This window comes from Scylla paramamosain, chromosome 18 (genome assembly GCF_035594125.1).
Source record: "Scylla paramamosain isolate STU-SP2022 chromosome 18, ASM3559412v1, whole genome shotgun sequence".
Classification (NCBI taxonomy): domain Eukaryota; kingdom Metazoa; phylum Arthropoda; class Malacostraca; order Decapoda; family Portunidae; genus Scylla; species Scylla paramamosain.
In genome coordinates this window covers 14,904,650-15,112,149 of record NC_087168.1, presented here as the reverse complement: position 1 = coordinate 15,112,149, position 207,500 = coordinate 14,904,650, and the positions used below count along the sequence as shown (strand labels likewise).

Sequence of the window (207,500 nt, the reverse complement as noted above, 5' to 3'; positions counted from 1 at the left end):
CACAGAAAGCATAAATGTTCATATTAATTTAACATTTCTGAAGATTTCTTGACTTTTTCTGCTCATGCAGATTGTGTGTACTAGTGTGTGATAGTAATGAGTGTCTACAGGAATTTGAGAGGCTGAGGGAAGCTCACAGTGAACTTCAGTTACTTTACCGGGAGAAGAGCAGAGAACTGAAACAGCTGTCTGCCACCGTGGCCTCACACTCTAGCACATACCAGGCATTGCAGTCACAGGTCTGTCAGTCAGTAATGTAATACTGGTGGTTATAAGCTGGTTGTAAACTGGATCAGTATATATATACAAAGTGTGAGATAGTCATGTACAAAATATATATCCTTTATTGTACATAGAATCCCAAACATTTCCATCACAGAATATAACCATACCAATTTCAGTGCCAAACATTACCATCACATAATATAATAAAAAAAGGGCATTGATTTGTTATAGGTGACAAAAGTAACCCAGGAATCTGATGAGAAGGAGAGGCAGCTGAATATGACAGTCAAGAGTCTGGAGGAAACAATAAGAAGGAGGAATGACTGTTGTGATAAGCTGGAAGCTCAGATACTGACTCTCACTAACAGAGGCATTACAGAAAATCTGGAGGAACTGAGTCCCTGCCTAACCCAAACAGTGAGCCTTGGCAAACATGATAATGTGCTGGAGTTTCACATTGATCGGGTGGTGTTTGAGTTACCTGAGTTTTCCCACTTGAAGACCTTTGTGTCATGGACTGTTCCCTTCTCTCTGGAGGATCCTCTGCAGCACACCAATGTTGCTCGTGGTACAGAGGCTCACTACAATTACTCTGCACTTTACAAGTTCCAAATTAATAGAAGGAATTTGATGTCTCTTAAAGAAGATACTGTCACAGGTAATAAATCCATATTATAAGACTTTATCTGGTTTGTAGTTTGACTTTAGTACAGATTATGAGAACTGTGTATCTTTCTCCCACCCATCTTCAAGTGGCCACTTCTGCTCCTTGAAAGTAGCCTCAAAAAAGGTTTATTTATATAAGAGATTGAAAAATCTCTAACGTAGGTGTAATGGATGGACAAAAAAGGTCTCCACTATCCAGTAGGTTAAAATATGAATTTGCTGCTCAGCTCATTTATGTATAGTATGCCTTTATGTTTCATCTTTCATTCTTTCTGCAATTTTCTTATGGTAGTGTTTAAAATGCACTGATTGGAAGGGTTAATTATGTTCATCATCTGAAATATAAAGTAGGTAGTGAATTACATATAGAATATATCATCAGCAGAAATATATTTACCAATAAAATGCCCAGAAGGTGATTGACAAGCAAAGCTGTCAGTAATGCAACAATGGAAACACCTTTGGAAATCAAGAACTTGCCTAATATTCAAATCACTCTTGCTTAAAACTTTGTGAGAGCCCAGTCATTGTGCTATATGTCATTGGATAGGAAATTTCATTCTGCATTCAGTGGTATATGTTTGCTCTTGAGACAAAAAAAAAAAAAGTTGATGAAAATTGCAGGGAACTGATGAAATCTAATTTTTAACACCCTTCTTCTTTTTTGCAAGTTACCCGTTGGCTTCACCCAGTAGAAAAGATGAAAGCCATATCATATAAAATTGATAGAGTTGTGCTATCACGTGTGCTAGTTTCCTTACAATCAGCTGCGTAGTTACGGAGATATTAGCGTTTGAATAGCATTATGGTCAAGTCAGGCCAGGTTCCTCAAAATGAAGCAACCTTCATAGAAAACTTTATTTCACTTGTAATTATGATAATTATATTATGACTTCATGACATTACAAAAAAATCTTGGTTTCTTTCAGTGTCTGTGTACATTCTCCTTGACTCGGGTCATCCAGCCAAGGTGGGAGAGTGTCACTTGACATTTCAGGAGGTGTTGGATCATCCAAGAAACACTTTGCATGGTACACAGCCAGTTGTGTTAGCACATGATGATGCAGAAGAAGCACAGCACCTAACTTTCCTGGCAGATATCATCCCTGGACAGGTGAGAAGAGTTTTGGTAAATGTTGTCTCTGATTCCTTAGAATGTAAGGCATTGCAACACATTATAGTGAATTATTTTTTTCATGACAGGTGATAGGAAGCATGAGTTACTGGTTTCGGCTGCAACGACCAAGTGAAGGTGCAATCGCCCAGTACTTGCGTACTTCAGGGATGCTCTTAGCCACCAAGAGAGAGAAGCTACTTCCTAAGGTATGGAGGAATAGAATGAATAAATACATTATTTTTTAAAGTAGACATTGATTTTATTCTTCATGAAGCTCATTGAAACATTTAATGTGCACCGTATATAAAATTATCAGTTGATTCACTGATTGTTACATATTTTCTCAGCAGGAATCTAAGACAAAAAAAACAAGTACAACGTCAGTGAAGTTGAAAAGTGCAGCTGATGAGACAGATGAGAATTCTGCAGCAGTACAAATATCCAAGAAGAAAGATCTTCATGAGGAAATCTTACCTGAATCAGAGCAAGAACACCTTCCAGTCTCATCAGGTGAAAGGAGTTCACCAGCAAAGAGAGTGGAGTGTAGTGAAAAGCTTCATGAGAGCACCATAGAACATATTCCTTCTGACAGTGCCTCTCACTCAGAAAATATCCTTCATGGCCATGAGTACATACCTACAGATCCTGTCACACAGCAATTAACACGCTCACGATCAGCCTCTGTCAGCTCAACTGGGACATATAATGTTGGAAGTCCAAAGAAATCCAAGACTTACAGTAATTCAAATACAGATGCTCCCAAAAATCTAAAAAGCATGAAAACAAAGAGAGTTGATTCAGGAGGTTCTTCAGAGGACAGCTCAACTAGAACATATAACGTAGAAGATCCCAAGACATCTAAAGTTTCTGGTAATTCTAATTCTAGTACTCCTTCAAAAATTCATAGGCAGAAAAGTCCAGAGAGAGCAGATTCTAAGAGTTCCTCAGGCTCACATTCTTCAGGAAGAAGCTCCAAGCCTGAAGTGTCATCATCATCATCTCACAAGAAGTCATCTCCTTCCAGGGTTTCTCACTCTGGAAAGGGAGTGAAGTCTGAAGTACCTGAGGAAAGACCAAACACCTCACAGATGGCTGCACTGCCACTGCAACCATCACCTCAAATGGTTAGTTACTGAGAATATTTCATACTTGTATTGTTGCTTTTTCACATCTGTAGATAAAAAAAATATTTATAATATTTATAATATTTATAGGGTCTATTTCAGTATTCTCCATGTGTTAAAACTTGATGAAAAGAGATGGTGTTACATTTTATAAGTAAAATCTTAATTTATTCTTACTTAAGTTCTTGCATTAGGAATACACATATAGTGTGCTGCTACTAATAAAAAAAATTACAGAGTGACACAGATACCAAAGCACAGCAGCTGCCAGTCAGTCACCAAGACACATCCAGCAGTGATGGCAGCAGACAAGAAGAATCTAAGCACCAGCTCTCCTCCTCAGAATCCAATAATTCCAGTGATTCTGAAGGAGTAGTGGCAGTGGTTTCCAAGATGAGTAAAAGTAAAGTAAGGACAAAAATTTTTTTTCTGTATGAATGGTGATTTCAAAAGTGTGCTATTTCCTTTATTTATTTATTTATTTTTTCAGTTGTTTTCTCGGTGTTTTAAATAATTATAGAATACATTTAGCGTTTGACAGTACACATACAATGGAACCGTGGTTCTCAAACTTAATTAATTCCAGAATGTCATTCAAAATCCAAAATGTTAGGAAACTGAAATTATTTTCCCCATAGGAATCAATGTAAAATAGATTAATCTGTTCACAGACACCAATCCACCCTATCTTAGTGGCTTGTTTACGTTGAGATTTTTCAACGGGATCACATTTACCATATTTCAAAGATTGAATTACCTTCTTACACTCTATTGTCTCTCCTTCAAATATATAAAAATAAGTAAATATTTATAAGAATATAAATTAGTAATAAATGGCAGCTTTTACTATGTTTTTAATATTTGAAATCAAGTAACTTTTTTCTAGAACCAAATTATGGTACCACAACCTATGCAATTATGAATTTTGTTCGAAAAGGGAGGTGTTCAGTAACCAAGGTTCCACTGCATTTATATCCAATGGATTACCATGTGACAGTATTCTCTGGATTGAATGGTAATTTTGCATGCATGACAATTTATACTGCAGTAGAAATTAAGATCTTAAACATTCTGTTATGTTCTTTGAAGTGAGAAAGAACATTTTGTGACAGGATATATTCTCTCTCTCTCTCTCTCTCTCTCTCTCTCTCTCTCTCTCTCTCTCTCTCTCTCTCTCTCTCTCTCTCTCTCTCTCTCTCTCTCTCTCTCTCTCTCTCTCTCTCTCTCTCTCTCTCTCCAAAGAAACAGTCTTGAGACTATCAAGCATCAAGCTAAAGATTTCATGACAACAGAAAAATTTTTCAGGAGTGTGCATTTATAGGAATGTGAACTGGACATATCATGGAACCAAATGAATTCATTACAGGATCTATCAGTTATGTTACTTACAAGAATTAAAATTTAATATTGGCCATGGCTTTGAATGTTCTTGTTTTTTATATTGAAAATTGCTGTGTGAGATTGGGTTATTCATAAAACATTCAGGGCCTCATTTCCCACTACCTAGAGGTAACACTACCATTGTCCATATATTTGTCTAGCATGTGTTGTGTCCCCTTTGTCTCTTAAATTTTCAAGAAAAATATACTTCAACTATATACATACATCCTTTGTTTTTCTATGCAGGATAAACATTCAAGGATATATGTTGAAGTGACAAGCATGACATTATGGCCAGACTGTGGAATTCTTCAGGACCCTATGGTGGAATTAATCTTTGTTGACTACCATGGATTCTTGGGCCTCCCACCTGACCAGCTGGAAACACCAGTCTCATTGCCCAAGAATGCCCCAGACAACACCCTGAATTTCAATTTTGGACAAGGTGAGTTAAAACATGAAAAGAATGGGGAGTATAGCAGTTTGTTCCATATATAACTGATGAAAATTCATTACCTAAGGTCTCTGTTCATAACAGTCGACCAGATACAGAACCAAGTCATGCCATGCACTGGCCAGATCTCTGTTGGCTGTTATTTTGATCTAAATTCAAATCACTCCTGATCCACCAGACCTGCTCAGTGCTCAAGAGGTGGAATTAAGACAGATACAATATGCTGGTCACCTGGCTGTCTTACTTCTGAGATATAATACTCCATTGGCAGTGTTTTGACCTGTTTGTAGAATAGCAGAAGCATGCACCCAAGCCTGTACGCTTAAATATTCATGATCTCAAAACTGATTAGGGAAATGTGTGTGTGTACAGAGTTCATTGTTGACAAGAAGCAGTATCCAGCACGTGTCCAAGCCCTAACTGAGCTTATGGGTGGCCGAGGCATCCTCAAGTTCACCATCACCTCAGAGCCATCGGAAGAGATGCAGGAGACGCATGACTGCCAGGACCTGGGGTGGGATATTAGTATTCCTTGCATAGCTTTGTATGACCAACAGTTTTCAGTCCCTTTGAAGTGTGTTGTGTCCCATCAATATGTATTGCAGTCTCATTTTGTTACTTACCTTAGCATACCTCTTTTCCTTGATTTTTAGGTGGTTTTATACTATCACACTTCTCTTTTTATTCCTGCAGGGTAGACTTAACTGGATATCATGAAAATAGACATTTCTTGTCAGAAATTAATGTCTGTCTATATCAGATGAATTTATTTTAATTTTTTAGAGGATTATTAATGCAACACAACAAATTTTTAGATAATTAAAAGATTTTCTCCAACAGGTATGCTTATGTTGACCTTCAGCATATAGCAAGGGAAAGGCAAGATATGGTGGAGGGAGAACTGGCTGTGGAGAGTGCAGAGGATGGCAGTCAGATAGGAGTGCTGAAGGTGACTGTACGTATTGCACAGGCCTTAGAGAACCTTGGCTTGGCTTGAATGCATAGCCGAGTGATTTTTGTCAACCATAGGACAAAAAAAAATTAAATAAATAAATAAATAAAATAATAATAATAATAATAATAATAATAATAATAATAATAATAATAATAATAATAATAATAATAATGCAATTGTATGGTGTGTAATTCTAGTCTGGGAAGGATACCCAATCCTTTAAGGTGGTATATCAGTCTTTTTAGCCATTTTTGCTAAAAGTTATTCAATCATTTTGAAATTTTTATTTTAAGTGTGCCTTAATGATAAGCTGTCTCAGTGTGATGGTGATAACTGTTAAAGAAAAAAAAAAAGCGAAAAGCAGCAAATTTAGTCATAGCATATGAAGAATGACAATTATGACTCCAAAATTGCGTTAAATTTCATCTGATTAAAAGTAAAATGGATACTTTAGAGTTTTATCTGCTTTTTTTTTTTTTTTTTAGTATATGTGCGATTTTTTTTGTAAAATTGTAAACCTTTTTTTTTCTTTTAAGTGAAAGGGAAAATTTGACCGAAAGATTTGGCAAAATAAAAATTCCGATCAGACTGAGATGTAGAATATTAAATTATCATTATAAATAAAATTAAAGTAATTGGTTAAAATTTACCATAGTTATTAAAACGCAAAGTCGAAAAAATTTGTTTTCCAGAAAACAGGGTGCATAGATGAGTCTCACGATGCCGCGCTCCTTAAGTTTTGAGGCGGGTAAGCGAGTACTTTCTAGAGACGTTTGCTCTCTCTCTCTCTCTCTCTCTCTCTCTCTCTCTCTCTCTCTCTCTCTCTCTCTCTCTCTCCATTAGTGGCCTGCCCTTCTTCTTGAAGCCCTTGTGAAGTATGGAGGTGTATGGCAGGCCGAGACAGCGATTTATATTGCTGGCGACGTAACCACTGCTGTACTCCATCGTCACCACAGCTACTACTAGGTCAAGCTTTCTTTTTTGTAGCTCTGGGGTGCTTCAGGCACTGTAGCCATATGCGGCTGTGGAAGGACTCATTTGGGTTCTGTGAATCCCTGCAGACATCTTTTCATCACTTCGTCAGGTGTAAGCCGAGTATACACTCTCCAGCTGTTCAGGTGGGAGGGAGAAGAATATCTTCATCCCTCGGTGGCTTGATGGTGATTCACCTTGTGCTATTGCAGTCTGGAAATTCGATTGAGTGTTTGAGAAACCTCTTCTGCTTTTTACCACTTGAACGAGGAGCTAAGGCCTAAGCCTGCTGCGGTGTTGGTGGTAATGGCATTGCGTCTATTTCTCGCTGATTTTCATCTTTCCAGCGGCGTGCTCTTGCCATGACAAAGGCCTCCTTCCTCTTCTTACATAAGACATTTGTTCCTGGCATGACGAGGCCAAGCGTAAACGTTCAGAAGTAAGAATAACGAGAAGTGCGACAGAACAAGGCACCACACCCTTTTTTCGCTTGGAAGTCCTTAAGGCCACTGGTGCTATAGTATAGTAGGTGTAGACCGGAGTCTCTGAGGCAGTGAGGGGACGCTGGCAGCTGTTCAGATAGATGCCGTGTTTCGTAAGAAAAAAAAAATTGGAAAAAATTAAAATGTATGTTTCCTATGCCTCAGAGTAGACCTTTCAATGCCGCCGTGAAGCCCATGTCTCTTTAAATGCCCCCTAGAGGATTTAAAAATGGCCGCGAAACGCTAAATCTTATCTCTGATATATTGCCAGAACTGGCTGATTTTTTGGAGCAAATATATATTATTTCACCATTTTTTTTTTACAGAAAATGGATCAGAAAGGCTGATATACATCCCTTTAAAGCAGCTATTTGTACGGCAGGCACCTAGGAAGTGGATAATGTTAATTATTGCACACGTAATATTTGTAATGCTACAGTACAATTTCATTAAGTTTTTAAATAAATCAACGTGAAATTTGTTTTCATTTTTTTTCCACCATGCTTTCTATTTTGATTAAGCTACCCCTCGATAAGTGGAGTCAGTAAGAGGTTCTTTCTCTGTTGTTTCAAGAGAGGGTAGGTATCAAAGAAAAAAAGTTACGAATTTGTACTCAAGAAGAGAGAGATATTACTGCAGGAAAAAAATAAAAGTTGCAAGAAACAAGTTTGCACCAAAGAAAAAGAAGTCGAGAGAGAGCAGCCGTAGTCCCGCCAGTGTACCACATTTGGCGGGACTACGGCTGCCCACCAGAGTCACCTCGCGGGACACGAGAACGGTGTCATCCAGTGGTGACTGGAAGTGCCGCGTTCCCGCTCCAGCCAACACCAGCGCACCTTTAGGGGGTGAGTCTCCAGACTGTGGAACGTCTTCGCGTCCTCCGTCCCTCATATCAGGGGGATGGGTACCCAGGACGTGAAGTTAGCAGCACACCACTGGAGGGGCTCGTTCCTAACCCCCCTGCTAACAATATTAATATAAGTCTATCATAAAGAATGTATATATATGTATATATATTTATATTTGTATTTATGTGTTGTGTCCCACACCTAAAATAGGTTGCACACGGCAGTGCGCCTTCGGGTGATAATGTACCTATGTTTAAATAATAAAGAGAGAGAGAGAGAGAGAGAGAGAGAGAGAGAGAGAGAGAGATTTGTAAATAAGAAAAGAGTAGGTCGCAGGTCTCCAGCGCGGCAAGGTAACACATGCCTGCATGCCTGTATCTGCAATCACAGCGATATCAGTTGTGATATTGGTATGGTCAAAATTTCAGTATTGGCACGTATATCTCTACTTGACTGATCATTGCAATGCATAAGTCTCTATCACAGAAGGTGGCGTTCCTCTGAACAGGTTATAATGGAACATAATTGTATGATGATCTACTAAAAATAGGTAAAGTTGTGTATGCGTGCGTATGAAAAAAAAAGTGCAAAGATACTTTTATTTTTTTTATTTATTTTTTTACCAACTCGTAAAGACATTCTCTCTCTCTCTCTCTCTCTCTCTCTCTCTCTCTCTCTCTCTCTCTCTCTCTCTCTCTCTCTCTCTCTCTCTCTTCCAGGGTCACTTTCATTCGGCCTATGCTACATAGCATCACCTATTTGCCAGCTATGCTACGGCCACACCATTTCTCTTCTGAACACTTACGTATAATTTATTGGGCATACATACATTTCTTGTGTGTGTGTGTGTGTGTGTGGTGTGTGTGTGTGTGTGTGTACTGCAAGATACCACGGCAGTGGCCTTGCAGTGTTCCCTAGTCTAACTGGACTCGACCGTTAGCTCGAGTATCCTGATAGCCTTGGCTTTTAGGGCAAGAACTACCACTTTATATACGCCCTATACAGCCGTCTGGACGTCCGGCTAAGGCGAGGTGCATACGTTTGTTATACTTTATAACATGTGCATTATATTGCATAAAGATTGGTGAATGTTTCGTGCTGCACAACATTGTCTACTTGTATTTTTGTTGAGAGTATTCAGACACACCTTTAGCAGGAAAGTTCTATTTAGTAGAAACTTCCTCTGCTATGGTGCATGGTGACAGGGGACGAGTGATGACGTCATAGCCTCGCCTCCCAGCGGCGGCCTGTGGTTGGTGCTCGAGAATCAGCTGGCAGTCTCGCCATCGCCACCGTGGGGAGTAGGTGTGCGTCCACGATTGCGGGGAATATTCGTGAGAAAGATGGAGCCAGATAATCGTGACAGGTGCCTGTGGAGGCCAGATGGCAGGAGAAAGACGAAGATGCACGAGTTCCTGGAGACAGTCAACAGAAAGTATGGCAAAAACTTGAGTAAGTACAGGAAGAAAAGGCCCGTTCTGTAATGTTTACTCTTTTAGCAGGTAAGGCATGTGGATGGTTAGCGCCGTTGCAAAGCCATTTCTCAAAACACTGAATTGCATCCCTTGGCGCGAAATACAGTCAGTGCTAGTTGGTATCAGTGTGTGTGCGTGCTGCTCGTTTTCTAAATTACATTAAAACTACTATGAGGTGGAACTGTTCAGCTCATATTTGAGTCTCCGTAATGTGTATTGATTCAATAGTGAGAATGAACGTATCCTTTGCCTCGACTTCTATCAGCTGAAACCCCGGAATTGTCTTCGGGAAGAGTTTTAACACAAAGGTTAAGTGATGTGAAAATGTAATGACGTGAATGTTTATTTCTTTCGTGTGTAGCCTTAGCATATAACATTTTGTGCTAACAGCATACACAGGTTATTATTATCAGTATAGCAGCAGCAGTACTACTACTACTACTACTACTACTACTACTACTACTACTACTACTACCACCACCACAACTACTGCTACTGCTACTATTACTACTACTACTACTACTATTACTACCACCACCACCACAACTGCTATTACCACTACTACTAGTATTACAACAACTACTAGTACTACTACTACTACTACTAATACTAGTAGTAGTAGTAGTAGTAGTAGTAGTTGTTGTTGTAGTACGATATGGGTGCCACGTGGCGCCGACAACCTGATAAACTAGCATAGGTCTGGGATTTTTTGTTTTGATTAATTTAATACACCCAAGGGTGGCAGACTTTGTGCATATGCAAATAGCAGACGTGTTTAAGTTCTGGGATTTCTCCCCTTTATCCTGCGGATCACAACTCCACCAGATGCCTAATCACTGATAGGTGAACAGAGGCTACATAACAAAGTAGTCCGCCTTCGAACTGCTCGAACCAGCGCCCGAACCTATGAAGTATCAAACAAAACAGTAACAGGAGGAATGAGGGATAATATTGAAATAACACTAGCGTTTTCATCCAAGGGCTAGGTTACATTAAGTTCAGATGAGTAAATTTCATTAATTTCACTACTAGACCATTCATTGTGTAGATCCAGATATATATATATATATATATATATATATATATATATATATATATATATATATATATATATATATATATATATATATATATATATATATATATCACTTGGAAATAAATAGGCACTGTAGGTTATTTCCATAAAACCCGGAATGCCTAGGGCTAACCATGTAATGTGATATTAAGAGATCATTGAGTATGCAAATATAATTCCTACAACGAATATACACTTCCTGTGTTGATCGGTGGATCAAAAGGGCACACGTCCAGCCCTGCTGCTGGTGTGGTCTGCCTAGAGGATGTACAGGGCACGCGTTTGGTTATTCCTTTCTTATCTATCTTTCCGGAGTCGCGTGCCTTGGCATCGGTCACTTTTGTCATTACTGTTGTAAGAGGCCTAGTCATTAGAAAGGCTTGAATATATGACTTTTATGCGTTGCTCTCAGACTACAGGATTGTCTGTGGTAATGGTCGTTGATCTGTGCAGTTCAAAGAGATGGGGGAGGATGGGGAGGAAGGAGATCGCCAGTGATCCTTGAACGTGGCGGACAATGAGGAAGTGTTGAGAAAAAACAACTTTCCTGTTGATGTATTGAAAATCGAGGGGGTGGGGAAGATTAATAACTGGATGATGTGAACAGGGTTGATGCAAGGAAGCTAGAGGGTCACTTAAACCTCCTTGGGCAGTCTTCTTAAGGATAGGAATTTATCATCATCCCCATCCATAAATCCGTCTAATCTTCTCATAAAGCTCCCTAATGCCTTAACACTAAGAACTTGATTACTAAATGAATGGAACGGACTCGGTGATCAAGTTGTTAGTGCTAAGACATTAGGGAGCCTTAAAGGAAGATTAGACGGATTTATGGGTGGGGATGATAGGTGGAAATGAGTAAATATATTTCATACAAGGACTGCCACGTGTAAGCCTGATTGCTTCTTGCAGCTTCCCTTATTTCTTATGTTCTCATGTTCTTATTAGGAAGTGAAAAATATCGCGAAGCAAGAGACAGCGAAATGTACGTATGTAGCGTCCTGTTCCTGTGTAAACATTTCAGGTGCGTCAGAAGAAACAAGCTGAATCATTGTGAATTGAAGGACGTGCTGCATAATATCAAGTTGCATTGCCCGGGGGGGGTTTGTGGTTGGTTTACACTTTTGACCAACTCCTAATTACACCTTCCTTTCTTTCAACTGCATCCCACTCTTCTCATTTCAACCCCCTCCCTAACACACACACACACACACACACACACACACACACACACACACACACACACAAAAAAAAAAAAAAAAAAAAAAAAAAACACACACCTGAACACCACTACCTGGTAACTCCTACCATCCAACTCGTGCTTGTTTCTTTTCCTTTGCCTCTCTTCACGCCGCTTACGATTTGGCTTCATCCTCGCAACTCTTACCTCTTTTTCCCCTCGCCGTTTATCATTCAACTTCATCATCGTAACACTTACCGCAGGACCTATACAGCAGGAGTGAAAGTATGTATTATTTTCATACTATTATGTTACTGTAAACCAGTGGTTCCCAAACTTTTGCAGGCTGGCGCCCCCTTGGCTCCCCGGTGAATTCCTAGCGCCCCCCCCCCCACACACACACAGACACATATGGAAACAAACACCTCTTTCTTGATATTTGGTATGCTGCAATTTGAAAAGAGAAAGGTTAAACACAAATGTGTATTTCACAAATAAAACCCAATTTAATTGGCGTCCTTCCATGATATCTTTATTATATGATAAAATTCTAAACATTACAAGCTTGAAATTACAAACTTGAGCTTTTGCTTTTGTAGTCATATGCTGTCGGATCTGACTGGGCCAGAGCGGCGTGCGGTAACCGGACCCTGATGCGTCGTCCACTGACTCGTCCTGCTGCACGTGTTGTGTACAAATCGTCAAACAAACGTTCGAACTTCTGACTTCGACTTCGGACTGCCGCCCCCCTACCGCCCCCTTCTTCCTCACCGCCCCCCCAGATCTTTCCACCGCCCCCAGGGGGGCGGTACCGCCCACTTTGGGAACCACTGCTGTAAACTGTGTAATTCATTTGAGAGATTAGACATACTTACTTTATTTCGGTACTTAATTGCACACATTTTCTTCCCATTTGCTTTATCACACACACACACACACACACACACGAAAAAAAAAAAAAAACACGTACAGGTGTTGGAAATGTAATACACTGAATTATTTAAGACAGGGACACTGACAACTGTGTCAACATGGCTCGTCAAGGTGAGATCATCGTTTTCCCAGTCCCAATAAGATGCCTTTGAATATATATCCTTACGGGGGCTTGTCCTGCAGGGACTCACTAAAGTTAATGGAAGAAACAAATGTGTGCCGTACGTTCATACGATCTTCCTTGGGTGCCTTTGCTGCCGCAGAGTACCTACTGTTGCTGCTGCAGCAGCCGCGGTGCTACCACAGTGCACCTGCAATACCATCGAAGTACCACTAGAGTACCATCACAGAGCTATTGACGCTGTGGTGTAACTAGACAGCATACAGGTTATGCTACTCGAGTATAAAATAAATCATACAGCTGATTCGTTAATTTTACAATGCGCAAAAAACAGGTTGACCTTCACGCTGACCAGAAGTCCGCATATATTAGACCTCTCCTTCCCTGTGAGTTGTGTAGTCTTTTTTTTTTCTCTCTCTCTCAATGCAATAGCAGAAGAGTTAAGGCTGGTGATCACTTAAAGCCTACCTAGTAAGTGTTCAGCCGCATGATTACCTCATGGGTGTCCTGTCAGGGTTCAGTCTCTGGTGACGGAGTGTTATTGTTATTAAATAAGAAGAAGTGATAATTATATGGTCCCCTCATATGGACTTCAATGGACGTCTCTTCACGTTGCTGAGAGAGGACAGCTGATAAACGCGCGCGAGCGCGCACACACACACACACACACACACACACACACACCTATATTGTTTCTTATTTATTTACTTATCTATTTCACCTTCCTTTCTCTCAACTGCATCTCACTCCTCATTCCAGTTACCACGCCGCCCCCCACACCCAAACACACACATTCAACTTTATTCTATATTAACCTTTCCCTACATACGTTCTCTTTCTTCCGTAGGGACAATTTGATATCCCAATCTCTTAACAAGTTCAGGCTTGCGACTACATAATTTCTTTCCTAAGACACTGTTAGATAACTTTCATGCATTATGTGGGGACAATTTTTTTGATGAAATGCTGGTGGATGACCTTTATGCATTGCGGACAGCATATGTAAAGGGATAAAGTAAATTATTTATATACCATTTCCCTAAACTTTTGTTGTTTAGATCTCCTGGCACGTCCAATGACACTCAGACTATCAGGAAAGTACTTCGTTATGCAAAGCAGAAAACAAATGAAAGAATTAATAAATCTCTTTTGTGTCATGGGATGTAAAAATATTAATAAAATGCGTTGCTCTCCAGATGACTACCATGAATTGTACCTGTGGTCCATTGACGAGTACAAGGATTTCTGGGAGACGTGGTGGGAGTTCGGTGGCTTCGTACACTCTTCACCGCCCAGCCAGGTGGTGGAGCCGGACCTCAGCATCACGCAAGTGCCGCGCTGGTTCCCTGGGGCCAGACTCAACTTTGCAGAGAATCTCCTTCGCTTCAGGGATGACAAAGTGGCCATATATGCTACAGGTGTGCGAATGTTACCTCTTTTATGGCTCAGCTTGGCGAATTTCAGGTGTGCTATTTATTGTCTGCTGCCCTCCATTCCTTCAGGAAAGTCATTACCAGACATTGATTAAAAATGTTTAGACCATCTTAGTTTGCTTACAAAAATTACTACGTTTATTATAACAATAATAATGATAATATTATTATTAATATTATTATTATTATTATTATTATTATTATTATTATTATTGCTATTATTATTATTATTATTATTATTATTATTATTATTATTATTATTATTGCTATTATTATTATTATTATTATTATTATTATTATTATTATTATTATTATTATTATTATTATTATTATTTGTTATTTTGATTAATTAAAACTAAAAATACTTTCCCGATCTCTAATGATGTAAAAAGCTTTCATGAGAGGAAAAAATTAAACAACATGGGTAATTAACACTAACCTAATGCCCTTTTAGAATAGATGTCTTGCAGAAAGGGCACGAGAAATTAATACCCCAACATGTAGATCAGAAGCCTGTGAACTTCTACAAAACACCTGAAATGAAACCTTGAGTTTGTAAAGGAGAATGAAGAAAATAATGGTCAGCATAGCATGGAAGACAGAGATGGTTTACTGAATATTTTAATCCCCTGGCTTACAGCCTCCATAGCATATTTATTGTCTGGTCCTCTAATGGGATTTCTGTAATGCAATACATATCTGTCTAACAGTTAGAATATGCTGAAGAAAATTCTCTTCTTATGTGATCAATCCACTTTAACGTGACATTTCATATTCATAACACTTTCCCACCCATCTTGGCCCCTCACTTGTGACATAGTCTAATACTTGTATGAACCTGATAATTTTTTTTTTTTTTTTTTTTTTTTTTTTTTTCATCAGTAAGTGGTCCACTAGCTCTTATGCTGCAGTAATGGACTACCTCAATCCATTTCCCAACCTAGCCTCCTCATCACATGCACTTTCGCATCACCTTGGGGAGGTGAAAGTGATATTTCTCCAATGTGACACCCTTGCAGAAGAAAATTATAATGTTAGAGGAAGAGTGACTGTAATAGGATATAGTTTGGTGTACAGGTACTCTTAGTAACAATTTATATAGGATGTAAGGCAGCAAGAAGTAGAAGTCACCATTGCATTTTATTTTCTGTATTACTTCCACTTTTGGATGCTTTCTAATAGCACAAGAAAATTAGTATCTATAAAACACCTATAATGTTTTCCGCAGGAGAAGGGCAGCCAGGTATCAGCACTATTACCTACAATGAACTGTACCGGCTGGTTGGAACCTTTAGCCGGGCACTGCAAGGCCACAGGGTGCAGGCTGGCTGCCGTGTGGTGGGCTACTTGCCTAACTGCCCTGCTGCCATCCAGGCCATGCTTGCCTCGGCAGCCATTGGAGCCACCTGGAGTTCCACCTCACCGGACTTTGGAGTTACTGTAAGAATTTTCAATATGTTGAAATGCTCTACATTATTCAAACCAGATCTTGATTAGCACACTGAGTTTTACCTGGTCATCAGTGTCTCACTACTAGCAAGAAGCAGAAATGTATTGGTTTCAATGTATGATTTTGTCATTCAAGATCTCAATTAATGTAGTACATGATAATAATTTTGTTGTGTGTAATATTCATATATGTATTTAACTATTTATATGTATAATTTTGATTAATTTTTGTTCTCTGTCCAATAATAATGTCAACTTTCCAACACAGTTTTCATGCATGTTAATTGGTTGGTAAAAGATGTGTTTTCTTTTACTTTTAATATATAAGCACACAACACTGTCTGTCCACAGGGTGTTTTCTTTTACTTTTGATATATAAGCATACAACACTGTCTGTCCACAGGGTGTGCTGGAGAGGTTCACACAGATAGAGCCCACCATCCTCTTTTCAGTGGAGGCTGTGGTGTACAATGGCAAAGTGCATGACCACCTGGCAAAGCTGTCCCAGGTGGTATCAGGTCTCAAATCCCTCAAAAAAGTGGTGATAGTACCTTTTGTACATCAGAAAAGTGAGATTGATATATCTGGCATTCCCAATAGGTAAGCTGATCAGTCAGGTTGCTGGATGTGCCATCACACAGAAAACCTGTTTCAGTATGATGTAAAAAGCTATATTGTTTTATTCAGTACAAATTATATTTTATTCCAACCTGATCTATAAATAGATAGATTTTTCAGTGTTGCATATTACATATTCATACTAAATTTCAGAAATAATTATGAAAAATGAGGAAGTAATTAGGAGCAGTATAAATACTTATCTCCAACAGCATTTTCCTGGATGACTTCTTGAGAGAATTTGAAGGTGATATGGAGATAAAATTTGAACAAGTGCCCTTCCACCACCCACTCTTTATTATGTTTTCCTCTGGGACAACAGGGGTGCCCAAGTGTATGGTGCATTCTGTTGGGGTAAGTTATATTGTTTGTCATGTTTAGAAGTACGTAGTTTCACATTGCAAAACTCTTCTTAAAATGTTTCAGCATATCTTGAATAATTATAACAAAGTTATTCAAAGATCTTTTTTGGATTTAAGTTATAGTTCAATATAGAATTTGCATCATGAATGAGAGAAAACATTACAAAAACCTCAATAGTCATGCCTATGTCCTTTGAAAATAGTCTATATCAGAGCCCAAAGGGTTCTTAGATGGTTACTTTGTAAATTTTTGTCATCATATTATGAAGATATTAATCATGATGAAAAGAATATAGGCATTAAATAAGGTGTTAAAAAAATGGACCATCACAAACTAAAGTTATTGTAAGTACACTATATGACTTGTTTGACTGATTCACTTTGCTCCTTTTCTGCAGGGTTCTCTGGTGCAGATTGCTAAGGAACACATGTTGCATTGTGACCTTTCACGGAACGATGTTTTCACCTACTATACAACAGTAAGTGCTGCCTCATGTGGGATCTGTGAGAAGTAAGCTGTCATGAAGGAGATTTACACTGGTTTCTCTCTCACATCTTAGAAGAAATATGCAGTAGATTTTATTGATTTTGCTTGTTCTAGATGACGATCCCTTTCAGAATGAAAGAATAGAATAATAAAAGTAATTTGCTTAATATCAATTTTTTATTGTACAAGAAGCATAGAGCTGTATGCCAGATTCTTGTTGCCTCAAGCACATTTAGAGTATCTAAGATTATTTCACCCTTCATTGGATATGACAATAATGAATGGTAATTTTGCAGCAGCTGCAACCAGTTTATGGTAATTTTAATTATAATCAATCACTAATTTTGGAAGACCACAAATTGTAAAAGGAACCTAAATGAGACAAAGTAAGGAGACTAGAAACTCTTTCCTGTGTATTTTAATCTTCACATTGAAAGACTCAAAGTAACACAACATAAGAACAAACAGCAGGAAACTTGTTGGCCCTTATGAGATTCTTTAGCAAGATGTGATTTCTTTGTGTTCAGTGACATTGAATGCTCATTATTTTATGTATATGTACATACATGTATGTTTATACATTAGACAGGATGGATGATGTGGTATACATTAGACAGGATGGATGATGTGGAACTGGTTGGTGGTCGGGCTGTTTTCCGGATGTTCTCTGCTTCTATATGATGGCTCACCTCTGGTCCCAACACCCACCATTGTCTGGGACCTGGTGGACAAGTTAGGTGAGTAAGTGTCTCTTTATTACTTTATTACTGTAATTCCCCACCTGGCAGATGAATTCTAGACCCTGAAATCACAAACAAATCCATTTTCATATCATGTGCAAGGTTCTGATGAAAATTAGACCTTACTTTTATTTGTAGCATTATTTAGTTTTGTTTGTGTATGAGTTTGTTTGTTTTATGCATAGTTCTTTCTGGTTTTATGTGTGAAAACATATTAATCCATCTGATACAAGTATTTTACAGCTTTGAATTGTACTGAATTCTTTAATATATATATATATATATATATATATATATATATATATATATATATATATATATATATATATATATATATATATATATATATATATATATATATATATATATATATATATATATATATATATATATATATATATTGAGGTTATTATTATTCCACAAATATCTAATAGTGAAGTTCCACTTCATTTGCAGATTTGCTTTTACAATAAAAAGGTTACTTATTTGAAGATTAGCATTTGTAGTATTACTTCCACTAATCTCTGTCAGCCCAGTTCCCAGTGTGCCTATCCCTGCTAAAGGCTAGTTTACATGAAGCAAGTAGGGATTCAGGTCAAATGTGTAAGTAATTTGCTACTAGTTATTTCTCCAGTGTAAAACATCTTGCCAAACAAATTTTTGTCAAGTAAGAGGCATCTTACCAGGCAAGCTCCCAGGGAAGGCAAGTAACTAGCCTCCAGTTCTGTTTTAAGGCAAGTTGCCTCCCAATCATCAGACTTCATTTGTGTATGATTACAAATCATCCATACTTGAAGGAGCAGTAGTGTATGTATGATGAATATTGGTCATGAAAAAAAAGTGTTCTTTATAATCTAGGTCTTTAAAAAAACAAAAGAAATTTACTTTGAATGCCTAGCTACAGCATTACATCACAAATAAAATGGAGAGATTCAGGAACTATTGTTAATAGAATTTTTTGTTTGCGGTTTGTGTTTGCAGTGTCAGGTTTTATGGCAGAAGACTGCAAATATTGTGTAGCTATTTGTAACTGTAATTTAAGCTAAATCTTAAAATTTGCAAAATTGCATTTGTGAATGTTATGGAATAAGTAAGTGGATTTGTGATAGTGGAAGTTCAAATTCATAGCAAAGTCCACCTCTGATATATATATATATATATATATATATATATATATATATATATATATATATATATATATATATATATATATATATATATATATATATATATATATATATATATATATATCCCTTTACTGTGATGTCATTAGAGTATTTAACCAATTACAGAGAGTATACCTGTTTACTGTACTATGTTACCATTACTGCCACTGATTATGAAAGAAAGCTTTACTTACTTAATTGTTTCAACACCTTATTTGCTTTTATATGTAGGTGTGACAGTCCTGGGAACTGGAGCAAAGTGGCTGGGAGTGCTGGAAGAGAAGGGAGTGAAGCCACGTGAGACACACAACCTCTCCGCATTGAGAGCCATCCTTTCCACAGGCTCTCCTTTGCCTCCCAGATCATTCAAATATGTGTACAGAGATATCAAGGAAGACATCATGCTTGGCTCAATTTCCGGTGGGTTGACTTATACATTCATTATAAAAAAAAGGGAGGATTTATGTCTCTACCTTGTACTCATACGATGTTCCCTGCTTGTATCGACACAGTTGTATTAGCCATGAATGCATTTGCTTCTAGGATAACATTTGTTTATTCTTTATAATTTCAGCATCTCTTAATGTAGATATAGGCAGTATGTACAACACCCATTGAAGTCGAGTTCAAATTATCTAATCAACAATCCCTTTTTGTATTTACTTACTTGTAACTTGCTGGATGTGGACTACTGTGTGGTCCTGTGATTTAGTTTATTCCAAATTGATATGTCTCTTTGGAGAAAAACTATTATTCTTTATATTATTAAGTATTCTCTTTTATTTTATTTTATTTCCTTTCTCTTGTATCCAGATTCTCTTCTTTAACAATAGTCTCCATATCTTTTCTGTCTTTTCCAATAATTTGTAAATTATTATCATATCATTGATAACATAGATAGAGATAAAAGATTTCATGCATTATTTGAGTGCTTACCAGTTCACCTTTTCAGGAGGGACTGACATAATTTCCTGCTTCATGGGCAGCAACCCTAGTCTACCAGTGTATGAGGGGGAGATTCAAAGCCGCAACCTGGCAATGGCTGTTGAGGCATGGAATGAGAATGGCCAGCCAGTTTATGACCAAAGTGGGGAGCTGGTGTGCACCAAACCTTTCCCCTCTATGCCAACTCACTTCTGGAATGATGATGGAGGCATCAAGTATACAAAGGCCTATTTTTCATCGTAAGTAAGAGTTGTGAGAGCTAGTTGACATCTCATTCATCAAATCAACACAACCTTCCAGATAACTCTCCCCTCCCCCTGTTGGTTTATCCTTTACTTATAATCAAAACTGGAAACTTCACGTCTCATCTCTTGCTAAAACAACTTCTACGAAGTTAGGCATTCAGAGTCATCTTCGCCAGTTCCACCCCCCACCCCCACCTGCTAACTCTGTACAGGGGCCTTATCTGCTCATGTGTAGAGTATGGTTCACATGTACGGAGGGTTCCACTTATACTTCTCTTTTAGACAGGGTGGAATCAAAAGCTTTTCATCTTATCATCTCCTCTCCTCTAACTGACTGTCTCCAGCCTCTTTCTCATTGCCACAATGTTTAATCTCTTGCTATCTTCTACCACTATTTTCACGCTAACTGCTTTTCTGATCTTGCTAATTGCATGCCTCCCCTCCTCCCATGGCCTTGCTGTACAAGACTTTCTTCTTTCTCTCAATCCTATTCTGTTCACCTCTCTAATGCAAGAGTTAAGCAGTATTCTCAATCATTCATCCTTTTCTCTGGTAAACTCTGGAATTCCTGGCCTGCTTCTGTATTTCTTCCTTCCTATGATGAAGTCTTTCAAGAGGGAGGTTTCAAGACACTTATTATCCATTATTTGATTTTCCTGTTTGAATTCTCTATGGGACCTGGGGCTTTTTTTTACAATTTTTTGTTGCCCTTGGCCAGCAGCCTTCTTGCATAAAAAAAGTACACACACACACACACACACACACACACACACACACACACACACACACACACACACACACACACACACACACACACACACACACACACACACACACACACACACACACACACACAGGATAGGAAAAGGGCAAACATCGTACCCATATTTAAAGGAGGAGACACACAAGACCCACTAAATTATAGACTGGTTTCGCTGATGAGTGTGGTTGCAAAAATGTGAAAGGATAATAAAGAACAAATGGACCAAGTTTCTGGAAAATAAGGACATTCTCACAACTTGTCAATTTGGCTTTAGAAAAGGGAGGTCTTGTGTCACTAATTTATTATGCTATTATTCAAGAGTGACTGATATCATACAGGAGAGAGATGGTTGGGCAGACTGTATTTATCTAGATTTAAGAAAAGCTTTTGATAAAGTGCCACATAATAGATTGCTGTGGAAGCTGGAAAAGATAGGTGGTGTAAATGGAAAAATGCTGAAATGGATGGACGATTTCCTTAAAAACAGAGAGATGCGAACAGTAATTAGGGACCAGACATCAGTGTGGAGCCCAGTAATAAGTGGGGTTCCCCAAGGGTCAGTGTTGGCACCAATAATGTTTGTGGTGTATATAAATGATATGGTGGAGAATGTATCCAGCTATGTGAGTCTTTTTGCTGATGATGCAAAACTTATGAGAAGAGTGAAGGGAACAGAAGATTGTGAAGAATTACAAAGAGATATAGAAAAGGTGTGGGAGTGGAGCAACAGATGGCAAATGGAATTTAACTCTGGTAAGTTTAAAAAGATAGAATTTGGAAAAAGTAACAGAAGGTGTAGCTATAACTATAAGATGGGAAATGAAACAATAAATAAGATAACAAGAGAGAAAGATCTGGGAGTGAATTTATCACCAGAAAAACATATTAACAAGATAACAGGTGAAACTTTCAGCCTACTAAGAAACATAAGAGTTGCCTTTGCTTATCTGGATATAGAAATGATGAGGAAAATAATCACCACAATGATACGTCCAAGATTAGAATACACAGCGGTAATTTGGTCACATGAAAAAAAGCACATAAGAATGTTGGAAAGAATACAGAGAGCAGCAACAAAGATGATAACAGAATTGCAAGATTGGTCATATGAGGAGCGACTAGCTAGAATGCAACTCCTAACCTTGGAAAAGAGACAAGAGAGAGAGGTGTCTTGATTGCATTGTACAGATTGCTGAGTGGGATGGGAAGACTAGATTGGGAACATCTCTTTATAATGAACGAAAGAGAAACAAGAGGACATGGAAGAAAACTAAAAGTAACCACCTGCAGAAGGGACATAAAGAAGTTTAGCTTCCCTCATAGAAGCATAGAGGCATGGAATGGACTGGAAGGGGAAGTGGTGTGTGCTACAAATATTCATGACTTTAAGGAAAAGTTGGATAAAAACAGTTATGGAGACGGGACAGTACAAGCTTAGCTCGGACTGTCCCATACAGGAGAGTATGAGCTCTCCCATATGTCACAACTAGGTAAATACACACACACACACACACACACACACACACACACACACACACACACACACACACACACACACACACACACACACACACACACTGAGATTAAATAAAAACCCTTATTAACTAACAGATCTCTAGAGGAGAGAGGATCAGTCATGCAAATATGTCCAGGTCTCTCTGTACTAGGTCTTGAAATCCAGTGGAACTTGTTTTCTCCTGCATTATACCATCCACAATATATCCATCCCTGTTCTCACCTTTGAATCAGTAGGCTTATCATTTCAGTTGAGAATGAATCTCCCATGGAGGTGCTACAGGCCACAACCCATTTATGCATTGATAACTACTGTCCATTCATGAACAACTACTTTTTGGGGTGTCTAATTATTGTGTTTTATTCTAGCTAGATGTGTATCTCTCTCTCTCTCTCTCTCTCTCTCTCTCTCTCTCTCTCTCTCTCTCTCTCTCTCTCTCTCTCTCTCTCTCTCTCTCTCTCTCTCTCTCTCTCTCTCTCTCTCTCTCTCTCTCTCTCTCTCTCTCTCTCTCTCTCTCTCTCTCTCTCTTGTGCATGACTTTTTCCTGAGAAAAGTGTGATCACTGGTCTGGTATTCTTCAGTTACCCCAACACATGGACTCATGGTGACTACATCATCATCAACTCAAGGACCGGTGGCATCACCATGTTAGGAAGGAGTGATGGCACCCTCAACCCATGTGGTGTTAGGTTTGGCAGTGCTGAAATATATACCATTGGTAAGTACAGTCTAGTTACTTATGTATATTGAGATATTGATCATGTGATGTTTTTTTTTATGTCTTTCATATACTTGGTGTATTATCTCATGCTGTGAGAAGATATCTATACATTTAATAGTTAATTTGAGACACTTAGGTGAGATTGCATAATTCTCCCATATATTATATGGAAGCATATGTACTTGTCTGGCTATGTTGAATATGGACGAAGCAGTGTATACTAAAGTAAATATAAAATTTGTGACACATACAGGGCATCAGTTCTGGGGAAAACTTTGAGGAAGACTGAATTGGAGTTAGTCCTAAGAGACTGGCCAGTAATTTCTGCTGTCTTATAGAATCACTTTATTTTCTATTATGATAATAAGCAGTTGATAGAGATTATACTTAAAAGATTTACCTGTTATCTCTTTTACATTAGTTGAGCAGTTTGAGGAGGTGAATGACAGTGTGTGTGTGGGCCAGCGGAATAAGGCTGGTGAAGAGCGAGTGGTTCTCTTCCTCAAGCTGAACAAAGATGTGGAGCTTACTCATGAACTCACTCGTCGTTTAGCACAGTCCATTCGTGCCCAGCTGTCAGCAAGACATGTTCCCTCAGTTATGCTTCCCATCAGTGATATACCAGTAAGTATGAAACTGTCATACATTGCAAGGCTATTTTGTGAAATTTTCCAAATATTAATATTGTCTTGAATCTTGGAATTTAAATAAAGTACATTAATGTGATGATTTAAACAATCTAACTATTCTCTTTTGTTTGCTAGATTTAAATAAAATAGTTAAGGAGTATGGAATGAAGAAAAGCAATATCTTGGCAGGTTTTATGTATGTATATATGTACCTACTTACTTTCACATATTTGGGAAACCAGCCAAGGATAAAAAATGGATAAAGGAAAACTACTCACAATGCTATTTTCAAAAAGAAACTAAAGAAATCAAATAAATTACAGAACTAGAGTATTTTTCAGTACTATTTCCAAAAATAAGCTTTCCAATATTTATATTTTATATTTTATCTAAACTTAGATATTCTTTGAGTTAGAGAAAACATTATATGCATACTTTGATGTGTTTACAGTACACAGTCAGTGGAAAGAAGGTGGAGGTGGCAGTGAGGCAGGTCATCCAAGGGCAAGTGGTCAAGAATAAGGCTGCCCTTATCAACCCAGAATCCCTTAGTCTTTATGAAAACTTGCCTCAGTTGCAGGGTTGGTAAGTCTTTAGCCAGACAGGGACTGAGAATCATCAGTAACCAATGTTGTTTGTTGAGTAATACATAGTGCACATGTGCAGTCAAAACATTTGGTGTACATAGTGTCAGGTTGGATGAATCATAGTGAATTTTAATGTGCTGTACTATTCCTTTCCTGGATTTCATGATTTTGTATGGTGCTCAAGTTGTATATATATATATATATATATATATATATATATATATATATATATATATATATATATATCTATATATATATATATATATATATATATATATATATACTATATATATATATATATATGAATTCTGAGAAGCTCTTATGATTAAGGTTAAAGTTGATTTAATTTTTATATTGCTGCAATACATATATAATTATAGTTGGTTGTGAGGTAGTATAAAATTTTGCATGATAGCTGTTTTTGAGTGTTTTTTGCCTTGACATTTACAACATGTGTGTGTTTTAGATTGTTATATATTATGCAAATGCTTTATATCAGTAAAGAATGTAAAGTATACAAAATATAGTATTGTAAATATGATAGCAAACACTTCAGATACACAATGGTTGATATGAATGAGAAGAATTTTGCATATTCTGTACTTTTCACTAACATGCCAAAGAAGGAGGTTCTAGCTAAGTAGTAAAAAATATGAACAACATTATGCAACAAACCTGAAGTCATGTTCATTGTGTTCAGTATATGCATTTTTGTTCTCAACTGAGACATAGGTAGTGGGATATTTAGGAAGGCCTGCTTTCTCTCTCTCTCTCTCTCTCTCTCTCTCTCTCTCTCTCTCTCTCTCTCTCTCTCTCTCTCTCTCTCTCTCTCTCTCTCTCTCTCTCTCTCTCTCTCTCTCTCTCTCTCTCTCTCTCTCTCGCTCTCTCTCTCTCTCTCTCTCTCTCTCTCTCTCTCTCTCTCTCTCTCTCTCTCTCTCTCTCTCTCTCTCTCTCTCTCTCTCTCTCTCTTGTCATTTATGAGTACTTGCCCTATTAAATATTTCATTTTGAAATTATTAAATATTATATTTTGGCCTTACCTCTGTCTCTTCCACTTGCCAGAGCTGTCTGTGGTCCTCATGAAGGGAACATAATTGAATCTATAGTTAATATCCCATAGCTAATCCAATAGTATCTGCCTTTACTGTATTTCTTATAAGCTTGCATTTACTTTTCCTTCTTGTACCATTGTTTTCCATATGGTGATCTGAATTGCAAGCAAGTATGTAGATTCTTACTTAGTTTCTTAGCAAGCAGTGGAAATCAATGTTAATGACTTTTTTATTATTTTAGCACTAATGTAATATTCTATAATCTGAAGATTTTTTACTGTTGTTATATATACCTCTTACAGTTGTAAAGAAAAAAATTATATATATATATATATATATATATATATATATATATATATATATATATATATATATATATATATATATATATATATATATATATATATATATATATATATATATATATATATATATATATATATATATATATATATATATATACTAATTAACTGCAGTTATACACTTTATGTGAAGTAGAGATAGGCCCACATAAACTTAAGATACAGCATTTTGCAGAAATAAGGGGAGTAAAATGCAAGGCTTATAAATTTGCTTGTCTGAGAACCCTGTGATAGAGTACACAACAGTATTCACAATCTTAGAAACACAATAAACCACAATTATGTAAAAAAGAAAAAAATCTCATTAATGTACAAATGTAATATTGTGCTGTTATATCTTGTAGGACAAGTGAATCTTGCCTTTACTTACTTGATTGTATCATAACACGCAATAACTGTTGTAATCTCATTCTTTTACTTAGAAATATTGTAAACAACAATTTAATCTGACGCTTTCATCCTTTTTCATTGGTTAAGAAGGTGGAGGAATAAAAGAAGCAAAATAACACTGTTGTGTGTTGATCTATACCCTCAATAGCGTTTCTGCTGGAAAGACTATTATAAGAATGATAATGTATAGGCTGGTTAGAACAGTGGAGAGAAGAATGACAAGGATGAGAAATATTCTTCACAAGAGAAGAAAACTCATGTACATTAATTACAGATGTAGGTTAAGAGGGTATCTGATAGAGATAAAAAGGAATATAACAAAGGGTGATTATAAATAAAATCCTTAAGGCTAGTGATCAGAATAGGATCAGAAATAACAGTTTAAACTTGATAAAGATTAAAAGAAAAACGAAGGATGAAATTGAATGATAGATGACTGCAATGGTCATCAGTACATTGGTCCAACATGGGGAGCGTTTTGCTTTGGTAGCTTATTTGCCCAGTGTGAACTGGAAAACTGTGGAACCGGCCGTTGTCGTGTTGCAGCAACGAACACGACCCCGGGCCTCTCGGTTTAACTGAAGTATAAGAACTTGCAAGCATCATGTAAGCAAATGGTGTAAAAAAAAAAAAAAAAAAAGTGGGTTAAATGAGGATTAGGGAATTTGACTTGTTAAACTGCACTATTTAGCCCTTGAATTTATTAATATGCGGTGTATAATATGCTAATTTTTACACTTCATATTTGTTCCTTAATCCTAACTTTAAGTATAAAAAGCTATGTAATATATATATATATATATATATATATATATATATATATATATATATATATATATATATATATATATATATATATATATATATATATATATATATATATATATATATATATATATATATATATATATATATATATATATATATATATATATATATATATATATATATATATATATGTGTCATGACAGGGCAAGGAAGTGGCAGGTGAAATAGAAATGACACCTCTCCTATATAGTGCTCCTCCTGGAACATCATTAAACAACATAATGTAATGTAGACATCCACATTTGTCTCCAGAAGCCTGCAGAATACGAGGACGGGCGGGAAGTGTGCGAAACTGAAATGTGAGGTGGTTGCTCGCTGACTTGGTTAGGTAGGAAACGTAAAACATTATTTTTGTTCATTCATTGTATAATATATTAAGATTTAACATGGAGAGAGAGAGAGAGAGAGAGAGACTTTAGTACTAAAATTAGCATGGTTGTCTGTATTTACTTCTTTCATTTCGATCTCTGCATTCATAGTCGGTATACCCACCACCATTTCATTTCACAAATCTAAATTTCTGTAGTAAATTATGCCTCTTTTATCCTGACATTGCAATTTTCTACATTTCATGTGTCCTCTCAAATATCCAACGTTACTTTCATTTGTAAGCAACAGTATTTTCATAATTTTCAACATAATCTGCCAATATTTTTGTATTAGTGTGTCTGTATTGCAATTAGGACTCTGCTTTCTTCTTTTTTTTCAGGTACTAACAATTATTATTCATTTAATCTTTTCCATAAATTAAGTTTTCAACTCAGTTAAATTTGTTGGTGTACTGTGTCTTTTTAATTTTTTTTTTTTTTTTTTATTTTGTGAGGGAACCACAGTTTTAACATTTATTGCCTTCATGATTTTTTTTTGTCTTGGAAGTGAAAATTAGTGGAGTGGTGAACAGTTTACCTGTTCTTGTATTATGCTTGTTGTATGATGTGGTGTAGTTGTTCAAGGGTTGCCAGGATACAAAGGAAATATATATGTAAAATGCTGGGCCTGTATTCTACATAGTGCTTATGGCTGACCATAACTAACTGTCATAGCTAGCAGAATTTATGACCATCAGTCTTATTACGCTGCGTTTACACCGAGCGAGTCGCGTCGAGTCGAGTCACGTCAAGTCAAGATGATTCATGACGCATCATGAATCGCCACCCCAGCTATAACATTGATTTGTATGGGTTTCTGAACGAAACCGTTTACACCGGATGCTTCGAGTCACGTCACGTCCTCTCGCGTCGCGTCACGTCGAGTCACATATAGGGCTGGGCCTATTTTTGACGTCAGTTACAGCGAGTCTGCCGTGGTGTCTGCAAGTATGCTGGTAGAAGACCTAATCAACTTAGTTCGAGAGCGCCCTGCTATTTATGATCCCAGTGACCCCAACCACCGGGATCGTGATGTCATTGCTTCCCTATGGAAGGAGGTTGCTGCTGCATTGTCGTGTACAGGTAAGACAACTGTTTCATTAATTTTGATCCATTTATTAGGCTATGAACTATACATTTATTGTATTCAGGTAAGACAACAGTTTTATTAATTTTGATCCATTTATTAGGCTGTGAACTAAATGTATACATACGGTTCATGTTACAGGTAAGACAATAATTTTATTCATATTAGGCTATGAACTATATATTTGACTAATTCACTATGAACTACACATTACGATGGATCGCTCGGTCTTGCCACTCAAGAGCTCCACCTGGGGAAATGAAATATTCCTTCAAGCTGTCGCGAACTGCCATAGCCTCTGCTGTAGCCCTATTGCTTCTTGTTGCAGTCAGGCTCGAGTTTGAAGAATGGGAATGTGTTGCATCATGAACATCATCACTTGGAAAGTAGTTGAAACTGTTTTCATGTTGGATGAAATTATGGAGTACACAAATGCTTTTCACCACTGCTTCAGATACTTCAACACTTGTCTCCATTGACGTCTGAAGTACACCAAATTTTTTAGCTAAAATTCCAAAGGCACGCTCTACTGTTATTCTAGCCCGGCTGATCCGATAGTTATATACTTTTTTAGGGTAGTCCAAGTCTTTTCTAGGATATGGCCTCATAATGTTAGGTTTCAGAGGAAAAGCTTCATCTCCCACAAGAAAGAAGGGTGTTTTGGTTACAGTATTTGGTATTTCACGTGATGGTGGAATGCCTAAACTACCACAGAGAAATGACCTACCCATGTTTGATTCAGTGAAAACTGAACTGTCACTGTTTCGTCCATATTGCCCTACATCAATCAGTGTGAAACAACAATTGGCATCAACAATAGGTAGCAGAACAATGGAATGGTAGCCTTTATAATTGTAAAAAAGTGATCCTGCTTTAGCTGGGCATTTCAGGCGACAGTGTTTGCCATCAATACTCCCAATACAGTTAGGAATATTCCATTGTTCAAAAAACGTTCTGGCTATTTCTTCCCACTGGTGTTCATCAGGTACAGGCAAATACTGTGGTTGTAGTGTTTCCCATATGGCTTTGCTGGTTTCCTTGACAATCTTGTGTACTGTGGCCTTGCCGATACGAAACTGGTAACCAAGGGAAGTCAAAGATTCTCCAGTAACCACATGCCTAAAAAGAAATATAGTAACAAGGTACAATAAATAACCGTTCAGTAGTGACATTCATTACTTACCATATAATATAATCCTGTCGTTTTTAAGGTACTTAGATCTATCTATCTATCTATCTATCTATATATATATATATATATATATATATATATATATATATATATATATATATATATATATATATATATATATATATATATATATATATATATATATATATATATATATTATTTATTAATTAATTTATTTATTTATTTTATTTAACTCTTTTACAGAACCCGAATGTAAGGACAAATGGCGCCACCTAAGAAGCAATTTTATGAGGGAAAGAAGAAAGAATAGTGAAAAACCATCTGGATCAGGTAATACACAGGCAAGGAGGTGGGTGTACTACGATGCCATGCAATTTCTGATCCCTTATGTGACGCCACGACCAATATCTTCAAACGTCCCTAAACCTCTTGATGAAGACACCTGTCATGAAACGGAAGATGCAGATCAAGATTCTTCACTTTCTGCTGTCATCGAAGCATCAGAAAATGCATCTCCTCAAGAGGCTGCCAGTAACGTCAAAACTTGTGAGGATCGCAGCAATGACAAGCCTATTCTTCCCAAATCAAAGAAGCCTTGTATCGCAAAAAAAAAATAGCAAGGCCAGTGCAGATGAGATAGATTTGCTTTTCTTAGACGAAATAAAACAACTGAGAGGAAAAGCGTCGTCACAAAATGATAATGACGGAGATCGCCAGTTTTTGTTAAGCCTGCTGCCTATGATGAAACAACTGTCGCCAATTGACAACATGGACATAAGAATTGAAATATATGAAGCCTTTCGTAGGAAGATGTTCAAGCCCGCACCCTCTGTCCAGTATGGGTACTGGACTGAACATAATCAATCACATACACCAACACCGTCACCAGGTACATCCCATGCAAGTGACAACTACGTAGAAAATAATGAATAGTTTTTTTAACCTCTGAGAAGTAATTTAGATGATCATGTTTCACTCACCATCAGGAATGCATTACTGCCATCAGCTCACTAATTTACTATTGCCGTACGTGTAATGATTTTTGTAATGTTCAATAAAAATACCTCTTACCTTAAAAAAATGGCCATTCTTTTTTCCGTTCCTATTGCACGCCTGTAGTTAGTGTTGATTTTCCTAATGGAAGGTCCAACCAACTCCACCAGCTTCTTGAAGTTTTCATTTGTCATCCTAAAAAAGTTGTAGAATTTTTCTGGATGGTTTACCAGGTCTGGGAATAAATGACTGAAGCTACCGAAATCTGGCCTCCTGGTGTTCAGATGATGCATCCAGATTCGAGTTTTATTTTTACGTCTGCGACGACGAAGCCAGAGCAATGCAGTTACTACAGCAAGAGAATATGCGTCCATTCTCCCTGAAATCAAATGGGTCACTGTGTAGTGACTTGACTCGGGTTGACGCATTCGGTGTAAACGGAGATACGTCGAAATGAATCGCTTCAAATGACTTGATGCGACTCGACTCGACGCGACTCGCTCGGTGTAAACGCAGCGTTTTTAACTTATCACGTGGTGTGACGTGACGCGACGTGACGCGCTTGGTGTAAACGCAGCCCTATGGCTGTCAGAAGTCGTTGGTCATATATCAATCACCATCTGCTGTTAGAACGCACGCTCACAATTTGTCAACTTTAAATTTATGGAATAAAATAGGTTTTTGACATTATTTTCTTGGATTTAAATTACTTTGACTTCATATTACAACTTTTGGAGAACTTAGTGTATCTAATCAAGAGAAACATGATATATAGAAAATTACGGCCAACAGCCTAAAACACAGGCTGCGCAAAACAAGGTCTGTTCATGTTTAGGAAAACTGACCATACCACTCCTGGTAATTATTTATAATAATACTTTATTGTCTCAAAGAAGGACATTATTTACTCTTAGTTACTAATATTTATTCTTATATTTATAATAAAAAAAAAAAAAAACTGGGAATCATGTTATGTACGATCATGTTGTCATGATATTTACAGACTTCTGGCGGTCATAAGTGCCACCAAGATAGGGTGAACCCTGTCGTAGCATTTGATGACTGATAATAGGAGTTTATGAATGATCAGAAGAGTTTATGACGGTTATGTCTCAAATGCGCCATTTTGTTTTGCTATTACCAACGGACTTAGCTACGACAGTTTGTAGAATATGGGCCCTGATGTTTATTTTCAATAACTTGGTGGCGTACAGAAGAGCATAGAGTCACGCATTCTGTCAGCCCTCAAGATAAACAGACCAGACTCTTGGTGCGAGGCACATGGGAGGCATGAGACACTGTGGGGCTGTGTCCGAACAGGACAGGAACAGCAGCAAAGCAGTCAAGTTGTAGATAGCAGCCGAAAGAAGCTTAAGGCACAAGATGAAGGCTGAAGCAGCTGAGAAGTGGGCAGCAGAACATGGACCCAGAGGAGGACACAAGGGCAGTAGAATCGGACACGGAATGCTGGGACGCCAAGCAATTTCCATACCACTGCAGCCACCATGAGTTTTAGTAGTTAGTTGATTGTAGGATTTTGTCTGTTTTCCAAGGAATGCAAAAGAAAATGCAATGTTGAAAGATTGCCATTTATCAATAAAAAAATATTGGTAGCACAGAGGAGTGGAAGCTGCCTCATCTGGTCAGCCCAAGGCAGGCAGCAGACTCAGGCTGCGAGGTGAGCCACCCAGGAGACTCTGTGAGGGGGGACAGTGTATGAAGCTGAAAACATGGCCTCATGGCTAGGTGTGACTGCCGGATAGAGTGACATGCAGGCCACCCCCCCAAAAAAAAAAAAAAAAAAAATTGTGTGTACTGTCTGAACAAACAATAATAATGATAACATGAAATGTGTACCAATTTTTTTTTATAATTACCAACTTTTTTGTTTGCAGATTAGTTTTTTTCACTATGAAAATCCAAAATTTTGTCATGCTGTCATTCTATTGACCGCAAAACTGTGGATGTTTGTTGCAGTCTGTTGGTATTACATACTGTATTAATATGTTATATACAGTAAAATCCCTCTTATCCGGCATTCGAGTATCCGGCAGCTTCAAGTATCCGGCACATTTTTCCCCGAGCCTTAAAATCAATAAAAAATCAATGTGTACTCATAATATCGATTAAAATTCCCGCGCGAGGCATACTTTGTCCCCTCGCCACCAGAGCACACTGCTTCGCGCCACCCGCGGCCCACTGCACGGTGTTTACTCGGTGACTCGGTCCCGCGTGTGCACTGTTTATTGCCTGATGCCTTCATCATGCCTAAAGTTGTAGAAAAGAGGAAGTGTGTTGTGCTTACACTTAAGCAGCTGATCAGATCAGCTGATCTTTGTTATGGTAAGATGCATGAGTGTAGGGTGGTGACTGTGGACATAATTTCACTTCTATTCAAGTATCCGGCAATATTCAAGTATCCGGCATGTCAGCAGTCCCGTTGATGCCGGATAAGAGGGATTTTACTGTAGTTACATGATTAAATCTTGGGTTGTTCATCACCATAGGTGGACATTATTGTGATAAATTATCGCGATAATTTATTGCGATAATGATACCATGTTGTCAGTTATCCTATAATTATTTTTGCCACGTTATTGATTCATTGGTATCACTGATACTTTTGGTTCCAGATTAATGATAATCAGTAATTTTAGTTTTTTGGAACATGGGCATATTGAAGTTTTAAACTTTCAAGATCAAATGTATTTATTTTACTTAAGTAGTACTTTTCATTAGTGAAGAGACAGGATAAACATTGAATTTGAAGTCTTTTCTAAGATTTTTCTAAGTCTTCTAAGATAAAGAAAAATAAAGATTTGGATTTATTATTCTTATTTAAAATATCATTATCATTGCTAGAATTGGGATTTTGGATTTATACTTTTATTGATTATCAGGTACCAGGCAATAAATTTATTGCTAGTTATTGATTATCAGTTATTGCCTATAAGGCTATTGTTTTTTATTTATTGGTTATCACGATATTTTTTTTTTTTTTGTTATTGCACTCAGGTATCTTCATCACTACTTTCATCACTAGGGCAACTCACTTCCACATTTAAATCCACACAAAATTTTGAAAACATTATGAGGTGATGATACACGTGTGGGCCTGTGGTGGTGTGGTGGGACTGTCCTTGCTGCATGGCTGTTTGGCTACTGGCTGGTGTTGTGGTGGATGCATCAACAGCTTCTTTAATAATTCAAATGATGTTTATGCCCTGTTCATGCATGTTCCTTTGTTACCTTTTGTAGTATTTCAAATTGACTTAAATACCCTTTGTTCCTGACATGTTCATTCATCACCCTCTGCAGTATGTACAGTCATACAGAAAATTATTCTTACCAAAGTGACATGAGTCATTTTGACTCACTGAACAATGAAATATGGGAAATATTGTTTGTGAAGGATGCATTGAATTACAGGACTTCAGTACACTTAAGTGTCTCATAATTTCTGCATTTGAGTCCCTCAAGACACAGAGTAACAATAGCACTACATGTTTCTTGTGAGTTCCCCATGCTGAATGGCTATGAAATGCCAGAGATTAGCTGATGTCACCTTGGTATCTGATATCTGTGACCTACGACTCTAAGGTGCAAATCATGATGTGATACACAACACAGACGGCCAGGCTTACTAACTATGTTGAAACTGCTAAAATCTCTCTAAACTTTGTGAAAGTTAGCATTCATAAGAATAAGGATAGTTTTCTATATGACTGTACTTCAAATCAACATCAGTGCTTTGTTTCTGTGGTTAATGTGTTGTCTTTTGTGCTGCTTTTTGTGCTATTATTTTTGGGGGGTATTTTTTTTCTGTATGGTGGCTGCTTGATCTAAGCCAAAGACAAAGTATCAGACCTCCATGTGGTAGGCACTTAACATGCTTTTGTTGGTTTTAGGAATGTTGAATGTTTCCAGGGTGATGACAGCACCTTGTTTCTGGATTATATCCTTAAACTCACAACTAACCACCATTGATAATGGTGTTCAGGAATTTAGGGTACCAATTTGTAAAGTCCACCACCTCATGCAACTCTTCCAGACAGAGTTGCTTCTGCTTTGTCATTAGCAGCTTCAGTGCAGACTTCATAGACACTCCACATGTTCTAATCTTTGCTCAGGAATTACCAAACCAAAGTTTATCCCCACCTTGTCTACCAGTACCAGGATGGTTCAGCATAACACTTGTTCAACACTTGGTCAATGATCTTGTCATTGTCAACTTGTTAAGGCCTGCTGGAATGTGAATCACTCTCCATGATGTGCAGCCATCTTTAAATTTGTTGTACTGCTCATTAATCTGTATGATACCTTGGTATTATTGTTGAAACCCTGCTTCACTTTCTAAATGCTTTCCGCACAGATATCGCCAAGCTTCAATCTATTATTCAATGGAAAATTTAAATTGATGAGCATCAAGTACACTCTCTCAAATTGGCAGACTATTAGTGACTGACAGTTATTGTACAGGAAGAAATTCACACATGTATATAAAGTAGTTTTATATTTCTTCACCAGAGGACGTGTGGTTGTATTTCCACGGAAAATTCAGGTTAATTTTTTTTTTATAAACATCATGTACTTTCTACTAATGAAATATAAAGTGACTAATGCCTGCTTCTGTATTTCCACCTTCCTATGACTTGGATTCCTTCAAGAGGGGTTTCAAGACACTTATCCTTCAATTTTTTTGGACCCTTTTGTGGGACTGGTATCTCAGTGGGCTTTTTTTTTTTTTTTTTTTTTTTTTTTTTTTGCCCTTGGCCAGTGTCCCTCCTACATAAGAATAAATAAATAGATAAATAAATTAAAAATAATAATGAATCCACCATGAAATCTGAGACAGAATTTTACCACCTCATGAGCTTGGCCACAGTGAAGTGAGAGTTGATGAGTTGAGTGTCATGGTGAAGAGAGAGAAACTCATCAGCATTTACACCTTGCTCACATCTACTTCTGATATCAAAACAGTCCAATCTGGTATATGAAGGAATAATAGGATAAGAAAAAGTGGGATATAGACACCTTAAGACACAGTGACTTATATTTGACAATCCATTGATAATCCTACATGAGGAAATACAATGCATACTTGCAAGTCCCTGTATAAAAACATAATTGCAAGGATGCAGTATGGTTTTAAGTAAGGAAGAGAGAATACTGTACTCATTGTTTGGCAACTGTAGGAAAAATATTTATGAAAAAAAAAATTAAGAAACTTTCTGAAGAAGAGATTTGAAAGTATCCTGAAAAATGGTGATATAAACAAGGAAGTTTGGATTAGAGGACTGGCAGGTCAGAGTGAAGATAGTTATGTACAAATGTGATATTCTGTTCATAGTTGAGGATGGATAGTGGTGAGTGATGAGTTCCTTACAAATGTTAAAGTGCATCAAGGATCAGCTGCAAACCCCCGTGTTGTTCACTTTGACTCACAAAGAGGTCTTACAAGCCAAAGTGGAAGGAACACATGAAGAGGTAGGGGAATTGATGGAAAATTGTGCAATTGTGAGAAGTGGTTGGAGGAAATTTAAAGAGCTATTGTTTTATTGACAGGACTCCATATTCTCCACTTCCATTCACTGACTGCTCATTTGTACATTCACACTTGTACAGTACATGCCACTTTAGTTAGTATCCAGCTTTCCAGTCAATGACATGACTAACTGGCTGGCCATTAATGAAGTTCTTGTAGTTCATGAGGAAGGCTTCAGTAACATCCTGAGCACGACTCACTCCAGCAGAATGGGGAGTCAGCATCACCTGAAGGCAATCATATAACCATCAACATGTGGGAGGGTTAACATTACATTGTTACCATGAACCATTTTTGACTCAGGCAGCAATTCCATAATTTTCTACCTGATTCTTATAGCTAGAACAATTTCAAGAAGGAAGTATCAAGACACCTCCACAACTGTATTAGAATCCTCTTTTGCTCACTTTATCAAGAGCATCAATTAAACTTTCCTGGGTTAACCATTATGAGGCAAGTTTCTAGATTCTTGAGTAAAGTAAGATTACAATGTAGAAAACATAATGTACTACTTGCATTTTTTATTAATCATATATATATATATATATATATATATATATATATATATATATATATATATATATATATATATATATATATATATATATATATATATATATATACTTTTTTTTTTTTAGATCTCAGAAAATCACCAAGTGCCTTGGGAAATCACTCAGCATCTGATGTGTATACTGCATCAAGTTTTACACTTAACTGGTGATGTGAGATATTTAATTTTGCTAAAGTTGGAGCACTGGTCCTCTGGGAAAGAGTGTTATTGGTTTCTAGTTGATCTGAAAATTCACCCAAGTACTATACTTATTAGATACTTTATTCATCTATCTCCAACAACAGCATGGGGTATTACAATGTTAACCTACCTTTGGGTGCTTCCAGAGGCCACTTTCTTTAGGCAATGGCTCTACTTCAAAAACATCTAGTATGGCTGCTGACAAGTATCCAGCATCAAGAGCTGTGATTAAATCTCCTTCACTAATGACATCACCTCTTCCAATATTGATGAATACTGCATCCTTTCTGTGAATGCATATTATACATAAGTACATATTATACATAAGCAATGCAAAATATAAATTTTAGGCAAATAATAAGCCTCAGAATATCAACCTTGTGTTAATATGAGAGATCCCTATGAGGTATCTGCATGATAGTTTCAGTCTTAAAAACTTTAAAAATATATACTTGGCATGCTTGAGGGTGTTCCCACCCAGCATTCCCCTGGTGTCTGGTGTAGATGGCATGATGTTTACAATATAGTCACATTGCCCCAGAAACTCATGCAGCTCACCAGTGTGCCTGCAAAATAACATATCTCACCTATTATCATAATATGCATCATCAATAGCAATGCAAGTATAAACCGTTTGAATTATCTTATTTGTCTTTGTAGTGTGAATTATCTTACTTATTTTTCTTTTGTAATTACCAAATAACAAAGACGGAATTATGAACTTGTGCAGTTACTGCACCATAATAGCATGAAATGTGACTGGTACTGAAAAACCAGTAGGAATAATTCTAATGTGTAACTGATGTCAGAAAAGCTCACTTTTGCCTTATTGTGCTACTTTTTGTTTTGTAACACTGCTGTAATATGAAAATAAGCTTCATAAACTAAAACAAAAAATAACATTACAGTAAACAGGCATCTGTATGCAACAATGCTGCTAAATGAATAGTGATCATAGAAAATGTGTACTTTTTGTTTATAAAGAACAGTGTGAGAACTTACTGGAATCATCCAAGATATATGTACACACACTAACATTCAACAAAACTAATTTAACTTTCATCTTCACTCCTAGAACCTTACAGGGAGAGGAGAGAGTACATCCCCACCACACACTTTTTACTTGGTTAACATTTACTGTGGTTGGATATTAATACATAAAATTAATAATTTCTGACTGTATTCCATGCAATGTTATCTGTTCAAATCTAAAATACAAAGATCATACTGTACCAATATTTGTCCACATCGTTTGACATGCGTTCAGGAGATGGTACGGTGCGGGTAAATGCGTGGACTTCAGAGTGGAATGTTTTTAAACTCCTGGCAACTAAAACAAATATGTTAGATGTATATTATTCATGAATGAATGCTTACATTATTGAAAGAGCAATTTAATTTTGAAAGGTATAGACTGAAAACACTCACTGCAGTACATTGTTATGCTACTAATAATGACACTTTATTGTTTGTTGAACATAACCATCTCTGACATATATTTTGTCTTGATGGTTTTATAAACACCTCTAAAATGGTTTTGGTAAAGTACAAAAGAACCCATAACTTAGAGATTGCAGTAGAGAGGTTAAGAAGAGAGTGCAAAGTGGATGTGACAGGAGGGGGAAGGTATGGAAGTGATGTGACAAGAAGGTTTCTGCAAAAATGGAAGGGAAGATATACAAAAATGTAGTGAGGCTATATTGTATGGTATGGAGATAAAAATCCTAGAGGCAGAATTGGTAGCAGCTAAAATGAACACCCTGTGATTTTCTCTAGGAATAATGGGATAGAACAAAATCAGGAATTAATACATCAGAGGCACAATGGATGTACATAAGTTTGATGGCAAAACTAAGAGGTGAAACTGAGGTGGTCTGTGCATGTCAGAAGGATAGGGAAAGAGTGCTGTATAATGGGAGAAGGATGTTGAAGGTGGATCTGCCTGACAGAAGAAAGGGGAAGACTTAAGAGGAAGTTTGAAGATGCAGTGAAAGATGTGCTTCTAATGAGTGTGACTGCAGAAGACAACATGCAGAAGGCTGATCCACTGTGATGATCATTAAGGAGTGATACAAGAACAATAATGAAAGAACCTGTAACTGGACAGACCTACAACTGAGCTCTTTCCCCACAGCTAGCCTATACTTTACAAGATCTACAAATAAAAATGTTGCCTCCCATGTCCTCTACCACAGAGACGAAAAATAAAAATCAAATAAGATAGGAAGATTCCAAAGTCAAACATTTCTGAAAGAAGAAACTATTACCTGGAAATGTCTTAAGGAAGTAGAGAACAGGCACTCTCATATAGCTATCAAGAGAATTTAGATGACAAGTACAAAAAGTACTTAATCTTACCTTCCTTGCCGATGTTGCCCATGCCTAACACACCCACTGTCATTTCCTTCAGGCTACGGTAATATGCAATTTTACCTGTGTGTTGCCATTCACTTTTCAGCTGTGTAAGGAAATATTTTCAGAGTAATTACATGTTTTTAGTAAAAATGGCTTTATACATATATTTTAGGAAACTGTACACATTTTGCATAAAGAGCTAGAGGTTGCTGAATTGGAGTAACAAGATATGACTGGTTGAATGACTTGATTTGAAGATTAGACTGAGGGATTTGGCTCTTCATTTGCTTAGAAGCTACTTAGTGCATTGAAATTTGAATATATAAAATTATACCTGATCCATGTATACTTAAAATAGGAAATGACAGTTATATTCCTAATTGATAGTTTATGGTGTCAGCAATAATAGTACATGTATTGTTTAAAATAAATCATGTTTGTTTTATCTGAATTAATGTATAAAACGTTATCTATATTCTAATCAATGTATACATAATGTGGTTAATAGTAACTACATATATTCCAATTTATTTTGTGGCATCAACAATACTGATTTTGTTGGTAAAATACATAATTTTTATTTGAGTTATCTTGATCAGTAAAAGAAGTAAACAATAGCAATGGAAAATCATGTGTTTGCACAATGTATAAGTAAAAACCTCGTGCTCATCAAATTTGCCCATGCATGATGCACTTCAAAGTAGTCACAAAGATTCTCTGCCAAATACTGACACTTACAACATGTGAAACTAGTGCTATTAATAGGTGAAGGAAACCAAATAAAAAATGATAATGAGATTTTCACCACATTACAAAGATAAGTAAATATAATGTTTGACATATGACGCAGAACCATAAAACTGTCATAACACCTGGTGCAGTGGCATGTGTGCCTTGTTATGAATCTGCAGGCATCACAAACATACACTCTTATGTAAGATTCAAGATAAACAGGTTTTTCTTCATCATGAAGTGACTTACCTGATACTGCTGGCAATCAAGCCAGCCACGTTCATGAATCAGAATCCAGCCCACCGTGTACTCCGCCATCAGCTGACTGAAGGTGTCACTAGCCATGCGGGACACAGGAAAGGGTGGGAGCTGAAAGATTGCTCTAATTTTATTGTACAGTACTGTGTACACATTTCTTTTAAATCCTATTTGCAGTAATAAGTTACATTTATGGTATTCAGTTTTTTTTTTTTTTTTTTTCGTGATGTTACTTTGAAAAATTCTGTATCTCACATTTAAATAAATACAGTAATATAATATTTTATGCAAAATAGCATATAAGAACTAAATTATCAACATTTAATTTAACATTTAATCTCTTACCTTCTCTGGATTCCTTAGAAATACTTCCACTCCTGCCCATGTTCCCTGTGCCCATTTTACTTTAGGTAGTTTATCTGAAATCTGAAAAGTATAATCATGCATGAAATTGTACAGATTCTGAATGTATTACATGTATTGTCACCATCTTGATTTTTTATAACCACATAATCCATCTGGAAACAGATGGAGAGTGAATGTTTATATAGAAAGATTTTGGTAGGGAGGAGGTAAAGAAGGCAATAACTAGGCCCAAATGGAGAAAGCTACAGATGTAGATGAAATAATTGCAAAAATGTTGAAATATGTAGGTTAAATGGCACTAGATTGGATACTTCTATAGTATGTGAACTGGCATAGAAGCAAGGAAAAGTATCAGATGAGTAGAGGAAAGCAGTTATTGTACCTCAGTATATAATGAGTGTAATAGTTATAAGGGAGAACGTCTTCTTAGTATGTCAGAAAGTCTATGGGAATCTTGACAGAGAGAGATGGAAGTGATTAAGGTGAATGATAATGACGAAAATGAAAGATGTATGAAAGAAAACAGTCATGAGGATCAAATTTTTTAAATCAAAATGATAAGAGTACTTAGAAAAGATAAGAAGTTGTATTCCGTCCTTGTTAACCATGGCACATTTGAGGCTGTGCATGATAAGGCATGGAAAGCAAAATACAAAACAATTTTTTACATGGCATTACCAACATTCCTTAATTTTACTGAATAGGTCACTTCACAAGATTCTTCAATCTACTTTTGGCGATGTTCTGTCTTTCAACCCACAACTTGAAATGTGCATAAAGAAACCAGGAGATGTCTCCTCAATCAGTGTTTTCAAGAGCTCACTGTCTAAAGTTTTCACAATATTATGGCTGAAGTTGAAAATAAATCAAACAAGACAGCAGTGAATGTTTGAAATATAATCAAGAAAGAGCTGTACTGGAGAGTACACACTGGATGTGGTATGGGTACTACTTACAGGTTTGAGTTGTATTACATTTGCAGGAATGTAAAAGACAACGGGTGACACACAAATCGCAAATTATATGATTTTTATACCTCAGCCAAGATGTTGTTGTCCACAAGCAGCACCTCAGCATCTTGCAGGGCAAGTATTTCTTCATCATAAATTTTCTTATTATATTTTTCTTCAACAGTACCTGATGAAAGATAATACAGACATCGGTATTTTCCCAAGTGGACACACTGCACTTACTATCCTCCATGTTATATGAGTATGTGTAGACCTTATAATAGTTTCATCAAAGTTGGTTCAATCTTATAAAAGAACTTGCCATGCAATATTATAAATATTTATATTTGGTGACCTAAGATCTTTGTGAGATGGTCAGTGAGGGTCTGTTCTCTCCTTCCATAGCAATCCAGTAGCTTTAACCTGGATAAGGATAAGTTCATGTTCTAGATAACTGCCCCTAACTTTAACAAATAGAAAATTAAATTTTTATGGGTATGTGATTGTTTCTATGGGAGTCTGGAAGAAAATGAGAATGTAAAAGATAAAACCAGACAAGAAATTTATATCTAGATTGGAAAAGATGCATCCAGGATATTTTGTGTGATCTGTTGATGCATCATGGGCATTTTTTAGTGGGAGTTGGCTGGCCATAGTAACAACACCCTCAGCTACTGTACCAAAATTAGTAATTACTTACTTTCCAGCAGTAATGTATTTCAGAAGACCAAAATACAGTATTCTTACCTGTTTATTCTGATATGGTAAGAATGATGGACACATTGAAAATTGTCAGAAATCCTTTATTTAACATTCCTGTAGACCTTCAAAGACTAAGTGCTTTGCAAATTGAACAAATGACCATGCAGCAGTGAAGGGCTTTTAAAAATCAAATATAATGTTGCAGCAGCTATAGGGTTTCACCACCTGGAATCCCTATAAAGTAATTTTCCTATCAGATCCCCATGTTTGTTGGGCAGGAGATGGGATTGAGGCAAAATGAGCCAGTTCTGAGATATTTTACTTGGGCCATAATTATTAACATGCCAAAATACAAGAAAGGTCTTTTGATAATGAAGTCTGTTACTGGTGTAGCAGTTCTAATACTATAAAGATGAAACAGCTGCAGGTCTTCATGAAGCATATGTGATTCATAATTAGGTGGCGGAACAAATTTTTATAATTGCACACTTCTTTTTCTGTTGAATGAAATTCTTTGGTTTGTCTTTTTTTTCAGTCAATCTGCCAGTTCTATAGTAATTCATTAATTTTCTTGATTTCTGGTCCCTCCAAAATTAGGAATCTGAGGGAGGGGGGATTAAAGAAATTATGAGAGCAGATCAAAGTTCACAAGAGAATTAAAGAAAATAATTGTCCTTACAAAATAAAATTCTCATGACCTAATTTTTTGACAAGTATGTTCAAACCTAACCAACAAGAATCAAATTTATAGAATTATGTCAGTGATTTACAATGAAGAACCAATGTGCCTTTTTACATTTTTATTTTATTTTAATTAATGAATGAATGAATGAATGAATTAATTAATTAATTAATTTATTTATTTTTATGTAGGAGGGACGTTGGCCAAAGGAAACAAAAATCCAATAAAAAAAAGTTTAATAATTATCTTTTGCAAAGTTAAAGTCAGATGTTAATCTTTTTTCAGTCTTATTTCGGTAAGCAGCATCATCCTCCACATCCTAAACAATTGGTTCATTGTTTAAATTCATCATTTTGATTACTCATGCCGTTAAATTGGATCGGTAGTTTTAGCGATGACAGTCATCTCGAGTTCTTCAATATTTAAGAGGGTCCGCCCTCCAACCCTCTCACCCCCCCCCCCACACACAAAAAAAAAAAAAAAAAAAATAGATGGCGAAATTCGGAGAACTGTGCCACCAGTGCATGTTATATCTGAGGACCTTGAGCTGTTATTAAAGGGTGACAACTTCTCACTATAGCAAAACAGTGATGTGATACCTTTGTGCTGGACTTCTATTACATTCACGTCGGGAAGCTTCTCTTGAACAAGTTTAGCCAATCGTGGGATTACCGAGAGCACGTATACTGTTCTCCCCGTGGCTGCCATCCTCGTATCTGGTAACCAACTATAATAGCAGCCGGTCTTATCTAATGACCTTGGAGAGTATATCATAGCAGCTGTTAATTCCCTTTTGCTGATTATAGGCTATTTTTTATTTATTTTTTTTTTTAATCCAGTTATGAAACGTGGCTGTTCATTTATGTGAATGTCTCTCTCTCTCTCTCTCTCTCTCTCTCTCTCTGAACTGAGTCCGTACAAGAAAAGGCTGTTTTATTAACCATTTGACTCGTAATTGTTTCTTATTGAAGTCAGTTTAGTGCAAGGTTACGGGATAATTTTGAGGAGATATCCAAGATAGTGGAAGGGTTTGGGTTGTTTAGACCTTCAGTAATCATTTAATGCGTGTGGGTCTGTTTTTGTTTGAATAAGGTGTCACAATAGTCATATTATAGTTCCAAGGATTGAAATAATAGCATCCAACAATAAGTGTTGTCCATTCCCTAACTATTAACTAGTACCTTAGTTATTCGATAGGTGTGAAAAAGAAAGAAGAATAACTTCTGTCCAAGTGTATTGGTGTAATGTGTATTGTTTGTTTTCCCTCCTCTTTTCTCTTTTATTTCTGAAAATACTTATGCCTATTGCACATTTTCTGTCTCTACCAGATTATATACTTATGCGCTGATGTAAAAAAAAATAAATAAATAAATAAAATAAGAATTGTAATATGAAATGGCCTGACTTTTTTTTATGTCTTAGTGGTAAGTAATACATTTAGTATTTTCTCTCACAGATCTATTATTTTTTTTCACAACGTTTTACAATATTTAGGTAAAGAAGCCAAACAGTCCCACAACAGAGACGGGCTAATCCGGTAGTTGCCGCCGCGCCGCGCTGGTACGGAGTTGTTGTTATCATGTCTGAGGATTCAAACTCTGCTATTTTGGATCCTATAGTAAGTATATAAGCCAGTTTACGAAATTCATGAGATGTAGAGATGACAAGCAAAATTTTGGGTCGTTAGTGTAGACCCTTTGTGTAATGATAAGGAGTGTGGTGAGTTGTTGTTCAGTCTGGTTTGGGGTTCCCGCACTTGGTGGGCAAAGGTAAACATGGGTTGTATGTCATCATTTCAAAATATCTGAGGGTACAGCATCACTATTATTATTAATCATGCTGTCACCTCGGGCGCTACACATATTCTAAAGCCTCACGTTTATTTACTAATCTTGTTTCACACGGCATTTAAATACCACATAAACAAGTCATGATGTAAATTATATTTTAGGACTTCAAAACCTTGTTTATTTACTTGGTATACTTGGTAGATTCTGAAGAGTTCTCATACTTGTGGTGATTCACCATTGCTGCCAGCACGAGAGGTCGTCTTCAGGGAGTTGAACTGGTCTGGCATAGTTTGAGGCTGGTATACAGTTTGCTGTGCAAAGCCCCCTTCACACATTCAAGATCCTTGTCACGACAGCGCCAAGAATAGCATTTTTGATGCAGTCATGACATTTGGTCACGATTTTTGGTCCATCACTGCAGCGTCATGACGGGCCTATGACCATCACAACATCATGACAACACTATGTTAACACGATTTCTGGAATTTTGAAATTCAGCGGTCATTTTTGCCGTCACTACAAAATGACAGTGGGCAAGACAGTCACAACGGTGTCATGACAGTGCCATGATAGCATCACAGTTATATCGCGCCCCCTCTTGTTGACTACAGGAGATATAAAAAGGGATGAGATGGCCATCAGACCCTCAGTTGTGTGAGTACCTGCTTGAGTCACATTCTACAGCAATACCACATCTTTGAAGTGGACCTCAGTGGTGTGTTGCTAATGGATGACAATGCGCAGAAGTTGGTGGTACTGTTTGAGCTGAAGTTGCAGACCATCCATACCCAGACACTGCAAGTGAAATACAGAGCTCACCTGCAAAAAAAAGAGGGATGGGTGACGAAAAGGCAATGAAGGAAGAGATCTTTGTGGGTGTGCACCTGTGTTGTCATGTCACCTAAGATGCTATGACTATTAGCTCTGTCATGATGCTGTTGTGACACATTTGCAGGTCTGTCTTGATGCCTGCGCTGTCTACATAGGGTTATTGTGACACATTCTTAGGTAAAGTAGTGTTCTGAATTGTTAAACAACTGTCAGAATTATTAGCTCTGCCATGACTCACTATTAAGTTTGTTGTGACACAACCATGACAGTCATAGTGCTGTTGTGATGCTGTTGTATGTTTTTTCGTCATGATTGTGTCTCGACAGACCTATGACAGTTCTGACGTCACAACAGTATCGTGGCAGCGATGTACTGGGTTGAATAATTGTTGAGCTCCACAATTTTTTGAAGCATGAACAAAAAATTCTTGACAGCCCCATAATGACCAAAGACCATCAAGACTCATCATGACTGACCACAAAACTATGTCACGACAGAACTATGACCACTGTTCTTGGCACTGTCATAATGAGAATCTTGAATGTGTGACGGTGGCTCAACAGTCACAAGGTTAATTTAGTAGCATTCACAGAAACTTGTCTATTTCTGTCTTGAATTTTATGAAGTAGTGAAGTTTCATTGTTTCAGAAGCACTCATATAAAGGACATTGATTAATGGTGCCATTTTTGGCCACCACTACAGCAACATTGCAGAGGTGGCAAGAAAACTCAGTGGCTGGGTACTGAGAACCTTCAAGATTCATGGCCAGAATCCAAGGAACACTACTCAGCTACTGTTGGTTTCCCTCAAATGTAGCTTTCTATTGCGTTATTTTGTCTAACACGGCCTAAAATTGCAGAGGAAAAGTGCCTTCTAACATGACTAAGATCCACCTTAATGTGATTTTTCACACTCAAAATACTTGCCTGCCAGTTACCTCCTCTCAGGTGCTTCCTCATAATTAACAGTGAAGTAAGACTTGCAAATTACTCTTTCAAATTGAATGACTCTTCACTGAAATGGCATCACCACATAGTGTGGTACCAGCCTAAGTGGTCACTCTAATTCTATATGCTACAGTAACTACCTCAACCTCAGTCTGCCACCCCCCTTGTCACAAGTGCACTCACCTCACCTTGGACAAGAAACTGGAGATGATACATAGGATTGTCAATAGCAAGGGCCACAACATTGGAAAGTTGAATGTTTGGAATTTTATTGGCATTGTTGAACCTACCAAATCTAAATTCTTAAATATGTACTGGTACTTTCCTCCCTCTCCTCCACCCTCTGACTACTTCATGCAACATATTAAAATTCTTCGCAATGATGTTTTCCATGCCCTCGCTGGCCTAAACCCTCGGAAGGCTTATGGACCTGATGGAGTGCCTCCTATTGTTCTCTGAAACTGTGCCTCTGTGCTTGCACCTTGCCTAGTCAAACTCTTTCAGCTCTGTCTGGCAACATCTACCTTTCCTTCTTGCTGGAAGTTTGCCTACATTCAACCTGTTCCTAAAAGGGGTGACCGTTCTAATCCCTCAAACTACCGTCCTATTGCTTTAATTTCCTGCCTATCTAAAGTTTTTGAATCTATCCTCAACAGGAAGATTCTTAAACATCTATCACTTCACAACCTATCTGATCGCCAGTATGGGTTCCGTCAAGGCCGCTCTACTGGTGATCTTCTGGCTTTCCTTACTGAGTCTTGGTCATCCTCTTTTAGAGATTTTGGTGAAACTTTTGCTGTTGCCTTGGACTTATCAAAAGCTTTTGATAGAGTCTGGCACAAAGCTTTGATTTCCAAACTACCCTCCTACGGTTTCTATCCTTCTCTCTGTAACTTCATCTCAAGTTTCCCTTCTGACCGTTCTATTGCTGCTGTCGTAGACGGTCACTGTTCTTCTCCTAAATCTGTTAATAGTGGTGTTCCTCAGGGTTCTGTCCTGTCACCCACTCTCTTCTTATTATTCATTAATGATCTTCTAAACCAAACTTCTTGTACTATCCACTCCTACGCTGATGATACCACCCTGCACTTTTCCACGTCTTTTCATAGACGTCCAACCCTACAGGAGGTAAACATATCACACAGGGAAGCCACAGAATGCTTGACTTCTGATCTTTCTAAAATTTCTGATTGGGGCAGAGCAAACTTGGTATTGTTGAATGCCTCAAAAACTCAATTCCTCCATCTATTAACTCGACATAACCTTCCAGACAACTATCCCCTCTTCTTCAGTGACACTCAACTGTCCCCCTCTTCTACACTGAACATCCTTGGTCTGTCCTTTACTTATAATCTGAACTGGAAACTTCACCAGTTTTTCTCACCCCCCCCAGCTGCTAACTTTGTACAAGGGCCTTATCCGTCCATGTATGGAGTATGCTTCACATGTCTGGGGGGGTTCCACTCATACTGCTCTTCTAGACAGGGTGGAATCAAAAGCTTTTCGTCTCATCAACTCCTCTCCTCTAACTGACTGTCTTCAGCCTCTCTCTCACTGCTGCAATGTTGCATATCTAGCTGTCTTCTACTGCTATTTTCATGCTAACTACTCTTCTGATCTTGCTAACTGCATGCCTCCCCTCCTCCCGCGGCCTCGCTGCACAAGACTTTCTTCTTTCTCTCACCCCTATTCTGTCCACCTCTCTAACGCAAGAGTTAACCAGTATTCTCAATCATTCATCCCTTTCTCTGGTAAACTCTGGAACTCCCTGCCTGCTTCTGTATTTCCACCTTCCTATGAGTTGAATTCCTTCAAGAGGGAGGTTTCAAGACACTTATTCATCAATTTTTGACCACTGCTTTGACCCTTTTGTGGGATTGGCATTTCAGTGGCCATTTTTTTTATTGGATTTTTGTTGCCCTTGGCCAGTGTCCTTCCTACATAATAAAAAAAAAAAATCTAGGATGTTATTATTGATTTCTTTACCACCAGTTATGTATTTGATAGCTTCATGTGTTATATTGTTCCTTGAATACTGACTGTAATTTCTTCCACAGTCTAATGTGACGGAAGGATGTCGGCTCCCAGTTCTCATGTCCAATGGCGAGGATTGGCGTAAGTCAGGACACTCAAGTAGGGCGACTATATTTATTTTTTTTGTTTGTTCATTTACTAATCTTATAAAACTTTTACTTAGATCTCTAGTTTAACATGAGCTCTTGCAAAATTTAAAATTTTATAAATATCACAAAGATCTAAGCTCTTTTCTTTAATATAAAAAATTTTGCTATGTACCATAGTTGCTGGTGTTTAAGACCTTGCTTTTCAGAAAAACTACCCAAAAAATTTAAGAATGCATCTAATGTGCTCATAGTAAGATAATTTTGTAAAAGAACTCATAAAATGTGTATATTTCTTGTGCACAGGCAAATATGGTACTAATTTATTTTTATTTATACTTTATCTTCCTTTATATGTGTCATCTTGTCAATGAAGTAATATATGTGTATGTGTGTGTGTTTGTGTGTACAGGTTGACTATCACTAATCTGGCATCATTGGGACCTGTAGGCTGCCAGATTACAGGAAGGTTAGGTTAGAATACACTTAATATACCCAGTAAATCAGCACTAGTTGGTTGATAAGTTGAGCTGCACATATCGGTGCAGCTCAGCTTATTAACCAACTAGTTGCACTTTTTCTGTTGATACTGTTAGCCAAAAAAAATTAGCAATTTTTCTTTGTTTCTTTGTCATAAGCTGTCAAAGAGCCAATGCTGTATAATTCATGCAAACTTCTCAGAATGCTATCAAGTTTTTTTCAAAAGTTCAACCTTATCTTTTGTGGATAATGTACAGTGTTTGCATTTTACACAGTGAGAAGCATTTCCTTTATTCACTGAAGCCATGGGTAAGGCTAAAATTGAGCAGGTTTAATATTAAGTGGAGAAAAACAAATTGGAATGGCTTCCCTGTGTTTGGAAATGATGTCAGCTGATTATGCACCAAGTATAGTAGCACCAACAAACAGTAGTGGCGGCAGGTTGGTGCAGCAACTTGGGAAATTTGAAATTATGCTAGCTGAAATTAGTGCCAGATTAGTGATGGAATCAGATTAATGATTGCTGGTTGGTTGGCCTGTGTTTGTGTGTGTGTGTGTGTGTGTGTGTGTGTATACAGGGTGTAATGTGAGTTTCTGCAAATACTGAAAGAGGTGAAAGAACATGTAATTCTAAGTAGAAAATGTTCTATACACATATGCATTTTAAAATGCTTTGTTTACCTGTCAGAGGAGTTGAAAATGTATGGGTGTGCTATGCATGTAGCTATGAGGTGATGGACAGATGGTTACATTATTGCAGCCTCGGAGGTGCCACTTGCTCAAATTATGAATGCTTTTATCTTATTTTTTTTTGCTGGCTGTGGAATATTACAGTACCTTGTAACAAGACAAATGGTATTAAAAAGCATGTAATTTACCAATAAGCATTACATGACAACATTATTGTGATGATTAAAAGTACTCCTGTAAAATGCTATGTGGCATCATCAAAGTGAGGGAGGAGGGGGGAGCGAGTCCGAGCGTCCTTGAAAACAGCTGAGTGATGATACCACGTAGCATTTTGTGGGAGTACTTTTAATCACTGCAATAATGTTGTCGTGTAATGCTTATCAGTAAATTACATGCTTTTTAATATAATTTGTCTTGTTATAAGATACTGTTATATTCTACAGCCTGCAAAAAATAAGATTAAACCATTTGTAATATGAGCAAGTGGCACCTCCGAGGCTGCAACAGTGCAACTGTCTGTCCATCACCTCATAGCTGCACACGTAGTACACCCATGAGTCCCACACATTTTTCAACTCCTCTGATGGGTAAACAAAGCCTTAAAATGCATATGTGTATAGAACATTTTCTACTTAGAATTACATGTTCTTTCACCTTTCAGTATTTGCAGAAACTCGCATTACACCCTGAGTATATATATATATATATATATATATATATATATATATATATATATATATATATATATATATATATATATATATATATATATATATATATATATATATATATATATATATATATATACATACACACACACACACACACACACACACACACACACACACACACACACACATTAAAAGGAATGCTTGAAACTTAAATATATTAAGAAAGAAATTGAAAAAATTTCATATCCAAAATTCTTTTATTGCAAATGTAAATATAAAACAAGTAAATTAGGAAATTACTTTTGCATGACAGACTCACACAAGATTCTGTTGCAGAGATGATGTGCCCATTACTGAAATATGCAAAGTGCATATATTAAAGATGAAAATAATTCATATCTGACCATGTAAAGTGTTAATTTTCAGTAATTTGTAACAGGTAGCCAGCCTGTAGTGGGATATTGTTACTCCACCTGGTTACTCAAAATATGATCAATCTTGTATGGTAGGCAGGTGTTTGCCCCTGGCTTCCTTATCATGACATGTAGTCCTACACACAGAGTACTTCTTGTTTGTGAATTAAGTAATGTACCCAAGAGCAAGTTACAGACACATGCTAAAGTTGTTGGATTACAAAAGCTATATATCAGAGAAAGTGAACAGTAAATTAATCCATTTGGACATTCATTGGGAAATAAATTGCTTCAGCTCAATGAGTGTTGGAATGCTGTGTAATGATTGTGAGTACATCAAGATGAAGGGTGTAGACTTCAATACTGTAGCATCTCTAAATGATTTTAGCTTCCCTTATTTTTAAAAATTGAACAGCTTGGTTTATGTGATTCAATTATCTTTGTATTGTCTATTATGTTAGTGGTACATTGACATACATAAAGACTCAGTGAATAGGACTGCATTTCTCTGTGAGGCCATAAACAAACACCTGCCCACTACACAAATTTACAAGATATGCCACACAGTAAGCAGCTACTGAGTTTAAGAGATGTCACCTCATCATTTTATAACAATTTAAGTATCTATGATATCAGAATATCTTACATGGGATAGAATTAATTTCATTGTTGAATTATTCTTTACATTGGTGCACCAAGTTTTGCAGCATCACAGTTCGTGAATGTATTTTACAATGGTCCTTGAATATTAATGAAAGGATATGACAAAACTGTTCCAAGTTCCCTTGGGAAGATTTGAAGTACATTTAATTCCAATAGTATGAGTACAGCTTTCTCATTAATTTATACAAAGAAACTATGCAGTTTGGTTACTGTAGCCAAGCCATTCACTTTTAATCCTTAAAGCTAACCATTTAACTTCATCTTACAATACTTGAGGATTCTTCTGGGTATTTGAGAGGAAGAAAATCACATTTTGTGATGTGTCAGATGAATATCTACCTTGATTTTCTTTACAAACCAGGAACAAATTACCTTTTTCTATATGATCATTGCTGTAGTTTTTGCCAATCAAGCTTCAGAACCAGTTAAGCCTGAAACTTGGTGCACCACTACTTAACTCAGTGTCATAGACTCTGATGCAATAATTTTGCCACCTGAGGGCATGTGAACGTTGTAACACTTAAAATTAAAAGGTGATGCTTTTTTTCCATTAATTGGCATACATATTTCCATTTTGTTATAATTTGTGCTGGAAATGGAGTAATTTTTATCCAAATTCTTACTTATTCATAAGATATTGGAATATTTGCACCTATATATAATCTGGTATGTGTCGCTGTTAGTTCCCTTCTCTAAAAAGGAGACCAGTGAGAGGTGGTTACTTCAGCATAGTGTTACTCTGTGAACAAACTCCTAGGTTAGAAGGAAACTGCAGATATTCACTGTGTCCTCCTTGTCAGCTCCCTTTTACCAAATGCTGAGTAGCAATGCTTTGGGTGTCTTGTTAACCTTTATTCATTGTCATTTTGTCATTATTAACTTTAAAATCCTTTCTCTGAAATACATTGCAAGAGTTTAGTGATCAGGTTGCTGGTGGATGAAGAATTCAGACTCCTGGAAATTGACTTGTATTTAGGATAATTTTCATTATGTTTTTACCTATAGGATTTTCAACTTTATAATCTTGTATTGTTTGAACTATTTGACTTTAGCTTGTTAGGCTTTGCAAGGAAAGGAGTTCAGGAAAATAAGATCAGGAGTAGATTTTTTTTTTTTTTTTTTTTTTTTTTTTACATTCCCTTGTGAAGATTTTGTAAGCATGTATCAGATATATAGTTATAGATAAACTTTCACCATCATCATGTGCATTGTTTGAACATAAAGCACAGGTATAAAATCAACTAGTGCATATTTAATGTCTGACCAGTGCAGAAAGGAAAGTCACTGCATATAGGAGAACACTTGGACAAGATTGACTGCAGTTCCAAGTTTGTTTGGAGGCTGTTTTCAATAATGCTGCTTAGCACTCTCCAACATTATATTTTTGTGTTTCACCACTTATTGAATGCAAAGTGTCTTATAACAGTTTCTTTTTACAGCACTGGCAGAAGTCATCAGTATAAAGGATTTAGAAAACAAGAGGCTCTTTTATGTTCATTACATTGACTGTAAGTTTTCCTAACAATAAGTATAGTTGTGGATGGATGTAAGTGGCATGTGTGTGTGTGTGTGCATGTTTGCTTGACTCTCCTTTCTCAACTTGTCACTTCATTGCTGATGAAATACGTGACTGATCTTTCATCTGCTCCTTTATTTCTCCTTGGCTCTTCTCCAGTTCAGGAGTCATTCAAATTGTCTGCACTTCAGCATTTAGGTAAAATTTTCCTGCTCCCTTATTTCTCCTTAGCTCTTCTTCAGTTCAGGAGACATTCAAATTGTCTGCACTTCAGCCTTTAGGTAAAATTTTCCTGGTCAGAATTCTGGCTTCATTGCCTAGATGTACGTATGATATTGATACTACTACTACTACTACTACTACTACTACTACTACTACCACCACTACTACTACTAATAATAATAATAATAATGATAATAATAATAATAATAATAGTTTATTTAGAATAAGCTGCTGAAAATATACAAGGAGAGGGGACATGATAATAAAATATCAACTTTGTGTGTGTGTGTGTGTGTGTGTGTGTGTGTGTGTGTGTGTGTGTGTGTGTGTGTGTGTATGTAGTAATAAGAAGAATAATGGTAATGATAGTGAGTTTAAATCTTATGTGTTAGTATACACTAAAGAAATGGTACACCAGAGTTGGGGTGTGGACATTAGTGGTTTTCTGGCAGTGTCAATAGTTCAGGGTTATTCCTTGAGGGAGGGGTGACATTTTTTTTAGGAGAGTTGCAGCTTTAGTTATTCTCACTTGTGCTGAAATTAATGTTGTTTGGAGCATGGAGGATAACATGGGAGGTTGGTGTGGTCAAGGATATGGGAGATTCTGACAAATAGTGGTAAAGTAGGTGCTCACAGCATGGGTTATATGGAAGTATGAGATCCTTAATATGATGGAAACAGAAGAGTGGTCTTCTGGAGACCTATGAGGTTGTTTTATATGTTTGAACCAGAGTGATGGATTGCACTCTTCCATGTTATTTTAGTTGAATGATAGGATTTCTTAGCTTATTTTATCTCTGTGATGGCAGTGATCTCCAACCAAGAAGTGTGGGCTTGAGCAAAAATTGTGTGGTTCTCAGCATCTTCAGCTTTTCTATGTAGGTGTGTGTGATCCACTGCCATAAGTTATTGTGAGTGGAATCCTTACTTGGCCTGTAATTTCTTATAACTATGATGATAGTGGGATGAGCCAGCCACAGGATGGCGAGATGGTTGATGTATCCTAAAATGATGGATATCAGGGGGTAGGTAACAGTCCTTTAGTTCAATGAGGAAAAGATCATGGGTCCTCTGGCTGTAGATGGAGTGTGACTAATAGTGAGGTACTCACTACTGAGGCTGCTTATGTTTTTGGTAGATCCACAGTGTGTGTGTGTGTGTGTGTGTGTGTGTGTGTGTGTGTGTGTGTGTGTGTGTGTGTGTGTGTGTGTGTGTGTGTGTGTGTGTGTGTGTGTGTGTGTATCACTTGCTTGTGCATATTTTTTGGTGGACCTGTGGAATTAACCTTTATTTCTTACATTAATTTGTTTAATAAATTATTCAGATAATAAAAGGCTAGATGAATGGGTTGAAGAAGATCGACTGGACTTGCGAAAGATCCAGTATCCCCGCCGAGATCTGGCTTCCTCCACCACCGGTCTTAACACCCCTAAGAAAACTTTGACTGGAGCCACTAATTCCAGACCCTCCTCACCAGGTCTCACTACACCAGTGAGTGAGATATTGTCATTTAGCATGTTTATTCGTGTTTAGATATGTGTATAAATGTGATTTTCTTTTTGCATTTGCATTTGGCATTGTTTTTTAAAATGCTAATATATATATACCATTCACTTTTTGTGTTCAACATTTAATATTCTCTTAAATTATAATTGCATGATAGTGTGAAATTTGGTGTTTTTTTTTATGTTGTTGTTTGTATTCTTTTAAAAATACTAAAGAGGTCAATTTTCTGTTGTGGCTCAGGACCCAATCACTGGCCCTTCTGTGTTAGCTGCCCTGCAGCAAAAACAACAGAAGATCAAAAAAAGGAAGTTGGATCCTAATGAGGTAAGATAAACATTAATTTACCAGAACAGTTCCTTTTCAGCATTAGTTTGCACTCATCAACTGCTTATGAAAGATTTACAGTTTGCTTGTTTTGGAATTATCAGTTCTTTAGATAAACCCTCTCATGCACCAGTAAGTTTCTTAAGTTTTCTTTCCAATACCTCTTTTGTTACAAGGTATTTGTGGCCTCTCCGTGTGACATGCAAAACTTTGATTTTAGAAGCAGCTTTCTCTCCCTTGAAACTCACAAGTATGCACACATTATATTTCACAAGTAAAGTATTTTTATGATGATCACATAAAAAAAGTAATAAATTTCACTGATTTTTTTCCCCTCAAAAATAAATACAAAACAAGAAAAAAATTATCAAAACCTTATAGCTCAGAACTTTTCCAAGAAGCCTTCTACGTGCTGCACATCACTTAAACTCTTTTTATGAGCTTCACACTTGTACTATTGTTGTTGTGATATGTCAGTTAGACTTCATGGAAATAAAGAAAAACTGAAATCAGCATTCACCTTGGATTACATGCAGACGGCCTGAGTCACAGGCTGAAACTGACAAATTATCTAATAGTTGGCCTATTCTAGTAAGCATCAGCATTGCCAGTTCATTACTTTTGTGAAACTGATGCTCATCTTTGACTCATCAAAAATTTATGCTCCTACATCAGAAATAATTTTTTCGATGCACTTGTGCTTCAATGCAGTTTTTGCATGAAGAAATTTTGATGCACATGTATATCCAGTGTGTGAGAAGGTTAATGTGTACCCTCTGCAATCAAATCAGACAGGTCACTTTGGGTGCAATGTGTTTTGAGATCTGTGGTAGAAATGTGGCTGTAATTCTCCTATGCACTGTGGAAACCTGCTGTTAATATTTTACAGCTCCTGAAATCTGGCAATATCATCGTTTTTATGGATGACTTGTTATATCCCATGAATAGAGTCCACTGGCTTATAACAAGTCACTAGATTTTAGGACTCCCTCATTTTGTGAAGGTAACTTGTGTCATCTTAAATTTTTCATTATAGGCTATGTTTTAGATTGAGTTAATGTAAGGGCTGCTTGCTGGGATACAATTAATTGCTGTCATACAACCATTCCCTAACATATTGCTTGCATTATAAGAAAACTTATAGAAATAAATCTGTCTTACTGTCATCAATCAGATCATAGAATCATATAAACCTATACAGCTCTCTCTCTCTCTCTCTCTCTCTCTCTCTCTCTCTCTCTCTCTCTCTCTCTCTCTCTCTCTCTCTCTCTCTCTCTCTCTCTCTCTCTCTCTCTCTCTCTCTCTCTCTCTCTCTCTCTCTCTCTCACACACACACACACACACACACACACACACACACACACACACACACACACACACACACACACACACACACACACACACACACACACACACACACACAAGAGAAGGTATGGAAGAAGATGAAAAAGTAGTGGAATGAAGGAAATAGAGAAGAATATAAAAAAAAGCTGGAAATTAATAACTTAGGATAAGAAGAGAAGAAGAAAGAAACTGAAAAGAACATACTGAATAAATCTAAAGAGGAACCCTAAGTTTCTCTATAGATACATTAATGGTGAAATGAAACATAGAGATACTACTATTAAGTTAAAAAGAGGTGGAAAGATATATGAAGATGACAAGGAGATGAATGAAATTATGAACGAGAGTTTTAAATCTGTACTTAAAAAGGAAGCAGATTTTGTAGTGACAGCTAGAGTGTCAAATAAAGGGTTACATGAAATAAAGGTGGAAAAGTATGAAATCTACAAGCTGTTGAGTGACCTAGATGTTAGAATAGCAATGGGACCAGATGGTGTGTTGGGGTGGGTATTGAAGGAATGTAGAGACCAGCTGGTGGAGCCAATCTGGAATGTGTTAAATAGTTTGTTGAAAGAAGGAAGAATGCCTAAAGAATGGAAAAGAGCCAATATAATGCCTATCTATAAAGGAGATGATAAAATGGAGCCACTAAACTACAGGCCAGGATCATTAACTAGTGTCATAGGTAAACTCTGCAAAATTGTAATAAAAAACAGATAAGCAATTTGGATTTAAAGAAAAAAAGATCATGTGTTACAAATCTGCAGAGCTTTTATACTAGAGTGATATATGTGGTGCAAGCAAGAGATGGATGGGTGGATGCTGTATATCTGGATGTAAAAAAAGCATTTGACAGGGTTCCACACATGAGTCTACTGTAGAAACTGGAAAATGTAGGGGGATTAAAAGGCAAAATATTAAGTTGGATGCAAGACTATTTGAAGGACAAACAAATGAGGACAATAATCAGAGATAATACTTCAAGCTAGAGCAAGGTAACAAGTGGAGTATCACAAGGATCTGTATAAGCACCTATTATGTTTCAGATTTACGTAAATGATATGCAGAAAAGATTAAGTAGCTACATTAATATGTTTGCTGATGATGCTGCAAAGTTGCTAAGAGTTATAAGGAGCCCAGAGGATTGTAAGGAGCTACAGAAAGATTTGGATAAAATTTATGCTTGGAGCCTAAAGTGAAAACTTGACTTTAATTCTAAGAAATGGCATGTGATGGAAATAGGAAAAGTACAAGGAGACCTGCATGGAACTGTAAAATAGGTGAAGATACAATAATGAAAAGTAACAAAGAAAAAGATTTTGGGGGGTGATTATTTATGACACTGTCACCAGAGAAACATGTAAGTGGAATTTTGGGTTCCACATACAGGATTTTAAGTAACATTAGAGTGGCTTTTTCCTACATGGACAAGGATATGATGAAAAAAATAATTACAACTATAATATGCCATAAGTTGGAGTATGCTGCAGTAGTATGGTCTCCACATAGGAAGAAAAATATAAGGAAATTGGAAAGAATATAGAGGAGAGCAATGAGGATGGTGCCAGAATTGAAGGAAAAGACTTACAGAGAGTGACTGGAAGAAATGAGATTAATAGCATTGGAAGGGAGAAGAGAAAGGGGAGACTTGATAACAATCTAGACACCTGCCAAAACAATAATTACTCCCAGTGAGGTCTAAAGCACTGTTCAGGGGGTGCTGTGAACTTATCATTAAACCCAGCTGTGACCTCACTGAATGTTTCCCTTTGTGTCTCACAACACAAAGGGGCAGTCACAGCCTGCCCTCTAAAGACAACTCTCTTCCTCCACACAAAACTACAAGCACCTAATAACACACACACCCTTCACTCAAAAATTTTAAAATCATGGCGACTCCTACACCAGCCTCGGAGTCCCCATCTGGGGAGGGGACCATAAATGTCCCCAGGTCGGACTGCCTTTCTGTCGACGACCCTAAGTGTCTTGACACCCCCCCTCAACTTTTTCTTCATTAACTTCTGCAACATTCGCAGTCTAAGATCTAATTTTCAATCTGTAGAACACCACCTCTCCTCTTCTAAACCTCATCTTCTTTTCCTCACTGAAACTCAGGTGTCTGAGGCAACTGACAGTAGCCCCTTTTCTGTTCCCTTCTATTTTCTCTATCCTCATTTTCGACCCAAAGCTGGATGCTGCGTTTATGTGCGCAATGATTTAACCTGCTCTCGTGCCCACGCTCTTGAATCTTCCGAGTTTTCCACCATCTGGCTACGACTACAGAGTCATTCTCATACTAAATTTATCTGTGCTGTATACCTCTCTCCTAACTCCTCTGACTATAAGAAATTCTTTGACTACTTAACTTCCAAAGTGGAGCACATTCTGACCCTCTTCCTTTTTGCAGAGATCTCCATTCTTGGAGACTTCAATGTTCACCACCAGCTTTGGCTTTCCTCTCCCTTCACTGACCATCCTGGTGAACTAGCCTACAACTTTGCTATCCTCCATGACCTAGAGCAATTGGTGCAACACCCTACTCGTATTCCTGACCGTCTTGGAGATACGCCCAACATTCTTGACCTTTTCCTGGCCTCTAATCCTTCTGCTTATGCTGTCACCCTTTCTTCTCCGTTGGGCTCCTCCGATCACAATCTCATATCTTTATCTTGTCCTATCACTCCAATCCCTCCTCAGGATCCCCCTAAGCGAAGGTGCCTCTGGCGTTTTGCCTCTGCTAGTTGGGGGGACCTGAGGAGGTATTATGCTGATTTTCCTTGGAATGACTACTGCTTCCGTGTCAGAGACCCATCTTTGTGTGCTGAGCGCATAACAGAGGTGATAGTGTCTGGCATGGAGGCGTACATTCCTCACTATTTTTCTCGTCCTAAACCTTCTAAACCTTGGTTTAACACAGCTTGTTCTCGTGCTATACATGATAGAGAGGTGGCCCACAAAAGGTACTTAAGCCTTCCATCACCAGAATCTCATGCACTTTATATTTCTGCCCGGAACCATGCCAAGTCTGTTCTCCAACTAGCCAAAAACTCCTTCATTAACAGAAAATGTCAAAACCTTTCAAGAACTAACTCCCCTCGTGATTTCTGGCATCTAGCCAAAAATATCTCCAATAACTTTGCTTCTTCTTCTTTCCCTCCTCTACTTCAACCAGATGGCACCAATGCTATCACATCTATTTCTAAAGCTGAACTCTTTGCTCAAACCTTTGCTAAAAACTCTACCTTGGATGATTCTGGGCTTGTTCCTCCCTCTCCTTTACCCTCTGACTATTTCATGCTATTAAAATTCTTCACAATGATGTTTTCCATGCCCTCGCTGGCCTAAACCCTCGGAAGGCTTATGGACCTGATGGGGTCCCTCCTATTGTTCTCCGAAACTGTGCCTCCGTGCTTGCACCTTGCCTAGTCAAACTCTTTCAGCTCTGTCTGTCAACATCTACCTTTCCTTCTTGCTGGAAGTTTGCCTACATTCAACTTGTTCCTAAAAAGGGTGACCGCTCTAATCCCTCAAACTACCGTCCTATTGCTTTAATTTCCTGCTTATCTAAAGTTTTTGAATCTATCCTCAACAGGAAGATTCTTAAACATCTATCACTTCACAACCTTCTATCTGATCGCCAGTATGGGTTCTGTCAAGGCCGCTCTACTGGTGATCTTCTGGCTTTCCTTACTGAGTCTTGGTCATCCTCTTTTAGAAATTTTGGTGAAACTTTTGCTGTTGCCTTGGACATATCAAAAGCCTTTGATAGAGTCTGGCACAAAGCTTTGATTTCCAAACTACCCTCCTACAGTTTCTATCCTTCTCTCTGTAACTTCATCTCAAGTTTCCTTTCTGACCGTTCTATTGCTGCTGTGGTAGATGGTCACTGTTCTCCTAAATCTATTAACAGTGGTGTTCCTCAGGGTTCTGTCCTGTCACCCACTCTTCTTATTATTCATTAATGATCTTCTAAACCAAACTTCTTGTCCTATCCACTCCTACGCTGATGATACCACCCTGCACTTTTCCACGTCTTTTCATAGACGTCCAACCCTTCAGGAGGTAAACATATCACGCAGGGATGCCACAGAACGCCTGACTTCTGATCTTTCTAAAATTTCTGATTGGGGCAGAGCAAACTTGGTATTGTTCAATGCCTCAAAAACTCAATTCCTCCATCTATCAACTCGACACAACCTTCCAGACAACTATCCCTCTTTTTCAATGACACTCAACTGTCCCCCTCTTCTACACTGAACATCCTCAGTCTGTCCTTTACTTATAATCTGAACTGGAAACTTCACATCTCATCTCTAGCTAAAACAGCTTCTATGAAGTTAGGTGTTCTGAGACGTCTCCACCAGTTTTTCTCACCCCCCCAGCTGCTAACTCTGTACAAGGGCCTTATCCGTCCATGTATGGAGTATGCTTCACATGTCTGGGGGGGGTTCCACTCATACTGCTCTTCTAGACATGGTGGAATCAAAAGCTTTTCGTCTCATTAACTCCTCTCCTCTAACTGACTGTCTTCAGCCTCTCTCTCACTGCCGCAATGTTGCATATCTAGCTGTCTTCTACTGCTATTTTCATGCTAACTGCTCTTCTGATCTTGCTAACTGCATGCCTCCCTTCCTTCTGTGGTCTCGCTGCACAAGACTTTCTTCTTTCTCTCACCCCTATTCTGTCCACCTCTCTAACGCAAGAGTTAACCAGTATTCTCAATCATTCATCCCTTTCTCTAGTAAACTCTGGAACTCCCTGCCTGCTTCTGTATTTCCACCTTCTTATGACTTGAATTCCTTCAAGAGGGAGGTTTCAAGACACTTATCCACCAATTTTTGACCACTGCTTTGACCCTTTTATGGGACTGGCATTTCAGTGGGCATTTTTTTTTTACTAGATTTTTGTTGCCCTTGGCCAGTATCCTTCCTACATAAAAAAAAAAAAAATGTACAAATTAATAAACCATATGGAAAAGGTAGACAGACAAGTTTTAAAGATGCACATAAATGAGGGAACAAGATGTACAAGAGGACATACAAAAAAGATTAAGATAAGCAAATGTCTCAGTGACATCTAGAAATATAGTTTCCCATACCAAAGCATTGATCTCTGGAATAGTTTAAGTGAGGAGGTAGTTACTGCTGTTAATGTGAGCAAATTTAAAGAAAAATTGGATAATTGCTTGGACCCTGTACAAGACAAGTAGGTAAATACACACACACACACACACACACACACACACACACTTGGCCTTGTACTTTCCTTGTTATTATCAGCCTTTTTCACATAGTACTTGGCATTTCCATGTCATCACTCACTCATTTCTCTTCAGAGAGAGAGAGAGAGAGAGAGAATATTTTACAATAATATGGCTGCATTTGCCCCACAAAAACAGAAGAAATACCTTTCAAATAACTTGGTTTTTGTAAGATATATTATTATGTTCTCATATAGTTTTAGAGTGAGAAATCAATTTAAGAAGAAAAAAAAACATTGAAAATTGGCCAGCACAGCCATGCATGTTAAGTGTCATGTTTGTATGTTAAAGCAAATGCGGATCAGTTTGCTTAATTTCTCAGACAAACAGGTCTGATTTTTCCTTACCTACTGCTTGATTATACTCAGAGTATTCTTGAATTTTAAAAGATCTGTCTTGTGCTTGTGGTATTGCTGTGTGAGGATTAGAAGTGGAATGATTTTTTGTACACATTTGTATTTCCATTCCCAATTTTTTTTTAAATATACAAATATTTTCCCTAAACTAGCAAAAGTAAATTGGTATAATTTGAAAATAACAAATTTTAATGGTTGTAGTTTATAGAAGAAAATGTGTGTAGCTGTGCTTTAGTACCATAGAGTAGGGTAAGGGAAAACCAACCCTTTCCCTCCAACTCCAAACAGACCCCATGTTCATTGTCATATTCAGTTTTCTGCAGCCAAATTCTTTCAGTATATTTAAATTTAATTGAAATGTGATGTACAACTGCCAAATATTTGTACAGTTCAATACAGTATTAAGAAGTTATATATTACCAACACTTGAATGATGGAATATGGACTGGATGGTAATATTCACAATTCACATTTGGTAATTTTAAAATAAAAATTCATGTTTGCAAATGTGGTAGATAGAGATTCTTCCCATGTCTGGTGAGGATGTTTTGTGTGCAGCTTGCCACCACACTCATCACATCTGTTGGGAAAGTAGCCTGTTTAATATACTGTTGCCTCAATGCTACATTCAGCGAATGCTGATCTTCCATTGCAGCAGCACACGCTTCTCAGGGAGTGCATTTTACTTAAGGCCTCTCAACAAGCATAAAAAGTGGGCTGGGATAAATTGACTCATTGGGATCTCAAGTGCATTTCTCCTTCTTGCTTACGCCCATAGCAACATTGAGCAGTATTAAGCAAGTTACCAGTGTCAGTGTTCATTGTGTCTGGTGGTGCGTGATTGGCTCTATTCTCAGGATGAAATGCATTATCTTCTGTTCATGCTGTGGTCTTTGTAGTGATGAGTGCAAGGGAGACAAGTCACGGTGATATCATTCAATCATAGATCTTTACATGTTGGGGTTAAATGGTGTTGATATAGCAAAAGATGTGAATTTAAAAATACGAAACTTGCAGAACCTCTTACAAAAAATTTGTTAAGGGAGGCAGTGAGAAATTGTCTCTTCACAACCATGGTGGTGGCATCCCTTTATCATTACCCCATGGCTTCTAGCTTCTCTACAAAGGCAGTTGGACTTTACTCCAACTCTTACAGCAAGATAGCTGAAGGGAAGCAGAGGGGATGCCACCATCATGCCTCTGAAAAGACAATTCCTCACAGCCTTGCTTGATGAATTTTCATATGAGGTTCTGGAAGTTTCACACATTTTAATTCACGTCTTTTGTTATATCAACACCATTCAAGACCAACAAGTGAAGATCTATGAGTGAACAGTATCTCCATGGCCTGTCTGTCTCACATTCATCACTACAAGTACCATAAAATGAACAAAACAAAGTGTGTTTCACTAAGAAAAAAGCTGATTATGCATCACCAAAGGCAATGAATGCTGACACTGGTAATTAATGCTGATCATTGTTGCTATGTGCATGAGTGAGGAGGAAAGAGAAGTCTGTGCAGCCATGATGCAAGATCAGCATTTGCTTACTATCCAGCCATAAACAGTAGGTCAGTACAGGTATTAGTCTTTTTAGAGAGGTGAGGCTCACTTACCATTATAAAAGTATTGCTTTAAATCAGGAGAGAATGCCCTGAAGTTGCAAGACATTTGCTGTTTCTAACTGCTTATATATTATTTATGTCTTACTGATTTAACCGGTAGTATGTCATTGTATGAGTAACTTATTATATTGCCATTTTTATAAGTTTCATAAGCATGGTGATGATTAAGATGAGTTAGTGAGATAGATAATTGGAACCATCCAATTTGATTGCAGATGGGGTGCATAGGATTTTCAGTATAGTTCTTTCACAGGCTTGTATTTTTGTTGTATATTTAATTGTTACATTTTAGTCTACTTTAAACTTGGTTGGATTTATGCCTTTAGATTTTAAGGCTGTCTCTAAGTGACAGTCTCATGGATTGTGCTCCTCTGGGAATAGGATTGGAACAGTCTTGTCAGTTGCCATTGGCTTCCTATTGGGAAGGGCATGATGGCTTTGGGCTGAGGTAGCTTCACTCACTGTGGAGGGAAGGGGGAGAATTTGGGTTACAGGTGTGACACTTATCAATATAAGTGGTATGAGTGTAATGGAGGAAGGAAGGAAGTAGTAAAGACTTGATAGATGTTTGAAATGTTTGGTATTGGAGACCTTGAACAAGAATGGAGTGTTTGGATAAAGAGAAATAGAGGTTCTTCTAACTTTGGGAATGCTTCCATAGGAAACTAAACATCAGAGAGAAATTAATGTATATTCTTGTTGAATCTTAGCACAGCTTGCCACTTTCTTGGTTTATTCCTTACTCTCAGTATGCCTTACCACACTGACTTGTGTATTTTATTTATGTAACATGCATTATCTTATATATTTGTTTGAACTTGCATCTTTGTATTCATGTGGATCCTGCTTTTTACAAGGGTTGCATTTTCTTAGAAGTTTACAGAAAGTCAGTATATAAAATAAAAAGCAAGGCTTTTTTCACTAGAACTGGATTTTAGATCCCATCGGAACTTACCCATTCTTTGTGTGGTGGGGGGAGAATTTTCTGGCATCATCCCACAGTGGTGGTAGTAGTTGTCTAATAACATACGGTGAGTTTTCTAGTACTAAGACATTGTGTACCTTTGTCTGTCGATACGAATGTCTTTTCCTTGGAAGACCTGGGTGAATGTTATCAGGAAAAGTCTCCATTTTTTTTTTTTTTTTTTTTTTTTTTCTTCTTCTTCATAAACTTTATTGGTGATACTCTTATGCTTCCATTCTTACCTTCTCTCAAACAGTTCCCATTACATCAACATTTATTGATTTGGAATTTTGGTCATTAGGCTGTTTTCAGATTTTCATAAAAAAATAGTGATAATTATCGTAATGTGTATTATTATGATGGATGCATACCAAACTGCACAGTAATATATAGTTTATTGGTTCTTTTGTCTTATAGTTCAAGATCTTTATTCTTTATCCTTAGTGCACCTTCTGGCAATGTGTGTTCCTATTTGCAATGCCTAGCTTAACACACCTCATAAATTGGTGATTGGTTTCTACTGTACACAAAGCAATTAAAAAAAATTACATATGTCAGACAGTCTAGGACTACACTACATTTTTATAGTGCACCAAGTTAGTCAGCACACCACATAGGATGGAATAACTACCCCTACTTGTCTTTGACATGGCATGTGGTCATTATAACATTATAAAAACATACCATAACCTTATTTTTTGCTTTCATTTACTCAAGCTTGCATTTCATACACTCTTGCCACACTGAAATAAATTTACTTGGTATAAATGCATTACACAAATTCTATGGAAGAAACTACAAGAAGATCAGTGACCTTCTGACAGCTCAGCATGCTAGTAAGAGGCACACTTATACAAGTGCATTACAGCTCAGTGATCAAAATATTATTTAAAGTGGCATCACAAAGTCCTGAGACTAGGCTTATATATAAGAAAGTATGCACTTGATTTAAGTTTGTCCACCATGGCCTTCAAAATAGTCCCTTTGAGTCTTTGGTTTATGGTGATCTCAGCTTGCATTGTTTCATAGTTACATACATTTCTCTATGTAGATTTTTTATTTTTATTATTTTCATTAATTTATTTTTAAAATTTCAGTGCTACATAACATTGCCCTCCAGTACACTCATCTCTTATTTTTTACACTACACCACACATACATAATACATCTAGCACAATCTTTTTCCAAAATAAATAGAGAAAGCAAACAAAAAGATCTATTGTGTATTACATTTTGATGAAAAATACAAAATACAAAACTACTTGATGAGTACGGCAGAGGAATGCGTTGTCACATGGCAATAGAGCAAGGAAGGAAGCATTGGTGAGTCTTGGTTGTGCGCTGTGTTGGATTAGTACTTGCTCTTTTTTATGTTCCCCCCTTCCCCCCCTCCTTCATTACAGCTCCTGAGCATGAGGCATACTCTTCTGATGGTATTGTATCGAGGAACTGGATAGCAATCTGTATGGGAGTTAAATTAGACATTGTGAAATGGGCACATAAGGGAGGAAGGGCTACGAACATTGGTCAGCTGCTTGGCCTGAGCCGGTCATCTGTGACTACAATTATCAAGGCTAGAGATTGCATCCTTGAACATATGAAAGGCTGCTCCTTGGAAGTCAGCTGTGATAACCAAGCAATGTTGTGGTCTGATTATTAATATGGAGCACTTATCAGTACTTCAGTTAGTAGACCAGCATCTGTGGCATATCCCAGTGAGCCTTATGTTAATTAAGGAAAAGGCTAAAATATTGTTTGAGACCCTGAAAAGTGAAAAGGGAGACAGGAATGAAAGGAAAAATTTTTTGGCCTGTAAGGGTTAGTTTATTTAATTTAAGGTTTGTGCTAATTTGCATAACATTAAGGTGCAAGATTGCCATATGACTGTGATGTTGCAGCACTTCTCTCTCTCTCCTCTCTCTCTCCCTCTCTCTCTCTCTCTCTCTCTCTCTCTCTCTCTCTCTCTCTCTCTCTCTCTCTCTCTCTCTCTCTCTCTCTCTCTCCTCTCTCTCTCTCTCTCCCTCTCTCTCTCTCTCTCTCCTCCTCTCTCTCTCTCTCTCTCTCTCTCTCTCTCTCTCTCTCTCTCTCTCTCTCTCTCTCTCTCTCTCTCTCTCTCCAATCAATCACTTGTAAGGTTCAAGGTGAAGCTTCTATTGGTGATGTGAAAGCAGCAAGTGAGGGGAGGAAGGGGGGGGCATTGGCACGGATGACTCAGAACACCTAAATCATAAAAGCTGTTTTAGCTAGAGATGAAATGTGAAGTTTCCAGTTTAGATTATACTCGTAAGTAAAGGACTGACTGAGGATGTTCAGTGTAGAAGAGGAGGACAGTTGAGTGTCATTGAAGAAGATGGGATAGTTGTCTGGAAGATTGAGTTGATAGATGGAGGAATTGAGTTTTTGAGGCACTGAACAATACTAAGTTTGCTTTGCCCCAGTCAGAAATTTTAGAGAGATCAGAAATCAGGCGTTCTGTGGCTTCCCTGTGTGAAATGTTCACTTCCTGAAGGATTGGATGTCTATGAAAAGACATGGAAAAGTGCAGGGTGGTGTCATCAGCATAGGAGTGAATAAGACAGGAAGTTTGGTTTGGAAGATCATTAGTAAATAATAGGAAGAGTGGATAACAGGACAGAACCCTGAGGAACACCAGTGTGAATAGATTTAGAAGAACAGTGACCATCTACCACAGCAGCAATAGAATGGTCAGACTGAGATGAAGTTACAGAGAGGGCAGAAGCCATAGGAGGGTAGTTTGGAAATCAAAGCTTTGTGCTTCTTTGTTTCACTTTGAAAGAGTGAATTCACACTTTTTAAAGGTTATTGTAGCTTGAAGGTATCATGAAAAGGGTGTAATTGAAACAATTAGAAAATAACTTATGAGGTGTTTGCCAGAAAAAAAAACACCATTTGTCAATCATCCATGACTCCCCTTTCATCAACCACTTCTGCATCATGTTTGTCACACTCACCTTTCCATCTTTCGTAGAACTTTTGAGACATTGCAGATTACTAAATCCTTAATAGATTTTATTTATGACCTTGTTTTAATCAGTGTATGTGTATCTAACATGAATCCCACTTGGCAGGAAGATGATGGTCGCAGAGCATCTATTGGCTCCCTGGGAGGATCCATTGGGAGCTCTATTGGAAGCTTGGGGGAAATTGAGATTGCCCCACTCACTCCCCTCACTCCACTCACTCCACTCACTCCACAGCAGAATGTTCCTCGACAGACAGGTTCTCTAGCCACTCACTCTGATGACCATGCCATCACCCGCATCAAGAACATGAAGATGATAGAACCTCGGAAAATACAGAATAAAGCCTTGGTACTTTTCTCCTTATCCACAGGTATGTTTTTGAAAGAAGTGTCCTAATGTAAAGGGCAGAATGATTAACCCATACAGTGTCGTGCTTTCTCAGAGATAGGAATCTTTTTTTTTCCCCTCATAAAATGAAAAAAAAAAATAACATTGCTTGATATATGTTATTCCCATACCATGAATGGAAGTGTGGCTACCATATGATTTTAATTCTTGGATTTTTTCCTTCTCAGAACCCATGATATCAGACTAGGGGTGCGGAATTTTATATTTATATATTTTTTAAAGATATATTCTCCCCTTTATATACATTTTCCACAACCTTACAGTATGATAAATAAGTACTTCTTTACAATACAAATATCCATAAATAAATAAGAATTGTATGTTCAAACAAAATGATTGGATGCACATCTGGCAACACCCAACATCTCAAGGTCATGGCTACTAATCCCACAGTTCTCAAAGAATAGAACATACTATGAATTTTACGAATTTCAGTTTTCCTTTCCAATTACTACTCTAAAGTCTTGTTTCTTATTTCTTGTGCCTTACTGATTATAGATTTGAGGAGTAATTTCCTAGAAGGAAGTAACAACTTTTTATGTGATGATGTTTGGGGAAACATCAGCCCACTCTGTGTATCTGACTCCACAACAGTGTCAGCATGCCAAAACATTTATAATCAAAATCTATGCCCCTCTCCAGTACTGTAGCTTTCAGTTTCATTTTATTGATTTGATATTATACTCATGCTTGTTGACATAGGCATAGAAAAAAAAAGATAAATAATAATAATAATAATAATAATAATAATAGTAGTAGTAATCCACAAATATTTCTCAGTTCCTACAGAAGTATTTGGTCCACAATAACTCTGACCCCAAAGGATAGATATGTATATGAAAACATTGACTCCTGATTTGTCAAAATATTCTTTGTTACTGTTAGTTACAAATCTTTATACAGAAGGGTACATAACAATGCATGGTCATTGAAATGTACAACTACATTAACGCACTGAAATTTTAACGTAACGTAATTTGTGCGAGCACTGAAATTTTAATGAAAATTCATTCTGAATAACAAACTAAAACTCCCAAGAATAGCTCACCAGCTGTGTAAGCCACTGCTCACCTATCTGCCACCTGCCCCTTCCTTTTTTCCTTTCCTCTCCCTCCTTTTGTCTTGTCTCAAACCTCCCTCCCAGTCACCTCCCCTCCCCTTTATCTGTCAGAAATGAGGGACAAGAGAGTGATTTTCTCTCTCTCTCTCTCTCTCTCTCTCTCTCTCTCTCTCTCTCTCTCTCTCTCTCTCTCTCTCTCTCTCTCTCTCTCTCTCTCTCTCTCTCTCTCTCTCTCTCCCCCCTTATCCCCCTTATTAATTTTGTCATTATTGTTTCATCCTTTCTCACTCTCATATATGTAACTCTGTTTTCACTCTCAGTCAGTGTCATCCTATTTAGCAATCCTTAGGATTGTTCTTACTTTCACAGAGAGAGAGAGAGAGAGAGAGAGAGAGAGAGAGAGAGAGAGAGAGAGAGAGAGAGCTCCAATTTAAGCAGGATTTTACTGCATGTGTATGAGTGACCTATTCTCGTCAGAGCAGCGTGAAACTTGGGGTGAAAAGGTGTAAGATGGTAAGAATTTAGGATTAGGCATGAAACTCGGAAGTGTACTGTATATATTTGTTGCGTTATCTGAGATGTATTAGTGTAGATGTGCTTGTTTCGATGTGCTTTTTTGAAAATTGTGGAATTTTTTTTGTTATTTTCTGGTTCCCTGCAACCAATTAATTTTTTTCATAGGTTCTTCAGTCATCATTTGCCATAACGAATGGTACATTAGAATTAATCATATTTGTTGTGTACCGTACTGTATACACAAACAAAATTGAAGGCTGTAAAATCACTCAAAAACAAAATTGTCTGTTTACGTACTAACCACTTCCCTAAAAGATAGGTATGTATATGTACTAAACAATATACAGGTTAAAGAGGAAAGCCATGCTTGGAGTGGATGAACTGTGTGAAGAGCGGAATGACTGTGTAGCAAGCAAGAACCTGTGTGATAGAGGTGAACAGAGAGTGAGTGGTGAGTGAACGAAAATGATGTGGTCTTGTTGACCTCATGGAGGGAATGTGAATGCAACTCTAGTGGACCCCATCAGTTAATGGACCCAGTTAGGATGCGGGTCACTCCATAGGAAGTACCCTGCTTCTACTGTGGTCTAATGATTGGAGTAAGTAGAGGATAGGGAATGGTCTCATTATGAAGGGGGGTAGGAATAAACCAATGTGTGCTGTCGGCCCTTGCAAGGTATCTGATCAGCTGTGCTGTGTCTAAGCTCCTGGGATATAGTTGTGGAAAGTGGAAAGGGATAGTCCACAAGACTATCCCTTTCCACTTGGAACTGATGGGGCTCAGAGTGTAAATGATGTGTGTATGAATGTGTTGTGAGTTTGTGACTGGGCTGCCCCATATGGCATTGCCAGCCTGGTGCATAAATAGATAAATTGAAAACAAAAATACAAGGAGCTTTAATGCAGTTGCCAGAGTAAGCTCATTTTTATATGTGGGCATATTATGAGAGTTGTGCTGTTCAGCAGTTTAATGCCAGATTTCCAAGGGAGAAAGCAGATGTAGATATCATGAGACCACTGTATAAGTAACATTACTTCAGTGGACTAGGCTTTTTATGACTATTCTTTCTTTAACAGGAAATAACGAGTTTGGACTGCATATACATCTGTGAATTCTGTCTGAAATATCGCAAGAGTAGAAAATGTCTTGAGAGACACCTGGTAAGTATAACTTGGATGTATATTTGCAGATGAATTGTGATTTATGAGTGAGATTTGTTTCTTAAAATTTATAAATTGGAACTAACTGTAAATTTATTTTTTCCTGTCCATGCTTTTCCATTAATTATAAATGCAAATTTTATTTATAAATTTAGACGAGATAAAATGAATTTATTTAACTGAAATTCATAAATTGAATGCTCATTAGTCATCATATCATGGTCTAATACCTAATTTAATTAATATATTGTAGTTTTCAGTTATTTTCAAACAGAAGGATGAATTTTAATAGTTTTTAGTCACAACTTCTTGCCCATGTGTACAGTGTTTCACATCCCTCAAGTTTGTTGAATGTTTTGTATCAGAAAGTGATGGTGGATGAGTTAAGTAGTGCACAGCCAAGTAGAGTTATAGTGTACAGTTGTTAGTAGTCTTCATTTACTGCTCTTAGTTAACCCCAACTTCCTCCCATTTACTCTGATATACTAATGCTGTACTGTAATTTTTAGGTGAATGAATAGCTATAAAGATATATTACTTAGCAGATTTGTTGTCTTTCAGCACAAATGTCCCTTCAAACATCCACCTGGAAATGAGATCTATCGTAAAGGATCAGTTTCCTTTTTTGAACTGGACGGTCGCAAGAACAAGCTCTATGCCCAGAATCTTTGTTTGCTAGCTAAGTTGTTCCTTGATCACAAGACACTATATTATGATACTGATCCCTTTCTGTTCTATGTCATGACTGAGTGTGACATGAGGGGCTACCATATTGTCGGCTATTTCTCTAAGGTAAGACGTGCTTCATCCTTGAGAATTGTTGTTGCATATTTCTACTCCGCTTTTTGCTCTAAAATGTGTTTGAAAGACAAAAGAGAGATAAACGACTCAATTCTCTGTGTAACTTTTGTATACGTGAAAGTCTTCACATTGACCCAGAGGTGTCCAGATGTCCTATGATTCAATATAAAGTTACTCGCTCACAATTTCTATGCTCCTATCATCAACTTGATTGTCTGTACCATCTCAGCTTCAGTACAGTTTTTTCCTTTGGATAAAGTACAGTACTCTTGAATGCATTTGAGAAAATTTGATGAGCATGTAAAAATGACATGTCGGAATTTTGGCATTCTTTTTCACAGGTCATAAATCAGTAGACTGTATGCCTGAAAAAAAAAAGAACAAATAAATAAATAAATAATAATAATAATAATAATAATAATAATAATGATAATAATAATAATAATAATAATAATAATAATAATAATAATAATAATAATAATAATAATAATAATGCCTCCTGCAGGGAACAAAAAAAGAAGTTGGTGCCAGTATGTGGTGAATCACATAAGTTTCAGCTATGTATGGCCAATGAAGTAGACTTGCAATCAGCAACAGCACATGTAAACACAGTCATAGTAGCTAAGGATTGACATACAACAGCCATACACCTGTAGTCCTGCACAACAATCTTTTGGCACTATGTGAATGTTAAAGGTTAATTTTTATTAATGAAAATTGTATGGTGACGGATTTCCTCTTGGTATAATTTTCTGGGAGCCTATTTTACACATATTCCATAGACTTTATATATATATATATATATATATATATATATATATATATATATATATACTATATACTATATATATATATATATATATATATATATATATATATATTATTAATTTATTTATTTTTCCACTTCACAGGTATTTCCATGTTATATTGTCTACCTATATATTTTAAAATCATCTTTCAGTGCTATGAAATTTATTCATGGGAGATGGATTTCTAAGCAGAATAAATAACTGAGTGCAACTCAGAAGGGCTTTCTTAGTTGAAAATATTTGGCAACTATTTATGAAATACACGTCACTCGAGGCTGAGGATTATGTAGATTCTAGGATTTAAAGAGGAAGTTGATAAGTGGCACTAACTGAATAGCTGAATAGTTAATATATCTTTAGGTAATGGGTGAGAGATATATCCATTCCTTTCTTTATCATTAAAACTTGATTTTTACAGGAGAAGGAATCTTCAGAAGACTACAATGTTGCCTGCATTTTGACGCTTCCTCCTTATCAACGGAAAGGTTATGGCCAAGCTGCTTATTGAATTTAGTAAGTATTAAATTAATTTTGTGTGGATGTATTCTGGGTTGATCATGCAAATTCATATTTTACTAATTAATTGCTTCAGATAAATTTATTGAATTTTTAAAGTACCTTTCAAGAAAAGCCTTATGAACCACTATCTATTCATAATAACTAAAATCATACAGGTTATGAACTGTCAAAGTTTGAAGGGAAGACAGGCTCCCCTGAGAAGCCCTTGAGTGACTTGGGGCTGCTTTCTTATCGCTCTTACTGGAAACAGACTATACTGGAAATTCTGATAGCACTGAAGCCTCAGGAAGGTCAAGAGAAGCCTCAACTAACCATCAAGTAAGTATGTCCATTTAAAGTCATATTTATTGCCTTAACTAATATATATATATATATAGTATATATATATATAGTATATATATATATATATATATAATATATATATATATATATATATATATATATATATATATATATATATATATATATATATATATATATATATATGTGTGTGTGTGTGTGTGTGAGTGTGTGTGTGTGTGTGTGTGTGTGTGTGTGTGTGTGTGTGTGTGTGTGTGTGTGTATTGGAAGGTGGAGAGCATTATTATTTACCCACAGTATTTTTCTCTCTCTCTCTCTCTCTCTCTCTCTCTCTCTCTCTCTCTCTCTCTCTCTCTCTCTCTCTCTCTCTCTCTCTCTCTCTCTCTCTCTCTCTCTCTCTCTCTCTCTCTCTCTCTCTCTCTCTCTCTCTCTCTCTCTCTCTCTCTCTCATTGTTTGCCTTGGTATTAGTAAGTCAGCCCCATAAAAAAAGTTCTGCTGGAGGACAACAGCAGCTAATTTTCAGTATGTTACTTGTCATTGCATAGGTAAATATCATACATTTTGTTCATATAAAGTACTATTTTATATGGATCCAAGGAGCAGCGGATGAGTAGTCAGCAAATAGAAATGGTGAACACTTAGTCATATTCTGATGTCCTGTCAGTGGTACAAATTTCTTCATGTTCTGTATTGGATTAAACTCATCCATGTGTTGCTTGAATGGCATAAATTTAATTGTGACTTAGATGCAGAGGAAAACCAATGGGTGGCATAGACTAAGAATGTCATGAGTTTAAAGGAATACAGTGCACCCCCAGTTCATCATGGAGTTATGTTCCAAAGTACTAAAATCTGTGATATATTGACTGTGGCTCAGAAAGAAGAGAGAGAAAAAAAAGCTAGTTAAACCACTCATCTCCTTGTGGTAGTAATGGTGATTAACTGCCAACTCAGCAAATTAGGAACATGCACCGTGTGCACAACACACCGACCACCACAAACCCAACGATAACCAGAATGTTTGTACAACACTTACATAACATGCCAAACCACCACCAGAAGGATAACAATCCATACACAACATCGACTGGTGACAAAACTTGCTTCTGCACGATTATCCAACCTGACCACCACCTAACAGTAACAGAAATGTACAGCACTCACATGAACATGCCAAACCACCACCAATCCAAGTACACCAACCCACAAACAATGTGAGAGTGGCAGTGAAAACAGCCAACTAACCTACACCAGCTGATGCCCACTCTGACTGTTGATGGTGATAGGCTGGTGTGAACTGCGCTGTTGCTTTTGCCTGGCTGCTACCTTATCAGCAGGCAGTGTTGCTAAGTATAAAAGTGTGCCTAAACCCTCGTCTGGGTATTTCCTTAACCCATGCCATGATTTAGCTTGTATTTTATCAAATATAATTGCCAATTTCTTCATGATAAAGTGGGACTTCCTGCATTGTAAGAATAATTGGGTTCCAATGAAAAAAATGTGAAAAAGTGAACCTGTGATAACTGAACTGCGATAAACTGGAGGTTCACTGTAATTGACCAAATGAGATACTGAGATGGGATCTTATGATTGTAATTGTTTTTCATGAATCACAAAGAAGTTGATACACTATTGACTTTAAAGAATCTAAAATACTTATTTTACTGTACATTAATTTTCCTTTCTCTACACAGTGAAATATGTGAGCAAACTAGTATAAAAAAAGAAGATGTGATATCTACACTCACAAATTTGGAGCTGATCAACTACTACCGTGGTCAGTACATTCTCACCCTCAATAAGGAGCTAGTGGAGAGTCATAGGAAGGTCATGGAGAAGAGAAAAGTGAGGATAGACTCAAAGTATCTACACTGGACTCCTAAGGACTGGGCCAAGAGAGGAAAATGGTAGTGGGCGAGTTGTGTAAATGCACGCTCAATGTGATAAACCCATGGGGACCGTTTGTCTTTTGGCAGGTAATTTGCATGTGATATATAATTTTAAGATTGTAGAAATTTCCATAGCAATAAAACTAATCATGAAGTCTTATGAATATACTAATTTGCCCTCTAGTCAGTGTTAGGTGGATCATGTGATAGGCATAAGGGCACATGTAACTTGTCATGAATTGTTCATTCCATCATCCTCCTCATAACAGCTTTTCTCACTCTGAACAGGAGGTAGGGACTATCTATATATTCTTATCTGATGCCTGTTTCTAAGCACTCTCCAGAGGGGATAACTGGGATAGAAGATGCCATTTATTTGTGTTACTCATATCCTGTCCTGAGGTACAGTTGATATCTTTCCAAGTAGAATTATATTGTGAAGGTGCAGTGGAGACATCATCATCATTCTACATCCTCTGCGTTTATGGGTGAGTACTTAGTCACTATAATCTTTTATCATTCTAATTTATTTATAATACATACATATATGTATTTATGTACATACATATATAGTGTGGTTTTGTAAACCTGATACCAAAAAAGTGATGGTTAGTGTCTTCCTGAAGTAGGGGTTGGTGCCCTCTACCTTACCATATGCTATCTTTGTATGCTTTCTCTATCTTCTACCAAAGGATGTGCTGGGCTATGAACCAGCTAACACATCTGATTTTTTTTATTTTTATTTTTTTCCAACTGTTGAAGATTCACTGGTTTAGGCATTGTTTTGCTCTTTAATGGCTTTTATTGTATTTATTTATTTGTTTATTTTATTTTTTGTTCTTTTATTTATTTTTGTTGATTTATTGATTCACTTTATTTATCTATTTATTTTATTTTTTGGATGAGTGACATCTGGCACTCACCTTTGCAGCATTGTCTTGGATGTTTGTATTGTCTCGTCTTGGAGATATTTATGTGTCCTCTTGAGATTTCCACTTGACAATCCTTAGGTTACCTGAGGCCTCTTGTAGGCAGTGGGGAAATCTATGACATCCAGCTGATAATAAGACTAGATGTGGATACCCGTAGTCATTCACAAATGGTGGAAAAATTGCTAACTGTGATTCTACAACTTTGGTGTCACATTTCAGTAGACCATGAAGCACTATAGTAAGACCAGATCAATTTGGCAGCTAAGTTGGGATCAGGGTGTGGGTACAGTGCTGCCTCTTTTCTTAAAACTGTGCTAAGTAACTTCTGTGATACATCTAAAAAAGCACTGGAAATAAGATGGAGAAATAAATACTTACTCTTATTAACTCGCACCATAGCACCAGTTTTAAGGTGGGCAAGTATGTTGTGTTTAATAATATTTATAGGGTAATTTGAACAAATATAAGTAGATATGTATTATTTACTTAACAAAAAATAAATAATAATGAAAATAAAACATCAAATTCATTGGGAACAACAAGTCACAAGTGACCTCACCCTGACAGGAATCACCCACCTCGTTTCACCTGGGAAGCGACTTACCTGGTTTTGTTTTGGGAAAAGAGGCCACTCTAAGTATGGTCTTGCTGGGTTGGTCTTACTATAGTTGTTGCCAATTTAACCTCATCATAATTAGGGATCGCTGTGGTCACAATCATCCCAGAATGTTTCATAGCCTTCCTCTTCTGAGGTGGTTGGCTGCTGCCAGGCACAATCTCTTCATAGCCATCCCCTTTGGGGAATTCTTAACCTGAAGATTCTGAGTCTGCAGGAGGGTTTTTTCCAAGGGTTTTTAGTGATATTTCATGTCTAAATTTAAACAAGTCTGAAAGGCTGAGCCCCTATTATGCCAACAGGGAAGTTTTAGCATGTTTTTTCCCCTCTCCACATTGATTTATATTATAACCCACAATATAGCCCACAGATGTGTGGTTATTCATTGTACTGCATAAAAGGATGTACATATTGAATAGAAAACTTAACTGAATTCAAATTTATTTAATCAGATCTGCAGCTATTTACAGTTTCAAGTGGATACACATATTATCTAAAAACAGTTCAGTTTTTTTATTTAACAGTAAATCTTTAAACTTTACATGATACTGAATAACAAACACTGTCTAGCTACTTTTAATTTAAAACACTTACAAATACCTGCCTTGGTTGAAAAATTTACCTTTTAGCCATGATCACCATAGCTTAGAATACCTCTGCCTCGGATAACAGCCTGTAAAATAATTAAGATTCTTTGAACCTCTTCTGTACATGAAAACATATATCATGTAATTAAGGCATACTTCCATGTAATATAAACTAATATGTCTCAAAGTAGTAAATTACATATTGTACAACCTGTTTGGAAGGCAAGTTCAACAATTTCATGCTCAGAATAGGAAATGTGTTATTACTTCCAAAATATTATTTCAATCCCATCTAGAACACAGGCATTGAACTAACAAAAAACAGCTACTTTTTATGATTCCTAGATTTCTTGTCCCTAGTCCCTATTCATATTAACAAACTGGAGAATATATTAAAATGCCAAGATTTATGAAAGATATTACTGCTCACAATCTTGCCAGGTACAGTAGGATCCCAAATACTGTTAGCTACAAAAGAAAATATCCAACCAAATATTATTCACTAGAGCAAGGTGATATTATTTTATGAACTGCAGGCCAGGAGGAATTAAATTCAATGAAAACAAGACACACAAACAAAATTATGAGGTATAAACTATACCACAGCATCATTTACATGCTGGATCCCAGAAATCAGCACTCAAAAGACTTAGAATTTTACGTGCATCATGATATTAGACAACAAATTGGATCAGTGAATGGGGCTATGTTGGTTTTTCATGTGGATCAGCACTGAAGCCAAGCTGTTTAACCCTTTGATTGCTATTTAGTACATCTTTCCTTAATTACTATTCACTGAGATATCTTTACTTGTTCTACAGCCACCTCCAATCTTTAAATTGAGTAGAAATCCCAAGATCTATTCTTTTTAATCCCCTTCTTTCTTGTAGATGTTTATAAAGATTTCATGCATTACTTCTGGTGCTGTTAAATGTTTCATATTTCATTGAAAAGATTAAATAAGGCTCAGTTTTGTCTTGCATACTGTCAATTACAACACTCAATATTATAGTGGAGATAATTATACCTAAATATTCAATGTCCCCCCCCCCCTATGCTATAAGGAATGGCCTGCTTACTCATGCTGCAGTATAAGGATACTGTCACTGTATTCCTTGCACATTATAAAAGGGATAGAATGAAGGGACTGGGAGTATTCCTTTATGTTTTCACAATGAGTTAAACATCCTGTTTTGCACAATCTTCTTTTAACAGTATCTGTTGATAGATTATTAGATGCTAATATTTATTAACTTACATAATTCCAAAATTTGACCATCAACCAAACTAGCTTTTCCCACTGGGTTATTTGAGATAGCTTAAGCTCATGTATACAATGAATTCTGATCATTCAAAACCCTACTGTACTTGACTTGTTGGATGGCCCTTTGGAAAACATTATACTAATGTATTCTTTTCATCACTTATCCAAACTTTATATATATATATATATATATATATATATATATATATATATATATATATATATATATATATATATATATATATATGCCCTCAGCTGGTCTCCTTGCTACATATACTGCAGATGTATTTTCTAGTGCCATTTAGACACTAATTTTCCACTTTAAATGTTTTTTAAATGTTTTATTCTGCTCTTTAATCAACAGTCTTGGCTTTGATAAGTATTTTTATTTTTTTAACATTTGCATTTGCAACCTTAGTGTTTATGAGTTTTCAGCTACACAAAATACATTCACATTATACTAGTGAATTTCCATCATAAGTCATAACTGTGCAAAAGACAGTTTCATTGCTGAACTTCCACTAAGATTTCATATACATACATTTGACTAGTTTTACTATATTTCTGGCATGTATCTTTTCATTTTCAAGGGTCAAAGAACAAAGCACTGATTTCAGATTAACTGATTTTTCACAATGCACCTTATATTACTGATCTGACTGTATTGGCAAAGACAGGCTGCTTAGGTGAATTTAGCAACATTTCATATTACATCATCTTGCATATTTGATTAATATTCATATTTCTCAAATATATTTTTATTGATGTAATTTCCTTGTTTTATTAGAATTACTTTAAACTAAAAAAAGATATGCTGCCTCAACTGCAGTTCAAGTAATCTTTGTCACAATGCACACTTATAAACTGACTTCAAACAAATTAATGACTGAATATTAATATAACCTACATGAATGCCAGAATAAGTTTTCCTTCTCTTAAACATTATTTTACTCTGCAATGTACATACTTTCTTTATCGTAGCCGGCAAGTACATAACATTAGCACCATATATTATATTACACTGTAGACAACAAGGTTAAGCAACTGCTGATAGATAGACCATCTAGGATGTTACCAGATAACTGACACTGTCTAGTGGTGTGCAGGAACCTTTTAAAAGGTCTGCTAATGATAATAAATAATGTCCTTGTAGTTATGAGGCACTGTTCTAGTAGGAAAAAAGTGTTTCAGGTTTCATTTTGTATTTTTTTCAGTTAAACAGTAGTGCCATGTTGTCAAGTTAATATTTTCAAGTATTGAAAAATAAAAGCCAATCAGAAGTGATACTCAAAATTCTTGAGTGGCAAATTTCTCTCTCTCTCTCTCTCTCTCTCTCTCTCTCTCTCTCTCTCTCTCTCTCTCTCTCTCTCTCTCTCTCTCTCTCTCTCTGTATGCATGGTAAAGGAAGATAAAGGAACAGATTTTTTAAATCATATGATTAGAATAAGGCACTTAGCAGTGTCACCTTAATTTGATGCAACCTCTTTCCATCATTAGAATATTGTTCAATAGATATTCAACTGTATGATTATAACTCCCACTTTACAAGTTATTATTTCTTTCAACTTTATGCCTTCTCATAATCCAGATGCATTTTTAGTTTGGCTATGTTTAATCCAGAATTATACCTCACTTGCCCACTTAATGGGCAAGTGGGTATGAGTCTTTGAATGCAATTTCATTCATATTACTGTTCATCTTCAGTTTGGTTCCTTTATGATGCCATGTAATCCAGTAGTGCTGGCCACATGGTGAAACAGTTGACAATTAAACTGATTCCCTTTCTGATTTCAGCATTGACAATGTGATGGGTACCCCTAATCAATGAAAAATAATACTATTCAAAGGACAGATGAACTCTTTTATAGTCAATGACCATCCATTTCCAGTTACTGTTCAAATAACACAAGATACACAAAACACTGAGGATGGGTTTGGGCAACCTTGTCCTCCCACATGTTCACCATGTGTTGTATCCCTGTAAAGCCAGATGAAAATCATGCAGGCTGAGCAACACCATTGCCTCATGCTGCAGCAAGCATCACCTCTTCATTCCCTTATCCAGCTAAGACAGAATGCCTTTCTTAATCCATAGAGGTCACCTGACACTTCTCTACTCTCTATGTTGACAACATTGCCAAATACCATGGAATTAAGTTTGGTTATGTACATACATCATCCCTCTAACTCCAGCCACAGCAAATGTTGCATGGGTGAAGTTTATCATGTTCATGTTGTTAACCTTACTTATTTTAAATATTTACCCACATTCAATATAATATCAGATTTATGATGATATTTATTTGTTATATACATATGAGTCAAATAATTTTACACAATAAAATAGATTAAAATTTATTACAGATGTGATATAAATATAACTTGAAATATAACTTAAAAAGATACATGCTCAATATTTTATGAACTGAACACTATATGAGATGGTAATAATTAGTTAACAAATGCACATTAAAATGTTAAATAAATAAATAAATAATAATAATAATAATAATAATAATAATAAAAATAATAATAATAATAATAATAATCTTGTCAAATAACAGCTGATGACGTGGTATTGACACGATCTTCTTTTCAAAACAATGGTGAAATGATGATAATGAATGACTGAATTTTACAGTAGTAATAATTCTTTAAAATAAGTACCTAAGACTGTAAAATGCTTATACAAATCACTATTCACCTCCAATAAGATGAATGATGGCATTGCTTCCTTTGAATCAGTTCTGAAGTTGTAATGCCTTTTCACATCTGAACAGGTGTCTGCATATTGTCAGTTGATTTTTAAGTGCAACCTCCCCCCCCCCCCCTCTCTCTCTCTCTCTCTCTCTCTCTCTCTCTCTCTCTCTCTCTCTCTCTCTCTCTCTCTCTCTCTCTCTCTCTCTCTCTCTCTCTCTCAGCTGATACATTTTTTGTGTTCCCTTGTATAAGTGTGTGTGAGTTAATGCACTCAGCTCACAGCCAAGAGGACTCATTTCACACAGAGTATCTAGCTCACCACTGGGGGATGTTTTTGCCCTGCAACTGTATCATATAAGCTTATATGTATTCAAGACTCAATCTGGAACAAGTTCTTTCAAGACTAGTCCATAGTGACTAGATTGTAAAGTGCTGAAATCTGTGATATTGGAGTAAGAGAGGAGTAAATTATGATGAAAGTAGTGAGAAATGAGGAAGCGGAGAGAACTGGTGTTGGAAGTGAATTAGCTGATTAAATGGAAGAACTATTACTACTGTTTGGATGTCAAGAGAGTAGGAGAGGCATCTAACTGGTGAGATGTTAGATGCAAGAGGAAGGAAGACTGGTTGTATGATGGAGCAGTGAAATCATGGATGGAGATGTAACTATAGGGGTATTATGTTGTTCCATGTCTGGCCTGATCAGCTGATCAGGTCATGTGTTGGAAAAAGTACATTTACAATGGAGTTTGTGATGCTGAGAAACCAAGGTATGCTCTGCAACTAAGCCTCAGTCTTCACTGAGGATCTATCCTGTTTGCCTTAGAAGTGGAGATGATAGAATGTGCACATAGGCAAAAAGATGCCTTGTCTCAACTAACCTTCACAGGAGGATTTGGCCTGCTATAGACAAATTTTCAATGCTAAAGCCATGGGATTATGAAGTGCAAGCAGCACTTCTGAAAACATGTCTTAAACCAGTTTGCATGATTGTGGCATGTATGATTTATGGTCATTGTAGGCTAAGCTAATCTATAGTTACATCAACAGCCCTGGGTGAAATGTGCCCCACTCACTTTGATAACATGAGCTGTTTCATGTTCAGAAAAGACATATCAAACATTGCACTGCAACTTTGAATAATATAGTACTTTTTAGTTACTTACATTTCCTACAATGACTTGTGTAACACTTACTTATTAATGATTCTCATAAATGGAGTAAAAACCACCAGAAACACACAACTATGTATAATGAGAAGGTACATGACTTCAATCATGTATTTGTGATATGTTTGTCTTTATATATTTCTTATGATAATTGGCAATTCTTATATATCACTGATATTCACAGCTAAAAGTACATGCAACAAGTGAAACAAGATATATTTAACTTAGTATAAAAATTGGCTCCCCCCCTTCTCTCTCTCTCAAAACACACACACACACATTTCTATTCATTTCCTTGACATAGTAAATATATTCATACCTCTAAATATGAATGTATTCACTACTTATATGAATATATATAGTAGGAGAGGAGCAGGAAAGAAGAATGTGATTGTTATACTGGTCATGCAGGTTTCATTTTAATGATAAACATGTTAAATATTTATGGTTGGAATCAGTAACATAGAGGGATTACAAGTCATCACAGAGCATATAAATGAATGACTGAAGAAAGTAACAATAAACAAATTTTGTTTAAGAGCCACAGTGTAATACTTTGAATGTAAGAGTATAACACAGATACATGATTAAAAGTCAAGTATATTCTGATCATAAATGCATTAAAACCTCCATAAGACCCTAAGCCTGCAGGAAAAGTTTCCAAGGTTTTATGGTGAAGTTTCTCTCGTAAATCTAAATTTCCATATTATCAAACGAGAGAAAATTTAAATTTCCATATTATCAAAGGCTAAGGGCCTGTTATCCCAACTTATGTAGGTTATATCGCATGTGTTTCCAATGGTATTTACTTCAGTTATGAGAACCAGCAATACATTAGTGCTACAAATCATTGTAGGAGACGGAATCTGGTGACTGAAACTAATCCTAATTTAATACGGTTGGCACATCTGTGCGTGGTTATAGTGAGTTCAGCAAAGAAAAGCAGCATGGAAAAATCACTACTATGTGGCAACACCAGTGTTATTGCCTGTTGCTTTCATTGACTAAAACAGTCAGTTTTAATTATGCTTGCCTGGAGAAAAGTATGCCTTCTTATAAAGTACACCCCCCCTAACCCTGCAGCTTTGAGTTAGCCATACATATTTCCCTGTGTAGATTTATCATGATGTCCAAGACATGAACAAGTGAGGCTAATATAGTGGGAGTGATCAGTGTTTCAAATTGAGGCCTAATGATGAGGAAATATATCAGCAAAGGTGGCCCAAGTCAAGTTACTTTATGACTTCTGGTCTTCAAGTTTAAGGCTTCTGGAGAGGGTGAGGTACCCTACTGCAAATAATGACATCAAGGAGAAGCATAGGATAACTCCTTTTGCTGTTTTGGTGTAATGGTGAGATTTTCCTCATATGGCATCTTCCATGAGCCAAAAAGTCATATCACTTATCTTGTGATGCCATACCACCCATCCCTGTTTATGGCAAGGTATCTTACCCTCTCCTGAAGCCTTAAACTTGTGAGACCAAACAGGCCTTAATTTGTAACACTCAATTACCCTCACTATATTGGCCTCACTTGTACATATCTTGGACATCATGATCAATCTGAACATACACATGCCTAACTCAATGCTGCAGGGGAGGTAAAGGCAGAGCTACTTATAAGAAGGGACACATTTCTCCTGGCAAACATAATTAAAACTGATTGTTTTTGTCAATGAAAGCAACAGGCAAGAACACTAGTGTTGCCATGTTGTAGAAATTTTCTCACACTACTTTTCTGTGGTGGATAGTGTCAAAATAATAGGTATGTTAGTAAGCAACACGCAACTCACTACAAGCATGTTGAGATGCACATCATACCACACTCATTGTAATCTCCCTCTTTTACAGACTGAAAAATGGGCAGGCAGAAAACTATTACAGTGTGATCTATGATACATCTCCCACATTTCTGATAAATTGTATATCCAGCGAATGACATTGTCAGAAGCTCAGAGGGAATGAGTACCTCACCATCTCAATGTTTCAACTTCAGAAATAGTTGTTTGTTCTGTACTTGGAGCTCTGCTCTTGCTGTGTTGATACCTGACAGACATACATGCACCGATGGCATAGCTCAAGTAATTGTTGCATAAGATCTATGAATGAAATCAAGAAATAAACTGATAACAAGGCAGCAAGTGCATTGATGAAGAAATGGTGTACTGAGCAATGTTGGGGTGTCTGTTACCACATCAGTGAACCAACCAAAAAGTTTATGGCAATACTTGCAAAACAAAAGCAAGTTGTACTTACAACTTACTTCTGATGCAGTGAACCAACCAAAAGCACCTATCATCTAACTTATAACAGCAGCTTTCTTTTGATGCGAAGTATTGTCAGGAAAATTTCTGCCTGGTTCACTGATGTTGTGGGAAGGGATAACTTATCACACCATTTCACCAAGACACTCACTGCCTTCTTGTTAACAATTGTTATCAGCTTATTTTCTATTTATTTAATCAATTTTACGCTACAACTGTTCAATCTATCATCAGGGATGCATATCTAACAGGAATCACACAACAACAGTAGAGTTCCAAGTTTGGAACAACACAACTTCTTTTTATAACTTGAAACACTGGGCAGCTGACCCTGCTTCTGACAGTGTCAAGCATTGAATGCATTTACACTAACTGCCAAAAGTGTGTGAGGTGATAACCTGAGTCACACTGAAATAATTTTTTTCTAGCCTCTTTTTTTCCAGCCTGTGAAAGAGCAGTTACAATTTGTGCAATATAATGTTCGCGTCATTTGGAATTGTTAAGTTGTTTTGTGTTGACACTAAGAGATATTTCTTGGATAATGAACATTTGCTGATTTAATATTTTGATAATGTATAGTCTCTTATACAAAATAAATATTAGTACGTTGTTTTGGCCATCATAAGAGCCTTACAATGTCAATACACCAACAAAACAAATTTGTATTTGTATGTCCGACAGACCATTAATTTGATTTTCAGCAAATTCATTACTGCCCATGAAACAGCAAACAAAGACCTCAAACGTAGTTAAGTAGTCCGGGATACATATTCATACCTTTCTCAATAATGATCGTGCATGACCAGTTCTCCAGCATTATGGGTCTTTATAAAGTTTCTTTTATCATGATCTTCTCAAGCCATCCTCAAAACCAACTGATTAAGACCAAATTATCCTTTACTTGTCATAATTTTTATAATGTAAGGTGCTACATGAATATTTTCATAGTTTTCCTGATATAAAAGTTGCTCTTTCATTTTATATGAAACCATGACTAAAATATAAAAATCTTACTATCTCCCAGCCTCAGCTATACTGGAATGATTTTGAATATTAAACACACACAACCATACAAAACTACACCCACAATATCTGAACATACAACCTTACCTTTCTCTATGATACTGGCACTATCATGTGTTGTGAGCCCCATGGGTTCTAGATGTCTGTCTCACAGTGACAGCAGTTTGCAGCTGGCATATTTGTGGTATAGGCTGTTCTGATTTATCCTTACTGGCATTCATCCTTAGTGAAGTCAAAGATATGACACCAAGACTGTAGGTGCCAGGGCTTGTGATCAACACACGAACAGGGACTTTACTGCTACCCCATGGCAAGAGGGAAATCTTGCGGACTGTTCCTCCAACATACAATAGTTGAGTGCTTGCTTGAGGAGAGTACATCTGGCTGCTTGAACCTGAACTGCTGGAAAAAGTAATCCATAATACACAATCATTCTATACAGAACAAAATAAAATTCAGATAAGGTTTTGAAGACTGTTCAAAACACCAAGAAACTTAAGTACACTTTTACATTGGCAAAAGAATGTAGTAATCCCACTACCTATCATTTTGTGATGCAGTCTGCCTGGGTGGTCAACAAGAGAGCCTGTCTTGATACAAGCAAAATTTTATTGTCTGTATTCCCCTCATTTTGTAATATGACAGCCACTGCGTGCAGTGGCTGTGGTTCCCTCATATGTTTCCCTACAATTTATCAGACTGCATTACAAAAGTATAAATGATGTAGGCTTTAGTCAAAATTAAGACCACTGACCTCCCAGGGAAAGCTTCTGGAGCAAGATTGAGGAAAGTGTTTAGATGACAGGCACTGCAGTTGTGCAGATACAACTCAAACTCCAGACAACACAGCCTGAAAAACAAAGAAATAAATAAATAAAATTATATATATATATATATATATATATATATATATATATATATATATATATATATATATATATATATATATATATATATATATATATATATATATATATATAAACAGCATCACAAATTTCTGAATAAATAGCAGTGATTATCTTAGCCCAAAAATGAAAAGTTCCAGGTTCAAATCCATTGGTCATGTGGAAATACTCTGGGTCTGTTCCCATGAACACAGTAACTTCTATTTTATCTAGCAAAGAATAAGTATATAGTATATGCAGAGAAGTTATGCTAGCTGAAGCTAACAATCCTGTCCTACTGTGTGTGTATGTTATTCAACTAGTCACTAGTAGGTCTAGCAACACAGACAGTTGTTTTCATCCAGAAAGAGTTCAGAGTACATAGGACTTTAAATAGGACAGAGACCACTTATTTATCACACAGTGAGATAGCAAGGTCATGATCCCTCAGCTGGCCTACATCCCATTGCTACTTGGTGCAAGGTGATTAAGGTTACACATTTACCAAGCTCTACTATCAGCCTTCCAGGACTTGAATCTTAGCACCCTGGGTTGTGAGCTGAGTGTGCTAAATACTGTGTGTGTGTTAATGCACACACACACACATTGTCACTGGGTAAACCTTAGTTAATTCAGGATGACTCTAGAACCTAGGATGCCAAAGTATTTTCTCTGCCAAAATCTTTGAATCCTCATAAGTGTGTGTGTGCACATGTGTGGTATATAGGCTTTACTTACTTTCATAATTCTGGTCAATTTTTGTATCTCCTTTCTAATTTCATCTAAGAATTTGATTTTTAACCTTGACATTAAGGCATTACACACTGTCACCTTCACCATCATAACCAATGCTAAATTATAGGCTCCAGCACTAGAAAATTTCATTTAATTAAATGTCTTTCCCAGTGATACTTTTCCAAATTTTCTTGCATCTCATGGAAAATGTGGATGTGGTGACATGATGGTGAACTGATCTTATTCATACCTGTTAGTTATGAAGTCATGGTCCATAGAACATGGAAAATGAGCAGAAACTTTCACCATATGCTTCTGTTTGGATGCAGGAGGGAGGATTGTGGGTATGAGCTGAACAGGGGTTTCTGGAATTATTCGAACTGGTGGCTTCTCTTCCTCTCCAGCCTGGCTTATTGAGGATACAGGGAAACTGATGCTATCTCCTAAAGACTTCAGATGAACACTGTGTTGGCCCCATGTTTCATGCCCTCCTCTTTCTCCCTGAAAAAGTTCAATTGTTTTTAATCTCACAAATCAATCAATATCCAGAATGATATTATCCCATAAGGGAAGACTTTCATATGATTCAATGAGGTGACAGCCAACTCCCTCATAAGAATACAGCTATGAAATGTATTTGGATTGGGACCACAGATAACCAAAATTAATCACTTAATATCTATATGGCTAACAAATCTGCACAGCAGGGTAGCTGAGGCAAGCCACACAGGTATCCACACACACACACACACACACACACACACACACACACACACACACACACACACACACACACACACCAATATTCTGCAAGACTACATTAAAATCCAGCTCAGATTGATAAATTCTGCAGTAATATAAGCAGGAATCAGTACTGAACAGCAGGTTGGACTGCAAACACCAATTATGTTCCTGAACCAAAGCAAGTAATTTTCACATGATTTCTTACAAACAACCAAGGAATTTTGTCAATCACAGTCAGACATGACTGCAACCTTCATCAATACAGTTCTTTTCATCCCCACAACTGAACTTCACTGCAACTAAGTCAAGTTCAGTGCCAGCAGTCACCAGTCACACGAAGAAACCAAGCTGACTTAAGAAATTAATCAACACTGCACCAGTGAATCCCCATCATCAGCTGGAGAAAAGAAAAAGTAAACAAGGTGATGAGGTTTCCTGTAAACCTATAAAAAAAAATAAATAAATAAAATATACAAATAACTGTACCCAAATATTGTTAACCAATGTCCCCATTTCTCATCCCCTTTACTGGCACACTGCAAAACAATTTCTCTCTCTCTCTCTCTCTCTCTCTCTCTCTCTCTCTCTCTCTCTCTCTTCATTCTTTTGACTTAAAGGAGGTAACGAATATTGTTAAAGGTGCTATCTGGGCTATCCCATGTGGGACTGCTGGTCTGGTATACAGATGGATGGAATATTACATCACTTTTTAAACTAAATAGAAGTTACATTATTTCTTCCAACCATCCAGATGGATTTTTTTTTTCTTTAGCCTATAACTATTCTAAATTCATGAAATAGTTGTACAACAACATACCTTCCAAATGGCTGTTACCACCATGTCTAGGGTATTAGCGGCATTAATGTGGTTTGCATCCATTTGGTCTTGGGTTGGTGGAGGTGGTATGTGATCTGCTGTTGGATTTGGAGGCGGAGGATCAGCCAACAGATCAAGGAGGGTAATGCGTTCTCGCAGTGAAAAACGCCACCATGAGTTCAGAGGACCCTAAAAGGGCAGAGTTAATATAAGATGAAAATACAAATCTTGTTTAGTTTCTTGAGATCTCACTGTACAAAAAATCATCTTTCAAAAAAAGTACTGATAATGTTTAGAAATTAAGGAAAGATTATGAGGTTGGAACATGGACAAAGGAGGTAACAAGAAACACAACCCTCCAGAGAAAGACATTAACAAGTACACATGAACAACAGTACTGATGAACGAGAACTGATGGACTATGTGGTCATAATTCAAGAGAAAGCTAACATGTGTAAATATACAAGAGAAAAAGGAAGATGAGCTATTAACTGCAAAAGTGAGTGAGGCAGATGCTCCTAAGTAAAGAAAAGTGAAAAGGAAATAGAGATAATTAATTAACTTAATGAAAGAGCAGTGTAGATGTGAGAAGAGTGAAGTAAGGCAGCTGGCTGTGCAGTGACAGGATAGGTAAGTGAAAACCACTTAAGGAGGATGTCTTCCATACAGTGGGCCCTAATTAGATCTGAAAGCCAACTAATACACACCCACATATGTAAAGAAAAGCTGCTAAAAATTGGTGCCTTCTCCTAAACCCTCCATTTCAAAATACAAAATAGCCTTATCAGGGAAATTTATTGTGGCATTAAGAGTAAACTATAAATTGGATAAACATTACATGCATTCAATTTCTCTCATGCCTCTCATGCCTCTTTAAAACGGTGAATGACTGTTACCATAGGCAAGTCAAATTAAAATACATTTGTTTCTTTTACTATTACTATTTCAGTCTCCCAGACATTTACTTAAGCTTTACCCTTTTAAAATATTTACACTACCAAAACACTTGAATTTTCTCACCTCTGTCACCTATATTATCAATAACATATAATTAAACTGCTGGAAGTTTTGAAGGCATAACAGCTAACCAAACTTAGCTAAATTATTTAAAGTAAAATACCTATATTTGGTGTGTGATTCAGTGAACTATTATCACTTTTGAAACAAAATACAACCAATCTGATGGAGTCAGTAAATAAGAAAATTAAGAAATTAAATTTTTTACATGGTTACTTCAACTCTTGCAGTCAAAAAAGTAGTTTAACTAGTTTAACTTGATATAACTTAAAAGAATTTAGTATTATAATGGTTTCCTTTATACTAAAAGAAATTTCAAGAACATAAATTCTACACTATTACTAAAAAAAAATAATAAATAAATAAATAATGAAGAAAAAAAATCATAAAAAAATCACATTCTTCAACTAATAATTCCAAAATTACTATTCTGAAGTATTACTTTACCATTCAAAATAAATGTAAACAGACTGAAATGATCACTCAATTACTCTTGACACTAATATTACTAAAGTGAAAATGATAATCATGGGGACATATAATATTCAACTTCACTATACCATACCATACCAAATTTACTATAAGAACATACCATAAAACTCACTTGAGAGTTGTTAAATTGGAGCTGTGAAAGAACCAGATTACTTGGGTCTGGATTCAGGTACTGTACACATTTGACACACAGGTGGCATGATTCTCCAGCTTTCAGGGTCTGGCCTACGAATGAAATTAACATATGTAAATTTCTACTGTAATGAAATAACATAGAAAGCATTATTTGATGCCCAATAATCTTACACAAAAAGAAACTGAAGTTGTTGAGAATAAATCTGCTTTGTGTTTAATAGTGGCAATAGTGCAATAGTGCACTGCAAGTGTTAGTAGGTGTGGGGAATTCCAAAACAATTTACCATATCCTGAATCACAACACAGGGCAGTGCACCTTTGTAAATGTCAGATAAAATTCCAGGATTTACCTTGACAGTGCCTTACTGTTAAAATGCATACATACATACTAACCCTGTAAAGTGGAATGAGGAACCACTGCCCAGTGTTTGCTGTTACCGCTGAGTCCTACTACTGTGTAGGAACTGCAACTGCTATCAACCTGAAATATAATTACAAATTATTTAAACAAAAATAAAGTTAAAGGCACTCAGAGAGCACATTCCTTTACCAAAGCCAGACAATTACATGAAATGTGGCAAACATTCTCTACAGATTTTCATGAAATGTGGCAAACATTCTCTGTAGAGTTAAGTTAAAGGGGAAACTGACACAAGACGGGACTTCAAAAGAAAATAATAGAATAAATAAATTAATAATAATAATAATAAACACAATAATGATAACAACAACAACAACAACAACAACAACAATAATAATAATAATAATAATAATAACAATAATAAAATCATGGGCTATGCACAAGGTTTCTTAATGATAGAAGTAGGAAAAAGTTTCAGCAACAACAAAAACAGTACATAAAATTCTTCATGCCTATCAAAATGTATTTCAGCATTCAAGTTAATGGCCAATGCAGGACAAAGGCAAAACAAATATTAAATGTTGTCAACAGCAGTGTCTTTCAGTGAGCCAGAAAAGACATCTGACCCCATGCACCACACCCTCAAGGAACTTTTTGTAAATCAAGAAGTGTTGCCATGGGATGCAATGTCAAGGAATAGTGTAAGTGAGACTTCACTCCCACATTATTGATATGTGTCAGATGAACCAGTCTTTCACACAGAGGAGAGGCAACTGTTGTCACACTGGGAAGAGAATAAGAAAAATTTCGAGGGAGAAGAGGAGGATGAAGCATGGCAAAGAGAAGTGAGAAACGTAGACAGGGAAAACTGCTGACAAATATGATAATGTTAAGAAAGTGTTATGTATGTGGGGTCAGAGCAAGATAGGTCTCCAGCATGTCAAAGAAATGTCTATCTAAATAGTGCAATTGAATCTACTTAATCAACATCCCTGCAAAAGATGATAGCCATGAGAAAGCATCTCACCCTGACTCACACACACACACACACACACACACACACACACACACACACACACACACACACACACACACACATTGCTTATATCTAAACCTAAATCCATCTTAGCCACAAGTCACTACAGGAAAGAGGACACACATTGTTTATATCTAAACCTAAATCAATCTTAGCCAGTGAGTCACTACAGGAAAGAGGAATGAATCTCATCACTCATAGTGTGAGAGAATCAGCTGCACAGCAATTCCCCTTATTGTCTTGATGGTAAGCCAAGGACACTTATTTTTCTAGACTTGGCAGTACTCTTTCCCTTTCTTTTCTTTTAAGCAATGATACAATAGATGCTTCCAGACAGTCTTTAGGTATATCTGGTTTCTATCATATATATAATTTAACCAGACAGTCTTTAGGTATATCTGGTTTCTATCATATATAAAAATTAACCGTCTCATAACTCAAACACTTCACAACATAACTGTTTCTTGTCTTGGGTAATTCAGATGTAATATCATCCAACCATAAAGATTTTTTTCACATTGCAACTTCTTGCTAATGCAAGTAAAAGTCAATAAAAATACATGAAAGCACTTTACCTCAGAGTTATTGAAAACTTCTACATGAAGATTAGATGTGTAGCTGCATGATCCAGGAATATCTTCAGAGTTCTTAAGAGAATCCTGCAAGTTTTGACTTACTGCTGATGACACCTTCAAACTCAGGCTTCTTTCTAAGTATATGCTACTATGATGACGTAACAGCCGGTACCTGAAAAAAAGGTTTAATATAAATAATATATATCTACATATCACTATGCTTCTATAATGAACAACTTCTGCAGGAAATATGATGAAAATCTCAGCACCTAAGAGTGATGTATTTGTAATTCAAAGTGACTGCTGCTTACTTTTTCTTTCCTACAACACCAGCAGTGTCATAATAGAAGAGAAGCTCCGCTTCAAATGCTCCAGGAGACATGGGTGCATGAAGCCAAAGTTTTGCTTGTATACTTTCACCAGAATTGAGAGTGCCATTTTCTAAAGGCAATGAGGTTAATCGATTAGTTATTTTGCTATCAGCTGCTTCATTTTCCCTAAGAACACACACATGCTTATTTGGCAATGATATATCTTTAATTTCCATATACACATGATTTGGATATGACACGGCCAGCTTTAGTTTGTTAATTGGACATGGCCCAATGTTTGTGATCACTGCATCTGTACTACACAATTCACCACAACTCATTATTTGTGGTATGTCATGAAAAGATACGCTTAGTCTTGACATAGGTGGCAGAACAGTTATATCAAGCCTTTTATCATTGGCATACACTGCACTACACTTTTCTGTATTTGTGTTGTTGAGTCTTGGACCCTTAACTTCAATCTTCTGTTGGCCCTCAATCACAACAGGAGCTGAACATGACCCAGATGTAGCTGAAGCATCAGGAGGTAAGGAGAGTTTATAAATAACTCCCCTAACTAATATTCTTCCTGGAGAGCTTGGAATTAACTCTAACCTAACAGGCTCCTGAGCACCAGCAGCTAATACGAATCCAGCGTGAGTGGAATGTTTGACAGGTGCATCATTTGGTTCATCACCTTCTGATGGTTCAAATGTGAAAACTAACCTTACATCACTGATCACAAGATTCAGTGAAAGAGGATTAATCATGATAATCTCAACAAGAACTGGTTCATTTACAGGAACAACAGGACTATCAGTGTTTGGAGTATCATTAGTGAGGAGTTGCAAGTTTGGCTTAAATGTCATGGAATTCAAACTATGGAATGCTTCAATCACTTCTCTTTCTAATGCAAACCACCGAGCATTATTGGCTGGTAGGGCATCTAGTGACAAGTGTGATGCTGGGATCCAATCTTGGCTTGTTGGAGAATCTTGAGGTGCTCCAAGCAATACCCTTGTTGCTTGAGACTCAATCAATGGTAGAGGAAGACAAGGAGCACCATTAGAGGAATTCCATTCTTGTTCAGTGTACTGGTGAAAAATGTTGATGAACTCCCTTATGTAAGTTATCTGTTGAGAAGGGGACTGTTGGCTGGATGCATTCTTCTTGAGCTTCTGATCCACTAAGTTTGTGTATGCATCAAGGCCCTCTGTCAGCTGTTTGAGATGGTGTGCTTGTTTACCCAGAGTAAAATGGATGTGATCTTCTGCAAGGACCCATCCATGAGCTGCATACACCTGGTGCAAAATAAGATAAAATAAATAAAGCATAGAATTAAATCACACAATAACTTTAGGACATGACTTTTAATGAAAAGTCATTATTGTTTTAAGTATGATGAAAGCTCTATGGATAGCAACTTATCACTATCATAGTCATTCTGAAACACAGTGATATTACAAGACAACTTACTGCTAAAAACTTATCTATATCTATAAATATTTATCAGGCTTAGATCTCCATCACCCTAATGTGAGAATAGACAGGGAAAGGGATTCCCAGTCTCCTCACTGTGTTACTTTTAGTTGTTTTACAATATAAAGGGAATACTGTAGCACTATTTTTCTAACCAAAGTGTGAAGTGTGCAACCACACTGTCTCCTTACCACACAAGGTCTGGAAATGCTAATACAGTAAAACTCAAAGCACATAATGACATTAAACAAACTGGTGAAATAATACAGAATATCAACAGTGCACATACATATAAGAATATACTTTAGACTTTGTTTACCTGAAAGGCCTGCTTGTAAGCCCTTAAAGAGTGAGAGCGTTGGCCAGCTTTGCTGAATCGGTGTCCTGCAAGAGTCATGTGGAATGCATATTTCCTTGGCAGTGGTCTCTGGGAGTTGATGAAACAGTGAGCAGCCTGTTCCAACATGAGTGCTGATAAGAGGTCACTCTCTTCTGAGGTCAGTTTGATGAACATCATAGCAGCCTCTCCAAACTCTCCACAATGTTTCAGTACTTCTGTGCTAAGTAGTGTGGATCGGATGGCAAAGTTATATACCTGAAAATTAAATGTATTCAGTATCCCTCTTTATATGATCTTGCCTAAGCACCCTCATTTCAAATTCTACAATATGCTTTATATTTCTTACTTCTTTCTTATGACATACTTCCTTTAATTCATGCATTTTGCATGAATTTATGTAATCTGAAGCTGGTCCCTGGAACTTCCTTCACATGGTGGCCATAAAATATATTTCTGCTCCTTTTCATACACTTCTGTTTGCACACTCCATCTTCTCACTCTTGAACTTTCCATCTCAATTATTCTAACACTTGCATTTGCTACAGTACAGGCCTTGCTGCTACATATGCTGCATGTACTATTCTATACCCAATCTGATTCTTACATTCTCTCTCAATCTGATTAAACTATTTTAAAAAGCTGTATATGAACATATCCACTGTGCCATCATTGAGTTCTTTTCCACTCCCAGAAATATGAAACCTTACATATCTACTTCCACAATGTTGCTCACATCATGGCCAACTCTAAGATGATTTATTTAACTGTTTACATCCTACTCCTCTGGTTCCCATTCCATAACCTGCTCTGCCAAGACTCAAGAAGAAAAAAATACATACAGAGTTTAGGTCTTCCCAATCCAACTATAAAGTAGTATCAGAATGATGAGCAACATTTTTTCCTTCTTTTAAACTATTATGAAGAAGAATGATCTCTTCTCATCTCTCAATTATGAAAAATAATTAAAATAATAATATCCTTACTTTGCAGACATTGAGGTAGGTTTGCAAGCTGTTTTCCAGATATCTTTTGGGATAATCTGAGCTATTCTGCATGAAAGCAGCAAGAGCAGCCATTTCTTGAGCACCAGCAAAATATAGCCATGCTTGATCACTCTTAAAATCATTCTTTGCAGTGTGATAATAACTGTAGGCAACTTCATATAGTCCAAACATGAAGCACAAGTCTCCAAGTCGTCTTGTTTGTAATTCAGTGGCTTCAGAACTATAAATCACAGAGTTGGTGGCACTGCCTGGACTCTTGTTGCCCACCAGCCAGCGCCTCGTAGCACTCAGGAGAGACTTAGAACGGGACCTGTTAGTTACTACCTCATTCAGATATCGGATCTGTTTTTCTACATGTGGAATTAGAGACCTCACACAAAATTCATGGATAAAGATACGTATGCGATCCACATCAGAGGAGGTGAGACAGCCACCATGGTGCTGAGCAGTGCCTACTAGCATGTTAGGTCTGTTGACCATTACAGGCACATCAGATGATATTTCTACTCCAGGCATCATATCATATGTTCCATTTTTCTCATCCACAGGAGGTAATGTTGGAGACAGGGGATGTATTGGTTCAGTATTATCAGTGGTGTCGCCCTCAGACACTCGGGAGGGAAGGCCACTCACATCCTCCCGGGGAGTGCCTGTGCCACTACTGGTTTCAGAACTGCTGGCTCCACTTCTGTAACAAATAAACATTACAATTAAGTAATTTGTCATCAATCATTATTATCCATCACTGAAAAACTTCATTCATGTTTGTCTGAGTTAGCTTTGTTTGCCTTCTGACTGCTTGAGAGGTAGCATGATCTTTAGCAAGTTTCTCTATAAGTCTAGATCTCTAGGTTCTACTGCATTTCAAGTTTTCCTAGATCAGTAACTTTTCATGTACTCAATCTCTTGCTACTCTCTCAGCATGCAGAAACCTCTTCAAATCCCTCCTCTCATCACTAAACTAATCAGCATCTATGATTCTTCTAACTCCCAAATGTGTTGTTCAGTGATGCACTACACATTCATCTAATTGTCTTATCTCTGCCTTCAGCCTGCAAACACTGTCTTCTTTCAATACCCAGAGTTTACTAGCATACAGAATTGTATTCCTTACATAGACCATACATAGGTGCCCTCAGTATACAGTTTAAAGCTACAATGTCCTGAATTTCCTTCACCACTATGACAGCAGTTGCACCATTGGTACAAATCACACCTCCCAAGAAAGAAAGTTTCCCTATACATTCAAAGGATTTAACATCTAAGTCAATCTGTCATCATCTATCCCTCCCATGTCTTCTTCCTACTTGTTGCTTCCATACAATAACTTTAAGGAAGACAGTATAAAATTTTCTAATCTCTAAAAATATAATTAAACATAAAATCCAGAATCAGGGCACAGGTTAAGTAGTGAAGACTTCCAGGCACACATCTCTATAAATAAGACAACTTACAGGTCACAGGCTGCCCGCTGCAGAAGGAACTGACTCCAGGGATCTGGCAAGTGAACATCTGATTGGTCTGTTTCCCGGGAGTTTATCTGGAGCAGATGGCAGTTATTGCTCCCAAAAGTGGTTCCCATGTGTTCAAATATTTGTTCAGATCTGTGGCATGACACCAAAGCAAAGTATTATAGTCTGTTCACAGGCAGCTAAACCATGCAAGCTACAAATGCCTGTCTGAGTTTGTAAGCCATGTACTGATTGGCTTCTACCATAATATATTCACAACTCATAGAATGTTTTATCATACTTCATGAATATGTAAAGCCAATGATACTCATAACATTCAAGAATATCATGAGAAGGTGTCAATATATACATATCAAGGTATGCATAGCTGATGTTACTGTCAGGTACAAAAGTTAGCCAGTACTACATCCACACACCCACCATAGCAATATACACTGCCTCCTTCAAGTTCACTTTTGCTTCAAGTATATAACAATACTTACCAACTATGGACTCTTATTACTTTTGATAAATACTTATGACATGTACAATGTCTGACAAAGTTGAACAAGACTGACAAGTGAACGGGTACAATGTTCGGCATGACTACACTAAAGAAATTTTTTAAGAAATGGATAAAAATTATGACAAACAGAATAAATCAAGTGTTGTTCTGGCATTATCATCTCATTACGCATAAATTTGTTCCACTTGCCTGCTAAGATCCCCAGCTGAGACGTCATGAAGTAAAACAAAAAATTTCAAGATATTGGGAGAAAACCACTTTGGAAATCGTGCAGGAGTCTGATGTAACTGCTGGTGCAAGTATTGTGACAGCCGGTTCAACTGGTCCATAGGATTGTCACTAGTGGAGGCTACAACCTGAAAGAAATAAAAAAAATTCATATACATTTAGTACCCTCAAAATTACTCATTAACTCAACAAATATCACATTCTAATGCCTTGCCCAGTTTTAGAAAGGACCTAATTAGAGCAAATGGACTAAAAATAAGTTGCATCTAAATATAATGTAAGAAGCTGACATCAAATGGCATAAACTTACACAAATCATTCTTTCAAAATGATGGTGACGATAATAAAAGTGGGAAATAGAGATAACCAGCAAAGACACCAAGGAATACCCCAGTTTTTGGTATCATTTGTGTTTATGAGCATTCTGAAAGAACAGTAACCAAGTACATATGTGAAAGAAGTGCATTTACAAGCTAAGTGCTTCAACATGGAAGAGGGAGGATGTTTACAGATGGAGCATGGCATTTGAGAGAGAGAGAGAGAGAGAGAGAGAGAGAGAGAGAGAGAGAGAGAGAGAGAGAGAGAGAGAGAGAGAGAGAGAGAGAGAGAGAGAGGAGAGAGAGAGAGAGAGAGAGAGAGAGAGAGAGAGAGAGAGAGAGAGAGAGAGAGAGAGAGAGAGAGAGAGAGAGAGAGAGAGAGAGAGAGAGAGAGAGAGAGAGAGAGAGAGAGAGAGAGAGAGAGAGAGAGAGAGAGAGTGGAGCATGGCATTTGAGAGAGAGAGAAAGAGTGGAGCATGGCATTTGAGAGAGAGAGAGAGAGAGAGAGAGAGAGAGAGAGAGAGAGAGAGAGAGAGAGAGAGAGAGAGAGAGAGAGAGAGAGAGAGAGAGAGAGAGAGAGAGAGAGAGAGAGAGAGAGAGAGAGAGAGAGAGAGCCAGCCAGCCTGTAACATCTTATTTATACGACTCAAGAGATAATCAATTATATTCCCAAAAATGTGCTCAAGATATGAAAGTCTTCATTAGTCATTTTCTCAACTGTTTTTCTCTTAACCTACTTTAGTTTAGAGAATACCTATAAGATTGAATGGGACAAATACAGTAAGCCCTCTCTAACTAGAACCCACGTAATTACAATTGCTAGTGATTTAATTTGTTTCAGGCCAGTTCATGTTTTTCAATAACTTTTCATAATCCATGTATAAGCTCAAATTTTCTAGACCTTAATATACTGTTCTCCATTCATATGAGAAAATTGATTCCATCTCTCCTGTCTGATGCAGTGCAGTTGATAAGCCAGCAGGACACAGGCAAAAGTGGTATGTTACTTTCTCACCATCACTCCACCTCCTTCAGAAAATATCTATATTTCTTCACTTAGATCACAAGATAGGAAGAATTGGTTTGCATCACTAGATTAAGCAATCACATTAAAACCATAAACCATTTTCAAACTTGACATGGTAAAAACTAAGAAATTATATCATGTATAATTAAATGAACAAAACTTCATGGTTTATGCACTTGTACAGATTACCAATATTGACACTCATACAAAAACAAGGGTAAAATAAAACATGTGCACATAGTACATAAATAACTCCTGGATATAATATTGCATTCAGATTTTACTTGAAAAGTAATATAGAAAAAGAAGGAATTTTTATGAAGGTGATGTCCTGATTGCTGGAACACAACAGCACACCCAATGCACCTCTCTCCCTTCCTCACTCCTGTCCCAAGGTGTTAAGACACACGATAACTGGTTGATTTATGGAGTTTGCTGTATTCTATAATCTGGAATTACCACAAAGGCAGCAGCCCTCAGGCCTCTGAGACCTTACAATGCATCTTGAATCCATCAGCCATTTACATTTCATTCCTTTACCTTTACTTGGCACAACATATACTTGTATTTCTTTACTTTGTAATCAATATATGCAATCCTGTCTTCATCTTTCCTGAAACTTCTGACAGTGTTATCCATACTAGCAAAGGTACCTAGAACAAAATATGCATAAATCAACTTACCACAATACACGCTATGTAATGTTTGGTGAATTCATGATCAGAGGGATACTGGACATGGAGGAAGGTGTCTCGCCATGTCTCAAACCATGGTGTAGTTTGCTGCAGCTCCAGCTCCAGTGCTTCACGAGTGCCTGATGCTCCGATTGTCCTGTGCACAAAAGGGAACAGAAAACTCAAATGTCACTGTGTAGAATGCCTTTCTACAGCTCTTATTAAAGTCCTAATTTTATCTTACTAATATTCTCTGGTTCTTAAAGATGTATCAAGATCAGTTTTTTGTATATTCATGTATGTGATTTCATGATAACGCAAGAGAGAAATGTTAGGTATTAGTTATTCTAAAAAAAAAAAAAATGTTTAACACTACACCTTCCAGTTTATGTCTCAGCTGTCTAGCTGATCTACATAAAGTAGAAACATCCAACCAGGTTTGTATTTATAGCTTATTAAATAAAAAAACTGGGATCCACAAATATAAAGTTTAAGTACACATTACATATATGTAATGTACAGGACAGTACAGAGTGAGAAGGCTACAGACCTTGTAACAGGGCGGTCCCAAGGTGTTGAGCTCACTACTTCACTTAACAGCTTCTTGCCTAATGTTGGCTGGGGTGGCCGCCTGTTCATGTCCTCAAACACCACACGCAGGTTTCTGATTGGCACTGTATTCCCAGCAGGATCAGCAATGCGAACTGAGAAATAAGAGCATGTGTGATTTGATGCTAGTCAATTACATACATGTTTATTTCACTTTGGCAGAGGTAGATTACTTTACTTGGTCTAAGCCACACACAATTTGGTGGTTAGGTTTTGAAAAGGTTTTGTTAGGTTACATATGATTACATTAGGTTTGGTATGATATACTTAAGTTAAGCTAAATTTGCTGTGTTTTCTTTAGTATTCTACGATAGAAAAACATGACATTGTGCCTCGTTGGCAGAATTCATTAAGTAACTTTTTGACAAGTTTCCACATAAGAAAGAACATCATATTTTGTCCAGAAAAAGAGATCCAGGTTTCAGAGGAAGACTGTCAACTCCTACAGAATAATTACCAATTTAGGTTCAGCTCAGGTATGGATAGATTAGATATATGTAGAAAGTAAAAATTAATATATAAAATAAAGCATGTGACAGGTACCTGATTAATGTGCTAAATTTTAGGAGTTTGTGATTTGGAAGTATGTGAGGACCTTTTCACAAAGAGATGTAACATAAGAACCAATTTATGTTTGGGTCAGGTAAGGCAGCATCTACCTCCACCTCCCACACCGGCATGACCATTGGCCATGACATTGGCCATGTAGGCACTCTCAGGTTAGTCTAGTCCACCCTGCCTGGGGAAGTGGAAATGGTATGTGGCTCTGCTATATCTCGGTACAGTATTTTATATTCAATATACTCCAGTCCTTTACTGCATGTATCCTTCTACCCTGGACTGCAGGGACTACACCCACTACAGTGCTCCAGTATATCCAACAAGAACAGTGTGGACAGGGCCTTGCCACAGCCAAGTATAACCTTTAAGTTACATGTGTTATTCTCATCACTAGCTCTTGTCATTAGAGAGCATCATAGCATCTACACTATAAAAAATTAGACTAGATAAGCAGAAATATTAATTTTGCAAATTGTACTAGTTATTGAAAACTGAAATGCTTAACCCAAATACATTGTGGAAATTAAATCTGTGAAGAAATTAGAAACTGTGCTCTTAAAGTTTTGGAAAGAGCTAAATTTGCATGATCACAATGCAAAGGTCTGGCACAACTGTGACGGCCCAGATGGATCCACAAGGGCAGCATATCAACAAGCAAAAAAGCCACAGGAAATAGTGTGCTTTTCAAAAGGTAAAATATGAGTGAGAGCACATGGACTATATGTTATGTTATTTGTCCAGGATTTCAAGTACTGGCATGTTTGTAATACCCTCAATGGAAGGATTCATTTCTTCATATCCTCATTTGAAAGATACAGCTGCAGATGTATTGCTACTTTTTGTAAAAACTACATAAGCAGAGGCAGATGTTAGTTACACTGCAATACCAGATTTGAAAAGTTAATTTATAGATGCAGATATCCAAAGCATCTTTAGTCCATTAAGGATGTAAAGGTTTAGTTAAGAGTCCTGATAGGGCATCAAGGGTGTTCTGGTTCAGATACAGGCCACGTAGCGTGCCCCAGTGCCTCTTGGCACCTAACATGGAGTCAGTCTAGTCCACCCTGCCTTGGGGAGCAGACATGGGTGGCAGCTTTGTCTTTATTTCTGTACAGTATTTTACATTTAATATACTCCAGTCCTTCACCATGTATATCCTTCAACTCTGGACTGCATGCACTACTACAACTGCTACAGTGGGGTCAAAGTCCTTTAATAAGAGGTTAATTAGGTTTATAGTCTTACTTGGACTATTATGTTATGTTAGGTTGGGCTATGTTTAGTCTCTACTGCCTTGAAGCATCATGAAAACCTTGAAAAGGTGATCTGAAGGCAAGGTAAAGTAGCTATGATGAGTTTTTCAGTGTGAATCTAACCTATGTCAGAATACACAGAAACACAAGTCCAACAAGTTTTCCAGTTTGGCCAAGATGATCATTACAGCCCATCAAGTTGGCCCTGACTGTCCTGCCACTATAGGTTAAGCTAGATTAGGATTGATAATCCAGCTGGAGACCAAGATCAGAGCTTCCAATCGGGAGATTGGGTTACATTAATAATCTTGCTGCGGCACCAAAATGCCCCTGTAAGGTGTTATGAGGTTTGGTAATACCTACCAAGATGGTCAAAGGGCAGAGAATCCCTTTATGAAGTTTGAAGGTTAGAAAGGGTTAGTAATATTGCGAAGAGTTTAGGAGAATGGTGCCCCATCCTGTTTAGGACTTAGCAGGTTGGCTGGCACCAAATAAAATTCCATCCAGAGCACTGCAGGTTATGGTGAGACACACACTGCCTGGATTTAACCAAAGAGAACAGGTGCAGGATATCATTATCTAAGTAGATAAATTTCCATACCTGGACAAGCAACCACTACGAAACTGAGAACATGAAAAGATAAATAAATAAAGCTTGTCAACTTACACTACCAATACAATAATGCAAAGGACAGTACCAAGAAAATAGGGGCTCTTATAATTGCTTCCAAAAGTTAGGTTTCATGAAGTTTAAGTGCAGTAAGCGGTAGGATGAATGAAATTTAACGAAGAGGAAGAAGAGGGAGGGGAGGTACAAATAAGACTCAATTTTCCGAAAGCTACATCCTCAAAATCCCAATACGAATACATTTTGTATTACTGAGACAATACTCAGATAAAATGCTATTCTATTATTCCAAACTCGAGGTCCTGGATGATTAGCAGTGATGCAAGCCAATGGGACACTCAGGCACACGTACTTTCACTATTGAGGCGACAAAAAGGTTGAATCAACTCCACAAATCTGAGGTTATTCTTGAGGCAGAGGTTGTCAGCATCCTCACTGCATAATATCGCCACTTGGGGTGAGAAGGCGTTCTGAATATACTCATGGGGACTCAGTTTGCATTGGGCCATTGTCACGGATTATTCCAAAGGTAATCAGCAACAAGAAAAACACTACAATTTCAACACCCAATGCATTTTTCCGGGCAGCAGGTCAGGTCCATCTCCCCACCTCTTGTAAACAGAACTATCAGCAGAGACCCCACCCCCTCCCCTCCACTGCTCCACTCCCCAGTCATTCCCCTGCCCTCTATGGAACAAAAGAGCAGAGGATACTGAGGGGATTTAATTATCTAGGAAGGAATTGAAGCCTTGTGTGCGTCATAGTTAGTTCTAATGTGTTCTATTTCTATTTCAGGGACAAGTCACTCCCTCTTCAGTTTTAATAAACTGATCTGTAAGATTAAAATGTAACTTCAGAAAAAAAAAAAACACTGATTGTCCAAGGAGTGATCAAATACTTGAAGCTTTTTTTTAGTGCCTCGTTCAGTAAAATAGTTTAGTTTCTCAAATGAAATAAGAGTACTTTCAGTGAAGCCATAAGAATGCTAAGAGACTAAATAAGGAGAGAAAAACTATCTCTGAAGGAATGTAGGCCTTTACTGTGTATCATATTAGTATTTATGAAGAAAGAATAAGCTGCAGAAAGGCCTATAACTACTTTTCAATCTCCTTACAACGTATAAGACTTCTATGATCAAATACATTTTGTATATAATATTATATTGTTGCATTGAAAATTATTATTTAGAAAAAATGGATTGGAGACTTTTCTTTGTCCATACAGTCTGCCACTCTAGGTGTGAGAGAGAGAGAGAGAGAGAGAGAGAGAGAGAGAGAGAGAATGTTTTTATGGTAACGTAGTTCATTCTTCCTTTCTCAAATTCCTGAAAAAAAAACTGTGCTTATGGTTGTGCATTTACAATATGCTGCCTTTTGTATTTCTAGAAATAACGAAATTTGAGCAAGGTGTTCTTATGCAATATGGAAAGGAAACTTTGGTATAGGATAGTAGTTATATAGTTATAGGCCAATATGGTTACATGGATCTTAAAAATATTACTGTAGGCATTGAATCTGTGGTTATTAGGCAATACAAATAAAAAAAGAAAAATGTAAGTACTGTACAGTGTAATAACACTATTAAGGTTAATTAATGCAATATCTCTATCTATCTATATCTAGATTTAGCAGCTATCTTAATCTAAATTACTTATATATGCACATCTTCCTGTTCTATAGCCTGTGTTTAATTACTGCGTACATTAAAATGAATAGCATAAATGAGGCAGTTAACAAAGGTACTTTTAGTCGCTCTTTAGGATCAAATACTTCTGTGCGGCACCATCTATACTTGTTTGTTTTCCTTCCCCGCAGATTTGTTGTTGTCATGTGATAAGGGCGAACTATATCCAGCTGTGTCTGACCTCCACAGTGTCATGAGTTGGCGGGAGAGTAGTATTACCAGGAGATTACTACGGCCAAAAATTCCCCATTAAGCCTGAGAGGAGGTGCTTGAGAATGGCTGGCAGGGACCACGGCGAAGTGCTAACCTGCTTCGAGGAGATATTTGGGTCAGTGGTGGAGCACGAGGTTATCAAGCTAATCCTTCAGTCATGTGATTGGGATGTAACTACAGCCTCGGACACTCTGCTGGGTATGATTGACAAACAAAATTTGGCTCCCCACGTACTTTCCACCCTCAACGCAGACTCCATAGTGAGGGAACTGGCCAGGAAGCACCCCACACCCGAGGCAGAACAGGAAGGAGGCATCCCACCATCTGACCATCCAGTGAACATGACGCCAGAGGATGAAGCTGACCAAATCCTTCTGGCAGATAATTCTTCAGACACAATAAATATTCAGAGTACAACATCAGATAGTACAAGTGACACCTTAGTAATTACAGTACCTTCATCAGCCAGTGCCTTCCATGATGGCAGTCCCTCAACATTACAACAAACCTTAATGGAAGAGAGGCAAGATGCAAACAGTCCACTGAGTGCTTTCACCCTGATTGGCGGAGATAGTGAAACCTCCTCCCCATCCTTTTCTCCACTCAGGCCCAATAAGAGTGTTAATCCAGGAATTAATCTGGATTTGAATGCCTCTGAGTGGGTCCTTGCACCTGAATTTGTACCTAATGCATTTAATTGGAAAGCTTTGGATGTGGACATTAAACACAGTGTGTGGCGGCAAGGAATGAGCAGCAAGTTAATTGATGCCATGCCTGCCTCTGTGTCCCAAAGCCAGCAGAGCAAGGGCAAACCTGGAAAAAAAGAAGAAATCATCAACAAAATATTACAAGGTACAAAGCTACTGGTGCTCATGAGGGGTCTGCCAGGCTCAGGCAAAACAACACTGGCGAAAGAAATGAAAGGTCCTACTGGTGTTGTCCTCTCCACAGATGACTTTTTCTGTGACAAGCATGGAAGATATATTTATGATCCATCTAAGATAGGTGAGGCACATCAGTGGAATAAACACAGAGCAATACAAAGACTAAAGCAGGGCAAGACTCCTATCATTATTGACAACACAAATTTGCAAGCGTGGGAAATGAAGCCGTATGTGCAGTTGGCCTTACAGTATGGTTATGAAGTAACCATTCTGGATGTGGGCACTCCATGGAAACTCAACTCAAAAGAGCTTGCAAGGAAAAATATACATGGAGTACCAGCAAAGAAAATTGAAGAGATGAAAGACAGATATGAGCAAAATGTAAAACTTGAAGATTTAATAGCAGATCTTCAGGGTTTAGAGGTAACCCAACAGAGCCCAAGTAGAAATGCTCCAGCAAAAATCAAGGAGGATAATGTCACAGAAAAAAGTTCAAAAGGCATAGACATTGCCTCCAAATGTAGTCCTTTCAAAACAAAAAAGAAACCTGTGATAGATCCAAGTGCTGAGGAAAGTTTGACTGTTGAAAGTAGTGAATTTGATTCCTCCATGAAGGAAGAAGAGGTTTTTGATTCTGATGAAGATGTAGTTATTGAAGGATATGATGATAAAATTACTCCAATATCAATTCACACCAGTAAAAATGAAATGCAAGTCTCTCACTTTGATCAAAATATCAGTGTGTCAGGAGCCAAAATTGAGGAAGCCCCACCTGATAATCAGAAAAACATTATTGACACTGCTGTGTCAGAAGAAATAGGAAATGAAGTAAATGCTTTTACTGAAAACCTGGACTCTCCCATTGATCTCACTCTTGCATTACAAACCAGTGACCAGAAAGAAGAGAAAAGAGAGGACCATGCACACTGTTCGGAGCATAAATCAGATATCACTCATGCTAATGTGTTAGAAAGTGGAAGTGATGCCTATGATGAAATAAAAATACAGACTCTACTAGATGAAGCATGTAAAAGTATTGACTTTTCAAAGAGTGAAGAAGAATGGGACAATTTAACATCTCAGATTGCAGGTGAAGATTTTAGTGATGAAAAATTTAATGATTTAGTGACAAGCTTTGGATCTGCACTAAAAAAACAGATAAAGAACAAGGGTCCCATAGGTGTTGCTAAGACTGAAGATAATGTCACATGTGACACAATCAATGAAGACTCTGCCATGTATGATTTCTGTAGTACCATGGAAGACAAAACAGGCCAGCCTTTGTCAGCTCTCATCACAAAATTAACAAAGAATGAGGATTCACCTGATATTACTTCCATTCATCTTATTGGAGAAACTAATAATGAATCACAAACTAACAGCCTGTCCAGAAATTCTGTAGATGTGAAGGAAGAAAAACATGTCAATAATCCTATTTCTGTCAAAGATGGAAACAGTGGGCTAGGTAATGATAAACAGAAGCATGATAGTTTTGCAAAATTAACTCCAAATAAAAGTAAGGAGAACAGTGACAAAAATGAACTAGATTTAGGCAGTGAAGAAAGTACTGCAACTAACTGCTTTATCCCAGATGAATCTGACAAGCCTGCTTCTGTAGATACGACACATTGGCAGCCAAATAGTGAGAGTTTAACCTCTTGGGAGTGTATTGATGTGAATTCAGGATTGAATTCTGCAAACTGGGATTCTAAGTCAGATAATATGGAATCTGACAAGAATGGTTCCATACCAAAATCATGTAGGTCTCAGAGAAAAAGGATGGGTGGAGACCCTTCAAAGTGGCTGAAGGAAACTGATACATTGAGTGAGAATATTAATGACGAAGTGGCTTCCTGGGTAGCTGTTGATGGTGGTGCCCCTGAATGGGACAGACATGACTCACCTCAGAAAGGCACATCAAAATCCTCACCTTCAAGGAATGTGGTGACGTCCACCAAGCATCACATGGATGAGGACCCACAGTCTCATACTGGTGCTATTTCTAAGTTAAGGAAACACAGACGGAAAAACAATTCATCGTCACCAAACAGTGGTGGTTGTAGGAAAGCTGATGTCGTATCAATTAATGACTGTAATACTGTTGTAGATTATGAAGGAACTAAAACATTCTTCAAAAGTGCAGAAACTCAAACTCTGTCCATTGACTTTGAAGCTTTGGAATTAGATCATAATTTATACGAATTAAAAGTAATATTTGGACAATCACATTATGTTCCTGTGACCACAGTCAGTTCCAGCTTCAGTGAAAAGGGACCTCTAACTAAAGGAGGGTTAAGACTTGACAAAGGGACAATGACAGATAATCTATATGAAAGTTCAGTTGCAAATTCTTTCCAAACCCTTGTTGCCTTTTTCCCAAATATTCCTAAGGAAGACCTTAGAGATGTATTTGAAAAATGTAAACATGACTCAGATTGGGCCATGAATGTTCTTCTTGATAGTGGCTATGAAATGTCTGATCCAAGTGATATTACAGCAAAAGATCTTACAGATGCAGATGTTGAAACAGATTCTGTCAGTGAAACAACAAACACAGATGATGGAAAGAATTATCATTCTTCTTCAGATACATATGACATACCGTGTGATAGTTTCTCAGATGAAAAGACACGAAAGATAAAGCAAAGCCAATTACCAGAAGATTTAGCAAAAAAAATTGAGATTGAGAAATCATTTGGATTCTCAGAGTCAGTAGATGAACGTGTTTTGAGATTGACTGGTAAGCAATATAGTGACCTAAATATGACAAAAATAAAGAAAAGTAAAACTAGAAAGCAGCATGGAAAAAGAAACCATTCTCCCGCTGACATTGAAGTTAAGGAGACTGTTGAGGAAGGGGGAGAGGGAGCACAATATATAACACTAGTAATGGACCCACTGTTTGCCTCTCAGCTGAACATGCTGTTTGGACCTGTTGGGGATTGTGAAATCAGTGGTGATTTGACTCATGAGGATCGTAGTGTCGTTCTTCCTCTTAAAATTTGTGAAATGATACATAAATACTGGGCACGCACTGTAGATGGAAAGTTCAAGCACGAAGCAGAAATTTTGGATAGCTTGGTACGTCAAGATGAAATTCTTGCACGTAAATTGCAAGAGGAAGAGAATGCTGCCTTTAACCTGGATGAGAAGAGAGATAATGATGTGAATGATAGCTTGCCAGAAGATCAGCCAGTTTGCTTTCAAGAAATTATGAATCTTGAGCAAGCATTACAAGAAAGTCTTTCTGACAGGACACACGAAGACACATCTATTTCATCTCAACTTAACCTCAAGCGTTTGTATAAAGAATATCCTCATGTAGATCCTGTTGCTCTTAAAGAAGAATACACCAGAAGTGGCTGCAAGTATTCTATTACTGTTGAACGACTCAACCAGCGATATGGCAAGGAGCAAGGGACACCCAAAACTGTTATTGCACCAGAAGCACTGAGCAGATATGAGCAAGAAATGATTGAGAGAGCTCAGCAGAGTAGCTTGGAGGAACAAGAGCAGGTGATGTCTTCCAAGCAACACATTGAAATAGTTCCAGATGATCCACAGGTAAAATATGAACCTATTTGCCTCTGAGTAGTAATAAGTTTTAGCTGTACGGAGAAAATGTTTAATAGTATTTGGATTGATACTTATACAAAATAAAACAAATCATGTTTCTGTTACTAAAAAAATTTTAAATATTATCTTCTATTATTTTCCAGATATATCGAGATGAAGCTCAGTCCCATTATCATCAGCGTCAAGAAGCTTTCCAAAAAGCACAGGAAGCCTTTCGACGAGGAATGAAAACAGCAGCTGCCTATTATGCTCATATTGGAAACTTACACTCAGAAAAACTGCGTGAGGCCAATCAGCGAGCATCTGAGAAAATATTAGAAGCTCAAAATGCACACAGAAAGGATGCCAATTGTCTAGACCTTCACCTTTTACATGTTCCCGAGGCAATAAGTGCAACTCAGGCATTTCTCCATGAAAGGCAAAGAGTCTTGATTGCTCGAGGGATAAGACAAATGGAAGTGTCTCTCATAACAGGTCGTGGTGCTCACAGTGCAGGAGGACAAGCTGTACTGAAACCTTCTATCAAGGAACATCTGCAAAAACATGGCTATTCATTCTATGAAGCCAATAGTGGAATGCTAAGAGTTGTTTTACGCTCAAAACCATCATAAAATAAGGAACATTTTTACATATTCATCTTATGATAAAAACAATTCACACCTAAGAACACTGATACAAAACTTTTTACCACTTTGTAATCATTACTTATGCTGAATTTTTTTTTATCTGATTCCATGGAATCACAATATTTCATCATATTTTTTATGTGATTGTCAGTATTTACTGAGCCAGGAGTAAATTTCAGTATTATATATATATATATATATATATATATATATATATATATATATATATATATATATATATATATATATATATATATATATATATATATATATATATATATATATATATGAAAACCTGATATGCAATATTTGTACAACTACATTTGTGTTGTGAATTTTAATATTTTGTAACAGAAACATTTCTTTCTTGTATATTTGATAATGAAATTGTATTGATTATTGTTAAAATTATGAAATTTTATTAATCATTATCGTAAATATACAAAGCATCTGCAGTTTTCTTATTGTCATGATAATTTCATCATATTTAAATCTTTCACATTAATAAACAGAAATTTCATATGTAATCATAAAATGACATACAGTATGTTCATGTGTGATATACATGTTATCTTGCTTGTTACTTCATTGTATTGTGTGTGTGATAATGTATTTTTTGTATGGAAAACTTGCTCAACAATGTTCCTTTTTTAAGAGTATTAATGTTAAAGTACTGTAACAGCAGTACAAATGAGTACAAACTATTTTTTTAACGAAATTAAGAAGTTTGTACAAAGGAATATTTATCTTGTTGCTGTCATAAATAAAACACAGTGGTGTATTGTTAGTTATTGTGTGTGTGTGTGTGTGTGTGTGTGTGTGTGTGTGTGTGTGTGTGTGTGTGTGTGTGTGTGTGTGTGTGTGTGTGTACTAGTTTTTCTTTTTTAACAGTCTGAGCTACATTGATGTGAATTTGTCTTTGTCTATATATTTTGTATTTTCTTTCTTCAGTTGATGTTCATTTCTTGCCAAAATCAGTTCTAGATATGTTTCTCTCTCTCTCTCTCTCTCTCTCTCTCTCTCTCTCTCTCTCTCTCTCTCTCTCTCTCTCTCTCTCTCTCTCTCTCTCTCTCTCTCTCTCTCTCTCTCTCTCTCTCTCTCTCCTATTATTATAGACAGGTATATTTTTATTGATCTTTCTTCATGGTCTTCCACTTTGCTACTATTTTTGTTGCCATTCTTTGTATCTTGATCTTTCCTTCACAATCCTCAGCTAGAGGACTCAAACATGTGCCCTCTCAGTTCTAAGCTGAGAACACTAAATGATACACCACTGGGATGCTAAATAACTCAACATCTTATTTATATGTTTGTTTAGTCATGAGTAATCATATATTATTCTAAAATCTCCATGCACTCCAAACTTGTGTATATGTCTATGTGGGTTTTCTTCCACTTTGACACATTTTTAGTCTCATGATATTTGCATATATTACTCCATTCATGTACTATATCTTATATCTTATTTAAATAATTCTGCTGATCATTGCAAACTTTGTGTGTGTGTGTGTGATTGGAATGAAAGTGATCCCTAAATATTGGTGTTGCCAGTATATAAGTTTAGGTAAAATACAGAAGTATTTTACTAGTATCTTACTAGGAGCTTGTTATTGCCATGCACAAAGGAATTTTTAAGTCTATATTGATACCAGTATCTGTGATGGTCTCCCTTTGGAATTGTATAATTTTGATATTATATTAAATTGTATGACTATGTTCTTATTTTGTCTATGTTTATGATAATTATACATACGCAACAGTAAATTTTAATAAGTCCAAATATGAAAAGGTATATTTCAGTACTGAAAATTATTTTTTTATCAGTATTTGTGATAACATACAGTATCAAATCTAATAAGACCTCAGTATTATAACTGAATGTGGTGTTTGATTATTTGCCAGTGAAATAAAAGATGCAAATAATATGTTAGTATATTGTAAAGATAAAAAATTTAAAAATGAAATTTTTTATTGTTAACATAATTAAAATTGGCAAACTTAAGTAATGGAATACATAGATTCAGCAAATTCCCATACTAATAAAGAGAATGAGGGCATATATGACAGCAAACTAGTGTACTTTACTATACTTTGTGAAAAGTGTTAGAAACTATTGAAAATTCCAAGGTTCCGTCCATTTCAGTTTCCATGTCAAAACTCCTTAAAGCCTGCCATACACACGCTCTTGTAACTGACAGTTCGACTAACAAAACTATACTGAACGAGTTTTTTTCAAGCCAATTTGAGCATGAAGGGGGTATTTTGCATGAATGGCAGGCCAGAAATATGGTCTGATGAACTGAAGTACCTTGAAAAACTGGCCCTTCAGTTCTCACTAATGGAAGGCCAGTTTGCATGTGTATGGGGTGGTCTGCAGTCCAAGTGTCCGTTTACACCAAGTGTCATGTTATATACAAGCAGAGGTGTGCTTGCAATAGCGATGTTTAGGGATGACAAAATTTCTGAAGTGAATTCATAGACATTTACAGGGAATACCTATACCTATGGAAAGTTAAGAGTAATGAATATTTTGACCGATACAAAAAATCAACAACATATTAAAATTTCCCTCTGCAGCAGCCATTTCTTGCACCATCTTCCCCCCTCTATAAGTGTCAGCACCCCAGGTATGATGAGAAGCACAGTCATCAGGTGTTGGGGAGGAAATATGGTTGCCAAGATGCTGATTGGGCACTGACTAAGGATAAAATGGAGGACAACTTAATAATGTGTAGGCACACATGGCAGTTTTCAAGCCCATCAGTTCAATTGGGCTGTCAGTTGAAGCTGGGAGTGTATAATAGCCTTAAGAGGTTTTATTAACATTCAAAGTACAGTTTTGATCCATCTATGCTTTTATATATATATATATATATATATATATATATATATATATATATATATATATATATATATATATATATATATATATATATATATATATATATATATATATATATATATATATATTTAAAACTGAATAACCATCTCCCTCAGTTAAAATTATTAGTCAAGACTTGATATCTCATATTTTGCTTCATTGTCTTTTTAGTGATGCATATCACATTCTTACTGTTCTTTTTCCCATCTCATTCCCTGGTCACTAATGTCAGTGATTTTCTAAGTAAATACACTTGTGTAATTTTCCTTTACCATTTTTTGTCTCTTCCTTACTGTCATGTGGCCTTTAATGCATAGGTGCTATAGTCTAGAGTTTCATATAGTATTCAGCTAATTAGTATATCCCCATATTTTCAAATGAAAAAAAATAAAAAAACAAAATAATAATTAATTTGTCAATCTGACAGCTGATGCATTTGAGTCACAACTTTCACATCCAATATGCGCTAGACTACTCACACCAATTTTATTATATTTTTATTTAATTAATTATTATTATTTTCTTTTCTATTTACATTTTATTATTTAATTTTCATTAATTAATTAATTTTATTTTTTAAATTTTTTGTAATGTATAATTTCTGCATGCCAGACACCTAAGGTAATACTGCCCATAAAATATCATATGGTAATTTGTTGTATGATTAGATGTATTGTATGTGCTTTTGTAAAACTGTCTAGTTGACATGATATGAGTTGACACCATAATAGCCCATATTTTAAATACAGTGCCTGGGAAAAAAAAAAAAAAAAAAAAGGAAAAAGAAATGTAATTGAAAGTTCTCTATTTTTTAGTACTTTTACTGTAAAGTAACTTTCAGCTTCTTTTTATGTAAAGGTATTTTACACCTAATAATGTAATATATGAAATACCAGAAACTTTGACATAACCAAGCTGTCATTCTCTGATATTTGTGAGGAAAATATATCCTACTCAAGGTATAAGTGACCACATATTACATAATGGAATATTATTTATTGCAGCTCTGTAATGCAGTGACTAGTGTGCTTAGTTGCAAACCTGCAAGCTTGTGCAGTCAGCACAGCTTGCACTGCTTGCTTGTGCAGTCAGCACAGCTTGCCCAACTGTTCGCCCTTCCTTTAGATTAGTCAATAAATAAGTACTTGGGGAAACCTGGGGAATGTAAACTGTGGAAACCTGAATGTCAAGGTGGCCCTGTGAAGCCCCTTACAGGGATGTTATCTACAAGCTTTATGGCCAATGAAGTGGAGATGGTCACAAAGGCCAGCAGCAGTTTTAGTTTATGCACCCAGCTTTATCATTTAATACTTATGACTAGTTGTAAACCTGTATATATTTTAAACTGGGATCAATATTGACTAACAAACCTTTAATGAAAAAGGAAAATTAGTTTTACTTAATAACAAGATGTCCATAGGCAACAAGCAAATTTCATCTAATTTTGTTACTTTAGTACAGGAATACTGCTACACCTGGGAATCAATGCCTGGTGATACAAATGCTAAAGAAAAGTCAAATCAAAGCACTTGCATATAGGAAAACAAAATGAACAGTAAAATGTTAGTTGCTTTCAATATTATGGACCTACATTTATAAGTATAAAAGACAAAAAGACAGTCATATAAATGAATTATTATAAGTACTTAAGTGATTATGTGTTTGAATTATTTAAAGTTAGAGTCAGAAGTATTATGCTTGATCCAAACAACTTATGTATTTGGTTGAAATATTAAATACAATTTAGCTTCAGAATTTCTCCTGCCATATATCCCTTGATTTAGTAAATAAATGTGAACTCCTGTACTCTATTTGAATTATAATAACCTGTGCAAAGATGAATGTATGTTTAAGAGATAAATGCCAGAGTAAAAGATAATAATGCAAAGCAGGTATGTTGTAAGAAATTCAGAGAACCATGAATGGGAGGAATGTAAGTATGTAAGCTAGGAAAGGTGTATGATACATTACTATTCTTCTCACACTAGCATATGCATCACAAGTAAGGACAAAAGATCCAGAAATACTAGTTGGCAATACATAAGAGGAATATGTGGGCTGTCAGGACAGATGCACAAAGCAACATTGATGAGTTTGATCACCTCTGATGAGTGACACAGAAGAGGACATGAACAAATTGTGGAATAAATGATGAAGCAAAAAAAAAATGTATATGGTATTTTGGACAAGTGATGATAACTATGGCAATGAATTTGTGAAAAGTACACATAAGTGAAAATGGATAGGAAAATGTGAAAGGCATAACACTAGTGAAATGGATCAAGTAGGTGAGTAAAGGAGAGTGAAAGATGAAATGCAATGTTTTGACATTGCAATGAAGGCATTGAAGATATAGAAAGAAGTTTTATATGCAATAACTACTGGAACATGAATTCTACTTGTAATGGAAATACAGAACTGACAAAAATAATGAAAAGTGCATCAAGTAGGTACTCCTATAAATCTGTTTAAAGAGAAACTCAATATGACATTATGCCCATTTTGAAACATTAGTTCTGCTTGCATTTCCTCATCATACAAGTGATAATATTCATTATTATATGTGAAAAGGGTTCTAGGGTGATTCGTCCCCAGGTGAAATGTCCCGGTTGATTCATCCCCGGGGTATTCATCCCTGGAGAATTTGAATCCTAGGGTTATTTGTCCCCTAGGCTGTATTTTCATTGCGTTAGTTACGAAACTCCATTACTATGACAAGATCCGACCATCAATGTGTGTGTGTGAGATGTTGTGTGAGTGTGTTGTTCGAATCATGGTTTGATACATCATGTTGTTAGCTTGACTACCATTCATTGGTTCGATTTTTTATTTTTACTTTTCAGTATGTGGGCCACCACAGTCAGAGCAACATGCCGCATACAATCCTATCAAGCTGTGGCAGGGAAAAGCTTGTTGATGATCTTAACTTCATCTATGCTGCACAGAAGAAAAATGCCGATGGAACCAAGCAATACTGGTGATGTGAGGTTTCTGCATGCAAGGCTCGTGTTCACACAACAGTAGGGGACGAAACCTTCACTATCGTGAAAAGTGTGAACGAGCACAGTCATTCCACGACTGCTGCGGCTGTGAAGGCGAAGCTGAAAGCTGTTGCTACTTCCACTCAATAATTTTTTCGTGCTTTGGTGGCTAATGTTTTCTTAAAATTGGATGAACATTCACTGGCTCATGTGCCGTCCACATCTACTATGAGCCGCTACATGTGGCAGTGGCAACAGGACGCTCAACAAGTTCCTCCAATTCCCCAGACTCGCACTGGCTATGTTATTCCTGAAGAGTACAACAAGTTAGAGTTGGGAGAGATGTTTTTTGCAGCATAATTCTGATATTGAGGATGAGAATCGCATTCTTGTCTTTGCCTCTGCTCAGGGGTTGAGGGATCTTGTCCGCTATAAGAGTTGGGGTTTTGATGGAACCTTCAAATATTGTCCCAAAATCTTTGTGCAGCTCTTTACCATTCATGGTCAAGATGGAACATCTAGTGTTCCTCAAGTCTTTGCACTGCTTCCTAGCAAGACTGAAGAAACATACGCTCAGGTTTTCTCCATTCTTAAGGATTTGCAACCTGAACCTCAAGATGTGATGATGGATTTTGAAATGGCTTCTTATAACGCCTTTATTGCCTCTTTCAGTTATGCTTCTGTAACTTTTTGTCTTTTCCACTTAAGCCAAAACATTTACAGAAAAGTAGTTGACTGCAATGAGAGGCAAAGGTACCATCGTGAGGATGAGTATGCTTTGAAAATATGTTGTTTCCCTGCTTTAGCATTCTTGCCAATACAGGATGCAGTGGCTGGTTTTGAAGAGCTTGTTGATGATGATGATTTGCCTCAAGAACTTATTGATTACTTTGCTGTAAATTACATTGGTTCAGAGAGAGGTCGTGGTCAGAACTGCAGGAGAATGGTTCCCAGATTGCTGGGAACCAGATTGCTGATTGGAATGTGAGTGACAGAGCCCTTCAAGATAAACCTTGCACAAACAGCTTGGAAGGCTTCCACAATGCCCTTCAAAGTTCTGTAACGCAAACCCAGCCTAACATTTGGTGTCTTATCAAAGGACTGAAAAAGGAAGAAGTTCTTGCATATGGGAAAAGGATTAAATTTGAACAGTCTGGATCAGTATGTAAGCCAACAACTGCTACTAGGAACATCAAAAGTCTCATTGAAAAATATAATCCGAATGAAAAGATGCACTTCCTTCGTGCCATGGCTCATAATTTAAAGTTATTTTAGATATTCTAGTAGTCCTCTTCTGAGTAGTAATGGAGTTTCACAACTAAGGCGACGAAAATACAGCCAAGAGTGACGAATTATCCTAGGGTTCGAATCCTCCAGGGATGAATACCCCGGGGATGAATCAACCGGGACATTTCACCCGGGGACGAATCACCCTCGCACCATCAAAAGTCTCATTGAAAAATATGATCTGAGTGAAAAGGTGCACTTCCTTTGTGCCATGGCTCATAATTTAAAGTTATTTTGGATATTCTAGTAGTCCTCTTCTGAGTAGTAATGGAGTTTCGCAACTAAGGCAACGAAAATACAGCCAAGGGAATGAATCACCCTAGGGGACGAATTACCCTAGGGTTCGAATCCTCCAGGGATGAATACCCCAGGGATGAATCAACCAGGACATTTCACCCGGGAACGAATCACCCTCGCACCGTGAAAAGAGTATGCTTCTCATAGTTTTTGTACCACAGGTACTTGCCGTAGGTTTTAAAAATTTTCTCTAAAAACGAATGCAACAGTTGAAGTTGCTCTGCCATCTTGATTGTCTTTGTTTGTGAAGAGCACACAGTAGTCATGGAAAATCTCTCACTGTATAACACTACTGTTTTATACCCTCTCTGTCAGGTTTTCCAGCACTACTCTGAATCCTTTTATTCACGATACCTACTCAACCTTTGTATATCTTTCTTATCATCTCATTTTGTTATCTTATGTTCGATCTATCAGATGTGTTTGATTAATTCAAATACTTCATGCTCCATTTATTCGCCTTTAATATAAGACATAAAACTTTTATATATACATTCATTACTCTCAATATCTATCCTATTCATATCACAAACACCTAATATAATTAATCTGTACAGCTTTTGACTTTCATTTCATATTTATATCTCAATGGCATTCATCAATGTTGGCACAATTATGCAATCATACAGTCCCTTCCTTTGTCTTGGTAGTCAGTGTTCTACCTTACATCATATACTCCTTACACTCTCCCTTCTTGAATTTTGAGTGTAACTATGCTTGTATAATCTAGTCTATTTGATTGCCTCTGTAGAACTGTTGAGAGATTGCTGGAGTTTCAACGAGCATTTCTTGCTTATAGTGCTGTCCTTCATAGGTGAAGTAAAGCTCTACATGCAAGTGATCCTGTGAAAAGAGGTTTATAAACATTAATTGACTAAGTGATCCTGTGAAAAGAGGTTTATAAACATTAATTGACTATGAAATTATTACAAATTATATAAGAAAAATTGTGGGACAAGTTTAATACCCACTATTCACATTATGTACTCTGCGAACAACGATTACTGGATCCCCATAAAGAAAGTTGCTCACATCAGACTGTCAACTTCTGGTTCTACTAGAATATTCTCAAGTATCTAAGGCATAACAATTTTTGAGGAATATGAAAATGTATACCAAGTAATGGGAATGAAGGGAGGTAGAGGAAAGGTGATACTGCAGCATTGCCAGATCATCATATTTTTAGGAAATTGATAATATTGTATTTTACACTTACATTTATGGCTGCTTTAGCATCATGCTTAAATAAAATAATATTTTGAAGAAATCTACAAGGAAAGTTGCTTCATAAAGCTCTCATTCAGGATGCAAGTAAGTTTTCTCTCTCTTTCTCTCTCTGGAATACTTGAATGCACTTGTATGGGAGTACCAATAGTTTACAGAAAAACAGACACAAAGGAATTTCACATGAAGATTATCCATGATATTAATACTTTACTGTCAAACCCATTTTGCACAGCATCATAAAAAATACACACATAGATGTTATCAATATGAGACAATAAATACAAAATATCAAGTGGCATGATAAAAAAAAAATATATATATATCTGTTATGAGGTGAACCAACACTAATTGTTTGCAAAGTACAATAACAAAAAATATAATAATAATGGTTTAGATTTTATTTTATTACTGAATCTTATATTATAGGAACCTTAAGGCAAACATACTAAGATGAAGCTATGTTAGACATTTAGGAAGGAGCATTAATAGATAATGATGGGGCAGTGTAGATGACTTGCTACAAAGTCATCGGGTGCTGGACAACTAACATAGATAATCCAGGCTAGCAAATACAAATTAAATCTGCCACTTTACAGTCTGTTTACTCTCACCTTCAAATCTTGAAGATGATGAACCAAGAACTGTATAGACAAACTACCATTCAGCTTCTTAGAGACCTGCAATAACTGAAAGAAAAACATGATATTAGTCAAGAATTGAAAATCATTTAGTGTTCAAAGAAAAATCATTATATGCATAGGTTTCATCAGAAAAGTAAATATATATTGTGAAATAAACCATGTGCCAATGCAATTTGCATGTATTGAAGGATTTTTGTGAATGCTAGAAATTGAACTGAACCATACTTAGAAGGGAAAAAGGGAACTGATTGCTAATTTTTTATCAATTATTTTGTAATCTAGAAACCTACAATATCCAATTTCCTAGTGCTACCATGGTGCACCACAAATGGAAAATATTAAAGACTTCAAGTGAGTTTCAAGATTGTCATCTAGTGTTTTTCATTAGAGAACCTGATTTCATTGCAATGTTTAGTACTGCACTATCTTCCTTAGTAAACTATGATTACTATTATTTATTAATTTACTTATTTATTTTTTGGTAGTAACAGAATCTCATTTTTACAATATTGGTTTCATTTTACCTCTTGAATAATACTGATACATGTGCTACTGTGGCCTTTGGAGCAGGACAGGATAAGGCAGGAGAGGCATTGCTAAGTGATAGAAACCTCCATCTTCCTCTTTGTACTTTTCATACCTTCTTTCATGCACAGCAAGTGGCAGAAAAACAAGTAGGCTGTGTGGTTTACCATACAATGTCATTCTAGACTGTAAGTACTGTAAGTCTCATCACCAAACCATTTCCATCACACACCTCACCCATCTTCCTCTCATCACCAGTTTCTCTGTTGGCTAGTTCATTGATAATGTTGAATGTGAGCTAGGTATAGAATAATTAAGCAATGAAAAATTAACAATAGCTGTACTTCTTCCCTTCCATCTATCTCTTTTCTCTGCCAATAAGCATATATCAGTTCAGTAATTTTAACTTTGCATCAAGTAACACTGTCTGTAATACATGCAAGGGATGGACCATGAGCAGGGACAGGTTGTGATTACAGTGACATGTAGCCAATGTCACTGTATACATTTTGTAACAAAAAAGTGTATCAAAGTAAATACCATCACAACTAAACTTAAATAGCCATCTATGTTCACAACACAAATGTCTTACACCACCTCCACCTACCCCAAGTCAAAACTACTAAGGAGAACTAATCATACAAAAGGCTATTCATTAGAGGAAGACCAGCTACCTCACTTAGAAAAATAAATAAACCAAGTAAACCAAGAGTAACTTAAAGGACCCTTCCCCAGTGGTTGGAGGGTTCTAATTTTTAGACGTGTCATTTGAAGCCTGTCTGCATGTGCCATGCCAAGTGTCATGCTACCGTGACGGTTGCAGCAAGTGACATATTGCTGTAAATGACGCTGTGTTTTCAATATGTGGAGCTTTATCTGTATTTTGATCATGCTATCGTGTTCACGAGTTTTTTTTTTTTTTTACTTAACATAACGATATATTTCAGCATTCAATGATCAACTGTTGAAAATAGTGAGCATAAGTAAAACATGCTATAAACATCTTTTTAACATCACAGTTCAACTTGTCGTAATACCATTTTCTTTTTTGTTTTGTCAATTTTTACAATACAACTTGATTCTACAGTCACTGCTGAGTCTGATGGCTATCTTGTACATGGAGAGTTATGGCATATAATTCACACATTTTGCACGCTCAATAAGTCAAAATAAGCAAAATGTGGCAAAACAGAGGGTTTGATGAAGAAATGTCATAAAATAAAAAAGATATGCCGTCAAAAGTTACCCATGAAGGAGTGTTTCCGAGTCTGAAATCGCAATTTTTACATGTGATGGATACAAAAAGGTGCTCCTGTCCAAATCATTGTTGCACCCTCCAGGGGCCAGGTAAAGCAGTGAGTTACAGAGATGTGCAGTAACAAAGTTAGAAGCCCTTTGCTCGACTCTGGGAATAAATAAAAATAAAATAAAATAAATGGTTCTTAAGGTTCTGGATAAGGGATTCAGGACTTGCAGAGGCAAATACATATCTCTAAGGGCCATCTACAAAGTTTATGTGTCATTTCTGAAGCAAAACTAAGGTGAGTAACTTTTTCCTACAGGATAAATTAACAGCAATATCTCTGCTACACCCAACATAATTCACACGGTGCACAAAAAGGGTGTTTTAACGTTAGTAAAGATCACATCTGGCCAGAACGTCCAGCTGTGGTATGAAGTTACTTAAATAATTCTTGATTACACAGCTCTTAGCTGTCCCTTCATCAAACTATACTCCTTTCACTCATTTTACTATCACCTTCTGATGCAATGCAACAGTGAGAGATGAAAATATAGACAAACAGACAGATGGACACAGGCAAAGAAGAATCAGGATTTATATACCTCTATTCCAGTTTGCAGTTTTACTAGGACATTCATTCCCTGCATTTTTGAGGTGGTAGTCTGAGATAAATTTATGGTCAAGGGCAAACAGTTGCTGATGATCCATGTAACTCCATCTTTAGGTGCCTCAATATTCCAATAAATACTCTCCTCTATTCTTACATCTCCCAGTGAAATCTGGAAAAAAAGAAAAAGAAAAAATATATATAATCTACAATATTATACCACTTAAGTGTAGTAAGTCATGTACAGTTGCTCTCAAAACTATCTTTAAAATGAGGAGTGAACTGTGGTATAAAGAACAATATGAAAACTGCTGCCTGATCATGTGTTGCACTGGTAAGGTTGGTGTGCATGGCTTTAAGTGCTGCTATGCCAATCTATTTCCCAGGTCATAATATACAGCAACCATCACTAATGTGCAGGGCTACCAACTGTTGCCACCATAGTCACCAAACATGTCAAACAATATTGTCCATTGTGTCAGAATGTAGACCTCTATTTTTAAAGATAGTTTTGGGAGCTATTGTAAAAAATATTAAATACAATTATAGTTCAACAGGACAAGTTAGACAGGAATTTTGCTATTTACCAAGTTAATATAGTAACACTCTCCCTATAGATAGAATGTAGAAGATAAAAGAAAGAATACATATGACAGAGGAAACTAGCCCTCACTTCTGCAATCACTCAAAATGCTCCACTCAGCAGCACTCTTGTCAATCAACTTCTTACCATCTTCTGCTCTCCTGCTCTATTTTCTTCTAACCTCTGCTTTCACACACTCTCTACCTCCTTACAAAATAATCAGACAATTAATGGGGAACAGTTAGTCATACAATGGAGGCAACATTCAACAGTAATCTATCAGTCTAGGAGACTTCTATTTAAATCTTCAATATTCCAATGTTTCATCTTCATATTCTATTTTCATAAACAAACTCTTTCACCAGCAGCAATCTCTTTGTTTTTACACTTTCTCCCATTCATTCTATACTTACAGTGTGTTGTATTCTCCCTCTACCACTTGCAAACTGCTCCCACTTCTTAAGAACACCACATTCTGTAATAAACATTTTTTGTGACAGATTGAAAGATATAGTACAAAACCATTCTTAATCTGCATTGTGTGACCATATCTCATTAAAATGCAGAATGACTGTTGTTCATATCTTCGATTTGACACAAAAGTTCACTAGTTCCCTTCTTTTGCACTTTATCTGATAACATGATGTTCAATAGCTTGCTAAATGCATGAAAAATCTGCATACAATGAAAGGGGTGAAAATGTAATACACATTTACTCATTTGTGTCTGGTGAAAATGAACTACTTTCTAGCACATCCCTAATCCAATGACATTCTACCATCCAGTGATGACAACAACAACAAAAAATATATGCCATGTAAAATAAGCAAATTACAGAGAATAGAAGTAAAACCTGTGGTGTGAAACGTTAGTTCTAGGTTAAGGGGAAGACAAACAGTCACAATCTGCTATTCACTTATCAATAATCTTACAGAAGGACCTTAAGCTCTAATTGCAAGATAGGAGAAATGAACAAACTGGCATGTATCAGGTCTGGTTGCCTCAACAAACTATCTAATGACATGAGTCAAGCAGGAAAGGATGACTGGCATTTGTGTGAGCTTCACTGGGCATTGATGTTAATGTCTGAAATTATGACTCTCTCTCTCTCTCTCTCTCTCTCTCTCTCTCTCTCTCTCTCTCTCAGAAAATAATAATACATAAGGAAATACAACTAGAACCTCACCACCACATCTACTTTTATTATTCAATGCTCTTGCATCCAATGGCTTTGCCTCAGTCATCTTACTCACACACTTCATTAATGACTTATTGGTTGATGTAATGTTCTTTATTTTGTTCTTACTGATTCTTACATATTCATTACTGATACATAGCACAAAACTAAAGTTTGAGGACACACAGTAAGCAAAATTTTATTGATATTCTCATGGCTCTGGTACCAGCTGACATTTTTTTTTTTAAATACAGCAAAGTATGACAAATATTTTCTAAAAAGTAACTTACCTGATTCATCAATTCCTCGCGGGTGAGAAGGATCAGCTAGGGACCGAGGTAGTGCCAAGTCACCACAAACTTTGGGCACTTGTTCACCCTCTGTTTCTCCCAGGGAATCAAATTCTGTGTATAAAGAAAACTTGATTATAAATATCTAAAATGGCTTTGAGTAATCAACAAATATTTATGGTATTCTATAAAGACTGGAAATTTTTTTTTTTTTTACAAAGTTTCACTTCTATGTAATATTTTACCATTACTCCAGATAATGCCAGCCTCTTTATTTGTCCTATTTACAAACCACTTTGACTTAATCACTTTCCAATCACACCTCATGCTATAAATAAAGGGTGACATGTCCATTCTCCCACATCTTTAATTATTTATATCTGATACCTCTTTCTATCTCATGCTTGTACTATTACACCTATTTGTGCTTCTGAATTTTTTTTTTTTTTTTTGCTGAATATCTTCCAGCTACTGCTACTTACATTCATTCAGCTTGTTCTCATGAAACAAATCCTTCATTCCAAGTATAAGTACAAATAACACTCAAATCCACTCTCATTTCTTCAGTCTTTACAACGTGCATTATGAAACTTTATACATGCGTGCGTGCCCTAAAATAGCTTCTATGAGGTTAGACATTCTGAGTTGTCTCCACCAGTTTTTCTCCACCCCCCCCCAACTGCTAACTCTATACAGGGGCATTATCTCCAATGTATAGAGTATGCTTCACATGTATGGGGGGTTTCCATTCATACCACTATTTTAGACAGGGTGTATCAACTCCTCTCCTCTAAATGACGATCTTCTGCCTCCTTCTCATCACCACAATGTTGCATCTCTTGTTATGTTCCATTGCTATTTTGATGCTAACTACTCTTCTGATCTTGCTAACTGCATGCCTTCCTTCCTTCCACAGCCTTGCTGCACAAAAACTTTCTTCTTTCTCTCATCTCCACCTCTTTAATGCAAAAGCTAACCAGTATTTTCAGTCATTCATCCTTTTCTCTAGACCCCAACAGACCCCAAGAGATCCTGACAGAACCCAAAAGATCCCAGCAGATCCTGACATACCTCAACAGACCTTGACAGAGCCCAAGAAATCCTGACAGTCCCTGACAGAGCCCAAGAGACCCTGATAGACCCCAAGAAACCCTGACAGACCCCATGAGACCCTGACAGACCCCAAGACACCCTGACAGACCCTGATTGATCCCAACAGACCCCAAGAGACCCTGACAGACCCTGACAGATCCCAAAAGACCCCAACATGCTGACAGACCCCAACAAACCCTGACAGACCCTGGCCCACACCAAGAAATCCTGACAGATCCTGGCAAAAATCCGACAGATCCTGACAGACCCTAAGAGACCCTGACAAACCTCAACAAACCCTGACAGGACTAAAGCAACACCCTTTCAGGCTCCAGTATTTGTGCTAACATGCTGATAAAAAACTACTGAAATAATTTAACAAACTGCTGTCACAAGCACCCAAACTGCCAGGGGTTGGGAAAGTAGTACCCTTTCCTCCCCATTTGGCACCTGTGACTTAAATGGTAGATAGTAATACTTTAGTACTAAAGTGCTACCAAAGTATTAATATTTCCTAACTTCAATCTATTAGTATATTTTCCTAAATAGTAACAATTATATTTACTGAAAGTGTACAGTTACTTACTCTCCAATACTTTGCTTGAAAGATTCTGAACTGATATCTTGTGAGTCATAACGTTTTGCAGTGTGTCAACTAGAACTGAAATATCCACAGATTTACGTTCAAAGGCTTCATAATTCTCTGATGTGGCAAATAAGGTGAAGGAATTTTTGGATGCAATCTGGAAACTATCTTCTGATGAATTTGATTGGTATCTGAAATATAACAATAATAATAATAATAATAATAATAATAATAATAATAATAATAATAATAATTAATAGATTAATAAACTGACAAGATGCAAATAAAACTTTCAAAAAGATACAAATTTTACACTTTCAAAAGGGTGAACTTTTACATGACTTTACATTAGTTATTTCAGTTGTAGGTATATATACAAGCATATGTATACCAACATGAAAGAAAAATAAAAATTGAAATGACTTCTTACCTTTCAAACTTCTGCTTCATCTTACGGCAGCTATCATATATTGAAAATATGAGGGCTGGTTCATGCTTCTGTAGAACATTGGTTATCCACACATGGGATATGCACTCATCAAAAGATATGTACTGCTCCTCAAGACAGACATTCTGTGGTCTTGATACATACTTCATTCTAGCATCCACAGGAATAATGTAATCTTTTCCATTGTTATGAATGCCATGTCCAGCATAAAAGAATGTTACTGAAAGAGAAAAAAATATAAACCTTTCATATAATAACTTATTAACTGGTATATCCAAGAATGAGATGTTTGTTCAGGAGAAAGTGTAAGCTTCTGCTGTACTCATCCCATTTGGATGATACAAGGAACATGTTTCTAAACAGATACAGATGCAAAGAATGACTGGTAAACACATGACCATACTCTCAAATCCCCTATCTACATGCATATAATCTGGTGCCTGTTTATGGTATCACTGTTTGTGGATGATTAACAGTGGGAAATTTTTAAATTCTAGATGTATATGTATAACTCAACTTATTTCACTATCTACATCTTTAATTATAAATGAAGACAATAATTCCTTACCATAGTCTCCTTCTTGTATGAATGATGCCAGTTTCTTTACACCATTCTGGATTGCTGACCTGTTTAAGTCACTGAACATACACACTCTAAATCCTAATTCCTTGAAATTCTTTTTCACAATATGGATATCCTTTCTTGAACCAGGAAGTGGATCCAGTTCTTGATAGTGAGAATTTCCAATCAATAATGCCCATTTGTTTCTTGCTAGAAAGAGATAATTCCATTCATCAAATCAGTGTTGGAATTTTTTTTTAAACCCCACCCACTTTTTTTTTCTCATCCCCTTTCAGATATTACAGAAAGATTACAGGTAGGATCTCCATGACATCTCTTCACAAGTTATTAGGCACCTATAAAACAGGTTGCTTGATGCAGAAATAAGTCTTCATCATAATAGTAGAGAGAGAGACTATCATCCTCAACAGTAAGAGACCAGTCAAAAATTAGAAAGAATATTTGTAAAATTTCAAATTCATTCCTTATGTTACTCTGTTGTATTTCTATCTTTGTTTACTTATTTCCCTTTTGTTAGGCATATCTAATTCAATAACAGAAGTTTCATTGGAACTCTATGATGTGATTAAAAAAAAACTTAGAAAAGAGTCTTACCTGTTAGAGGTTTCTTTATAGCTCTTGTCTTCACTTCCACTCTAACATCATCAGACATTACTTGACCATCAATTTCAAATTTGAAACATAACTGTTTCAAGTTTTCTTTCTCCATCTGTTCTTCAGTCAGACGATATATTAGTAAACAAGAGTGCTGATTTACTGAAGATGATGTGGTGAGAACATTATCATTACCTGCAATTATAGTAAAATATTACTGCTACAAACATTTGATAATATATTTCACAGTATCAAAATAGATGTTGCATGCAAATGTGCAGTGTTATAGAAAATAATAAACTGTCCTAAATCCAACAATTACAATAAGTTTATTCAGAAGACACTTCTACATTTTTTTTTCTAGCACACTTTTAAAAAGGTTAAGTTGAGTCTTGAGTGGAAAAAAACAGTGCACAGTGGTAGATGAATAAAGTGAGTGACACCATGCAAATGGAGTGGGGCTTAAAATGTATTTCAAAATCTTAATGAAAAAAGAAATTACCATAATTTTTGGTTAATTCTCTTGTACACTGCCTTGTATAGTACATATATCTATGAGTGACCTATGTGTGACTCACTAATTTAATAAGACAACAAGCAAAGATCAGAATTGAACATAAAATTAGAACATTTTATTTCATGACACAAAATAATAAAAAAAAATCTGAATAAAAATTTAATATTTGCATAATAGAAAATACATACCTGTAAGCACTTTATTATTAAGAAAACAAACAAACTTCACATCTTTACTACATCGAACTTTACAGGTGAGGTACATCCAATCATCTGCATAATACACCCTATTTGCCGTCGGCTGTTCAATTATTTGAATTTCTGCTGGACACATCATGATGGCCTCTTGAACCTGTTAAAGAAAATAATACCACAGCCTTTGATGGATACATAAATAGCAAATTGTGTGCTTCATATTAAAGGGTTATGAATTTTACATTAAATCAGTGTTATAAAGCTTTTTACTGAAAACTACATTTTGGAGAACTATTTTTTATCAATACTCAGACATTTCACCCCTTAAAACACTACAAGGGGAATTCTGCAATAAAAGGAAACTATGTGCCTTCACAATCAGAGAATACTTCATTGCAGAGAACATTTCCAGCCAGAAAAAAAAAGAGACAATTGATAGCAGAAAACATGTAATCAGAGCTTGAATAGGCTCAAGTGTGCAAGTATTGCTGCTAGGCTTCAGTTGACAAATTATGCATTTTCTATTAAGTTGGCTACAAATTACACACTAAATGCAACACTCTTTTGGAAATAAGAGAACTGACATTTTCTCTCTTTTCAACAATTACTAAATTACCAACTACAGCATTATGATACTATTATGATTAAAAAAACTATGTAGAATGTATATTTATCCATGATAGGCTAATAAACATTCAAGCATCAAACAAAAGATACCTCTCTTATCTTCATTTTTCATAACTTTGATGATGATGATGATGATCAATACTATACAGTTGATCCTCCTCTAACACAAATTTCTGTAACACAATTTTTGTCTAATGCAGCCTAAAAATGCAGAAGAAAAGTCTCTTCTTAACTGACCAAGATCCATTCTTAGACAACTTTTCATATCCAAAATACTTATCCACCTGCCACTACCTTCTGGCATCTTGCTCATGAGTAATAATGAAGTAAGACTCGTGAGTCACTCATTCAAATTGAACAACTCTTCTCACTGAATCAGGTGTATCAAGTCATTGTTTCAAATGACTCTTGATAAGGTCTAGAACAGTGAGTGTCATGAGTGTGCAAATAAGCTGGAGAGAAGACAGCGACAGGGAGGGCCTTACAAGTAAACGAGTCAACTATTTACAATGCATTTTTGATGCCAAACTTTGCCAATAATGGGCTAAAAAGGGGACTTTGGGTAGGGTGCAGAAGAAAATAGTGGGTTTTATGGTATTTATCTAATCCATTGGATTTGCAAAAAAAAAAAAAAAAAAAAAAAAAAAAAAAAAAAAAAAAATGCATTTGAGGTGGATTGACTGTACTTTAATCATTCAAAATAACTCAAATACCATTAATCACCTTTACAACAGCTGTCCTTGTGGTGCAGCTTCCAAATGGGTTGGAAGCTTCACAGCAGTATTCACCAGCATTATTGACATCTGCTCCTTGTATCTAAAAAAAAAAAAAAAAAAAAAAAAAAAAAAAAAAAAAAAAAAAAAAATTATACATTTTATGTGGAAAGTTCTGAAGCTCCAGGATAAAGTTAGGGAAATAAGCTGGTGTCAGAATGCATGGCAAGAGTAGTGAGATACATTAGAGGTTTACGTCAAAGTGTGTGAATGCATGTGTGGAAAAGGATAAAAACAGTCATGCATACGTAAGGTGAATATATCATAAGAATATGAGAATATGAGAATGATGCAGATACAGTTTGAATGTTACAAAACAAAAAAAAATTCAAGATAAAAGCTTACTTTGAGAAAATGGATGAAATTATATTTGTTAAGTTGCTTAAGAAGAAAGCATTACCTGTGGGCATGATGGTATGAGCATGTGGGTACCTTACTTCCCTGTAGTAGCTTGAAAGATATGTTAGCCTAGTATACTGATAAATAATATTCAACTATAATACTACTATATACACCTTGTGAGCTCCTCTTTGTCTACACTTGCAAGTCTTCTAGTATTTTATGTGAAAATTGTTAACTTTCCTAAAACATGAAAATGAGGCAATATGACACATAGTATATTAAAATTAAATCTTAAGAAAATACAGAATCTATAAGGTGTGAATTCAGGACACATCTTTTAAATACAAGAATATGAAGTACTATCCTTCAAAACCTGACAAAGAATCACTTACTATTTTTCCTATCAGATACTAAAATGGGATGTTATTTCATTACTTACTCTTAGTTGCGGAATTTCAGTTACTACAATGTTGTTTCCATTCTTAAACCATCTGAAGCACTTGGGTTCAGGATATCCAATTGCCTCAAAGGACAAAGTCAACTGTTGAGAATATAAAACAGTAAGTGCTGTGAGACCAAACTATTAAGATATCTATAACCTTTAAAATTAATAAATTTTGATACATGTTTCAAAAAAAAATCTCAAGAATATGCTAGTTACAGAAAATTGCCACTTGTTCTATCTTTCTCTGATTTTTACTTACTGACACTCATCTATGTAATAAATAATATGAAAATTTCCTTACATCTTCTTTTTCTTTTATATGTACATCACTGAGTTCCGTGGAAATCCTGGGAGGTGTGCCCTTCACATTCACAATGCACTTAGGTGAAGTCAGCTCTGATCTGAGGCCCTGTTTGATCTTGCAGGTGTACTCTCCTATGTCTCTGATGCTGTCAAATTAATGTAAATCTGAGGTATACCAATGCACTATGATTTGGTAATTCATCATCAGTCATGCATACATAGGTTACACAAGGATAATTCAGAATATTAACGATCAAAAGCAGAAAGAATTAACAAATTTCATTAGATATTCTACAAAGTCTGGTTCATCTGCATATTAATCTAAAAGAACTAATTTTCTTTTTAATTAATGCAGACTAAGTGTATTATACTGTATCATATTTTTGTTCCCTTGAAAACTATTTTGAGAGGATATATACAATCTCTCTCTCTCTCTCTCTCTCTCTCTCTCTCTCTCTCTCTCTCTCTCTCTCTCTCTCTCTCTCTCTCTCTCTCTCTCTCTCTCTCTCTCTCTCTCTCTAACTTTTTACTTATTGGTATTCTTGTACCATGTTTGGTGTCTGTACAAGTTCAAGTATCCTTGAAACCTTTAAACTTTAAAACACACACACACACACACACACACACACACACACACACACACACACACACACACACACATTCCCTAAGATTAAAGTTAAAAACTATTCTAGCCCCTGGGCTTACATATACATGTTAAGAGGTTAAAGCCTCACCAACCAATCCGGCATGCAGTATGTGTGTTAGTTACTCAATTATACCTAGGTCTCTCCTCATTGATGCCTGACAGCAGAACTAGCTTACCCATGCTACATCAGAGAAGATGCAGTTTGCCTTCTTGACTAATGCTAGTGACTCTCCATCCTCCATCTCCTAGTAATCTCATCCATCAAGGGGGCATCCATATAAATCCAGTAATTTGAACTCAACAAAATAAACAGAATTTATGCATAAACAACAAGCCTTAAAAATATTCCCTGTAGTAAAAAATATTCCCAGTATGTTAGTTCACTGCATGTATCCTCCAGTGTCACAATTCATGGTACAGGACAGGAAGGCTTACCTGATGTTTTCCAGCACCAGTACAGGGGAGGTCTTTCCTACCAAAGGGCTGCCTTTAAAGTACCACTGAATTTCAGGGAAGGGAGACCCATTTACTTTCACATGCAATGTTAAATTGCCACCTAATGGCACAAGGTAGAGTGTATCTTTCACAGGTTCCAGGATCTGTGCTGGATCTGTGATAAAGTGGACTATAATTATTATTATCATTATTATTATTGCTATTAATATTACCATTATCATTAGCACTAGTATTAGTGTTATCATCATTATTATTATTATAATATAAATGACAATAATAATAATAATAATAATAATAATAATAATAATAATAATTATTATTATTATTATAATAATAATTATTATTATTAATGATAATAATTATTATTAATAATAATAATAATTATTATTATTATCATTATTACTATTATTTCAGTAATGAAGTATTCTTACATCAAGTTGTATCTATTTAGAATGAAAATTTATGTCCTTTACCTCTTATAACTATTTCATTCTTTTATCTGAAGTTACATCATGGTTCAAAATTGTTTCTTCTATTATGTAGCTAACTTGCAGATCTAGTTGGATAAATTACAACTTGATAACAAAAAGAGTATTAAAAAAGGTAACTTAAATATCATAAAATCATGACATAAAATATACTCACCATTAGTATTTATAATTCTCAAAGCATCATATATCTGACATTGTTCCAGGATAAACTGAAGGGTTTTCACCTTCAAAGGATATTTGTTCATGAGATTATTGAGGAGTTCTCTTTCAGGGGAGGAGTTATTCATCTTATATCTGTCACTGAAAAAAAAAAAAAAAAGGAACAGGAATAGTTTGACTATAACATACAGTGATAATGATAGCAAATAAGTAATAATGAAAGAAATATATAAATATATATATGCATATTTATCTACCCATAGATCTATATAGTCCTTGCTTTCTGATAAGACTAGTTAAAAATCTACTCCTCAGGAAGTGAATCACACATTAATAGTATCAAGTAAAGATGCATTCAAAGATTCCCTACTGACCTGCACACACTGCTGATGTCATAACAACACTGCATTTCACCCTGCATTCCTACTGTGCTTATGAGAAGTTTTGGCAGATTTAAAAGTAGTTGCATAATAGATACAATTACAAAACTCTATGATGTTATAGTTTAACTGCAATCAACATACATATTCATATTACAAGTGCATTAAAAAATAAAATACATTCAACTAAATATCTGCATCTTACCTCATTATATTTTCACCTTTGTCCTTAAATTTATTAGCCACCTTCTGCCACGCATCATTCTTGCTTAGTTCACGTAAGATGTTTTCCACAATTACACTTGGAAGCTTCTCCACTAATTCATCTGCCTGTACTACATCCAGCTCCATTTTGAGTCTCAATCTAAAACTACAAAAAATTTGTAAGTTTCATGGACTTATAAATTCTAAAAACAAGGACACTTATTCTGAAAAGAAATAGCAATAAGAGTGGTTCATACCATATATGAGTGACCCACCATCAAAACTGATGATGAGGAAGGCAAAGATAATAATAATAATAATAATAATAATAATAATAATAATAATAATAATAATAATAATATTAATAATAATGAAGGTAAAATGACAAGTGGTAATACTGATGTAGTGTTAACAAAGTGTACAGGAAATACCCATTTATTCAGGGTACGTTCCTAGGAAAGTTATTATGTATGAAATCATTACATCATTAACATAGTAATACACTACATGGTCTCAATACAATCAAAAAGTCTTGGAAAATTCAACATAATCAGCAAGAAAATAACTCTTATTAACGTGAACACCATCAAACATTGTTCTGCACAACAAAAAAAGATTATCACTGTAGAAATCTCCCTAGTAAATCATGCCAACACGTAATTAATTAATTCATTCCACATTACACTTACCAGTTATTCATTCCTTCACACACTGCTTCATTCTCCTATATCTCATCATGAAAGTGTTATACTATCATGCCCCCCCTTGGCCATTTCAGTAACTGATAAATCTTGTCATGCGAGGTTTGAACTTACCTTGCCTTCAGATCAATCTCCCAGTGTTTCTGTGAAGTGTCCAAAGGCAGGCATTGCAAAGGATTTCATAGGCCGGAAAAAATAAATAAATAAATAAATAAATATTGCAAAGCGGACACCTACATACAAGCGGTTATCATTATAATTCTCAATGGTTTATTTGTTAAGCATCAGGAGAATTGAATTACATCCAGTAGTTCAGCAGTTACCAAAGCTATCTGTTGTGTGACACCAGTACCAAAGTAATGCCTCACGCTGGTTTACCCTTTCAGTCCTCTCTAAAACAAACACATGTATATAATCCTGAACTCATAGCAAGGACTGTAAGACCCACCACGAAAGAAAATATCTTGGTGAGTAGTTAATATCCTAAACTCAATAGATGATTTTGACTATAAAAAAAAAAAAAAAAAAATCAAAGCTCATCATCTTCAACCTATACGACCCTTCTTGTTAGCCATCCACAGCACGATGTATAACAACAACAGTGCTTTCACTTATACTGATCATTCGAGACGTACCTATAGCATATTGCACATCACACCACACAGGATGGCAAAGGCCCCAATCCCTCGCCCTGCGCAACTTTACCCTGGCACCACACAGCTGACGTCTTCTTGACTGACACACTACTCGTCCTTTTGACTGATACTGATGCAGTGGTGCCACCTGTTGCTAGACAGTCATTTATTTATCTCTCTCTCTCTCTCTCTCTCTCTCTCTCTCTCTCTCTCTCTCTCTCTCTCTCTCGAGAGAGAGAGAGAGAGAGAGAGAGAGAGAGAGAGAGAGAAAAAAAAAAAAAAAAAATATATATATATATATATATATATATATATATATATATATATATATATATATATATATATATATATATATATATATATATATATATATATATATATATATATATATATATATATATATATATATATATATATATATATATATATATATATATATATATATATATATATATATATATATATATATATATATATATATATATATATATATATATATATATATATATATATATATATATATATAATGTCTTTCAGACATTACCACCTTTTGTTTACATTCAACTTCACCTTCCGTCTTTTGACATTTTTAAACACTTGTAAACTTTATTCGGCATTTTTACCTTCATCGAATATGCGCGTATCATCTGCTTCCAAATTCGTATTCACTTTTTTTTTTTTTTAATGCTCTACATACATTTTTATTGCGACATTAGTAGGCACTTTTGTTCTCATTCATCTGACCCAAGGAGACCATGATTACAATATTTCTTCCTCCTTTCGCTGAAAGAAGAAAGAAAGAAAGAAAGAAAAGAAAACTCTGGATCCATACATCCATTACGCTTTTTTAAACCACCTCCCTATTTTTCATTAACCCTTCTCTCTGTGATCTGCACATTTTCATTTTTTTTTTCCACTTCCTTTCTACTTATATTTTAATAAACTTCTACTTTTCTATACTAATTCCTATATTCCCTATATATATTCAAGTCCTTCTTGTAGATTAAATTATTGCGGGGTACTTGCTGTTTATGGTTGAGTAGCGCACAAGGAAAAATAAAAAAAAATATTGAACACTCATGATTTGGGCGATATATCATTACTAGGGATGATTTAAATGGTCTGACAATAAGTGAAAGAGAGATACTCAACAACAGATTAGCTAAATAAAGTCTGTAATGCACAAGAAAGAAAATAAACCTTATTTTTTCCTACTTTAGCGCAAGAAGTCCCAATCTCTCGTCATCCACAGTTTTTATACATACAACAAAGACATTTATGTGATTTTTTCCTTGTTATATGCTCTGTACCTTTCTTTCTGTATCCAATATGATCTGTCCTGAATAATCTCTCCAAACCGTACTATTACTGTCATAACACAGCACCCCTTATCGTTTCCTCTCCAGCGCATCCACTAGTCTTACACTTTTTATCACTTAGCACTCGTACAAGTCTACAGTATATACTCCACTGCAATGTACATACCTATTGCCAGTTTCCCAAAATTCAAAGCATATTAGGGCAGACAACACACAATTCACGCAAATGAGCACTGGAACACGGAGTGAACAATATCCTGCGTCAACCGTTTGGTGCTGCTACGGAAACACTACTCATTGCATCGTGTGGCATTATCTGGACACTCCTCTGCAGCGACGATACCAACAGTAGTTTAATGTTGTAATATATGGCTTTTATATAGATGCTATTTTTTATATTCAATCCTCTCTCTCTCTCTCTCTCTCTCTCTCTCTCTCTCTCTCTCTCTCTCTCTCTCTCTCCTTCCTGATTTATGTTAACATTTCTGTAACTTTTCATGATTTATGTATATTTATCCCGATTTTTTTTAACTAGTTTTCTGTATCCTCATCAAAAAATACCGCTTTAGAGATACATAGAGTTCTGTTGATTTGGCAACGCTGCACATTCTTGTGAATGAGGAAAAAGATTAATAAATTCCCCCCTCTCCTCATACTCTTATAGACGCTCCTCTGTTTCTTTCCTGCTCTTAAGCCTTTTCACATCGTTCTGTTATTCTTCCCTTCTATTATCTCTTCCTCCCTAGTGCAAACAGCCTGTCAGTCTATGGAACACGTGGTGTGCCACCATCAGAGATGGAAGTACGTGACAAGGATGTTATGCTCCTTGGTTCGTGGTAAGGAGGGTGACAAGCAGGAGGCAGTGAGGGGACGGGAATGGTGAAACAGTGGAGGAAGAGGACTTCTAAATGACTATGTATACGTAACAAGAATTTTTACAAGGTAACTCCTGGAACTCAGATACATTCAATAGAGACGCTAATGGTGGGCCAGTAGTAATTATTGCGCCTCAGTAGGTTTCCTTCGTCGCACTGATACTCTGTCGTCATCATAAATTATGTTTAGTTACATATGGGAGGATGCTAATAGTGACATAGATAGTTAGCTAAGGGTCCCATAAACAAAACGACTGTTTACTGTCGTAAGATTTTATAGAAAATTAGTATTTTTATGACTAACTAAAGAATATTTTTATAAACTTTGGGGAGGGGGGTTACTTTAAATATAAATCAACCATACCCCAACTGCCAAGAATTCCTCGCAGAACATACCGTATAGAACATTCAAATTTTAAAATAATGAACATTATATGATGGAGTGTGATGCAGTGTGGGAGCAGAAAAAAAGGAAAGTTAAGAAAGCCTTCGCTTCGAAGCAGACCTGTAGAACTCCTCGAGCTCTCATGACTATTTTAGAGACCACAAAGATAATCAGTCCGGTTCTCAGGAGCGCTTTTTTTTTCACTGAAAGCCCATGATTCTCGTTAAACCATCACACGAAATACGAAAATATCCTAGAAGACCGAGTTCCATTATAATATGTTAAGAATAGTTGAAATAAAAATGTTAAGCCTTTTGAGAATGTAGTCCCTGTTTCGTAGTGCAGTACGGGTGGCTGGATCCTGCTGGTCCTGCCCTTTCAGTTGAAATGTAACCCGATAACCATAGTTGTGGCCTTTGGAAATAGTCTTTATGAAAATAAGCGTTCCAAAATTCCTAACATAGCCTGACAATCATCTAGGTGACATTTGAAAACAGTCCAAGTGAGAGGCCAAAAGCCTCTCAGAATACAAGCCTAAATCACAACGATGTGTTCAGTAAGATGCGGATGTTTGTCTAGATGAAGTCTCTCCTCGCATCCTCTCATATCTCCAATGGGGAGCTAAAAAAAAAAAAAAAAAAAATCCGACTTGAATCAAGCCGGCCACCTGCTGACGCCGTGCTGCCTCCGTTGCCTCATTGCTCACATGAGTTCACATCCTGCTGACATGGTCGTGGAAAGTACGTACAAATGTATACTTGTGGCCCAGAAGTCAGTCACCCTGATGCACCCACTTACATAAGATCTTTAAAAAAATAAAGAAAACTGCTAGAAACCAGTAAGCCTACACGTGACAGTCACTGTGTAACATTCACATTGATTATGGAGTGACAGAAGATCATAAGAACAAAGGAGCATAAGAAAATAATGGATACTTCAAGAATCCATCCGGCCTACACATGGCAGCTCCTGTATGAAACATACTTATATACCTATATCTACCTATCAACTCCACCCATAAATTTGTCTAATCTGTTCAACCTCCCCAATGACAGCAGTAACAATTTGATTACTGATTCCATTCCATTCATCTACCACTCCATTTGAGAACCACTTCCTTCTTACCACCATCACCACCAGCTTCATCAATAACAAGAGGACCACCATCACCATCACCACTATCACTGTAACAATGCACCATCATCACCACCACCAATATTTCTCGTAACAAGAGGGGAACAACTTGATGTCAATAAAGGAAGTGGCAATTTGGATAACTGGGTAAGCGACGCAATGAGCAGAAATGCGACGCAAGGGACAAAGGGCAGTGAAGGAAAGGCTTTGAGAGACAAAGGGCAATGAAGGGAAGGCTGTGAGAAACAAAGGAACGTACTGGTGGGTTGCATCCTGACACATATTTGAAAAGTGAATGATAGGAGAACAAAAGAAGATAATAAACGAAACTACAAGAAGCCAGTAGGCCTACACATGGCAGTTCCTGTAAGATATCTATGCCCATCTATCATCCATATATTTTTGTAGTCTTCTTTCAGACTTCACTGTTAACTGCACTAACAACCTGGTGACTGAGTCTAGTTCAGGCATCTGTCATCCTTTTGGAGAACTATATTTTCTCATATCTTTTAGAAGCGTGATTCTTTCTTTCTTTCTTTTTTCTTTCTTTTGTCTTTCTTTCTTTCTTTCTTTCTATCTTTTTTTTTTTAATTAGCATCTTATTCTCATTTTGTGATTTAAACAGTAGTTAGTGTAGCATAATGATTCTTGGTTTGTTTCTTATAAATACAGGCTGGAATTGGATGATTCACATATACAATGCACAATATGTATACATACACATAAACGCAAGCATATTCCATACATATAAATGTACACTCAAGAGAGGAAACTAGGGCATAAATATGATGCTTAAGAGTTCTATTCAACTATTTTCTTTAACCCTTTCGCATAATAGTTCTTCTTTGCTGACATTCCGAGCACTGCAGAAAATTAATTTCATGAACACAAAGAAAAAAATAGAATAGAAAGGTGGTTTTGTTTTTTTATGGGCTATATAAATATGTAAGAAACTGTATCGCAAAAAAAAAAAAATAATAATAACAATAATAAATAGATAAATATTTAGAAGTAGAATTGGATTATAGAAAAAAAATATGTCTAGCAGTAAAAGAGTTAGAACTGTGATTGCTACGAATTTAGATGCTTGACAAATGAATCTGATGCAAATTGAGTATAATTTCGGAAAAAAAAAAAATACTGATATCAAAATAAGCACTAGAGTAGTTCAAACTACTCTGTACTTCGACTTCTTGCACGAACAAAGAATTAAACCTACAACACAATTTTCCCCTATTATTGCATACGTGCAGTAAATGTAAACACACGTTGCTGATCATCAAGTATTTGGGAATCATGGAGAGTTAAGCGGCACCAGCGGCCTGTCAGAAACAAGCACAAGTCATAGTTAGGAAGTGAGAGATGAGTAGCATTCAGTGAAGGGTATCAGGACAGTAGTATGAGTCACTGGTACTGTATCCGTTGTCTAGAGAGGGGGTGGGGGAATGGAGGGAGGGAGAGAGGGAGGAAGGGAGGACTGCGGCTCAAATGAAACAAAGAGGTGACCACATCCTATTAAGAAATGGTCATAGTAGTAGTAGTAGTAGTAGTAGTAGTAGTAGTGTGTGTGCGAGCAGACAAACAAATTAGAACGAGGAAATGCACAGAACAAAAGGCCGGAGGAAGGAAGTGTGAGCGCGACGGAAGCCACTCAATGGATGCAAAGGTGCCGGGCAAGGCAGTGTAGGGAGGCCTGTCCCGCTCCCCTGCACCTGAGGGACGCCGAGAGGGAAGGAGGGAGGCACTGGGAAGGGAAGAACAGCTGCAGAAAGACGCGAGGGAAGGAAGGAGGCAATGGAGAGGGGAGAAATGCTGCAGAAGGACGCGAGGGTGAGGACAGTGAAAGTAATATACAAAGACTAATGCATGAACTATGAACACGTCACTCACACACACACACACACACACACACACACACACACACACACACAAGTTATATCCTCTTAGCAACCATGACAAAGTTCACGACTGGGTTTACCTATGAGTGTCAGTCTCGCCCCCCCCCCCCCCCACACCACCACTAGTTATCTCTCGTGGGGGAAGTGGATGCCCAGTCGTTATCTCTCTCTCTCTTTCTCTTTCTCTCTCTCTCTCTCTCTCTCTCTCTCTCTCTCTCTCTCTCTCTCTCTCTCTCTCTCTCTCTCTCTAGGGATTAATTTATTTATCCATTCATTCATATGTTCATTCATTCACTTCCTTCCTTATTTATTCATTTGTCAACCTCCCATTGACGTTTAGGAAATGCTTGCCCTAATCTGTTCTACTCTGCTCACACAATATCTTTTACTTTCTTTGTTATGATTCGTGCCACCCCCTGACTTGCGTTCACAAAATACCGTGTTAACTGTTCCCCGCCCTACCGCGCCGCAGCTGCTGACGTGACCCATCAGTGGTGGTGATGCTAGTGGTGGGGAGGGGTGAGTCTCGTGTGGTGCAGGATGAAACTCCTCATCTCATAGTTGGGTAATTCCGAGTTAAATCATCTATGACTGACGTCATTTGTTTACTAACCCTGCACCGTCCTGTGAAAGGCATATGCGTCTTATCTCAACTAATTTTTAACAAGCTTTAATGGAGGTTACTGATATTTTCAAGAGTGTTTTGGTAATTCCAATAGTAGCTTAACGAGAACTCTACATCATCAATAATAATAATAAAAAAAAAAAAATCATGAGAACCTATCTAGTCATCATTGTGAGCTATGAAAAATGGTCAATGTGTTTCAATATACAGGGTGTTTCTTCTGTTTTGTTTTCACGTCTTCCCGCGTGGAATGTTTACTTACACTCCGTGGGCGACTCTGGATGATACGCACATCTGGCTGGGAGATATCGTGCGGGTACCTGTGATTGTGTGCCTCTTATCCCCCTCACGCTACTCACTTTTCCTACCACGATAAGGCAGATGATGAGTTTAGTATTTCTTCTAGTAAACGATAAGTGGCGTTGAAATACCTCGTATGTACGGTAGGTATTGAAACACTTATACTGCTATGGTCGTCTTTTGTTAACACTGAAATCACTGTAATAAATCGTTTTTGCATGGTTATAAAGAAAGAAGAATAATATGAGGCTCATTTCATCATTGCTGAACTAGAAAAATATGTATTTAAAGGACCGTAGCACAAAAAAAAAAGATAAGTTGTAGGTGATTATGGAGATTAACTAACAGTGAAAGGGTTAAAACACTTACTAAGAGTTTTAAAGCGCTTACCATGGATTTCAGAGGCCATGTTACATCTTTTTTTTTTTTTTCGGGAATAACTCTAACAAATTGATAAACTAAGATTATACTTTGACAGTGCGTGTTTCAGATGCTCCACGAATTTTCGTTATTATATAAACGGTCAAGTAACGAAAGTTCTCTCATAAGGACTATTTTATTTATGTTATAATTTTCAAAGGCCACTGAGATGATTAGTCAGGTTCTCAAGGGTGTTTTTTTCACTGATGTAGAATCTTTATGTCACTAAAATCACGAAATAATACTTGAAAACGCTAATGAAAAATCGGACAATTTGAAAACATATGCGAGTTTCTTGTCAGGCAGATTTTAATGTGACACAGGCGGCAATAAAGGTCGGTATGCTGTTTTTGTTCTTCCTTCTGCAGGCTGCAGAGCAAAGGATAAAATTCGTAGCGGTAGAATAAAGGATGGGATCTGTCTACCGGCTCTCCCTCAGGTTATAGATGATGATGATGATGATGATGATGATGATGATAACAACATTAACAACAATACTACTACTACTACTACTACTACTACTACTACTACTACTACTACTACTACTACTACTATTATTATTATTACTATTATTGTTGTTGTTGTTGTTGTTGTTGTTGTTGTTGTTGTTATCTTTTTACTATTATAATCATTATTAATATATGAATAATTTTCGCATACGAACAAGGCTGACCAAATATGCGTACACAAGAAATAGGAAAAAAAAATTAACCGTTGTTCTTCAAAAAAAAAAAGAATATAAATAAAATAAAATAAAATGTATAAAATAAATAAATAAATAGAAATCAAACGAGTTCTGAACAGGGTGGCCAATCTACGTGGCTCAGGTGTCTAGATGATGCTCTCTTGAAACATTTCAGGTCGCACTGTACAGAAAGCTTATGACTCTGGCTTCTTTGTATGTACCTTGTGCAATCCTTATCTTTGTGGAGGTGAGCTTGTATATTACAGTTCAAGGATACGGGTACAAGTGGATGCAGGTGGATGACAAACAACAGCGGAACTTTTGCATCCACCTGTGTTGTTTGATTTAACTGTACACTGCTCTACACTATTGGATTAAAGAAGAATTAAGTACAGTGCATCCGCTCGTGTTGTTAAACGTTATATTTCTCTCATTTGGTGTATTTTTAAAAGGTTACTGAAATAATAAGTGAAGTTTTCATATATGTGTGTGTGTGTGTGTGTGTGTGTGTGTGTGTGTGTGTGTGTGTTTCCTATTCGTAATGCGTGATCCTTGCTACATTATCACTATTAATCACGAAAATACGTCAGAAAAGCCCCCCAAAAAATTTCACTACAGCCTGCTAATTGAGAGAGGTTAGACGGCGATATGTTTAGAAATTCAGCGGAAAGGAAGATAAAGGAGTTAAGTACTGTTACTATTGTTTGTGGGAGAGAGTATGAATGCTTGTTGGTACGATGATGTCCTGCGCGTCTGCGAGTGGTGCGGGAGTTTATATATATATATATATATATATATATATATATATATATATATATATATATATATATATATATATATATATATATATATATATATATATATATATATATTTATTTATTTATTCATTTATTTATTTATTTTTATTTATTTATTTTTTTTCACTGCAATGGTCACCCTTTGTTAACATTCAGATCACTATAAGATATTGTTTGCTTGGGAAGAAATATAGGCCGTGACTTTGATTTAAGAGTTGAAAAAATAAACGGCGTAGAAAAGATAAACAATGTCATTACAGGAAAAATGTTTAGCAGTCGAAGGGTTAATATTGGTCCCTAAAAATAATAATGAATAAATAAAATGAAATAAAATAAATAAATAAATAGATAAATAAATAAAGAATGGAAAAACATGGGTTAACTATAACACGAGCCCATCTATGAGGGGCATTAAATAAGTAAAATAACATATGTCACGTGCGACGAGAGGTAGATAGCAGGAAGAGTGGAGGAAGAGGAGCTGATGTGATGGATGGACGTGATTCTGAAAATTCAACAGATATTTCGTGAGTGATTCATTGTTGTCTATGTAGCCATGGAAAGCAACCAGTGAATGACAGGTCACTGTATAGAGTAAAACGAGGAGTGTATTCTAGGAAGTGTTGCCAGTCACCAGTCACATGGCTACAATGGGCGTGCCCGAGCCGCCACATCCGCCTGAGCTGACTATCCAATGAGCGCCCAGAATTCTTTTTACATCATGACTTCCATCCAGTCACTAGCAAGAACACTAATGACATCATAACTCCGTCCAATCAGCGCTCGGGGATCATCTAACGTCATCATTCCATCACCTCTCACTCTTAAATTTCAATATTTTGCTGTATTTCACCTGACGTGGTTCACCTGTCGCAATAATATCATGCAATATACACAAAACACACAATCTGACATACATTAGTTAGAAATCATGTCAGTGATGGCCTTAGTTTCGCCTCCGACTACTTAGCAAAATTTAGTACCCGTCAAAATATAACGTTGAAATGAGTCACAGCGGTAGTGGTGGTGGTGGTCGTGGTGAATAAGGTGGTCCGCGGTATATAAAGACTCGGGCTTGGCTGTAAGTGAAGTACCGGACCAGCTAAGAAGTACATTAGCTGTTACCTCTCTCTTCTCCTGAGTCACTGTGAGTACGAGCGAGTATTGTTGGCGCGTTTAGTTCATTTGTTTAGCATTGGGTCGTGTTAAGTTATCGTGGTCATGTGTCATGCGGAGTTAGGTGAAACATGTGAGTGATTTGAATGAGTTATTGGATAGTTACCCGTGTGTGTGTGTGTGTGAGTGTGTGTGTGCGTGTGTGTGTGTGTGTGTGTGTGTGTGTGTGTGTATTTAAAGAACAGTGTACCCGTAAATCTGAACCGGAAAAAAAAAAATAATAATAAAAAAAGAAAACTTGCTATTTTCTTAAGCTGAATTAAAAAGAAAATAAATGAAAATAAGATTAAAAATAAACTAAAATAAAGTAATCTAAACACCAAAAACAGTCTGATAAATTGTAATATATATCTCCTCAGCAGTCAGTAAATGAACGAATGAATCAGTCCATCATCTGGTCAATCGTCACAGTTCATAAATATAAATTCTTAGGTCACGTGATGAATGCAAGGCCAATGAATAATTACTTTGGTTACACCCACAAAGCTAAACATGAAATGATAACCAATAATATATTTTTTTATTTCTTTATTCCTGAGCAGAGAGAGAGAGAGAGAGAGAGAGAGAGAGAGAGAGAGAGAGAGAATGTGTATACATGTGTGCCTTTTATTTACAAGTTACGGTATGTTTGTGAAAGAAAATGAAAAACACTTTAGTTTTGTGTTTATGAGAGAGAGAGAGAGAGAGAGAGAGAGAGAGAGAGAGAGAGAGAGAGAGAGAGAGAGAGAGAAAGAGATTATCTGTATCTAATCACTGAATACTTTATGACAACAACAAGAACATCACATACTTGAACTCCGGACTTACTCACGGCCTTCCTAACGTAACTGCGTCATTCACCTCACACCAAACCTAACCTGGCCACGAACACCCGCCTATAGTGTAAAGCTTCGGGTTGCCTTTTGGGGTCGCATGAGGGGCGCTGGGGTGCCGCGAACTGCTAGGTGTATAAGGAAGCCCTCCCTGAACTCCCTCTCGCCGGTCAGTCTCACCCTGGCGCCTCCAAGTACAGTTAGGTGCTCTCTTTTCGCTCTCCCGCTGCGTGGCTGATCGACACCGCTTTCTCAAACATTTTAGCGTCTTACCTCGACAACTTCTAAGCCTTTCAATGCCATCTGATGCATTCCGAGACATCGCCTCTGATTTTTTTCTTCCCTGTAGAAATTTCTAAAGATCATGTACTGTGCCTTTGGTGTTTTGATTTGTTGTTCGTTGCAGTGAAAGACTTAATGAATTTTCAAAGCTGGTTTTTGTTATTCTAGTCGTAGTTTAATATGGATTCTGCATCCCAAACAGGCTCTAGCGTAGGTCACTGTCGTTTTCAAGGATGTTTTCATGATTCTAGTCACAGTTTAACCAGTATTCTGCATCTCTAATAGACTCCAGTGGAAGTTACTGAGGTTTTCACTATTACAGTGATGTTTATTAATGACTCTGCTTCTCTTATCGGTCCTACATATTGGAAGTTACTGAGATATTTAAGAATATTTTCATGATTCTTGTGGTAGTTTGACAAAGATTCTGCAACATCAGTGGGAAAAACACTCATGACAACCTCACCAATCGCCTCTGTAGCCTTTGAAAAACCTGAACGATTCTAAATACGGACACTTGGGAAAGTAGACACAAAGTGGTGTTTGTTATTCTATTTATTGTTCAGACTTCAGCTTTTCTCTGTCCTCCTTCTGGAAGATACTCATGGAATTTGGTTCCCGTGTTTGTCGAGACTAAATTTGAAGACGAAAAGTGGCACACAAGCTGCATTTTTCTACTTCACGACTTCTTGACCGTGAAACAAAGCTCAAGTGTATTTCTCTCCCTCTCTCCCTCTCTCTCTCTCTCTCTCTCTCTCTCTCTGAAAATAATGTACTGCTGTTATTACTACTGCTACTACTACTACTACTACTACTACTAGTACTACTACTACTACTACTACTACTACTACTACTACTACTGCTGCTGCTGCTGCTGCTGCTACTTCTGCTACTACTACTACTACTACTACTACTACTACTACTACTACTACTACTACTACTACTACTATCACTACCACCACCACCACCACCACCACCACCACCACCACCACTGAGAAAAACAAGAGGAATAAAACCAATTTTTAGCAATCTGCGGTTGTGGTAAAAAAATAAATAAAAAAAAAAAACACTAGAATTTTCAGACAGTGACATCTTGTGTTTGGTGAAACTTAAGGATAAAATGATGATAATGATGATGGTGTGTGTGTGTGTGTGTGTGTGTGTGTGTGTGTGTGTGTGTGTGAATGGAGGGAGGAGGGGGTGATGCTCTTGGCTGATATGAAGAAAGGCTTATACTAATATAACATAATCATGTACGTTAGTAGATAATTTCTCTCTCTCTCTCTCTCTCTCTCTCTCTCTCTCTCTCTCTCTCTCTCTCTCTCTCCTCTCTCTCTCTCTCTCTCTCTCTCTTCTCTCTCTCTCTCTCTCCTCTCTCTCTCTCTCTCTCTCTCTCTCTCTCTCTCTCTCTCTCTCTCTCTCTCTCTTCTCTCTCTCTCTCTCTCTCTCTCTCTCTCTCTCTCTCTCTCTCTCTCTCTCTCTCTCTCTCTCTCTCTCTCTCTCTCTCTCTCTCTCTCTCTCTCTCTCTCTCTCTCTCTCTCTCTCTCTCTCTCTCTCTCTCTGGCTTGTACTTATTTGAAGTTTCTCTAGTAAGTATGCCACCCACCCACAACACTTTCCCTCCCCTCTCTCTCTCTCTCTCTCTCTCTCTCTCTCTCTCTCTCTCTCTCTCTCTCTCTCTCTCTCTCTCTCTCTCAAGTTTTCTGACATGAATAAACATAAAATGTGTTTGTTTGTTTGTTTGACTCACGTAGATGAAAATGTATAAATAAGAGGTCCATATGTTGCAGTGGATCTCTCTAAATTTACTTTCTCTCTTTGCCTCTCATTTTATTTATTTTTTTTCATTCATAAATCACCAGGTCTGTTTTCCAAGCAGGAGAAAATGTCAAGATTAGGAGAGATCTTTCTTCTGCAGTAGATCTCTCTCTCTCTCTCTCTCTCTCTCTCTCTCTCTCTCTCTCTCTCTCTCTCTCTCTCTCTCTCTCTCTGCTTTCTCTCTCATAAATTTGCTCTTTCCGTGAATAAACTTCATGATTTATTTTCCTAGAAGCTGAAATATGTCGAGAGGCTAGAAAATATGTCTAGCGGCAGATGTAGATAGAAAAAAAATAAAGTCTAGCAGTGAAAGTGTAGAGGAAATGGTATTGGTGAAAGAGAAAGAGGAGGAGGATGCGGAAGACTGTGTGTGGGTGTGTGGTGGCTGGGCTAAGTAAGGCTGGGCTGTGCGTGATGCATCGAGTTAACGAGGTAGTTCCTGTACCCGCGTCTCCATACCCACTGTAACGGTAACAGGTACTCATCTCTTTATTCGCATCTTACATTGGCATTATGGGGTTGAATTAACACATGTGAAAATCCAAGTAATTTTATTAGTAGTAATAATAACGATAACAGCAGCAGTGGCAGTGGTAGTAGTAGTAGTAGTAGTAGTAGTAGTAATGATGAATAATGATGATGAATTTAAAATGCATTTACTTAAAAATAAATATATTAAATAAGTACTTCTTTTTTCTTCTTCTTTCTTTCTTTCTTTCTTTCTTTCTTTCTTTCTTTCTTTCTTTCTTTTCACACATTTCTAATTTTGTTTCCTTTACGTCCCCTCTTTCCCAAAATAGAGAGACTTTTAAAACATCACTATACATAAACACGCATTGAAGATCATCCCTTTTCTGTAACTCCTGTTCGTAATCAGTACCTTTTGATGTTTTTACAGACCAAAAGAGCAAGATCAAGATGCGTGCGTCCTGGATCTTCGGAATCGCCGTGCTGGTGCTGACTGTCGCCTTGGTGCACGCCGGACCTCTGCCGGATGAGGAGACCAGCACGTGAGTATGGGCACGAGGTGGAGAGATGGATAGAGACTGTCGCAGTGCTGTGGCTTTCCCTTTATTTTGATAAAGTTATCTATAGTAAATTTAGAGCATACTTTCCCGAGGCACCACTGACAGTAAAAGGGATGATGGGATAATTCGGATTATTTACTACCTGCAGTTTTATTTCCGTACAGCAAAAGTAGTAAAAAGTTAAGTGCAGTAATTCATCAAGCACGTGTCATTGTGTCATTAGAAGATAAACGGTTTAAATACAGTTCTCATGCTGCGTTATATCCTCTGCACAGTGGCTCCAAGACACTCCACGCCCTCAGGCAGTTCTTCAGTCCAGTTACGAACTACTTCAGCAGCATTCCCTCCAAGACTCCATCTGACATTGCCGATGACGTCAGAGGCTCGGTAAGCTGAAGACCAGTAAAGCTTGCACAGTTATGGTGATGCGTCGTGTAACTGTTTTTTTTTTTTTTTTTTTTTTTTTTACACGTTTCTAGTACTGTGTTGAGAGTAGGTTATTTATTGACTTTTTATTTATTTTATTTATTTTCCTAATCTTATATCCTTTCATCTACTGATAATCTAAGAGCAGTTCAGTTTAGCGTCTGTAGTTTTATTTTTGTTGAGTTAAATCGTCTAGAGTCTCTCAAAGTTTGCCTTTGGTTTGTATTTTTAAACACAGCGGGGTCTTATCTTGACAACTTTCAACACAGTACTTCTGGTAGTTATTTTAGACTTGCCTTCCGAACTGTCTTCTTAGGGGACTGGCACCTTCACTGTTTTTATTATTATTATTTCTTTTTTTTTTTAGTTTGTGTTGTCCTTGGCCAGAATCCTTCTTACATATATATATATATATATATATATATATATATATATATATATATATATATATATATATATATATATATATATATATATATATATATATATATATATATATATATATATATATATATATATATATATATAAGATTAATTAACAGACTGTAGTGCAAGTTGTTCGGGTTCTCGAATAGTGTTTTCATGATTTTTTATAAGTTTAACAAGGATTCTACGCTAACAATAGGATAAACACTTATGAGAACCTGATTTATCATCACTGTAGGCTTTGAAAACAGTTCTGTTGACATAATATTACGTTTAAGAATACGAGCCATTATGGCAACACCAGGCAGATGGCCCAGTGGGTGTGGCGGCAAGGAGGAGGAGAGGGTAACTTGTGATTCCTGTTGCAGGTTGACAATGTGCGTGACTGGGCCAGCGAGAACGAGGCGATCCAGGCACTGCGAGGCGCTCTCAACCCCGTCAGGGACTGGATCAAGGTAAATACACACACACACACACACACACACACACACACTCATGATATGCAAAAAGTATAATTTTTTTCCAAATAAAACAATAGATCAGTGAATGCATTACCAGTGCAAGTGTGCAAACAATAAATAAGTTCAAGGAAAATATGACAGATTGGTATCAAGATAACAGCTTTAGTAGAGAGTTACTAAATGTTTCAGTTGTTTAGCAAAGAGCCAACTAAAAACCTAACCAATCATATTCGTGACTTTTGGAAACAGTCCTTATGAGAGTAGACAGCGTTTTAAATTACAAGTCCTGACCTTTCATCTTTTTTTGCAGGAGAAGGCCAATGTCGTGAAGGACCAGACATTCAGTGACATGTACGACAATGTCAAGACATCCGTGCAGAACCTTGACCAGAGGGTCGGCACGTGGCTGGAACAAAACACATCAAAATAATCTTCCTCCTCCAGTTCCTTCATTTCCTCCAGTTCCTAGCTCCAATTCCTCCAGTTCTTCCAGTTCTCTCTTCTATCCAAGGAAGCTACAGATAAGATTATATTCCTTGCCTCATCCCAACGGAGACATACCCCCCTACCTCACCCAGTCCTGTTTTTAATATGATTTTATTCCCCTGAAGCATGTAACAAGATTAATATTAGTTCACTTATTCAACATTTCGACTACTTTTAACAGGCTCTTTTGGAAGTTATGTTTGCAAGGGTGTTTTCATGATTCTAGTGATAATTTGACAGGAATTCTGTATCATGACAGGGAGAAACACTCATGAAAACCCGGGTAATCATCTGCGGCCTTTGAAAATAGTTGTAATGAGCGAATAAAGAGTTTCACCACGCGGGGCTGTATGGGGATATGTGCTCACTACTTTCCTCGCGCCAGTACACATTTTTTTTTATCATATCAGTAAATTATATCATTATTTATGGAGTTGTATTCTTTCCCTGATAAATGACATCGGCTAGTATAAGTTGAAATGGTAATAAGTAAGTAAAATTGTGCTTGTGGTTTTGAATTGTGGTGGTTATCACTTTTAAGTCTGAACTGACACAATGAAAGGTGCAATGGGTATGTGAAGGATGTGTTTTGTTATTGAATGTTGATTGCGTGAAGAAATACGAATCGGAAAGGTGCTGTTGAAGTGTTAAGACATGTTAGATGTAAATTATGTGAAGAGAGACGAATCTAGTGTTATGTAACGAAAGCAAGCAGTATTTTCTGGCTCGTTAACCCTTTGACTGTTGTATGGTACACCTTTCGTTAATTACTAATCACTTTGAGACATATTTACCTTATATATAACCACTTTCAATCTTTAAACTGGGTAAAAAATTGCAAAATCTATTCTTGTTAATTCCCTTCTTTCTTGTAGATTCTTATAAGGACTGCATACATTACTTCTGGTTATGTTAATTGTTTCGTATTGCAGTGAAAGTGTTTAAGCGTCGGCGAAGAGGAGACAGAGCAGGATGAACCCTTGATTGCTGTGGCCTCCCCTCACATTCCCATCTCACTTAATAGAATAGTCTGCCTCAAAATTTACGGCATCATTTTAAAAGACCATTGACAGCAAGAGTGATGAGTCGTTAAAATCGTTCAGTAAGTAGTGGTATTTATTTGTTTTACATATTTATTTAATTTTATATATTTTATCATTTATTTTCATTTATCTATTTGTTTATAGCTTTTCCTGACTAAAATAATGCATGATTACACAAACAAAACAACGGATATCGCTCTGACCTCAGCATTTGAAGAGTGGACAGGAAGGAAAGTTGATGTCAGGCGATAAAAGAACAGGAATATTGATTTTTTTATTTAACTTTTTCAATTTTTTTTCTATTATTTACCTATTTACTTATTTATTTATTTATTATCTGATTTTATTTCTTTACCACTCTCCCTGAACATTACAACAAATCCTAAACATTTCACCTCGACTACTTCTAACATGCTCTAGTGGAAGTTACTAAGATTCTTAAAAGGTGTTTTCACGACTCAAGTAATAATTGATCAAGAACTCTGCATCACCACTGAAATGAACACCCATGAGAACAACACTCATCACTTATATAAACCTTTGAAAAGTGGTCCCGATGAAAACACGAAACATTTATGAATACGAGTAAATTCCATGCTATTTTCATCTGTGGAGTCGCGTGGCTGTATGGAGTGGCAGGTGGGAGCGAGGAGAGGGTCGGGAGGGTGGGAGAGAGTTGAGGAGTGTATGTGTGTGTGTGTGTGTGTGTGTGGGAGGGATCTGGAGGGTGGGGCTGCCTATACCTGAACGCCCACCGTCCCAAGGTCAACCTCTAGCAGTGCCCTGGGCCACCACGGAGGGAGGGGAGTGGCCGGCTAGGAGGCAATGCACTCTGGCCATTATGCGTTACTAACACTACTTAAACCAACGACCTCATAAAAACCATGGAAGTGATATTTAAATACCAACTGATATTTAGGCCTAACTCATGGATTGTTTTGACTTAATTACACTGTAGTACCAGATAAAATTAATTGCAGTACATATAATAAGAGAAAGACGGTGTAGCTTAATGAGATACTTGTGTAGCTTAATCCGATACTTGTGTCCTTCCGCCTACCGGACAAACTTTAACTAGTACAGCAACCTTTATCACCATCTTCCCTTCCTGTTCCCTTTCACCGTTTCATTCGAATACTGGTCAACGCAGCTCAAATTTCCTATCAATCCATTAATCAGCAGGTTACTGTAACTACCACTACTTAGGATGATATTCGTGAACATTTTGGTGCCTTGTCTCAAATATTTTTAACGGGCTGTAGTGAAAGTCAATGGAGTTTTCAATGTTTTTAATGCTTCTTATGATAGTTTAACAATGATTCTGCACCATCAACAAGAAAATACTAATGAAAACTATCTAATCTTCCCTGTAATCTTCAAAAAATGTTCCTCATGAAAGCTCAAAACGTTTAATTAAGAACACGGGCATTATACTAAGCACTCGGCACCCAACACGCAGCACCAGACCAGCGCCGCCAAGCCTCCTCCATCCCGCCACCACCACCACCACTACCACCCGCATGCAGTCGCCGCCCAAGCTCCGCCTCGTCTTGAAGGATTTCCCGACCACTAACGGACGTCAACAGTGAGTATTCCGACAGCCACCGTGCCATCCGTTGATAGTCAAGTGCAATAACAGCAATGACAACAGCAATAGCAATAATAACAACAACAGCTACAACAACAACAACAACAGCTACAGCTCCAACAACAATAACTACACCACCACCACCACCAACAACAACAATAACAACAACAACAACAACAGCAGCAGCAGCAGTAACATCATCAACAACAACAACAACAGCAACAACAACAACAACAACAACAACAACACCAACATCAAAAACAACAACAACAACAACAACAACAACAACAACATTAAAAACAACAACAACAACAACAATTACTACTACTACTACTACTACTACTACTACTACTACTACTACTACTACTACTACTACTACTACTACTAATAATAATAATAATAATAATAATAATAATAATGATGATGATGATGAATGGGAATATACTAAAGATCAGTGCAGATTGACATAAGAGTTAAAAATAATTTCATCTTATCATTTTTCTCAGTCAGAGAGAGAGAGAGAGAGAGAGAGAGAGAGAGAGAGAGAGAGAGAGAGAGAGAGAGAGAGAGAGAGAGGTCAGTTAAGTTAAAGCAAACTTAACACTAGGGTTTAAGACAGTCGCTCTAATCTAGGTAAACATATTCTTAGTTAGACTTACTTGATTTAAATAGGTGTCAATAATAAATCTTTCTGACGTTCACTTGCAGAAAGAAAATAAAAAAAAGTAAATGAGTTTTATAAATTTGTAACATTCTGGCGTAGTATTTTACTTCAAGAATATTTAATAATTATAAATAAATAAATAAATAGTATCATTATTATCATTACCACCACTACTCTGGCGGCGATGTGGTGCATTGTTATCTTAAAGGAAGAGCGACGCGGGTTGTGATCCCTGTTATCTGATTAGTCAGGTCTGTAGCGGGAGTGTGTGTGTGACCTCTCTTGACCTCAGCTGCCGTTAGTCATGCCTTTGTGTTTGTGTCTGTGTATGTGTGTGAGTGTGTGTGGTTGTGTGGTGATGGTGGTGGCCCGTGTTTGCTTTGTGCAGGGGAGGGGAGAGGGAGGGAATGAAGTTTGTTATGTGATGGAGGCTTGTTTGGTTTAAACTGCTACTATTGCTATTGCTGTTGCCGCTGTTGCTCGTGCTGCTGATGCTAATAATAATAAAAATAACAACAACAACAACAACAACAACAACAACAACAACAGCATCAACAACATTTTCGTATATTTTATTCATGATATATCTACAAATTCGCATACAAAATATAATACTAATGTAGAATGAAGCATATATTTTTTGTCACAAATCATCCTTTATTTATAATGTAACAACGCGTAACACATTAAATATTCAGGATAATATTTCACCAGCAGGGAATTCGAATCTGTGGTAAAAAAAAAAAAAAAAAGAAGTGACGGAGGTGAAGCGCACGTACGAGTATATGTATATGTACAGTACGTATAGATGTTGTGATAAAGTTCTGAACTCATTGTAAACACTCACTGAAACACTACTCTTGAGTTGTATGGAGCCCCGAGATAAGAGCTGAGGTATTGTTACTGAATATCTCTCTCTCTCTCTCTCTCTCTCTCTTAGATGAAACTTATACTATTGCCAGGTAACATTGTACTATATTTGATTGTTATATACATTATTACTATTACAATTATTATCATCATTATTTTCATCCAGAATGAGTGAAGAGGTTCTATGTGATTCAGTAAGTTTAGGTTAAGTAAAAAAAAACTACAATAGTAATGGCGAATGATGTATGGATTATATTATAATGTAGTGTGTTTATTATAATATGAGAACATGATATATTTCATGGCTACATACGTCATACCTATTGTAATTATAATAACAATAATAATAATAATAATAATAATAATAATAATAATAATAATGATAATAATAATAATGATAATAATAATTATCATTATTATTATTATTATTATTATTATTATTATTATTATTATTATTATTATTATTATTATTATTATTATTATCATTATTATTATTTAGAGGTAGGAAGCCGTCAATGAAAAAAAAGTTTCTCCGGCCGGAGTGAGACATATGTAACAAATCTTTAATAGAACTATAATATTTTTTCTCAGTGGCGTGAAGCACTGTGGTTTGCTATTGATGTTACAGAATCATCTTCCTCGATGTAAAGACTTGTTCACTTTCTTTCCAGTCTTAATATAACTTTACGCAGCCTTATTTTCTCTTTCATATGCACCATTATCACTTTTTTTTTATAAATTACTCAAGTGTTATTGTTCTTATTTTATATGTTACTAGTGTTTTCATGATAATCCCTGCTTGCTTATCTGATAACACGTTGTCTCTTATCGGCGAGACTTCACTCAGGAATGATGAATCGAGAAGATACGCGCTGGGAAACAACTATAATTATGACAAACTGCTGCCATTTATGAACCTCAACCCCATGAGTTAATATACTCTCTCTCTCTCTCTCTCTCTCTCTCTCTCTCTCTCTCTCTCTCTCTCTCTCTCTCTCTCTCTCTCTCTTCAGTACTATTATAGATGCACACGGCAAGTTCCGGGCCTCACATCAGGGAACACAGGCTTTGTACTCCCCGACGGTGCCCAGCGGGACGGCTCTCTCTGTCTGGTCGGCGGCGACGCGGCCCTCGTCCTCGCTGGGCCCTTGGTCTTTGAGGTCGAATGTACTCTTCGTCTGAAACTCCTCGTCTACATCCAGCATTGTCTTCGTAAGAACCCGAAGGTAAATCTGACGGAGGAGGACCTGACTCTTTACTCACAAGGGGCTTTTTGTTACGCGGGGGCTGTGGCGTGGAGACCGCGGCGCTGGGGAGTGAGAGGGACGCCTCCTCCTCATACACGTCAATGTTATCGAACACCCCCAAAGCGGACCGTCGACTGGTGGGCGTGCTGGTGCGCGACGCTATGTGATCACTTGCATCCCCGGGGTCCAGGTGGTCTGACCTTCCCTTGGTGTGCAGCAGGGAGCGGGACCGAACCATCTGGCGCGATGAAGGCCTCCTGCGCGTACCGTCACTGAGGGAGCTGGAACGATCCTTTGTTCCGCTGCCTCTCCTTGAGTCCACGAGGTCTTTGTGGCACTCCTCCTCCCCACAGAACGACAGCATCACCGAGTCGTTAGCCTCCAGCACGACGCGGGCGTGGCCATAACCGCGGGGGCCTTTGTGCGTGGACATGACAGGGAACTTCTGCAGCAGCTCCACGAAGTCCGCCTCGCCCACCACGGTGCAGTGCCGCTCGTCCACCTCCTCCACCGCCCGCACCAGCTGCTCCACCACCTGCTCCTCTGCATCCTGGGACTTCTGCAACGCCTCGCCACGCTTTACCTGAAGAAACCAACACTTATAACGCTTAGGCTCAAACGGCTCCCTGCTATAACATTAACTTTCCTCTATAAACTCTCTCTCTCTCTCTTTCTCTCTCTCTCTCTCTCTCTCTCTCTCTCTCTCTCTCTCTCTCTCTCTCTCTCACACACACACACACACACACACACACACACACACACACACACACACACACACACACCGGTCCTACCATAGCTTGCAGATCCTGGTTGTGGTGGTGGAGGCGGCGGTGGGTGCGCTGGGCGTGGTTGAGGGAGTCCAGCACGCGGCCGTGGGCGTGGCGCAGCAGCCCGCACAGCCAGCGGTACACCTCAACCTGCCGCCTGTACTCTCCTGCTCGGCTCTGTGTCCACCTCTTCGCCTCGGCTGCCCTCTCCACAAGCTCTTCCTGAGAACGCCAGAATATGGGAATTATACCAGTCCATCTTAAGAGTAATGACGGAAAAAAAGAGAAAATTACGAACTTTTCAACATATTTTGGTTTTCTAGTTACCATGAAATGTAGTGCCTTGAGTACAGTTTTATGCATTCAAATCAACAGACATGCAAACAGATCTACGCAAGGAGTAACACAATACCTGTAGCAGCCGCAGCTTTTCGGGGTAAGGGCGAAGGTTGTGGTCAGTGCAGTCGGGCGAGGCCACCCTGTTGCAGGTCTCACACCACAGCACCAGCCTGTCGCCACCAGTACGGACATGTGTGACTAGGAACATTTTACTTGGTGCTCGGAAAAACACATGTGATCAAAAGCTCCATCGCAGTGAGCAGTGCTGGCTATAGGGATGTGTGAGGCACTTACCTGGGCAGGGACGGGGCACGCAGGAGTCCCCACAAGTAAAAGTTAGTCTGCAGGGCGGCGGGATCCTCCACAGGAGTGGAGGTGCGGCACAGCGGACACCTTACATGGAACGTTTCCTCGCACTTGGACTCCGGGACGCTGACAGTGGAGATTCTGTTGGCGATGAGACGCGCCAGAGGGGAGGTGGGAGTTGACGGAGACTGCGCGGCCCGTCTACCGGAGGGTGCTTGGGGGACAGGCCGCTGCAGACGCCCCGCGCAGGTGATACACACGCTATGGTGGCAGGTGAGAAACTTTGGTAGACGGTCCTGTGTGTCCCAGGCCTCCAGGCACACGGGGCAGTGGTTTGGCGGGACCTCACCCTCCGGAGCGCCATCCTGGTAGGGAGTCAACATGAGACTTGGGCCACCCTTGTACTTCCCTTGTTAGATGATACGATGCACCGGGACGTTACCCTGAATGCCAGTGGAAGAGGATGGAGGCTGGAGTTAAGAGGAATGAAGTTTGAGTCTAGAGGGAGAAGATATGAGTCAAGCGGAAAGAACAGTTAAAAGGAAATTTGGAGTTAAGAGAGAGGAGATTTAAGATAAGAGGAAGGAGACTGGAATCAAGGGAAAAAAATATTTAAGTTATGAGGAAGGAGATTTAACTTGAGAAAGAAATTACTAGGAAAGAAATTTGAATTGAGGAAAGATGGAGTTAAGAAATTTGAGTTTTCCCTCTGAACACGTGAATCACTTGTTAAACTATCAAACTACCACTAGGATTACATAAGCACCCTTGAAAACCTTGAAACGAAACTAACACTATTTTTCAAGGTCACAGTGCTGATTAGTTAGGTTTTCATAGATGTTCTTTTTTTTCCACTGATTTGAGTTTTTTCCCACTGATCACGTAAAACACTTGTTAAACTACTAAACTATCACCTAAATTACATAGGCATCCTTGAAAATCCCAATAAGAGACTAAAGATTATAGTAATAATGATTAGCTAGGTTTTCATGTGAGCGTGTGTGTGTGTGTGTGTGTGTGTGTGTGTGTGTAATTATTTTTTTTCCACTGACCATACGGAACACTTGTTAAATTATCACTATAATCATACAAACACCCTTGGAAATCCTATGAATAATAATATGAATGCTGGATGATATGAATAATATAAAAAATAATAACCTTCACTAGACACAAGTGAAAAGTCGTCAAAGTAAGAGACTAAGACTATTTTTCAAGGTCACAGTCATGATTGGTTACGTTCTTATGGGTGTTTACTTTTCCACTGATTATGCGGAACACTTCTTAAACTATCACTACAATCATATAAGCATTCTTAAACACCCTAATAATCTCCACTAAACCTAGCTAGCAAGTAGTAAAAATAAAATTCTGAAACTAGGTTTTATGCTTCCTACCTTGAATTCCATCACTGAGGCGGTGTGCGGTGTGCGGTGAGCGGCAGGCAAGCAGTGATTAGTGGCGCCACGTGTGCCACTCCCCTTAATTGCTGCAGGTTTGAAAAGGGTTAGGTAAGTGGCGATACCATTGACTCTTTGACTGACGTGGTCATTGTTTGTTTACAATCAAAGAACTGTACAAAAAATAAAAAGGAATAAAGTAAAATTGATAAATAAATAAACTTCGTATGAACGCACACACTCAAAAGAAAGAACAGGAAATTAATTTTGTATTTTATAGGCTATAATATTGTTTAAGAGATTGCATTACATGAAAAAATAAAGTTGTAATAGTTGTTTGTGTAAAAATAAATATAAAAAATAAAATGGATAAAATTTATATAAAATAAACTTTGTATGGATAAATATATCAAAAAAATATTAAAGAATAGGTTGATTAAATATTTTATAGGCTACAAAATTATCTTATTAAATGCTTTAGATAAATATTATAATCAAAACAGTTGTAAATGGTTAGAGGAAAAATTTGTCTGGTAGTTAAAATGTGTCCGTCCATATTATGCATAATTCATATACATTGCCTTCACACACACACACACACACACACACACACACACACACACACACACACACACACACACACATAGTTCACTTATCTCTGCCCGCTGGTCTATTTTATGCCAACAGACCAAAACTTCTTATCTCATCTCTTCTTCATCTAGTTATCTGCCCTTCCTGCCTCCTTATACCATTTGCAGGCTGTTATTCTCTTGCTCTAATTATCTATTTATCTATTCGGCGCATCAAGTGTCCCTCCCTTTTTTATTTTTTATTTTTTTTCTAATTAATGTCAAGATGTTCTCAGTCACTTCATTAATCAATAATGTTCCCTTCTTTTTTCATCTCTCCATGTTATCCCAAACATTAATGATGATGATGATGAAGATGATAAGGATACCACCACCAGTACTGCTACTACTACTACTACTACAACTAATAATAATAATAATAATAATAATAATAATAATAATAATAATAATAATAATAATAATAATAATAATAATGATAATAGCAAACTAAAACTAACAGAATCTTCATAGTCTCATTTCTTTTTCTTTTCTTCCTCGTAACAGCGCAACATAAATGCAACCACATGAACTACACTATTTCCACTACCAGTTCCCACTCTTCATCAAATCCCCGTAACAGGAAACTCGTGCATAGGTTTCGTCTAGCAAGAACATCATATGGCACCTTATAGTCAACCCTCTCGGCACCTCATCTAGAGAACTCTGAGTAGGCTTTAGTCTGGAAGCTCTTCCGTCACGTTATGAGAAGGTATAGAAAATTTGGCTCTAGCGGGAACGACAGAGGGGAGGAGAGGAAGAGGAAGGACAAGGAACAAATATATGGAGGATGTAATGAAGTACAGTACACGGGAGAGGAAAGAGCGGAAGACCGAAAAGATGAATTAACCGGTTGAAGGAAGGTGTAAGGGATAGATGAAGCAGAAGCATTTACAGAACCACATGGAGAAGGCTCGTCCGAAACAGCGATCCCGTATAGAAACGGTACACGGGTCGAGGAGAAGAAAAAGAAGTAAAGCTGACGGGTGGAAGAATGACAGTAGTACAGTTCATACAAGCTGCACAAGACAGGAAAGAGTGGAAGTCAGCGATTGTTATAACGTCAGGGTAAGAGTCACCGGTAAGATAAGTACGGTTAAGTGTCAGTGGTGTTTTCATGATTCCAGCGGTAGTTCAAAAAGGTTTATGCTTCACTAATGAGAGAAAAAACAAACAAACATGCACTAGAGCCTGACTTAACATCTTTATGGGCCTAGAAAACGGTTCTTTGATTTGCTGCGATGCCCGGGGGGAAGCTGCGGGCAATTTCGTGACCGTTGAAGGTTAAGGCCCCGTGGAGGGTTCCCGCTCTTCCTCCAAAGTTCTTCGGTCTCCCTCGTGAATTATGCTCGTATTATTAAACGTTTCATTCTCTCTTCAGGACTATTTTCAAAGGCCACAGAGATGATCAGTCGGGTTCCCATCGTGTTTTTCTTTGTTATCGTGGAGAATTTTCGTAAGATGATCACTAAAATCAGGAAAACACCTTAAAACCCCCAGTAAGTTATTTATATTATTATTGAAGGTTTTGTTCTCTATCAGTACTGTATTCAAAGGCCACAGGGATGATTGACCGTGTTTTCATGATCTTTTTTATCATGATTTTTATAAAACTACCACTAAATCAAGAAAAATAATTGAGAATCCCAATAAGTTCTCTAAGGCCCATTTTAAGTAATCGAGATAGGGAGAAGAAACGTTTTGAGAATGCGGTCAGTCGCATTTGGTTGGCACCTTTTGATAGAATTGGATTTCTTTTTAACTTAAAGTAGTCTATGAAATTCCTTGTATCCCAAAGAGGGTTTACGTTGAAAAGCCATACATTTCTATCCAGTTTTGAGTGTGCTAGAGGGAGACAGACAGACGTACGTACTATTCTTTCTTTACGTCGGTGCAAGAACAAAGTGTTTCAGAATTCCGCTCCAGATTCTCAACATATGATAGCGATAATAACTGATAACGTTTTACAGACAATAAAGGATGTATATTCTCTCTCTCTCTCTCTCTCTCTCTCTCTCTCTCTCTCTCTCTCTCTCTCTCTCTCTCTCTCTCTCTCTCTCTCTCTCTCTCTCTCTCTCTCTCTCTCTCTCAGTAACTACATAATTACATAATGCAAGCACGAGTACATGTAATGAATCTCTCTCTCTCTCTCTCTCTCTCTCTCTCTCTCTCTCTCTCTCTCTCTCTCTCTCTCTCAGTGAAAGTACTAGTATGCATTTGAGTTTTCGAGGCTTTGTTCATGTTTGGTGACCCGTTAGGCAAGGAATGGTCAGCGACTCAGCATACACTCCTGCACACATCGCCAGGTTAGTCTCTTGTGCACACTAAGGTTCATATTTTGTTGGAAAGGCTTCAGGCTCTCATAAGGACGATTTTCCGTATCCACTGAGATGATAAACCAGGTTCTCATAAGTGTTTTCTTCTTTAATGATGCAGAATTCTTGTCAGCCTATCACTAGAATCATTAAACATCCTAAAAAAACTCCATTAACTTGTAGATTCTTTTGAAAACAGTAAAGATAAAGCGGCGAGACCTTTAAGAATACGGTCTAGGGTGTCTCTCTCAGTATCAGTTTGGGGACAACACAGTGATCGATGGCTTCCCCCCTGTGCTATCGGACACTGTTCTCCTTGCTGTGGCTCCGCACCATTGCACGCGCGCGGCGAAGCTATAACGATTACCTTTGAAGTGTGCAGCTCAGAGGGTGGCGGTGCTCGGTAGGTGAGTGACCGGGTGGGGTGTTCAAGCACCGTGGCGCATGTGAGACGCGGCACGCATACCCGCTCCTTCTCCGCAGCACAGACCAGCGGCGGCGGATAAGGAAACAGTCACTTAGAGGACGTACTGACGCGGTGCTAGTAATCCCAAAGCTCTTCTATCCACCTGTGATGCACACACACAGCCTTTTCGTATCAACTGCCGCCCTGCCTCGTCTCGAGCCCCTGCCAGCACTGTAAGAACGCTGATAACGATAAGATAACGTGACCTTCTCTTTCCCACACCAAACTAACAATGAGGACTTTGCATTAGTCAATTTCCTTTTCTTGCCATGGTGGACGTGACAAATGACTCCACAATATACACAAGTTCTTCCTAATACGAGCTCTCCTAAAACCTCGGATTAGATCATGAATGGTTGTCAGTAGTTGTGAGGGCAAGAAGATGCCTCCCTCATGTCCCTCCACGTGATCGCCGCCCCTTAGGATATGATTGCCTTACTCCCACGCCTCTCCCTTGGTCTTCATTATAGTATTACCCTTGTGTGTGAGGTGTAAGCTTCTGGTGTCAGCACGGGTCTTTATGTTATGCTGTGTGATGAACCTCTTAGGTTATTGTGATTGATTTGTGTGATTTACTGATGAGTGTGTCTGGTGTTGTTGTTATCAGGATTATTATTATCATTAATGTTGTTGCTGTTACTACTGCTACTACTATTACTGCTACTACTACTACTACTATTACTACTACTATTACTACTACTGCTACTACTACTACTGCTGCTGCTGCTGCTGCTGCTACTACTATTACTACTACTACTACTACTACTACTACTACTACTGCTGCTGCTGCTGCTACTACTACTACTACTACTACTACTACTACTACTACTACTACTACTACTACTACTACTACTACTACTGCTACTACTACTACTACTACTACTATCATACTCTAATCACGATACAGGCCACCACTCCACCTTTCCCTTAACTCAGAATTATCTCTTAGTGACTGACCTACTTCACTGAGTAGTGTGTATTTTTACAGCTCTTCGTTTATTCAGTAATGATGTTAGAGAGAGAGAGAGAGAGAGAGAGAGAGAGAGAGAGAGAGAGAGAGAGAGAGAGAGAGAGAGAGAGAGAGAGAGAGAGAAGGGCAACATCTAGGATCTCTTCAGTGAATAGTGATGCACGCCGGGATGACAGGACTCATTGTTGTGTAAGGTTGGCAGGTTCATAGACACACGCACATCTCAGCCCAGCGACAGTCAAGCAGTGTCTGAAGCAGCAAAGCCACGGGTATACGTATGTGAAACTTTCTTATTTTGATGCAAACACTACTTTCTTTAAAAGCCAATGAAAAGTTCATTAAGTCGCTTGATAATAAAATAAACATAAGGATCTTTTTGCTGAGTCTTCCTTATGTTGATGTAAATTCTCCTTTCATTAAAAACAAATAAAAATCTCAGTAAGCGGTTAATAAAATAAACATAGGGATCTTTTTTGCTGAGTCGAGAAACTAGATTCAACAAAAGTTCTATCTAATCTGCCACACGCTGGCCCAGTGTCACTCCCCACGCTCACCGCGGAGGGGCGATGGGTAACTCGCCTAGGTTGCAAATAGCTCTGAAGCTGTGCCAGCCATGCTAACCCACTGCACCGAACCCCCAAACAGTGAATACAGAGCTGAAAGGGAACAGCTCCTGGCAGTACTAGACGCCAGGCCTTCCCTGAGATGTATTTCCTGTCCCCGAGGATACATTGTGTGCTAACCCATCCTGTATGTGGGGAAAGATAAGGTGGTGGCTGGGCTTACCCTCGAGCACAGAAGTGAATAAATTGATAATAGAATATATAAATAACAAATACTACTACTACTACTACTACTACTACTACTACTACTACTACTACTACTACTACTACTACTACCACTATTACTACTACTACTACTACTACTACTACTACTACTACTACTACTACTACTACTACTACTACTAATAATAATAATAATAATAATAATAATATTGACGATCACTTCTCCGTCAGCACCATCGCAACAGGAGTCTCGTCATCGTCAGTAGCGTCAATGACGGGCCGTCACATGGGCATTACCTTTGGCGCCTCTCAACGCTGCCTTTAATCCACTGTCGACGTCAGCACCAGTGTCGTTTTGTCATGTCAGCGCTCACGTCATCGCTACTGTTCGATGCTGCTGTGTCGTTAGGCTCCGTCATGTTGTTGTGATGTGTTGTAATGGGGTCGATTGGTTTTACTGTAGCGTCTTCTTTCAAAATTTTTATCTTAATTCTTAGGCTTTGTGACCGAACTCATATATATATATATATATATATATATATATATATATATATATATATATATATATATATATATATATATATATATATATATATATATATATATATATATATATATAATTCATTTATTTATTTTATTTATTTTTACATATTACCTCCATCGTTGTGTTCAGGGAGGACTTACCAATCACGAGGTGCCAGATTCCCTTTACTACACCACCTTCTTTCAAAATGTTTCGCTGAAGTCATGGGGGTTTGTGACTGAGCTCTTTTATCCTATACATTTCATTTATTTATTTTCCTCTCTCACCTCTCTGTTTTCAAGGAGGACCAGCTACCAGACAGATCATTGCTTGGCCAAAGAGCCAGACTAAGGATTGATGAAGGGTGTCGAGGTAATATCTGATGAAAAGTATGCAGCGACGTGAGGATTATCAAGAATACGCGGGCGAGGAGCAGAACATAGCCTGTCACCGGAAGGAAAACGTATAGGATGAAGAACATGGTGTACAGTGGATGTAAAACAGCATCACACCCTTAGGTCCGAACTATGCAGGTTATTTGATTTAGCTATAGTACTTTACACTACGTTGCTATAGCATTAGTAGTGGAAAACTAGTTAAAAAAATATATATATATATATATATATATAATATATATATATATATATATATATATATATATATATATATATATATATATATATATATATATATATATATATATATATATATATATATATATATATATATATATATATATATATATATATATATATATATATATATATATATATATATATATATATATATATAATTTTTTTCAGGAGTATAAAAACTTGAAAGGGGTAATGAGGAAGCAGTGTAATACCATCTTGATCATTAAGTAGTGATGGACGAGGCTACGGTCACCCAACACAAATCGTTATCGTTGATATCAGATAGGCACTCGGCAGCCGGTTCTATGTCCTGACGCATTTCCGGCTGACTGGGCTGCTATTGCCTCACTCCTGCCAGCACCCGCACCACCCGCGCCTGTCTGCTGTATGACGCACTTAACTGCCTCAGACTTGTCAAATGCATGCAGCTATATTAACCTTTCGACCGCTAATAATAATATGGACTGCATTATCAAAAGGTTTCGTCGTCTTATCTTTTCTGACTACTTATTAACAGCCTTTAGTGAAAGTTATTGGGTATTCTCAAGGATGTTTTCATGGTTTTACTGAGAGTTTGATAGTGATTCCGCATCACCAAGGAGGAAAATACATAGCGAGAAATCAACTATTCATGTATGTGGGTTTTGAAAAGTAATTTTAATGAAAGCACAAAATGTTTAAGAATGCCGGCCAATGACACTTATTTCGTCCAAGTCGCTGTACATGATTATACTAAACAAAAATAGAAAAAATAATATTATGTTCTAGAAGTTTTTGAAGACTATTGCTCTCGGTGGTCTTAAGAAAAAAAAAGAGAGAAAAAAAAAATCATACTTTAAACCTGAACTGGATAATTTTATTGCACTTGAGTAGAGATAGTTAGAGATCTAGAAATGATGATGATATAAATCCAATAGAATGTAGGAAAATGATGCTCAAAGAAAGGATTATCTGTGTTACATTTTTCTTTATATCAGCATTAGTCCCCCATCGCTCTTTCCAAGCTCCGTGTTTATGTTCCAGGAGCAACTACAGTAAACATATAACGCTCTAATTTAGTTTTGTTATACCAACCCTGACCACAGTAAGAAATCACGCCACAAGTAAACAAGAAAATATATGGGAAAATGCAGAATACATGGTAAAAAAAAAAAGAACCCCACGACGACGAAAAAAGCCACTAGGAGCTCACATCTACACATTTACTTTTATTTTTTTCTGACTGGTCACTCACATCCTAGCCTAGCTCTGTTCCATTATAAGTATGGCTTAACGTATAAGGAGCTCCGTATATGGTAAAACAAGGTATATCAAACAAATTATACTCATAGGCACAGTCATCTATCCCCTAGGCACTGAATATTTTCTTAACTTGACAAATTCAACCTTGATTTTTTTTTTAAACCCTGATATTTTTCCCCACGAGCATCTCTCCTTTTAGACAGTTTCTTCTTTGAATATGTTTATCTTTTCTCGGATATATTTTATAGTACTGTGTGATAAAAAACTAAATCAAGTATGATTATAGAAACCATTGTTGTTCATATTGAAGGACTAGTTAGGTTAGATAAAGAGAGAGTGTGTGCGTGTGTGTGTGTGTGTGTGTGTGTGTGTGTGTGACCAGCAGGATAACGATGTTTAGGAATTTAATAACTTAGATTAAGTTAACGCTTGAAAAATAGACAGGAAGGAAAAAAAAAGATAAATACTGATGACAAAAAAAGAAGAGAAAATGTTCAGGAGAAGGACATTTCCAGAAAATAAATCTCCGAGAGGAAAATTGTCCAAGAAATATTAGTCATTTAGTTTAAGACTTAATAGGTTAATAGGTAAATAAATGAGACGGAATGAGATATGTGTAAGGAGAAATGTCCGAGAGGGAAAAAAACTTCGCAGGGGTAATGAGTCATGAGATATGTACAGAAGGAAAAAGGTAAAGGAGGGAAGATATCCTTCAGTGTTACAATTCATGTGGTAGTAAGGAGTACGGTGTGGCGAGGTGACGTGTGTACGCCTCAGAATGGAACAGGTCGAGATGCACTTGATAATTACTCGATTGTCAACTCATTTTTATCGCTTAACTTGAATGACTCATTCACTTGTTGATGTCATGTTAGCTTAAGAATATGGTGATATCGATAATACACACATTAATTTCCCTTAAAAATTCTTACTTTGCCAACTATATCTTTATTAATGGAAATTACCTGATCATGATATGGCAACAGCGTGAGTGGCCTGCCAGCTCTATCTGGCCGCGAATATTACATGCAACTACTGGATACATACGTATGTCTTGACAACTTCTTGGTTCCTCCATGCAATACTTTTTGTTCACAATTTAGATTTTATCATTAGTATATTTTTGATAAGGGGAAACAAGGCTGACAATCGGTGGGATGCATCTGGAGAGGCAAAATCCATCCCTGCTTTTCTACAGTGACTGTAATTTTCCTAAAACACACCTTTACATTGCCACATCTTGTAGTAGTCACTGATGAAACTATGAAAACGTCATGTATGAATAACATATACCACTTTAAGGATATGCATGAAAATCTATCAACACTGCTGTAGTTTTGCTCCTGCTCATACATAATTTGTTATATTTTCACTATCCGACAATGAATGATTATTTGATAAAGCAATGTACCTATTATTGCGTGATTCTGATAAATAAATACAACACTAGTTCTCACTGCAGATACCAGATCTTACTATCTAGCTTGGGAAAGGACAGAACGTACACACCCAGAGTAAGAGTGAATTTACGGGAATGAGAGACAAAGATTTGTGTCTGATATTTCTTTTGTGTGAAGATGAACGTACTGAGATGATCCTGCCATGTGCAATTTAGACCACAACATGATATTAGAATATACTGAGACAGTGTTGAGATGAGAGGTGCAGACGAGCCTAGGTACGGTCTGCGCTGCGTTGCATTAGTTGGCGTGTGTGCCGCGGGGCGCTGGGGGCGCGGGCGGCGCGGAGCGTGTGTTAAGAACCGCCATGATTGTGCTGCGGTTCCCAGTCGCCTGATGCAGTGTTTTTCCTTCAAACATTTCTTTGTGTGTATTGGAAAAGCAAAACCAACAAAATGGGCACATCCTAGGTGGTGCCCCCCATATTTTGCGGTGGGCTGTGGCCCGCTCGGCCCCCCGTGAAGTGAATTATGAAGTGTTTTGTGGCGGCGCGGGTGTGCTGATATTTGTGCTGCCAACATGAGCAAGTTTCGGGCGAGGCAGCTCGATGCCTCAAAACCTATTCCTGTGTATATGCAAGAGGATATTCCGGACTTTGCCGAATTCAATGCAATCAACAGGACAGTGCCGCAGATGCCTACGGGCATGGAAAAGGAGGAAGAAACGGTGAGTAGCCGAGGCAGGGCGGCGCGGGTGGTGGTGCGCCGCCGCCGCCGCCATGGTGCACCACGCGCGCCAAATTCAAAACAAACAAATTCTGAACATATTTTCACAGTGTCAACCTTAATTTGATGTTCGGACCGTGACAACTGTATAACTTTGCAGTGTTGTGTGTGAAAACATAGAATCGGGCATTAATACGGCACCGGAATTAGAAATTGTTGTGAAAATAGGTGTGTAAAATGTTGACAGGTGCACACCAGCTGGTCTGGCATTCCTGGCGCCCATCTATGCCCCGCTTAGCTCAAACTCGTTGTCATGAATGACCTAATACCATGCTAGGCCTTTTGGCTCAAAACTGGAAAGTTAGGAATTTAAACGGTGATGAATTTTAAACCTCGGTCATTTTATTGAAGTTGTTTACATGTTTATTGTTGCCTCCTTTATGTGTAAGGCTAATGTGGTGCCCTTCAAGATTCAGTTTTTATGGTTCGTTCCTTAATTTCCAGAAAAGTCCTTGTAATCAACATAATGCATAATGATACATTCCATTGGGTAGTACACTGAGGATATTTGTGTATTATGGTGTGTCAGTACAGAACTGCTTATTGGCTCAAAAAAACTTTACACAAAGGAACAAGACCTACTAGTAATTTTAATGCTATTCTGAGTACTGAAGGAATTTTATTGACAAAGTAGATGTGAACTCTGCAGATGTTATTGTTCATATGTTTTATGTATAGTCATTGTCTTCCGCATTATTATTATGAATATTTTCCTTTAGCTTCCAGGAAAACATTGAAATTACCAAAACCTGAAAGAAAATGTTAGGTTAGGTTGACATGGCTTGGTTTACTTAGTGTGGGTGGTATTTCAGTACATTTCAGTCTATAATGCTGTCATGCTCAAAAGAACACGTTTTTCCACATACTTTGGTGGGTGTCTGGACGATTCGAACATATATTTTTCTTTTTCTTAATGGGGGCAGCCGGGTGTATTTTTTGACAAATATTTTTGAAACACGAAAATATTTTTTGCTCACTGTTGAGAAGACTGGAATAGCAGAAGTTTATTTCAGCAAAATTTTAACAAGACATCACGGGGGAGGATTCAAATGCCCCGCCGTTTTGCGTCATCACCTCGCACGTGCCACTCCACATGGGTTAGCAGTAATGGTAATATTGATATATTTTGGATGATTCCTGTTATATATTAGTATTTCTTTTCATATTTTCCCACTCGTCATTCCTCCCCTATCTGCCCCTGTGTGAGTGGAGTAGAGCGTTTGGCTGGCTGGCTGGGCTGGCTCAATACCTCCCAGCAAGTGTCGGGAAGGTACGTTGCTTTGTTCATCTCCTAACTTCTCTCGTAAGGATGACATGCTGTGCTGCCAGCACATGGTTTTGAAACACAACTTTAGCTTCACAGGAACAAACATACCAGGAAAGATCACTGGATCTGATGCCAAATTACAGAATTATCTGTAGTGATGAAGAAAGAAACTGGCATGCAAAATTAAAGGCCAAAAAAAGAAAACCTGAGAAGGACAAGGAATATGAAGTGGGATAATATTAGGAATAAATCTGACAACAAAGAGGAAGGTGGCGCCTTCTAATACCTTCACCACTCAATGAGTAATACATTTTCGAAGGGGGACCAGATGTTCATTCCGGTTCTTAAGAAAGTAGATTTCATGCCAGTTAAACAAACACAGAAGGCATGGAAAATAATCTGACAGCCAGTTTCTCCAAGTGTATTTTCCAGTTTTAAAACTTACAATTTATACCATAAATCTGATTGTCTGTTGTTTAGTATCAATAGAAAGTACAAATTAGTTTTTTTTTACTGATGTTTTCATTTTCTGAAAAAGAATGGAGATACAAAGGATAGAAAATGTAAGGTATCACTATCTTATTTTCTCAGTAACTAAGCTGCAAAACTAAATTTTATCTGTAAATTGTAGATAAACATGCAAGTTTCTCTCTCTCTCTCTCTCTCTCTCTCTCTCTCTCTCTCTCTCTCTCTCTCTCTCTCTCTCTCTCTCTCTCTCTCTCTCTCTCTCTCTCTCTCTCTCTCTTAAATCAGTTGGCTTAGAACAAAGGCTGTGGGACAAATTAAGATTCTCTCTCTCTCTCTCTCTCTCTCTCTCTCTCTCTCTCTCTCTCTCTCTCTCTCTCTCTCTCTCTCTCTCTCTCTCTCTCTCTCTCTCTCTCTCTCTCTCTGTGTGTGTGTGTATATATATATATATATATATATATATATATATATATATATATATATATATATATATATATATATATATATATATATATATACATGAAAAGTTAAACCAAATTTCATAAATTCGCATGGTGTGATAAGGGAACATATACAAATAACATTGACTTTGGACCCTTAGGGTACACCACTCACATAAATGAAAACTGTCTGCTCCCCTAAGTTCAGAGAGCTCTTTTCTCCAGTACCTGAATTGAGAGAACAGTACTGCTAGAATTATATCTAAAGCCTATGCTTTGTTAATTACATACCTGTTTATCACTCCATTCAGTAGGCAGTCACCTAAGTGGATGAAATATAGACTTTTATAAGAGGGATTAGTGACTTTCTTTTTTCTTTCTTTCTTTCTCTTTTTTTTTTTTTTTTTTGCAAATTTGTAGTTAGGATTTACATATTTTAGGTCTTCTCAGTAATAGAATATTTTCCAACTGAACTAAGTGGGAATACTGACAGACAAATGTCATCCAAAATCTGCATTGCATATAATATAGTTAAGACTTTTTTTTTCTGGCTCTTTGAGTACCTAAGACTTTAGAAATTTTTCATTAATGTGTATAACCTATTACTGTTTATTGGGGCAGTGTTTCTCAAGTGGAAGCACACCTGTGAGGCAGTGAGCAGATATTGCCTGAAACACAAGCACAGCTGACTGTGCCTTTGCATTATTGTTCTGTATTGATGTACCTGCCATTTTCATTTGGTAGTGTTTTGAATTCTTTTTGCTCCTTTATATGATGCACATACATATTAGCAGAATATGTCAATAAATATTCTGAAGTAACAGATTGTTGTTACTTGTTTAAGGGTGGATGCATCTTTATATATATATATATATATATATATATATATATATATATATATATATATATATATATATATATATATATATATATATATATATATATATATATATATATATATATGTGCCAGTGCTGTAAAATTATTAGTGGAATAATATCATTAGTGTTGGGTTTTTAGTCCATTTCTCTTGTATTAACACTGGTTGGATTAATGTAGGTCTGCTTAACAATTTATTCATGAAATTTGACCTTTTTTTAGATTACTATATGCGAATAAGTTTGAACTGTGCAACAGTAATTCATAAGGAGGAAAAGAAGAGGCTTTAGGAAATTACTCAGAGGTTTGGTATGTAAAGAAGTGTAGCATCATGCAGGCAACCAGTCTGCTTATGCAAGGACTTAATGACAACACCTTTACATCTAGTTCCATGTCATTCTTATTGCTATCTATCTAACCTTACCTTCTCATAAAATTTTTCATCATATATATACCAATATTAACTACTGTACATGGCTGCTAAGTAGATTTAGACCCACTATGGTAAACTTTAACAGGATTATATACAATAAATAATTCATTTCCTTGCATATACATTGGAGTGACATGTTTGTCTAGTGACAGTCTATTCAACATTCATGTGATTGGTAATGTGTTGCACTACATATCCTTGAATGTCCTGGCAGGATTTAATCTGTGGTGGTGGCTGTCATGGCCAATTTATTCCACTTTTAGATGAATTTTCTGTCATGTTCCTGAGGGCAAAATGAACCTAACTTAATTTATGCATTAGAAACAAATGTATCTATGAATATTAATCAAAACTTTGCCAGGACTTGCCAGTACTACTACCTTCTACTTATGCATTATGATACTGGTATTTATAATTGATGATCTGGTAAGGGATGTGAATGTAGCAAACTGGTAACGTGTCACCCATACCAGTACCACAATGAGATACCGCATATATTTATTGGCTTTGAGAAGTGTTCTTTTAATAGATAATAATAACAATAATAATAATAATAATAATAATAATAATAATAATTAAAGTGATAATAATGATACGTAGTAATTGTGTAATGTGCAGATGCCCCAAAGGGTACAGTCCATTGAATTTCATGTCTATAAAATGAAGGTACATAGAGTAACAAGGATTATTGGACTGCTTTATTGCTAGAACTCTGCAAAGAACAAAAAGAACTGGGGATATGGTAGGTGGAGGTGGTTGTACTGCTCTTTTGTCTGAAACGGTTTTGTAGACAATGGCCACTACTTGGGCAATTGTACTTTATTTTGTCTTTTGTATAATATAGAAAGGAAACTTGTTTTAGATTGGGCTCTTGTAAACTTTGAGAACATTATTTTTAAACCATGATGAAACAACTTCTCTCATCTTCGCATAAAACATAGGTATGTGTAAGCTTTAGATGAAAGCTGCCAATTGCTGAGTAGTGGATAGTTTCCTTAAACTTGGACTTTTATGATACTGATACTGTTTATCTGTCATACTCATAAGCTATGGGCAAAGGTCAGGACATAACAAGAACTGCACAGCTGGTCTAATAAAAACTAATGATTAATCTGCAACTGCCTTAAGTTTTTAGGAAGAGCTAGTGTGGCTTGTATTTTTAAACTTTTTCACCTTTCATAAAAGACTTTTCCAAGACCACAGATGATTTGATAGGGCTTTACAATATATTCCATTAATAATACATAATTCATGTTGAAATATATTTGTAATGATGAATTTGTGGATGTCTGTCGCTTCTATCCCCTCCCCCCCTTTTTTTTTTTCAAGCCTTTGATATTCAGTATAGCTAGTTAAATGTGGTTGAGATAAGAGTGAAATACTTGAGAATGAGAATACAGTTCTAGATAGCATTGTCTCTTGTATCCATTGACATTATATTAAAGAAGCTAACAACTATACCCATAATTGCCCCAAAAACTAATGAATCAAAGCAGACAACTGTACTAAAGTAGAAAACAAGATGCTGAAAGTTTCCTAACATGGAAGTGTTGAAGTGGTCTTTCAAATGTGTGATGCCAGTATGTACTGCTAGAGTTGATTATATAAAGGTACTATGATTGATTGTCTGACTTTATATTGGTAGTAACAGTTTTCTGCATGGTGTTAGGTGCACAGATATGTAATGCACCCTAGTAAGGCACAGTTGTCCAAGGAAGTGGTCATATTTTACTAAAGGTTTCAAACAAAAAGTAGTATCTGGCAACTACCTCCATCTGTTGTGCCCCTCTGTTCTAGGTCTTTGTGAGGCCCAGCATACCACAACACTTCATTGGTTCTTACATTAATTTATATTTCATTTTTTAGACATGAAATGTTCTGGGCTTTGTGGGATGACTTCACATAGGACAAGTGAACATAATGATAAATAGTAAATAGTAATGCACAACAGTTAGGTAGATAGGATTACCATCAGAATAATCTACCAACTAAAGTTTTATCAGCTTATATGCTGTAGGGTTCTTGAATGTGATACCAGTAGTGCATTGAAACGTGTATCTACTTGAGAGAAAGTGAAATGTGAAAGTATGTGGTGAGCAGTGAGATGGGATGAAGTTAGTGAAGCTGGTAAGAGTATAAGATTAATAGGAAAGAGAGAAAAGTACCTTCCTCAAATATTGATTGCTTAGAAACAAGCTACATTTATATTTTTATATATTATCTCATAATTGTAGTTGTGCCAACTTGAGGATTTTTTAGCACAATACCAGACAGACAAACTGTTGTATTTCTGAGAACATTACAGAGGTAATATACAGCATTACTAGGAGTATTATTTAATTCATAATTGGAGGCTTATATTTCTCAAGTTTTAGACAGAATTATTTGATTGAAACAACACTTTTAGTCACCATTTATTTACTTCAAAGCCACCACACTGAGAAATAGCACTGAAATCAAGGACAAAAAAGTAAAGAACATTGCTATCGTTATTTTAGCATCTGTTCTTGAAAACCCATTGCATTAGACTTAAATCACAGGGATAAATCCTTGCTCCACAGGATAGTAAAGGTTGTTATTGTAGAATCTTGATTTTATTTACATCATCAGTTTGCTAAATGGCTTTATATACAGTTGTCCAAAGAAGTGAAGTAACAAACTAATGAATTTCAAATAGGAATGAATATAGGTATGTACTGTTATTGAAATGCTTTATATTAAGAGCTCAGCAAAGATTAAGAAGAACCAGAGATACAATAGGTGGAGGTTGCTGCCAGATACTGGTTTTCATGTGAATAATTTTGTACAGCATGAACTCATTCACTTCACTGTTCTATATAACTGCACAGCTGAAGCTTAGTTAGCCAATCTTTTTAAACTCGTAACTTTTTGGGGGGGATTGACAATTGAAATTTTTTTTTTTTTTCTAGCTTTTGTGCCATTCACTAAACTCCCTGAAAAGAATACGGGCTGTTTCAAAATTGTTGAAACAAAATGGATAGGCACCAATCAAAGACCATAAATGATAAAGTAATATTGACTACATGCATTGTAAGTTAAAAGAATAACATTTAGTATCTGTAACCATTTAGCCTCAACATGAACCCCAAAAAATGAGGAACCTCAGAGAATATGGTCCAGATGACCACCACTCAGTTGAAGGCATTGTTGAATGCAGCATGCAGCATTGTTGATAACACGTGCACATTCCTGTGGAATGATTGCGATTGCCTGAATCTTCTCAGTGGTGCCTGCCTTCAATGCAGCAATAGTATGATGGTTACCCTGGTAGATGTTGTCCTCGAGGAACATCCCAGAGGAAGAAATCTGGAGGGCTCACTTCAGGCGAGTGAGGTGCCCACTGCAGTTTTGTGGCTATGAGTCACTCCCCACACTTTTCATGGAGTTGGGACACAGTGACGTGAGTAGTGTGAGGAAGAGCACCATTGTGTTCCTCATCATCAAGGTCTTCGCATTCCTTATTTGGGGAGTGCTGAGTGGTGCGTACCATCTTGACACCAAATAAAATAAAAGGAGTATAAAACTATCACCCACTCCTGCACAACCATAGGTAATATAAAGTTCTCAATCATGAATGATTCCATTAGTGTAATCAGTGAAAAAATGAGAAACTAATATATGAATTGATGAAAACCAAATATCTTAAATGAGAGTAAAAATCTATAAATAGCATTTTGAACTATTATGATTAACTGTCCTTCATAATCAGGTAGCACTACCAGATGTATGAATACATTTGGGAAGGGGGTGAGATTGAAATTGAGATTTCCTGATAGCACTTCCTGTGCAACACAGAATGATGTATTTGTCTTTTAGCTATTCAGTACTAGTGAAGACAGGTGTTGTGTCAAGAAAGGAGGTGTAATTGGACAGGGTACGTTATGTAAGTTGTTTGCACAAATGTATAATGCTTCTTGTGTCAATTTTTGTAAAAGGGAAGGGAGGTGATGAAAAGACAATTTAGATAATCCTTTTGATAATAGTCTGGAAATATTCAGTAGCAGATGATACTTTTGTTTTTATTGATAAAGTTAGTAATGTTTCTTCTAACAAAGTTCTCTCATACATTTAAATAATTCAAAGGAGATATAAACTTTTTATTTTGCTATTATCAATGATTTTTATTATTATTATTTTATTTTATTATATTATATTATATTATATTATATTATATTATATTATATTATATTATATTATATTATATTATATTATATATATATATATATATATATATATATATATATATATATATATATATATATATATATATATATATATATATATATATATATATATATATATATTTTTTTTTTTTTTCTTTTATTTATTCATTTTTCAAATGTTATATCATATTAGCGATTTGTTTACTCTTTTGATAGGGAATTGTAATCAGCTTGTATCTGGATTTATTTAGGTTGTATGTCATTGCTGATTTTCTGCAACTAAAATGTCCAGTATATAGGTACTTGTAGGAAACCATTGACACACTCCTGGCTGTCTGTCACACATTGGAGGTGGACAGAGTAAGTGCAATGTTTAGGGAACAACATGGGAGGAGGAGTGGCTTGATACTAACATCCAATTTATTTATTTATTTATTGTTGGTAATCTTGAGTATTGGCAGTGAAATGTGACTCTTGTTATTGTGGAAAGCAAGGAACAGGACCTGGAAGTATAGTATGGGTAGTATATGTATCAGTGTCATTTGCAGCTATTAACTCTGTACCATGGTATCTGTTTATATTTTGAATACTATTAGAGAACAAGATAAAGTTTAGGATGATCATTTCTATTCGTAAGGGGTTCAAAATCAACTAGAATTTCTTGTCCATTAAAATAACAGTTGATATATTCCAACTGTCAAACAGTATATGATATTAATGTGTTTGAAAGTTGTACATATTAAATCTACACATCCCCTCCTTGTACAAGTGAATTTCAAACTGCAACTTTGTCTTATGTAGACTGTGATTTATACTGTGTACACTAAGAGAAAACTAGCTACAGCATGGAGAAGAGAAGTTTGCAATCTGGAGCTGTTATTGTTTGTGGAAGAGGGCATTAATATTTATTGGTATGGTAATGTGTTGCATGTATAATGTAGGTGGAAGTATTGTGTGGAGAAAAGCTATTGTATTACATGTCTCCCCATTATTATATTATTATTGTCGGTATTGTTTTAGAGATTGAGTGTTTTTACTGTTATAGATGTATCCGTGCTTAAACTAAAACTTGTAGTGATTGCCTAATACTATACATTTTGAGGTGGAGGCAGACAGAGCAAGCAAGACAGGATCACGATGAAGAAGCTGGCAGACAAGTTGTGTATTATTGTGTGATATCAGTGAACTGCTATTAGAAGCAGCAAAAGAGAAAATTTTTCCTATCTAGACACTGGTAAAATTATGCATCCTTGAATTTTTTCCAAATTGCCTGTGCAAACTGTATATAATTACTGCATTAATTTTTCAACTAATAGATGTTCAAATTTATGCTTAATTTCAACATTACCCTTCAGTGCTTTGTCATCACTGCAATGGTGCTGCTGCTGCTGGCGCTGAATCATCACAGTGATTATTAGTCGTACTTGAATCTTCTCCCTTTAGTATGTTCCAACAATATTAATATTCCACAGTATTTTTATTGGTCCATTTCATTGGTGAGGTCTCAGAACCTCATGTCATGGGCTAATGAAAATAAAGCTGGAAACATAATTGGAATATAAAAGGATGTGTGATTGAAATCTGACTAATGATACCTTGGTGAATAGTATGTCAGACTATGGGGAGCATGCCATGCATAACAATAAACTAGTCATCTAGCTTTGGACTTTATCAGTGTAATGCAATGTGTAGATTTTCACAGCAATGTTTAGTTTTCTGTGATAAAGAAATGAAAAGAGACTCCACACAAGTGCCCACAGGAGCACTGACATGTCTGACAGTGTGCAGTGAAGCCGTTATTACACACTGTATAGCACTGTAATGAGAAACTACTTAACTGTTAAGAGAGGCATGCCTATAAAATTTTTACAGTAAAATTAATGACACCACGTAAACATGAGGCCATTTTTCATAATTACCTTACATGTATGTAATGCCATACTTAGCTTCTTGGGTTTAGTTTCCATTGCCAGCTTTACCTTTGTTGGTGAATGATAAGGCTCTGATGGTGTACCTACTAATTAATAACATTATTAGCTGTGGTAAATGTTAGATTTGAATAACAAAATAAATACAGCTAGCTACCTAAAATAAAGTTTAAATACATAAAATATATGAAACCAAATTAATTATCAGCTGACTTGTTACTACCTGCCAAAAATTGAGAGAGCTGCATGTGAATCTTCACTCCAGATGTAATAGCCATAAATCAGTAGTAATATCCAACAGGGTTGAGGAATTAATATGGAAATACTACAAAAAATTATGCGCTCTAATCACATTATGATTTTATTGTACATTATGTGGGTAGGTAGTCACAATTATCTGTTTTCTACAGGAACATCACCTGCAGCAGGCCATCTTCCATCAGCGTGTGATTCCGGTGCCTGAGGTGTATGAGTGGGGTGCCGAAGATCCCTCCGTCCTTGACAGAATGTACCCTCCCAACTATAAGGTGAGGTTTTAATATTTGATGCTCTTTTCTTTCCAATAGATGCTTGTTGGTTAGGTTTGATATGTATTGAACCTTCACTGTGGCTCACTGACTGTCATGAAAGATTGATTAGATAATTAGTTAAATCAGGTAGGAATGTATGTACATGTAGGAGTTGCAGATTAAATGATTGTTTTACACAAATAGAAAACTCTTTGAGAAGAAAAGTGTTTGGCATTGTTGACTTTGGATAGAGAGAACACTTTCATTAGCATTCTCTCTCTCTCTCTCTCTCTCTCTCTCTCTCTCTCTCTCTCTCTCTCTCTCTCTCTCTCTCTCTCTCTCTCTCTCTCTCTCTCTCTCTCTCTCTCTCTCTCTCTCTCTCTCTCTCTCTCTCTCTCTCTCTCTCTCTCTCTCTCTCTCTCTCTCTCTCTCTCTCTCTCTCTCTCTCTCTCTCTCTGTATTCTAAGGTACTATTAAAAGGTAGCAGAACATGAGCTTATGAAATACTCATTCATTGGGGATTGTTTTTACCTTCTACTAATCTTGAATTTAAGGGACTATCTTGTACTCCTTTTGCTGAAGTCAACACCGGCTAGGTATGGTGTCATGGTTGTCTTGCATTTATATATTTTTTTATGAATTTCTCATTTTCAGAAAATTATACACATTTCTTCACTCTTGTTAACATCATGTTGAGTGGCTTGATTCTTCTAAGATTGAATGGCCACTGGATAAAGCATTTCATGATTGTCAAATTTACATGGATGTATGTATATATTATCATCAGATTGAGTGGCTTGATTCTTCTGAGATTGAATGGCCACTGAATAAAACTTTTCATGATTGTCAAAAATACAGAGAGCAATGCTTATTTTCTTCCCTGGATGACTTACAGTATTCACCCTGGTAATATAGATAAGTTAAACAGCTTATTTGTGTAAGTTTGAATGGCCTCTCAGCAATCTTGGAAGAAAATGACAACCTTTTATCAGCCAGCACATAATTTCTTGTTTTTCTTGTGTTTGATGGTTCCCAACTGTCATTGGTGTTGGCAGGTATGCTAGGATGTTGTCAACACTATGATGTAATCTGCTCATGCAGATAAACATTTGTAAACTTTGTCAGATCAGTTGTACCTTGCAGAAAAAAAATGTTTAGGGTAAAAATCTCCCTTTTTGTTTATTATTACTTTGATCAGAGTAATTAGTTTTTCCTTGTGTCAGGTACTAAAATTCCCAATAATTAGATGCTGCTCAGGTGAAGCCTTATCCAAGGACTCCAAGGGTACCTCTACTTTTGTGGTTTTATGGATTAATTTTTAAGAATGTTTGTTAGTATTTGGATTAATTTAAAAAATGTTTGTTAGTATAAAAAATGTTTTATAGTATTCTGGTTTTGTCTTGTGTGATACACTTGTTGCACAAATTTCAATACTTCATTTCTAACTGTTAATGCAGTGACAGTGCAGTCAAGGTTGACCAAATTGTACTCAGGCCTTGATGACCATGGCCTGGTTGCTAACATATCAGACTTATATTACATTTAAGTGTCCTGCCAGAAGCTCAGTCCCAGTGATGACCTCTCACATCCACTTTGTCCCTCCATCAGATCAATTTTTGTGTTCCTCTGATACTGATAAGGGGATGTTGCATAATAATGCAAATGAATTAATCTTTTCCTCTCTTTCAGGCACCCCGACAGCTTATCCACATCCATCCGTTCTCAGCGGACCAGGACATACCTGAGTATGACATGGATTCTGAGGATGAGGAGTGGCTTAACCAACATGCTGCCAAAGGGGAGGTACCTCTCACCAATCTTCAATTTGAAGAAATGATGGACCGCTTAGAAAAGGTAAGCTTTTCTGGTGATACAGGGAGTCCTCAGTTTATGATGGTCTCAACTTTTGCTGTTTCATGGTTATGATGCTGGTAGTGCTGAGAGTACAGCATGCCATCTAATACACTCATCTCTTACTTTTTACTCTACACCACACACTACTCCAAAGACAATTTTTTTTATAAATTAAATAAAGGAAGGAAACAAAAAATATGTATTACATTTTCATTTTGTTGTATTTATTTGGTTTTGGGTATCTTCCAGTAACGCTTTCTTTGGTTGGATTAGTTTGTAGATCCCTGCCCTTTAATTCCTTTTGTATTACATGAAAAATTATAAATAAAAATAATTCAAAGAACTAGTTGGTGAGCAGGGCAGAGGAATTCACTGTCGTGCGATGATAGATCAAGGAAAGAAGTGTTGGTTGGTCTCAGTTGTGCACCACTTTGGATTAATATTTATCATTCACTCTTATTTGTGTTGCTTTTTTGGGAATTTTTTGCCCTTCATTATGGCTCCCACACATAAGGCAGACTCCTCTGATGGCAGTGCATTGAAAAAAAAAGCAAAGTAATTAAATAAGACACTGAAATGAGTGCAAAAGGGAGAAATGCCGATGAACATTGCCTGGGTGATGCTGCAGTTATCAAGGATAGGTTGGTTCTGACCCATGCTGAAAATTGGTTTACAACGTAGGTGAAGGAACAGAATTTCATCGTAATGTGAGGACCCCCTGTATTGCATTACTTTTGGTCTAATTATGGTAATCCAAACCTCTTAAAGTTTGGTCATCCATGTCTTAGGTTAACACTTAATTTTCCTAAGAGGAGAAGTTCTCATTTGTTTTGGTATCTTGGTCTTAGAAACTTGTTAGTTGAAATGAATAATTCATCCAAAATAGTGTGGAAAATATGCATATTGTTTGAAGTGTTTTTATTTGAATAGAGCTGTGACAAGGATGTGTCATGTCCTCTTGATTGATTAGTGTTTGTATTTATGGCATTAAGGAGGGGAATGTGAAAATGTTGAGTAGAGGACTAAGTCTGATGGTTACTGGTGGCAGGATGGAATTTAGACACATGTAATATATAAGTAGAATTTTTCCTTGCTGATTTTGAAAGCAGTGTATTATAGGGAAAATATCTTGTGTACACTATGTATGTGCTGTTTATTAATTTATTTTTTCATCATAAACAGTCTTCACTATTTATAGAAAATGTCCAATTTGAAATAGTTTAATATGAGATATAAGTTTATACTTGAAAGTTATTCAGTTAAGAGAGAGATATTTTAAATAGTGAAGCACTTATGGACTTAGGACTTCCCTTCTGTTTTTCTTTCTAGTTGTAGATTTCTTGTTAACTAATATAACTGAATTTTAAAATCTTTTCAGGCTTCTGGGTTGAAAGCTGTCACCCTACAGGAGGCCAAGGTGCTTTTGAAAGATGATGACGACCTCATCATTGCCGTATATGACTACTGGCTAAATAAGCGGCTCAGACTGACACACGCACTCATACCACAGGTCAGAGTTGCCATGGTTAGTCTGCTGTATTGATATAAGTTGGTTACGTTGGTAGAGAGAGTGTAGTTTCGTGCCTTTTATTGTGGTGTGTGCATTTTTTTTTTTTTTTTTTTTTTTTTTTTAGAAATACACAAAGTTCACTGATTAGGAGCACAGAAATATCACTCATAGAAATATGTAATAAATAAGGCAGCTTAAGCCAAAGAAAGATTGGTAAGGAATATATTTACCTAAAAATTTTCAAGAGGGCAGAGGCGTGCTAGGTAAGCTACACATTTTAACCAATGCCCATTTTTAAGAAATTCTTGAAATGTGAAATTTATAGAGGTGTGCACAGAGGTTGGGGATGTTTGGAATAAATTAAGTATGTCAGTTATGTTATATGGTTATGATTTAGATATTTTGTATGACTCTCTCTCTCTCTCTCTCTCTCTCTCTCTCTCTCTCTCTCTCTCTCTCTCTCTCTCTCTCTCTCTCTCTCTCTCTCTCTCTCTCTCTCTCTCTCTCTCTCTCTCTCTCTCTCTCTCTCTCTCTCTCTCTCTCTCAGCATACAGGGAATACAGAGACATATTTTAAGTATGTGTCAAAGAAATTGCATATATATTAATGAATATTTCAGTATTTTTCATTGACAATATATTCTGCTTTACAGGTGAAAACAGAAAAAGGTTCCGGCTCCAATTCCAGCGATCCTTATGTTGCATTTCGTAAAAGAACTGAGAAAATGCAGACTAGAAAGAACCGCAAGAATGACGAGTCTAGTTATGAGAAAATGCTCAAACTTAGAAGAGATCTTTCCAGAGCAGTCCTCTTGCTGGATATGGTGAAGAGAAGAGAAAAGGCCAAGAGGGAGTATCTAAACCTGAACATTGAGGTGTTTGAAAGAAGGTTAGTGTGTATCTGTACTTTGCTCACTTCCTGTTATGCAAAGGTGATACCATGGATGTTACTTAATATAGCAAAGTAAAAAGAAATAAAAAATTCTTGTATTGGCTTAGGAAAGTGATTCCCTGCCTCTTTTGGGATGTTCTGCAGTTTAACATGCCACATTGTTTACTATCCCAATTTTCTCCTTGAATTCCTTATCTCTCTCTCTCTCTCTCTCTCTCTCTCTCTCTCTCTCTCTCTCTCTCTCTCTCTCTCTCTCTCTCTCTCTCTCTCTCTCTCTCTCTCTCTCTCTCTCTCTCTCTCTCTCTCTCTCTCTCTCTCTCTCTCTCTCTCTCTCTCTCTCTCTCTCTCTCTCTCTCTCTCTCTCTCTCACACCAAAAACTGCCACATTACCCACTGGTTGGAAACAAGTGGCTTTGAGCTTATGAAGGCCATTTAGTTTTATTTACTTCATGATGGTCCTATCCCTTTCCACCAGGGACCGACAAGTGAAGAGTGTCAATAACATGTGTATGAGTGTGTGGTGCTACATAGGATTGCTGACCTGATATATAGATAGATAAATAGATAGGTGATGGCTGCAAAAAGAAAAGGAATAGCAATGGATTTTTGTCTTTAGATATATAGGTCCATTAAATATAGTTAACTGATTTCATAAAATAAATCTTGTAAGGAATATACAAGATCAGTAAGCATGTATGTGTGGGTACTTACCTGAGACCAATTCACCAACAGGTATGAGGTGCAAGACTTCTCTGGGTCATTGTTAGCAGAGGTCAGTACTCCACGAACTCAACGACCGGCTTTTGCTCCCTTGTTCTCCAACCACCAGCTGTCATCAGGAACCGCTTCAGCGAGTGCTACGTCCAGTGGCTCTTGGGTTAAGGTTGCCCCAATATCACATTCCAGCAAGGTTAGTAGGAACACTTCCATAAAACTCTTCAAGACTGGCATTTATTTTTCTTAGGGTGCATGTTCAGTTGGGGAATTATGTGAAGGCTTCATATTTTTGATAAGTCAATAGTTAGGGTTGATTTGATATTTGTTTCAACAGGAGGATGGAAAGAGAGACCGGAGAACATACAAAAAACGCGCCAGAAGACACCATACTCAAATCTCCTCCTCAGCCTCATCCACACCCCCTACACCCCAGCTCACCCCTACATACAATCATCCACCTGACCCTTATACCATAGCTGCCACATACCCACAGGTGAGCTTCAACTTGGGTGATGGTATCCTTAGCATACAGACATCTGACAAACACCATTAGAGGCTTACTTTTTTGTTAATTATTTGTCACTGGTATACCTAAGTTCCTGAGTGTAGTATGGTTGTCCACAATCCTTTTCCTTTCCACCAGGGGCCAATAAGGCTAAGAGTGTGGATGATGTGTGTATGAGTGTGTAGTGCTTTGTCTGGGCCACCTCATGTGAGATAGCTGGTCTGGTAGATAAATATATTTATTTGTAGCCTCAGCTGAAGAGAATAGGTAAAGTGAGGTGACAAGAATGATTGATAAGAATGGAATAGAAAAGGTATTTATATGGATTTGCTACAGAAGCAGTTTATATAAATTCCTTGCTTATGAAGATGAGCTAACTGTGCTATCAAGTGCAGGACTATGTAAGAGTTAAGTCTTTAAATACTGTAAAAGCAGAACTTCAGAAATCTGTATGTAAATTTTGGATAATAGATTCAGTTGTGAGATATTTATACTTTTGTAACATAGGAAACAAGGTTGTGTATTTGACAAATAAGATTAGAGTATCGATTAGAGTTATTGGTGTTAGTGATGGATGTATTTTGTTCAAATGTACAACTCTGGTTTCATACAATATATTTAGTTTCAGGCTGTAACTTAGTGGTATTTGACATTATATGTAGTTTAAGGGTTTAATTCAGTCTTGTAACTTTTGCAGGATCCCCTTGGGTATGCCCCTCCAAGCTCTGAGGATGAAGTTGCTTCTCCCTCACAGTCAGAAGCAGAGGAGGAAAATGAACCAGATGGTGTCTTTACATTTAGGAGGAAAAAATATACCAATTACCATGCAGTAAGTCTTCAAAAGAACATTTGTATCAACCTATTTGTATCTGCTTTCTGATTTCCAGTATGAAACTCCCCAACAAAGGCACAATTATGAAGAAAAATGTTTTGAATTTACATCATGCTCAAAGTTATGCTTCCTGCAGCATTATTGTTTCTTCTTGAGGTTTCTTATATCTTTCTGAACTTTTAATGCTCACTTTTACTTAAATGCATTATCTTTATGTATTTCCTACTTAATACTGTATCTCTATAAAACTGCATTTTGTTTTCAAAGTATTTTTCAATCTGCATAAAATATACATTTGAACAATTTCTTTTTCAATTAATAGAGCTGAACAATATTATTCCAAATGTATTTGTTTTTGTACAAGATACAAATATGTATTTTGTAAAAGGGAAAATTCTAAATAATGGCTGTTTATCATAATCTTAATTTTTCTTATATTTGTCATGTTAAGCAAATATTAAATTTCTGGAACAGATGTTCTTGGTAAAGGATTGGAGATGTACTATCAATAATAGCTTGGATTTAATTTGAAGATGGGTTCAAGATGGATTTTGATTGTTAAATGTGAAGTTAGTCTAAGACTGAATTTAAAAGAAATCAAGGTATTGTTCAGTTATAACACAACAAAAGTTTTCTAGCAGTGAATAGTTTACCATAAAACTTGAGATATACATTTATTTAATACTTCAAAAAATTTGCCTTGCAGCCTCGAGAAGGAAACTGGCCTTGGGTTTCCCCTGATGAAGGTGGAGGAGGTGATCCAAGGTTTAGGTTTTCACTCACCTCCCTGTCATATCCTACTCGTCGATGTGTTGGGTTTGCTCGCCGCAGACGTGGTAGAGGAGGCAGGTAAGGTTTTCTTCCATGCATAAAACTGGCATATGCTTAGTACTATATTAATTAGAATTAGAAAAGAGCAGTGAAGGCTTAATTAAGAGAGAGTGACTTGTTGAATTTACCTTTTTGAGTTGAAGGAAGTAACTTAGTCAACTTGTTATCAATTATATGAAGAGCAGGTATGATAATGTTTAGTAGTATGGATCTGCACTCATGTTGAGGGTTTTTTGGGAAAATAGGAAAAGGACAGTTAGATGTAAGATTTATGTAGTTTCAGTAATAAAAATACTGCCCTTGATGAGAGTTGTCACCATTGCTATTTTGTTTGGTAATTTTTCTATTGATCCTTATCCATCTCAAAAACTTAGTTTAAGGGAAGACAAGTATTTCAGAACCATGGAGTATTGTTACTCATGATCACATACATAAGTGGTCATGTGTATTTTGTATGTGGTTTTGTTCTAAAAAGTTGTCTTCAACAAGCAGTGTGCAAGCTATGCTTACTAAGTGAATGTCCTTGCCTTTTATTTTTAAGTAGTTTTGGATGAGATAATTGATGATGACTTTTGTTGCAGAATGTGGTTAGATAGATTAAGCTCCCCTCTTGATGATCTTTGGTTCAAGACGGACTTCAGAGATGTGGGGCCAAATGGTCTCACAACAACTAGTGATTTCCTCCATGAGGTTAAAACAGAATGGTAAGGATTTTCTGGCTTATTTATTTATTTATTTATTTATTATTTGTTTTATTTAATTTATATTTATTTATTTATGCATTTATTGTTTATTTAATTTTTATGTAATTTAATTTAATTTTAGTTTAGTTTATTCTCTCTCTCTCTCTCTCTCTCTCTCTCTCTCTCTCTCTCTCTCTCTCTCTCTCTCTCTCTCTCTCTCTCTCTCTCTCTCTCTCTCTCTCTCTCTCTCTCTCTCTCTCTCTCTCTCTCTCTCTCTCTCTCTCTCTCTCTCTCTCTCTCTCTCTCTCTCCATGTATATTTATGTATAGTAGGTGATTGCAAAGATTAACCTAAAACTAAAAATCCATCATCACCACCACCGCCTGACACGTGTCCACAACATAGCAGGGATTAGGTGGAGGTTCAGCTATATGTCACATTAGGCAGGTCTTCATTGTCTTGGTAAGGAACCAACAGTATGAAAAGAAATTAAGTTCTGTTCTGTTCATGGCTCTTTGATTTTTGTTGTATTTCATTATGAGAAAGCTGTAAAATTTATCTGCCTATTGTAATACAGCTTTGTTTACAAATAATTTACCTTCATGAACCTTATCTGCTGTGGTAGTGCAACCTCACTTCTCTGCCACATCACTATCAGCTGTAAATAAATTTTGTGATTGCTGCTTGGTTTTGTCCTTGACAATTTTCAAATTCAAATCTGGGAGAGTATTTTAGTATCTTTTCACATGATATCTGTGGTTGAAATGTTATTGTGGTAAATGTAAAAAGCAGGCTATATGTACATATATTCAGGATAACATAGTAGGGAGTGTGGTTGGCTGTCACTTTAGTTGTCAGATATTGTAGTCATGTTATCTCTGGTCTACCCATTGTTACATGCCACATAAAATCCTTGTAATTGGCAAATGATAATTGTCTGCTTAAGAGGTTGTCTTGAGTTCCCAAATTAACTTTAATACATGACTAGTTTTTAACAGTATGTCTATTCAGTGTAATGTGTCATATCTGAACCAGTTAGGTTGTGAAGTGTTCCACCCCTTGATATTTCAGAATTATTTATTAGGTAAGTTTATGTCTATTATGGTATTTTTCTTGAGGTATATTAGTTAATTTGTTCTTAATGCCATCTTCTTTTGTAGGCCACACTTCTGTCCACGTTCTCCCCCTGAGGACAACGACACAGATGTTGAAATAGATGTGGAGACTGTTGGAGTTCCTGTCACCCTAACACCAGATGTCAGCCTCAACTCTGCCTCGTCCCCAGAGGAACTAAATCTGACAGCTGCGCTGCCGTCCTCTGTTTTCATCTCGGCAGAAATTTTGGAAGGTGATGCTGCTGGAAACATAACAGAATTAGAAGTGTCTATACCATCAGAATTGGATACTTTACTCAACAGTGACTCAGGAGTGCTTCTTGAGGAGAACTTAGAAGTGGATCTAGTGACTGAAAATAGCAATGGAACCAGAAGTGGTGGTAGTAGTGGTGGTGGTGGGGCAAATGATGGTTCTAATCCAAGTGGTGGTGTGACTTTGGATGATCTCTCCAATAGTGAATGGGCATCAAATTTTAGCAGTACAAGTGATAGACTACAGCAACATTCCGTAGATTTCACCACTCAACCCACATCAAAGTTTGTGACGCTAGACTCAACTAACACGCTTCCCTTGGCAGTATCGGGGCTTCAACTTAGTACAAGCAATGTGACGGGTGATGAGATTCATTCTTCCACATTTCCTTCATCCTCATCATCATCATCTGCAACATCATCATCTTTAACATCCACATCCTCTTCTTCCTCCACTTCTTTACCTACTTCCTCAGCAACTAGTCTAAGTAACAGCTTACTGTGTGCCTCCTCCAATGCTATAAGTGACAAGGTTGGCAGCGAATGTTCAAACAGTGATGGTAGCAAAGTGAAAACATCTGCACACCAAGAATCTTCGTCAGCTGATGCTTTGAATGTATCCAGTGGACTCTTATTATCTAATAATAAAAATAATGGTAGCAACGTCATAAGTAGTGCGACCACAAATAATTTGGTGTCTCAAAAGATCTTATCATCAACCCGGACAAATGACAGCTTACCAAATAGTGAAAGCAACAGCAGTGCAACAGTTTTAACAAATGGACCAAGTAATTCTTTTGATGGCTCAAAATGTGCTAAAGTGGATCATTATATGTTTCATGAAACTTGAATACTGTCCTAAAATTAACATTGACCAGATTTTTTTTTCCAATTTATTTCATGTCTAACTTATTTTTATACCGAATGCACAAGGAAATAATAAGATGTGTTGATTATTCCATGTCTGTTTGTGTTTCATTCTCAATCCTAAATATAATGCAGGAAAGCATCTAAGAACAAATGGCTACTTTTTTTTTTTTTTTTTTTTTTTTTTCCTTCTCCTGTTGCTTTAATGTCCAGATATTATTTGCTCAAATCCGGGAACTGTATAGATGAAAAGTACAAATAAATGGATAACTGTCTGCCATGCATTTACATCATCCACAAAGGAGGTAAGGATCCTTGAATTTGTGCTTTATGATATTCTGGTATGTGCTGTTTTTTTCTGCTGTTGTTACTACACAGAATGTTTGTTATTGCTTAAAAGTGCTGCAAAGTTTGAATGCTACTGACATGATTGTTACATTAGCAAATATACTCAGGAGTCTTGGTAAGGTATTGTATATAACTGTTGAATTTTTATTTTTAAACTGCTGTTAACTATTTTTAGTCCAAAAGATTTTATTGGCTTTTTATAATGGTGATTTGGTTAAACTGATGCCATAAAGGACACCTACAAAATGTAAAAGTTGCAAATTATTTTTATTTATTTACTGATCTATTTTTATTTTTAAGCTCTTGTTTTCAGAGATTTTTTCTCAAAATAAAGTAAGATGTGTATTTATGCTTATTAGATATACTATTGTTTAGATCACAGAAAACATGACCAAGGATAATGATGTCACAAGTAAACCGAGTATTACATTTGCTAAGATCAGTAATATTATTAATGTTAAGTCTTTCTGAATATGTTAAAAAGGTATATTTGTCTCCTAAGTCCTATTACTTGATTTGTAAGATATTGATATTTCTTTAGAAATATGGTGAATTTTATAATCTATTCTTGTGTGAAAAATAGTGACAGGACAGTTCTCTGGAGCCAAACTCAGTTAACTTTTGTTTTCCTACACATAATTTACTAGTAGTAAATACATTGACATACACTCATTATAGACCAATAGGTCTCATGGTATCTGTTTTTTCTTGTGTAAACATTTTGTTTGCAGTCATGGTTGGTCCTCCACAGTACAGTTTTACTGAAATTTAAATGTGCAATTTTTTGCAGATTATTAGCTTTTTATAGTTTGCTGCTACAATGTCTTGCTGCAATGCAGATTGCTGGATTTATTATGAAATGTGCATGCAAGTTTTATGATGTTTTTGCATGATGGAGCTTCAAACTAATATTTAACATGAAATCATGTTTTAGATTGGCCTGAATCTTTATGTATCCAAATCTAAGCTTTATTCCTAGATATTGTGGCAGGACAGTCAAGGTCAATTAAAATCCACTTGGGCCATGCTGATTGTTATTGCTTAGTTGGTAAAGAGTTACGTCCACTTCCTTGCATACTATAAATTAATTCTACCTCCTCTTTGTCTCACACACACTAGCATAATATTGGTGTATACACTTATGCACCTTTTCTGCAATTCTTTTGATGCGGCCAAACCATTTTAGAGTGGTTCTTTCAATGTCTTGATAAGTTCACATTTCATTCCTTCATCACTACTTAATGTACCTTATCTATTATGTACCTTTTCTTTACTCACCATCACTTTTTGCACACCAGAGGGATTTCTCAAGTAATTTACTTTAATTAGTACTTGGATCCTTGACCTTCATCTTTCATTCCACAGCCATGTCTCACTTACTCATGTTAATGTTGGTACAATTATTCCATCATGCAGATATGTTTTTTTGCTAACATGTTTACTAACTTTTTTTTCATCACTTACACACACTTTAATCTAACTGCTTTGCTTTCTTTTGCTGCTTCCTTTGCATATCTATGCTGCACAGAATAAAGCCAAAATACGAAATTCATGTACCTTCTCTATTTTCCCCATCACACCTTAATTTTGAATTTGTGTGAGCATTTATTTGATCTATTAGTGATCAAAAGCAATCACTTGCACTCCTTACAAACCTTTATTTTTGTTTGCAATCACTTTCTAGTTCTGTCACTTGCACACTTCCAACAAATTTATCAGCTTTTGTAGGTCATTCTTCTTATCTGCAATCATAATTGTGGTCATCAACCAAAAAAGAACCACATGCAGCATGCATGTAACACCTTTTACACACATTTCCACTTTCATCAAATTTTGCTTTCATCATTCTTATTACCCCATCTATACAGATACACAACCGTGGGGGCATCACACACTCTTGTCTTATACCTCCTTCATTCTCCACTTATTCTGATATGTCTTTAAGCCCCTTTCCCCCCTCCTCCCTCTCAAAAAAAAATTCTTATGCACACCATACACCTTCAATAGACCCAACACTGCTGTCCAATAGTCATATTTTTTCAAGGCCTGAATATCATAATTTTAGATGTTATGTTCTGCAAGCATGTGTCTTAAACAAGCCTGTATCATTGTAGAACGTGGTGGATTTATCTTTTTACTTATTAAGTGCAATTTGCTGAAGATTTAGAAAGCATGCCATTTCTTTTCAAATGATAAGTATCTTTTGTGTAAGCTTGTCTGTATCATGTGTATCTTTCATATTATATATGGATATAGATATCTGTACTATTCAGTTGTTGCAGTATTCTGGACCTCGACACAAATAAGGAGATTTCTTTAAAGATATCACAATTAATAATTGCGTTCTATTATTGTTAGGCCATCCCCTTATTTTACTTTTGTATGTAATAAGATTATGAAGAAACGGTAACATGTTCACAGTGAGAGCAGATAATGGCGACTAAAAGTACTTGGGATTGGTTAGATAACACTCTCAAGGTCTCTGATAAAACAACTTGTTAGATAAGAGACTGGGCAGAGAAGACTTGAACAGTGATGTAGAGGTTTGTGGTGGCGAGCGTTTGTCAGTGTGGCAGTGTACATTCTAGTCCTTGTTGAGACCATATCAACCATACATCCAGACATCAGGTATTATCTTTATCATTCGTTCGTTGTAAGGGTGATTTGCAGCATCACAGTGAGGATTATCTTTTCAATATGATTACATCCATATTTTCCATTCCGATAAAAAATGGTGACAAGATATGACTTCTTTGCTGAAAAGGAGTATGCGTGTCATATGAATTGACTCACTTGTATGAGAAATATGTACGAGTATGGTAGCCAGTTTTTGTAGTCCAGACTTGTGTGGTAGTTGGGCCTGGAAGAGCTTTAAAATTGCTTCATTCTTTTGACTTTTGGACAAGCTACTCATGAAGAAATGCACACATCTCGTCAAATCACCATTAACAAAATACATTTCTAGAAAACCTCGTCCCCCTCCTCCCCGGCGGTACTGCCATACTGCTTACTGATAAATACAGTATATAAATAGTTAAATAAAGGAACTGAAACCATACAAGGTAAAGAGACATTCAGTCAGCTGGTATTGTCTTTGCTGAGTGAATCATTGTCACCAACATTCCACCGACCAGCCGCGCCCAAGGTTCTAAATGTCACTGGGTCTAGCTGTGTGAATCATGATTGTACAAACATCTTTATTTTAACTTAGACGTTGGGCCTAATAAGTAGCTATTACATCCAATGTGTCGTTATTTGTTTTCATGCAAAATTTTTAATATGTATTTTTTTTTTCTTTCGGATGAAATTTTACGCATGCAGGTAAACACGACTGGTAAATTTATGATGATTCCTATACCAGCAGTCCAAAAAGTTCGTGCAAGTGAGAATTTGTCTTGAATCTTAGCGACACGTGGGATCGCAGTGGCTCACGATCACGAAGGCAGCTTGATTTAGATCCGCCTCCACAGCACAACAGGCAGACCATGACGTCGCCCCTCTGTGTCTGCAGCTGCTCCTCCACAAAACTGTACGTATTACTGTCCCTACTCTTGTCTTACACCGCTGCCCATGGTGACTTTTTTGTAGACTGAGAGGATTTCAAAATATGAGTGAAAGTAGATCTCATAAAATATATCTTTCATTTGGAAGTTTCATACTCATCATGCTTATTTTGTATCATAAGGATAATGGCCATCTTAGCTGTTTTGGGGTTACGATAGGTTAGGTTAAATGGAATTATAGTGAAATCTTACTTATTCTATCCTAATTGCCGCCATTTTTAGGATGCGGCATGTTAGCTTAAGTTAAATTATCTAATTCAACCTAACCAGCTATTATTGGATGGATTAGGTGAAGTTAACTAATCAAATCCAATATAAGCAAAAGTAACCTAACCTAATCTAACCCACTCAAAGTAACAAGCATGGCTAGTCTTTGAGCACAATAACAAAATAAGGGAAGCGTAAGAAGCACCAGACCTACACGTGGCGTTATATGACTTGTTACTGTATGCACCACACAGCGGCCAGCATGCTTACCTGTGGCTGCACTAGGCCAGGTCTGCGCCACCAGGTCCACGCACCCCGCTCATAATGAAGTTCAAGGATGAGTCAGGTGAGAACGAGGACAAATATTACGATGTTTTGTTTCTTATTTTATGTTATCTATTTGTTGCTTTTTGTTAGAGAGGCAGTGGCCAAGAGAATCAAAATGGAGGAAAAAAAAAGGCCCGGTATGCTGCCAGTTCTTAAGACCCAAATGGATTATCCTAAAGCAACGAGCTTTAATGCGTCCTCCCTCACTGACGACAATACGCGTTACTGTTAGCGAGGCTGCATTATATGTAGTGCTGGTATATTTATTTATCTGACAATGGCTTGCTACTTACCGAATCATGATTTGATGTCAGGATGAATTATTATTATTATTATTATTATTATTATTATTATTATTATTATTATTATTATTATTAGTGGTAGTAGCATGTCTGATTATAATATCTTCCTTTTGAGACTAGCAAGATTCAGTAATATGTAGTGTAAGAAGTAGAGACAGAAGCCGCTGACAGTTTCACTCTTCCTTCTTTCTGCGAAAAAGAAGGAAAAAAAAAATATATAAAGTAAAACAAAATAAAATAAAATAAATAATAATAGGTAATAAAAAGTAAATAAATAAATAAGGCAGATCAATGAAATTAAATTGAAATACATCACAGCCTCGACAGTAAACATTTCGTTCACCCAGTATCCTGTGAGGGTAAACAGATGCGCGAGACTGAGTCCAATTGAAATATTAATAGTTTGTGAGTTTGTGAAGTTATAATTTGTGACCCATTCCACTGGCTCATGTTGTTTGCCTTTGATCTCTCTCTCTCTCTCTCTCTCTCTCTCTCTCTCTCTCTCTCTCTCTCTCTCTCTCTCTCTCTCTCTCTCTCTCTCTCTCTCTCCTGTACTTGATAGATTAGGTTAGGTTAGATTGAGCCAAGTTACGTTAATTAGCTTAGTTAAGATTAATTTAGATTAGATTTGCTTACGTTAGGTTAAGTTTGTTACAATTTGGTTAGATTTGTTTAGGTTAGCTTAGGTTTGTCACCCTTAGGTTAAGTTTGTTACGCTTAGGTTAGGTTAGGTTTGTTACCCTTAGTAATACCTCGGCGTGGTTGACAGGGTGGCTGCGGGTGGTGGTATGTTTCGCCGTGCTCTTCGCCCACCATGGGCTGCGGGACGCCCTCATCACCGCCCTTCCTAACATCGCAGCCTCCGCCTCGCCTCCCTCCATTCCATCCTCTCCTGCTACCACCTCCGCTCAAGGAAATGAAACATATGAAAATGCTTATATCGACAGAAACATAAACTTAACATTCAGGAAACGAAAACAAGAGGAAACTTTATTAGAACGAAATATTTTGACTGTAACACGTACATTTCCGATAACCGACAGTGTGGTGGTGGGTGCTGAGAGGGAGTCTAGTGCTGTAGCAATAGAGATACATTCCTTGCCCACCGCAGCTCCCAGTCTGACGGCATCACGCGAAACTCTGGAAAAAACAAGTGAAGAAAGTTACCAGTCTGAAATCAATAGTGTGTCAATTGGTATTCCCTCACATAAACAGAAGACTGACGTGACTAACAATGAAGTAAATTATGTATCGAACAAGGACAGTAAAAGTTACATTTCTTCGCACAGACAAAAGAGTGAGACGATTAACAGTGAAGTAGAGGATAATGCATCAGAAAAGAACGGAAGGAGTGACAGTGCTGCGTATCTTCGGCCTCCCTTGTTTACATTTCGAGGTGGGAAGGGCACAAACTTACTGCTTGAGAATGTAAAGAAACGAACACTTACCCGAGAAAGTAAGAGGAACCTCGATGGAATGAGAACCAACGTCCTAACTAAATATGCAGTGCTGAAAGACGATAAATCAATTTACAAACGCAAGCGTGACATTTCTAGGTCTGCGAAGTTGAGAGACAGCAAGATTGTAGCGGTTCGATTAGCATCAGCTCACTCGCAGGACTGGCGGAGTGGGCGGGGCGGCGACCAGAGGCAGGAGGAGGCTGTGTTTGAAGGAGGAAAGTTTCAGTCATACTTCTCAGAAGACTATCAACTCAAGGTATGTTTATCATGTACTTGGTGAACAGTTGAGTCGTTTATTATTATTATTATTATTATTATTATTATTATTATTATTATTATTATTATTATTATTATTATTATTATTATTATTATTATTATTTATTTATTTATTTATTATTTTTCTTTTTATGTAGGAAGGGACTCTGGCTGAGATGTACAAAAAAGGTAGAAAAAAAGTTCACTGAAGTGCCAGTCACTAATGAAAAGGAAAATATACTAGAGAAGTGTCTTGAAATGTCCGTCGTTAGTTGACTGAAATGAGTCATGCACTTCCATTGCATCTGGTGCTTTCCGTCACTCTTACCTCGTCCGCTGAGCTGCCGAGAACTAGGACCGTATTCTCGGAAGGTGCCTTATCTCGAATATGCTCTAGTGGAATCTATTTGGTTTTGCAAGAGTGTTTTCATGATTCTAATGATAGTTTAACGAAGTTTTTGCTTCATGAAATGGAAGATCACCCCTGAGAAGCTGAGAAATTATAATCCCTGTGGTCTTTTAAGAATAGTCTTTATGGGAGCCCGACTAGATTGTAAGGTGTAAGCAAACTAGAGAACTTAAGCCTGAGGGAAGTGAGTGCAGTGAGTTAACTGACTGTACTAATTCATGTGTTAATCGGTTAACCAATGCAGAGAATAGAATTTACACATTTCTCAGCTAAGTATTAATTCCGTTCACTATGATGCTCCAGAGAACTCAGCCTCATTTTTTCATTATCTGGTAAATTCTGAGATAGTTTTTACTTCAATAAATTTTCTTCGCATTTCAGAAATTTCGAAAAATATGAAATGTGTTTCTGTTCGGGAGCTTGTGTTAATTATTGTATTCATCCGCACCACGCCTCCACCTTCATCATACACAGCGTCAACATACCAACAAATATTTATACTGTACCATCACTGACAAACAACAGTAGCTGCATATTACACTTTTTTATTCCTTTAAAATATACCTAGTTTCCACCTACACTACACACACCAACAAACATTTATATCGTCATACAAACAGTACTACATTTACAGGTTTCTCTTTGTCTGGAATATTGCTAGAATGTTGCTGTTTGGAATTCCTCGCCATTCCCTTGTGATATGTACGTAAATAGACTTATTACTGTAGGTAGCTTGAGAATTTCTGTTGTAGGAACGGTCCTAGAATCTAGAGAAAAGAGAACTAGAATACAACAGCAACAACAACAGCAACAACAACGATACTAATGATAATGAAAATGATGATGATGATGATGATGATAACAACAACAACAACAACAATAACAACACCGCCACCACTACCGCCACCATCACCGCCGCCACCAACAACAACGCCAACAACAATAATGACAATACACACACAAAAAAAAAAAGAAAAGAAAAGAAAAGAAAAAAAGAACACACCAAGAATACTAACGTGACCTTCAATATCTATGGGAACAAACATTTATCAACATTCACTGTATCGCGAAAAGAGAGAGAGAGAGAGAGAGAGAGAGAGAGAGAGAGAGAGAGAGAGAGAGAGAGAGAGAGAGAGAGAGAGAGAGAGAGAGAGAGAGAGAGAGAGAGAGAATAAATAATTGCACGATAAAGCGGTGTTATAAGAGACGACAGTAGATAATGAATGGACTTGTTCCTAAACTGATAGGAGATGGAATGTTCTCACGAGGCTACGTTGGGAAAGGTGAGGCTGAGAATGACACAAGGCAGCCAGTGTTTCAAAATGTTTCTCCCATTAGCCGTGATTATTTTCAACAGGCTTGCGGAAAAGACAAAACTGGTTTCCAAGGGTGTTTTTTTATATTTTAATTATAGTTTTACAGAGATTCTACACCTCTTCTGGGCTATAGTACAAGTTATAAAGGTTTTTATTATTATTATTATTTTTTTATTTATTTATTTTTTTATGATTTTAGTGATGGTTGTACAAGGATTCTACACCTTCATGAGGTCTAGTAAAAGTTTTCATGTTTTCATGAAATTAGTGATGGTTTTACAAGGATTCTACATCTTTACTGGTCTCTAGTAGAAGTTATATGGGTTTTCAAGGTTGTTTTCACACATGCATACACCCCCCCAGCTTCACACACACACACACACACACACACACACACACACACACACAGCAATACATCCCAATTCTACATTTGTATGGTGTTATCTTCTCTCGAAACAAACTTAATGAAGCTCAGATAAAAATAATTGGGATGTGATGAGCCGGTATCAGCGTCAGCCAGTGGTTATCGGCGAGCCTTGGCCTTGTGGCGCAGCCGGGAGGGTGCGTTTTACGTGTCGTGATGCAGAGCTGCAGCCAGACAATAACTATCATCACCATAAACAAACTGCCCAATTAATTTCTGAACTTCTCGAGGAATTAAGCTAAAAAAAAAAAAAAAAAAAGGCTTCTTTTTCTTTATTTTAATTTCAAAAGCAGAAAAGTCTAGGAAAATTTTAAATCGCTCATCCTAGATATGTCAAAGGTAATTAGCTAACATTGTTAATTGGTTCACGACATGACAAAAATAAATAAATAGAAAAAAAAAATGTTTCCTATTCTTAACATCCATTTCAAAAGGCGAAAACGAGGGAAATTTTAAACCTTCATCTGAGATAAGTCAGAGGCGTCAAACTATATCAATTTGTCCACGACGTGACTAAAAATGAAAGGAAAAAAAAAGTTTCCTCTTCTTGTTTTCTATTTTCAAAGTCGAAAAGTTGGGGGAAATTTTTAAGGCATCCTTAATGTGTCAAAGACTAACTATATCAGTAGTTGGTCCACGGCGGGATGAAAAATTTTATCCAAGCAGAGGTACGGAAATTGCGGAAATATAGTTTAGCCAGTTTGTTTTATGAAGGTGATGTTATTATCTGGTGACCGTATTCTCAGACATTTCTCCGTCTTATCTCGAATACTTTTTAAGAAGCTCTAGCGGAAGTAATTGGAGTTTCCAAGGGTGTTTTCATGATTCTAGTGGCGGTTTAACAAGGATATTGCATCTTTAACAGGCTTTAGTTTAAATAATTTAAACTAAAGCCTGTTAATTAAAAGGCTGTTTTCATAATTCTAGTGATAGTTTTACAACGATTCTACCGTTTAAGAAGCTCTAATCAAAGTTGTTTGGGTTTCCAAAGGTATTTTCTTGATAATAATGATAGTTTGACAAGAATTTTGCATCTTTAACAGACTGTAGTGAAAGCTTCGGGGTTTTGAGAATGCTTTCATGATTTTGTTGATATTTTGACAATAATTCAATATTTTAAACGAGAATTAGTGGAAGTTATCGTAATTTTCAAGGATATTTTCATGACTCGAGTGATAGTTTTACAATTATTCTATACCATTGACTGATAAACAAATAGATATATAAGAGCCTGACTTCTCATCTCTGTAGCCTTATAAAACAATCCCAATTAGAGCAACGTGTTTAAGAACACGAGCTTAAGACTTTCAATGTTTATAGGGCAATGACCAAAATGTACCCGAAGAAATGCAACAAATCACAGCAAGAGGGTGAGTCTGATGCAACTGTGGAGGCTCGTGGAGGTGAAAGGGATGAATTAATGACCGCCTTATCTTATCGTATTGTTTAATAGAGAACTTTACTTGGCTCATGATAAATGTTAGAGTTCCATACTTCATAGATCCACGCACATAAAAACGCTTCGTGTAAACTCCACTCTAGGAAATTATACCCACGAAGACTTCTTGATAAAAACTCCACTAAGAATAAATAACAATGATAAATTTACTTCAACCTAATTTAATTTAACCTAGCCAAACTTAACGTAACCCAACTTAAATTAACCTAACCTAACCTTACATAACCTAACTTTACCTAACTTAACCTAGATTATCCAAACATAACGTAACTTGACATAATTTAACCTAACCTAACCTAACCTAATCTAGCTTAAACTAAGCTAACCTAACGTAACTTAATTTATCATAGTTTTATCTGTCATCCATTCGTTCATGTATTTATTAATCTATTTATTTATCTATTTTTTTGGGGGAAGGGTGATAAGAAGGATATTTTTTTTTTTTTTTGGTGGGGGTGGAGTGTTAATATAGGACGTTTGCCACCTCCCCCCCTCCCCCCCCCCCCCCTCTCTCTCTCTCTCTCTCTCTCTCTCTCTCTCTCTCTCTCTCTCTCTCTCTCTCTCTCTCTCTCTCTCTCTCTCTCTCTCTCTCTCTCTCTCTCTCTCTCTCTCTCTCTCTCTCTCTCTCTCTCTCTCTATCGCTGGTTCTACAACGTGAGGTGTCTGAGAAGCGGCAGGCGATTATGGAAAAAGAAGAAGAAGAAGAAAAAAAGAAAGAAAGAAATGCAGAGCAGAAAAAGAGTTAAAAATCCCCTGTCATTCTGTGTACAGGAGGAGTGGTCACTGTTCCTCGAGGGGCTGGTGCTGAGTTCCGTGCACTGGGGATGGCTCTTCGCTGCTCTGCTCGCCGACCCTCTCATGGACAGGTACGAGTAGCTATGCACGGGCGTGGATCACATGTTACAACTTGTATGTCATCTGTGTGTTGCCTTGCGGTTACGAATGAATGAGAGTGGGTGGGATTGTTAGTTGGGAGAGGAAGGAGAGGATGAAAGCAAGCATGGAATGTTATAAAGAGAGAGAGAGAGAGAGAGAGAGAGAGAGAGAGAGAGAGAGAGAGAGAGAGAGAGAGAGAGAGAGAGAGTAGCTTTTCATATCGTTTATCTGTAGATTAACACTTTAAACACTTTATCATATTTATCATTGCAAGGGAAAGATATCAGAAGTATGTCAACAGTATATATGATAATAATAATAATAATAATAATAATAACAACAATAATAATAATAATAATGATAATAGTAATAATAATAATAATAATAATAATAATAATAATAATAATAATAATAATAATAATAATAATTTCAATACATAATTTTCATTCTATTATCAGCACTAGTAACCATTAGCAGTACTTTTATTTCTGACAGTGGCGAGGTATAAGTGTATTCAAAGAAATTAGTGTGTCGTTGTTTTCCTCCCCGTCCCAGGTTAGGCGTAGGCGTCGTGATGGCGGTGTCCGTGGGCGTGTCTGGCCTCCTCGGTCTCCTCATCCACGCTGCCTCGCTTGGGGGGCCCTGGGGACTCCTGGGCCTCAGGGTGGTGCAGGGAATTGTCCAGGTGTGTTCAGGAAATTATGAACCCTTGCCTCCAAAGTGTTGAGAAGTTAAGAACCAACTCCAAGTATTAAGAAATTGACAACTTTCATCTCCAAAAGTATCAATAAATTAAGAACTTTCACTCTCAAAGTATTAAGAAATCGAGAACTTTCATCTAAAAAGCATTAGACAACTGAGAACTTTCAAATCCAAAGTATTAAGAAATTATGAACTTTCACTTCCAAGCATTAAGGAATTAAGAACCAACTCCAAGTATTAAACAGTTAAGAACTTTCACTTAAAAGAACATTTATCCGAGCCAACACTTAAATAAGAACTTAGAAGTAGCAGCAGCAGCAGTAGTAGTAGCAGCAGCAGTAGCAGTATCTTTCCTATCCTCATCCTCATAGTCCTCTCCATTTCTCTTCGTGGCAAGGGCGTGAGCTACCCTGCGGTGGTGCGGGTACTGGAGGGCGTTCCTTCGGCCATCAGACCCCTCGCGGCTCTCCTTGTCTTCCTGGGTGAGTACTTCCCTGTCCTCCAGCTCAGCCTTCTTCACTGTGTTCTGTGTGGGAGATGCGTATTCATTTTCACCGCCATAAGTTCCCTTCATTAGCTTTCACCGCCATGGCTTCCCAGTTCGTTGTCTTGGGAGTTTGTGGGGATGTTACCGTTGACTTGGCTTACTGGAAATGTATAATGTATATCTGGTGTTCCTTTGTGATTTTTTTGTATGTTTTATCTATTTGTCTATCTGTCTATCCTTCTGTTTACCTACCTAACCTAACTACATAACTAACTAACTAACTAACTAACTAACTATCGATCTATTTCATCTATCTATCTATCCATCTACCTGCGTACTTACCTACCTATTTATCTATCTATCTATGTGTGTATATATCTATCTACTTATCTTTCAGTTTCTCTATTATGTATGTATATATGTACGAGTATGTATGTATGTATGTATGTATGTATGTATTTATGTATGTATGTAAATATTTATCATTTCATTAAGCTGTATCTGCAGTAATCTAGAACCATACTTGCAGGACCCTGTGTGGGGACAGGCGTGGGGGCATATCTAGGGTCTCTGGCGCAGTGGTACGTTGCGACCTATGTCGTGAGCAGTGTGGCTGTTGTCCTCACGCCCCTGTGCCTGCTGCTGCCGTCGCCGCCTGACTCTGCCCCACACAAGGTACCTGCGCTGAAACTTGTAATTTTTATTTATCTCAGTTTTTCTTTCGAGAATGATTCTGTTGTTAATGGAGAGGATGTGGCCCGTATTTTGAAACGCTTTGCTCTCTCATCACGACAATTTTCCAAGGTCTCATAGATGATTAGCAGAGTTCTCAAGAGTGTTTCTCCTGTTGATAATGTAGAAGTTTTGTTAATCTGTCGCTAGAACAATAAAAACATCCTCAAAACTCGTGTAACTTCAACTAGAGGCTTTTAAATGTTGTGGAGATGCGGCGCGTGAATGTTTCAGAATATGGGTTTTAGTCGTTCCATTGCAGGACATCAACTTTGAGAAATGTAAGTTTGGAAAATTTTGCAGGAGGTGCATTGGAAAGGCGTCCTCACTTGCCGTGGTGTGTGGGCGTGCGTGGGCGTGCACGTAGCCAACACCTGGGTGCTGCACACTCTGCTGGTGGGGCTGCCTTTCTGTCTCACCTACACCCACCTGGATCAACCCTCAGCCGTGAGTGTCGGCCGTCCCCTGGCTAGTAGCGTGGCCCCTGACTGCCAGTACTGGTCTAGTATAAACATTTTGTTAAGAATACTGAGGCTCTTGAGGACATGAGTGGTAAGGCACGTGGATGACAGAACTGCAGGAAGTGTTTGAGGGTCTTCGGTGCTGATGGCGCTGAGAGCAGCTCAGTCCAGCTGTTTTGTTTCGGACTTGTGTGTATATTGGCCCATGATATTCGTACCAGAGTCACATAGGAATTAGCACAGTCCTGTATTGTGTTTCTGAAGTGTCGAATAGCAGCGCTTCAACTTTGTTTTCTCGTTATTCTTTCCAGCCTCATATGCTTTGAAATATTTCTAATTCAACACGAATATCCTTTTTAACTTTTCACAATGCTTCCCTGCGTTTCACGACACTTTGATTACTCAGTGAAAGACGACAGGCTGTTCGTGCACGCAGAGCGGTTGGGTGGTGGTGGCGGCGGCTGTGGGTGTGTGTGTTGCGGTGCGCCTCCAGCTCTTCCTCGCCGCGAAGCTCACCATAAAGAGTTCCCCCACCGCCCTCAATCGCCGTCGCATCCCTGTGGTGGCCGGTCAGTGCACGCTAGGGATTGCATTCTATAAAATTTCAACCATCTATAAAAGCTTTAGAGTAAATTATTCGGGGTTTCAATGGTGTTTATATATATATATATATATATATATATATATATATATATATATATATATATATATATATATATATATATATATATATATATATATATATATATATATATATATAAACCGACTGAAAATTTTTATAATGAGAGAATAATTTGAGTTAATTTTTCTTTCGTTAGCGTCAAAATATATATATAATTTTTTCTTCTTTGGCCAATATCCTGTCGTATTAACTTAGTGCTAGACAATTTTTACATATAATCAATCACAACCTTCTAAACACTTAATTTATACTATTGTCCCTTTTGATTGTGTGTGTGTGTGTGTGTGTGTGTGTGTGTGTGTATGTGTGTGTGTGTGTGTGTGTGTGTGTGTGTGTGTGTGTGTGTGTGTGTGTGTGTGTGTGTGTGTGTGTGTGTGTGTGTGTGCAAACCAAATTTACCTAACGCAAGACGACCATAGACCATAACAGTGAAAGGAGTTCTGAGTGTTGTCGTCGGCAGGCACCGTGATGGTGACGGCTGCCCTGGTAGTCATGGCGACGGCTGGCCTGGACTCCATGGAGGTGCTGGTGGGCGTGGGTGTGGGCCTCGCTGGCTTGGGCGTGGGCGTGACGAGAGTGGGTTACCGTCTGAATGTGGATGACATTGCTCCGCTGGCTGCGTGGCGCGTCACCAAGATACTGGACACAGCTGGGGTGGTGACAGCGGCGCTTTCCCCTTTGGTGGTGACGGCACTGGCCCAGGTGCTGCCATGCTGGTGACGAGGGGCGGCCTGGTGCTGGGCCTCTGTGTTGTCCCTCCTTCATCAGCTTCTTTCTACCCAGTGATCTACGTGGAATCTGTGTGCTCTTCTGTGCTTGTTATGAGGCCATATAGTCTTTTTCCATTCACTAATATGTATAAAAAACTGTGCGCTCAGCTTTACTTGTTGTGGGAAGTCACCTGGTCTTTTGTAGCCGCCTTACTTTCTTGTGGTCTTGTAATCCTTCCACTCACTGATCTGCAGGAAAATTCTCTCCTCTTTGTTTGTTGTAGGATGTCGCTTGGTCTTTTGCAGCCTTCTTATTTTCTTTATATGTTTATGACTTTTATTAATGTGAATATCTAGATGTGTAATTGCTATCCTCGCAGACAAAGTGCTCAAGTGATTTTTTTAAGGATTTTTGTATTCTTCTCAATTAAATTATTCATCATGTGGTGCGCCCACATTTATAATTGTCATGTCTGGGGTGAGTGATCTAAGAATTGTCTCAGCTTTTCTGGTTATTGATGCGAAAATTGAGAAAATTAATGTTTTTACTTATTTATTATTCTTTTATGTATTCATGTATTTGTTAATTAATTTATTCATTTTGAAATCCGGAATAAAAGGGGAAAACTAGTTTGTTTATGAAGGCGACGAAAAGTTGTCATAAATTGAAATGTTCTCTGATAATGCACTACATGATAAACTATATATTCAGTAATTAATTCATTTAACATCTCATTGCTTGTACAAGAAGATCAGCACCACAATCTGGTCTAGGTAAGAGTGTTTACGTGGCGTGTGGTGTTGCAGGCCGGCAGCAGCGGGTGGCTGAGCGTGTGGCTGGTGCCCCTGGCTGCCCTGCTCCCCGCGGGGGCCGCCCACCTCTTCCTGCTCACCTCTAACCCTCAGCCCTGGGACGACACAGGTAAGCATATCATCCCAATTAGATATATCGGTGCAGCACGTTGAAATTCATTGTGGTTTCTCCAATAATAGTAAAACACACACACACACACACACACACACACACACACACACACACACACACACACACACACACACACACACACACACACACACACACACACACACACACACACACACACACCATACTGCAAGAACAACTTAACATAAGAAAAATAAGAATATAACTCATACACTTAATGAAAAAAAGTACACTACTGACTTAACGGATAAATAGATGAATTTTCAAATAAATGCAGTTACAAGTAAGACCTAAGCATTAGTAACTGAAAGTACTGAAAGAAAACAAAAACTGATAGTAATGATAAATTTATAAATCAATAGATAAATCGACAAATAGAGGAGATAAATAGAAACACCATGTCGTTAAGATCACCCATTCATTCATCCACATTCCCCATATCACATTACGACCTTACTCTAGAATATATACAAAGAAGTTCTTGTTGCTTCACACAAATGTTCCTTGCGCCAAAGCCACGGGCGCGGGAGAGAACGGGGCGGCTGTAGGAGCAGGAGGCGACGTCTCGGTGAATGGCGGGGCGACCACTCTCTCCGTGGGCAGGCAGAGCTTCAAGAGTGCTCGGTCCGCCCTCACCTTCAAGACGGCACGTGAGTTAAGAGTGTGTCAGGAAATTCACTCAGATTCGTTACCTTTTTTTTATTTCCTTTTTTTTTCTATTTCTTACAAACACTGAGTTGTTAATTTTTCTGTTTTTGGCACATCTTTTCTTGCTTACTCTGACATCTTTTCTTGTTCTACGTACCATGTAGCCAGAAATTGCAAAATCTATTCTTTATTATCCCTCTATTTCCTGGAGGTGTTTATAAAGACTATACATTACTTCTAGTGCTGTGGATTGTTGCATGTCACGGTGAAAGGGTTAATCATGTACATATGTGGGTTTAGCATCTTCTGTCCCGTCTCTCTCTCTTACCTTCCTCAGTTTTGTTGAGTAATGGAATTGTTGAGTGTGTGGAAAGTGACCGGGGGAAATATCAAGGAGAAAATAGAATAAATACAAAAGAGATACATACACACATACATGCACATACTCGTATACACAAATATTCTCCCTTTTTTCATCCCATTTCATATTTTCGCTGTCCCAATTATCATTACCATTATTATTATTACTACTTTGTTTTTTTCCCCCAGTTAATGTGGTAGTGTAGCGCGGCGGTGAGTAATCATGGCATGGGAATATTTTTATGATTCAGAGAGCAAACTAATTTAGCGAGTGTCAACTTGATGATAGCGTGATACATCATGCGCCAATCGTGCCCATCAACTGTGGCATTAATTGTTGCTGTCCATTCGCTATGATAATTTGCTTGCAGTGCTCTTTCTTTCTCTCTCTCTCTCTCTCTCTCTCTCTCTCTCTCTCTCTCTCTCTCTCTCTCTCTCGCCTTTTTTTATCTCTACCTGTTTTTTTTCTTTTTTTTCTTCTTTCCTTCTGTTCTTCTGTCATTTTACTCACTTTCTACGTCCTTTCATTTATATTTTCATCTTTCTTTTTATCCATGCATTATCTTCTTTCTCTGTTTCTTTCCCTCATCTTTTCCTTCTACTTTTCTCTTTCTATCTTTCTTTCTTTCCCTCATCCTTTCCTTCTTCTCCTTCCTTCTTTCCTTCATTCCTTATATCCCTTCTTCGATATTCGTAAATCTTGCTCCCTAATATCCTTTACCTTCCCTTTCTTTAACTATCGTAACCTCAATATCACCCTTTTCATCAATACTTCCTAATTCACTCCTTCCTTCATTCTATCCTTCCTTGCATTCCCTCCTCAGTCACTCCTCCGCTCTTTCTTTAACCATCTTACCTTCCATATCCCCCCAGTACTCTCCCAATCCACTCGTAAAACATCCTTACTTTCTTCTTTTTCCGTCTCGGCCACTTCCAGGATCGCGCTCGAGGACTCGCACCGTCTCCTGCCGCACCATAGACGATGACCTGGAGGGCGACATGTACAGCATAGCCAACAGTAACGTGGATTACCGTAGCGTGGCAGACGAGGCCGACCAAGAATGCGTCAGGTGTGTGTTTATTGGCCTTATTGTGAAACGACTTTTTTCTCCCACCGGGACTATTTTTACAGGCCACAAAGATGATTAGCCGGGTTAAGATTGTTTCTCGTGTTAATTATGTTGAAGTCTTGTTAATCTGTCACTAGAACCATAAAAAATCCTTAAAAATCCGTGTCACTTCATCTAGAGTCTTTTGAAGGCAATGGAGGTGCTGCGCAGAAGTGTTTTCAAAATATGTTTCTGGGTGTGTGTGTAAATGTGCGTGTGTTTACCTAAAGTTGTTGTATTCTCTCTCTCTCTCTCTCTCTCTCTCTCTCTCTCTCTCTCTCTCTCTCTCTCTCTCTCTCTCTCTCTCTCTCTCTCTCTCTCTCTTCTGTGTAGTGTTTACTGTGTTCTCCGCCAGATGGTTCTTCTTGTCAATATACGCAGACAGGGAGAGCTGTGTTTCTTGGTATTGGCTAAAGGTTATGTTTGCTCCAGCTCCGTTGTGTGTGTGTGTGTGTGTGTGTGTGTGTGTGTGTGTGTGTGTGTGAGAGAGAGAGAGAGAGAGAGAGAAGGATGACTAGTGCGCACCCTCCCACCCATCCATCCCCCTGACCCCAACCTCCAATCCTCACCCCCCAACACCTACGCACTAACAGACCACCACCTAACTCACAGCTACCCACCCACACACACACAAATACACCACCACCACCACCACCACCACCACCTAACACTCTCCTGACGTGCCTGCAGCGTGGCGTCCTCTAGCACCTTCAAGAGTGATGGGGCGGATATGCACAGCGTGGTGGACGAGGCGGACGGCGTCGCCAGCACTAAGAAACAGCCCGGTCACCAGTTTGGCTCAATGCTCGTCAACGGAGGTACAGCTGACCGCACCTCCGTCTGGCTGTCCTCTCACCACGACCTTGTGCTGGAGTCTGGGAGCGGCCACTCCTCCTCCAAGCGAGCTGACACCCACGCCGCCAACGCGATATACGGCCTCCTGTGGTAATTCCTGTGATATAAGGCGTCCTGTGGTAACTCCTGCTATATAAGGCCTCTTGTGGTAACTCCAGCGTTTCTCCAATTTTTAGATAATCCTTTTGGTTTTATTCTTTGGGGATTGGCACCTTCAGAAGGACCTTTTTTCCTTTTTTTGTTGTCATAGGCCAGTGCCCCTCTTACCTCCACCGCCACGTATTCACACACCTATGGTTCGTGCTCTTAAACGTTCATAGAGACATAAGAAAACAAAGGAAGCTGCAAGAAGCCATCAGGTCTAAACGTGGCAGTCCTTGCATACAATATATCTATCTATTTTCATCTATCATCCTCATCTATAAATTTATCTTGTCATATTTCAAAGCTTCCTAATGACTCGGTTCTAACAATCTGATTCCTGAGTCTATTCCATTCATCTGCCAATCTCTTTGAGAACCAACTCCTTCCTATCTCTTTTTTTTAAGTAATTTATCAAGCTAGAATTAATTATTTTCTTGTCCTATCCTGATTACTGACTCTGAGGATTTTGCTTATGTCACCCTGGTTATATCCACTACCATTTTCTTCAAAACTGTTACCATTATTTAAAGACGTGAGCGTCGATTGTTTGAAGCGGTGAGATGAAGGAGTGATGCATGCTGATTGTTTCCCTGGATGCACGGTAGATACAAACACACGCATGAGTATGTAACGAGCCAAGTGTGTGTGTGTGTGTGTGTGTGTGTGTGTGTGTGTGTGTGTGTGTGTGTGTGTGTGTGTTTTTTATCATGTCCTTCACTTCATCTTGCCTCTTCTCCTTTCCTTCTTTTCTTACACACACACACACACACACACACACACACACACAAACTAGGCGTGTCACTCGACTGTACATGTTATATAATATGTACTATTTAAAAATTATGATATAAACCAACTCAACAACACTGGAATTTTCCGAATAGCTGTGAGTATAGCAGAGAGAGTCCTGACCCAGCTATGCAAAATGTTGAGGTTTTGTTGTTTAGGAAAATAGAAAATAGTTTACCGTCACAACTGCGGCGGAATTGTGTAGAATTCATGTTTAGAATGTTTAGACTTGTTGATATGCTTGTGACCGTGCGGCAAACTCGAACAAATTATGTATGTTATGTGTACGTGTATGTAGTTGTGTTACTTTTACCCAGGCTTTGGGAGGATAATAAAACACACAGTTACGAAACTAAAATATAATGTTATCTAAATTGATCA

General features: G+C 37.1%; 13 protein-coding genes and 2 long non-coding RNA genes across 25 annotated transcripts in view; 9 read left to right on the top strand and 6 right to left on the bottom strand.

Annotated features, from left to right (window-relative positions):
* The window catches only part of LOC135109159 (protein fantom-like), a 14,616-nt gene extending 6,760 nt beyond the window's left edge, over nt 1-7,856 (top strand). For 2 of the 6 annotated variants that reach the window (XM_064020289.1, XM_064020290.1), the window contains exons 12-20: nt 111-239; nt 457-883; nt 1,821-2,005; nt 2,095-2,214; nt 2,356-3,132; nt 3,370-3,540; nt 4,759-4,957; nt 5,339-5,480; nt 5,807-7,856. In XM_064020289.1, the coding sequence (XP_063876359.1) occupies nt 111-239; nt 457-883; nt 1,821-2,005; nt 2,095-2,214; nt 2,356-3,132; nt 3,370-3,540; nt 4,759-4,957; nt 5,339-5,480; nt 5,807-5,963 (2,307 nt within the window). In that variant the 3' untranslated portion in view covers nt 5,964-7,856. The remainder of the gene's footprint in view (nt 1-110; nt 240-456; nt 884-1,820; nt 2,006-2,094; nt 2,215-2,355; nt 3,133-3,369; nt 3,541-4,758; nt 4,958-5,338; nt 5,481-5,806) is intronic. The other 4 variants (XM_064020292.1, XR_010272595.1, XM_064020291.1 and 1 more) reach the window with 4 other exon arrangements.
* A 1,628-nt stretch (nt 7,857-9,484) lies between these two features.
* On the top strand, nt 9,485-24,870 carry LOC135109154 (acetoacetyl-CoA synthetase-like). The gene is made up of 12 exons (XM_064020281.1): nt 9,485-9,675; nt 14,204-14,425; nt 15,669-15,880; nt 16,293-16,489; nt 16,720-16,861; nt 17,268-17,348; nt 17,970-18,093; nt 19,494-19,682; nt 20,215-20,446; nt 23,313-23,449; nt 23,874-24,076; nt 24,533-24,870. Exons 1-12 carry the CDS (start codon nt 9,567-9,569, stop codon nt 24,668-24,670), a joined length of 1,986 nt encoding a protein of 661 aa, XP_063876351.1. The 5' UTR covers nt 9,485-9,566; the 3' UTR covers nt 24,671-24,870.
* Nucleotides 24,871-28,169: 3,299 nt separating this feature from the next.
* On the top strand, nt 28,170-30,980 carry LOC135109402 (uncharacterized). Its single transcript, XM_064020817.1, has 2 exons — nt 28,170-28,751; nt 30,152-30,980. The coding sequence occupies exons 1-2, from the start codon at nt 28,619-28,621 to the stop codon at nt 30,523-30,525; spliced, it is 507 nt and encodes a 168-aa protein (XP_063876887.1). The 5' UTR covers nt 28,170-28,618; the 3' UTR covers nt 30,526-30,980.
* Nucleotides 28,780-31,527, bottom strand: LOC135109401 (putative nuclease HARBI1). Its single transcript, XM_064020816.1, has 2 exons — nt 30,980-31,527; nt 28,780-29,874 (listed from the first exon to the last, which is right to left on the bottom strand). The coding sequence occupies exons 1-2, from the start codon at nt 31,327-31,329 to the stop codon at nt 28,959-28,961; spliced, it is 1,266 nt and encodes a 421-aa protein (XP_063876886.1). The 5' UTR covers nt 31,330-31,527; the 3' UTR covers nt 28,780-28,958.
* A 4,403-nt stretch (nt 31,528-35,930) lies between these two features.
* LOC135109158 (glyoxylate/hydroxypyruvate reductase A-like) lies at nt 35,931-44,068 on the bottom strand. The gene is made up of 9 exons (XM_064020288.1): nt 43,842-44,068; nt 41,945-42,045; nt 40,888-40,968; nt 40,534-40,653; nt 39,556-39,655; nt 38,431-38,527; nt 37,650-37,763; nt 37,328-37,484; nt 35,931-36,673 (listed from the first exon to the last, which is right to left on the bottom strand). Exons 1-9 carry the CDS (start codon nt 44,014-44,016, stop codon nt 36,542-36,544), a joined length of 1,077 nt encoding a protein of 358 aa, XP_063876358.1. The 5' UTR covers nt 44,017-44,068; the 3' UTR covers nt 35,931-36,541.
* A 640-nt stretch (nt 44,069-44,708) lies between these two features.
* On the top strand, nt 44,709-75,570 carry LOC135109157 (histone acetyltransferase Tip60-like). Its single transcript, XM_064020285.1, is given in 13 exon segments — nt 44,709-44,860; nt 48,869-48,926; nt 53,288-53,356; nt 54,911-55,077; nt 55,333-55,416; nt 68,054-68,269; nt 68,271-68,318; nt 71,010-71,093; nt 71,655-71,885; nt 73,122-73,196; nt 73,198-73,216; nt 73,378-73,540; nt 75,218-75,570. Coding segments are annotated over 13 exon segments (1,470 nt in total). The 5' UTR covers nt 44,709-44,821; the 3' UTR covers nt 75,435-75,570.
* Nucleotides 75,571-77,384: 1,814 nt separating this feature from the next.
* On the bottom strand, nt 77,385-103,805 carry LOC135109155 (trafficking protein particle complex subunit 8-like). Of its 3 annotated transcripts, none has more exons than XM_064020282.1 (16): nt 103,523-103,805; nt 100,670-100,823; nt 100,129-100,276; nt 98,063-98,229; nt 97,351-97,500; nt 95,876-96,584; nt 94,872-95,147; nt 93,074-94,374; nt 92,763-92,934; nt 91,184-91,271; nt 90,756-90,880; nt 89,147-89,335; nt 87,836-88,086; nt 86,721-86,816; nt 86,054-86,368; nt 77,385-77,633 (listed from the first exon to the last, which is right to left on the bottom strand). In XM_064020282.1, exons 1-15 carry the CDS (start codon nt 103,677-103,679, stop codon nt 86,077-86,079), a joined length of 4,275 nt encoding a protein of 1,424 aa, XP_063876352.1. In that variant the 5' UTR covers nt 103,680-103,805; the 3' UTR covers nt 77,385-77,633; nt 86,054-86,076. The 3 variants fall into 3 exon arrangements, with proteins under 3 accessions (XP_063876352.1, XP_063876353.1, XP_063876354.1); XM_064020283.1 differs by having other exon boundaries at nt 86,054-86,365; XM_064020284.1 differs by having other exon boundaries at nt 90,768-90,880.
* A 1,135-nt stretch (nt 103,806-104,940) lies between these two features.
* LOC135109147 (uncharacterized) lies at nt 104,941-114,837 on the top strand. Its single transcript, XM_064020272.1, has 2 exons — nt 104,941-109,514; nt 109,670-114,837. The coding sequence occupies exons 1-2, from the start codon at nt 105,129-105,131 to the stop codon at nt 110,135-110,137; spliced, it is 4,854 nt and encodes a 1,617-aa protein (XP_063876342.1). The 5' UTR covers nt 104,941-105,128; the 3' UTR covers nt 110,138-114,837.
* Nucleotides 114,838-118,045: 3,208 nt separating this feature from the next.
* Nucleotides 118,046-134,162, bottom strand: LOC135109150 (mucosa-associated lymphoid tissue lymphoma translocation protein 1-like). Its single transcript, XM_064020279.1, has 17 exons — nt 134,138-134,162; nt 132,733-132,897; nt 132,143-132,288; nt 131,477-131,651; nt 130,394-130,541; nt 130,087-130,188; nt 129,256-129,348; nt 127,900-128,062; nt 127,195-127,389; nt 126,586-126,789; nt 126,000-126,237; nt 125,570-125,760; nt 123,892-124,005; nt 122,838-122,899; nt 121,837-122,013; nt 119,437-119,511; nt 118,046-118,441 (listed from the first exon to the last, which is right to left on the bottom strand). The coding sequence occupies exons 2-17, from the start codon at nt 132,876-132,878 to the stop codon at nt 118,325-118,327; spliced, it is 2,346 nt and encodes a 781-aa protein (XP_063876349.1). The 5' UTR covers nt 132,879-132,897; nt 134,138-134,162; the 3' UTR covers nt 118,046-118,324.
* A 9,331-nt stretch (nt 134,163-143,493) lies between these two features.
* LOC135109151 (uncharacterized) lies at nt 143,494-149,849 on the top strand. Its single transcript, XM_064020280.1, has 5 exons — nt 143,494-143,652; nt 147,492-147,603; nt 147,897-148,008; nt 148,842-148,928; nt 149,245-149,849. Exons 2-5 carry the CDS (start codon nt 147,512-147,514, stop codon nt 149,362-149,364), a joined length of 411 nt encoding a protein of 136 aa, XP_063876350.1. The 5' UTR covers nt 143,494-143,652; nt 147,492-147,511; the 3' UTR covers nt 149,365-149,849.
* Nucleotides 149,850-156,469: 6,620 nt separating this feature from the next.
* LOC135109152 (uncharacterized) lies at nt 156,470-161,199 on the bottom strand. Its single transcript, XR_010272593.1, has 3 exons — nt 160,953-161,199; nt 157,642-157,733; nt 156,470-156,609 (listed from the first exon to the last, which is right to left on the bottom strand). It is a non-coding gene; the product is annotated as an uncharacterized LOC135109152 (long non-coding RNA).
* Nucleotides 161,093-165,644, top strand: LOC135109153 (uncharacterized). The gene is made up of 3 exons (XR_010272594.1): nt 161,093-161,224; nt 163,632-163,847; nt 164,133-165,644. It is a non-coding gene; the product is annotated as an uncharacterized LOC135109153 (long non-coding RNA).
* Nucleotides 165,645-166,897: 1,253 nt separating this feature from the next.
* Nucleotides 166,898-187,649, top strand: LOC135109148 (enhancer of polycomb homolog 1-like). Its single transcript, XM_064020273.1, has 11 exons — nt 166,898-167,332; nt 177,396-177,512; nt 179,184-179,348; nt 180,727-180,858; nt 181,511-181,746; nt 182,482-182,659; nt 182,801-182,959; nt 183,669-183,800; nt 184,510-184,652; nt 185,216-185,338; nt 186,478-187,649. The coding sequence occupies exons 1-11, from the start codon at nt 167,186-167,188 to the stop codon at nt 187,532-187,534; spliced, it is 2,589 nt and encodes an 862-aa protein (XP_063876343.1). The 5' UTR covers nt 166,898-167,185; the 3' UTR covers nt 187,535-187,649.
* Nucleotides 187,650-190,418: 2,769 nt separating this feature from the next.
* LOC135109149 (uncharacterized) lies at nt 190,419-207,477 on the top strand. Of its 4 annotated transcripts, none has more exons than XM_064020278.1 (15): nt 190,419-190,527; nt 191,264-191,428; nt 191,924-192,015; nt 193,068-194,014; nt 198,393-198,487; nt 199,053-199,182; nt 199,597-199,681; nt 200,216-200,361; nt 200,722-200,865; nt 201,316-201,448; nt 202,022-202,263; nt 203,079-203,193; nt 203,730-203,864; nt 205,160-205,292; nt 206,022-207,477. In XM_064020278.1, exons 3-15 carry the CDS (start codon nt 191,994-191,996, stop codon nt 206,278-206,280), a joined length of 2,586 nt encoding a protein of 861 aa, XP_063876348.1. In that variant the 5' UTR covers nt 190,419-190,527; nt 191,264-191,428; nt 191,924-191,993; the 3' UTR covers nt 206,281-207,477. The 4 variants fall into 4 exon arrangements, with proteins under 4 accessions (XP_063876348.1, XP_063876347.1, XP_063876344.1 ...); XM_064020277.1 differs by having other exon boundaries at nt 191,261-191,428; XM_064020274.1 differs by having other exon boundaries at nt 190,424-190,527; nt 191,306-191,428.
* LOC135109364 (cubilin-like) overlaps nt 207,089-207,500 on the bottom strand; it is a gene marked incomplete at its 5' end in the record, with an annotated part of 89,912 nt that continues 89,500 nt past the window's right edge. Inside the window, one exon of the mRNA XM_064020755.1 lies at nt 207,089-207,500. This exon is cut by the window's right edge and continues 7,276 nt beyond it.

What these genes read in the sequence shown, in the direction of transcription:
- LOC135109151 (XM_064020280.1), top strand. Translation starts at nt 147,512, where the DNA reads ATGCGTGCGTCCTGGATCTTCGGAATCGCCGTGCTGGTGCTGACTGTC. An exon ending in CCGATGACGTCAGAGGCTCG is followed by an intron (nt 148,009 to 148,841) that starts GTAAGCTGAAGA and finishes TTCCTGTTGCAG; the next exon opens with GTTGACAATGTGCGTGACTG. An exon ending in CCGTCAGGGACTGGATCAAG is followed by an intron (nt 148,929 to 149,244) that starts GTAAATACACAC and finishes CTTTTTTTGCAG; the next exon opens with GAGAAGGCCAATGTCGTGAA.
- LOC135109147 (XM_064020272.1), top strand. Translation starts at nt 105,129, where the DNA reads ATGGCTGGCAGGGACCACGGCGAAGTGCTAACCTGCTTCGAGGAGATA. An exon ending in TAGTTCCAGATGATCCACAG is followed by an intron (nt 109,515 to 109,669) that starts GTAAAATATGAA and finishes ATTATTTTCCAG; the next exon opens with ATATATCGAGATGAAGCTCA.
- LOC135109402 (XM_064020817.1), top strand. Translation starts at nt 28,619, where the DNA reads ATGCTGGTAGAAGACCTAATCAACTTAGTTCGAGAGCGCCCTGCTATT. An exon ending in TGCTGCATTGTCGTGTACAG is followed by an intron (nt 28,752 to 30,151) that starts GTAAGACAACTG and finishes ACTCTTTTACAG; the next exon opens with AACCCGAATGTAAGGACAAA.
- LOC135109149 (XM_064020278.1), top strand. Translation starts at nt 191,994, where the DNA reads ATGAAGTTCAAGGATGAGTCAG. An exon ending in CAGAAGACTATCAACTCAAG is followed by an intron (nt 194,015 to 198,392) that starts GTATGTTTATCA and finishes TTCTGTGTACAG; the next exon opens with GAGGAGTGGTCACTGTTCCT. An exon ending in ACCTGGATCAACCCTCAGCC is followed by an intron (nt 200,866 to 201,315) that starts GTGAGTGTCGGC and finishes TCGTGCACGCAG; the next exon opens with AGCGGTTGGGTGGTGGTGGC.
- LOC135109158 (XM_064020288.1), bottom strand. Translation starts at nt 44,016, where the DNA reads ATGATATACTCTCCAAGGTCATTAGATAAGACCGGCTGCTATTATAGT. An exon ending in TTCTAAGGAATCCAGAGAAG is followed by an intron (nt 40,654 to 40,887) that starts GTAAGAGATTAA and finishes GCAATCTTTCAG; the next exon opens with CTCCCACCCTTTCCTGTGTC. An exon ending in TTGATTGCCAGCAGTATCAG is followed by an intron (nt 39,656 to 40,533) that starts GTAAGTCACTTC and finishes TTCCTTACACAG; the next exon opens with CTGAAAAGTGAATGGCAACA.
- LOC135109148 (XM_064020273.1), top strand. Translation starts at nt 167,186, where the DNA reads ATGAGCAAGTTTCGGGCGAGGCAGCTCGATGCCTCAAAACCTATTCCT. An exon ending in TGATGGACCGCTTAGAAAAG is followed by an intron (nt 179,349 to 180,726) that starts GTAAGCTTTTCT and finishes AAATCTTTTCAG; the next exon opens with GCTTCTGGGTTGAAAGCTGT. An exon ending in ATTGAGGTGTTTGAAAGAAG is followed by an intron (nt 181,747 to 182,481) that starts GTTAGTGTGTAT and finishes ATTCACCAACAG; the next exon opens with GTATGAGGTGCAAGACTTCT.
- LOC135109401 (XM_064020816.1), bottom strand. Translation starts at nt 31,329, where the DNA reads ATGCGTCAACCCGAGTCAAGTCACTACACAGTGACCCATTTGATTTCA. An exon ending in AGAATGGCCATTTTTTTAAG is followed by an intron (nt 29,875 to 30,979) that starts GTAAGAGGTATT and finishes ATTTCTTTTTAG; the next exon opens with GCATGTGGTTACTGGAGAAT.
- LOC135109155 (XM_064020282.1), bottom strand. Translation starts at nt 103,679, where the DNA reads ATGGCCCAATGCAAACTGAGTCCCCATGAGTATATTCAGAACGCCTTC. An exon ending in ATTACATAGCGTGTATTGTG is followed by an intron (nt 98,230 to 100,128) that starts GTAAGTTGATTT and finishes TATTTCTTTCAG; the next exon opens with GTTGTAGCCTCCACTAGTGA. An exon ending in CCTACCTCAATGTCTGCAAA is followed by an intron (nt 95,148 to 95,875) that starts GTAAGGATATTA and finishes TTTAATTTTCAG; the next exon opens with GTATATAACTTTGCCATCCG.
- LOC135109154 (XM_064020281.1), top strand. Translation starts at nt 9,567, where the DNA reads ATGGAGCCAGATAATCGTGACAGGTGCCTGTGGAGGCCAGATGGCAGG. An exon ending in GGACCTGGTGGACAAGTTAG is followed by an intron (nt 18,094 to 19,493) that starts GTGAGTAAGTGT and finishes TTTTATATGTAG; the next exon opens with GTGTGACAGTCCTGGGAACT. An exon ending in TTCCCATCAGTGATATACCA is followed by an intron (nt 24,077 to 24,532) that starts GTAAGTATGAAA and finishes ATGTGTTTACAG; the next exon opens with TACACAGTCAGTGGAAAGAA.
- LOC135109150 (XM_064020279.1), bottom strand. Translation starts at nt 132,878, where the DNA reads ATGGAGCTGGATGTAGTACAGGCAGATGAATTAGTGGAGAAGCTTCCA. An exon ending in AAAGGTGAAAATATAATGAG is followed by an intron (nt 132,289 to 132,732) that starts GTAAGATGCAGA and finishes TTTTTTTTTCAG; the next exon opens with TGACAGATATAAGATGAATA. An exon ending in ATCATCTTCAAGATTTGAAG is followed by an intron (nt 118,442 to 119,436) that starts GTGAGAGTAAAC and finishes CTCTTTTCACAG; the next exon opens with GATCACTTGCATGTAGAGCT.